This window comes from Delphinapterus leucas, chromosome 16, assembly GCF_059928025.1.
Source record: "Delphinapterus leucas isolate spDelLeu-1000000601 "Yukka" chromosome 16, BTC_Dleu_Yukka2, whole genome shotgun sequence".
Classification (NCBI taxonomy): Eukaryota; Metazoa; Chordata; class Mammalia; order Artiodactyla; family Monodontidae; genus Delphinapterus; species Delphinapterus leucas.
This window is the reverse complement of record NC_143144.1, coordinates 78140286-78380000: the sequence shown is the minus strand read 5'-3', so window position 1 is coordinate 78380000 and position 239715 is coordinate 78140286. Positions and strand designations below refer to the sequence as shown.

Here is a 239715-nt window from a genome sequence, read left to right as displayed (position 1 = left end):
GACACTGGCATCTTGCTGTGATTTGTTGAGCCGGTGCTGCCCTCTGCCGCATGGGCATTTGGGGAAAAGGCTGGAGAGGTGGCGGGTAGGGTGAGGATGAGGGAACTGGGAGTCCACGCCCAGGAAAATCCCTCACAATAATAACCCACACTCACCTAATGCTTCACAGTATAAAAGTTCTTTTAACGTCACATCCATTGGCGCCATTTTACTGACAAAGAAACTACACAACTTGGGGGAGACCCGGGGTCAGGTAAGGGCAGAGCTGACCCTGAACTTCTGTCTTCCAACTCCAAAGATTTTGCCTTTAACGTGAACTGAGCTAGAGAAGAGTTTGTCCAACACACAAGGGTATGAACCTTATTAGGTGCAAGCAGACCCATGGGGGCAAATCCATCAGCCAAACTTCTCTTTCCATTTAAGGAATGAGAACAAAGTGTTCTTTCCTTTGGATGTGGATTTTGCTCTGAAACTGTTGATTAATGGAATGGGTATTGATCTGATTGTTCGTCAATTAACACCTCACTGCAGGCCCCGCAGCTTGACTTTCTTAGCAGAGGCTCAAAGGGACAGCTCTGTCCAGTAGCTTAAGTTAAGCCAAAAAGGAAAAAAAAAAAAATTAAAAAGAGGGTGGGAGGCCTCTTGGGGAGGTGAACATACAATAGTATGTTTAAAATCCCCATGTCCCCTTCTCAAGTGGAATACATAAGAATGTGGTGAAAATTTTAAGATAAATTATCTCTGATCACATTTCTCTATTGTACACTGGGTAAACATTTATAGTAAATCGTTTGTAAATTTCACCCTTGGAAAAACTACAATGCAATCATGTTCGTTATTTCCCAGCTTCTAATACAGTCTTTGGTGGCAGACTTATATTTCTCATGTTGCCTTGTTCCAAATGTGAGCTAGGGCAGCTGGCTCTTTTTCTTTCCTTACATTTTCATGATTTATATAAATACTTTTGCTGCTGTATTGTATTTTATTTTTATCCTTTTCATTTTATTGGTACCAAACTACTTGTGCATTTCCAGGGCTCCCATGCGAATATTCCTATTTATTCCATGATTATTTATTGAAAGCTATCTCACTCTCGGTTACTTTGCCACTTTCTTTTGCTTTAAACATTAAACAGATACAGGGGCTTCCCTGGTGGCGCAGTGGTTGAGAGTCCACCTGCCGATGCAGGGGACGCGGGTTCGTGCCCCGGTCCGGGAAGATCCCACATGCCGCGGAGCGGCTGGGCCCGTGAGCCATGGCCGCTGAGCCTGCGCATCCAGAGCCTGTGCTCCGCAACGGGAGAGGCCACAACAGTGAGAGGCCCGCGTACCACACACAAAAAAACAAAAAAACAGGTACGGTATATTTTCAAATAATTTAAACTATATTTGATGAGTGAATTTTCTCTTTTGCCCCGGCAGGATTTTGTTCTTTCTGATCAACATTGTAACATCTCTTTCTTTGCCGTCAGACTGGCTACAGATTAATCTTCCCATCTCCCAACTGGCTGGTGCTGAAGAAACAAGCTCAGTTTGTGACCCAAAGAAAGTTTTTGCACATGGAGGAAAGGCAAAGCTGAGAGGAGGGCTCAGCATGGTCCAATAGAACTTTCTGAGGTAATGGAAACACGGTACTGTCCAATACTGCAGCCGCCAGCCACAGTAGCTGGTACAGCTGGGAACTAAATTTTTAACTTGACTTAATTTTAATTACGTGGCAGTGTCCAAAATATTGACAGCACTGATCTAAATGGTCCCGCTGAGTGGTTTGTTTGGTTCTGGGAATGGCTTGCTGAGGAAAATGAACTTCTGATGCACACTGGAGGGCCAAAGCATCAGCTAGTGCAGGGAACGCTGGGGCCGTGCCAGCCCCACCCCTGCTGGCTCAGTGAGCACAAGTAAGTCAAGGGACTTCTTGGAGCGCGAAATTCCTCATCAGTAAGTTTGTCATAAGAACCACAAACTCACAACGTTACAGCGAGGATAAAAATAAATTTGTCATAAGAACCACAAACTCACAGCGTTACCACGAGGATAAAAGTAAATTTGTCATAAGAACCACAAACTCACAACGTTACCGCGAGGATAAAAGTAAATTTGTCATAAGAACCACAAACTCACAACGTTACCGCGAGGATAAAAGTAAGTTTGTCATAAGAACCACAAACTCACAACGTTACCGCGAGGATAAAAGTAAATTTGTCATAAGAACCACAAACTCACAACGTTACCGCGAGGATAAAAGACGACTAACAGCAGTGGAAGTGCTTCAGAACAGAAACAACAAACTATATTGAACACTGTATTCGCTGGGTAATTTACCTGGATGATCCCTTTTAATCTTTATGATGACCCTATGACAAAATTACTACTATGGGGCTTCCCTGGTGATGCAGTGGTGAAGAATCCGCCTGCCAATGCAGGGGGCATGGGCTCGAGCCCTGGGCCAGGAAGATCCCGCATTTCGCGGAACAACTAAGCCCGTGCACCACAACTACTGAGCCTGCGCTCTAGAGCCCGCGAGCCACAACTATTGAGCCCACATGCCACAACTACTGAGGCCTGCGCGCCTACAGCCCGTGCTCCGCAACAAGAGGAGCCACCGTGATGAGAAGCCCTCGCACCGCATTGAAGAGTAGCCCCTGCTCGCCGCAACTAGAGAAAGCCAGCGCACAGCAGCGAAGACGCAACGCAGCCAAAAATACAATAAATTAATTATTTAATTTAAAAATATCACTACTATGATACTCATTATCTCTGGTCCCATTTTAGAGATAATGACACTGAGGTTCTAAGAGGCCAGTGATGCTCGCAGTCTCCCCAGGTAGGAAGGAGCAGTGCTGTCCCTGGGACCTGTGTGCTTTGCCACCTGCCAGATGACCTCAGCAGCAAACCCTTTAGATGTCAGGAATGATTAATCGCAACAGTTACCATAGCGCCTTTTGTCTTGAGGGAGACGGCAACCCAATCCAGCACTGGGGATGCGGAAGCTTCTGGAGCGGAGAGGCCTGACGATGGCACCCACCGGCCAAGGGAAGCAGCCGGGGCAGCACAGACCCTCAGCAGAAACGCCCAGTCCTTCCTGCTGGCAATCTTCCTTTCTGCTGGGAGAAGTAACTTCTTGCTTTCAGCTTCTAGGTTTCTTTCGTTAGGCTACGGTTGTATTTCCACAACAGCCTTGCTGTAAACTGCCTGCTACCCAGCGTCCAGTCGGACGATGGTCTACGTTCCCTTGCTGTCTCTGGTGGCCCTCAGGCCCGTGGAGTTATATCTGAAGTGGTCACCAGTAAGTCATGTCATTCTCCAAACAAAGGTTATCATTATTCACGTCAAAGAGTAATCAAGTGGCATGCACAGCAGGGGGAAGGTAAAGGTATGTAGAATCTGCAAATGATGGCGAGGGGACCACAGCCCCAGAGCAACTCCAAGTGGCAGGTGAGTGGGCACTCTGTGATGGTGAAGATGCCCACGGTCTATCTGCAGTTCCCCCTTCCTTTAAGGACAATGGCCCTGTAAATACACACATGTATATTTAAACCCCAAATGGGTCTATGATGTCCAAGGCCACCGATAAATCCACATGGGCCGAGGATTCCATAGCACGTTGAGAATAAGGCTGCTGACCGGAGTCCACACTTGGGTACTGGATTCCCTGCGACGTGGAACCTGAGCACCTGGTTTCTTGCTCAGATAAAGGCCAGGCTCAGATTTAAGCAGTAAGAAGACATTCGTAGCATTAGCAGTTTAAGATGTTCCAACCAAATCTCTATACCCCCAAGCTGTTTTTTTTTATAAAATGGCTCTGGTCCATCTGTTCATTTAAGAAATATGTATTGAAGCCTTATTCTGTGATTATTTTATAAAAGGTTTCACCAAAAACATTTGTGGTTGATTTCAGGGAGTCACCCATCATGTGATCAGATTTTAAGTAAAAGCAAAGAAGCCTGACTGTGCAGGCGGTGGCTCCATGCCCCGTGCATTGGGCTTTTCTGAAATACTCATTTCGCAGGTCTCCAGTCATCAGCAAGGAGAATGAAAACAGGGAGTAGAAGTAGAGACGTTAAGACGTTTGACCTTGGGGTCCTGGAACGGTGGGCCTCCTGAGATGGTAAGGGGCGTGTTGGGGTGTCCCCGTGGAGGGCAGACAAAGGCCTGAGGTGGAAGACCTTGGCTTGGCCGGGGGACACCATGCCTTCACTTCCTCCCATTCGTCCTCATGGGAAGCTGGGGCTCTGAGCAGCGTTTCTGGCCCTTCTAATTTGTATAAATCAGGTTTACTTCCATCACCTCACTTGATCCTCACCGCTAACCTGGGAGACTTGTACTGTTATTATCATCCCCATTTTACAGATAAGGAAACCAAAGCTCGGGAGAAAAATGGCTCATCCAAGATCACACTTCTGGCGAAGAAGCAGAGCCAGGACTCAAATGCAGGTTTCCTGACCCTGACCCACCTATCCGGAGACAAGCAGGTGAATTTCCCTGCTGCTTCTCGGAAGACAGTGAAAGGAGGGCGTTGGCTGCGACCTAATAAAAGTAGCTCTGAAGACGTGCTCTGAAGCCAGTTTTGTTGCTTTCATGTAAGGTTTGTATTTTCTCGGCGCAGTTCTGGTTGTGCTTAATTTAATTATTTGAAACACAGCATTTTCACAGCCCCCAGTAAAAGTACGCGTAATTATGGTGTGTAATGATGTAAGAATCCCTGGATATCCTTATGGCAGCCCCTTCCGTGGGAAGGCGAAAATTCCTGAATGGAGCAGCCCACGGCTTCTTTACCAAAACATCCCCTTTAATTAGGTCACATTAAGGATGCAGTGCCCGTAAAATTGGATTGGTTAAAAATAATGAAACTTTAAGCAGAAAAAAAAAAATAGAATTTTAACAATTAAAGATTTTCAGAGGGTGATTAAGGGAGGCTTTTCTCCAGTTCGAACTGATTAAAATGTCACCAAGGGAATCAGATGCTGGAAAGAAGTGAAAGGAGCACATTTATCCCTATGATGTGGGTGAAACCATGGTGAGTTCTAGCTCCAAGAGGGCAGCCATGGTGAGTCACAGGGACAGTGTCAGAAGCTTAGAGGTTGTGGGGCATCGCCAGTTACGGTGTGATTAAGGGTTGAAATACGGTTGACGGTTTTTGAAAGAAGCCCAACCATATGCCTTTTGGGCTTTCATTTTAACACTGGGAAAATTCAGTGAAGTCCACCCAAGATGCCAATCTGGATCCATCTCTCCTGCCACCATCCCTGGGGCCCTCCCTCAGGCACAGCCACCATCAGAACACACCTTGTTGACAGTGGTATCTGCTTGGTCTCTGTGCCCCTAGACTTCAAGCCTGGGATCAGAGAGAGGAGGCCAAGAATCTTCCTCACTTCTGCTCTGGAAGCTTCCAGAAAGCTCTCTAGAGCGTCCTGGAAACCAGCCCAATGAGCTGAATTGGGAAGAATGGTTGGGGGCGGGGGCATGTCTGCTCACTCAGGGAAGGGATTCACTTTCCGGCTGAGGTTTCATCCTGCTTCCGGGTCCCCTCCTTACCACCTGTGGAAGATCGTTCCGGGTCATGAGCATCCCTCACATTCATCACTCATCCACTCTCTCCTTCATCCAGAGTTACTGAGTGGGAGGCCCTCCAATGTGCATCTGTCTCTCATGCTCCATGCACTTACACCCTTAGGGGGAGAGGCAGACAGTCAACAAGGGAAAAATACATCATTTCAGGTGGTGAAGAAAGTGAGCATGAACGAGGATGATTTGGCTGAGGGAGGGGGCAGGAGGTGGGAGCGGACCCGGGGAGGCTCTACTGCCAGGCACAGGTATGTCTATGGTTCCAGTTTCCTTCACCAACTCACAAAACCTGCGTGTTTCTTGGCCAGGAAGCGCTCCCAGGGCTGGTGGTGATGACATCCATAGCAACCCGCTCCCCTGCAGAGGGGCTGCCTGGAGGTCCGGAATGAGGCCTGCCCACCTCCTGGCAAGCCCCCCAAACGCAGCCCCCCCCCCCACTTGCCTTGCCTTCCCTGTGCCTCACACACGGGTGCCCTGGGCTGGAGAGACCAATTCCTTCCTAGAATTGAGCTCTTGGGTGGCGACACCTGTGCTGCTCAGCATGGTGGGTGAGATGGGGAGCAGAGTCCTCTGGGGGATGTGGGTCATTCAAAGAGGGGAGGGGAATGCCATTTCCTTTCTTGCCTCCTGCCTCTGTGGTCAGGGCCTTTCCAGCCCAGTGTTCCTGGGGCCTCCAAATTTGTTATTAAATTGGGTGCAAAAAATGGGAAAGTCCAGGTGAATGTTGGTGCTCTGGGCCATTCAGACTCTCAGGAAACAGGTCCAGTTTAACATCATGCTACAGCTCCCAGGCTTGGCTGGATCTTGACCCTAATTTATGAGGCCTTTTCAGAGCTGTTTGAGCCTCAGAGACAGGATTGGGTATCAATCCCACTGCACAGGGGGGAAACTGAGGCTCACAAAGAGAGCACGAAGGTCCTGGCCAGACACCTAGCAGGCACCTGTGGCTCTGGGTGGGAGTTGTGTGCAGCTCCCAGTCTCTGGGGGACCCCTGAAACCCCCCAGCTTGAGCCTGGGTCATGGGCCGACCCAACATGAGAAGCAACAGGGGGCAGAACATTCCGGGGGAATCATCCTCTTGTCTATCGCCTGACTCTGCATCCGGGCATCTGACTTACTGATGATGCTCCTTAACTGAGAATTAACTACCACGGGTGCTTCAGTCTAACTGTTCTGAAAGAGGGGACACAGTGACATTCCCTTATGTGGAATAAAGCACCAGACAGACCCAAATCCTAACAATGTGATGATCCAGAAGGTTCTTTGGGGCCTGACAGCCCTGCAGGGCCACCGTGATGCTCCCTGGTTATCACTGAGGCCAAATGAGTCCATGTCAACGCTAACTAACGGGCATGCCTGCAGGTGGAACGCCGGCCAAGTCCCATTTCCCAGCAGGGCCTGGGCTTCCTACCCACAGCCTTCCTCCACTTCTTCTCCCCACAGTTAGTGGACAGTGACCTGGCTCCGCTCCTGTGTCCTGAGTGACCTCAGGCCAGCCTAGCCTCTCTGTGCCCAGAACATCTTCCAAATGGAGGTTATCAAACTTGCCCTGGGCCTTTCTTGGGCTTCTCGTGAGGGTCCAATGAGCCAACACATGCAAAAGAGAATTGAAACAGTTGTTTAAGTACGTCATTAAAATCATCATGATTGTTAAAAAGCCCTGCATAGGACAAGCCACGTGGCTGAGGAATGGAGAAGAGTGGTCTGTACCAACACCCCAGAGACACGCGGTCTGTAGGGGGGAACCTGCCCTCTGAGCTGGGACTAGGCTGCAGGAAGACATGCTTCCAGCTCAAAGCCTCCCTGGTCCCTTGGTTCAGTCAGTCCCCAGACAAGGGCTGGGCCGGCAAAGCCAGGACCAACTGTCACTTGCCCGCAGGCCCGGAGCCAAGCTCTTGGGTCAGGCCATCTGCATGCAAGCCAAGGACAGATGAGACATTTAAGTTTTACCAGCTCTTGACATAGAGAAGTGGCTGCAATCCTTTTTTTCAGCTGAGAGAACAGGCATTAAATGACAAAACATTAGCCAGGGCCTAGATTCACAAAACCTACAAGTTCTGAAGCAGCTTCATGAAATGTAAACTTGCGGGGAGGCTGGAGAGAGGGTGGGCCGGGCCTTCCTTTCCAGGCAAGGCTCTTCAAGCATCTTGTCCTTCTTATATTTATTGTTTTGCCCAATCACTTTATTCATCTGTCTATCTGTGTCAACCCAGTTTTTAAAAGTTTTAATTCTTATTTATAGACTGACTTTAATAAACTCTCCTCAGCTACCGCGGGTTTGTCACTGTCTCGGATGAAAACATTATTAATGGTATGCTGGTTGACCAGGGACAACGGCTACCCTTTAAACCCCTCGCAGCTGATCAGACTGCAGAAACTTGGCTGGGGAGAGGGGCTGCGGCCGATGAGGTCAGGGGTCAGCCATCGTAGCCCATCGTTAATGCCCTTTCCCATCATCACAGCCAACCACGCCTGCAGGGGGAGCATTCTGCCCCTGCACTCACGAACGGCCCCCAGCTCTCCAATGCACCGGAAAATCCACAGCAGTGGCTCTGGCCTATTTGTTTAAAATAAAAACAAGTAAATGGGAGGTGGAGACAGCCATTGAAGGAGAGTGTATCTGACCTTGCCAAGGGGTGGGGAGCCATAGGGAATCATGGGGAGCAACTTGGACCAGGCTGGGGGAAGCAGGATGCCTCTCATCTAAGCTCCTCCTATGAGCTGCCTTGGCCAGGCTGCCCCGTCCTTAAAGGCAAGAAGCTCCTGGAGAAAGATTTGAAGCTCGGATCCTGCCACCCAGGTCAGGGCTGACACACCCATCAGGCACAGTGCCTAGGGCCCAAAGCAGTGTTTTAATTTTCATTTCTTCTAAAATCAGAAGGAAAAAAAATAATATAACAGTAAAGACTATATAATCATGAATCTAGCCCAGCTTTTACTGCGTTGGTCATCATACCAATGCAGTCATAAAGTACAATTTAAAATACATAATATATATTTGTACACATATTATATAGTTTAAAAGTATTTTTAATTATGTATTTTTTAATTAATTTTTTTTAATGGTGGAAGGGGCACACAAAGGCAAAAGCACCTAGGACCCATGAGAGTTCAAATGCAGCCCAGCCACCGGTCCAGGCTCCCAGATGGTTTTAAACTACATCTAACATTCTTCCCCTATGGGCAATCCATAATTTCATTAAAAGGCACACCCCGGCTTTGTGGCCTTCTATTGTTACCAGGGATAACAAACATTCCAAAGATGCTGGCTTTACAGGGCGGGAAAATATGGGGTCAAATTGTAAGTCAAGGCTGCTCCTCTTAGCCTTAAAATTAGATATTTCCACGTAAAGTCTTGGACGGGCTCTTAACAGACCCCAGTCACTGGCCTCACTGGGAAATCGGCTGAGTCCTCTCTGTCACTGGAGGGAGGACTCACCTGCTTGAAATAGACTTTTTTTCTTGTGACTTAAGCTTAACAATTACTTGGCAGTCTCACACACCACTTATTTTCGTCTCAGGAGAGGCCTGCCGTGTTGGGTGGCATGGTTAGGGTACGAAAGGCAGAGCTGAAGGGCCGAGGTGCCACAGCTTCCCCAAACGTGTGGCCACTTGGATGTGGGAAGTCCTCCCTGGCCATGGGGCCCCGAGCCGTTGAGGTAAATCACGCCGCGTCCCCCATTAACGTCTCATGTTGTTGCAGGGTGGTAATTTTGACAGCAAAATAAGCCACAAAACTGCATATGCTATGGGGTGACATGCAATTTTAACTTCATTCAGGAGTGAGACCTTTGAGATGTTGTTACCTGCAGGAGCAAGCAATAAAACAAGGATGTACAGGGATGTGTCAAATAGAGGCCCTTCCTAAATTACGCCGGGAGGTCCAGATTAATACATTTAATATATTCTGGTCATGAGTGAAGTGCTCATAGCAGAACAACTGCTCCTTCAGCGATATCATTCATGGGAATGAACTACAGTCTCACTGACAGCCTGGAAAAATGCGCCCACTTTTCAAACTGTACAAATGGTGGTTGGACACAGTAACTCAAAACTGGACACTTCATTTCAAGTTTAAAGCTAGTGGCCCAGCCACAAACTATTACTCCATCTTCTTTATTTGTGGTCCATGGTTTTGTACTCTTTAAACATCAAATAAATACTGGTGTAATGGTTAGCCACTGCCAGTTCAACGAAAAATATGCTAAGTTCACCAATAAGTCTTTTTTCCACACACACAGATTTATGCCCCAAGAACAGAGCCCATTCCTGCCACAGGGTCTGGATAGTTTTTTAATGCAGAGGGAGACTCACTTTAGTGATAAGAGTTTAAACCCTTATTCTTTTCTCCTTTCCTCTCACTCATAGATCTAGCGCTGGCAACAGAGGGAGGTAAACGATCCATATACGTAAGTGGAGGCGCATTCACTCGAGGCGGTCACCACTTGGGGGAGCCAGACAGGACTCCTCTCCACCCCGTGCCAGCTGGACTCAGCTTCTGGAATTCCAGTCCACGCCGGGAATCTTCCAGGCTGGCTTCCTGGGCGTCCACCATGCGCTGAGTCCCAGCCAGAGTCAACTTAACTGTGATAGCGTTGCCGTTGACAAAAGTGTCTCCTGTTTTCGGAGAGTTGTTTTCAAAAAACAGCCTTATTGAGATATTATTCACATATACAATTCACCCATTTAAACTTTACAATTCAGCGGGGTTTAATACATCTGTGGATACGAGCAAATATCACTACAATTTTAGAACATTTTTATCAACCCAAAAGAAACCCCAAACTCATTGGCAGTCACTTATTTCCCCTCAATCCTCCAGGCCTAGGCAACCACAAACCCACGTTTTGTCTCTGTAGATTTGTCCATTTGGAATATTTATGTAAATGGAATCAAACGGTATGTGGTCCTTTGGGACTGGCTTCCTCCACTCAGCATAATGTTTCCAAGGTTCACCCATGTAGTAGCATGGATCAGTATGTCATTCCTTTTTATGGCTGGGTAATATTCCGTTGCATGAATAGATCACAGTTCATTCATTACTTGATGGACCAGAGTGCCTCCCCTCCCCGCCCCAAATCTTCACAGCAGGCCTACTACGCTCCAAGCATGCAGAGGGCGGCACAGCACGTGTCTATCCATGGCTTCGAGGGCTTGTGATATACCCTGAGCAGCACCCCTGGTACTGTTAGTTCCTGGTTAGTTGACAGCTGGGGACTGCCCAGCTGTCTTACCTGGGACAACAGCTCAGAATGTGGCTTTCTGCTCAAGCATTTTCCTTCCACAAGGGATGGATACACCCTCTGTGGGCTCATTACCTTGGGAAATGTAAGCGCCTCCCAGTGAGGGAAGGAAGGAGCTGGGCTGCATGTTCTTTAGAGAGGCAGCCTCAGGGGTCCCTGGGGTTCAGCACCCTGGCAAAGACCACTCAGGGGGATAAGCTGCAGAATGCACAGGTCTGGGCTTCAGCAGGGCTCCTCTCCATACCTGCCCTTGGGTGAGGGGTTGCTGTGACTTAGTCACCATTCCAAGGGTGGAAAGTCCCATCAGAAGGTTGAGTGAGACCCGGAGAGGCTGGTTTCAACAGGAAGCCAAAGCATAGATTTGGGCACTGCAGCCCCTGCTTCTCTGTGTGCTGTGCAGAGAAAGCTGAGGAATCGTGCCCTGGGCAGAGGCTACAAGTTCCTGCCTGACATCCCTTCTCCCCTTATTCCTTATTGATAGAACCTGGATTATATCCAGGTATCAGTTCACCCATTTCAAAGACTACATTTCCCAGATTTCCTTTCTGCGAGGGCTGGCCAATGAGAAGAAGGCAAAAGTTATTGGGCAAGGATTGTAGGAAGTCTTTCCTTTAAAAGAAACAAACTTTTTATTAAGAAAATCTTCAGGCATGAAAAAAAAGGTAGACCAGGGTAATGGACACCCATATACACCCATCACCCAGATTTAATAGTTGTTAACATTTTACCATGTTTGCTTCTTTTTTACTCATGTATTAACCAGCCCATAATTCAAGTTAGGAAATCTCTTTAAAAGAAGCTGACTCAAATGGGAGACAGGTGTCCTTTGTCCCTCCGTGCTTTATCCTTCTGCTTTCCTAAATCACAAACATGAAGGCTGGAGCCCCAGCAGCCATCTTGTGACTCTGAAGCCATCATGAGATTACAAGCCAGGGATGAGTATGGCAAAGTGGAAAGAGGGAAGGGTAGGTTGCCAGATTAGCAAACACAAACAAAAACCAAACTAACAAAATGAGATACGAAAAACCAAAACCAAAAAAAAGCAAAGAAACCACCAGTTTAATTTCAATTTCAGATAAAAATGAACGATTGGTTTAGTATGTTTCATGCAAAATTGGGGACATACTTATAATTTTAAAATTACTTATTGTTCATCTGAAATTCAAATTTAACTGGGCATCCTGCATTTTGTATGGCAATCCTGTAATGGGCCTGGGTCTCTGGTGCTTGTGGACCTGCCATATAAGTACTGGACTGTCCATTTAGACCTCCCATTTTATCTAATTAATTAATTTAATGAGCATCTATATAAGTGACTATTATGTGCTCAGTCTTGGGCAAAGCCCTGTGAAAACAGTCAGATTGGCACATGGGATTCACAGTCCAGTGCGTAAAACGAATATTAAGACAAATACCCAAGTACCAGTGAGATGAGTAAGAAAAAGGGGGCATGGGTTCTCCCTTCTCCCACACTTGCCCATACTGATTATTCCCTGAACACTGGGCTGTTTCCCACCTCTGGTCTTTGTCCACACTGTCCCTCATCCCGGAATGTCCTCATCAACACACCTGCTCATTTCACTTCATTCATTCAGCAAACTTTGGTTAAGAACCTTCTGTGCCATGTGCTAGGGAAGAGAGGGCCCGCCCTGCAGGGGCCTATGGACTCAGTGCCCATTGATGAAGTCTTCCACGTGCCAGCATAGAGGTAGGATTGTGTGATGATGGTGTTACAGGGACAGGAAGAGAAGGAGAAGGGGAAGGGCAGGCCAACAACAGAGTGGGGTCTTGAGGGATAAATAGGAGCTCACTAAGCATGTGACGTGTGAATGCAGCCATAATGGATGGACGAGTGAATGAAGCTGATCACACAGATGAGGCCACCCCACTCATGACTGGCCCCAGCCCCTCCTCTCCTCTCTGTGGGGAGCAAGCCAGATCGAGGGAGGCTTCGGGGTCCCTACAGGGTGGACAGAGCACTACTTGGGAGCCAGATGGCATTTCCCTGCCTCTGGTTATGCAGTCATGCCCTGAGCCCATTCCAGAAGGAGATGATTGAGTCAGGGCATTTGAATCTCATGGTCCAGCTTCCTCTGCCCAAAACTTAACACTTCGCAAAACAAAGCTGGAAGGGCCCTGAGTTGGCAATTTTTCCACTGCAGCCAGTGTTTCTGGGATCCTCCAGGTCAAGGCTGGAAGGTCTCAGCCACTATCTGGTCCAACTGCCCATTTAACTGATGAATAAACTGAGTCCCAGAGAGGGGAAAACCTCGCCAGAGGTCACATTCCACAGCCTGGTCCAGTCCAGCACTGCTGGACCCCAGTCCCCTGGCCTTCCAGTTCTACACGGAGCCTTCCTGTGCAATCAACAACAGAAATTATACTCAGCGAAAGTTATAGATGACACCTTGCAACCAATTGTTTGGGGCATTCCGGCAGTGGTCCAATCCCCTGTTCACAGACCTCAGCCCTCCTAGGCTGTAAGCCCCAGGTAGCTCAGCTTAGCAGCCGTCCACAAGCACCAGCCACCTTAGAGGATATGGCCACAGCTGACCTAGGAGGGGGCTCCTGGCAGATGGCCAAGGTCTCTCAGGGACCCTGTTACAGAGGCACAGAAAGGACCCCTCTCCCAAACTGTCCCTCTTCCTTCCCCCGGGGTCTCTGCCCTCCAATCCAGTCTGTAGCCACAAGCAAACACAGGGATGAAGCCACGGCCAGTTACACCTGCTGAGGAAAGGGGAGAGGCTGAGCAGATTTGGGGCTGAAGCCTGGCAGGGCCAGAGTATCCAGTTAGCTGACGGGGGTGGGGTGGGGTGGGGTGGGGTGGGGGTGGGGGTGGGGGAGCCATCACGGATCTTGGGGGTGGGGGAGTGGCTGCTTCCCCCAGGCTCTGGAGAAAGTGAGGACAGGGTTGGAAAAGCCTTCCTGGGAGGGCAGCCCAGGAGCTGGGGCTTAGAGGACCTTTAGTACCTGCCTGGATAACCCGTGAGTCACTGATGAGGCCAGAGAGAGGCCGGGCCTCCCGACTCCAAACCCAGAGCTCCCCTTGGGGTCCACCTTAACCCCAAGCCTTCCGTAAACGCCAGCTCCACCAGACGCGGATGTGGTCCGGATGGCCCGGTGACGATGTTCCAGGGTCCCGTGACGGGGCCGCCCTAGGTGAGAGTGTCCTCTCAGGAGTGGGGGGCATTACCCTTCATGGACTCAAAGGTTAGCTGCCGATTCCACCTTGCCGCCAGTAATGAAGAGCGCAGGAGGCAGATGGAGGCTGTCCCGCGCACAGTATGCTAATTCCGCTAACCAGTGGACCAGGAAATGGCCGATTATTTGCGCCGCCATCAACAGACAGAGATGCTGCCTCAAAGCTCACTTGTCTTTAATGCTGTCCCCCTGTCGAGGATCCTCAGGGTGATGGCTCCAGCCAATTTCCAGAGATGCAGGCGGCAGGAGGAGGGGGTGAGTGATGGATGTGCGGGCCCTGGAGGGAGCCCTCCGCCAGCACTCAGACTGCCTGGGGTCCCAGCAGTGAACGGGTGCCCTTGGGGCAGTCCCAGCACCTCCACTTCTGCTTCTCTGCCCATGGGGCCTCCCTCCCAGGGCTGTGGCCTGGACCAAGAAGCAGGCGGGCTGCTGCCAGGGCCAAAAGGCTCTTAGAACAGAATTCCTGCTGTGGCTAGCGGGCATTTCTGGACTCTGCGCTGGCTCTCAGACCCGAGGTGGCCCCTCTCCTTGCTCATGGGGTGGTGGATGAGGGTAGGGCCAGAGTGCTGTCTGAGATGTGCAGAGCTCGGTTCTCAGATTCTGGGACGTGCCTGGGGCCAAACAAGGGGCTGCCTCCTTGTCTGCCATTCAATCCCTCTTGTGTCCCAGTCCTGGAGCCCCAGTACTTTGAGCTTGAGTCCAGTCCTCCCGGGACCATTTCTTTCCAACAGCCAACGGTCCTTTGCCATGGGGAAGGCACCCATACTGGGAAAGCCCTCCCTACCTAGATAACAGAGACCTGCAGTGGCTGGCTCCATCTGGAACCTGGAGGTGAAAGCTCCGGGAAAATGACTCCTTCCTGCGTGTGTGTGTGTGTGCGTGTGTGTGCGTGTGTGTGTGTGCGTGTGTGTGTGTGTGTCCCTCACTCACTCTGTGCAAAGGTATGTAAGTGATGCATCTCTGCAGCTCTGAACCCCTAACATAAAGAATGTACACCTTTTGTCCTGGGGATCCTGAGACCTCACCTGGGGTATACAAAGTCCGTTCATCCTAGGAAAATTGGTGCTGGAAAAGGCCCACTTTAAATGGATCTGTGTTAAACAGGGATCTCCTTTCTTAGTAAATGGTGAAAACTAAAAAGACTTGATGTGGAATTTGTCTTAAATCTTAAATTTGTCTTAAAACTTATAAATTGTATTACAATTTATTAAAATTAATTTATCTTGTGTTTTAAGCTACAGCTATAATTCCATCCATAATCTTTGAGCAAAGAATGAATCAAATGTTGATTTGGGGGGTGTAAATTTTTCAGCCAAAAATTGTGGCATGGCTCACTCTGTAGCCATTCTTTGTGCTTGATTTTCACAGCATGGTCTTACCAGGTGTCATTTTTGCAAAATTATCCAAAGGCTTCATGCCTTTTCACAGAGGTGTTCGTTAATCCATGGCAGTCAAATCATTCCCTTTTGAGTGTCTGCTGTGTCATCACCTTTGCCCTTTTCTTTCTTCAAATCGAGAATGGCCAGATCCTCATTTATCAATGGCTTTGCATAGAATTTGAATGCTTCCTCAGCATCGTTTTCCCTTCATGAAATCCGGTAACTTTGGCACAATTTGCATTTTCACCTTGCAATCAATTTATTTGGGTTTTGCGTAGGTGGGCAAAGATGGACACCAGAGTTTAGCAGAAGGGGGTGTTGGGTGGGCACCACATTTATAGATGGTCAGTTTTTCAGTGAACACCGTGTCATGATGTCTCTAACTGCCCTAAAGAAGCTACGTGACTGGGGGACTCAGGTACTGAATCCTAGGATAACAAGGACCCATGTGTGGTGCTCCTCATTTTATGTATCCAGATCCTTCTCCACAAAGAGTAGTGGAGGCAACATGCTTCATCTTCCTGGTCTCTGCTGGTTCCTCCTGGACCACATCTGGGACTCATCCTGGTAGGGTACGTGAGCCTCTGAAAAGGACCAGCCAACTCTATCAAAAAGAGCTCCAGATTTAACCATACCCTCCTTAATATGGTTTCCGGCAGCCTTCTCATCCCTGGACAGAGCATAGGATTCAATCTGAGACGCCACTTTCCTGCCATTTTCCCTGGGGGCACCAGGCTGCAGGACCCAAGGAAGTGGTGAGCAATATTTAGGGACATCCATTTCATTAAACACCTGTGGTCTTCCAAGTCAAATAATAAATAATAATAGTAATAAGTAAAATGTGTTGAGTGCTCACTATGTGCCAGGTATTGATGCAAACATTTCACAAGTATTATCTTACTTAATTCTCACTACCCTTTAAGTGCTACCCCCACTTCACAGTTAAGAAAATAAAGATGTAGAAAGCTGATTTTTTTTTTCCAGATCACACAGATGATAAATTGCGAGTTGAGATTTGAATCCAGGAAGTCTGACTCTAGACCTCATACTCATAACTAATACTGTGTTGGAAACTAACTTGGCTTTTTTCTTCTGGGTTTGAATAATGCTGGGGGGTGTAGAATTGACTTGTTATAGGATAATCTAGCACCTGTCCCACATTTGATAAGGGAAGAACACTTGCCAAATGCAGCCTCCAAAATCAAGAGCAAAGTGCCATAATGAAACTAACAAGGGTACTTTATGTTTACTCATGAATCCATTTTGAAAATTCTGTGCGTAAGTCAAGAAACTCTCCGTCTTTTAGGAATTCAACCCCGAAAAAGCTGGTGTCTCTCAGTTTCAGGCATGGGAAGTATTTTCTCAAAGATGCCTCATTTCTTGAAACTAATAAAATAATTGGGTTGAACATGCTCAATGCAGACTTTCCCCTACCAGTGAGCTCTTTTATAGCCACTGAAAAGTCACTTTTTGGGGGGCTCATTATCCCTCAAGATCCTGTGTCGCTCATTTACATTAGAAAGAGGAAGTTCATAAAAGCCCTTTCTTATTTTCTAACACGAGTTCAAATCAGGGGCCATTATCACCCTAAAGAAAGACCCAAATGGCATATGGATCATTCTGGAGAAGGGGGTGAGCGCCTTTTAAGAGAATTGTTTTAGTTTTTGCAGGAAATTAATCAGAGGGATGGGCTTTGTGGAGCGGGGAGCAAATCTAATCTGTCCTTTGTTCGAATTTGCCTTGCTCCAATTCCTACCAATTGTAGACAACATGCTCTTTTGTTCAGGAGACACTTGTTACATGCATAATTAGAGACTGCAGTAGCTGTGTTTAAAGAAAAACTGTTTTCCAATGTAATGTGTGATCTTGATAATAGTATTTTCATCAAAGGTAGCAATTACATTCATTAAGCTGGGACTGGCCTGGCGGCAAGGAAATTAAGTGGGAAGTGAATAAAAAGCTCCCCTCCCCCCATGTTATCTCCTTCTCTTTATAAGTTGAAATGCACCATGGTGAGCTGGAACTGGGAAATACATAGCGCATATAAAAAAATAAAGTCCTCCTTAATCTTTCTGAATAATGACCCTGCAGATATCCTAGGGACGGCAACTATAGATACACTTTTCAAATTAAAGGGCTTTATTCTCCCTTAATTTCCTATGCAAGTTTTAAACGAGCTCAACATATGATTCAGGTCTTTAAAGGCTGCAGGGCTCGTTAGGATTCATTCACTGTTCTTTGCACACATAAATTAATAGCTTTGTGTTCTCAAAAAAACACAACAAGGCATAAATCAACCAGTTTAGGAGAGAAATAAAGCCATTTGCCTATTTTTAATTACCCCTTTAACTATCATTTAGGCTTCCTTATACTTTAATTTTAAAGATGCTATGAATGAAGTCCACACGTGGAGGTGGAAACACATTACAGGAAAAGAGCGCCCCCTCCAGGTTCTTGAATCTCACTGTGTTGCTGTGAGAAATTTATTCTGGAAAAGAAAAAAAGTCCCACACATGTATGTGTGTGTGTATATCTCCTCCAGGCAGATGCTCTGTGTCCCTCCCCCATCCCCCTGGATTAAAAGTCCTGCTTGCAATGCCTCAAAGGGTTTGATGATTTCAATTTTATTCAACAGAGCGCAATGATAGCCAGACATTTCCGGGCAAAAGCAGATGGAAATATGCCACCTCCTATCAGCACCCTAGCTCTGGCCAATGTTTGACCTGAAAAGCTCTCTGAGAAAATGAAACCAGTCCACAAAAATCAATTGGGGATCCCTATTTCTTGTGATTGGACATGCACAGCTCTGCGGCAAGAATCATTATCTCTAAATTGATTGACCCAAATGTCATGCAGATCATCTTGGAGTGGGAAAAGCCGAAGAGCTTGAACGGCCTGTGCATTTTCTGCTGGCTGCACAGCCAGATGCGGCAGTGGCCTTGATGGCTAACCTCTAACCGAGCGGGTCAGGGTATTCCACTCTTGGCTAAAGGAGTTGCCATAATTTGAGAAAAAGTGGGACTTCGGAAGTTTTTCAACTTTACTTTCTGACCTGCTCGTTAGCAGTTGATTTGACTTTATGAGACAAGGGTATTGAACGCGGAGCCAGGAGACCAGCCTGCGGTCCCAGCTGGCAATAAGAGCTAAGGTTTGTTGGACGGCTTACTGTCTGCCAGGTACTTGGCTGGGGCTCACACGCGTTGTATATCTCATTCCTCACAGCAAGCCTTCGAGGGGGGCGTTGGTATTATCATTTCCATTTGACAGTCAAGAAAATCAAACCTTAGCGAGGTCAAGTAAGCTACCTCGGTCTGTATAATTAAGACATCGGGGACCAGACATCCGTACCCTGCAGTCTGATATCTAAGCCCAACCTCTTGGTCATGAGAGCAGGGGCTTTGGCCTTTCCAGACTCAGGTTCCCTGGACATAAATAAGGGGGTAAGCTGACAAAGCCCTAGGGTCCCAAGCAGCTCGACATTTACCACTACAAGACTTCTCAGAAAACCTTTCAAGTTATCTTGTTGAAGCAGCTCGTTTGCTTTGGGGGGGCTTCCTTTGAAAAGCCATATGTAATCCCCAGAGCAGAGAGAGGACAGAGCCGGGTACCCAAGGATCACAGGCAGCTGAAGCTGCCAGGATGTGGCCCAGTGACAGGTGATGGGTGTGGAGCTTGGTCCACCGACTCAGGTGAGCACGAGGGAAGCAGTGCACTGAGGCTCAGCGTTCGGGGATGTTTTCTAATAATCATTCCAAATTACCCTCTACCCAAGCCCTCTCCTGCTCCCTTGGCAGTAGTAGATCTCAGTTCAACGTGACAAATTCAGTCACTTTTGGTTCATCGAACAGCCTCGGTTTGTTCTTAAGACTTAGCCCTGTTCATTTAAAACCTGCAGTCTCATGTCCATTTTGAGGCTCGTGTGTCCCGAATCTCAGCAATGGCCCTGCCTGTCTCGTGTCTCTAACAGTTTGTGGCGTGTGTGTGTGTGCACGCATGTACGAGGGAGAGCGCAGGGTCTCTCTTGACTTTTTCCCTTCTCCCTCTGGCGCTGGGGGTGGTTATGGGTTGGGGATGAAGGAGGGGGAGGCCGGGGCAGGTGCTGTCTCTCCCCTCCTTGACCTTGTGTTCCTTCTCTATGTGCATGTTATGAATGACGGCTGGCTGTCAAGGGGACTTGCCTCCTGGGCCCTGGGGGTCTCTTGCAAGAGTGGCTGCATTTTACTGCTGCCTCTTTGCATTCCTCCTCTGTGCACACCTCTTTGTCCTCAAGGGAAAAGAGTCTAGAGAAAGATGGTATAACACAATCTCATCTACCTCCTGTGCCAGCTCTCCGGCCTGTGGGCACAAGCAGGATCCATCTTCCTTAACTTTTTGGAACCAAGAACTCAAGACAGGGTGGTCCTGACCCTCTCTTGGGGGTTCCCCCATTGTGCCATGGTTTCCTGGGTCTCTTTTCTCCTGCTTTTATGGGGAAAATCAACAATCCACTGGCTAAGTAAGGTGTCCAGCTGGGAACAAAATGCCAGGCTGCCTTCCTTGTAGGATCCTCAGCCTTGGATTTGAGGTGGTAAAGCACCCCTTCCTCCACTCTGGTGGGTGGCCTCCCCTCATTTTGAAGGTGGTTTACTGAACTGGTGCCTCTCTGAGGCCCCGGGGGAAGGTGGCTGGCCCTACCCCTGGGGGTTTTCTGAACTCAGAATATGAGATACTTAGGTATGGTGACCTTATTATTTATTGCCCAAATTGGAAGGCTCTTTTGAAAATGAAGGATGGCACTATTAATAATCATTCTGAGTGCTTCCCTGGTGGCGCAGTGGTTGGGAGTCCGCCTGCCGATGCAGGGGATGCGGGTTCGTGCCCCAGTCCGGGAAGATCCCACATGCCGCGGAGTGGCTGGGCCCGTGAACCATGGCCGCTGAGCCTGCGCATCCGGAGCCTGTGCTCTGCAACGGGAGAGGCCACAGCAGTGAGAGGCCCGTGTACCGCAAAAAAAAAAAAAAAAAAAAATCATTCTGAGACAGCAGACATGACCTAGGACTGTCTGGGGAGACGGAGATGTATGGTCCCTGATCCTCGAGCACCTCTGGACTCTAGCTCCAGTTCTGGAAAAGGGAAAAATCACATCCTACACCCTCTATACCATCAATCAGTGTGATGTCAGCTCTGAGCCCCATCCCAACAAATTGACGGGTATCCAGCTTTGTTCAGGGCTCCTTTCTCAGGACCTCTGTCTGGGCTCTGGGGTCTCACGCAGGGTCAAAGTGCCTCCGTCCTCTGCCATACCACCTGCCTCCACGAGGGATGTCTCTTCTCCTGGTCCCGGGCCCTTCCTTCCAGATGGCTCCTCTGCCGTGTCTGGAACCTGCTTGTGGTTCAGCATCTTTTGTGAGACCAGAGGGCTCTGCCCAACATCCAGCCCCTTGGTGTCCCGAATACCTTTCCCTCTGGCACACATTTCCAGGGTGCTAGTCTAGGCCACATGTGGGGCATGGAGGGCCTCTCTTTCCTCTTCCAATCTGAAGAAATCCCTCTTTAATTTGGAGCAGATTCATTTGGGGCAATTCCCTTCAAGACTTATTTTTCACATTGGATTTAGGTTTCTCCTTTCCTTCAAACCCCTTTTGTCCATTGAAAACAGGGACAAAATTCGGGAAAGTGCTGCTACCAGCCTTGTGGGAGGCACAGAACACAGAACCTGCATAAGTGGGGAGAAGAGAAAGGAGAAAATGCCAAAAAAAAGAGCAATAGCTCCCCAAATTAATGTTTCCATACTGCTTCAAAGCCACAAGTTCTTGGAGACCAGTAAAGTGAGCTTGGCCAGGCGCCCTGGATGCCACTTGTTCTTCTGCGGAAGCAGCCGCTCCATCTTCTAGAGCCACAGAGACCTATAGAACTTTCTGCAATCATTGAAATGCCCTATATCCACACGGCCCCATATGGTAGCCACTAGCCAAACACGACTAATGAGCACCTGAAACAACTGAGGAATTGAATTTTTAATTTTATTTAATTTTAATTTTAATAGCCACATGTGGCTAGTGGCTCTCATACTGGACAGAATAGTTCTAGAGAAATCATTGAAGAGGAGTGATAATAACCCAACTTACATTTAAAAGACTGTCTCAGGCTGCTATGGAAAATGGCTTGGATTACTGGGGAAAGTAGAAGCTGGAAGCCAATTAGGAGGTGACTACACTGTTCCCAGAGAGAGATCATGCTTCCGATTGGACTAAGGTACTAGTAGAGGTAGAAAGATCTAGAGGCATTAAGAATTATTTTGGAGGTAGAACTGGTGGAGGAGGCCCACTGGTTACTGGGTTTCTGCATGCCACTCTGAAGACCCCATTTGCAGTTGAACAGATCCACTCTATTTTTTTTTCACGGTACGCGGGCCTCTCACCGTTGTGGCCTCTCCCGTTGCGGAGCACAGGCTCCGGACGCGCAGGCTCAGCGGCCACTGAGGTGACTGAGACAAGGCTCATACCTCCTCCATCCAAGTGGTTTATCAAACTCCAAACCCCCTGAGAAGAGTGTTGGCAAATGCCATCATCCCTATCCGGTTGATTTTCCAAATGATGTTTTAGTGTCCCCAGCAACTCCCAGCTGTGGCCCCCACTTGAATGAAGACAGTGCGTAAAAGAAAGGAGAAACATTTACTAAGCGGCTCCTCTCTCAAGAAAAAACACTACCCAAACAGTGCTTCCTATCTGGCCATCCATCCTGCAGATACGTTTTCTCAGCATCTGGCCTCAGCTGTTCTGGAGGCTGGGGCAGGGGTGATGCCTTAGTCTGTTCAGGCTCAACTGGGTGGCTTATAAACAACAAACATTTCTTTCTCAGTTCTGAAGGCTGGGAAGTTCAAGATTATGATGGCATCAGATTCGGTGTCTGGTGAGGACCTGCTTCCTCATTGACAGCCGTCTTCTCACTGTAACTTCTTGTGGCTGGAGGGGCAAGGGGTCTCAGCCGGGTCCTTTGATAAGGGCAGTAATCCCATTCAAAGCACCTTCTAGAGGCCCCACTTCCTAATACTTTAACCCACTTTGTGGGTTAAGATTTCAATATATGAACACAAACGTTCAGTCCATAGCAGATGGGAAAGATTCTTTCTCTCTTACCCCAAATTAGGTAATTCCACCAAAACTTTTCATGGTTTCTTGCTTCTCCCTTCTGTCCCTGGCTATCTCAAAAGTTCCTCTCATCCAGAAAAAAAAGTGTATCTCCTAATTTCAGAAGTCCTCACAACCCACCTGACTTTTTTTTTTTTGCGTTACACGGGCCTCTCACTGCTGTGGCCTCTCCCGCTGCGGAGCACAGGCTCTGGACGTGCAGGCCCAGCGGCCACGGCTCACGGGCCCAGCCGCTCCGCGGCATGTGGGATCTTCCCGAACCAGGGCACGAACCCGCGTCCTTTGCATCGGCAGGCGGACTCCCAACCACTGCGCCACCAGGGAAGCCCCCCACCTGACTTTTAATTCCCCAAACTTATTTTGACATATTTCTCCTCCTTTTTTCCTCCCTAATAAGAGTAACTGAGCCCTCCTTTGGTCTAAATGTACTCAGTGCCCATGAACTCAGGCTCAGCTGCAGGCAAACCTTCAGTTCAGTGCCTGGAGTATCCCACAGACGTGCTCCCAAGTCCATTTTCCTTCTCCAGGGCCAGGAGTGCTGGAGGCTTTCCCTTTGAATGTTCTTCTTCTTCCCTCCCACCCCCAGTCAGCACCACTGGGCATTTCCTGACTCCTTCTAGCTTCCTGAGCTTGCCTCCTTGCTTGTTCTTAAGATTTTGATTCCCTTTTACCCCACATCTTAAAGCCAGTACCTGACGATTCTTGGCTCCAGGTCTCATCTCATCCTTCCCTTGTCAAGAATAAAAACGTTGTGGGGGGACTTCCCTGGCGGTCAAGTGGTTAGGACCCCGTGCTTCTACTGCAGGGGTCTCGGGTTTGATCCCTGGTCAGGAAACTAAGATCCCGCGTGCTGCGCAGCGTGGCTGAAAACAAAAGAATAAAAGCATTGGACTCCTTTCCTCAGAGTACCTGCACCTCTACCCAAAGGTTATCAGCTGCCTTTAGGATAAAGCTGGATGGGAAAAGGGGGCAGAGCCTCCACTTTCTCTCTGGTCTTGAACCTGACCTCCCAGTCAAGGCTGAGAAGCAGAAGCTTTGCTTCAGATACCACATGCCTGGTTCATACACTGGGAATGGCTGTGGTGGTATCCAGCTCTGCTTTCCTTGTGTCAGGAACCAAATCTTAGAACTAACAACCTATATGAAGATGTGGCAACAGAAGCAATTTTAAAACTAGATAAAGGAGTTTAACTTATTTCATCACAGTTCCAAGAATCTGGCAAGTTGTCTCGGAGCATTTCAGAATGATGTATTCTGCAAGTATTGTACGGATATTCTCAATGTTAGTACTGCACTTAGACATGGGCAAGGGGACCTGCTGCCCCAGGCCCTGCATTTCATAAACACACAACAGTCCCTGTATTCACTGGGATCTGGTGCTCATGCTGGCACATGGTGACCTGAGCCCTAAGCATCCACTCTCATGACTAACACCTTTCAAGTCATGGGGGACCACATCTCCTCTGCCCAAAGTGCCTGAAACAAAAGGAGCCTGAATCCTGATGAGGACAATATCAGAGAGAGATACTGCTTTGGAGGTGAGGAGGATTTGCTTAGGGAAAAGACAAATTCACTAACTTGTCAAATCCTTCCTCTTGGAAAACAAGAGTGGGATAGATCCTTGCATAACCAATGATCATTTCCCAAAGCAGAGCTTCCCTTTTCTGGCTTCTCTGTGTTCCAATGGACAGTTCCAGAAGTTCCCATGAATTGGCATAGCTTTCCAACAGTTTTACATGGCGGCTGACAACATTTTGTAATACTAATAATTCACACGACTTTTAACTTTATGTACATATGTCTACATGTAACACGCATGGCATGTGACACCAATTCATTACATTAACTGATGGACACTGAATACTAGAATTGTGAATGGTCTTTTTATAAAAAGTATTTAATAACTAATTGAAATTTCAAAAATCAAAATTAAAAATTAAGTTTTATTTAAATAACAAAAAATTTATATAAGTTGGAATTTTATTTGGCCTGTAAAATTTATTTATTTATTTTTTATTTTTGTCTGTGTTGGCTCTTCGTTGCTGTGCCTGGGCTTTCTCTAGTTGCGGTGAGCGGGGGCTACTCTTCGTTGTGGTGCGCGGGCTTCTCATTGCTGTGGCTTCTCTTGTTGCGGAGCACGGGCTCTAGGCGTGTGGGCTCAGTAGTTGTGGTGCGAGGGCTTAGTAGTTGCAGCACACAGGCTTAGTTGCTCCACAGCATGCGGGATCTTCCCAGACCTGGGATTGAACCCAAGTCCCCTGCATTGGCAGGCAGATTCCCAACCACTGCACCACCAGGGAAGTCCCTGGCCTTTTAATATTAATAATTTTGAGTACTTTAAAAGAAAAATAACTTTTGGAAACAGATGAAGAATTTAAATTTTAAACTTTGCCTTAACTTCAATTTTTTATGAAGGCACATTCTTTAATTAATTTCACCCTCTTTATTAATTAAAAAAGTAATTACTGATTAAAACAATAAGACTAGGGGAGTGCCCTGGTGGCCTAGTGGTTAGGATTCTGGACTTTCACTGCTGTGGCCTTGGGTTCAATCCCTGGTTAGGGAACTGAGATGCTGCAAGCCATGTGGTTCAGCCAAAACTTAATTAATTAATTAATTTAAAAAAGCCCAACGAGATCATAGCTGGGCCTCTGGTGGTAGGCTAGCCCCAGGCCCAGGGACATCAGGGCCTGGCCTCCTCACCTTCAGAGAACACTTGCAGAAATGCTGGCGGGGGAGATGTTCTCTCTTACACAGGGCATGCTGAAATTACTGTGGGAAACCCATAAAGTGAGGTAGTAAAAATGTAAGAGGAAATAGGGGCCAGAAAAATGTTAGAAGTTAAGGGCATAGGACAATTTCAGAAGAACATAAGAGAAAAATGAGTCTTGAGAGAAATTACAGAAAAGCCTCAAAACCAACCCACCTATCTGAGAGCACTCTCTTCCGGATGGTACCAAGGAAGCATGAGGATTTTCTTTCAAGAGATATTCCCTTCAGATGCCTGTGGACTCTTCTGACTTTTGCATAATCACATGAAGCTCCTCCCTCTAAGGGGCCAGTGGTGAGCACTACAGTATTGGATTTGGATTCAGCTTCTTCTTCATCTACATTATTAGTCAGAGATGAAGAAATAAACTGGTTTCGAAATTTTTACTCTTCCGGAGATTGCCCTGGATTGCTGAAGCCCAGTGGAAATTTCAGACCAAAACATCTGCTGGAATGAGGCAAACATTTGTATAAACTTAGGGTCAACTGAGGTGAGAAGTGTGTTAACCCCAAGACAGCATGAATGTCCACCAAATGATGCCTTCTTAGAACACGACAGTAGATGGATGGAGCCTACATTTTTTTATGCTGAAGAAACATCCATGCCTTTCTATATCTAGACAGTTTTTTTTTGGTATAATTTTTTTTTAAATTGGGGTATAGTTGCTTTACAACGTTGTGTTAGTTTTTGCTTTACAACAAAGTCAATCAGCTATATGTATACATATATCCCCTCCCTCTTGGACCTCCCTCCCACTACCACCCCCCAATCCCACCCATCTAGGTCATCACAGGGCACTGAGCTGAGCTCCCTGCACTATACAGTTTCCCACTAGCTATCTGTTTTACACATGGTACTGTATATATGTCAATCCCAATCTCCCAATTCATCCCCCTCCCCCTCCCCCTCCCATGTCCACACGTCCATTCTCTACGTCTGCATCTCTATTCCTGCTCTACAAGTAAGTCAGAAAGAGAAAAACAAATACCATATATTAGCACATATATGTGGAACCTAGAAAAATGGTACAGATGAATCTAGCCAGCTTTTAATGTTGGTACATTTCTGGGCTTCCCTGGTGGCGCAGTGGTTGAGAATCTGCCTGCCAGTGCAGCGGACACGGGTTCAAGCCCTGGTCTGGGAAGATCCCACATGCCACGGAGCAACTAGGTCTGTGAGCCACAACTACTGAGCCTGCACGTCTGGAGCTTGTGCTCCGCAACAAGAGAGGCCGCGACAGTGAGAGGCCCGTGCACCGCGATGAAGAGTGGCCCCCGCTCGCCGCAACTAGAGAAAGCCCATGCACAGAAATGAAGACCCAACACAGCCAATAAATAAATAAAATTTAAAAAATAAATTTAACGTTGGTATGTTTCAATCTGAGTAATTCCCAAGACTTCTTGCCCATTGGACAAGTGCAGGGTTGTTTCAGTCTCAAAAATGCCCTTTATTACAAAATACACTTAAAATGAGCTTAGCAGCAATCAATATGTGTATCCTTAGCCTTTGTCTACCTGGAAAAATCAACTGGGTTGAAAAGATGGAGTATTAATGTGCAAAGGAACTGTACATACATTATACAGTGATAGGTTTCTGTTGTATGACTGAGTGCAAAATAAGGCAAGGGGGCTTCCCTGGTGGCGCAGTGGTTGAGAGTCCGCCTGCCGATGCAGGGGACACGGGTTCGTGCCCCGGTCCGGGAAGATCCCACATGCCGCGGAGCGGCTGGGCCCGTGAGCCATGGCCGCTGAGCCTGCGCGTCCGGAGCCTGTGCTCTGCAACGGGAGAGGCCACAACGGTGAGAGGCCCGCGTACCGCAAAAAAAAAAAAAAAAAAAAAAAAAGACTAGAAGTTATTCTACAACACAGTGAGGACGTTAGTGTGGAGGATAGAAGACCTGCAATCGTGGAATCTTGAAAAATGGTAGAATTTCCACTTATGGGAAAAGAAACCAAGAGTCAGCCAAAAGTAGACATTTTGTCAAAAAGTAAAGGAAGCAGAATCTTAGAAGTGGGGTATCCAAAGCTATGCTCGGAATGGATATAATCAGCCACGAATTAAGGGTAAAAAGATAACTTTAAGAACATGGTTTAAACTCACTGACAAAAGTGAACGTCAAGCAGAAAGGGATTAAAGGATCAGGCGATGAGTACGAGGGGTTGGTGCAGGGAGAATGGAGCAGCGGCTCATGGAAGCTTATCCTTTAAGGATGGGGAGACCCGAGCACCTCTGTAGATTGAAGCAAGGAGCCAATCGGGCTAGACAGGTTACAAATGAAATTCAGAGAGAATAATAATAACCCGAGTTCCTAAGGGAGGTCTTCGTTTCTTTTTTTTTTGGTGTGACACCCTGACTGACCAACTTGAGTAAAATCAGACTTAGGAGGCATTACTTTCATCATGAGCTGGCAAACTTTTCTTTACGCCTCGTGGGCAAGAGGCAAAATTAAGGCGATTATGCACATATTTACATACCATTTAAAATGTTAAAAAAAAAATCTAGTTTGCAGGTCATAGGCCCTAGTTTTGCTCACCCAATTTAAACCTGGGTCCTTGGACTTGAGACGTTTTGAAATTCTTTTCTCTTGTCCAAGAAAATATTATGTTTCAGTACCTCAGATTGAATCACATAAAATCAAATTACAACTAAAGACAAGATGCTAATCCCAAGGCCAGTGCGGATGGTCCAGTTCATACCCGAGTATGCGCCCAACCCAACCCAACCTGGGGAAGTCCCCGCTCAGCAAAGCAAGACACACACTGCTTTCCGTGGGAGGGTCTTTCAACGCGGTCAGTGCTATTTACCCACAGAGGTCAAACCTTCAAGGGATTAGGTGTCAGACCCCTTTTCTGTCCTTTCTGTGTCAGAGTCTTTGTCTCCCGTGTGGCCGAATGGAGCTGCCTACGTGGCTGTGGCTATTTGAGAAAAGCAGAAAAGTTGGTTAAAGGGGAATTGATGCACAAGAGTGAAAATTTTCCATAACCCTATACACAGCTTTAATTTGATTTATTTTCAATTACACAAGATTATATTTACTTTATTACAATTGCACAATATTATAAAATTATAAAAATTCAAACAATCTAGACGATGCCAACGACTCTCATGCCGTCTTCTTGGCCCCCACTCCCAGCGCAGCCCTCAGTGTGATGACTGTATTTTCCCAGTTTATTCTAAAAATTTATATACATGCTTGGACTTACAGAAATATATAGATTTGTACTGTTCTCCACAAATCTTGTGTGATTTGTTATTTTCTTAAACAGTATAAGCTGGTGATGATTTAACCTCAGAACATGGGTCTTATTCTTTTAAACTGCTGCACAAGATCACGTAGTGTGTATGTCCATGATTTATATATTCTCCTACCTAGCCATTTCTAATTTTTCACTACTACAAACTATGCTGTCCTTAAGGTCCCTGACATGCCTTCTTGTCCATCCTCCCAGAAGCACTGACTAAAACAGCTCAGTTTCCCATACTTTTATTGACAATTTGTAATTTATATCTTTATTTTCCAATTAACCAAGGTTATTTAAAGTTATGATGAGCTTTTTTGCATCCTATATTTTGGTTATTTACTTCTCATTGTGTACAGTGAATGTTGCCTGTAAGTCTGTCTTTTTGGAGTTTGTAGAAGTTTCCTTTGTGGCAAAATTCTAGATTAGACAATTCATTTGCATTTGAAAAGAAAAAGTTTTTTCTCTCTCTCTATATATATATCAAACTTGTTAATTATGCTACCCAATCCCTCTCTATCTGTTCTTACCATTTCCTACTTGACTTGTTGATTTCTAAGTCAGAGGCTGTGATTATGGCTTTGTCAATGTTTTCACTGTATTTTTATTTTTTGTTTTGTTGTATATAGTTCCTAACCATGTTGTTAGAGACATAAACTTCATGATTATTGGAACTTCTTGGTGAAGTCTTCCTGTTTTATTATGAGATATCCTTTTTTTGTCCTTTAAAATTATTTTTGCCTTTAATTCAGTTTTTTTAAAAAAATAAATTATTTATTTTTGGCTGCGTTGGGTCTTCGTTGCTGCGTCCTGGCTTTCTCTAGTTGCGGCGAGCGGGGACTACTCTTCGTTGTGGTGCGCGGGCTTCTCATTGCAGTGGCTTCTCTTGTTGCGGAGCACGGGCTCTAGGCACGCGGGCTTCAGTAGTTGTGGCTCACAGGCTCGGTAGTTGTGGCTCATGGGCTCTAGAGTGCAGGCTCAGTAGTTGCAGCACACAGGCTTAGTTGCTCCGTGGCAATGTGTTCCCTGCATTGGCAGGTGGATTCTTAACCACTGCGCCACCAGGGAAGCCCCTAATTCAGTTTTGATTGCTGTTCCTGCTTTCCTTTTAGTAGCATTTGTATGGTCTTTTTCCTTCTCTTTATCTCAGCTTTCCTGTGCTGCTTTTTTTAGGTGTTTCTAATGTTATGTAGCTGGGATTTAAATTTTCCTTTTGTGCCATCTTGACATCTTTTATTTCGAACAGGTGCGTTTAACCCATTTATACCTATAAGTCCTACTATGTTTGGCTATATTCCTGCCTTATGTTGTTTTACACTTCCCATGATTTCTTTGAAAAAAAAAAAGTTTTGTAAAGTTAGGTTTTTTTCCCCTGTATAATGTGAGCTATCCATACAAGTGATGGCAAGTCAAACATCCTACAGCCACACCCACTCAGATCTGCATCCTGCTTGTCTTTCTTCCTACCTCAGGGCGGCTTTTTGATGGCTGTGATGGAGATGATTTTTTTTTTGGTGTGGGGGTATGTCCGTAATTCCCTTTTCAGTACTTTTCTCATCCCTCTACTGCAGTGGTCCCCAGCCTTTTCGGCATCAGGGACTGGTTTCGTGGAAGACAGTTTTTCCACGGACGTGGGGTGGGGGCATGGTTTCGGGATGATTCGAGTGCATTACATTTACTGTGCACTTTATTTCTATTATTACATTGTAATATATAATGAAATAATTATACAACTCACCATAATACTGACAGGAGGTGGAGCTCAGGCGGTAATGCGAGCAATGGGGAGTGGCTATAAATACAGATGAAGCTTTGCTCGCTCACCTGCCATTCCCCCCCTGCTGTGCGGCCCTGTTCCTAACAGACCAAGGACCGGTATCGGTCCATGGCCCAGGGGTTGGGGACCCCTGCTCTACTGCATCTTCCTACTGCCCTATCCACCTACTCTCCCGTTCTTTCTCTGAGAACACAGATGATCCCATCACACCTATTCATTTCTTTTACAGGCCATGTTCTCAGCTAGCTTCTCTGCTTGAAAAGATCTGAAACAACTAAAGGGCTAGTTGGCAGTGGCATTTTACCAGAAGACTCCTGAAAATTAACAAACCTTAAAGACCCAAAGGAATGAATCTGGGAGGGCCTTCAGCAGCCAGACTGCCCAAGTTTGAATCACTTCTGTCATGTATCAATAAGCAATTTATTTCCCTCTTCATGCCTCAGTCTCCTTGCCTTTACAATAGGCTAACAAGAGCACCTACTCTATAGGGCTGTGAGTTACTATGTGTCAAGAGCATAGAATAATGGCTGGCACATAATAAGAGCTCAAGAGAGCTTAGCGCTATTTTTATCATTCTAACAGATCTAAAGAAATACTTTTGCATAGGGTTGGCCTTGGTGGTTTTCTATGTGTGAGGATACACCAATGAGAACAGAAGAAAGACACCTGACATAAATACATTTCGATAAGAATCTGGTCTTACTCATCTTTGCATGGCAGCTTGGAGTCCATAGCACCTTGGGCCCCTGGTCACAGCGACTGCTCGGCACAGGTCACTGAATGACAAATGAAAACAGGGACTAACATCTAGATTTCTAAAATAATGTAGGAAATAATGGGGAACAGATAGGCTGAAATCTCCTATAAGGTGAGACAATAGCATATTACTGAGTAAAAGGTTCAACGATATAAAATTTCCAGAAGTACTACTATAAACATGGGCATAAATATCTAGATAAGAGCTATACTGTGAAGATGTGCTCAGAAGAGGTGACCTCTCTATTGAAGAGCTGCTTATTTTGTTTTTTATAAAAAGGGAGTCCCTCTGGTAAAATTTTATTTAGCATCAAGAATTTAAAGTTAAATTATAACTTTAAATTATATTTAAATTAAATTAAATTAAATTAATTAAATTAAATAAATATAATTAAATTAAATTATATTCCCTGAAAACAAACAAAATTGGTTTACATGAGAGTCAAGCTATCAGCTTGGTAAACAGAGGTGTTGTGTCTAACTTGCAGGAAGGTTACATTATTTTCTTACTTCTTCTGTATGTATAACAAACAATTTTGCTTTATTAGAGTAGCAAAAGTCTCCCGTTAGTGCTTTATTTTTTCATTCTCCATAGAATACTGATTTTGTAACACCGATTAGTCTGATACGTACCATTACAACAAAAGTTTCACTTTATGAAAGATCAGCAAAAATACGTCAGCAAGGATATAACTAGTGCATTTACTAAAACACATCATAAGCATAAAACCAAGTGATCACACACAATAATCTTTACATGTGACACACCAGCTACATCCCAGGAGAGCCAGTGTGTTTGGCAGGTGATTAATGTATGTAAGTAACGACACTGATCAATCTTAACACTTCTGAAATGTTAATTCTTTATCAGTTAAACCTAAAATAAATCAATAGAGTATTGAAACATAACAAGGATGAAATCCAAAATTTGTTGAACAGAGACAGCAGTAAACAGTAGGAAGAGCACTGAATTGGGACCTGGTACATCTGGATCCTTGTCTTATCTTTGGCCCTGGATGGATGGATGACCTTGGGCAAGTATTCTGGGCTATATGAATCCTTCACTCTTAAATGAGAGAGTTGGCTGGATGGTTCTCTGAACTCTTTCTAGATTTAGCTTTCCATAATTCTAAGATCTTTGACACCGATTCATTTTTGTGTTGTAAAGTGAAATGTCTAACAATACTACCTTGGCAGTTGGGCTGAGCCCAGCTCTGCCACACAAATACGACGTGTTGCTTGTGTTCAAGTCTCTTCCTTCTGAGCCCCATGACAGCCCTATCCTCAAATTAACAAACAGTAATGACAGGCTTCAGGAGGTAAACAAGCTCGTCCTCCACTAGACACAAACTCAAGACCCCCAAAGTCATGGTTATTAAGAGAAGCTATAATGGAAGAACTATGGGGACAACCCACAACATCCTCTTTGGTAAACGGTACAATAACACAATTCAGTAATAGAAGAAGGCAGGTACAGATATTAATTACAGTACATAATTAATTTTCAACTGTTATTTGTGAACCTGCACAAAAAATATACACACAATTAGCACTGTATCAGTGTGAACTATAAATTCAAGGTCTAGATGCACACGGGAGCCTCTCTCATGCTGCGAATCTGAAAGAGGCTTATTGTAGTTTCACGTGTTTGTAACTCTACAGGAGGAAGCTGGGCTTCTTTTTGCTAACCGTTGGCTTCTATTCCGTTACCTGAAAAGTCCACCTCTCTCACATAATCACAGAAATTAAAGATGTCCAAGCCCCCCTTTAGGGCATTTCCTCCATCCCCTGCTTTCCTTATCGGATTACTGTCTTTTTGTTCGAAAACACTGAATGACTGGCTTCCATCGGCCCTATCTGAAAATCAAGTAGACTTTATCTCTTTTGACCTAAGGTCTAAATTTGTCCGTATTTCTTCCTAATATTTTAATGTAATTCCTATCTCAATTGTATTTACACAATTCTGAATATTTAACTATGGTATCCATTATAGAAATTAACCCAATTCAATGAACATGAACGCGCAAAGCAAAATTACTTTGAAAATGTCAAGTTTTCTTAATAAGCATTATCCTTTCATTAAAGTACTGAAGTGCTTCCCTTTTGACAGCAGTGATTACTTTAAGCAACTGTATGAGCCTTGAAACATTTTCCAACATCTCTAACCCATGCCCCCTTCCAGAAAATATAAAACACTCACCTTTCACTGTCCTCCTCCCTCCTGAGGGGACTGAGGACCTGTACCCTACAAGGTCTCTCTGATTGAGAATCCCTGATACTGAAGAAATGGCATCGCCAGCCGTATATTATGTTGAGCTTTGCCTTTCCATAATTTGACTGTAAAACAACAGATTTATTTTTGCCTTCCCAGAAATGTCATTTTTTATATTACCAAATATGCTTTTTGAACTCTACAGCTCCCTTCTATCCCTCATTCCTTACAAGATTTTAATACACTTCTTTATGGGGACAAGACATCTCCTCTTGAGAATCACTGAACCAAAATATAATTTCTGAATTACTATTCATGATAAAGCTCAATAACTAAGTTTGAGAAAACAGTATTCAATTTAAAGACAGAAAAAAATAAAGATTACAATATTGAGTATATTCTAATTATTAAACAAAATTATTTAAATTTCATACTTGAAAACTAATGTAGAGACTTGTTTTTAAAATGATCTACTGGGGCTTCCCTGGTGGCACAGTGGTTGAGAGTCCGCCTGCCGATGCAGGGGACACGGGTTCGTGCCCTGGTCCGGGAAGATCCCACATGCCGCGGAGCGGCTGGGCCCGTGAGCCATGGCCGCTGAGCCTGCGCGTCCGGAGCCTGTGCTCTGCAACAGGAGAGGCCACACAACAGTGAGAGGCCCACGTACCGCAAAAAAAAAAAAAAAAAAAAGATCTACTGAAACCATAGTGAAATGCACCTTTCATACTGGTCAATTATAGTAGCAAATTATATTGCTTTCCTTTGTTGAAATGCTTTCTTTGATTATATAAACTACAGAGTTATACCCTCCATTTTCCACTCATTTTCAGATATTCAGAACTAAAACTTTTAGATTTTTCTAAATAAATTTTTATCAGTTGCTACCTAGTTTAGCAACTTAGAATCGAATCTATTTCTTCTACAGAATTGCCAACTATCACAAACGTCTCTCTGACAGATGCACAATGACAGGGATATAAAATACCCATGTCTGCAAGAAATACTTACATTGTCTTTATTTCTCCAAATTCCAATAGAGTGAAATTCTGTATACCCTGAAGCTAAAATGATAATGCACATAGAGTTTTAAAAATAGTTTTGGAGAAAATATGGATGCATTTCTTCCCAAAATTTAAAAATGATTTTCTGCACCTAAGTTAAGCAGATTGGAAAGAGGAGACAGGAAAGGTCTACCTCCAGATCCAAGGTGAAGGGCCTAAATAAAATCATTCAATGCAGCCCCCAACAAGGCACAATAGTTTAAAATTTTACACCAGTGACACCAGGGAGGGGTCCTACTCCCGTGGCTGTCAGTATTCTGAATCTATGCGCTTTGCAATGGTGTTCAGCTGCATATTTGAAGTTCCTTCATATATTGTACCTTAAACAAAGGGGAGAAAAGGAACAATTAGGAGTGGAGATGTGGTTAAGAGTCTATACAAGAAACAGCTCTGCAAACATTACCTCTGCATTTACTGTAAAACTTTACCAGGAATACTGTCCAATGTCCCCTGAATATGGTACTATTTGACAAGGTAATTCTGCCTAAGAGATAACAATTTTCTATTTGGTTTACAGATTTCCAGAATCAGTATTAAACAGCTGGAAGTTTTTTGTTCCTAAACTATCAACACACGAGCCTGGATGATTCCTCAGGAACAGGCAGCTTTCATAACTGCTGTTTCTATTTTCCCATCTGGCAGTGGAGCAGCGGAATGCTCAGGCTTGGGTAGGCACTTAGTGTCTAAAACTAGAACTGAGCTTCAAGCAACAGCATTAAACTAATAGAAAATATTAACATTGTTAGTAAAAAAAAAATTAAGACAGTAGATTTTGTTGTGGTTTCACTGAAAGGCCTTCAGAGGCCTTGGGGCATTTAAAAAGGAAATTTGATGTTTTAAAAATATATATATAAAAATCTATTTTTTTGAAGGAAGAAGTAGGGGAAAACAACCCAGCCACAAGAAAAGGAGAGCCAATAAACATAATAACTGAAGAGATTAAAATTGCCTTTGCCTACGTACCAGTAGTTAAAAAAATCAAACAGATACAACAGCCTAAAACACCTACAAAGTCAAAACAAAATAAATGTAAAAACTCTGTTTACCAATCTTCGCATCTCGGAAGTATTTTTCCACGGGGTAGTTTTTGGTGTAGCCTACTCCTCCCATCCACTCGATACATTTGCCAGTTATTAGGCCCGCAATCTACCAAAAAGCAGCAGCAAATCACATGCTGAAGCCACGTAACTTATGCATTACAAACGCTCTTGTAGAATATTCCTAGTAACGTGGATTCACTGTCATTGGCAGTTGGAAGGATTGAAGTCATTTTATAAATTAGCATTTCTCCTTAGTCCCATTCTCTATACATACCATTTATGTAAAATATCCTATTAGTTCACAAAATTCTTATTTTCTTAAGAAAATTAGGGTATTTGTTTAGACTCATACTTGTCGACAGGTATCATTTACTCAGCAAATGTTAATCAAGGGCCTTCTTATGTCACCCACTCTGCCAGCCACAATGGTGAGGGGTGGCCAGTCACTCACTGCCCTTTTGGTCCTGCTGGTCATTCAGAGAGACAGAGATTGAATAGCAATCACTGAAACTGAAAAACTGTATGGGGCAAGAGAAGAGCCTGCTAGGGAAGCTGCCATGACTTAGATGGAGGATAGGTGAGGAAATTACAGCCTCGCTGAGAACTAAAGGATGAGTTAGGGGACATTTCAAGCTGAGGAATGACACGTGGAAAGGCTCCAAGGGGAAAATGGGTTCGTCAGCCTCAAGGGCCTGAGAACCAATGGGCTGGGATCGGGGTGACCTGTAAAAACGGAATGGGGGGCAGGCGGGCCGCACGTGATGGTGAGCAGTTTGAATAACGTACTGGCCCCCAAAGATGTCCACAGGAGAATCCCCAGAAAGTGTAAATGTTCACCACCTACATGGCATAGAGACTTGCAGGTGTGATTAAGTTAAGAACCTTGAGATGGGGTGATGATCCCAGACTATCTGGGCCAGTCTCATGTAATCCCAAGGGTCCTTATAAAGGAAAGAGGGAGGCAGAGAAGACGATGTAACCACGGAAACAGAAAGCAGTCAGATCTGAACACCCTACACTGTTGGCTCTGAAGACGGAGGGAGGGGCTATGAGTCCAAGAAACAGAGTTGGCTCTAGAAGCTGGAAAAGAAAAGAAAATGGATTCTCCCCTAGAGCCTCCAGAAAGGCAGCTCTGCTGACACGTTAATTTTATCCCAGTGAGACTCATTTCAGACGTCTCACCTCCAGAGCTGTGACATAATAGAATTGTACTGTCTTAGGCCACTAAATTTTTGGTAATTTGTTAAAAGTAGCAATAGGAAACAAATAAAAAGGTCCCATTTGTTGTGAGGAGCCACTGAAGGGTTTAAAGCTGGAGCGTGGCACGGCCTCATGGACACCTTGAAAAGGGACACTGGATGGAAGAAAGCAACAGGGGAAAACAAGAGGTTAGAAGGTGACTCCAGTGGCTTGATAAAGAAACGGCACAGCTTGGACTAGACAGGTGGCAGTACGAAGGGAGAAAAAAACAAATTCAAGAAATATTTAGGGGGCTTCCCTGGTGGCGCAGTGGTTGAGAGTCCGCCTGCCGATGCAGGGGACACGGGTTTGTGCCCCGGTCAGGGAATATCCCACATGCCATGGAGCAGCTGGGCCCGTGAGCCATGGCCACTGAGCCTGCGCGTCCGGAACCTGTGCTCCGCAACAGGAGAGTCCACAACAGTGAGAGGCCCGTGTACCGCAAAAAAAAAAAGAAATATTTAGGGGGTTGAATCCTCAAAACTGAGGATGGATTCAACTGGGGGATGAGGGAAAGGAGGGTGTCAAGTGGACTCAGGTTTGCGGCTGGGGTCGGGGGGAGGTGGGTAGGTAAAGCAGAAGCGGGATCTATTAGTCTGGAACTCAGAAGGGAGGCTGAGGCAGAAGATTAAATCTGGGGGCTGAAGATGTTAAATAAATATTTGAAGCCAGGGAATGACTAAGACATACTGCCGAAGCTGGGAGAGAGCAGCCCAGTGATGAGGCTAAGTTTCCACCAAAGTCCAGTGTGTTACATGTAGAATGCATATGCATGAGCGGGAAGCATCAACACATGGACAGTCCCTTCTTGGGCATTCTTATTTCACATTATCTCCAGGGCATTCACTTCGTCCCAACCATCGTTCAGCTGAGGCTCATCCAGGGATTTACGGTGGGCCTTCTACCTGAACTGGGTGCCTCGGTTTCCACCTAAGAGCCTATGAAAACATGGAGACCTCACAGAATCAAAGCACCTCCCTATGGCAGCTTTACTTTTTTGCATTTCTGGTGTAGAAACTAGAAAGTTCATGTTATTTTACTTGAGAAACAAATGCGTAACCAACATTTCTAAATGAAGAGGTTAATAAATAAATATCTTTAAAAAATAAAAAGACTTTTTTTTCTTTTACCTCTGATGCATAGTACTTGGCCATAGATGATTCTTTAATGAATGGCCTTCCAGCTTCTAAAAGCCTTGCAGCGTTGTATGTGAGTAATCTTGCAGCTTCTAGCTGGGTGGCCATGTGAGCCACTTGGTGCTGGAGCCCCTGTAACATTCAGGCCCAAGGTAGAGAACTGTGATTTCCGAAAACAGCTCATTGTCAAAGTCCTGCCTGGATGTGGAACACTGACAGATTCAAAATATACCCGTCCAAAAATTCACATTCATTTCGCAAGAATAGTTTAAAATCTGCAATCTAAAATAAGCCACTACGGGGACCTCCCTGGCGGTCCAGAGGTTAAGACTCTGTGCTCCCAACGCAGGGGGCCCGGGTTCGATCCCTGGTCGGGGAACTAAGATCCCACATGCCGCAACTTCTGAGCTGGCGCGCCGCAACGAAGACCCCGCGCAGCCACAATAAATGAGTGAATGAATGAATAAATAAATAAATAATAAAATAAACCACTACGTGTATTGCTTCTTTAAAAAATTTCAAAGTTCAGGTAATTGTTAACTGCCAAGATTTAAAAAATAAATGATCACAAAATTAGGTTTAAAAATTTGACTTATTTTTAATAATGTGTCAAACACTTGAAACATTTACCTGATTCTGAATCACCCTAGACGGTACAGAGTGTTATCTTTATTTTACAGATGAGGCAGTTGAGGTTTGGAGAGGTGAGGTAACTAAAGCTAGTAATAGTAAGACAAAGAACCAGGATTTGAACCCAGGAAGTCTGACTACAGACGCCATGCCCTGGAACTCTGAAGCAGTGAGGAGGCAGCTCCCAAGTGCTCACCAAGGTATCCTGAATCATGCCATAGCCAGGCCTCAAGGATTACTGCTCTGCCCTTGGAGAAGGTCAAGGTAGGCACAAGTATATGCACCAAGATCTATTCCTTCCTCTCTGTGCCTCTCCCATTAAAATCCCCAAGGGGATTCCCTTACAGCTTTGTAACGAAGCTCTTCATTAATGGGAAGAGGGAGGGCACAGCACTGTAGAAAGATGGTAATAATTATATACCTGAAAATCAAATATTCTTTTGCCAAATTGTTCCCTTTCTTTAATATATGGAATAGTGTGGTCAAAACATCCTTGAGCCAGTCCCAGCATCTGTTAAAAAAAAAAAATCAGAATTTCTTATTTTTTATAAGTTTATGCTCTTAATTATTCAAGTTATGAAGTTATGAAGTTATTCAAGTTATGAATGCTTTTTACAGGCAAATTGAAAAGTTGGGGTAGGGAAAGGACTAGAGATACCGAGATGGTGAGGTCTAATGTTAATGACCTTCATCCACTGTATTTATAGAACTTAAGTTCTAGTAATTGGGAGAAAATTTTCTTTTTTTTTTTTTTGCGGTAGGCAGGCCTCTCACTGTTGTGGCCTCTCCCGTTGCGGAGCACAGGCTCCGGACGCACAGGCTCAGCGGCCATGGCTCACGGGCCCAGCCGCTCCGCGGCATGTGGGATCTTCCCGGACCAGGGCACGAACCCGTGTCCCCTGCTTTGGCAGGTGGACTCTCAACCACTGCGCCACTGGGGAAGCCCTGGGAGAAAATGTGAGTAATTTCCTGTGAAGAAGAGCACAAATCTCCTGGTGTGGCTGTGCTCATGCACCCAGGTTACTTTTTGGGATTCTTCTCCCTTAGGCTTGAGTCTCCAGGCACAAAGTGAGCCTCAGAAATTTTGCTCAAAGACTGGCCTCAAAGACTGTAGAGTAGCTGCCTCTAGTCCTTCTAGAAGTCAGATGTGCAAGGTCACTTCTGGTCTTTTGTATATGATCAGGATTAACGAGAGCTTTGGTGGGTAGGGCATCAGAACATAAAAGAGCAGGGGTTTCTCAACCCTGGCAGCACATGAGAATCATCTCGGGGAGCTCAATAATGGGGGTGGTGGCGGGGGGGTGGTGAGTGTGGCCTAAACACCAGCATTCTAAAAACTCTTGAATGTTTTAATGCACAGCTAGAGTTGAGGATAACTGCACAGAGGAGCTGGTAAAAACATCAGTTTATACATTTCAAGAACTAATCAGGATGTGGTGACAGTTTTAGCTGGACTGTCTCATTGCAAACTAATCTCCGTAACAACTGAATGACTCAACCTTAGAAATTGTTTCTAAATTCTAACATTAGGTAGCCATTAAATCACTATCTAATTACAGATGGCCAAGAGGCACATGAAAAGCTGCTCAACATCACTAATGCAAATCAAAACTACAATGAGGGGTCACCTCACACTGGTTGGAATGGGCATCATCAGAAAATCTACAAACAATAAATGCTGGAGAGGGAGCCCTCCTGCACAGTTGGTGGGAATGTAAATTGATACAGCCGCTATGGAGAACAGTAGGGATGTTCCTTAAAAAACTAAAAATAGAATTACCATATGACCCAGTAATCCCACTCCTGGGCATATACCCAGAGAAAACCATAATTCAAAAAGACACATGCACCCCATGTTCATTGCAGCACTACTTACAATAGCCAGGTCATGGAAGCAACCTAAATGCCCATCGACAGACGAATGGATAAAGAAGTTGTGGTACATAGATATAATGGAATATTACTCAGCCATAAAAAGGAACGAAATTGGGTCATTTGTAGAGAGGTGGATGGACCTAGAGACTGTCATACAGAGTGAAGTAAGTCAGAAAGAGAAAAACAAATATTGTACATTAACACATATATGTGGAATCTAGAAAAATGGTACCGATGAACTGGTTTGCAAGGCAGAAACAGAGACACAGATGTATGTAGAGAACAAACGTAAGGACAATAAGGGTCGGAATAAGGGTGGAAAGGGGAGGGTGGTGGTGGCTTGAATTGGGAGATTGGGATTGACATGTATATACTAATATGTATAAAATAGATAACTAATAAAAAAAATCACTATCTAATTATGCCAAACCATGTAGGTTTTAGAAAAAGGAAAAGAAAAATCAATAGTTAAAGCTTTTGGGGGAAATGCCCACAAACTTATCAATATTTCATTAGTGTTCATTCAAATTTTCCTTTAGCCTTTTATTTTGAACTTTCTGAAGAATGGAATATTACGCTAAAAATTAAAGGACAAAACCCAAACCAAACCAAAACAAAACCCCAAAAGTAAATTAAGGTGAGACAGCGACTCACTGCTCTTTTGGCTATGAGAGAAGATGATGTCATTAAACCTTTATAACTAAAGTTTACAATATGCCAACAATATGGTATATCGACACAAAAACCGTTATTATCAGTTGTCAATCAAAACAGGCTTTTCCAAAACAGTGTAAAATGTTTTCACTATAAATACTGAAAAACTAAATTCTTTACAACTACAGAGTCTTGATGTTGGATGCCTCCAGTTCACTGTTACATGTGCCTCTTTCTCCAAAAAGCATCCACAGTATTAACCAAGGAATAATAACTACCAGACCTTACCTTTTTCTCTCTTTTTTTCTGACCTTAACTTTTAACTAGGTTATAAGATAACTTGGAGTAATTAGACTAAAGCCCAGGCTGTGCATTTACTGCCAGACATCTACATTATTTACAGGTCTGGGAATAAGGAAATCCAGTGTTGTAGTTTTTAATGTCATATCTGATGAAGTTGAATCACAGAAAAACTTTAAAAAGATTATCTAGTTTTGTGGGAAACATGGGTTAAGTTCTGATCTGAGAATACTTTGTTAGCAAATTAACAGCAGCAGCAAAAAAAAAAAACAAAACTAGAGTACAATTACAATTGAAATACTCCAAAGAGCTAATATATGCAACATCTTCAAAATCTAAAAGCTGTAAGTTTTTGAATTTTGGATACTCACTGATTAAAAATAAATACGTTACAAAAATGAAATAATTCATAATAAAACCAAAGACTTTATTCATTTTGTGATTCTAGAAAATAACTGCTATCACCAAACAGAAAAATTTAATATGCTATAAGGGCATATTTGGTAAGAAATTGAATAGTTTTCATCATACGTATCTGTTTAATTGTTGCCATTTTAAGTGCCATATCAAAAAAATTGTCTGATTTTCACATGCAAAACACTAAGCAACAAATCTTTTATTATCTATAGAGACTCTTACTACACAATAGAATGTTACTTATTCTTAATTTTTAAAATTTCAGAATGAATCACATACTTTGAAAAGTTGATTTAAAAAAATACCACATTTAATCTATAATGTACTTAAGAAGTTATCGATCCAGGTATTAGATAATACTTTAACGCTCTCAAAGCAGAAAAACTGTTACCACTAAGCCGTTGTTTGGTTCTCAGGACATGATATAATTGACCAAAGTGGAATCTTAAAGAAATCACAGCCAGAAGCTATTCTTTTACCTCATGGAAGGGAAGGGTGCCATCTTGTGTTCACAAGCTTCCAAATACTCATTGGTTTCACTGCATTTTTTCTTTTTACATTTTGACTGTGTGTGGAAGAGTCAAGTTAAAGGACTAAAATTTGACTCACCTGTGCAGCAATTCCTATTCTACTTTCATTAAGACCCCCGATGGCGTACTTATAGCCACGTCCAATTTGTCCCAGGATATTGGCTTCTGGAACCTGAAAAGAAAAACGTGCAGTTATTTCTCAATTTAATTTAACATAATTCATTTTGGTAATATATTTTTTAATGCACATATACTCCCAATTTCTGTGATAATTCTCTAGCATGGTACTTATTAAACTCCAAGGAAATTATCTGCTATGTCTCTGTCTCCCTCTAAACTGTTTCCCACATGCTCTCAGAAGGATAGGACTCAAGTCCATGCTGTTCACTATTGCATCCTCCAGAGCCCAGCAGAGACGTTCGGTGAATCTAGAAAAATGAAATCTCATACAATTAATCAATAACATAAATGAGTAACAATTTTCCCTGAACTCTTATCTGTATGCTACAATGTAAGATAAAATATTAGGAATAGCAGAAAACATATAAGGGTAGAAACCTTTCTTCTGTTGAGACTATTATCACAACAAAAATCAGCTGGTGTGTGTGTGTGTGTGTGTGTGTGTGTGTGTGTACACAGGCATGTGTACCAAACAGAAAGGAGGAGAGAAGAAATACATAAAACTATTCAACCGTTTACTTGAAAAAAGATCTAGACTAGGTAATTTTAGAAAATACACTTAGCTTCTTAATATGGGCAGTTAGGAGAGAGAGTGGGCAGAATGGAGAAAGAAAAGGGAAATTAGGAGAAGAAAGACAGTTGGGGTGCAGTAGTGAGGCTCACACAACATCCATAAGGACACCCCATAGGCACACACACAATCACCAGTGAGCCAAAAGGTCACATCCTGTCCGACCTATGTAAAGTTCTAAAGCACAGCATTCTAGTTATCTTTTCCTCGTTTTTTTTAAGACTCAACTCTAAACTGTGGGCGCTGCCTGGCTGTTTTCCACTCTCACTGAGCAACACCCCCATCTTGTGGCCTTGCTGGGCCGACACCACACTCCTCGGAAGCTATGTGTGATGCGCAAGTACCAGGTTTATGAAGTATAAATGAGATTAATCCTCGGGCTGGCTCTTGAGGCCAGCTGCTGGGCAGACAGGTTTCCACCTCTGGCCTAAACTCTCGTGGGAAGTACATTTAGGTCATAACCTAACCTAAGATCATCATTCAAGAGTTTTACAAAGTACCCTCCTATGCACGCCTAATAGTGCGATGCCTTTCTCGCACAGTTATACTTCCAGGCAAAGCCATTCCACATCTAGGATACCCACCTTGACATTCTCAAACGTTAATGGGCAGGTAGAAGAAGCTCTGATTCCCATTTTGTTCTCTGGTTTCCCTATATGAAGGCCCTCAGTATCACGATCTACCAAGAAGCAGGTAATTCCTTTATACCCCTGAAATGAAGATTTAAAATGCTATAATCACTTTGACTGATGAGATCCCTTGTTTCCAGAGTTCAAAGTAAACAGAAAACGAAATACAAACCTTAGGGACTTCCCTGGTAGTCCAGTGCTTAAGAATCCACCTGTCAATGCAGGGGACATGGGTTCGAGCCCTGGTCTGGGAAGATCCCACATGCCACAGAGCAACTAAGCCCATACACCACAACTACCGAGACCACGCTCTAGAGCCCGTGAGCCGCAACTACTGAGCCCGCGTGCTGCAACTACTGAAGCCCACGCGCCTAGAGCCCAGGCTCCGCAACAAGAGAAGCCACCGCAATGAGAAGCCCACTCACCACAACAAACAGTAGCCCCCGCTTGCTGCAACTAGAGAAAGCCCGCGTGCAGCGACAAAGACCCAGTGCAGCAAAAAAACCAAAAAACAAAGCAAAACAGACTTTAGCAGTAAATACTAATGGACTCAGAATTGCAACATGTGTATTATGAAACGAGAAGTATGGGAGGGCATTAGGTTCAAAATCAAGAACCTTACTATTTATTTTACTCTTTCAGAAACCATTGTGGCTATTAAAATTATTAAGTGACACTAAAGTATTACAGGATGAATTCCACATTTTAAATTTAATTTTATTACATATTTTAGTTTTAAAATTTAATTCAATTAAATGCTACACTAGACAAAAAACACAAGATATCTTTATCATTTTGCTATATGTCTATTTTCCAACTGAATAAAACATTTTTAAAAATAAATGTACTATTAAATAGGTAAATTCTTCATTATTAAATAGAAAATCTGAAATTCTACAAAATTTAAGATTAGCCTCCTATATAACAGCTTAGGAGATTAATTAAATGGTCCTCCTTGTAGCTAATGTTTATTCATGTTAATTGTAATATTTATTTTAGGATATTAGTAAACCAGAGGATGAAAAGATGTCAGTTGTTTAAACTTTTCAGTACTGAGGAGAATGAAGAATTTAAGACTATGTCCTAAAAACGAAATGGAAGTAGGAAAAAAGAAATGAAAAGATTAGGAGGGAAACGGGGAGCAGCTTTGTTTTCAAACTTACAAGAGTAAGGTCTACATTTGCCATCACCACGAAGAGCCCGGCATCCTTGGCATTGCTAATCCACATCTTTGACCCGTTGATGACATAATAATTTCCCTTTTTATCAGCTTTGGTCTTCAAAGCAAATGAATCGCTACCTGCTCCAGCCTCTGAAAGGCAGAAACTTCCCATCTACACATGCAAAGAAAAAATTCCAAATTAATACCTATATTTATACTTTGCATAACAAATACCCACTTATACCAAAATAAACATTTGAAAATCAAACTTTTAGCTACTTCTAAAAGCCTGTATGTATCAAAATAGTAATGGTATTCTGACAGTATTATTTTCCAAACTATACCCCACTATTTGTCTAAGGCAGATTTAAAGACCTAAGCACACATATTCAATGTTAAGCTTAATTAAATTGGTTTTCATAATTACAGGAGAAAGACATCTCAATGTAAATGAAACTACCAACAAAGGTATTAGACAATATAATTGGGACCAAAAAAGAAATAATTTTATTGTCCAATGATAATTCCCTACATTTCCAAGTGGTAAATGAGAGTCAGATTGTATTTTTCTAGTAGCATTAATTTATTGAGCATTGCTTGAGTTATTAATGGTGCTGTGTTGTGGTCCTGAATAGAAAAGCCAACACTGCGGCTGAAAATATCCTATATTTAGAAAAGATCAGATCCATTTCAATAACTCATCTCAACTCACTTGTTCTGTAGCTAGCTTGGGCAAATAGATAGCCTTCTGTTCTTCTGTTCCATATTTTCCAATTAGCCTGTTAATTATCGTGTTCTGGATGTCACATACCAGAGCCACAGACGCATCAACTTTGGCTAATTCCTCTATCACCAGGATAGAGGAAAAAAATGAAGCTCCTGTTCCTCCATATTTGGTGTCAATTTCAATACCCATCAACTAAAGGAAAAATAAGGAAACATAGATTAAGAAAGCTCTTTTTATATGGGACAATTCCTTGCAAGAACAAGTTCAAAAATAATTTGTAACCACATCAGCTTAATTTTAAAATTCTGTATGTATATCTTTCTTTAATTTGGTATGGCTCTTTCACTCTAAGTAACAAAAAAATCTATAACAGAAACTAAATATATTTGCAAAGGATAAAATTACAAGCTAGAACTATCATTTGTTTCCTTTTGGGATCTAAAAAACAAAAATAAGAGAGGTAAAATGCTTTGAAGCATACTGGAATGGAATAGAAAGTATATAATTAAGAAACTGAAGACAGTAGTGGAATACCTCGTTTCATTTAGCATAATCTCTTCGAGTCAGGCCCCCACCTTGACTCTTTCAGCAGAGATAATAATTGAATGACCATTCCTTTTGGGCCATTTTAGCAAGTCCAGATGGTTAGCAGACCACATGTGGTGGTGTTTCCTAGAACCACACTAGACAAGGCCCAGGTGCCCGGTAAACATGGCCAAATACTGGTCAAGGCTTTCCAGTAACTGCCTGACTGTTCAGTAACCAGTCCTAAGTCTGGAACATGAAACATCCGTAACACTCCATTTTTAAGTGTCCTCATTTCAGAAGGAGAATGTGTGCACACGTAATTCAAGACCCAAAGCTGTGAACAGGTAAAAGGGCAATGCTTCTTTCTATCCTCTCCAGGCACTCTAGAGTCACACGCGCTGCAGCCTGGGTGTGGCTGTTATATTCTAAGCTGATGGGAAACTTAGCTGATATGAAGTTAGAACCACATGGGGGATGATAGAAAGACTGAGGGAACCAGAAATGATGTTCTATGAGGAAGAATTCAAGGATTGGGGTGTGCCTGAAGACTGGGGCCAGCATGAGAATATCGGACTATCATATCTTTAACAGCTGTCAGAGACACTGCTTCTCTAAAAAGGTCACCAAATTCCCCTACACTGGAAATATTTGTCAGTTATTATGGCAGGTGACCTTCATAGAAGTGGGACAACAGAAGCTAGGAGTCACATGAGGCCGAGAATAGCTGGTGCAGGATGTGCAACGCAGACCCTCCACAGGGTACGACATGCAGACAGGAGCAGCTGTGGAGGTGGCAGGCAACTCCTCGCTGCGTGTGACCCTGCCTGCAAGAACTGCCCCTCGGGAGAGTGTCGCTCAAGACTTCTCAGAGAAGCCTAGAGGTTCTGCAAACAATGAAGATGAAATCTGGCTGAGAAGTGGACTCACAGATGCCGTTTGACCCACTGTGGCTCCACATCAGATTCCATTTTCCCAAGTTTCATTGCTAAAAGAAAGGTGGAAAAATCACTACAATACCTGGTAGTAAAAAAAAAAAAAAAGCTGGTATCTTTTAAACAGTAAGAAATAAAACAGGGGGCCTTCCCTGGTGGTGCAGTGGTTAAGAATCTGCCTGCCAACGCAAGGGACACGGGTTCGAGCCCTGGTCCAGGAAGATCCGACATGCCGCGGAGCAACTAAGCCGGTGCGCCACAACTACTGAGGCTGCGCTCCAGTGCCCGTGAGCCATTAACTACTGAAGCCCGCGCTCCACAGCAAGAGAAGGCACCACAATGAGAAGCCCGCGCACCACAACGAAGAGTAGCCCCCACTCACCGCAACTAGAGAAAGCCCCCACGCAGCAATGAAGACCCAGTGCAGCCAAAAATTAATTAATTAATTATTAAAAAAAGAAATAAACAGTTACATGGAAAAGGCTAATTTTCAAACAGGATAACAGGACAAGATTTAAGCCAATGGCTTTGGGTAGGAGCTATTAGTTCTGGGATAGCCTTGGTATTCCAGATACAAAATCTTCACACCTATAGAGAAGGGAGAGATGAAGAGTGCAGTGGCTCTGAAATGTTCTCCTTGGGGCTCCCGTGCTGATAACCTCTCCCTTAGAAATCGGCTGCCTTGGTTAATGTGGAATTCAGATATCACCTCTTGCTTTTAAGTTTTCCACATACATAGGGATTCAGGTAGATGTGCTGGTATGAAGTTTAAAGTAGGGTTTCTTAACCTTGGCATTACTAAGCTGGATAATTCGGTCTTGGCAGGCTGTCCTGTGTACTGTGGAATATTTAGCAGCATCTCCAGCCTCTATCTCACTAGATGCCAGCAGCACACCCAGTTGCGACTGCCAGTGTCTCTAGACATTGCCAAATGTCCTTTGGGGGACAAAAACAGCCCCCGGTTGAATACCTCTGGTCTAAAGAAATCGCTCTTGCTTCTAGCCTTTTACTTAAAAAGCACAGTATTTCTAATTTAAAATGTTAATTCAATTAAAAATTTTTAACTAGGATCTCAATCTAAAAGAGATCCCAGATAATTCTGATTAGGAAATTATGCTATCATTACAATTCCTAAATTTAAAAGTATGCATACATTTTAACACTGGAAGGTATTTATGAAAGTTTAAAATTGGAAGAATCATTAATTATATACCCCTTGTTGAAATAATCCTCGTATTACTGATTTTTCCATTTTTGAATTTTCATCCATTTTTGAAACCAAAGGAGCAATCTGTTCCTGGGCAAATTTTTTAACTGTAGGGAAAAAAAAAACTGCTAAGTCTTTATTTTATTAATATGACATGTATTACTTTTTTCGAAAAAAATTTTTTTAATTAATGTCAAAAATTCCATTCACAAACTTAGATGAACACCTCTCCCAATCATGTCACATGTCATGTGATCTCACATTGCAGGCCCAAGTAATGACCAGAGGAATACTGTGGTGAAATTGAGAAATTCACTCACCTGTGCTCTTTATCATCATCTCGTCATCTGTAAATGTTTGCAGAGGGGCATAGGGTAGTGCCTTATTTGTTGTTTTGAGTCCAGCTTCTGACTGGGAAGATTTTAGGACATGAGGAGGATTTTTCCAGGAAGACAGGCAAATTGGGAAGTTTCTTCTAAGCTGTAGGAACAGTCCCCATTGAATAAGGAACACACACACAAAAGGGAAGAAAAGTACTGGAACATCAGTTTCTTTGGGAATAACTTTATAACCCATTCTTATAACTTCTTTCAGCAAAATAAGGGAGATTGGGACTTCCCTGGTGGCGCAGTGGTTAAGAATCCGCCTGCAACGCAGGGGACACGGGTTCGAGCCCTGGTCTGGGAAGATCCACAGGCCGTGGAGCAACTGAGCCCATGTGCCACAACTACTGAGCCTGCGCTCTTCCCGTGAGCCACAACTACTGAAGCCCGCACGCCCTAGAGCTCATGCTCTGCGACAAGAGAAGCCACCGCAATGAGAAGCCCGCACACTGCAGCAAGGACCCAACGCGGCCAAAAATAAATAAAATAAATTTATAAAAAATCATAATAATAAGGGAGATTAACCTGGCACATTATTTTAAGATTCACTGTCTTGTAACCAAAATCGCAAATTGGTTTGTTAACATATATCTCCTTTATCCGGCAATGAGCTGTTCTGAGTAAACACATTTCCCAGATAATTAACTCCTACCTTCAAGGAAACAGAACTTTCGAGGTGGAACTCATTCTTAAAATGTCACATTTCTCTAACTTCTTGGATAAGGAAACCGGACTTCTAAGAGTACTGACTGCCCACTGTGAAGAGAATTCTCGTGGGGCAGGAATGAGTGAGGGCACAGGGGCAACTGAGGGAGCAGAGCGCCCCACCCCACCGTGCCTGGCTGCAAGCAGCTGTGCTTTTTTGGTTTCCATGGCCAGTTTTGTTTTCTCAGCTTCTCATTAGTAAGAGAGCATACGGGTTAAGAAGAAAATGGGCTCTGGAGCCTGAAAGAACTAGTTTCAGTCTGATATTTACTAACTAGGTGATCTTGGGCAAGTGGTTTTTAACCTCTCAGTTAAAATCTCTCAGTCTTAGTTTCCTTCCTTGGAAAGTTTTGTATTAATAAAGCAATTAATGAAGCAATCCTCAACAAGGGTTTAGTGTGGTACCCACCCTACAGCAAGGGCTCAGCAAACGGTAACGACTAATTCTACTCTGATCCCTAAGAACACAGTCGTGGTGGTCATAACAGAAGGAGTCATGGTTGTAACTTAGTTAAACTGCAAGGCTAGCTCTTCCTGCCATTAGTGTGTCCCCCTGTCGCAGGGCCCCAAATCCTTCAAGTCAGCAAAGGATTTGCTACAATTTTGTTGAAAAAAAGAGACCATCCAATTTCGAATGCTTGTTATACCTTCCCAATATTATTCTGTAGAATTCTAGTACAGGGGAAACAAATGAGGAATTAGTCTTTCCCTGAACATAAAACAAAAACATGCCAAGTGAAAGAAACCAGCAACTAAAGATCATATATTATATGAGTCTATTTATAAGAAATTTCCAGAACAGGCAAATCCATAGAAACACAAAGTAGAGTGGTGGTTGCCTGGAGCTCAGGGTAAGAATGAGGAGTGACTGCAAAAGGGCACAATGATCTTTTTGGGGTGATGGACATGTTCCAAAACTGGATTGTGGTGATGGTTGCACACCTCTGTATATTTACTGAAAACCATTGTATTATACTCTTAAAAATAGAGAATTATATTGCTCTGTAAATTATATATCAATAAAGCTGTTTAAAAAACTAGTGTTTTCCTTTCATTCACCAAAAAAACCCCAGAATACACTGAGCATCTGTCAAATGCCTAAGAGCACATGTAGGGATGAAGTTCACCAGCTTCTGAGAAGCTTAGGATCTAGTTAGGACAAGATACAGTGCATGGAACAGGCAAGAAACAAAGCCAAGCTTTGCAGATTAAAAAGCAAATGTAGTAATATGCTGCAATATGTTTTCTCAATAGTTTTGAGTGTACACTGAAAAGCTTATTGATAAAAAGAGAAAAAAAGAAGCAAGAGTCACCATATTTGAAACCATTGTTAATCTCCCCTACATATCGGTCAATCTTTGCAGTTCTGTGTCTTAGATATATTCTGCTTTGGATTCACCTGGGAAAAAGGAACACTGGCCAGTCAGAAAAAAAAAAGTGTCTGTCTCAATTTTTCTAGCTAAGTTTGTTTTGAGAATAAGGAGACAGATAATTCAGGGCAAAGTTGCATGGAACATTTTTTTCTCATTAAAAGACAGAGCTGGGACATGAAAACTTTGGACTAGTTAAAAGGAAGTGGGGGGGGCTTCCGTGGGGGTGCAGTGGATGAGACTCCGTGCTCCCAATGCCAGGGGCCTGGGTTCGATCCCTGGTCAGGGAACTAGATCCCACATGCCTGCCACAACTAAGGAGCCCACCTGCCGCAACTAAGACCCTGTGCAACCAAAATAAATAAATAAATATTTTAAAAAAAGGAAGGGGGAGACATGAGATACTGTCCTCTTCCTGATGAAACAGATGACATGAATGAAAAAGCAGGGTAAGGAGAAGCGAGGTAAGAAATGCAAATGTGAAGGGGCCTAGGCGAGGGGACGTGCAGGGGAGTGGTGCCAAGTAGCAGGAGGAGAAAGAGTGATCAGCAACAGCAGCAGGCACAAAGAGGGAAGAAGAATGGGAGAACGGATGCAACTAAGTGTGGGTGCGATTTTGCTCAGTGGCTGGATGGGGCCCTCAATATGAATCCAAATGAATGAAAGAATGGGCCAGGCCATCTTCTCCACAAAATGCTCATGAAACTTGCCTATTACATTTCAAAAGCTGCAATACATTGCACACATTTCTTATTTCTAGGGGAGATTTACTTCACTAAACTCACTACAGAATTCGTTGTGTCTCTTTGTCAATATATCACCTTTCTACCGAAGTTTATCTTTAGCAGAATGCCCAGCACTGAGAAACAAGCCAGTGGGTCTCACTACACCCATTTTCCCCTGCTGACACAACTGTGACCCCCTTAGTCTCAATGTTGCTACTGACAAAGTAGATGACTGTTCAACACAGAGCAATTACTTTAGACACAAGATAAGAGAAGCAAATGTACTTTAAAAAGTGGTATACAAGTGTAGGGGGAGATTATTGAAGATACTTATCGTAAAACACAGTGGCTATATACGCTAAATGAATGGAATCCATTTTTAACCGAAGCATTGAAAGATAACACCTATCCTTTTTGGCAGAAAAAAAATTTCCTTTTAACATGACAGCTTTTAATAAAGGAGATGTTTCCTTGCCTTGCCTTTAACCGCTCAGCCCAAGGTTTCCACGATGATTTTCAACTGTCCCCTGCCCTTCAGTGTTGACCTCAGCCTCAGCCTCTGCAGATTTGGTGCCCACTCCATCAGAATGATTTTCCACAGTTATAAGCCATTGTACCACATCATCACATTTTTTTGTATAGAGCAGCAATTGCTACTTGAATGGAATAATGGTTATTTATGTCTTGCCAAATACTTTTCGAAGCTTGAGTCTTATCTGTTTCTACTCAACTGCCTAGAGTTCTGTTGCACCTAGAAGTCCTGATGATCAAATCTGGGGTCTGCAGACTCCTAAAGGCAGAACAACAAAGTCCACAAACTTGGATGGGGGAAAAACTATATTTTATTTCATGAACCTCTAACTGAAATGTAGCATTCCCTTTGATTATGAATGTAGGCAACAAGTTACAGTAGTACTGAGTTATCTGTGACTGTCACTAAAAGAAATTACAGACATTTTTATATCAAATAACAGTTGAAATACTGTTGGTGCTCATCACTACTTCAAAATTATAGTAGTTATTCAAACTGCTGCACATAGTCCTATATCGCAATGTAAAATATTTTTAACACTTTTATTGTAACTGATTTCCTCTGTGATCCTATATATTTAAATTTATGCATTTTAAAACATTTTGAGAAAAGGTCTAAAAATTCGACTGCACTGCTGTCTACTTTCCACAGATGGCACAAAAACAGGTTAAGAACACCTGACTGCTGAGTGTCCTGGTGAAACTTTTGCTAAACTCATGTGAGTGGATCACAATCCTTCTCCATTACGTTCCAGCTGACAAAGTACTGTTCGAAACATCCTTAAAGCGCTTCAAGACAAGAAGCTTTCGCATGTCTGAATGGTAAAAAGACGACACAGGAGAGGTGCTGCGATCAACTGCGAAGACCCACCTCGGCTTTTCCAAAGGACAAGTTCTGATAAAACAAGAGGGCTTCACCTTAAACCGCGACAGTCATTGGTTACCACCACATGTGCCCTCCTGGCTCTCCTCACTGCATGTGTGCATGAATGTGTATTCTTTTTTTCGTATTTTGATTCCATTCTAGTACCAGAGTTCACAGGGTTCATTCTAGCCAGATTTTCTTATGGTAACTTCTGACACTGAGAAACCTGCTTGTGACTCATGATCTAGGATGAATTTGCTTATTCAAACCTAGTCCACATATAAAATCATTTCAGAACTGCTACATACCACTGTGAGAATCAAATTAATCAGAGTGCTTGTGTCCAGTTCTGTCTTTAGCCTCATGGTTCCCAGTCAAAACATTGTTTCTGAAAGTTCTTTCTTCCCCACCCCTGTATCTCAGTGTGGTTGTGTGATTCACTTGTAATGATTCTGAGACCAATTCCAACATTCAAGAGGCTTCCCCACACCAACAAGCAGTTTTCCAGTGCCAGTTGAGTGCCCTACCATTCAACTCAATTCTGACACTATCTACCTGTGAAAGCAGCTCTTTTGCCCCATTCCTCCCCGCCTCTAACCTTCAAAAACCTAAATACAGGAATGAGAGCACTAGGCAATTTAACCTAACTCCTGGCTTATGCTCTCCTGAATGCACACCATGCCTTGCCTAACCTGTTGATCCTTTTCCTGGAAAGAATAACTAGCTCCTACCCCCAACATCCCCCATAGCAATCCTGCAGGCAGATCACTGGGCAAGATAACAGTGAAGAGAACCAGACAGCCTGCACACAATGGAGAATGATGCAGAATCCAACCTCCTGCCTCAATGATTCACTGAGATTCTTCCCCCTTTTTTCCCTTTAAAAACTGTCACGGCTGAGCAGAATCTTCAGGGCTGGTCTTGGGACATGAGCCCACCTTTTCCACAGATTTCCAGCTTTTCTGATTAAAGCATCTTTCCTTCCTTCTGACACTTGCCTCTCAATTATTGGCTTTTAAGTGGCGAGCAGCCGAACCCGAGTCCTGTAACAGATTTTGGCACCGAACGTGGGGCTGCGCTCTTGGGGCATCTAGTTGCTTCTGGCAATCCTGAGTTGGAGCTGCCAGCTGCAGTGACTTGCAGGGTTGACCTCGGTGAACGGGCTGCTCATGGCTAGCTAGCCCTGACAGGGGATTCTCAAGTAAGTTCCAGCAGCTGCTGGAAGGAACTATTCATTCCAGGGATTTTCCCTGCTGCTCCCTCTGCTTGGCCAGCTGCCAATTTTCACTTTTGGCCAGTGGAAATGGAAATGTGCACTTGGATGAGCTATGAGCTCCAGGACCAGTAAGTGAAGACTGGACTTGGTTTTCTCTGCCTGTTAAGAGAAAAAAGTTTTCTGGGATAGCTGCTTTTGATAACAGATTTGTGTGAGCTTCTTTGCCTTTAAGTGATCTGTATTTGCTTTTGAAATCTTTTGTCACTTTGGTTACCTAGAGTTTTGAAACTTTTTGATATCTTTCACAAACTTCTCAAATATCTACTTAAAGTTCCTTTGCCCTCCAGCTAACTTTGGGATGTTTCAGAGGGGCCTTGAGGCATTTCAGAGAGAACTAGTTAATAGTATCATTTGGTGTGTTAAATTACATGGAGAGCATTATCACGAGTGATAAAACTATTTAGAATATACTGTATGGATAAATGCTATTAATACAGACATTCTAAAAATTATATAAAATTTCTGAAATTTGGATATGTCCTGGTATATTATAATTCTAGTTGTTATCTTAAAAATGTCGTATGTCACAGCAACTTGGTTAAGCTTCTTTGTCAAAAACATTGTAATCAGATCTTTAGCCTTGACTTTTTAAGTCCCTTATCATTCAAAGACACTTAAACTGACGCTTGGCAAAACTGCTTCATCTTCAAGAAGATTTACAGAAAGGACTTTTTGACAAGTACAGTTTTTTGATAACTTTTAAATCATACTGCTGAACTGGGTAAGATATTCAAAAAGTCTAATGGAAACTCTGATTTCATAAAACTGTTAACAAAAAAGGATTAGTTACATAAACGTGAGTAAACTGAATATGGTTATAATTTTTTTGGTTTTGTCTGAAATACTACTGGCTTTTAATCTGTATTTTTCCAGATATAAGGAGACCTTTCCCTTAAGCTCATTATGACTTACAGCAATTTGGTAAATTATCCATTTGTAAGCAGAATTGAAACATTTACTTTTTCGGTCTGATCCCTCCAGAGGCTGGAAACTCTTAGGTTCCCAGCAGCTTTATCAGAGAAATTAGGAAGGCCACCTCCTTACAGATGCAAAAATCTCAAGGTATTTTGTGAACCTCAGGAAGCAAGGAATTCACCGCAATCTGTAAGGCAAACTCTTTGCCCCTGAGTTGGATGACACCTGGAGACCGCAGTGTCAGATCACACAGGTTAAGGGCTCAGCCCCACAACGGCCCACACTCCACATCCCCACACACCAACTGCAAGCCCAGGTTGTCACCTGGGCTTCAGACCCACTAGCTATACATGGGAAGTCCCCAGTCCCCCTCCTTGGGTTCATTTGATTTGCTAAAGCAGCTCTAGAGAACTTAGAAGAGCATATTACTTATGGGATTAATGGTTTGTTATAAAAGGATACTACTCAGGAACAGCCAGATTGTAAGCAGGTAGAGTAGGGGGTCCCCAGAGAGAGAGAACCAGGTATGGCTTTCTTGACATGAGAAGCCACTTTTGGCCTAAGCCATTTTGTGATCTAAGCTTGGCCACGATGCTTGCACTAAAACATGTCTAACTAATGATCTTAAGGAAAGTGAGTCAATGCAGGAAAAAAGGAAAAGAAGTCAAGAATCCATAGATCAGTGATAATATAGTCCCAAGGTCCTCTTCAAGGGATATACATCACAAACTGACACATATCTTTGAGTTCTGCAGGAGCTAAGGGCCCCATCCAAGAAAAGGATGATGTTGACCTTTTCTGACCCTTCAGTCAACTAAAGCTTGGACTCTATCAACCTTTGCCCCAATTCTATGTTAATTCTCCTCTGCTCGAGCCCCCTCATGAATATGCAGGTACCCTTAGCGTAAAACTTCCCCAATTTTGCTGTTGGGAAAGATCTCCTTACTTAGCAGCAAATAATAAATCCTTCTCCTGATCTTTGGCTTGGTTGTGAGAAATGGAATATTTCCTGCCATATCAGTAAACAAAGGATGTCAGTCATCAGCGCTTGCAGCCCTCCAAAGTGAGCTGGTGAGCCCTGAGGGAACTCAGGAAAAAAGAATACTTGCCACCTAGCAGCCATCAGACTGCAGCCACTCCCTACGGTGAGCCCTGAGGAAACTCAGGATGTGAAAATACAGGATACTGGTCCCAGCTAGCTGAGGTGCATATCAAAGGAATGATTTCAGTGAGCCCAGACTCTTGCATCTTCCCATACAGTCCTCAGTTGTCTTCTGGCTCGACACCCACCAAGAGGTGAACACAGTTTTTCGGGTAACAGGATAAAGAGATGTATAGGGCAAGATATGGGGACAGGTATCAGAGCTTCCATGCTCTCTTTCCAAGAGAACCACACTCACAGCACCTCAATGTACTCACACCAACTGGGAAACTCAGAACCCTGTCCTTTTGGATTTCTATGGGGGTTTCATGTGACCCCTGATTCAACCTCTAGCCCCTCGTCCCTCCCAGGAGGCTGAGTGGGACTGAAAGTTCCAACTCTCCAAGCCTGTGGTTCATTTCCCTGGCAACCAGCCCCCATTCTTGGGTGTTTCCCAAGTCACCTCATTAACATAAACTCAGGAGCGGTTGAAAGGAGCTTGTTTTGAATAACAAGACACCCATTTAACCTTTAAGGCTCTGAAGTGATTTCAGGAACTGAGGACAAGAGACCAAATATAACAAAAGATGCTCCCATTGCTCTTGTTACCTAAGAAATCCCAAAGTTTTGGGAGCTGTGAGCCAGGAGCCATGGAGAAAGACCAAAACATACATTTATTGTTACAGAGAAAAACCACAGGTCCAAAATGGCATCACTTGTGCTAAAGTGCATGATATCAAACCTAGATTTAATACGTGACCTAACTGCAGTTTTGACCTTCCCTGGAAGTATAATCCAGAAAATTTGGAATTTTCTGGTCAGTACCAATGAGACTGTCACTTGGGCCCTCTCCATCCCTCTCACCAAGAGGAAGCAGCAGCAATGTACCTGATAAAAGAAAAAAAACACCTGGGTGCATGCCTTCTCCCAGATGTCCTGACCCCAAATAGCCCTTTCTCTTCTTTTGCCCAACCCTCCTGTTTATAGAAAATCCTTCCATTTTGAACAGCTCTTAAGAATGACCTTCTGTTTACTAGATGGGATGCCACTCAATTCATAACCATTGAATAGAGCCAGTTAGATCTTCAAATTTACTTGGTTGAATTTTGTTTTTTAACATTATTATAAATCACAACATCAGAACTCGTAATACAGTGAGATTCATTTACCACAGCCTGAATTCCATCTTCCCTCTACACGCTGGTTCGATTTTATTTTTATATATAAAATAACATTCACCTTTGTGGCGTATGGTTTCATGGGTTTTGACAAATTCAGAGTTGTGTATCCAAACACAATTCCTCACAGAATAGTTCCATCCCTCCCCAAATTCCCTCATGTTGCCCACTTTGTAATCAACTCCTTCTCCTATTTCGTTGGAAGTACAATCAAAACTCTAACCAAGAATGTGTCCAATGATTACCTTTTCCGAGCCTGCATCCAGAAGACAGACGCAGACACACACACGCGCACAGCCTTATAGTCACCAACCTCAACCTGATCTTTCTCGTTCTCTGAAATGATTATCTCAGAGCACTCAAAGCTTCACCCCTCACTGGCAGCTTATAACCTCTTCTACTAGAGAAAATAAATGCCAACAAATGGGAACCGCCTCAACTTTTCACCACCAACCCCATACATTGTCCTGCACCTGCACCTATTTTTTCTCTTCCCTCTTAAGGCCAGTCCCTCTACCTCTTCTCTGGATCCCACCCCTCCAACCTCTGCAGGGTGCTCAGCCATACTTTTGTCTTCCATGTTTTTTCCATTTCTCCCTGCTCTAGTTCTGACCATGTGAGCCATCCTTGAGCCTGGCATCTGCCTCCGGAGACCAGCCTCTCCCCTTCCTTCCTTCACAGCCACACATTGCTGAAGAGTTGCTCTACTAGCTGTCTCTACTTCACTCCTCAGCCCACCCCAACATGGCTCTGCCCCCCACCAATCAGCAGGATCTCCTCCCTTCAAGATCAAACATCTCCATGCTTTTCGGAGTTCAATTTATTCACTGCAGCTGACTCAGTTCAGCTGAGCACCCCCTCCTTTCAGATGCTCCATCTCTCCGACTCCCAGGACACTCGGCTCTCATTCTCTTCCCATTCGTTCCCGCCCCACGTTCCTCAGCCCCCTCTAGCTTCTCCCCTGCGCCCCATTTGACCCTGAAGTGTTGGGGAAGTTTGACAAAGACTCTCCTTAACCAAAGGAGTCGAGCTCCTCTTTCTGCTAGGTCCCAGCCTTGGGCTGAGTACAAGTGCCCCTCTATCCAGTTTTAGTAAGAATCCTGCTGGGACAGATTAATGAAAATCTCCTATCCTTGGTATCTCATCACTTTGGTCCACCTTTGGCAAGATCCTGTAGAGCGTGGGTCTAGCAAGGATCCCCCTCATTTCTGCTGTTTTCTCTTTTAATTTTCCACCCACTGACCCCCACCCTGCTTCTTGGCTATAAATATCCATGTGTCCTTGTATTTGGAGTTGAGCTTTGATCTCACATCCCTACTGCAAAACCCCAATGCAGTAGTCCCTTCCTGAATAAAGTCTTCTTTACCATCTTTTACAAGGGTCATGAACTAGTTTTTTTTTTTTTTTTTTTTTTTTAACAAGCTGTTGTAGTGGGTGGAAGGGAATGGACGGACCCTTATACTTTATGGGTTAGTGTAAAAACTGATGTAATTATAAGGCCAGCAGGTCCGGGGAAGGGCCCAGGGAGCCAGACGGAACCCCCGCCAAAGTGGCTGATGCAACCAACACCTGACACTGCCACAACACCCAAAAAGGGCTGCTTCACACAGCAAGCACCTCCCCTGCGTCCACCCCTATAAATTTTGTTCGCGCCCACACCCGGGCACGACTTCTCTGGCCCCTTTCTCTCGGATCAGTGAACCTCGCCCGGGAGCGTTCCCAAATAAAGCTTGCTTAAGCTCTCCTCCGGTTTTTGGTGCCGTTCCTTATAGTAATTACTGTCCTAAGTGATAGTAAAGATAGACATACATGTCCTGAGGCCCAGCAATTCCATTTGAATTCATATGCACAATTATAAACATGCAAAGAATGAAATGACATCTGAAATGGTGAAAAATTAAGAATCTAATTATCAACAAAGGAATGCATAAGTCGTGGTATATTGATTTAACAGTATATTTTACAGCAGTTAAAGTGAACTAGGGAGCTACATATATCAACATGGATAAGTCTTGAAAATATATTAAGCACAAAAAGTAATTTGCAAAAGGATTTATTCAGGGAGACAGCGTTAATGCACACTTTAAAAACACCAAATGTTAGTATATATTCTCATTGATACACACAGATGTAGTCTAAAAACAGGAAGCATACACATCAGCCTCAGGAGTGTCGTTATGTTGTGATTTCTCGTGTTAGGATTCCCTCTCCTTGTGTGAAGCTCATAGCAGTTGAGGTATGTTCAGTAAGTCAAGGTGGAGTCATGGCAGAAAATGTGGAGTCCCAGCGTCTTATTGTGATAAATTAAGAGTGTTAAGGAATTTGTCTGGTAAAGCCTCAGGAAAACCATCACTGAAACAGAAGGAGCAACTGCTGGAGACAAGACCCCTTGGGCACCGTGACCATTACACCTACTGGCCGACTCCTTAGAACACTGAGATGACTTGAAGGGTCTTGGTTGGAGGACTCGACTCCTCGCTGCTGGGCTGTTGCAGATGGGGCGCTGCCAGAAGGCTCTGCTGGAGCAGAAGGCGACTTTGCCTCCATGCTTGTCTCCACACCCGTTGCTGGACCAGGACTGCCACTCATGCTGAAACACCTGCCTTCCGGACTTCTGGGAGAGCTTGTTATCCCCTTGTCTAGTTTCCCTACTTTGACTAACCCGTGCTGTGTGCTAATTGTGTGCAATAAACTGAGAAACTGAGATCAGCTACCTTTTGTCTGATCTCCGGTCCTGTGATCCAAAACTGGCCTCACTGCTGGGCCCCGGTTACAAGTTACTTCTGTGGAGAGGGTGGAAGTGAAGGGTTTATGTCGGAATTCTCTTATTTCTTAAAAAAAAAAAAAAAAGGACAGCAAAAGCAGCTTGTGTGGAAATGGGTGCCAGTTGTACTATTTCTCACACTTACCTGTGTTATTAGAAATATTTAATAATAAAAATTTTGATGTTAAGATGTTTTAAAATGAATACCTGAACCACGTATTCTTCGGGCTTTCAAAGTAGGCTTGTTTTTAAAAATGCTAGATATAGGTCTTAAATAATATGTTCAGCATCACACTACAGAACAATTTTATGGACTTCTTAAGAACCTAACTGCAAAATATAATTATACATAATTAAACTAAAGAAACTAGTTTATCCTGGGAACTTTTACCAATGACTCTATTAGTGTCTTTGAAACAAGTCCCCCTGAGATTTAAATCAGGGGTTGCCACTCTTGGCTACATACCCAGATCACCTGGGGGTGCTTAGACTAAAAGATTTCAGCCCCACCAATTTGGACTCCGATCTAACAGACTTAGGATGAAGCCTCGGCTTCTGCATTTCTAAAATGCTCCCTGAGGTGTGTGAGTGGAAAAAAAAAATGGTTGCCTGCCAAATCAGTAAACAAAGGATGTTGCAGCCATCAAGCCATCACATTACAGCCATTCCATTGGTGAGCCCTGAGGAAACTCAGGAGGAGACAGCACAGGGTACTGGCCCCAGATAGCTTAGGTGCATATCAAAAGAATGATTTCAGTGTGCCCAAAACTCTTGCATCTTCCCACACACAGAAAAGTGCTAAATTCATTAACTTGAGATGTCTGGTTTTCTTTTAATTATCAGCAATCTTTTGATGTTCCTACCACCCGGTCTTTGGTGCAAAAACCCCTATATATCTGGGCCCCTCCCTTACCTCTTTGGAGCAGTCCCTCAGAGTGATGAGAGGCTGTCTCCCCAGCTTGAAGTCCTCAGAATGTCCGCTGAATAAAACAGAATTCTCATCTTTTAGGTTGTGCACTTTTTCAGTTGACAGGTGACTCTCATATGTAGCATGAGCTGGAATCTGTGTTTACATGCTTGATTCATGTCACCCCTTATAACTTTCAAAAGCCAAATTATTCGCTTGTTGAACAAATGATCCACAACTGCACCTTCCCTGCTCCCCCTTCACCATGCCCCCAGTTGTCTTACTTAAGACTTTTTGGTTTGAACAGGTAACTATGTTCAAAAAAGCTGTTGCCCTATTTCCCATCCAGCCCACTTTCAACATCCTCCATAGGGGATAGGGGAGATCCTTATGTATCCTTCTGGTATTCTTCATATACAAACATAAGCAAGTAGAAATATAGTTGCTTATTTTCCTCCTGGTCCTTCTAAGAGAGCATACTATGTACCATATTCTGGCCTATTTATCTATCTATCTATCTATTTATTTATTTCCCCATGTAGCAATATATTCTGGAGATGTTTCTAACATGTAACAGAATTCCCTTTGTTATTATAAGTAATGCTGTAACAAGGGAGCTCTTTGTTGTGAATGTCTATCTGTATCTTGACTGTGGACTTGGTTACACAAATCTACAAGTGATAAAGTACCACAGAACTATATGTGCACATTTCTTGGGAAGAAAACTTCTCTACTGCCTTAGGTTCTAATGGTAGAGGTTTGGTGGGGGGGGGGGTAGGAAATGACTGACAATAAATGGATTTATAGGAGAAAAGACAGTTTCTTTATATCTACAGATGTACTTTCAGGAGGCTTTGTTTAAATTTAGATAATGTTTCTTGTGGCTGCTGAACGGTCAAATGTTTTGGGTTTAGAGTAATTTTCATGCCACTCTGTTGGGCTATCCTTTCCTTGGCATTACAATAATATCAATTTCCTGGCTTCAATAACTGTACTACTGAGATACAACCACGGGAGAATCTGAGTGGACGGGGGGACCTCTCTCTACTATTTGTATTTATGCAACTGCCTATGAATCTAATTACATGCTGCAAAGTAAAGTTTCTAAAAAAAAATGCTGCAATGAATAACTTTTGACGTACATTATTTCACACCTGTAGCACAAGCTAGAAGAGGGAAATCTCTGTCAATGTTAAAAATAAATTCAAAATACTGACAAATTTTCTCTAATTGTCCTCCGTAAAAGTTAAACCATTCTCACGCCCACTAGCAAATATATAATGGTGCCTGTTTCCCTAGAATCTTGCCAAAACAGCTTGTAGGCCAGTTTTTTTATTTCTGCATCCATCTCATAGGTAAAAAAACATTGTATCACGAAGTGTTCTTATAGCTGTCTTTCATTTACGAGTTTGCACCCCTTTTCATACATTTAAGAACATTTCTAATTCTGTTTTTGTTTACTCATGTCCTGTGCTCATTTTCCTATTCAGTTTTTCTTTTTTTTTCCTATTGATTTCTAAGAGCTCAATATAAATTAAGGAAATCAGCTCTTTGGTGACAGGTGTGAGCAAAACACAGAGCTTCCCTCATCATCCAGTTACACGAGGGTAAAGTCGCAACCCACTATAGTCTCCCACCAACAGTGTACCCTAAACGTAATTCAGACTTTTTTAAAAACCTGCAGGCTCAAGGAAGCACTCTGTGCTTTCTACAAAAGGGTCCCTAGATGGATATATTATCTCAGGAAGAATTTCAATGACCCTAGATTCTTCCTGTGCATAAAAAAAAAAACACTAAAATCATTAACTTGAAGTATTTGTTCCTTGTGATTAGTATTAGTCTTTTATCAAGATGTATGCTTGACTGCGTGTCTTTCCCTGCCGAAACCTTCGTATATATGGTGGCTCCTCCCCTACCTTTTTGGAGCAGTTTGGTTTGAGCTACTCACTGAGAGGCTATCTCCCAGGTTTAGTCATCAGTAAGTCCCTGATCTCACAACTCTCATGTTGTGCATTTTTCTTTAAGTTGACAGAGGAGCTGCAAATTTTTTTCAACCACTTTGTCATCTGTCTTTTAATTTTGCGCATAGTTTTTTTGTTTTGACACGCAAAAGGTTTTGATGTTTATGTTGTCAAAATTATCAACCTTTCTTTGATTGATGCCTTCCAGCTTTAAATTAGGATGACCTTCCTTACTCTAATAAAGGGATTTACCCATGTTTATTTTTAGAATTTTATGCATTCTATTTTTACATTTAATCTGAGTTTTTATATAGGCTAAAGATAACAGATGCATGAACAAAATTTTTCTTCTAAGTCCTTTTTGACTTAATAAGTCCAAAAAGCTCATATGATTCCAGAGCTAGATAATTAGAGTGCTCACTCTTGGTAAGCACATTTTGATGGTATTTTTTAATGTCCTCTTGCAATGAAGCAACTTTACAGATCAAGGAAAGGTAAAATAATATTACGTTATAATTAAATGTGAAATGTTAAAAAAAAAAGACAACAGGCCCCAAATGGAATCACCTGTGCTAAGCCCACATCACCAAACCAGACTTAATACCTAAATTAATTAGTTTCAACTCTTCCCAGGAGTGGAATCTTAGACCAGTCAATCTGGAATTACCTGGTCAGCACTAGTGAGGTCATCTGCTTGACAGACCCTGCTGTCCCCTAAAGGAAGGTGACTTTGTCCCAATCATCTCCCTGCTAGCAACTTTCTAGTCCCACCCCCTCCTGCCTATAAGTCTTTTATTTTGTATAGCTCTTTGGAGCTTCCTTCTGTTTACTAGACGGAATGCTGCCCAATTCATGAACTGTTGAATAAAGCCAATAAAATCTTTAAAATTTATTCAGCTGAATTTTGTTGTTTTAACAGTAAGATACTCAAAGAAGGATCTTGTAGCTCAAATAACCATTCTCCAAGTTGGTGGAAACTAAAGAATATTTTAAAATTAAATTAACACAGTGAGATATAATTACACACCTATCAGAATGGCTAAAATAAAAAAATTACCGACAATGCCAACTGCCGGCAAGGATGAGGAGAAACTGGATCTCTCATACACTGCTGATAGGAATGTAAAATGGTAGGGGGTCATGTTGGAAAACAGTTTCGTGGTTTCCTATAAAAATGCAGTTATCATATGACCCAGTAATTGTACTCCTGGGTATTATCCTAGAGAAACGAAAGCTTAAGTTCAAATAAAAACCTGCACTCAAATGTTCATAGCAGCTTTATTCACAATAGTCAAAAACTGGAAACAATCTGGATGTCTTTCAATAGGTGAATGGTTAAGCAACCGTGGCATGTCCCTATCATGGTATGGGGACCCACGTGGAACCTCAGATTCCAATAAAGATTATTCCAAGCCGAAGACATTTGAGATTCAACAGATGCAGAAAAAAGTCTTCTTATCTGACTAAAAGAAGCAACACTGGGAAATGAGGCTACTGTAAATCCCCTCCTGGGGGACTTTATGGAAAAGACCACTCATACTTAAACACTGTTATCATCTTTCTTACCTCATATCTGTTCAAAAATCTGTTTGGTCTTTCCTAAAGAACTCTATTTGTTTTTCCCATAGAATCAATTTCTCCCCCCTCCCATTTCCCTACTAAGTATATAAACCTTTAACTTTATTTAATGAAGCTACTTCTTTTGTTGGCTTCCCTATGCATATCAAGTAAACCTTTTCCTCAGGTTAATCTGTCTTCTGTCAGTTTAATTTGCAGGCTCCACACGCTAAACCCAAGAGAGGTTTTTTCCTCCTTTACAATGGAATACTACTCAGCAATAAAAAGGAACCAAGTATGATTCAGGCAACAACTTGTTTGAATGTCATAATAATTATGTTGAATGTAAAAAGCCAATTCCAAAAGGTTACAAATACATGATTCCATTTACCTAATAATCTTGAAATGATACCATTGTACAGGTGGGGAACAGATCAGTGGTTATCAAGGGTTATAAACAGGTGGGGTGGCGGAGTAGGGATGTTGTGTAGTTATAAAAGGGTAAAACAGGGCTTCCCTGGTGGTGCAGTGGTTGAGAGTCCACCTGCCGATGCAGGGGACACGGGTTCGTGCCCCGGTCCGGGAGGATCCCACATGCCGCGGAGAAGCTGGGCCCCTGAGCCATGGCTGCTGAGCCTGCACTCCACATACGGGAGAGGCCACAACAGTGAGAGGCCCGCGTACAGCAAAAAAAAAAAAAAAGGGTAAAACAAGGGCTCCTTGTGCTGACGGAACTGTCCTGTAGTTTGACAGTGGTGGTGCATACATGTGATAAAACTGCACAGAAGTGTACAAATTTATGTGTAAAACTGGAGATACCTGAAAAAGATTGATGGTCTGCATCAATGTCAATTTCCTGGTTGTGATACTGAAATATAGTTTTGTACAATGTTACCTTTGGGGCAAATTGGATAAAGGGTGTGCAGGATCTCTTTGTATTAGGTCTTATAACTGCATGAGATTCTACAATTATCTACTGAAAATAAATACTTTTAAAGAATTGTATCACTCCTCCCCCACACCCAAAAAAGTAAATTAAATTCCTTTAAAATTAGAGAAACCAAATGTTGTAGCTTTAAAATTATAGGAATTGGTATGGCTTATGAGAATTATATCAATGATTTAGAAGAATTAATGAATAAACATTTTATTTCTTATGCCAAATACTGTGTACTGGTTGTTTAAAAGACATATATTTAGGAGGTATTCCAAAAAGGAAGTAGTAGTAGAAAGAAGGTCCTTCATGTGAAGTTTTTATATAATAAATACGAGATTAAACACCAATGTGCTTAATTATGCTCATCGCTTGTTACCGCTTTAGGGTAATTAACCTAAGCAAAATGAGAACAGTGATTTTCTGATGCTTTTGCGCTCCGTGGATGTAAGGGTTAACACTGCATATAAACAGTTCTGCAGTAGGCCAGTATTTAAAACAGGATTTAGGTCTGACAGCTGTGGCTCACTGTGTAGTCAGTAGATGTCAGAACTACACTGGACACACCTTCTCCTCCTGCCTTAGGTGCTGAGGCAGGCAGAGTCACGCCGAGGCAAATTTCCCTTATAGCCAAGAATGATGAGGAGGAGGTGTGATGAGGATTTGCTTATAAAGGGGAGCAGAATATGCCACCCCTAAATATGCCACTTTGGCACACTGATCGTGTTTTAAAAATAATTAATTATTTATTTATTTTTGGCTGCGTTGGGTCTTCGTTGCTGTGAGCGGGCTTTCTCTCTAGTTGCAGCGGGCGGGGGCTACTCTTCATTGCCGTGTGAGGGCTTCTCATTGTGGTGGCTTCTCTTGTTGCAGAGCACAGGCTCTAGGCACGCAGGCTTTGGTAGCTGTGGTGTGTAGGCTCCAGAGCGCAGGCTCAGTAGTTGTGGCGCACAGCTTAGCTGCTCCGTGGCACGTGGGATCTTCCTGGACCAGGGCTCGAACCCGAGTCCCCTGCATTGGCAGGCGGATTCTTAAAACACTGCGCCATCAGGAAAGTCCCCACACTGATCATTTTGAATTAAAGATACTTAAGAAATAGCAGTGCAAGAAGGATACTGACCTCCTCTGTCCCCCCTGAAAACAGGAAATAATCTCTCCTGTGAAAGGTACTCTCCCTGCACCAGGAGGGTAGAGGGCATCCTCATCAGGACAGGGAACTGAGGGCAGAGGAGGCTGTATGAACAAAGCTTGTTACTTCCTCACTAATTAGCTACCCCAAGCCCAAACCTCTTTTTCTTCTCAATTCTTCACAAATGTACCGAAAGAAATGTTTCTTTGTCTAAAGAGCATAAAAGCTGCAGGTTTTGGTCACTTCTTTGAGTCTCATATTTTTTATGGGCTCCTTTAAGTACAGAATTTGTTTTTCTCCTGTTAATCTGTCATGCCAATTTAATTATCAGACCAGCTAAAGAACCTAGAAGGGAAAAGGGGAACAGTTTTCCTCCCCTATACTTATTAATGCTGTTTTATCCTTCAGGGTTTATATGTTCTTTTGTTCAGTAAATTACACAATACTTATTTCTCTATGCCCTAATAGTTCAAGGACTTCCAGTCTTCTACTAAGCAACACTTTACTGAATTCTGACTAAACCTGGGATGTCCATTTTAAGATCTGACTTAAGTACTGCATACCTGACTTTAGATTTTAAAAGTTGATCCTGGGACTTCCTTGGTGGTGCAGTGGTTAAGAATCCGCCTGCCAATGCAGGGGACACGGGTTCAAGCCCTGGTCCAGAAAGATCCCATATGACGTGGAGCAACTAAGCCTGTGCACCACAACTACTGAGCCTGCGCTCTACAGCCCACGAGCCACAACTACTGAGCCTGCGCTCTAGAGCCCGCGAGCCACAACTACTGAAGCCCGCGCGCCTAGATCCCGTGCTCTGCAAAAGAGAAGTCACCGCAATAAGATCATGCACCACAACCAAAAGTAGCCCCCGCTCGCTGCAACTAGAGAAAGCCCGCGTGCAGCAATGAAGACCCAACACAGCCCACCCACCCCCCCGCAACCAAAAAAAAGAGTTTGATCGTTTCTGTTTTCATATGCCCAAGCCAAAACTTTGGCACCAGAATCTCTCTAATCCCTGCTTGCTTCCTCCCGAAACAGTAGCTTCTGTTCTCAGGTGTTCTCGAAAACTACTAAACAGGTAACCTTTCCCTTCCATCAGTCTCAGGCTCCTCATTCCAGCCCCTAGTAGTTCCTAACAGTATCACCACCTTCTAGAAGAAGAGTAGACTGCCTCGGGAGTGGGCTAAATAAACCAAGACAGGGTACAGTGCCAGGAACCAGCATAAAGGAGACCTGTTTGCCTTCCGTGTGACCTTAGCCAAGTCAACAAGTTCTCTTTCCCAAACTACCAGTGTACAAAAACAAAACCAGAGACTAACTTCCCTTTATTTCCAGAGGAATCTTAAAAGGTGGGATTATTAATGAATTTTTTAAAAATTGTGCAATTAACTTGGGTCCAATACCTTACCAGGTACTGGGAATTTCTTTGAGCCACCCTCCTTTTCAGGGAAACCAGGCTGGTAGCAGAAAGAACAGTTAAGATAGAAGTAAGGACACCTGAGCTCCAGACCAGGTGTGGCATATTCCAGTGCCCCCAGGTGAACACCAAACCGAGTCAAGGGAGCACCAGAACCTCAAGCAGTTCTTCATGGTTCAATGGACCAAGTTCATGTGCTGCCTCAATTTTCAATCCGTATCTCCATAAATTGACCCTGGGTTAGGGGGCTGTATTTTGAACTTCTCAAAAAACACTTGCCTCTGCTTTCCTTGGGTTGTTTCCTTTACATGGCACAAACTCTGCTTGTACTTTTGCTCTTAAGAAAGGACTGAAATATCCCTCTACTTCTTTTGCTCCAATTCTGAATAAAGCATGTTTGTCACAAAGCCTCCTCTGATATCCTACATTTATTCTCCTTTTGCTTTGCCTTTCTTCACCATTTACCCAGAATGGTCTGTAATGTACTCCAAAGGCTGACTTGTACCCTCCTGTGCTTCCATTCCCTCAGACGCCCCATCCCTCATCTGTGGCTTTGCCTGTCTCCTACTTCTCTAGCTCTTATTTTTCTGCTGGTCTCCAGATCCTCCTCCTGTCCAGCTTCCAAAACTCTCCAGGGGTACACTTTACTAACACTTTTTAAAGTCTAAAAGAGAATTAATTAATTTTCCTTCTGTTCCCCCTAAACTACGTTTCCTCCAGACATCCCAATCTTTGCCCACCACTAAGCCACTCCATTTAGAAAATGTGGAGTCCATCTAATTCCTCCATCTCAAGATAATTATCAGCTCTTCTCAAGTCTATTAATGTATCTTCCTCGCTAACCGTCAGTGGTATCGCCCTAGCTGAGGGCCTCATTACACCACAGGTGAACTTTTGAAATGGGTCTAAGTGGTAGCTGTGTTTTTGAGTTCCTTCTGCAAGCTACTGACCATTTAGCTTGTAAAACTCTTTGGCAAACAGCACCTCAGAATCTCAACCGCTCCTGTTGGAATCTTGAAGATCGATTCGTATAGTCAACAAACTGGGTACAGCAAATAGGTTGAGAGTTTTTTACCAGGTTGTAAGGAGAATGGTCCCTTCTTCCCACCCTTCTGGAGCACACAATAGTACAGGTCTACACCAGCGGTACTCAATCAGGGGCAATTTTGCCTTTGGTTGTCACAACTCCGGGGTGCTAAACATCCTACAGTGCACAGGACAGCCTCCCACAATTGAGAATTATTTGGCCTCAAATGTCAACAGTGCCAAAGCTGAGAAACCCTGGTCTAGCACTTAGGAAAAAAGGAATCAAGACAAATAGGAAATGTAATCATTGGGGAAAAGCGACATCAGAGAAATGACATCTCTACAAAATGCCTCGAAAGATTCAAGACTCGGTAGCTTTCAGGACCCAATGGCCTGCAAAAGATATCTTGCAGCTGTGTCTCTCCGACTCCATGCAAGGTGATTGCTCCGTCAAAGAAGCTTCTAGACCAGCCCCTAGCCCCCTTCTCACCAGCTGCCACTCCCAGCCCTCCTTACAGAAACTGAGGCCGGCTCGGCTAGAGGCCTGGAGAGAGGTCGGGGTCGTGGCCGGCCCGCGGTGAGGGGTCTGAGAGAGACCCGGCGGAGGGAGGGAAGCGCGGGCCCGGGACGTGGGCCGGGCGCCCCAGTCCCGTCAGGGGAAGGCCCCGCTGCCGGGGCCAAGGTCATTCGGGGCCCCCAAGACGCCCGCTGCGAGCGCACTTACCAGCGCGCCGCCGCGCAGCAGCCGAACCGTGGCTCCCTGCATCTGCGCCCCAGGACAAGCGCCGTCAAGGATCCCGGGAAGCGGCTCTGGCGGGCCTCCGGGCCGCACACCAATGCCTGGGGGCGGGTGGAGCCAGAGCCCCGCCCACAAACTCCCTTGTCCCGCCCCCTAGCCCTTACGGAAAGCCGAGATAGACAAACAGCTCCCTCTCCGCTTTCGCCCTGCTCACGCGAGAGTTAGGAAAGGCCGTGGGGCGGTAAGGGAACAGGAGACACAACAAACATGGCGGCGGTGACGAAGACGGCGGGGGCGACGGCGACAGCAGCGGCGTTGAACAAGGCGGTAGGGGTTACTCGGTGCGGCTGTCAGGAGGTAAGTAGCTGGTTACCGGCTCGGACGGCGGTGACACGGCTGAGGAGAGCGGTTAAAGAGGAGAGCGGTTAAGAAGGAGCGGCGGGAGGAGACAGCAGCGTGTTCGCGAGGGGCTGACTCCGCCCTGAACTCAGCCTCAGGGAAGGGGCGGGCGTGGTCGGTTGTTCGGCTGGGGTCACGATCCAGGACCTTCCTGGCCCGAGCGCGGAGGTTGCGGTGTCTGGCCGCGGGAGCCCCGAGGAAGCGAGCGGTCCCTGCGGTGGCGTCGCCGTCTGGCAGGGGCTTGGCGGCTCCTGGGTAGGGAGCTGTCTCTCGCTCTGACAGGTGGTCGTGGTGGTGGTGGTGGGGCGCCCCGAGGTTTGCGTCTTCACCGGGTCCCGGGGCCAGGGGATCAGCCGAGGTGCGGGTCTCCTAGGTGTTCCGAATCCTGGTGAGGATGCCGCCCCGACGCCAGTTCCGGGCTGCTCGTTGGGAGGACTTTTTAGAGCCTCCGTCTTTTATCTGACGGTGGTCCTTCCTAGATCCGTTTCTACTGCTTGTGCACTCTAATTTTGGGGAGATGTGAGGTTTGGGGAGGATTTTTCAGCGAAGAACTGTTGAAGTTCGTGCAGGATTTGTCTTTTAATAAACTGTCCGGCGTGCGAGTAGTCAAGCCATGCATCTAGTAAGCGCTGGGTAAATTGAATCTAAATAGAAGTTAAACCGGTTCCAGCTGCCACTAACCACGTGGCCCATTAGTGTCCCCTTAGTGTGCTGTTTAGGCCCGAAGAGGAGTGACAAGTGGGAGAAGTAAAGCCGTTTTAAATTGTGAGCTCTACAGAACTTCAGTTTGGAAGAAACACAACTTCCTTAGAACAACTTTTTAAACGTCTGGACTAACAATTTTACAAATCCTGTTTAATTTTGATTTATGTTGTGCATTCAACACAGCTACAGGTTAATACAAGTTTGGGAGTTTGTTGCAGCGAATTGAGACGTTTTGTGTTTTTTGCCCCCAGGGGTCCCAAGTGTTTCCCAAGAAAACCCTAAGTGTTTTGAGTTGCGATAGAGAGGATAATAAAGATGGGAATCAGATGTGCTGTTATTGGGCGTGCCTGGTGGGTTTTCTTTTCTAAACCTTTTCTCACAAATGTTTCCCTGTGGGGCTAGGCTAGTACCTTGTTTTTATGCAATTGTAACTGTTCAACAGTACTAAGCCTGAGCCCCTGAGCCTCTTAGAAGTGTACTACGAACAAATGAAGTTAATAACTTAATTTGGAAAGACAGTAACATTTTTGCCAAAAAATGAAATCCACCAGTGGAAAAAAAAACGATAGTCGCACTGATGCATGTTACTCTTTGGTGATTACTTGGAGCTTTTGCTGAAGTGAACCTGCTGCTTTGTTGTTTGTCTGTTAGCTTAGTTTTCTTTTCTGGTAGTGGTAAAATTGGCACAAGTTATTTTGTTAGCTTATTAAACCCGTAGATCCTAATTTTTTGTCACAAAGGTTTTGATTTGTGGTGTATTTTTCTTTGCAGACCTCTGTATGGCTTTTCAATTTTAGTTGAAATTCCCTCCATGGCCTTTTGGAGTCCTTTGGTGTATCTCCAGAGTAAATTTCGATTACTCTACATTTCATCCATGTTGGAGTGGCAAGAAAAAGGAGGAACTGATTTGGGGTGAAAAGGTTAGATTGTGTAACTCCTCTTTTTTATTTTTCCCAGCTTGTATTTATTTAAGTTTTGCTTTTATATTATGTTTTCTGATTTCTCAGCACCTCATAAATGTCCCTTTTTGCCTTCAGAGAATTGGTTTTTTGATGGTTATGTAATCAGAGGAAATGTGTTCTAATTCTTTTTGAAGTCCATGTTATTCTCTGTACAAACGAAACCTCATTTGTTAGACTTCTCCATTGATATGTATTCTATGGCAGAGTAAATCTTTCAGTGACCATAATTATTAAGCTATAAAAGTAAACACATTCAGGGGCTTCCCTGGTGGCGCATGGTTGAGAGTCCGCCTGCCGATGCAGGGGACATGGGTTCGTGCCCCGGTCCGGGAAGATCCCACGTGCGGTGGAGCGGCTGGGCCCGTGAGCCATGGCCGCTGAGCCTGCGCGTCCGGAGCCTGTGCTCCGCAACAGGAAAGGCCACAACACTGAGAGTCCCGCGTACTGCAAAAAAAAAAAGCAAACACATTCAATAGAACTGCAGTCACTTAATGTGTATAGGCCTGCCTAAACCCCAAATTAAGTTACTGTATAAGGAAGTTAGTTGTTAGTTACCTTATGTTAAATAACCCTACCAGAAATGGTAGATGAATAAAATAGATCCTACTATTGCCTAATCATGTTGTTCTCAAAATCTAGAGTTTGGGAGGAGGGTAGGTTAAAGAGCCCTTTCTGGTTCTTATATCACCTCTATTTCATAGTTGTGGTTGTCTTCTAATTTGCATCATGATGCCTCTGTTTTACATTGTTTGCTCCTGCTTAAGAGGGGTTGGTTGTGTGTGTATTGATGGACAACTTGCCTTTTATGAAACTGAAGATCAGAGGACTTGAATATCAGAACCCAACGAAGGTCAAGAATAGTTTGTTACCTGCTTAAAGATAAAGAAGTTTTTGTATTCTTTGTTCTTTGGGGATATCAAAGCTTATTTCTCAAATGCTTCTTTCTTCACTAGCATGGGTAGTCTCTGGTTGTTTTCTAAGAACCTTATTTGTGAGTTTTGAATGGATAGTTTGGGAGAGCTATTGGCATAAAAATAATTTAGGTGCATTCTAGCCAGTTTCTTTATAGACATGTATCTGTACCCCATGGAATACCATACCAACTTAACTTTAATCAGAGGGATCACAGGGAGGACTCAGAAATTTTGCTGTATCATAAGAAATGATAATCATAAAGTATGGGAATGAGAGCATTATAGTTTGCTGATTCCTAACGTAGATTTTTATGTTACATTCACAAAGGTTTTAAAATTTATCACTGTCTTAGATGCATCTCTAGATACTAGTTAATTTATGGAGTTCTTAGATTAAACATTTGGTCCTAAGACTGGATTACTTTATTAAAGACAGGAAGATGGTTTGGATACAAAACTTTTTTTTTTTTGATATCAAGAAGTCTTCTGTAGTTTCAGAAGTATTCTTTTTCTATTTATTGTGCTTAGAAATACTGACTTGAGATGGAGAAAGCTGGGGTTTGAACCATAGAGTCCATCCGGATTTAGGCATCTTTCATGCATACTCATCTCTTCTGCAGACTTGAGCTCTGCAAGCGCCTGTAATGCTGCATGGCAGGGAGGTGATGTAGGTCAAGTGGGCACAGAAATGCTTAGGGATGGAAAGACAAATTTTAAATCATTGCAGAATGTCTACAACTATAAACCATATCAGTATATTTAAAATTCTTAAGAATAGAGTTTCTCTCAAGTTTACAATGTATCTTCCCTTTTTTCATTGGCATGCTTTATTGTTGTTTTTTTTAAGTCCATCATGCATTTTGATTGAAAATCGGCATGCAATTTTTGGCGGGGAACACAGTGAAACTTATAATGTGACAATGTGATAATAGCCAAGACTGTCAAAATATGCCAGTCGTTCTCTGTGATTAGGCTTATTTGAGTTCTTAAAACTTGAGATGCATGTATAAAAATATCATTTTCTTCTTAATGGCAGTCCTGTGCCTTTTTTTTCTGCATTATCACATGTACCTTAGCAGTGTTATGCTTTCTAATCAGGATTTGGTAAGATTGATCTTGCTTATTGAAGCCTATCAAAGTATGTTCAGATATTTTCCAGTGGCAACATCAGTTTTCATGTGAACTGATTGGCAAGAGGTGATGCAAAGTTGCAATGAAATACCAGGATTTCTTTCTAAATTATAGGTTTTATAATTAGAACACAGACAATCTGTAGGGCCTTACAGCTTTTACAATTTAAAAAACAACTTCCCACATCTTATTCTTTTCTTTTTTGGGGGGGCGGAGGGAGAGGTATCTCCCTGTCCTTACACCTTTTATTACTTTTTTCCTTTTTATATTGTGGGGTCTTTACCTGCTGCAGTACTGTGTTGAATAGCTGTAGTGATGCAAGCATGCTTGCCTTCTTGATTCTAAAGGGAATGCATCTAAATTTTCTCCATTGTGATGTAGATTTTTGGAAGTTAGCCTTTAGCAGGCTTGAGAAAGTGAAAACTTTCTAAGTTGGAGTAAATTGCTCTGTTGTTTCCTTGCACCCAGTGTTGCCTTTGATACTCAATATCTGATTGTTTTTCTTATGTGGGTGGGCTGCTCTTCCTCACTAGAAAGTTTCATATTATTCTCTTTGACCTTGAGATTTTAAAATTTCACAATAATGTGTCTAAGTGTTATTTATTGTTATATAATCTATTTTGCACTCTATGAACCCTTTCAGATTGAATTGAAAGGAATCTTTAATTCTGGAAATTTCTTGACCATTTTTTAAAAAAGCATTTCTCTTCTTTATTTTCTCTGTCTTTTTGGAACTCATTCTTCATCTTTATCTGCTATATTTCTTACCTTTTTATGTATACTTTTACGTTGCTCCCCATTCCTGTATGTTTTGAGGTGTGGGTTTTCTTTTTCAGTTTTGTTGAGATATAATCTTATTATAGATTATTTTTTAATTTTATCCCCACCCCCCCCCCCACCCCCCGCCAGTACACGGGCCTCTCAGTGTTGTGGCCTCTCCCGTTGCGGAGCACAGGCTCCAGACGCGCAGGCTCAGCGGCCATGGCTCACGGGCCCAGCCGCTCCGCGGCATGTGGGATCTTCCCGGACCGGGGCACAAACCTTATTCTTGGTAATCTTTTTCATTGGAGCTGACTGGCCCACTTTTTTTCCCCCTAACCAGAGGGCAAATTTTAAAGGACAAATAATCAGCAGAATCAAGTATAGTCATAAAACGAATACTAATCAGTGATTAGGAAACAGAGGAGCAGTTCAAGTCAACAAGGTAAGATGGGAAAAGAAGCAACTGAAACAAACTTGTTCAGAAACCAGCAGTAATCCTTAAGATTGAGAAAGCAGAGCCAGACTAAAGCAAGTGATTTAAAGAGTAAAATCAGAAGAGTTTGGGAAATTGTAAATTGATTTGGGAAATTGCAAATTGCCATATGTGAATAATTGAGACTAAGGTGGACCATACCATGTTTGTTTCATTGTAACTAAAAAAGAGATATATACAATGGTAACATAAGACACTTGGAATCTGGGACAGTGAGGAATTTCTTAATCCAAGGTATAACCATTTTTGGCTGCAGAAATAGCTACTGTCATCTGAGAACATGCCATAAACTACACATCTTGCAAGATACTTTACACGTATCTGTAAAACTTAAAACAGCGCTGCAAATTGGTATTATTATCTCATTTTATGAAGTAGGAAACTAAGGCTAGAGAAGACCCTGTTCAGAGTCTTTAAGCTAGTAAGTTTGACCTAATAACATAATATTCTGTTGATGCAGAGGACAGATTTTCAGTAGCTTCAACTTTCTAGAAAACAGTGAAAAGAGATAGTAATAATAATAAACCCTTAGGCATCTTCTAAGAAGGGAGGAAAGGAACTATTCATACGTGTTACATCAAGAAAAGTGAGAATTTGGTCACCTGCAGGTTCTTATTTGGCTAAATGTGTTCAGAGTAAAGAACAAATTAAATATAAGAAGAGAGGAAGTCAAGAAATACAAAAGTAAAATATATCAGTCTGGGGCCAGTAAACAAGGGAAACCAAAACTAGTCCTGTGTTCCTTATTAGTTCCTAATAAGGAACTAATTGTTATACAGTTCAATGATCTATATAGTAGCAACACAGTCAAGGTAGTCTGTTTCCAGTAGATTTCTAGTTAAGTCAATTAAAATAGAAGTCTTAGTTCTTAAAATGTTGCTCAAGATTTTGTTAATTAGAAAATGTGCTTTTATCTCATTTCCACAACCCCACATTTCTTGCCACTAAAAAACTTAGGCTGAAAAGGACTCAGAGTAGTCCAAATATTCTTGAAGAAGAAAAACAACTGATGGACTTAAATTACTGAGATATTAAGGTTTTTATTATTAAGACTGTGTGGTGTTAGTGTGAGGATAGACAAAAATAGACCAGTGGAACAGAACAGAGAATCCAGAAGTAGAATCACATATATGATCACCTGATTAGGAAGGTGATAAAAGAGTCTAGTGGAGAAAGGCTGTTCTATTAAATGCATGTTGTTAGGACAGTTGGATATCTCATTGGGGAAAAAATATATTTTGATTCTTACTTCACCATACACAAAGCTCAATTCCAGATAAAAATATGAAAGGTAAAAAAAAATAATAAAATTTTTAGAAGAAAATACAGGAGAACATCTGCATGTAAAATACAGGCAAGGACACCAACAACTAACTGTAAAGGGTGGTGGTGGGGAAATGGGTAAATTGGACTATATTAAGAACGTCTGTTCATCAAAAATGACCATTAAAATGAAAAGGAGGCAACCACAGAGTGGGAGAAGTACTTAACATATACATATCTAATAAAGAACCCATATCCAGAATATTTGATGAACTCTTACATATTACTTAGAAAAAGATGGACAACCTAATAGAAAAATGAACGTGAACAGATACTTCAATGGGTATGAAATAGAGGTTATCTAAGTGGGTAATTGAAGTACACAGCTTAATTAATTGTCAAGCCATACAAATTAAAACCAGTGCGATACCACTGTACACCCACCAGAGTGGCTAAAATGAAAAAGGCAAAAAAATACCTGAGTGTTGGTGAGGACGTGTAGCAACAAAACTCTTGTCCCCCACTGGTGGGAGTGTAAATTGGTACAGTCACTTTGAAAAACTATTTGGCATTATCTAAAGCTGAATATATGCATACCTGGTGGCCCAGCAATTTCAGAAGTCAGGGTTGTGGAGCCCTTGCTGGTGCACGGGGGGGATTAGTACTGGAAGGGTGCACAGGGGGGCTCCTGGGATGCTGGTAGCCTTCTGTTTCTTGACATTGGTGCTGATTTTAGGGATGTGTTCATTTTGTGATGATTCACCGAGCTCTACCTTTAGGATTGATGTGCTTTTCTGTGTGTATGTTATGCTTTGAGAAAAGGTTAAGCATATATACAGAGAAGTGACTAATCTTTAGCTTTAAATGCCTGCTACTGGCTATTAAAGATGAGAACTTGGGCTTCCCTGGTGGCGCAGTGGTTGAGAGTCCGCCTGCCGATGCAGGGGACACGGGTTCGTGCCCCGGTCCGGGAAGATCCCACATGCTGCGGAGCGGCTGGGCCCGTGAGCCATGGCCGCTGGGCCTGCGCGTCCGGAGCCTGTGCTCCGCAACAGGAAAGGCCACAACAGTGAGAGGCCCGCGTACCACAAAAAAAAAAAAAGATGAGAACTTTTTTAGACAGTAAATTACTCATTAAATAGTTGGGTTTAGGGAAAGAAATTTTTAGCATATGGCATATTTAAGAAGACCATATACATTTACATAAATATATTTTTATTGGAAGAAAAAGACCTGTTGTCTCCTAGGTGCTAGACTTCCTCAGCTTGTTCTCACTAGAAAACTTTTTGGTTATTTGATTTGCAAATTTGGGCTATAAACCTATGTGAGGACCAGTTTAGTTTATGACTACAAAATCTGACATGAGGCTTATTCTCTGTACATCAGCATCAGGGATATTTTTGTTTAATTTTTTTTTTTTCCTTATTGTCAGAATGAGTAGAATGATGGGTGGTGGCAGAGGTAGTGATTTGGATTTCTAGGGCAGGGGTCAGGAAACTGTAGCCCATAGGCCAAACCTGGCTCTGTTCCTGTTTTTGTAAAGCTTTATTGGAACACGGTCACACTTATTCCTTTACATATTGTCTATGGCTGCTTTTAACTATAATGACAGTTGAGTGGTTGCAGCTGAGACCGCATGACCTGCAAAGGCTAAAATATTTACTGTGTGGTCTTTTACAGGAAATTTGCCACCCCCTGTTGTAGATCACCTACTTCTAGAGTACTCATTCATGTGAACCCTATGTTTTAAGAGCCCTTGCTGTCCGATATGATTGATAGTCACTAGCCACGAGTGGCTATTTCACTTTTAAATTAATAAAATAAGAAACTCAAGTCATTTGTATTAGCGACATTTAAGCCCTCAGTAGCTACATGTGGCTGGTAGCGACCGGATTGGACACGCAGGTATGCTCCATGTCCATCATCCACAAATGCTCTGCCACAGCCCCGATTGAGCCACTTGGTTTCTCTGCTGTCTCATTCATTGATAATCCCTGCTGATATTCCTGTTTATTTCTTCTGAATTTTTCTCTTTTTTCCTCTCTTTGTAATTTCTTTCTATCCTCTAAAAACTAAGTTTGAATCCCAGTTTATTTAAATATTAAATATATTAATTGTTCACCATTTTGTGTTTCTTTAGTTCATCAGGAAGATTATAAGATACTTAAAGGCGGGGACTGTGTTCTCTGTGGCTTTGTAGTGCCTGGCACATAATAATCTTTGTCACTGTTGTTGTTTTAATACGTACTATATCTCCCTAAATAACGTAAAATTATTTCATTTTTTTCCCCCGTAGGTATAACGAACTGTAAACTAAAAAAAAATCAAAAGCAAAGATGGGTGAAAAGAAACCAGAGCCTTTGGACTTTGTGAAAGATTTCCAGGAATACCTGACTCAGCAGACCCATCATGTCAACATGATTTCTGGATCAGTTAGTGGGGACAAAGAAGCAGAGGCTCTTCAGGGAGGTAGACTTATCTTAATACTATTAAATAATTCACTTTTTATAAATATATTAGTGTTTGTGTGTCATTACCCATAGTATGAAGCCCACTACTGTTCACTAATGTGAATCATTCCCTTTTTCCTAGAAAGATAGGGGCAGTTTTTTTCCCCTTCTTTAAACATGTCAAGTTTTTGCTGAGGGAAAGTAAAGCTCCAGCAGGGCTTACCGTGGCCCAGAGATGCATTATGGTCTTGTGGGAAGGTTAGGGGTTCTAAATTCCCTTCCCATTCTCCCGGTTCTGTTAACTAACAGCAGACACAAGGAATCAAAAGGGGGTCCAGCTTCATTACACAAGGGGTTTGGCCATTAGGAAATCTGGGTTAGACCTGAGACAAAATAGGGGTTTCTGTTTCTTCTCTTAAAATGAAGAGAAGGCCAACCATGTATACCCACCTAGGAGGAGAAATCAGAGTAGAGAAAGCAGTGACCTACTTGAGCCTATTCTACCTGACCTACAGATAGACTGTCTGGTTTGCTTACTACACGAAGACTGGAATCTATTTGTGAACTTAGCTCAGGAGGTAGCAAACTACAGGCAGTGGGCCCCATCTGGACTGCTGTTTTTACACGACCTGCAAGCTAAGAGTGGTTTCTACATTTTTAAATGGTTGGGGTGTGGGGGAAACAAAAGAAAAAATAATGTCATGATGTGAAAATTATATGAAATTCCAACTTTAGCATCCATAAATAAAGTCTTATTGAAACATTGCCATGCTTGCTTGTTTACCTGTTTTCTATAGCTGTTTTTGAGTTACAACAGCAGAGTTGAGTAGCTGGGATAGAGATCATGTGGCCCACAAAGCCTAAAGTATTTGCTATCTGACCTTTATAGGAAAACTTTGCTAACCCTTGACCTAGGTGGTCTAGGGCCTTGTAATCCAGGGACCAGCAACAGCAGAGACCGGGCATCACCTGGGAGCTTGTGAGAGGTACAAAACGTCAGGTGCCACCCCAAATCTCCTGAACCAGAAGCTGTATTTTAATACGATCCCCAAGTGATTTCGTATACATATTCTGTTTCAGGAGTTACTGGCTTGGGAAAGCAATGGGAGAAGGGGGGACACTGAACCTTGCTGTCCCTCCAATGCAACGGACCTGTTGGATGTTGGACTTGCACCAACTAGCAAAGTCACTTCTCTTCTCCTAGTGAAGGATAGAGGAAACAGAGCAAAGGGCTTGAATTGTCTGCACCTGCACTGCTACCTCCTGCAGATGGAGTAGAAATGCTTTTCCCGTGAAGCTGTAGGAACAAACATTTCCCTCTTAATACTTTAGTGAACAATTCTTGGACTGAGATCCAAGAGAGCAGGGTTGTGGTCCCCCGTGTGTTGGTTTTCCAGATTATGAGCACTTGCCCCTTCAGTTTCTTTATCTATACAAAGAAGTAGTTTGACTAGGTTAAAAGCAAACAGCCAAACATCTCTTAACTCTGAAATTCTTACAGATCATAACATTCAGAGGTATCATACAATATTTCCCTATATGTGCTTAATTAGAATTTTAAGATCCTAAATGCAACCCAAAATCTAGAACATATGTGTAAGCTGAGTGGAACTGCAAAACTCAACATTAATTGTTTTAGATTAAATAGATTAGGATTTGGGGAGATGATCATGACTGCCCATTGTATTTGTAGAAGTGGCTAGAATCTTGAACATGTGTAACTGCCATCACTGTTTACCCCCCTCTGTCTCCTTATCTGTCAAATAAATACCATACCTTGTTACCTTACTCAAAAGTATGTTGAGGACTGATATAGTTTATGTGTTAGTAATTTGAAATCCCCCAATAGAATACTGCTTTTGTATAAAGTTAACCTCAGTTCAGAAAGACTGTGATTTTTGTGAATTTAACTTTTGTGCTAAGCAAACTGTCAAGTTATGAAAGATTTTCTACCACTCCACACTAAATTGCTAAATTGAGTTGATTCTGAGATGCATAATTTCTTTTGCTATATTTGTTTATAGCTGGAACAGATGGTGATCAAAATGGACTTGATCACCCATCTGTTGAAGTTTCCCTGGATGAAAACTCAGGAATGTTAGTAGACGGGTTTGAAAGGACCTTTGATGGGAAGCTCAAGTGTCGGTACTGCAACTATGCCAGCAAAGGCACCGCACGGCTCATTGAACACATTAGAATCCACACAGGTAACGGAGAAGTGGCTGGAGAGGGCATTTCTTTACGGGCAGGTTGATCTATCATATAAATAGTTGTGATAGTTTGAAAATGAAGGTGGATGTAAGGTTTGAATAAATGGAGAAGTGACTCCATTTTTGCACAGCAATAGCATGCAGCATCCAAGGAAGTGAGGCCCCTTGTACAGCTTCCCCTTCCTTAGCCATCTTCCTTCTGAATCTAAATAATCTCAGCATCTGTCTGCTTCTCAGGTTGGGCAGGTTAATGCCGAAGACAGCATGAAGTGATAAAATGTTTTTATCTTTATCCTTACTAAGTACGTTTCCTTTGCAGACCAGGGAAAAGGTTTCTGTACGGTTGCAGGCTACACTGCTAACCCTCAGATGTCACCTTAGCCATCCCTTCTGTGAAAGGGATTCATTCCACTAGTCCGTATAGTATAAAGGTTGTTATATGCAGGTTTATTAATAAATTTTAATAATTTTTTTGCAAATGTGTTATTCTGAAAAAGCATTTTATTTTTTGATCAATTTCTAAATCTAATGAATGGACAAAATATGGAACTTTTCATAAATGAGCTACTCTTGCAGTTTCTCCCCCATTTTTCTTTTTAAACAGGTGAGAAACCTCATAGATGTCACTTATGTCCATTTGCATCTGCTTATGAGCGTCATCTGGAAGCCCATATGCGTTCCCATACAGGAGAAAAACCATATAAATGTGAATTGTGTTCCTTCCGCTGCAGTGATCGAAGTAACCTGTCCCATCATCGAAGGCGCAAGCATAAAATGGTACCAATTAAAGGTACTAGGTCTTCCTTAAGCAGCAAGAAGATGTGGGGGGTTTTACAGAAGAAAACAAGCAATCTGGGCTATAGCAGACGAGCACTAATCAACTTAAGCCCACCTTCCATGGTGGTTCAGAAGCCAGACTACCTTAATGACTTTACCCATGAAATCCCGAATATCCAGACTGACTCCTATGAAAGTATGGCAAAACCCACACCAGCTGGTGGCCTGCCAAGGGACCCCCAAGAACTCATGGTTGACAACCCTTTAAACCAGCTGTCAACTCTAGCAGGACAGTTGTCCAGTTTGCCACCTGAAAACCAAAACCCCGCATCCCCTGATGTAGTTCCCTGCCCTGATGAGAAGCCTTTCATGATGCAGCAGCCCTCTGCTCAAGCAGTAGTTTCTGCCGTGTCAGCCAGTATTCCTCAGAGCTCCTCTCCCACTAGCCCTGAAGCTCGGCCATCACATAGTCAGAGGAACTATAGTCCGGTGGCAGGTCCGAGCAGTGAACCAAGTGCTCACACGAGTACTCCCAGCATGGGAAACAGTCAGCCAAGCACTCCAGCTCCGACCCTGCCGGTCCAGGACCCTCAGCTTCTACACCACTGCCAGCACTGTGACATGTACTTTGCCGACAATATCCTTTACACTATTCATATGGGATGTCATGGGTATGAAAATCCTTTTCAGTGTAACATATGTGGATGCAAATGTAAAAACAAGTATGATTTTGCCTGTCATTTTGCAAGAGGGCAACATAACCAACACTGATGGGAAACAATCACGTTATGCTTTACTTGGTTTGCCTTTTTGTGTTTTGTAGTTTACTGTTGTTTTCTGCAGGGGAGGGGTGGGGGGTGTCGTCCCTATTAAGGTGTTGCTAATTTAAAGTCTTATACATACAGAGTATAAATTTGACAGTGGAAACAAAATTTTTTTCTTTTTTTTTCTTCCATAAAAACCTCATCAGGGTCATTTATGTATTAGAACAGTTGGACACGTTGGTGTCTGTTTTTTCCTTTCATTTAGACATTTGAGAATTGGAGTGCAATGATGATCTTACAAGTGGTCATTTAAATTTCTCACATTTATGGTCCATAAAAACTTCAAGGCTGATAGATACCCTTGATTTCAACATCTACACTGCAGCTAGATGTTATTTCTGCCATAATTTCAAAATGGTAAATTACTTTCTCTTACAAAATCTGTTACAATTTATTTCAATGTTTAGTGGAGGAATTGCCTTTAAAATTGCCATTAATTAAAAACTATTTAGTAAACATAGCTTAGTTGAATCAGTAGTTTAATTTCAACTGATAATAGTAAAGCAATTTCAGTGTAGTAAATCTTTCTTTTTTCCATAAGGGAAAATATAAAACACTTAATTCTTTTAAAATTAAAGTTATAAAAATAGGTAAAAGTTCTGAAAAGAAATGAAACTTAAGACTTTAAATTGAAAATGGAGTTTAATATTTAAAATACCTGCCTATTCAACTTGTAGTTTAAACACACAGCAATTTTCCATTGGATTCTTTTTATTATACTTGTAATTTATTTTAAAAACTACAGGTAAATACATGAGAACGCTAGAAATATCAGAGGATTATCTATGAAGATGCCTTTTTTCCTTTTAATCTGAACTGTTCATTTGAACCTTCATTCTGATGTTACACGGGAGGTTGATAACGATACTGAGAATCTGTTATTCCTTCTATTCCTTTGATGACCAAAGAGGTACAGTGGAAGTCATCCATCTTATTCCTAGGAAATGCGGTCCTTCCCGCCAAAATCTGAAGTTTCCTTTTCCTGCCTTCTATCCATATATTGCCCCATAATTTTCAAGAAAAGGTAGGTATAGAAACACATGGGAAAGTGTGATGGTGAAGTGATATTTACAAAAATGAGAACATATGTCCAAAATGAATTCTGGACTCCTCTTCAGAATTGGCCATTTAAGATATTTTCTGTGAATTCAAGTTGTAATGCTTATTTGCAGTTTTACCAGTCTTTAATGTACAGCAAGAAAACTATATAAAACTGTGAATTGAATCATCATTAGTAGAAGAGGATAAAAAAAGTGTGGAAATAGATATAAAAATGAATTTAAACATGATACTTAATTTGTTTACAAAAATAAAACTTGCTGTATAAATCCACAGTAACTAACTTTGACTAGGAGGCTGTTTTGTGTAATAACTGGCGTACTCTGAGGACAGCTTGGTCAAACAATAAAATACATTGTTACTAACTGTTGGTTTCTGTGTACTTTGCAAAATTTTTATTTTTAATTTGGTTCAAATCTTGAAAGTTACTAATTGGCTTCTTAAGCAAGTATTCTAACTATTAAGCATTATAACTAAGAAGGACTTCTACACTTAATAGTAAGTGAAAGGGTAATGTTGATGGTATAAGTCCACAAAAACCCCCCAGTGCCAAGTTAATGCATCTTCTGCCCTCCCTTCCAAATGCTAGAAAGCCATTAAAATGAGTTCTGTGGTTTAATATCCAATCTAAACGAACCTCCATCGCATTGTTGAAAAAGCAGCATCAAGGAGTTTCTGCAAACAAATCTTGTCAATCTGAGGCTTGTGAATCTAAAGTCTGCAGCCTGTTCTGCTCTGTTGCTTGGAGCACTCGCTGCTCAGATCGCTTTTAGTGCAGCCATTTCCCAACGTGTAACTTGGCCCTCATATGTATATATTGTCAGAAACAAGTTGCTGTCATTTGGAAGCTTTTGTGGTTATTTTTTTCTTCTATTTTATTCTTCATATAAAAGCAATACCACAAAATAGAAAATGAAAGTTTTCATTAAACAAAAAAGAACTCTCATGTTAAAACCAGTCCATTAACTGTATATTCTGGGCCAAATAGTGACAAATACATTTTTTTTCTGACAACTAAAGAGAGATGTTTTGAAAGTACATTTTAGTTCAAACAGATTTTTTTTCACAATTGCAAACTAGAATGTATAATTTTAAAATTCCTAGGACTTAAAGAGCACAGTTGTATTCCAAAGGTATCGATGCTTGAAAGCTGTAGTTAATTCTAAATGCACTAAAGTTTTTGAAGCAGATCTACCTTAGAAACTTTTTTAGTATTGTATTTTTAAAAATGTTTAGGATTTTATTTAAATTTTTTGTGAGTTAAATTCTGTATTGGAAAGATGTTAGTATCTTCTATTAAGTATTGAATATGTTTCTCCCATTTTATTTTTAATCAAATATTTTATAGAAATGAGTTCAGAAAAGTTTAACATACACTATTTATAATACTTTGCTGTTAACAGGCAATGTTCTGAAACTAAATTTATTTTTGTTCAGTGAACATAAGTTTAGATTTTTAAAGTTGGTAGATACTTTATCTCCACTAATATTTTTTTAAGAAACTGTGAAGAGATTAACAGGGAGTAATTTTATTTCAGATTTTATGAATATAGTATGTAGCTACAACTTCTTGAAATTCAAGTAAAGGTTAGACTTTTACTTTGAAAAAATTTCACTGGATATTTTCCAGTGCTATTTCATTTTAGAAATAAGTGTTTGCCATTCATCTGCAGAACTGTTTGACAAAGGGAATATTACTAAAAAATGTTCAGAGATAAACCTCATTTAAGTTCTACAAAAATATTTATCAAATGGATGTATTATTTTTTAAAAAATTCCCTGCTAAGGACTTTTCATCAAGTAGTCTTAGAGGGTATATGGTTTCTAGAACTTGGTTTTGTTAATATGTACTTTGATGTCAAGAACGTATTTTGTATGTAAAACATAAAACTTGAGTATGGTTGCAAAACACACTATTGTTTAGGGATTCCAGAAAGCAGTTTAATGCTGAAATAACTCTATCTAGTATGTAGTTCATATTGTGAATGAAGCTTTGCTTTTGTAATATATGAATAAAAAATAACACTTTCTAATGACCTCGATTTTTCTTTTTTGAAAACTAGGATCCAGTTAGTTTTTTAAATAATTTTCCAGTGTGTAAAATGTTAATTTTTTTTGATTTTATGGCTACCTTGGTTTGGATTTGTAGAGTGCCTTACCCATGAGAAGGTGTTGCATGAGTTAAAAGCAAAAACAGTTCAATAATGAGCATCTTGTCTCCTTCCTAATTTCTTCTCTTTATTTAAGGTGTGACCCCTGCCCCCCCAACTGTTTTGGCACATAAATGAGGAAGGCTTCATGCTTCCTGATGCTTAATTATCCATGTCACATCTGACAAGTGACTGACTGAAGTAGTTTCTGTTATGACAAATGGATCTTTTAGAATGGACTGATTTTCCCCCCCCCCTTTGGCAATGCACATCATTGGCCTAGAAAACAGCCAGTAATACAGAATTGTTTAAATTAGTTTGCAAAATCGTAACCAAAATGGCTTTGATTGGAAATCAAGTTTTAATGCTGCTTTGAAAAATACTTCCGTACAATGTTATCTTTCTCATAATGAAAAAAAGAAATAACATCTGATAAGTCCATGGTTTGTTGAAAGCACAGGTATTTTTTGTTTCCTTGTCTTAGGTCTTCCAAAAACTCTGCTTTGAGCTTGTTAAGTTCTTCGGCTAGAAGTTTCAAGTTGTATGGAAACACCTGTTCACCTAAAATAAAGATATTCTCAAATTATTTGTGTAAATTAAATCAAGCTGGACTGATGACAGCAGGAAATTAATTTGATTACTTCAGACAAACCATTCAGATTCTTCTATAAATCATAATTGAGTTGGTGTAATATACAGACAAAGGTCACATTAATGTGATACAGGCAGATCATTTAAATAACTTGCTGTGACATGCACGAGCAGAAAAGACAAACCTGAAAGGGACTTTTGACAAAATAAGTTGACTTAGTCTTATTGAAATAACAGGTAGTAAGGCAAAAAAGCAGAGCTAGAAAATGACAATTTGGCTTTGAAGCTCTGATAGACAATACCTAGAACAGTTGTCCAATATAATTTTCTACAATGATGGAAGTACTCTGTATCTGCCCTATCCTATCCAGCAGCCACTAGCCATGTGGGTAGTGTGACTGAGAACTGATTTTTTTGTTGAACAGCTTTACAGAGATATAAGTCACATAACATACAGTTTACCCATTTAAACTACAATTTAGTGGTTTTAGTATATTCACAGATATAAGCAACTATCGCCACAGTCAATCTTTGAACATGTTTATCATGTGTACTCTTAGGTATCACCCTCTTAACTCCATTCCCCCTCTCTCTGCCCTCAATCCCTAAGCAACTGTTAATTTACTTGGGGTCTCTAGATTTCCCCATTGTGGACATTTCACATGACTGGACTCATGATGTGTGGCCTTTTGTGACTGGCTTCTTGTACTTTGCATAATGTTTTTAAGGTTCATCCGTGTTGTAGTACTTCATTCCTTTTTGTGGCTGAATAATCCATTGTATGGATAGACCACATTTTGTTTGTCAGCCGATGGACATTTGGGTTGCTTCTACCTTTTGGCTATTAGGAATAATGCTGCTATAAGCACTTGTGTGCAAATTTTTATAGGAACATACGTTTTCATTTCTAGGTCCCGTGGTAATTGCGTTTAATTGTCTGAGGATCCGCTAGGCTGTTTTCCAAAGCGGCTGCAGCACTTTACATTCCCAGCAATGGCGTATGTGGGTTCTGAGTTCTCCGCATCCTACCTCTTGGACTTCTGGATGCTATAGCTGTCCTAGTGGGTGTGCAGTGGTGTCTCATTGTGGTTTTGATTAGCATTTCCCTGATGACTGATGATGTTTTCATGTGGTTACTGGTCATTTGTATATCTTCCCTGAAGAAATTTCAGATTCTTTGCCCATTTAAAAAATGGGGTTATTTTTATTATTGAGTTGTGCGAGTCCTTTATGTATTTCGGATATAAGTCCCTTATGAGATGTGATTTGCAAATATTTTCTCCAGTTCTGTGGGTTGTCCCTTCACTTCCTTGATGGAAGGAGAACTGAATTTTTTTTCCGTTTTTTTTTTTTTTTTTTTTTTTTTTTTTTGTGATACGCGGGCCTCTCACTGTTGTGGCCTCTCCCATGGGCCCAGCTGCTCCGCGGCATGTGGGATCTTCCCGGACCGGGGCATGAACCTATGTCCCCTGCATCGGCAGGCGGACTCTCAACCACTGCACCACCAGGGAAGCCCAGGAGAACTGAATTTTTTAATTTTATTTAAGCACAGTTCTAGAAGCTAGTACCACCTCCTTCACACACACACACAAAATTAATGGGTAGGAAAAGAGTCAAGAGTAATTTGGGCATAACCCTATTCCCCCTTCCCTTCATTTTATGGACAGGCAAATAGTTGCAAGAACTACAACTATTTTTGTTTTCATTCTGATCCGATGCCATTTTTGTTCCAGCTCTCTTTTTCAAACTTTGGATTACAACGCATACTAAGATGGAATCAAATAGAACACAGTTCATTAAACATGTGAAGGTTTTGTGAAACTTGTTTCTATGCAGGAGTGTGTCTGTGTACTGGGCTACACACTAGGTTACAGTATTAAAACCTGCTTACGGATCATGGTTCAAAAAAAGTCTGAAAAACAATATGGTTAGTATATTGTTTATTTTTCCAGTGTTCTAAGTTTTTGTAAAGGTATTAATAATAAATGTTGGTGATGTGGGGGAACATGACAGAAAGCACCAACGAGAATCAGACTTAGCAACAGGTTGCCCAGGTACAGTATTTAGCAGGTGTTAAGTTCAGCCTTCGGCAAGTTACTTATCCTCTCAGACCTTCCATTTCCCCATTTGTAAAGTTACACTTACTTGATAGGATTCTAAAGACTAGAAACAATATTTATAAGGCACTTAGCATATAAAAGGAGTTCAAGAAATGTTAAGCTACTGTTATTTTTTAAATCAAATTTTAAATATAGCAAAGAGTTCAATATTTAAAACCTGAAGGAGGGCTTCCCTGGTGGCGCAGTGGTTGAGAGTCCGCCTGCCGATGCAGGGGACAGGGGTTCGTGCCCCGGTCCGGGAAGATCCCACATGCCGCGGAGCCTGCGCGTCCGGAGCCTGTGCTCCGCAACGGGAGAGACCGCAGCAGTGAGGGGCCCGCGTACCGCAAGAAAAAAAAAAAAAAGAAAAAACAGAAAGGAATTATTTTATAAAACTATAATTATCACATATTTCATCTAAGTTCAGACTGACAATGCACTAAGCCTGTTCAAACTCCATGCTGATTTTACACCTGGCCCCTGACTACCTCTCCCCAGACTCAATGGCTTTTTTTCTGTTCTAGAACATACCAGCTTTACCTGTGGACTTTTGCACTTGATGTGTCCACGGCCTAAAATGATCCTGCAGGCATCAGCATGGCTTGCTCTTCCCTTTCATTCACATCTTTGCTTCAATGCCATTTCCTCTGAGAAGCCTTCCTGATTACCCTTTTAAAAATAAATCCTCCCATCACTACCTTGCCTTACCCTACTTTACTTTTCTTCAGAGCACCGGCATATATTCATGTATTTATTTATTTTTTGTCTTGTCTCCTCACTATGATGTTCTGCTCCCTCTCAACTCCCCAGTATCCAAAATAAAGCCTAGTACAGAGTAGCCACTCAGTAAAAACCTATTGGATGGATGAATGCCTGGTTCCAGAGGTAGAAGTTTTAGCTTAATATAACCAAGTTGCATATTTAAACTGAAAACATGATGTAAACTTTATGAATGAAAGCAAATAAACTACCCACGTCCACGGAACAAGAGTAGCATGAAAGAATAGTCTCAACTAAATAGAATCTTAACCACTCAACACACCTTTCGCTTCCTTCATTGTCTGAGAGACAATTCTTCGGAGGGTCTGATCAGCTTGATGAAGAATGTTAGTTGAACAAATAATTCTGTCTGTTTCCTAGGTAATAGACATTGTTATTGGAACAGTTATCTAGTTTTACAAAAGAATTAAGTGTAGGGGATGCATAGGTGAAGAGATACAGAAAAGGAAACGTGACTTTTCTGTTCCAGTTATTCTTCCCTAGGAGAGGGTCTAAACGAAATACATCCAGTTGTAAACTGGGTTCCACGTAGGCAGTATGCTGGTAAATGTCTAAGAATGGGCTCTCAAAGAGAAAAACACAAACCTATCCATAGCATTTTGTCTATTTCTACGATGTAAATATTCCCATCCATGCCCACTTCGAGCTACCAACACGTCAACAGGCTCCAACGTTTCTGAAGATTAAACAGTCGTCTTTGACCAGGCAGTGCGAGCTCCCTCCAGAGTACCACTGCATCCAGGTGTCAGGAGCTGAATGCTGGTAAGATGCCAAGGCAGGGACAAAGTGTCTCCCACGTGTTATTCATATTTTACACTCAGGTCAAAAAGATCTTCCTACAAAAAGTTCCTTCTCATTTATACTAAATCTAAACTGGAAGACTTACCTTTTGTTCCACATTCTCCTCCACGTATCTTATTGGATTTTCCAAAGCAGTAAGCAGTAAATCAGTCAGTTTCAGTCTATAAGAGAAGGTAGGACAAAATAAATCCTTATATCAAACACCTGTTTTTAAAGAACTTGTGTTTATGGGTACTAAGCTGAATTCTAGAGGAATGAAAGTGGTATATCCAAACTCCTGAACAAAAGGGGAAAAGCAAAGTGATTTGGGAGCTACCTTCTACTTGCAAAATTAAAATGTAGAAGCTCAAAACAAGTCGTAAGTCCCCCAAATCCCCTCATGTAAAAAATGTTAATTTCCTAAGACTCCTATCAATAAGGTTTTAAAAGACATTCTCTCTTTTCCCTCATTAACTGCTGAACTTTAGACTCCTAGAACTTTATATTCCCTAAAGAAGGAGGCTTAGTCTTTATTTTCTGGCTTCTGCTCATTTACTGGATGTGAATTTGCAAAGTTCCTCACAGGACAAGAGGTCATCGAGGGTTGCAGTAGAATTCATTTATTCATTTAACAAATATTTATTGAGCATCTTCATATATGAAAAACGTACAACTATGTATGTGAAACTATGTGCTAAGCTGGGGGTGTAGCAAGATCCCTACCCTCTCTAAGCCTGATAACGTAATGGAGAGAGACAGAGAATAAATAAGCAAAAAATAATAGTTTCAGACAGTGACAAGTGGATAAGTGAGTGAAGATAATGAACAAAATGATCATAAGAGAGTGACTGGTTAGCCTACTTAACACCCTTCCCACCGGGTAGGATGGTCAGGGAAGCCAGTGAAGCTTACATACGTGGGAAGGGTGGAGGGGACGGCAAGCACTATGGCCCCGAGACAAGAACAAGCTTCTCGTGTTCCGGGGACAGAAAATCGACACATACACACTACCATATATAAAATAGGTAACTAACAGGGACCTACTGTAGAGCACAGGGAACTCTACTCAATACTCTGTAATGGCCCATATCGGAAAAGAATCTAAAAAAGAGTGGATAATATATATTATTAAGTGAGTCAGGTATAACTGACTCACTTTGCTGTCACCTGAAACTAACACAACATTGTAAAGCAACTCTACTCCAATAAAAATTAAAAGCAAACAAAGAAATTTAGGGATCAGATTTAAAATTCCAAAAAAAGGAAAAGAAAGTACTGAATGTCATGTCCCTGAGAATATAAATTATGAAGTCTGTCACTCAAACATCATGTACATGACAGGCAGATTTTCGTCTGATGAGATTTTTAATTATACGAAGTGAAAACTTTTAATGCAATCATGAGAGAGTTACATGTCAAAGTAAAGCTCTAATTTAAGTTTTCCAGAATAGTCTCATCTTAAAAAACAAGATTCTTTTCCCCCCAGCGTTCCACTCTCTGTTTTTGCTGACCTAAACTTTTCCCCCTATGAGTCACCCAACTAGAAAAACAAAACATCTTCCTTGAATGGACATATTTTTAGTAAAAGAACAGAACGTTAAAAAAAAAAAAAGCAATCAGGGTTAGAGTGTGCAAGTTATGGTAAGGAGTTTAAATTTTACTCAGATACAAGGAGTAGCACTGAAGAAACGTAAGCCAGGGAAGTCACTGAATTAAACCTTCACCTCAACGTGATCTTTCTCACAAAAGAGCCCAGGTTCTGGAATGAGTGGGGCTGCAATGGGTCCAAACCTTGGCTCTGCCCTTTACTATCTGCATATGTTACTTTGCTTACCTGGGCCTCAGTTGTCCCATCATGAAAGGGGGATAATTGTATCTGCCCTCAAAGGGTCGTTGTGAGGACTGAATCAGAGTATACGTATAAAGTGTCCAGAGTCTGCCCAGGACATAGTATCTGCTCGACAGCTGTTCCTGCTAATAGTAGTACTAGTAGTAGCATTAGTAGTGGCAATAGTAGTGGTGATAGCAGTATAGCAGCAGCAGCAGCAGTAGTAGTAGTATTTCACTGAAGCCTGGGAAAGGTATACTTGTCACATCATCTTTCAACTTCCAATTCAGGGCCGCCAGACTTCAGACTTCAGTCATAGCCATGCTATGACTATTTTGGACCATATTCTTAAGACCCAAGACAAAACTGCAGATTATGTTCAGGGTTGGTACTGACACTGGCAAAGCTCACACTCTTCCTTGCTTCTAGCAAGAACTGGCCCCCAGAGCAGTGATGCTAACCTTAGACTGCTCTCATGGGGTAAAATGGGGTATCTCAATGCCTCAACCAGCCATTCACTTGCGAAGGAAAACATCTTCAGTACTCCAGAAAGAGTAGCCATCAACTGGCTACATGCTCGCCTTCTCAAAGTTTCAAGATATTATGAGAAGTTAAAATTAGAAATCTCAGCCATAGCTTATTTCATTAACCCTATAAACAACAGTTACTTAAATCGAATTTTTTTCTTTTTTCCTTAGAATGTTAGAGTATTACAAAATCCATGGAAACTGTATCCTGGGAACAAAACATTCTGAGGAATGAGTTTAAAAAATTAGCCTTTTAAAAACTGCTGATCCCCTCTGGACAACAGTCAGGCAGGAACTAAGGAACTGTGGGCAATATACCTCTCGAACTGCGCTGTCCCATGCAGCAGCCGCGGGCCACATGCAGCCAGTTAAGTTTAAAGTGATTAAAATAACATTTAAAATTCAGGTAGTAAGTTGCACTGGCTATACTTCAAGTGCTCAATGGTCAGTCGCATGTGGCTAGCAGCTACCACACTGGGCAGGGCAAACAGAGAACATTTCTATCATCAGTGAAACTTCTATCAGAAATGTGCTGAACTAGAACTCTCCAGAACTCTAGAACTCTCAAGACCTATTTTAGGAATGAAATGCATTAGACACCATAGCCACAAGCCTCATATCTACACAAGCAGTGTAACTGGAGTGAGGTTTTAGGCAAATTAGGATTTAGTACCAGTTCCACTCCTTTTCTCTCTATAAGAAGACTACAGGGCAATCTATTTAGACTATGCTACTGCAGCAAGAGTATCAGAGATGTGCCCTACTCTGAACTCCCTGCCCTGACCTCTGGGAAACAATATAATTTTAACAAGAGTACACATTTGCAAACAAACCTGGGTTCACGTCTCAGCTGTAACTTAAAATCTCAGTGACTCTGGGCGAACTAAACTTCCTCACTCAGTTCCCTCTTCTAAAGAAAGGGGAAATAATGTCCTTCTCCAAGGCTTGTGTGAAGAGTAACCGGGTGGACACAGGGAAAGCATTCAGCACAGTGCCTGGCTCAGCAAAGCAGCTCGTGAAGGACACCTTTGAGTAGGCTACCTGGCCTCTGAAGTACACGCTGGGCTCTGAATTGTGAGGCTGTTGTGTTCCCAAGCATTTTTCTCAGGGTTGGGCTTTTCTATCTTGCTTCCCATCAGGTGGATGGTCTTGGCAGGCACTGGAAGTGGTCTCTGGCCATTCCTCTGTAGACAGGTCTCGAGAGAACACTCTAAAAAGAGCTGGCAAAAGCCTAATGAATCTGAAAACCATTCAAAAACCACAAAATTACTAGGGTACTATTTTTCCAAAATGTGAAATAAACGTACTTAGACAAGTTATCCCACCTGCAGCAGAAAAGACCATTTGCAATACTGAACGTGTAGCTTTGAAAATTAAGTAAATCCATATAAACCTCCTAATCCAATCAAGTTCTCACTAAAGACAGTAGTGATTTTGATATGCGAATAAATGTCTCTGAGTGTAAGAAAAAAAATGTGTTAATTACATTTCCGAGCCAGCTGATAGACTTCATATCTCATACTTTGATAATAAAAGTTGTCGTCTAAAATCAAAAGCAGAGGTCTGGAAACAGCAGTCTTCGTTACGAGATAGTGAGACTGGGCCTCAAGTGCTGAAGCAGATATCAGATCTTGATCCTTCAAGCAGGTTAGAAAATCCTCCCACATGGCTTCAGTCCTGCTGGGCGGGGCAGACATCTGACACCCGTTAATGACAGCCAGAAAGAAGTATTCAAGGTACTTCAACAGTTCCTGGCGATGCGATTTCCACTGGGATGGCTGCAAAATACCGCAGAATTGCAATTTATATTAGGCTTTGGCCAGTAGGGTGGTCATGCTTCAACAACCCCCTGCTCCATATGATAATTTCTGAACCATTTGGTGTTCTCTAGACAAAACTTGCTTTCTCATCCTCATGTCTTCATATACGCTGTTCCCTCTGCCTGAAAAACTACTCAGTGATGTTAGTGCTCTGTGAACTCTTCTCAGACTCAACCATGCAGAGGGCAGCTCAGATCGTCCCTTGCCTATCATGACACCCTGTTCTGTGTATACTGGGTCTCCACTCTAACAGGGTTTACATTGTTTAGGTATCTCTATGTCCCTGCTAGATCAATAGTCTACTGTATACCCAGGCTTCAGCAGAGGGTCAGACACCTAACAGATGCTCCAGAAATGTATATGAAATGACTGAATGAATAAGTGAATAAATGAAAGAATGAAAAGCTGTTACCATCCAGGAGAAAGGAGGAACCAAAATCAATACCTGGGACTTCCCTGGTGGCACAGTGGTTAAGAATCCACCCGCCAATGCAAGGGATACGCGTTCGATCCCTAGTCCAGGAAGATCCCACATGCTGCGGAGCAACTAAGTCCGTGCGCCATAACTACTGAGCCTGCGCTCTAGGGCCCGTGAGCCACAACTACTGAAGCCCACGCGCCTAGAGCCCGTACTCCGCAGCAAGAGAAGCCACCGCAATAAGAAGCTCTTGCACCGCAATGAAGAGTAGCCCCCGCTCGTGGCAACTAGAGAAAGCCTGCATGCAGCAACGAAGACCCAACGCAGCCCAAAAAAAAAAAAAAAATCAATATCCTGCCAAGATAAAATAGTCTAGCTAAGATATAGCAATGCTCATTTGCCCTTGAAATAAGAAAAGTTGTAGATAGAAAGAGGATCAGCTGAAAGGTCCCTGGGTCCAGATGAAAAGACCTCAGGCTAACAACAGGATTGGAATGGGATCGGGAAAGGTAGAGGAAGCAGACTGAGGAGAAGAGAATAAATAGCTTGAAAATATAAGTAGTCTTGCGCTACTCAAAGGCTCTGGTGAACACTGACATAGTTATGAGGTCAAGGCTGGAGGGAAAACACAAGGACAGGAGATGAGGATCCCTCTCCTGTCTGTCCATGCTCTACCACATCACTGAGATTATGGCACATAAAACAAATACATCAGCAAAACCCACTCAAAAGGAAACAGAAACACGATCACTTCCTAAAAGGTGAGATATCCTACTCGTGGTGACTGGATGAGCTCCATGGCCTTGGTCTGTAGGGGGAGAGTGGAAAAAATATAATAAGAAAAGTGAGGGAAAACCCCAGCAGATACAACAATCCCTATCAACAACTTCCAGCTTTCTCCATAGTGGTAAAAATACTATTACTTAAGTAAATCCGGTGCTACCAGGGGCCTGATACTGTATTTACCTCACAATTAACCAAGAATGAGGAAGTATATAACTTTGGTGGAGAAGTTCAAAATTCTTCTATGTGCCAAATGTACTGTATTTTTGCATATATACTTAGAGTGGAATCACACCATATGTGAATTTTATTTATGTGAATTCATCTACATTTGGCATTAAATGACAAAAATAACTTTAAATTTTTCAGAATATGTTAATCAAAGAGTATTTTCTCTAGAGTGAGCATGAGATGGGTGACGTGAATCTACTCTTCCCCGCGGAAGTCTCAGTTTTCACATGCTTCTCAAGAGGATGCATCTCACAGCGCTGAGGGTGATCGGAGGGCTTAAAGAGAAGTATGTACTGGGAACCCAAGCTGACCCCTAAATACAAGCCTATTACTTCATCTGATGGTCAACTAAGAAACAGCCATCTTTTCCTATTCTGGCAGAAGCAGGTTTACCCTCAGTTGAATGAAGATCCAGCTTCAGAGGCCAAGTCCTTCATTTGTACAGAATCTATTGTCACAGGAGGGGCCCTAGTAAGTACCCTGTCACTTATAATTTTGTACCCTTTTTCTTTAAAAGGGTTTCCCCAAACCGCATAACTTAAAGCCCCACGATACCTGGGTTCGCCTGGCTGAATGTTAAATTGGCTGTGCTGGAATTTTTGAGAGATTCTGTCCTTCTTTTCAGAACAACCTTCCCAAAGGATTTTCAGGAGGATATTTGATTATGGGGGACTTCCACCTTGCACGCTGACTTTAGACCCTAACCTTATGCTGGTGGCTGTTTGCATCGTTTTCTATTTCTAGTCAACTCATTCTGTGTTAAACCAGCTCCCCATTCCTCGAACTCCTGTCTTTCCCCTATCAAAGATCCACCTCCCACACCAGGTATTACCCAGTACAAGTATCGTGGAGTTTGTAGATTTCCCTCCGCTACAGCAGTCTAGGCCCCGCCCCCTCCGTACTGACCAATGGGCGAGCGCTCGCCTCCTCTAGGAACGAGTCCGGCATGACGTCATCATAGGCGACGACGCCCACGGCCCAACTACTCTCCTGCCGTAGACGGTGGCTGAGGGCACGCGCGAAGGTCGACTTTCCTGCTGCGGGCAGTCCGCAGAGGACGCAGAGACCTAGCTTCTTCGGCTTCTCACTGCGCGCTCCTCTGGCGTCCTCGCCTGCCTTCATGCTGTCGCGAGAGACCCGAGGTGGCTGTGAGCGTTGTCTGCGGAAATGTCCGCCAACTGCGCATGCACACTCCCACCGCCCTCTTGCGCCGCCTGTTGGCGCAGTGGAGGAATGGGCGAGCCTTCGGCTCCAAACACCTTGCGTGGTCGCGGTTGTATCTGAGGTCGTCCCCTTGGTCGCCTGAACCCCTGGTACTGAGCTTTCTGTGAGGCGAGTCCTCTAGTCTGCTAAGTCCACGGGGATGAGTTTCGTAAAACCTGGACGTTTCCTAAAGGGTCATAAAGTTAGACAAACTTCAGTTAGAATCATCCTTCCTTCCGGAAACTTGCAAACCATTAGGATCTGCGCCTCGGGTTTTTGTTTGTTGGCTTTTACGATGAAGTCCCTTGTCTAGGAAAATCGCTGAAGGGACTTCGAGTCTTTTCCTCCAGCAGTCTTTGGAAGGTCAATTACTGGAAATCAAAAAATAGGAGTCGAATCTGGGTCCGACGACGGTGCTCCGCTGCCCCTCACAGATGTGATAGGTGGAAGGGCAAAGTAAATAGTAGTCATTGCATCCTAACGCCGCCAGTCGGCAGCAAGTGTGAGGAAATAAAGGCAGGAAAGGAACATCCCCAGACTTCAAGTCCAGTGCATTCATGCAGAGCACACTAGGTATTTTAGTGTTAAAAAAGAAATGCTAAGCTGTGAAGAAGTATAAAACAAATTCCCTCTGTGGGGATGTGGTGTAGAAAAATTGAATTCATATTCTAGCTTTCACCTCATTTTAGGAGATTACTTCTTAGTCATATGAAGTTATGTTTAAAATGTGAACGAGTGAAAATCAGTGTATACTGGGACAAAATATAATCAATAACCCAATGCTAAATCTGATATATTTGTGATTGCAGAGCATGTACACATACATTATCTCATTTTCTTTCTCTTGGATCGAAGGTGAGCATTGAATTAAACATACTTTTCATTTCATGACATTTTATTGTCATAGGCCCAGTGCAAGATCCCTCTCCTTAATTTATTATTTTTCATCACTTACCCACACTCACACTCATTTCCTCCCCTTTTCCTAGGCAACCTTTTTTTTTTCTCGTTTAAACATGGTTATTGTTTGTTTACTTAAGGTAGACTTTTTAAAGAGCAGTTTTAGGTTCATAGCAAAATTGAGCAGAAAGTACAGAGAGTTCACATATACCTCCCCCCGCCCCCAGTCTCTCTGGCTATCAACATCCAGTGTGGTACAGTTGTTACAATCGATGAACCTACACATACTATCGCCCAAAGTCCACAGTTTAGACAGGGTTTACTCTTGGTGTTATACATTCTATGAGTTTTGGCAAATGTATGATGATATGTATCCATTATTATAGTGTCATACAGAATAGGTTCACTGCCCTAAAAATCCTCTGTGCTCTACTTATTCATCTCTCCCTACCTCAGCAGCTGGTTATCTTTTTGCTGCCTGCATAGTTTTGCCTTTTCCAGAAAGTTATATAGTTGGAATCATACAGCCTTTTCATATTTGCTTCTTTCACATCTTTCACGGCTTGATTGCTTGTATCTTTTTAAGCACTGAATGATATTCCACTGTCCGGATGAATTACAGTTTATCCATTCACCTACAAAGGTTACCTTGGTTGCTTCCAAGTTTTGGCAATTGTGAATAAAGCTACCATAAACATCTGTGTGCAGATTTTTGCATGGACATAAATTTTCAACTTATGGTATCTGGGTAAATACCAAGGAGCGTGATTACTGGATCTTGTGGTAAGAGTATGTTAGTTTTGTAAGAAAGTGACAGACTGTCTTCCAAAGTGGCTGTATCATTTTGCATTCCCACTGCAATGAATGAGAGTTCTTGTTGCTTCATATCTTTGTCAGCACTTGGTGTTGTCAGGGTTTAAAATATTCTAATAGGTGGGTAGTGTAACCAAACAGGACCCTATGGGGCCTTCCCAGAACAGACCCCGCCCCTGCCCCATGTCCTCCGCCTGCCTCTTGTCTGTAGAAACACTTTAGCCTCCTAGGCCTTCCCCAGGTTCCAAACAGTAAATTTAATCAGAGAAGTAAGAAAATGCAGAAAGAAAGGAAAACAGTCAAGCAAGACAAAATAATAATAGTTTAGTCATTAAACAAAGTCAAGGACCTTTAGTTCCTCCTCGAGGGTTATAGATAATATTCTGAGCCAAGTCCTTTGAGCTGTTTTGCAGATACTGAAATCCCCACCAGGTGGAAGAAGTTAACTCTATGCTGCTAACAAGCACGTATGCGTGGGGGTCCTGGAAGCAATCTCCAGCAAATACTGACGGATGACTGTCTTCTCCGGTGAGGTTTTTGTTCATATCTTTTACCCATTTTTAAACTGGGTTGTTCACTTTCTTACTGTTGAGTTGTAAGTGCTGTTTGTATCTTTCGGATAACAGTCCTTTATATGTCTTTGCAAATCTTTTCTCCCAGTCTGTGGCTTGTCTTCTTGTTCTCTTGACACTATCTTTGGCAGAGTGGAAGTTTTTCATTTTAATGAATTCCAGCTTACCAATTACTTCTTTCGTGGATCGTGTCTTTAAAGTTGTATCTAAAATGTCATCACCAAACCCAAAGTCATCTAGATCTTTTTTCTATGTTATCTTCTATAAGTTTTATAGTTTTGCATTTAGCATTTAGGTCTATGATTACATTTGAATTAATTTTTGTGAAAGATAAAAATCCTGTATCACATTTCTTTTTTTTTACATGTGGTTATCTGTTTGTCCTACCTCCATTTTGTTGAAGACTTTTTTCCCTCCATTGCATTGTCTTTGCTTCTTTGTCAAAGATCAATTGACTATACTTGTGTGAGTCTATTTCTGGGCTCTGTATTCTGCCCACTGATCTGTCTATTCTTTTTGCCAATACCACACTGTCTTGATTACTGTAGCAGTAAAGTTGGGTAGTGTCAGTCCTCTGACTTTGTTCTTCTCCTTCAATACTGTGTTGGCTATTCTGGGTCTTTTGCCTCTCCATATAAACTTTAGAATAATTTTGTTGATATCCACAAAAGAACTTACTGGACTTTTGACTGAGATTGTGTTGGATCTATAGATCAAACTGGGAAGAACTGACCTCTTGACAATATAAAGGCTTTCTATCCATGAACATGGAATATCTCCTTTCATTTAATCCTTCTTTGGTTTCTGTCATCAGAGTTTTGCAGTTTTCCTTACATAGACCTTGCACAAATGTTGTTAGGTTATACCAAGTATTTCATTTTTAGGGTGTAATGTAAATCATATTGTCTTAAATTTGAAATTCCACTTGTTCGTTGCTAGTGTTATGAAAGCAGTTGACTTTTGTATGTTAATCTTGTGTCCTGCAACCTTTCCATAATCACTTATTAGTTCCAGAAGTTTTTGGTTGATTCTTTGGGATTTTCTACATAGACAGTCAGGTCATCAAAGACAGTTTTCTTTCTTTCTTCTCAATCTGTATACTTTTCATTTCCTTTTTCTTATTACATTAGCTAGAGCTTCCAGTATGATGTTGAATAGGAGTGGTGAGACATTCTTGCTTCGCTCCTGATCTTTGTGGGAAAGCATCTTGTTTCTCACCATTAAGTATGATGTTAGCTGTAGGTTTTTTTGTAGATGTTCTTTTTTGAAATTTTATTTATTTATTTTTGGCTGTGTTGGGTCTTCGTTGCTGCCCATGGGCTTTCTTTAGTTGCAGTGAGCGGGGGCTACTCGTTGCGGTGCACGGGCTTCTCACTGTGGTGGCTTCTCTTGTTGCAGAGCACAGGCTCTAGGCACGCAGGCTTCAGTAACTGTGGCACGCGGGCTCAGTAGTTGTGGCCCACAGGCTTAGTTGCTCTGTGGAATGTGGGATCTTCCTGGACCAGGGCTCGAACCCACGTCCCCTGCATTGGCAGGTGGATTCTTAACCACTGCTCCACCAGGGAAGTCCCTGTAGATGTTCTTTAGCAAGCTGTAGTTCCCCTCTATTCCTAGTTTGCTGAGAGGTTTTTTTTTTTTTTATCATGATGAAAATGTTGGATTTTGTCAAATGCTTTTTCTGCATCTATTGATATGATTGTGACTCTTCTTCTTTAACCTGTTGATATATTACATTAATCAATTTTCAAATGTTCAGCCAGCTTTGCATGCCTAGAATAAACCCCACTTGGTTATGGTGTCTAATCCTTTCTATACATCGCTGGATTTAATTTGCTAATATTTGGTTGAGGATTTTTGCATATGTATTTATGAGAGATATTGGTCGTTGGTGTTTTTTTCTTGTAATATCTTGTAATGTCTGGTTTTGGTATTAGGGTAATGCCGGTCTCATAGAATGAGTTAGGAAGTATTCCCTCTGTTTCTGTCTTCTCAGAGATTGAAAAGAACTGATATAATTTCCTCTTTGAATGTTTGGTAGAATTCACCAGTTATTTGGGACCAGTTATCTTTTTTAACAACCTGTTTTGGAACAAAATGATTTTTTAAAATTTTTATAAAAATTGTTTTATATTCCAGAACATCAAAACGAACTATTATGACTTCAAGTTTAGGTGTCCACTATCTAAAAAGACATGCTTTTCAAGGACAGGTTCAAAAATAAGCATGTGATGTTGGCATAGAGCCATAATTAGAGTACAACCCTGAATTTGTAAAGCTTTCTTCACAGACCTCACTCCCACCTGAGACCCAGAAAAGGACAATCATGTGATGAGATACTTACTGAATATGTGGTCTCTTAAATTAGCAGGGTGCCAACATGGTAACATTGCATTTAGTACCAGAGACAGAATATTTGAGAGTCCGGGTGGGTGAATTTTTGGGTCAAATAATGGGGCCCAGACCACTTGGGTATGTGAACTATGTCCTGCTTCACACACTCCCTTCTTCCCTCAGCCCCAGGACTGACCACTTTGCTCTAGGGAAGGGAGCTACTCTTGGCTGTACTTCAGTGGAGGAAATACTACACACCTCTGAGAGTGTAAAGGTGTGCCATAAAACCATTCTCTTCTTGAGAATGATCTTAAGAATGTAGTATCTCCTTATCAAAGAAAGCAAGTGATAACTCACATATATCTAACTCAGAGTTGCTGCCTTTCCTCCAGAATTTATATAGTCAAGTGACCCATCCTCAAGAGACATCTGTGACCCATTTTCCCTCACATATAAACACATAACGTGAAGGCACACAGGTCACTTCTGTTTAGGATTTATTGTTAAACTTGATTTAAATCACTATTAGATTGGTTGTGTCACGTGGGCAGTGTTAGCTGTAATCATCCTGTCTCTTCTGATCCTCAGAAGAGAATGGAGGCTGGTCAGTAACCCTTCATGCTGGAGCAGTCACTCTGCTTTGAACTTGGGGTGAGACTGCTTGACTGACCTTACTTTGCTGGTTCTCTTCTATCAGTTCTGCCACTCACAGCCACAGGCATTGCATGGGACTCTTGCCTCACCTAGACTACCACATGGGCTGTAGGAGGTACCCAGCACCCAGTTCCAATTTTAGCTTTAGCTAAATCTTCCCATGTTGGGGGTGTTCATTCTGTTCTTCCCATGAGAGCTTTCAATTCACTGTGATCCAGCTGCCTGTTCCAAACATGTTAGTTGACCTTAAGGGGAACTGTATTCATCTGAGAGCAAGTGAGCAGAAAAAGCAATGTGTGACAACTCTGGGTTTAAGTTTCCGACGTGTATAATGAATGAAGTCCTCTTAAGGGGACTTAGAAAATCTGAGATTCCACCTTCTGACATCCCCAGTATCTTCAGAAGCAGATTTTCTCCTCTGGTTGCTTTTAACACTGTTTTCTACCAACTCAGCACTCAAGTTCTTTAATCACTAACAGAAATTGCTAACAGTCTAACTGCCAAAGCCCAGGTTTATTTAAACATAGCAAGAGCCATAAGACCTCATCCTTCACCACTCTTGTCCATCTTCTCTTTTCTTTACTGATCCTTAGAGCTAAGCCTTCTGGAACCCCTTTCTAGTCACAAACAGATTTTTACTATTAAAAAGACCTTGAACTGCTTTACCTTAACCTCAAAATGACTCTGATAGCATGGCATCGTTCACAAACTCTCCAAAATCTCACTTGTAGTTGCTGAGAAGATTAACTAATACGTGTTTACTTTGTGGCCTAGGAGACACTTAGTAAATGCTGGTCTCCTTGGCTGCCACCCACTTATAGGTCCGTGAAAATGAACTTCCTTACTTTACTCTCCAATGAGGTATTGCTCATACCCATTTCAACAACTCCTCCTCTAAAGTTTATGCCAAAGTAAAAATTATAAGCTTATTTGCTCCTTTTCTATAATCACCATCAATGTCATTTCCAGTTGAATCATGTCACCAGTCTTATCTTCCTTCTTAGCTTCTTTAAAAAAGCCTAACAAAGATGGCCTGAAGTGTGGGCCAGATACTCAAATGTTACCAAATCTTGAACTAATTTTACAGTATCTAGCGTTTTTCTGATTTCCCAAAGACCACTTTGCTCCTGGTATTGTTAGGATGAAAGCAAAGTAAATGACCTAATATGCTAAAAGTGGGTACTTAGACCCAGAATAATCATCAATCTCACTAACACTACGAACCACCAAAGTGTCTGAGAAAAGATCAAAGGCACAAGAAGCAGTTCTGCTAAGAAGAATCTGAATGCTACCAACCTCTGGCTCACAGATGAAACAGATGTCAATTCCTTGGTTTCTTAAGCTTCCAAAACAATTTTCTCAGAAGAAAGCAATTCCTAGAGATTTCCAACAGAGATTTTCACTGTTTCCTTACTTCCATCATTGTGTCATATGTTTAAAATTATTATAAAGATGTTTAAAACAATCAGCCCCCTCGAAAGCCTAATAAATGAGCCTCGTATTTTAACACTGCAAAAGTTAACCATTCATTGTTCACTTGATATTTGTGTACCAAATACTGCCTTAAATGCTGGGGATTCACACATAAATAAAGACATCGTCTGGTGTTAAAAAAAAGCTCATAATTTATTTGAGGAGAGAAAGTGAGAAAAATAAAATGTGCACAGCACAGAGATAAACATAACTACAAATTTTAAAAATTTACATTGGCTGTTCACATTACGTTGTATGTAAAAGCACAACTCTCAAAGGTAAAACTGGTAAAAAGGATTCTATAGCTTCCCCTTAACCTGCAATCTAATAGTACAACATATCCCTGGAAGGACTTTAATAAACATACCTCAAAATTCTACAATTATACATAAAGACAGGTAATTTTTATAAAAAACACACAATATTCAAAATGAGTTGTGAACATACTATGTAGAATTTTTGCTCAGTTACTTCTTCACAATGTACAAGTGTCATAAAAACATAACAAAAAATAATAAAACACATCCAGGGCTTCCCTGGTGGTGCAGTGGTTGAGGGTCCGCCTGCCGGTGCACGGGACACGGGTTCGTGCCCCGGTCCGGGAGGATCCCACATGCCGCGGAGCGGCTGGGCCCGTAAGTCATGGCCGCTGAGCCTGCGCGTCTGGAGCCTGTGCTCCGCAACGGGAGAGGCCAACAACAGTGAGAGGCCCGTGTACCACAAAAAAAAATAAAATAAAAAAATAATAAAACACATCCAATAGTTGATTTAGCTTGGATACTATTTTGTTTCATTATTAACTTACCAAAAGAAGAGTTAGTTCACATAGATCTTAAAACTCTAGGTAAGCAGTCTAAGACCCCAAGAATGCAGGATAAAACAATCCCATGAAACGGGTCCATTATGAAAGTTCTTTTTAAGCCAGGTATTCTGAAGCTGGAGCGGATTTTTCCGTAGATGATACCATGTTATTCATGCTGGTTACTTTTCAAGCCACTCTTTTTTCTGGATTCATTCACATTAGTGTACATTGCTGTAGATCCAAGCAGAATAAGGTTAATATTTTTTAATGTAGAAGATAAAACCCACTTAAACAAAAGCTCTTTGCAGTTTTCAACAGTTTAAGGATGTAAAGAGGTTCTGAAACCCAGAGTGTTTAAGAATCTGTTATAAGGCATGTACAGTTAGCAGTAAAACATGGTTATGTGATTACTACCTACCTTACCCCCAATACCTATATTTGTATCTTTAAAGAAGTCTTTTCCCCAATTTTAATTCTTCTCTTTACTAAGACTCTAGGGTAGTGACAGTGGGCAGAGACAGTGAAGCAAGAAAAGCATGTAACAGTAGTGCAGGGTTCTTTTTTAAAGCTGCACACACGATCTCCAAATAAAACTCTACTACTTTCCCCACTTATAATTAACTGCTGTTACTAATGGAAGAATGCACAATTCTTCACGTCTTGTTGTTGTTTGTGCCTCATAACAGATTCTTAAACAGGAAAGGATACAGACTAAAATTAGCAAAGCAAAGGCACATGGAGCAGAGTCCAAGAGAAACCAGGTGCAAACATCCAGCAATGATGTGTGACAGCATGTGCAGAGTATTGCCAACCAAGGAAGCTCACCTGAGTCTTGGTGTTCAAGGTTTTTATTGGGGGGTCAATCAGGTAGGCATGGAGCATCAATGTGCTGACATTAGTTTCTTAGTCTTTACCCGCTTCAGAGGCCAAACTAAAAGGGTATAGCCCTGGGGGCTTCCCTGATGCCGCAGTGGCTAAGAATCCACCTGCCCAGGCAGGGGACACAGGTTCAAGCCTAGGTCCGGGAAGTTGCCACATGCTGCAGAGCAACTAAGCCCATGTGCCACAACTACTGAGCCCACGTGCCACAACTACTGAAGCCCATGTGCCCTAGAGCCTGTGCTTCGCAACAAGAGAAGCCACCGCAATGAGAAGCCCACATGCCACAACGAAGAGTAGCCCCCACTTGCCGCAACTAGAGAAAGCCCGTGCCCAGCAACAAAGACCCAAAGCAGCCAAAAATAAGTAAATAAATTTATATTTAAAAAAAAAAGAGTATAGCCCTCACCACACATCACGCTGTTAGCACAACCTAGCTGGTGGGGCTGAGGCCCATAGTTAAAAAGACAATTTTATTAAGGAGATATTCCAGCAGCTTAGAGGATAAGACAGGAGTTGGTCAGGAACCAGGTCTTTCTTTGGAATGTGGGCAAGTTTTGAACATCCCACGCTTAACAAGTTAACCCTTTACTACAAAAACAGCTTTAGGATAAGAAGGTGCCACACAGGTGATAATCATGGATGTAGGCAGATTTAGCTACACATCAAGAGCTTCCCCATAATTTCTACATGTCTTCAGAAAGGCTGAAGCCAGGCTGTATTGAAAACTGTATACAGTCCAGCAATGTTGGACTAACCAGAACAGAGGTTATAAATGATGTGGCGGTGGCGAGCAGCTATAAATGAAGTTGGGGAAAAAGGGGTAGGAAGGTTACTCTTTCTTTCCCGCTTCTAACTTAATTGCAGGTCCAGCATTGAGGCAGGGTGAGAAGAAGGAACTCCAGGCAACCATAGGGCCTGCAGGGACCAGAAAGAACAGGAAGGGCGGAGAAGAGGTACAACTCAAGTGGTACCAGCTGGGAGGAAAGTTAAGTTCCTATAAGCACCTTGCTGGGAAGTATACTCCTGGGTAAAAGGCAGGGCAAATACAGTAAGAACTCATTCTACTTAAAATTAAGATGGTCAACACCTCAACTGTCATATTACTAAATGAATGGGCCCAAGAAAATTAATACCACAAGTCACTTCTTTCTAAAATGTACCTTTCAAATATGCATTAGTTCATATTCTGAAAACAGATTGGAAATATGCCTCTAAAGAGCATATTGAGTTCTTACACATTAAGCTGTAATAAACTTTAAAATAAGTGAGTGAAAGAATTGCATAGTACATGCTAGTGATATTGGTGGTAAGTTTCCAACATCTATTTTATGATTTATTTCAAGGGGAAAAATAGGGCCAAAAAATCAGTTGCAATTCATGATGAGAGCAATTTATCGTATTAAGAGTGAGGTCAGTTCTGAACAACCACCACCCTGGCTGTGAAGAAAAAAGCATAAGCTTGAATTTACTATTTTTGCCTTTTTCTGCATCTCTTATTTTGTGATAAAGCTGCCAGCCAACTCTCACCAATCTATCAATTCCATACAACAAACCTGTACTCAACCCCTTTACCAGGCATAAAATAATTACTAACCTCAGCAAGCCTACATAGTAGAGAACACAAATATGTAAACTGATAAAGTCGGAAACCGTAAGAGAATCATAGTACCTGACAGAGATTCTTGCCTGGCCAAACTTTATTCAGGCTCCTAGGCTCATCTGGGCATTTCCTTGTAAAATCTAGTTTTAGCAAGAACACTGCTAAGTCAATTTAGTCAACTTATTTTAATTCCAAATGCCCCGTCCTCCATATCTGACCACCCTTGATAGCTCATCGGGTTCCTCATCTTCCCTCATCCCCTGGGTGATGTCTAATAACCCCGGCCTCTCACCAGCAACAATTCTGTTAGGTTCAGGCACAATCATCTTGACCCTTGAGGTTTCTCATTAGTAATTTTCTATCCACTGACCCCCCTACCCTGCTCCTTGGCTTTAAATTCTCACTTGTCCATGCTGTATTCAGAATGGATCCTGGTCCTACACTGAGGTCTTTTCCCCTATTATATAGTTCTGAATAAAATCTGCTTTTACTGTCCAGTTTGGGTTTTTCTTTGACATAAATTAAAAGTATAAGAGTAGTACAGAGGAATGAGTTTAATTCTATAGCAGAGTGGGGATCTGCTTCATTTTGAACGATGCACAGGATTTTCCCTGTTCCAAAAGAACAGGCGTTCCAGAGGGAAAAGGCTGCGCAAAGGTGGGGGAGATGGGAGGGCAGGGAGGCAGGTGGGAGCAGCAAGCACCGGAAGGAGAAGAGGGCAGTGCAGAGGATGGAGTGGAAGTGGTTGAGAACGAAGGCTGATGACAGTAAAGAAGCTCCCGGAACTGTTCAAATGAAAGCTAGTGCTTGAAAACAGAAGAAGCAGAGATGAAGAAAGATAGAACAGGTTTCCTCTAAGAAAACCAAGATTTGGTGATTTACTGGCTGTGCGAAAAAAAAAGGGGAGACAATAGGAGTCTAGTTTCCTGACTCTTGGTCCTTCAGCCTTATTCAAGAAAGTCAAAGTCCAGGTGATACTACTGACCTGGCTCCTTAAAGTGGAGATGGGTGTTTCTGAAAAAGAGCCTATTTTCTTTGGGCTGTCCAAAGCTGCTCCTGTGAATTAAAGTTAATATATAGGAAGCAGGAACTATAAGACAAAAATACTGACGTAGACAACCGAGAATGCGTCGGCAGTATTAAAACACCTTTGCAAATTAGGCCCTTTACACTCAAGGCCTTTGGAACTCTGACATTCCACTTTTCTATATTCTAACTCCCTTTTTTCTTTCAAAAGGTGGAAAACTCATCTGCACAGGCCTCTTCAGGAAGGGGACAGATTGTGGCGGTGGGGAGGAACCATCTACCTTCCTGTCCCGGGGGAATCTGGAAAGAGCCACCCGCTCCCACTTCCCCGGACCCAAAGCTTCAGGGTCTTTCAGCTCCAGCTCGCATTCTGCTCCACCGCAGACCCGAGGCCGCCGTCCTGCTCGCTCTTCCCGGGGCCGGGAGAGCAGACCCCACCCCGCTTCGGGCCCAGGCCTTTCTCCAACTTCCACCCGGCCCGGGGGACATGAGGGCGGCCCGGGCCACCTGACAGGGCGAAGCGCCAGGGCCACAGACCCTCCTCAGACGCCACCCGCCCCGGCCCCACACCAAGGGCGACACCGTCCCAACCTCCTCCTCAGCTAAAGCCGAACGACCGGCACCCACCTGACACCCTCGGAGGAGAGAGCGCGTGTGCGGAGCGGGCTGAGGACTTTCTGAAAAGCCAACTCCACCGCCCGGCCGGCGCGTCCCCAGCCCCCCGCACCCCACCGCAGTCCGCGGAAAGGCTCGGCGTCCGCGACACAGACAGCAAGGGTCGGGACGAGGTCCTTCAGGTCTCGAGAGCCACGACACCACACCTACCTCACGACGTACTCTCCTCACCGGACCGACCATGCGGGTCAGTCCAGACACCGGCATCCACACGACATCTCCGGGGCCAACGTCAAACCACCACTGGGTTCCCACGCGCACCGCATCGCGCCTGCGCACAGCCCAGCAGCTGGACCAGGCTGTCAGTGCGCATGCGCCGGACTCCAGCTCTCCCGCACTCCACCGCAGATTTTGCATCATCTGCCCAAACCGGCCGTCGCGCGCATGCGCGTTTACGGTAGCTGGTCTCTCCCCACCCCGGCAAGAAGCTGCGGCTCTGGGGTTTGCAGCCGGACGAGGCGGAAGTCGCTCTGTTCCTTTACAGTCCCTCAGTCTGGCGGAAATTAAAGAGCTGTAAGAGAGGTTCCGGAGCTGGCCTGGCGTGTAGGTGGCCAGATGGAGACCGAGACCGCACACCCGCCACTGACCCGCCGCCCGCCGCTGGCCTCTTCCTGGGATGCCGCGTGCGGAGCCCTGGCCCAGAGTCTCCATCTCACCCGGTCTGATCTCGGCACCCGGGACGCCGACTGGGAGGAGCTGCTGGCGCCGCCTGCCACCGGGTGCGCCGGGCCGGCGGGGACTGGGGTTGTGCTCGGTGCCAGCCACGCTCCTGGGGGAGCCTGGAGGGGAGGCGAGGGCCGTGAGGGGAGAGGGTCTGGGCCCGGAGCCGAGCCGGTGACGGGTCTGTGCGGGCGGCGACGGCGAGGGGTCAGGTCCCGGGTGGCGGGAGGGTGGGGGCGGGCCCGCGGGAAAGAGGAGGCGACTCCGGCGTGAGCGTCGGGCGCAGGGGACGGGGGGCAGGTGACCTGAAGACTCGGCTTTATACCCCCTTCCCCCTTGTGTCCGTCACGTCGGCTCCTGAGGCCCCCTGTCGGGATAAGAACCGCCTTTCTGTCCCGAAACAAAAACCTCCTGTCGACCAAAAGAGGCATTAAAAAAAAATCCAGATGTCGAAAATCTTCCTCAGCTTAGTTTTGAAAATGGCACACTTTGGTCCTTTATTCCATTCTGCACCCCGCCCCACCCCCACTTCTGAACTGTTTTTTAATTTACACTAGCTGCCCAGTACATATATTTCATTAACTGGACAGGCAATTATAGGAAGTCGCTTAGAATGTATTACAGAAGTCAAGGGAAAAGAGAGTGGAGAGCCCTCACCTCTAAAGCATCATTTCCTTGGGAATTCTGTATTGAGCATTTCGTCAGTGCTTTGCAAGACGCTTGGTCTCCAAATGCAAATGTAAATGAGTAGGATAACATGTCAACCCCTGTGGCCCATTAAGTGGGTTAATGACAGTGTTCAGAGAACTGTATAATATTCTTCATTTTCTTTTCAGCCAGGATCTGGTGATTTTGAAAAGGAACGTGAACAGCCAAGATGAAAACCCCTGCTTCCTTTACCTGAGATGTGACCCTCCTGGAGGTGAAGAAATCGTTTCTATTGGCATTTTAAGTTCAGCAAGAAATATGGAAGTATACTCAGGAGAGGAGTACTGTGGAACCAGTAGGGGCAAGAATGTTTGTAATGTTCTGGATAACAGGTTTGTGATGTATGCGTGTGGAAGTGTTCTTCTGAAGTAGTGTTTTATTTTCTTGCGCTTTTGTGATATTTATTGATTCTCTGACATTGTATCTGACCTTGGTGCCAGATACTAGGGGAGAGAAGATAAAAACATACCAGCAGACATAAAAGTTTAGACCTTTAGGGATCTTAAAGACAGTCTAGATCAGCCTAGTTGTTTTTATAAACGTGAAAACTGAAGCTAGTGGAAGAGAGAGTAGTTGATAAAAGATCATAGCTAGTTAGTGGAAGACTATGATCAGACGAAGTTCTGGTAAGTGTTTCTTGTCTGTTTTCTTTAACTCACAGCGATCTGTTTTCCAAAAATTAAGTTGTCTATCAGTCTGGAACTTTGAACATTTTCCTGTAGGAAACTCTTTACACATAGTGCGTGAGCCCAACACTGTGCCATACCAGTATACTTATTTAACCCATTTTTATGCTTCTTGAATTTTTTTTCTGATTTCTTACAAAGATTCTGACCTAATCTCTCCTTAATATGAATCAAAATACGAAGTGTTTTATATACCGTGCATGTTGGACATAATGGGTATGTTATTGAGCTTTACAGTGTGCTCTGTGCTACGTAAGTATACATTTGATATCTAATTTCATTTTCTTATACAGCTAGTAAGTGGCAGATGTTTTCTTTGTAGTCAGTGCACTTCAGTAGGAAGTCCCAGCTATTTATGCCTCACCAGGAAAACTGAATCCAAGGATTTAAATATTGTCCTGGAAACTTTTAATTTTAAATGTAACTGTTAAAAGTGATAATATGTAAATTTTTTTATAAATTAAATCTTTTTTATTTTTAGTGAACATGAAAAGATTATTTTGTACAAAAAATATCTAAAATTGGAGTCTTCCACACATGCTTGTAAAATAAAGGTAAGTCATTCCTAAATTTTAACTAATTTGAAAACTACAGTTGTTTTTCTATTATATATACTTATTATCTGTAGGTTTGGTAATGTAGTTAGTCCAACTTGGTCCCTGGTTTTAGTTCAGAAATACTTAGTAAACATGTAAAAAGAAATTATTTTCTAAATAATTGTCTACCTCTTTCAAAATTTGAACATTTATTATTTACAGCAATGTCATTACATGTACGATTGATAATACAGTGGTATTGTACTTTTAAGCCTTGAAAAACTGTGATGAAAAAATTTTTTTAAATCGAGGTATAGTTTATTTACAATAATACATAAGTTTAAAAGATTTTTTGTCTTTATATAAAACTTAGGTGCCAAAAAAAAAGCACAAGCAGTTTTGGTCCCAAAATATGGAGAAAGATAGAATATAGTTAGAGAAGTTTCGGACAAGGGCACCACAAAGTTAAAGGGATTTGGACTGCTGTCTTCAGCATGAAAAATATTGTTAAGGTGAACTTTCCTGATGCTATCAGATCTAGGGAAAGGGTACGGAGCTGGAAATCATAAGCCCTGACTTTTTTTTTTTTTTTTGTGTGGTACACTGGCCTCTCACTGCTGTGGCCTCTCCCGTTGCGGAGCACAGGCTCCGGATGCGCAGGCTCAGCAGCCATGGCTAACGGGCCCAGCCGTTCCACGGCATGTGGGATCTTCCCGGACTGGGGCACGAACCCGTGTCCCCAGCATTGGCAGGCAGACTCTCAACCACTGCGCCACCAGGGAAGTCCAAGCCCTGACTATTAAGTGAGCTCTTTTGCTGACTAGCAGAATAACCTTGGGCAGGTTTCTTCACCTGTTTGGACCTACTTCATGGGTAATATTAGGGGACTAAGGAAAATAAATCTTGGATTATTTTTATCTCTAAAATTCTATGCTGATCATTACTTACAGAAGAGCACACAACTGATTATCCCAAGATGTTGTTTTAGGTGTATATACTAATAGCTTCTGAAGTCATTTAAATAAGGCAATGCATTCATCCAACAAATACTGGAGTGCCTGTTGATGCCAGATACTGTACTTGGCATTTAGGAATTGGCAGTTATGAAATAAATTGGAATGGAGCCCTCATATAGTGGGCAAGACAGATAATAGGTTGACTCAGTGTGTAAAATAGGTACTACATTCGCTAGTGAGAAGGGCTTGGGGGTTAAAAAGCAGAACAGGGATAATATGGAGGTTGGAATGTGGGTGTTTACATTTCATGAGGTATTTACTTACTTGTTGATGACAGTCACATCTTTGGTGCCACACTGAGTTTTTAGATCATGGGTCTGTATTCGCCTGTGTCTTTGTGTGATATATGGGTTTGTTATGTCTGTGAAGGCGAATGGTATTTGAAACTGTGCTGTGGAAGTACCAGGGACTGAAAGAGTGTTTTATTTAGGGAAATCCTTCGGTTTGTATGAAGGCTTCTTCTGGGCCAATAGTATATGTAAGTTAAAAGTAATAGTTACTGATGCATGTGTTTGAGCACTTACTCAGTGATATATACTGGAAATGTTAACACATAATCCTCATAACAACCATGTGAACTCATTTTACTCCTGACTCAAGTTTGGCATTTGCCCGTGGTCACCCAGGCAGAGCCATCACTGAACACAGGTCTCTCTGATTCTAAATGCTGTGTTTGTTCCACTTTGCTACTTTGTTGTCCTACACCAAACATGAAATGTCTTTTGGTTTAGAAGCATGGACAACGTGAAGAAGCATAAAGCATTGGAATAGCTACTGGGATAGAAGCCAGATGAGCTAGGGTCAAAGCTTGACCTTTATTTACTCTTTTCACAAGTTAGAAAATCATCGTGAACTCATCTTTTCTATATGTAAACCATTGCACTCTCTTAAGTCATCTGGACATTCTCTTAGAATTCCTTTAGAATTCATTTTAAGTTCTAAAATACTGACTTATGTTTAGTATTTCAGCAAATACTTTGCATGGGTTTCTAGAGAGTCTTATTTTGTATTAAATAATATTATAGCAAGTTTCAGTATGTTAAGGTTTCAGATTGGTATAGTTTATCCTTAATTCCTTAAATTATTAAGTAAAACATTATTTACACTTAATTTTTTAGTTGCAGTAAGACTTTTTAAATTCATGTAGTACTTTTTAGCCTTTTTCTGACTATGACTAGAGAAAACTTAAAAATGTACTTGAAGTTAATTTTCAGATTCTTGAATGCTTCAGTCTTACCGCAGTATTAACAAGAAGTGACCTTAAATGATGATTGTTTTTATTATCATTATTAATTTTCCTGAACTTTTGTTTTATATTAGTTGCTCTCCTTTGGTGAAAAGCAGTGTGCATTCATCAGTAAAGTTGTGGTACACGTGAGGCCAGTTTCGGCAAATTCTTCAGCAGGCTGTCCTGCTCTAGGATCAAGGATAGACCTGGAGAGGGTCCAAACCATCATGGAGTCCTTGGGGTCAAAGTTGTCACCTGGAGCTCAGCAACTCATGAATATGGTTAGATTCCAACAGCAGGTGAGTAGAAATGGATTTCTTTCCAAATACCATTAAAATTCTTTAAATAATGGATTCTTACAAAGACTTGTGGTGACATAAATTTTTTCCTTTCAACTTTTAGTATTTCTTTAACAATTTATTTTGGTTCAGAATTCTTTTTTTTTTTTTTTAGTTTTTAAATTTTGTGTTTTTTAAAATAAGTTATTTAATTAATTAATTTTGGCTGCGTTGGGTCTTCGTTGGTGTGCGTGGGCTTTCTCTAGTTGCAGCAAGCACGGGCCACTCTTTATTGTGGTGCTCAGCCTCTCATTGTGGTGGCCTCTCTTGTTGTAGAGTGCGGGCTCTAGGCGTGGGGGCTTCAGTAGTTGTGGCATGCGGGCTCAATAGTTGTGGTTTGTGGGCTGTAGCGTGTAGGCTCAGTAGTTCTGGCACACGGGCTTAGTTGCTCCGTGGCATGTGGGATCTTCCCAGACCAGGGCTTGAACCTGTGTCCCTGGCATCGGCAGGCGGATTCTTAACCACTGTACCACTAGGGAAGTCCCTCAACTTTTATTATTGATTTGACTGTTACCTTTACTGACTTAGGTAAAAATAGCATCTTGCAAAAAAAATGTTTTTGGTACAGACTTCACAGTTTTCTATGAATTCTCTTGCTCATTCATTAAGCAAGCATTTATTAAGCTCCTTCTTGAACTATAAGACACTGTTTTGGTTCACTTTCGAAGATTCAAAGATCAGCCTGTCTTTAAGGATCTTTATTTGTAGTCTTGTTAGGAGAGTCAGGGTATCTAAGTGGGGAATGATGAGGAATGCTAAGAGAGGCTTATTAAAGGAAGTAGCGTTTTGTCTAGGCCTTTAAAGAGGTAGGGTGGGATTAGGCAAGTAAACTTGGAGGGATGCAACTTAAGAGGTAGAGAACAGTATGGATTAAATCTTCAGTGCTAGAGGAATAGGATGTAGCTAGGAAATGAATAGAAGTTCATTTCTCTGGAGTGAATAAGTGAGAGGGGAAGTTTCAGGTAGACTGGGGCTGGATCTTAGAGGATTTTGAATGATGTTATAGAGTTTGTGGGTGTTTTTTAGCTCTGTTTTAATAAATTTAATCCGCTATTATGTGTAAGATGAGTCAGTAGGAAAGATGCGTCAGCAGAAAGTGAGGCTACAAGAAGGAAAGCAGCTCTGTGTTATTTCCATCATCCAGAGGACAGTTAATGAGAGTCTAAACTTGGAAGGAGTAACCTGATGCTGGATTGATTGTGAGATGCTACAACAGTGGGGCCATTGGGACTTGACAACTAACTTAATATGGGTTCTGTGGGAGAAAAACAGAATCAAACGTGAAACTAAAGTTTTGAAAATGGTGTTACCATAATATACATGGAACCCAAGGGGGGAAGCAACTTGGGGGAAAGGAGTTTAATTTGGGAGTGTTGAGTTTTAGGTGTGAATAACACATGGCCTGGGATGATGAAGTGAGGCTATGGAAACACAGGTGGGGCTGGTGGAGTGGAGGGAGGTTTGGGAGGAGCATGCCTAGTAGATGATGGGGAAGTGGGTGAGGGGAGAGACCGGAGCCAGGAAGGAAGACCCTGGGAGAGTAGGTGCGTTTGCTAAGAATATGGGGAGAGGAAAAGGGAACCAGAAGAGCAGAACACAGCAGTGCTTAAGAGTCGCAAGAGATCTGATATCAGGAGACCTGAATTCAAAGCTCTTAGTTCTGTGTTATTTGGCATCGCTTCCTCTTTTTGAGGATAAATTTCTTCGTGTTTACAATCTAAACGATAATACTGGTAAGATCAAAGGATGAAAGTTTGAAACCAATAATATGAGTTTAAAAACTTACATAACTTTTGTGAGATTTGCCAATATTAATTTAGGACGAGGATCGTTGGATCGACAGGCAGACACAGGAGAGCAGGAGGGTTGCTGATGATCTTGGAAAGCATGGAAAGGAGAGCTGTGAAATGAACAGCGTCCGTACTCTCCTTGCTCTGGCACTAGCATCTCACCTCCATACCTCAGGAGGCTCCTAGCTGGTCCTCCTGCACCACGCTCCCTCTCCACAGTGCAGCCAGCATGACCTCATCGGACTCCACGTCCCCTGTGTCAAGCCCCCTGACTGCTTCCCTTGACACTCAGAACTAATCCAGGTTCCTTACGCTCTCATCTGAGATCTGGGCCCTCGTTACCTCCTCAGCCTCATCTCCTGCATCTCCTTAGATGCCTTGCTCTAGACATTCTGATGTGGGTATTCCACAAACATCCAGACGTGCTCCCACCCCAGGACCTTTGCCCTCTTAACTGTTCTCTTTGACCAGAATCCTCTCTTCCTGGTCTTAGCAAGTCTGCCTTTTTCTTGCTATTTCATCCTCATCTTAAACGTTCCATCGTGAATGACACCTTCCCTAACCACCCTGATTAAAATATTAGCCTTTTCCTCCAAATGTGTATCATATATTTTCATCAGCGCTTTCTTGCCTGTTTTTGTTTATGTGTTGTTCTGTGTATCTCATTAAGATATAAGCTTTGTGCAAAGAGGACCTGTCTGTCTAGTTTATGGCTCCGAGTAAATTTTATATAATATATATGCCCTTTGGATTATCAACTAAATACTCCTTGGAGATCTTCAGGGGGTCAGTTTGAATAGTGATGAGATGGAAACCAGATTTTGAGGGATTAGATAGTAAATGGGTAGTTAGAATGTGGAGGTAGCCAGGGTAAAGTGGGTTGTTTCAAGAATGATAGGGATAAGGAACCTGCTGGTATCAGAATCCCTTGGAATGTTTATAAAGTGCAGAATCCTGGCCCTCACCAGTGACCTGAAACACTGAGGTTGTGATCCAGGACTCACCTATCTTATACAGGCAATGCCAGATGAGTCTTATGCATAGCATATTTTAAGAACAGATGTTTGAGGGGAAGGATCCAGTGGACATAGAGATTAAACATTTAAAAACAAAGAAATTTTTTGTGTGTGGAAAATTTTGGAAACATTAGAGAGGGTTAATGAATTAAGTAAAATCAGTTCATGGACTGATTTTTATGTTTTAAAACCTTGACTTTGGAAAAGAAATGACGTGAATAGTAGTTTGTGGGGGATTTTGCCCATGTTTTTAGGGTTTTTTGTTTCATTCCCAAACTAATACATTTTCTTTGCTATGAATTTCCGTCCACTCACAAGTACGTAAGGTCTGTTGTAAGAGGGCTCTCCCGACTCTCATCCTATTCCCAAGCTTGGTGTGTGTCCTTGTCGCATTTTCTATCATATAGAAACACAAGTCCTCCAACCAACAGCACGTGTGTTGTAACCCCCCAACACACGTGCTAAATCATTATCTATGGGGACATTTGGGAAACCCCCTGGGGAAGAAAGAAGGTGATCCTGTTAAATCGTCTTTTAAACATGCTAATAAAAGTCTTCTTTCTCGTGGGGAGGCTATATTATGAATGATTCTCACAGGATATACCTGGTTCTCTAGGATTGCTTTTGTCCACAAACAAGGAATCCATGGAACGTCTTCCTGGAAAGTGTCATATAAGCTCTGTAACTATTTGTTGAGCATAAAGTAGGGATGTCTCATGATCAGAACCTCTCCTTCTATGGAAGGGGTGCAAACCCACACTGTCTGGGACCTTCATATGTTAATTGGGGCAGGGCCTGTCCTGATGAGGAAAGAAAGGACCTGGGGAGCAGCTTTCTAGACTCCCTGCTTCACCTTTGCCTTGTGGTTCCTTGTTTCCTGGAATGTTTCTTAAAGTGATTTCTTCTTTCCTTGTATTTGAAGTTCACATGTGCTGACTTTCATTTGTTTTTGCTTTAGCAATTTAGAATAATTGAGTAGGAATTCTGAATCAAAGTGCCTGGCATAGTTGTCATTTAATGTTATCTGAGGGAAAGCTGTGCCCGACTTTCTCAAAGAAAATATATTCAGTTATTCAAGGTTTTCACTGTTTACCTTTTTCATCTTAAAAAAGTAAAAAGATCTTTTTTCTTGCATTTTCAAGGTGAAACTTGTTCAAATTCTTTATAATTAAAAAAGTTAAAGACAGTGTCTTGAGAAATCCTACAAGATGTTCAGAGATAAACAGTTTTTCAAAAATCCGGGGGTCTATGTGTACATATATGAAATTAAGTATACACATGTACAAGTATGTGGACACAATTCTACATAAATGCTTTCATGTCTTTTTAGGCTGCTCTGTAATTTTTTTTTTCACATAAAATATGACACGGACCCTAAACAGTAAGTACGTATGAATTATTTTATACATATTCTTCTGCCTACTTTTAAAAGGGTTTGAGGTGCCTTGCAAGACAACATACGACAGCTCAAGAAAATTAAGAATTGAATAAAGTCAAACAAAAGGAACAGAAGAATAGTCATCAGCAACTAAGGTTGGGTCATTTACTGCACTGCCATATAGATTAACCTGTGAATTTCTTAACATTTAATTCAAAGTGAAAAATAATCACCGTAAGAGCTTTTATCTGAGAAAACTATGACTAATTTTTATAATCAGTGAATTTATTATAATATTACTGTATATCAAAATAGAAAAACTCATATAGCATGTCTTAATTGCATTTGGATTTTTAAATTATAATTTCTGCCAAATTAATTTTTGTGTACGATTTTGACATTGATTCCACTATTTATGTGATTGCTGTTTTGTAGAATTTTCAATTTTCTATCATAAAGTTTTTTTTGCAGTACCAGAATTTTGCCAGTACCAAAAATAATTGAGTTTTTCCTTTATGACTGAATAAAGCTCCTTTTCACCTAAGGAGAGTTGTCTAATTTTTAAATTTTGTAAATATAGTTGTATGTAATCCTCGTTTTTAGGAATAATTTAAGATTTTTTCAAAACTTGCATTCAATAGAAGAAGGTAAGATTTCTTTATAAAGAGAGTTTCTCCAACAGGCAGTTCAGTAGAAGTTCCGTGGGGCCTTTGTTGTTCCCACCCTACCAACGTCCCTGCTCCCGTCATTCCCCTATCCTGCTATATTTTCCCTAAAGTATTTATCACCATCTCTATTCACAGGATGTATTGTCTTTCTTTCTTTTTTTCTTTGTTGTTTGTCTCTCCCTGCTCCCTAGATTGTAGTGTCCACAGATCAGCAATTTTCATTTGTTTTGTTCACTGGCTTATTACCAGTGACTGAGACAGTACCTAACACAGAGTAGATTTGTGGTGAATATTTCTTGAATGAATGAGTTTGGGGCTGGCTTAATCCAAGAATCATTTTTTAGAATATCCAGAAAATATATGGACTGAGGGTCTTCACCTAATCTTGTGTAATTTTCTCAGTCTCTCTCACTAGATACTGAGCAACATTAAGTATGAGATGATATCCCTTATAAGAATCCCTAGTACAGTTCTGTGTTTAGAATTTAGGATGGAGGTGTATAACTTAACAGTTAGATAGGCTAGAGGTAGTTTTGCTTTTCTCTTGTGGAAAAATTGAAGAGCATAGCAAGAGCATGGCCCTATGTAGGAGACAGTGTAACCTGCTCTCAAAGGTGAGCCTGAGTCTTCTCAGGAAATAATATACCATAGCCGGTTGAGTTGAGGCCACAAAACATAATCATTACCCTACAAATTATTAAGGCAGACTTAGCCAAAAGGTAGGTCGTTTTAGTCATTGAAAATGTCACAGAAGTACTCATATAACATCGTACTTTAAATATGTAACTATCTGGTCTGTCTTGCAGTGAAAATAAGTTGCATGTCCTTAGGTTGGCTTACCATGTGTGACGCTGGGCAGATGACTCTGAATTCTATGAAATTATCAATTACTGTGACTCAGCTGACAATACTACATTTTTACCATATATTAAGGAGGCCTTTGTAGTGGAAACATTAAAATAAGCCCGTGCAAATTTACTAAGTATGCTTGTATTTATTTGAATATTTTCCTTAGCAAAACTACTGAAACGATTAGAAGTCCTGACTCTGGAGTTCGGTGGCCTGGGTTCCAGTCCTGCTTCTGCCACCGACTAGTTGTGTTACCTTGGCCAAGTTAACTTTAGTCTTGGTTTCCTAACTTGATATTGGGATGGTAGCTATAGCCTACTCCATGTGAAAGTTCTGGGCATCAAATGAAAGTAGGCAGGTTGCCTGACTCTGAGTTACTCCAGAGGTTACCTGTCATTATCACTCATGTCAATAATAACATTTTCTTATCTACCTTGCTTAGAATTGTATTCCCATCGGACAGCAGCTTCAGTCAGCTTTGGGAAGCACTGGATTCAAGCACATGACCGGCCTGCAATCACCATCTGTTTCAGGGGCCTTCGACAAGTCATCCCCCACACCTTTCCCCTCCAGGACTGGATTGACATCTGGAAACGTGGCTGAAGACTTAAAAGCTTACATTGATAAAAGTACGCAGCCAGCTGGTGGAGGAAATATGACAAGCCTCCAAGAGTGTAAAATTGTGCCACAAAACCATTCTCTTCCTGAGAATGATCTTAAGAATGCAGTATCTTCTTTGTTACCAAAGAAAGCAAGTGACAACTCACATATACCTAACTCTGAGTTGCTGCCTGTTCTGCAGAATCTGTGTAGTCAAGTGAACCATCTCCGTGTGGGACCCAACACCAAGTGGCAGGAAAGCATCACCAAGCCCGGCGAAGGCACTGTTGGTGTTGCGTGAGTATCTAAGACAAGTGTGGTTTAGATTGGGGGCAGGAGGGGGGAGGCAGGTGGAGGAAAACAGGTTTGTTTCAATAACTACTGCCTGAAAATGTTTCCAGAGAGGATTTTAGGAGCTTTTACATTTCACCATTAACACATAGGAAAGAAATACTCAGCAGACTAGGATGGATTGCTTTGAAAGAAGTGGGTAAAACTGGAGGTGCCGCGCACTTCTCAGGCGTCTGATGGAAGGGGTACAAGCAGCAGATAGGGTCAGAGTAGAGAGTTGTCTGCATGAATGGAGAGGAGCTGTGGTGACCATGATATGTACATTTTTTGCCTGATTGTATGAAGTGAGCCATTGAAACAGATTTCCTCTGTAGATCGTGTGTGACCTAGGCTAATTTCGGAGTCATCCAAACATTTTTCAGCTCTGAATTATTTCTAGTGTACAGGCCCTTATCCCCTGATCTCATAATTCCAATTTTTTCCAGTCCTGCTTTGCTTGAGGGGTGGCTAAGTGTTTAGTATGTTCCCCATCCTTTATATAGATGTAATGTGTCCAAATTTTGCGCTAGATTGGAATTCAGGACTCTAATCATAGTTCTAGCTTAACTATTGCTTTACTGTTTAAATCTTTTGGCTTAGCCTTTTTTCCCATGTAAAATGAGGGAGTTGTATTGGTTGAAACTTTCTTAATGTCTCCAGTAGCATTCAATTTGAGGAGCTGACGTTATTGAACAAGTGATTCTTATTTGGGAAGGATAAGGAAAGATAACAATAGTCTTTAATTTTTTTGTTGTTGTTTTTTTGTTTTGGCCGTGCTGCGTGGCATGCGGGATCTTAGTTCTTAGTCTCCCGACCAGGGATTGAACCCGTGCCCCTGCACTGGAAGCGCGGAGTCTTAACCACTGGACCACCAGGGACGTTCCAGTCTTTAGTTGTTGATAGTCTAATCAATGTTAACTTGTGATACAGTAAAACAAAGCAAACAAACAATAAAACCCAAAGGAAAAAAAAAAAAAACTAAACAGATTTAAAAACTGCTTCTGTGTCCAGCTGAGGTGGAATGTCCCCATTTCTCTCAGATCCCCCACTTTACCAATAAAATCCCTGGACATAATCCAGCAAACATACAAAGACTGTAAAAGGTGGAAAGAAGTCAGATTGCTCAGGGACTGTGAGGCTTAGTGTTCCTTGGCTCCTAGTTACCTGGGAGTTTCTTTCATCATAGATGGGTATAGGATTTTGTCAAATATTTTTCCTATGGCCATTCATATGATCATGAATTTTCTTCTGTAGTCTGTTCATATGGGGAATTACATTAATTTCAAAAACGGAACCTGCCTTGTATACCTAGAATAAATCCCACTTGGTTGTGGGCTGTAATTCTTTTTTACACAATGCTGGATCTGATCTGCTAATATTTTGTTGAGTATTCTTGCATCTAATTCATTAGAGATACTGGTCTGTATTTTTCTTGTACTGTCTTTGTCCAGTTTTCACGAGGGTAATACTGGCCTCATAAGATGAGTTCTACATCTTAGAAGAGATTGTGTAAAATTGGTGTTATCTCTTCTTAAGATGTTTGGTAGAAGTCTCTAAGGAAAGCAGCTGGGCCTGGTTATTTCTTTCCTGGAAACTGTTAAATTACCAATTCGATTTCTAACATAGTAAAGTTGTCAGTTCTCCCTATTGATATGCAGGCTTAATATTATGCATATTGAAATCCCACCACAATATTTGGCAGACATAAGCAGGATCATTTTAAAAATTATATGAAAAACAAAAGAGGTAGAATAGCTAAAACAACTTTGAAAAAGAAGAATGAAGTGGGAGGAATCACTCTTCCCAGTGTCGAGTCTTATGTAGTTAGAGTATTCAAGATGATGTAGTGATGGCAGAGGGACAGACGCATAGGTCAATGGAACATAATGGAGGGCTCAGAAATAGACCCACAAAAATATGCTCAACTGATTTTTGACAGAGTTGCAACAGCAATTCAATAAAGGAAGAATAGTCTTTTTAACACATGGTGATGGAGCAATTGGATATCTGAAGGGCAAAAAGTGAACCATGACCCAAACCTCATACCTTATACAAAAATTAATTCAAAATGGATCGTAGGGCTTCCCTGGTGGCGCAGTGGTTGAGAGTCCGCCTGCCGATGCAGGGGACACAGTTTCGTGCCCTGGTCCGGGAAGATCCCACATGCCACGGAGTGGCTGGGCCCGTGAGCTTAGCCATGGCCGCTGAGCCTGCGCATCCGGAGCCTGTGCTCCACAACGGGAGAGGCCACAACAGTGAGAGGCCCGCGTACCACAAAAAAAAAAAAAAAAAAACATGGATTGTAGACTTAAATGTAAAACATAAAGCTATAAAAGTTTTCTAATAATACATAGGGGACAAACTTTGGGGACCTAAGACAAGACTTCTTAGATATGACACCAAAAGCAAGGTAATAGAAAATTTGATATATTGGATGCCATGAAAATGTAATACTTTTGCCCTGTGAACGACTCTGTTAAGAGGAATAAAATACAAATTACAAAGTGGGGAAAAATATTGGCAAATTACCTATCCAACAAATGACATATCTAACGTATAGAAAGAACTGTCAAAACTCAACATTAAAAAAATCCAATTAGAACATGGGCAGAAGACATAGACATTTTATCAGAGAGGATGTACAAAAAGCAAACAAGCAAATGAAAACATGTGTGACTGACCTCATGGCTATTAAGGAAACGCATATTAAAACGACAATATACCACTATACAGTTGTTTAAATGGCTAAAATAAAAAGTTTAAAAGTGGTAACGACAGCAAGTACTGATGAGGATGTGGAGAAACTGGATCTCATTTTAAATCCTGTGAGGTTTTAGAATGGTACAGCCACTCTAAAAAATATTTTGGGGCTTCCCTGGTGGCGCAGTGGTTGAGAGTCCGCCTGCCGGTGCAGGGGACACGGGTTCGTGCCCCGGTCCGGGAGGATCCCACATGCCGCGGAGCGGCTGGGCCCGTGAGCCATGGCCGCTGAGCCTGCGCGTCCGGAGCCTGTGCTCCGCAACGGGAGAGGCCGCAACAGTGAGAGGCCCGCGTACCGCAAAAAAAAAAAAAAAAAAACGTTGGCAGAGTTTCTAATAACTAAACGTACAGTTGTGCTCCTGGGCATTCATCCAGAGAAATGAAAACGTCTGTCCACACAAAAGCCTGTACACAGTTGTTCATAGAAGCTTCCAGTAATTTAATAAAGTTGTGTGGATTAAAAAAGAGAAAAAACAATTTAAATTGTACAGTTGCTTGGGGAAGTACTTGGAAAACCTTAACAAAATCTTGCAAGATTACTTTAGATTTGGAGCTCAAAATCAAAAGGACCCTTTCTAAAGAGCCATTCTCTGAGGGTAGAAATTCCATCATCTTCATTTTCATATTCTCATTTCAATTTATGCTTAAATGTTTAAAGAATTGAAGAAATAGAATGCTTTGGGCATTCAGGATTGTGGTCATCTGTTGAGTGTGTATTTTAGAACCTGGAAATGTGTCGTATGGAGACAGTATAGTTGTGGAGACAAATTTCAGCAATGTGTGTTGGCTGCTTTATCGTACTACAGTTTGGTGGTTTTTGTTATAATATTAGGGAAAATTGTTACATTATTATTTTTTAAATTTACTTTTAGAATGGAAGAGCAATCCATTTGTTCCTACTTGGAAAAGATTCTTTCTAAAAATATGGAACTGATGGAAAAGAAACTTATGGACTACATTGATCAGCGAATATATAAACTCCAGGAGCACATAGATAATAAGATTGCTTTGTTAGTGGACTTGCTGCAAAGTCCCAACTCCCCACCCTCTGGCATGCCTCTAAGACATTATGACTCTGGAGAAAGACTTTCAAATGGAGAAAGATAGCGCTGAACATGTTCAAAGTACTACAGATACTTATTACATATTTATTACAAAGCCGAACCCCCCAAAAAAGTTTATGAAAAGCAGGTATTTAATGTCATTTGAGGATCACCGTTTACTTACGTAAAGCAGTCTCAGTGTTCATTTTAACTGACTGTTACTGTAAGTCTCATCCTGTACACTAAGAGTTAACATGATAGGGTCAAAAATTATTTTTGTTTTCCATATTTTTCACTTTTATAAGAAATTCACATATACCTCTGGGTTGCTTAAAGTGTTCAGATTTTTTAAGAATTTCTAATGCTTTTCATTAGTTGGTAGTTTATATGTGTTTGATTGGAATACTCTTAAGTTTCAGAAAGACCTTATGTTTTACGGGTATACAAAATGCTTAGAATACTTGATTGATATTGTTTCTTTTTCTAATTGATCTTAGAAAACTGGGTACTTAGGACTTGCAACCTTTAATTTCAGATCACCATATTACCTTTTTTATTGTTTATTTCAGATAAAAAATCAGATGGGATATTTGGCATGTGTAAAATTGGTTTACATTGGGGCCATTAATTTTGTGTTCTGTCACACTGTAGTTATGGATAGAAAAGTAAAAATTAGAACTGACTATTCTTTGTTAGGATTATTACTTTAGATTTTATGTTTGATGTAAAATGAGAGAAGTCATCTTGTTTGATCTCCATCAACTCAGAAAGTAGAAGGAATTCTCTCCTTTTCTGAGCTGATACAGGTTCTTCTTTCCAGAGCCCTTTTCTGATTAAAGTGTGAAATGCTGAGGTTCTGCATTGAAGGATTAAGGCATATGAATCAAGGAGATTGCAGTTCTCTCTGGCAGACATGATTTTCAGAAATTATACCTATTGTATATGTGTTGTAAGGTGATATATTTGCATCTGAAAAATAAATGCATCCACTCTGGAAAGTACTTGTCTTAAACAAATAAAAATATATTTTTTTCATCTAATATTTAAAATGAAAAAGGATGGTTTACACTCATTTAGTATGTTGTATTTTGATGAATTTAGTTCTTTGAAGTGAAAACTAATATAAAGTGTGGTCATTTATTAATCACTCTGACCTTAGGGACATGAGGACTTGTATATTACTTTTATCAGTCTTTTCCTAATTTATTAACAACATATGTAGCCATTAGGTAGCATTTCTTTCAGCACTCAGGAGAAATGTGTCTCATTTAAAGCTGAACCCTTTCATTAATAGTTTATACAATTTCTAAAAAAAAAAATAGTTTATACAATTTCTGATTATTGTGGTCTGTTCTTTGATTCACAAATTGCTTTAATATAATTATAACTAGAACACATATGCTATGTTTTCTAAAGTAATTAAAATAAATACAATATTCATGATTATAGTAGTAGAAATAATTCAGATGAACTTTAATTCCTGATCATCCATTTCTTAATTTCTCCATGTTAATAAAAACCTAAATTACATATTATATATATTAGAGATTCATAGGTATTGATTTTCTTATACGTACAAATTGCTATACGTATGTATATGTAATTGCTTTATTAAAATTATTATCACCTAAGAAAATACTGCCTGAATTTGCTCAGATAGGAGGAGCAGACCACAGTATGTACAAAATCTCTATTAAGTCTTTTTTTTTCTTGTAACTTTTCTGCCCTTGTATGTGGCACACCCAGTAAGTCAAGTCTGGGAAATCAGGGCTGGCAAATGCACCTTCAGAGGTGTCAGGGTAACCACTGCAGTTTGAGGTGGCTGCAAGGGGTGTGTGGGTGATCAAAAATTAAATCAAGATACAGGTTACGGGGAACTTCCCTGGTGGTGCAGTAGTAAAGAATCCGCCTGCCAGTGCAAGGGACACGGGTTCCAGCCCTGGTCCGGGAAGATCCCACGTGCCATGGACAACTAAGCCCGTGCGCTGTAACTACTGATCCTGCGCTCTAGAGCCCGTGAGCCACAACTACTGAGCCCGCACGCCTACGGCCCGTGCTCCACAACAAGAAGCCACCGCAATGAGAAGCCCACGCACTGCAATGAAGAGTAGCCCCCCACTCTCTGCAACTAGAGAAAGCCCACGCACAGCAACGAAGACGCAGTGCAGCCAAAAATAAATAAATTTATAAAAATAAAAAAAGATACAGGTTACGTATTTTAATTTCCACATTGCCTCCCCTTTGAGTATTAATTCATCTCTTTCTTTCCTGTGGTAGCATATTAAGTTTTTCATCCCTCTATCATCAGTGGACTTTGATCCTTTTAGGTTCAGGGCAAGGAGTGCGTTTGTGTGCTGCTGCCACGTGGCTCATAAACAGAGACGACCACGGGAGGCTCTTCCTCACTTAGCCCCAGCCTGGCTTTCCGGGCTCATTGGCCACCACCACATGACCTGCGTTGCAGCCCGCCCTTTCTTCCCAAGTCTCCTCAAGCTGTTGCTTCCGGCAGATGAGTGCTCGTGCACTGATCCCCACCTCTTCCTGCCCTAAGTCACACTACTGTTCAAAGCTCAGCTGAGGTGCAGCCTTCATGAGCTGCCCTTGGTCTCTCCGTTCCTCAGCAAGCGACTGGACACGTGAAACATGAGAAAACAACACAGAAGGCTCTTTTTAGGGGTAAGTAAAACAGGTTAGATTGGCTCAAGCATATGACGCATGTCAGGTAGAGGAAAGGCTTGAAAAGGTAGCCTGGGTCTGGCCTGGGAAAACCATCACTGCTCCACTCAGGATTTGTTAGCACCAAATAATCAGTGGCTCAAGCAGGAGGGTGACATGATTGCTCTGGGCCTCAGAAAGGAGTGGAGCTTTGCTTGTGACCTCACGTGCAGAATTTCTTGGCATTCTGCTTTGGGTGCTGTGAATGTACAACCATGTAACATCTGATTGCCTGACAAAGGTAAGTCAGTGTTGCTCTTCATTTGCTCTCCAATCTCTGTCAGAATCACCTGGGGAAGTTGTTAAACATGAAGGTTTAACAAATCGCACCAGAGGGAGAAGCGGTCCCTGAATAGGCATTTCAAAAGATCTCAGGGTTATTATTATTTAGATAACAGGCTGAGCTTGGGGAGTCTGCTTTGGTCTCTATCATAGCACACCTCGGCACAGAGCCATCTGATCAGCCCCTCCCATCTGCCTTACCTGGGAGCTGGTTAGAAAGGCAAACTCATGAGCTTTACCCCAAAACCAATGTATCAGAATCTCTGGTGGGGCCCAGCAGAGACCCTTCGATGAAGGTTCCATCAAAAACTTAATGTCTTCACTTTCACACTTTCCATCTGGATCAAGCCTGTGAACGGAACACATCTGTGGTTGGAGAAGAGCCACCATCAAAGGGATCGACTGCTCACATTGGCATCACAGTTTACAAAGTGGTGACACCTCTGTTCTCACTGAAACCTCTCAGACTTTAATAGCCACCACCGCCATTGTCAAACCACACATTATTCATTATCTTTTCTCTTTCGAGAAGAAGCAACAGGCTCAGGGAGCTGAACCGCTTTGCCAACCATTCTATCAGGTAAGTGGGGAAGATGGGCCTGGAATCCAGGACTCCTTTCCTTCCCCTTACTTCCATTCTCTGTTCCCCGTGCCCATGTGGATTTTGGTATAGAACCTTCTTACTTGGAACTGATCCCCTTTGACATTTGAAATCCAAGGCTGTTGAAAGGAGAAGTGACGCCTCTTCTATGGCCACCTCTCTCAAGGTAAAGCAAGTACAGCATCTTCCTAGTTGTCCCTTCCTTTCCTCACATCACTACTTCCTCCTTCTTAAGGACAGTCCTATGCCCTACATTGGACAGCAGCCCAGGATTTCAGTTTTCTACCATTTTGACATTTTCTCTCCAAATGCCCTCAGAGACCGTATTTCCAATATGACTTAGAGAAAAAATCACAAGGATAGAAAAACCTGAATTCTCTTTCCATCTTAGTTATTCCTGCTGTGTAACTTTGGATGAGTGGCTTTACCTTTCTTGGCCTCAGTTTTCTCTTCTGTAAGATTGGAGATATCACAGCCTACTCATTCTCTTGTATGAAGTTTATATGACTTGCCTAGCACAGGCCTAGTATATAGGAGATATCCAGTAAGTGTTAAATTTTTCCCTCCCTCTTTCTACTCTTCTGTTCTCTGTCTTCTTAAGTAGCAAGAGTGGGACTTCCCTGGTGGCCCAGTGGTTAAGAATCCGTCTTGCAATGCAGGGGACACCCGTTTGATCCCTGGTTGGGGAACTAAGATCCCACATGCCGTGGGGCAACTAAGCCCAGGTGCTGCAACTACTGAGCCCGTGCACTCTGGAGCCCATTGGCCACAACTAGAGAGAAGCTTGCCCACTGCAACGAAAGATCCCGTGTGCCGCAACTAAGACCTGACACAGCCAATAAATAAATAAATATATAATAAATAGCAAGAGTGACATACGTGGTTCTTAATATCATTACTATTCCAGTACATTTGAAAGTCCCTCCTCTCTTCCATCTTAGGTGCTATAGGGAAGTCACATTCAAAGTCAATTATATTGAGCAGTCGTTCTTGAGTCTGGCTCCGGAAGCAGCAGCAGCAGCATACCCTGGGAACCTACTTGAAATGCAGATTTTCAGGCCCTACCTCACAATACTGACTCAGAAGCTCTGGGGCTGGGCCCAGCTATCCATGGTTCATCAAGCCCTCCAGCTGATGTGGATGCATGCTCAGTTTGAGAACCGCTGGTCTACGTTAAAAGCACAGGCTCTGCAGCCAGATTGCATGGGTTCCTTGCTAAAACCCCACTGACACCCTCCAAAGGTGTTCTATAACAGGCAGAAAAAAAATCTAGACTTTTTACTAAGAGCTCTAAACCCCCATAAGATTTTGTCCTTGGCTAATTTTTCCAACTCCGTCTCCTACCACCACTCTCCTCTGGATGCATCCCACTAGCCACAATGGCCCTTTTCTTGTCCCTTGAACACACCAAACCCACTGCAGCCTTGGGATTCAGTTACTATTTTCTTTGCCTGGAATACACCTCCTCACTTTGCTCCCCCATTTTTCTAGGCCTCTGATGGAATGTCACCTATTCAGAAAGTTATGTCAGCTATTTTTACTTTCTTTTCCTTTAACTGTCCTTTAAGGGGTAGATCTTTTCAGGACAAATTCTATTAGTTTTTCTTCATCCGAGAATGTCCTTTTTCCTCCATTCCTGAACGATAGTTTTGCCAGATACAGAATTTAACAGTTGTTTTCATTCAGCACTTGGAAAAATGTCATGTACTACTTTCTTCTGGCCTCCATGGTTACAAACAAGAAAGAAGTGCATTGTCATGTGAATTGGTGTTCCTCTGTAAGGTGTTGTTTCTAGCTGCTTTCAAGTTTGTTTCTTTGTCTTTAGCTTTCAGAAGTTGAATTTAGAATGTGTCTTGCCGTGGATTTTCTTGGCTTTATCCTGTTCAGGATTTTCTCAGCTTCTTGAATCTGTCTTTTGCCAAATTTGGGAAGTTTTTAGCTATTATTTCTTCAAAACCTCATCCCCATTCTCTCTCTTCTTTCCTAAGACTCTGATAACATAAATGTTGGAACTTTTGTTATGGTCCCAAAGGTCCCTGAGGCTTTGTTAATATTTGTTCAGATTATTAAATTCTCTTGTTCTGTCCTCAAGTTCGCTGATTTGGTCCTGTCATTTCCATCTGCTACTGAACCCTTCCAGTGAGGTGTTTTTGTTTTGTTTTGTTTTTTAATTTCTGTTAATGTACTTTTTAGTTGTATAATATCTATTTGGTTTTTTTATTGTAACTTCCCTTTCTTTGCTGAAATTTCAATATTGTCATTATTTCAAGAAGATTTGGTATTGATTACCGAAGGCTTTGTAGGATTCTGTCTTCAATTCTTTCTGGATAATTCCAACATTTGATTCATCTTGCTGTTAGCATCAATCCATGGTCTCTTCTCATTCAGGTGTTACTTCTCTGGTTCTTGGTCTGCCAGGTGATTTTCCATTGAATCCTGAATATTTGGGCTATTATGTTAGGAGACTCCAGGTCCTATTTAAGTCTTTAATTTTATCAGGTAGTCACCTGGCTTAGGTTTAGAATGCAGATCCTGGCCTATTTTCGTGGGATGAGGTTCCAATGACAATTTAATGTTCAGAGGCTTTTCAGTGCTACTTTGATCTGCTTAGTTTTTTTGGTGCCACTGGGGCTCCCAAGCCTCCAGCAGTGCTGCCTGAAGGAGCAGGAGATTCCCCAGGCTACAGCCATTTGGTGCATCTAGGTGTGAGAGGGAATCTCTGGCCCACTTCCACTAGCCACTGACTGTCAGGAGGCTCCCACACTGTCCGCCTTGCCACTGGGCTAGCCTGGGCTTGTCAGCAGGACTTGCATTAAATCCAGGGAGAATGAACCCTCCAGAGCCACCCTCTGTTGCTGGATTCAGAGTTGGAGAACATCGGGCCTGGGCTACCTTCTTCTGTCCTGATGCTATACTGCTCATCCAGACCTAGGGTCCCTAACCAGTTTGCTTTCCTTTCCAACTTTCACAGTTCTCCTTCGTTTGACCTTTGTTGTGTTTTCTTTTGTTTTTTACCTCAGGTATTAGTTATTCTTTGCAGAGAGGAGCAGGGAGAAACAAATCTAAGCTTTCTTGTCTGTATCTGGAGTCTCTTCATTTAATGTTACTAGATTGGCTGGGTATGAGTACCTTAAGTCATATATACTTGACTTAGAACAGGTATCCTATTCAACTTTCATTTTTGTAACCCTTTTAACTATAAAGTATGAAAATCTTGCAATGTCAATGAGCATATATGCTTGAATCCTAGTAAATGGCTCTGTATTATTTCATTGTGTAGCTAACATAAAGTCGTCTATAATTGAACTCCTAAGTGTAAGACTATTTTTAATCTCCCCATTTCTATCTTTTTCCTTTATTTTTTAAATTGAAATTTTAAATCCTTAAAATTATCGTGAGGGAAATAAGACCTGCAAAGTTAAAGACTTAGAATTAAGTGATTCAAAATAGTATATCTGTTTCACGGGAGCTAAAATATACCTACACATGGAACAGACTTCGGAACTCCATGAAAGAGCTGGTGTCCAGAGAGTTGATGTCACACAGCCTATGGCCTGATAGGCATACAAGTTGGAGCTGGACAGAGGCTGTGCTTCTAAAGTGAGCTCTTCAACCTTGGATCTTAATTCCTCCTAACGGGGATGATTCGATCCCTGTTTCTCAAATTACAGGTTTGATAAAATATCCTGTTCCCTAAAGTTTTTTTGTTTTTTGTTCAATTTTTTTCCAGTTGGCCTTCATCCAGATCTGGATGCTTTAACTGTAGCAAGTATGTTTAGCAGTAGAATTGTTTATGCTTCTTTCCTGGCTCACGTCCCCCAATTTCATCGTGTTAGATTAAGCGAATTGCTTGTTCCAGACAAACCGGAGTTCCTGGGAGGATTTAGGGGAAAATGGCAGAAAGGCCTCTGGTCTCCTGTTGAGACCGAATGAGGGACAAAGTCTCCTAGAATCTCCTTAACCCATGAGATGGCATGACAGCTGTCAGTGGGAAAATTAAAAACTTTCTTTCCTTAAAACATAATCACTTATGAAATGGGTTTGTGTATTCTATTACACGGCATGATATTTTTTAAAAAGTCTTTCCCTTAGTCATTCCCATAAAGCAGTATTTTTAAGTTTGCTGAACAGCAAGGGGTCAGTCCTGACTCTATCAGTAAATGTATTTCATGAGACCCAGGTGTTTGGGAATAAAACCATCTGCTCAAGTCCAGGCCTGTTTTTTACTGACAGTTGCACATTACTGCCTGTGAAAGGGAAAAGATTCTTCGCAATTTTTCTATTAATTTCCTTCTCTCTGGACTTTGTATTTCAGTCTTTTTTCATCCATGAATAAACCTTTACCCAACCTGGACCAGCTTAGGAGTCTGGGCTTCTCTGGGAAGCTCCATTCATGTTTTAGATGCATAAAGAAGGCTCTGCAGCTTGGGTTCATTCTTTTTCCACTGAAGGAAGCATACTGAGGTTGCTAAGTGACTGTGGGCGGGGGGAGCTCACACTCACTGCTTGCCTGCACTTCTCTGCCCAGGTGTGTGTAAGATGCTTGGCCTCAAGATCATGATTTGCCATTGGTGGCGGCTTACTGATGACCGCATTTGTGCTGATAGGCGTTGTCATCTGTCTTTACTTCAAAGTAGCTGACACATTAAAGTGAGTGATGTGGGTAAGAGTGGCTAACACCCCCCCAAATGGGATCCTGGGGCTCTGTGCTGAGCGGGGTCATCCCTTGCCCTATGGCCGCACCCTGGGTGAGGTCAGGAACAGCAGGAGGGTTTGAGACGACAAAGGCAGTGCGTGTAGAATCTTGGCTTCTTCCCCTTCTGGTTTGGGGCTGTGAGCTCATAAGTAGAATGTTCTCAGCCATGTGGCTCTGTGCTGCCTTGTCACTTAACCTCATTGAGTTTACCCTCAGCTGGTTGGTTGCACACTGGCTGGCCCCGCTCTGTTCAGGCTCTGCAGACTGGGGACTGTCGGGGAGACTGTGTGAATGAGTCTCTGCCTCTGTTCACCCAGAGGACGGGCTGAGCTGACCTCCTCTTGCCTGAGTTGGGGAGCTCTCAGGGTGTCCTCTCACTTGTGGCCTTGGGGACGGTGAGGGGGGCCTACAGGACTCTGGGGAAGCACCTGAGGAAGCTGACAAGGGAGTGTAGATCAGACAAGAGAGCATTAAACTGGGGGGAAAGAAACCTTCAAACATGGGAGAGATTGGTTGTCAGAAGCAGTGGTTTTCCCATTCTAGGGAACTTAGGCCTGTGTGCTGGAAGGTGAATCCCAGCACCCAGGGGACGGCTGACTTTGGCACCTGTCATGCTCTGCACTTGGAGGACTTGCAGTGATCATCTCGTGACCCACACTTGCAATTCACTCTCCCTTATTTGCTGTAACCTGATTATACATTTCTGGCAATCATAGGAGAGAAAGGGATTAGACAGGAACTTGGGACCGGGGCAGAGCACTTTGGGCTGGTGTCATGTGTTTGATTGGCTCCAGCCCCAGACTTTCCAGATACCCCTGACAATTGTAACAGATGGACTGAAATGAAAAATTCTAATTCCATGCTTTGTGTATATTTTTCTGAAGTGCTGCAAAGGCCCCTGTTGCTATGACCATAACCAAGAGCAATCGAGACAAGGTCGCCGAGGCTACAACCTCCATCTCTGAGTCTTATCCCAGCCTCCAGTGCTGTGAAGAATGTAGCTTTCCTGCTGACTTTGACCCCCTGCCATCGTGCTTCTGTGACATAAACAAGGGACTCTGAATACAGAATGAGTAGTAGAAGGTGTCTATAAATACCAACTGCTACCATCTGAGCAGTTACAGAAACAAGGATTCTGTCATATTTCCTCCCTATTTGTTATGAATATATTATGTGTGTATTTACATATATTAAGAAAATATCTTTGTTTTCTTTCCTCTCTTATTTCCATATCATGTAACATAAGATATATTGACTTTATATCAGCATTCAGTATTTAATTTTACATCATAGTATTTAGGTTACAGGATATCAGGAAAATAGCGAACATCACTCAAGGACTTCCCTACTCTTCTGGAGAAGGAACTAGTGTGTTTTGGGTTGCACGCAGAATAGTTGTATCATGTTAGGTGGAATTAAGACCTTATTGTTGCCTTTATCTGGAGATTAAGTATGCTTTAAGAAGATGCATACGAGTGCCACAGTGCCACGTTGACTCAGGGTGGACTTGTGGTGGTTAATTTTATGGGTCAACTTTACTGAGCTGAGGGATGCCCAGACTGCTACTAAACCATTATTTATGGGTGTGTTTGTGCGGGTGTTTTCAGAAGATATTAGCATTTGAATCAGTAGACTGAGTAAAGATCTGTCCTCACCCGCGTGGGTGGGCGTAATCCAATCCCTTGAGAAACTGAATAGAACAAAAGGCAGAGGAAGAGCAAATTCATTCTCTCTCTTCTTGAGCTGGGACATCAATCTTCTGCCCTCAGACATCGGAGCTCCTCTTGGACTCGGGGACTCACACTAGCAACCCCGCCACCTCATCTCCCTCCCCTGGTTCTTAGTGGCCTCGGACTGGAGTTACGCCACTGGCCCCCCTGGTTCTCAGGCCTTCAGACTCAGACTGAATTACAGCACGGGCTTTCCTGGCTCTCCAGCTTGCAGCAGGCATACTGTGTCATATCTCATTCTCCATAACTGGGTGAGGCAATTCCATTATACGTGTCCTCTTATGTATCTGTATATATCCTATTCTGTTTCTCTGGAGAACCCTGACTAATAGAGTTGGATAGGACATGAAAAGCACTTGGAAACTAAAGCATTTTTAAGTAATATGAAAAGCAAACAAAGTCCCCTTAATTCTTCTCAGTGTACATTTTCTTGAGCACCTCCTGCGTCTAAAATAGTGGGTTCAGCAAGACAAAGTACAGACACAGAAGCTTTGGTTCCTGAACTCAAGTATCTGTCCACAGTGTAAAATCATACCCCGGAAACCTGTAGGTCAAACAAAATTCAGGTTTCATTAGAGGCACAAGCAAAGGGCATGGAGATCCAGTGGAAGGAATAATTAATGGTGGGGGAGGCGGGACAGGTGAGAGCCTCAGGGGAGGCTTCCTGGAGAGAAGACAGTAGGATTCCAGCAACTGTAGGAGGAGATGGAGGGCAGGCCCAGGCAGCCAAACGACGCGGCCTAGGCTCAGAGGTTTGAACACGTGTGGGCTGTGGGATGTACAGTGGGAGGTGAGGCCGGATAATAAGCTAGGCTGAGACAGAGATGGTGTTGGAGGCCATGCTAAGGGGTGTGCCTTCCATCCTGCCCTGTGGAGCTCCAGCTTCAAGCTCCTGGGGGCTCTCCACCGAGTTGAGGGTGGATCTGTTAGGGGAACCACAGTCCGAAACCGCCCGCCCTGGCCAGACGCAATAGTAACCACTCGCATGAGTTATCTTACAACAGGAGGTCCTGGTAAGAAATGCGGAACTAACATTCCTTACCCACCCACCCACAGGAAGAATTCGGGAAAGGTCAAAAGGAGACAGGAGACGCCAGTCCATGTCCTACCAGCCTCCCAGAATCCTTCTCGCTGGAATCCATCTCGGCTGAGCAATGCGCGTGCCACCAGGAAGGACCCTGAGTCAGACCAGATACGGGCCAAGCAAAATGATTGGCCAGAGACCACCCCGAAACTAACCCTATCACCATAAACCCTGAGACTGCGAGCCACGTGGCAGAGCAGTTCTCCTGGGTTCCCTTACACTGCCGCTCTCCGTCCGGGCGCCCCTTCCCAATAAAGTCTCCTGTGTTGTCAGCACATGTGTCTCCTTGGACTATTCATTTCCGAGTGTTAGACAAGACCCCGCTCTCGGGCCCTGGAAGGGGTCCCCCTTCCTGCAACAGATCCAACACTCCCACACGAACATTCCTCCATCTCAGCCTCCTGCAGCTCTGAGTTAGCAGGTCTGGCTTTGCCTCCACCTCGCTTACCCTTGTGTGTGGCATATAATTCCCCCAAACCCCGTTTTCCTTGTCTGTAAAATGGAGGTAATAGGACCCACTTGATGGGCTTGTTCTAAAGATTCAATGGGATGTTGAAGAGGAAACATCTTAATTTAGAGACAAATACGGTAAAAATATAAGTTTCTCCTGAGAGGATAAGCCTCCAAGCGATACAGTGCTTACCACTGAGACCGAATTTGCAATAACTTTCGGAGCAGTCTTTTTCTCAGGCTTCTAAAATATATTTTCTTGAAAATGAGAATTCTTCTAGTAGTCTGCATGACATTAAACTCTTTTGTCATTTTAGTGTTTGCTTTTGAATCACATCACATAATTGTATACATAAAATTAGAGTGAATATGAAAATTCGCTCAAGTTTCACTTTTGATATAAAAGATTCAGGAGTGTCTAAAGCTTTTCTTAAGAAGACATTTTCTTCAAACCTTGTAAAAGCTCGGTTTTTCTTTTCCATGTTAAGTTGAACAAACCACTTGACTATTTTATCACTTAAGATTAGGTGTGATTATAACAAAATCTCAAAATAACAGTGGCTTGAACAAGTAAGAATTTGATTTTTCTCCTCTTCAAGATGCCCAGCAGCAGACAGTCAGGCTGGCTGCCTGTCCCATGTCAGGGGCCATGGTGCTCTACTGTGGTGTGTGGTTTTTTTTTTTCCCCAAAGTCATATCATGGTCCAAGATGACTGCTGGTTCTCTAACCTTCATGTCCAAATTCTAGACGAAGAGGAAGGAGGTTGAAAAAAGCTGTGCGTTCCATTTCTCTTTAAATCCCCTGTGCTAGACAGAACTGAATCACATAGTCTCACCTAGCTGCAAGGGAAGCTCATAAATGTAGTTTTTATTCCAGTTGTGAATGTGCCTGGTAAACATCAACGTAGTAATAGACATTGCATGTAATGAGCTATCTTCACCTCAATCATGAAGTGAATTCTGACAGTTTATCTTCTAAATATTCATATAAAACACATTTTGATTATGTTAATTCACATCTTTGCGGCAATGCATTAACATTTAATATAATCCTTATGATCAGAGTCATTATTTTTCCCCATTAGTGAGCTATCACATCTCATAAATGAGTGAAAGCATGTAACACTTAGTGCCTGAGAATGTGTCCCATAAACGTTAGCCTGACTAACACACGTTCTGTGTGTTAGCACAGAAATGGGCAGCAAGATGCACTCTTGACTGTTCTGGCGCCTTCCACTGAGCCTCTAGCACCCCTTTCTAAGCACAGACTCCCCATCTGTAACCACAATTTGTACTTCCTGCGACAACAGAATGCTTGCTTTATAAGCATCACATGTTTACTTAGAGTTAACTAGTGACAGGTGATTACCTACTAAAAGGGGTAAAAAAGATAACTCAGGAATGAAGGAAACAGCTACTCCCTCTGAGATGAACATAGAGCTCAGCATCTTCCAAAGGCCCCCTCTCTGCTGAGTTTCAGTCCTCTCCACACAGGGCTTGGCTGATGGAATAGTCAGCATTTCAGCGATGCTGAAATTTGCCAGAAGGGCTGATGGGGACAAACTTCCTAGAGGGTGAGCGCTCCCAGCCCCAGTACAAGTTTTAAGCAGCAAATTTAGAATTGCATCTTCCCTGGAGGCTGCTCTGAAACGCTCCACTTTGAAATGACCTGTCCATCTTGAGTTCCAGGACACTTTCTCTGCTCCTCTCCTGGCATCTATTCCTAGGTTCATCTTAGGTGTTCACATGCCTTCCAATTTTCTCTTGCCGCCCGGTAGTTCCATATCAGACATGAGGGCAGGACTGTGTCTCTCATATTCAATTCTGTATCCCAGGCCCTAAAACAGTAACTAACGGATATTTTTTGAATGGATGAAAGAAAGAAAAGGAAGAAGGCAACACCAAACACACACTTGCTCTTTTTAGTCCCACCTTTGACACCAGGATTCCTTTCTATCATCTGCAAAATGTAGTGCCTGAGGGACTTTAATGTGCCTTCTTCAGGCTCTCTGGACATAGTAGTTTGAAATTCCTCCAAACTGAACCTGGATCTGCACTTTCCTTTTCCTCCTGATCCTGTGCCACCTCCCCACCCCCTCCCCCTCAGGGTCAGCACCCTGGCAGGCTCAGAGGAACCCAGCTGGACCCAGAGTTTGTCCAGGTGCTACACTACCTGCCTCACATGGCTAATCCCTTAGACTCCAAAGGCTTTAATTTTGCAGAAGAGCAGTGAAGGCTTAAGAGGTCAATGGTGCTACCCCCTTCATGATCTGAACAAACAGTAAGGCAAAGGCACAGTCCCAAGTCAGTGCCACGAGGAATTAGTTGTGCCTACTATGTGCCAGTTGTTGGAGATCCCCTGTGAAGAGCTTTAGCTGGGCACCTCCTGCAAACCTTCCAGGAAAAAAATCGGGGCGAGCAGACACTCACTGTTTGGGATCGTTGATAATAAACCAGTCACACAGAAGCTATATTCTCACATAAATCTACCCTTTGCATAGTCAAACTGACACATTTCCCTAGAGGTGGCCAGGAGGCTTATGAAACTAGATAAGTTATGAAATGCAAAAAAGTATAAAAGTCTGCTCACCCTCAAGCCTGCCTCCTCACAAAGATGGAGGCTGTGAGAAGGGTCATCCCTTTGGCCCTTTTAACTGAATCATGTTTGGCGGAGTTGGATTTGACCAAGTCTGAAGGTAAGAAAATTGAACCGGGTTTTTCAAACAAAACAGGGCCATTCAAGAGGCACCTGCCAGAGACTTAAAAATTTTTTTAATGTTCTGCTGCCCTCAGTGTGGAAAAATTCACTCTTATATATACTTAGTGGAATATTAATTTAGTACCAGCTTTATTCAAGGTGATATAACAATATTTATAAAAATATAAAAAGCATAAGGAATTTTACCAGGTATATTACTTCTAAAAGTTTAATCTTTAAAGAATTAATACCAATCCTTCTCAAACTCTTCCAGAAAACAGAAAAGGAAAGAACACTTCCAAACTCATTTTACAAGGCTAGCATTACCCTGATCCCAGAGGTAGACAACATAAGAAGAAAAAGTAACAGGCCAATATCCCAGATGAACATAGATGCAAAAATCCTCAATAAAAATACCTCAATAAGGGCTTCCCTGGTGGCGCAGTGGTTGAGAGTCTGCCTGCCGATGCAGCACACACAGGTTCGTGCCCCGGTCCGGGAAGATCCCACACGCCGCGGAGCGGCTGGACCCGTGAGCCAGGGCCGCTGAGACTACGCGTCCGGAGCCTGGGCTCCGCAACGGGAGAGGCCACAGCAGTGAGAGGCCCGCGTACCGCAAAAAAAAAAAATACCTCAGTAAAAAATACCAGCAAACTGAATTCAACAGTACATAAAAAGGATCATGCACCATATCCAAGTGGAATTTATCCTTCTGATGCAAGGATGGTTCAGCATATGTAAATCAATCTATGTGAGACAACACATTAATGAATGAAGGATAAAAATCATACGGTTATCTCAATAAATGCAAGAAAGCGTTTGACAAAGTACAACATCCTTTCATGACAAAAGCTCTCAACAAATTGGGTATAGAAGGAACATATCTCAACATAATAAAGGCTATATATGACAAGCCCACAGCTAACATCATACTCAGTATGAAAAGCTGAAGGTTTTTCCTCTAAGATCAGGAACAACACAAGTATGCCCACTCTTGCCACTTTTATTCAACATAGTACTGGAAGTCTTAGCTAGAGCAATTAGGCAAGAAAAGGAAATAAAAGGCATCCAAATCAGAAAGGAAGAAATAAACTTGTCTCTGTTTGCACATTATATGATGTAATATACAGAAATCTCTCAAGACTCCACAAAAAACTGTTAGAACTAATAAATTCAGTAAAGCTGCAGGATACAAAATCAACATACAAAATTATTTGCATTCCTTACACACAAACTACCACAGAAATTAAGAAAACCCATTTACAATAGCATCGAAAAGAATAAAATATTTAGGAATAAATTTAACCAAGAAGATGAAAAATCTGTACACTGAAACCTATAAAACACTAAAGAAAGAAACACAAATAAATGGAAGAAGACACAAAAGAAGAAGAAACACAAACTAATGAAGAAGACACAAATAAATGGAAAGATATTCCCATGTTCATGGACTCGAAGAATTAATTATGTTAAAACGTCTATACTGGGCTTCCCTGGTGGTGCAGTGGTTGAGAGTCCGCCTGCTGATGCAGGGGACACAGGTTCGTGCCCTGGTCTGGGAGGATCCCACATGCTGCGAAGCGGCTGGGCCTGTGAGCCATGGCTGCTGAGCCTGCACGTCCGGAGCCTGTGCTCCGTAATGGGAGAGGCCACAACAGTGAGAGGCCCACATACCGCAAAAAAAAAAAAAAATGTCTATACTATCTCCAAGCAATATACAGATCCAATTCAATCCCTATTAAAACTCTAACAGCATTTTTCACAAAAATAGAAAAAAGAATTCTAAAATCCATGTGGAACCCCGAAAGACCCCATATAGTCAAGGCAATCTAGAGAGGAACAAAGCTGGAGGCATCATGCTTCCTGAGTTCAAACTATATTACAAAGCTGTTGTAATCAAAACAGTAAAGTATTAGCACAAAAACCAATGAAACTAATAGATAACCCAGAAATAAACATATATATATTTAATTAATTTTTGACAAAAGAGCCAAGAATAAACAGTGTGGAATGTATAACCTCTTCAATAAATGGTTTTGGGAAAACTGGATATCCACTTTCAAAAAAATGAAACTGGACACCTATCTTACAACATATACAGAAATCAACTCAAAATGTAGTAAAGAGTTGAACATAAGACCTGAAACTATAAAGGCCTAGAAGAAAACACAGGGGGTAAGCTCCTTGGCATTTGTCTTGACATTTTTTTTTTGGATATGACACCTAAAGCAACAGCAAAAAAAGCAAACAAGTAGGACTACATAAAACTAAAAAAAATTATTCACATAAAACAAGTCAAAATGAAAAGGCAACCTATTAAATGGGAGAAAAATATTTGCAAACTACACACCCAATAAGGGATTAATATTCAAAATATACAAGGAACTCATACAACTCAATAGCACAAAAACAAACAACCCAATCAAAAAATGGGCAAGGGCCTGAATAGACATTTTCCTAAATACTATATACAAATGGCCAACAGTTATATGCAAAGGTGCTCAACATTACTAATCATTAGAGAAATGCAAATCAAAACCACAGTGAGATGTCACCTCACACCTGTTAGGATGGCTATTATCAAAAAGTCAAGAGAAAAAAAAAGAATCTTATTTTAAAAAATGTCAAAAGATAACAAGTGTTGGCCAAGATGTGGAGAACAGGGGACCCTTGTACAATGTTGGTGGGAATGTAAATTGGTACGACCATTAGGGAAAACTGTATAGATGTTCCTCAAAAAATTAAAAATAGAACTACCATATGATACAATAATCCCACTTTTGGGTATACATCCAAAGGAAATAAAACCTTAAAGAGACATCTGTACTCTCATGTTCATTGCAGCATTATTCAGAGTAGTCAAGATATGGAAACAACGTACGTGTCTGTCAACAAATGAATGAATAAAACAATGTGAGATATATTTATATATATAAAATGGAATATTATCCAGCCTTTAATAGGCTATTTGTGACATGAATAAACTAGGATAACATTATGCTAAATGAAATAAGCCAGACACAGAATGACAAATACGGAATGATCTCACTTATGTGGAATACAAAAAAGTCAAATTCAATGCAACAGAGAATAGAATGGTGGCTGCTAGGGGTAGGTGTGGGGGAAATGGGGAGATATTAGTCAAAGGGTACAAACTTTCAGTTACAAGATGAATAAATTCTGGAAACCTAATATACAGCACGGTGATTACAGTTAATAGTGCATAGTATGTAACTGAATTTTGCTAAGTGAGTAGATATCAAGCGTTCTTGCTAGACACACACACACACACACACACAAATGGTAGCTGTGTGAGTGGTAGATATGTTAATCAGCTTGATTTTGGTAATCATTTCATAATGTATATGTACATTAAAACATCACGTTGTGTACCTTACATATATACAATTCTTATTTGTCAATCATACCTCAACGAATAAAATAATACTAGTAAAAGTGTTATCTTTATTAAAAACCTATAAAATACTATTTTTATAAGGCTATCACTCATCAGCCACAGAGAAGAAAAATAAGTTTTGTTCCTCTACAAGTGGAGTTACTAACCATTAGATTCCACTGTAAAGTATGTGTTTGTTCACATTCAATTAAAGTTTCTTTTTAAAACCATCGTTCTTCAGGTCCTAAGAGATTTTTACTCTTTATGAACATTATGTAGAGAAGTCATACATGTTTTTCTCCCCAGAGCTTCACACTGGGACGTAAAGTCCTGGTAGCTAACCATGATGAGAGAAATACAGTTCACTTTTAACAACATGGCTGAGTGGGGGTCTCACGTGGGTAGGGCAGGCCCACAAAGCCCTGATCCTGAAACTCGGTCCCAGTGAGGATTGCACCTGAACACTAAAAGACCAGAAAGCAAAGCATCAGAATCATCTTTGCGCACTTTAAGCAAGTAGAGACTTTGGCCTCCTAACAAGGGTGGCTGAAGTCTCCGGCCATATTGAAGCTGTTAGAAAGTCAGCTGCTTCTAGATGATGGTGACAGTCACGGCTGATAGTCACTGACTGATGGCTGTGCCCCCAGCTCGGGCTCACGGGGACATTGAGAATTTGTCTCAGGTCATACAGTTTGTAAATGGAATGACTGGGGTTAGTACCCAACTAGTCTAGTTCCAGATTCTAGGCCCTAAGACACTAAACTTCTAGTTCGGGACTTTGCTACGAATTATAATCAGCCAGGGAGCTTCCCCAAACCCAGAACTGCAGGCTAAACACAACAGAATTAGATCACAACCTCTGGGGGTGGGACCCAAGCATCAGTGGATTATTTTCAACTTTTTATTTTGAAATAAATATACACTTACAGGTGTTTTTGTTGTTGTTGTTTTGTAAGTGCCCAGGTGATCTCAGTGTGAGGCCAAGCTGAGAACAGGGCAGTGAACTACAAGACTATCTCCAGGCCTCATGAGAACTGCCCCAGTTAATCCTCTCAACAGCCCCTGGGGGTAGATGCAATCTAATCCCCAGTCAAAGAATAAGAAAGTCCAGAGAAGTCACTTAACAAGACCAAAGTCACATACTAATGGAAGTGGGAGAGGATATCAGAAGCACCTGGAGAGTTTAAAGTACAATTGCTGTGCCCTACCCCTCAATTAGCTGATTCAAATAAGGTGGGTGGGGCCTGAGAATTTGCAGAGGTTAACTTCCCAGGTGATACTGATGCTGCTGGTCAAAGAACCACACATTGAGAATCATGGCTCTACAGCATTGATATTGAATTCACTTCTCTTTACCTCTCAAAGAAATAAAAGAAGGGGGACTTTCAAATTTCCTAGAATTCTAGGGTTATTAAGAATCATATACATTATTCCTGATGTGGAAAGAGAAAGAATAAAGCATGGAAAGAGTGAGGGGAGAGGAAGATTAACAAGTAACATTTATTGGACACCTCCTGTGTGCCTGGCCTGTGCTAGTTGCTTCATGTTCAGAATATTATAAACCTCACACAAGATGGAAACTGTGATAGACCCATTTTACAGAAGGGAAAACTGAGGTTATAAAATATTAAATCACTCACCCAAAGTTATACAGCAGTTAAATGACCAAGATGGAAGAACTCAGACTTATCTATCCTTGTGTTTTTTCCTCTAAGTCATATTGGAAATATGTTCTCCAAGAACATTTGGAGAGAAAATGTCAAAATGGTAAAAAACTTAAATCCTGGGCTGCTGTCCAATGTAGGGCATAGGACTGTCCTTAAGAAGGAGGAAGTAGTGATGTGAGGAAAGGAAGGGACAACTAGGAAGATGCTGTACTTGCTTTACCTTGAGAGAGGTGGCCATAGAAGAGGCGTCACTTCTCCTTTCAACAGCCTTGGATTTCAAATGTCAAAGGGGATCAGTTCCAAGTAAGAAGGTTCTATACCAAAATCCACATGGGCACGGGGAACAGAGAATGGAAGTAAGGGGAAGGAAAGGAGTCCTGGATTCCAGGCCCATCTTCCCCACTTACTTGATAGAATGGTTGGCAAAGTGGTTCAGCTCGCCAAGCCTGTTGCTTCTTCTCGAAAGAGAAAAGATAATGAATAATGTGTGGTTTGACAATGGCGGTGGTGGCTATTAATGTCTGAGAGGTTTCAGTGAGAACAGAGGTGTCACCACTTTGTAAACTGTGATGCCAATGTGAGCAGTCGATCCCTTTGATGGTGGCTCTTCTCCAACCACAGATGTGTTCCGTTCACAGGCTTGATCCAGATGGAAAGTGTGAAAGTGAAGACATTAAGTTTTTGATAGAAACTCTACAAAGGGGTCTCTAGTTAGTGAAAATCTGCAGTAAAAATGACTGCATTCTGTTGGAATCATTTTGTTTCATCGTATTTCAAGAATTCTGACTCTGAAGAAGTCAAAGAATTGTCTTTGTCTTCTACTACTTCTCTTCTGGAACACATAGTTCTTGTTTAAAATTAAAACTTCAGGAGATACAGAAGGACACAGGGTTTTTTCCCCTCCCCCTCAAATTTTTTTTAATGTGTTAAAATAAACATAATAACCATCTTAACCATTTTTAAGTGTACAATTCAGTCGTATTAAATGCACTCATAATATTGTGCAAACATTACCCTCATCTATCTCCATAACTTTGACCTTGTGAAACTGAAACTGTATACCCATTAAACGGTGACTCCCATCACGCTCCCCCCAATGGTAGAACGGCAACTACCATTCTACTTTCTGTCTCTGTGATTTTAACTCTAAGTACTTATAAGGTGTGGCTGGCTTCTTTTTCTTAGCATAATGTTCTCAAGGTTCATTCATGTTGTAGCATGTGATAGAATTTCCTTTCTTTTCAAGGCTGACTAATCTTTCATTCTCTGTATATATCATATTTTGCTAATCCATTCATCCATGGATGGACACTTGGGTTGCTTTCACCTTTTGGCAATTGTGAAGAATGCTGATATGAACATGGGTGCACAATATCTCTTTGAGACACTGCTTTCAATTCTTTTGGGTATATACCCAGAAGTGGAACTGCTAGATCATATGGTAAATCTCTTTTTAATTTTGGGGGAAACCTCCATACTGTTTTCCATAGTGACTATACCATTTTACAGTGTACCAAAAGCGCACAAGGGTTCCAATTTCTCCACATCCTCACCACTTTCTGTTTTTTCAATAGTAGCCATCCTAATCAGTGTGAGATCATATCTCATTGTAGTCTTGATTTGCATTTCTCTAATGATTAATGACACAGAGCATCTTTTCATGTGCTTATTGGTCATTTGTGTATCTTCTTTGGAGAAACGTTTACTCAAGTCCTTTGCCCATTTTTGAATTGGGTTGTTTGTTTTGTACCGTTAGGTGTTCTCCATATATTCTGAATATTAATCCTTTATCATATATATCATTTGAAAATATTTTCTCCCATTGTGTGAGTTGCCTTTTTATTATGGATAGTGTCTTTTGATGCACAAAATTTTAAAATTTTCATGAAGTCAAATTTGTCTATTTTTTCTTCTGTTACCCATGGGTTTCATGTCATATCGAAGAAACCACTGCCAAATCCAATGTCATGAAGTTTTTGTCCTATGTTTTTTTCTGAGAGTTTTACTGTTTTAGGTTTACATTTAGGTCTTTGATCTATTTTTTTTTAATGTCATGTTAGATAACAGTCCAACTTCATTCTTTTGCATGTGGATATCTAGTTTTCCCAGAACAATTTTTTGAAAAGATTGTCCCTTTCCCATTGAATAGTCTTGGCATCCTTGTCAAAATTCATTTGACCATATACTTGAATGTTTTTCTGGGCTCTCTATTCAATTCCATTGATTTCTGCATCTGTCTCTATAACAGTACCCCATAGCTTTGATTACTATAGCTTTATTTCTTTTCTTTAAATAAATTTATTTATTTATTTTTTGGCTGCGTTGTGTCTTTGTTGCTGTGCGTGGGCTTTTTCTAGTTGCGGTGAGCAGGGGCTACTGTTCATTGCGGTGCACGGGCTGCTCGTTGCGGTGGCTTCTCTTCCTGCGGAGCATGGGCTCTAGGTGCGTGGGCTCAGTAGTTGTGGCTCACGGGCTCCAGAGTATGGGTGCAGTTGCTCCACGGCATATGGGATCTTCCCAGACCAGGGCTGGAACCCGTGTCCCTGCATTGGCAGGCAGATTCTTAACCCCTGAGCTACCAGAGAAGTCCTGCCATCAGGTCTTTTTCAACACACACACACACACAAAGACAGATACATAGGTGATAGATAGGCAGAAATAATGGAATTTAGATCTTCAGAACTTGGAAAGATTAACAAGATGAAAGAGAAATTAATGCTCATCTGAATTATTTTTAGTATTATAATCACAGAATGTTATAAAATTTACTTTATTATTTTACAAAACGTGTACAAATTACGATAAAACATTTCTATAACTACAGCCATAATTACTAGATTTTTAAAGTGTATTTTAATTTTTATAAAGAAGGCCCTATTTGTGTTTTCTGGTGTTTTAACTTTTTTTAAAAAACATTTTCATTGTTTGCAACAGAAACCAGGAAAATTAATTCATTTGTGCTGTATTTTGGTAATAAACAGAATGTCATCAATCTACAAAATATATGTGGCATTCTAAAAAAAAAAGAGGTGGAATATTTCTTTTAAAGTGGTTTCATGGTTTTCTAAAGCTAATGGATTTTTTTTTCTTTTTTTAAAATATATCTCGCTAGAGTGCAAGGGGAGCATTCAAATCTGGCCATTCACTCTATGTAATTAGGAATGGATCCTAGAAAAAAAAAGTCAAATAATATGAGTTTAAAGAATTTTTCTTTTTGAATTTTATTTATTTTTTTATACAGGTCCTTATTAGTCATCAACTTTAGACATATTAGTGTATACATGTCAATCCCAATCTCCCAGTTCATCCCCCCCACCCCCCCGCTGCTTTCCCCCCTTGGTGTCCATACGTTTGTTCTCTACATCTGTGTCTCAACTTCTGCCCTGCAAACCAGTTCATCTGTACCATTTTTTCAGGTTCCACATATATGCGTTAATATACGATATTTGTTTTTCTCTTTCTGACTTACTTCACTCTGTATAACAGTCTCTAGATCCATCCACGTCTCAACAAATGACCCAATTTCGTTCCTTTTTATGGCTGAGTAATGCTCCATTGTATATACGTACCACATCTTCTTTATCCATTTGTCTGTCAATGGGCATTTAGGTTGCTTCCATGACCTGGCTATTGTAAATAGTGCTGCAATGAACATGGGGTGCATGTGTCTTTTTGAATTATGGTTTTCTCTGGGTAGATGCCTAGAAGTGGGATTGCTGGGTCATATGGTAATTCTATTTTTAGTTCTTTAAGGAACCTCCATACTGTTCTCCATAGTGGCTGTATCAATTTACATTCCCACCAACAGTGCAAGAAGGCTCCCTTTCCTCCACACCCTCTCCAGCATTTGTTGTTTGCAGATTTTCTGACGATGCCCATTCTAACTGGTGTGAGGTGATACCTCATTGTACTTTTGATTTGCATTTCTCTAATAATTAGTGATGTTGAGCAGCTTTTCATGTGCTTCTTGGCCATCTGTATGTCTTCTTTGGAGAAATGTCTATTTAGGTCTTCTGCCCATTTCTGGATTGGGTTGTTTGGTTTTTAAATATTGAGCTGTGTGAGCTGTTTATATATTTTGGAGATTAATCCTTTGTCCATTGATTTGTTTGCAAATATTTTCTCCCATTCAGAGGATTGTCTTTTCGTCTTGTTTATGGTTTCCTTTGTTCTGCAAAAGCTTTTAAGTTTCATTAGGTCCCATTTGTTTATTTTTGTTTTTATTTCCATTACTCTAGGAGGTGGATCAAAAAAGATCTTGCTGTGATTTGTGTCAAAGAGTGTTCTTCTTGTGTTTTCCTCTAAGAGTTTTATAATGTCCGGTCTTACATTTAGGTCTCTAATCCATTTTGAATTTGTTTTTGTGTATGGTGTTAGGGAGTGTTCTAATTTCATTCTTTTACATGTAGCTGTCCAGTTTTCCCAGCACCCCTTTTTTTTTTGCGGTACGTGGGCCTCTCACTGTTGTGGCCTCTCCCGTTGTGGAGCACAGGCTCTGGATGCGCAGGCTCAGCGGCCATGGCTCATGGGCCTAGCCACTCTGCGGCATGTGGGATCTTCCCAGACCGGGGCATGAACCCATGCCCCCTGCATCGGCAGGTGGACTCTCAACCACTGCGCTACCAGGGAAGCCACCAGCACCACTTACTGAAGAGACTGACTTTTCTCTTTGCCACCTTTGTCATAGATTAGTTGACCACAGGTGCATGGGTTTATCTCTGGGCTTTCTATCTTGTTCCATTGATCTATGTTTCCGTTTTTGTACCAGTACCATATTGTCTTGATTACTGTAGCTTTGTAGTATACTCTGAAGTCAGGGACTCTGATTCCTCTACCTCCACTTTTTGCCCTCAAGACTACTTTAGCTATTCGGGTTCTTCTTTGTCTCCATAAAAATTTTAAGATTTTTTGTTCTAGTTCTGTAAAAAATGCCATTGGTAATTTGATAGGGATTGCATTGAATCTGTAGATTGCTTTGGGTAGTATAGTCATTTTCACAATATTGATTCTTCCAATCCAGGAACATGGTATATCTCTCCATCTGTTGGTATCATCTTTAATTTCTTTCATCAGTGTCTTATAGTTTTCTACATACAGGTCTTTTGTCTCCCTATGTAGGTTTATTCCTAGGTATTTTGTTCTTTTTGTTGCAATGGTAAATGGGAGTGTTTCCTTAATTTCTCTTTCAGATTTTTCAATGTTGGTGTATAGGAATGCTAGAGATTTCTATGCATTAATTTTGTATCCTGCAACTTTACCAAATTCATTGTTTCGCTCTAGTAGTTTTCTGGTGGCATCTTTAGGATTCTCTATGTATAGTATCATGTCATCTGCAAACAGTGACAGTTTTACTTCTTTTCCAATTTGTATTCCTTTTATTTCTTTTTCTTCTCTGATTGCCATGACTAGGACTTCCAAAACTATGTTGAATAATAGGGGTGAGAGTGGACATCCTTGTCTTTTTCCTGATCTTAGAGGAAATCCTTTCAGTTTATCACCATTGAGAATGATGTTTGCTGTGGGTTTGTTGTATATGGCCTTTATTATGTTGAGGTAGGTTCCCTCTATGCCCACTTTCTGGAGAGTTTTTATCATAAATTAGTGTTGAATTTTGTCAGAAGCTTTTTCTGCATCTATTGAGATGGTCATATGATTTTTCTTCTTCAATTTGTTAATATGGTGTACCACATTGATTGATTTGCGTATATTGAAGAATCCTTGCATCCCTGGGATAAATCCCACTTGATCATGGTGAATGATCCTTTTAATGTGTTGTTGGATTCTGTTTGCTAGTATTTTGTTCAGGATTTTTGCATCTATAGTCATCAGTGATATTGGTCTGTAGTTTTCTTCTTTTGTAGTATCTTTGTCTGGTTTTGGTATCTGGGTGTTGGTGGCCTCGTAGAATGAGTTTGGGAGTGTTCCTTCCTCTGCAATTTTTTGGAAGAGTTTGAGACGGATGGGTGTTAGCTCTTCTCTAAATGTTTGATAGAATTCACCTGTGAAGCCATCTGGTCCTGGACTTTTGTTTGTTGGAAGAATTTTTATTTATTTATTTATTTTTTTGCGGTACGCGGGCCTCTCACTGCTGTGGCCTCTCCCGTTGCAGAGCACAGGCTCCGGACACGCAGGCTCAGCGGCCATGGCTCACAGGCCCAGCCGCTCCGTGGCATGTGGGATCCTCCCGGACCGGGGCACGAACCCGTATCCCCTGCATCGGCAGGCGGACTCTCAAGCACTGTGCCACCAGGGAAGCCCCTGTTAGAAGATTTTTAATGACAGTTTCAATTTCATTACTTGTGATTGGTCTGCTCATATTTTCTATTTCTTCCTGGTTCAGTCTTGGAAGGTTATACCTTTTTAAGAATTTGTCCATTTCTTCCAGGTTGTCCATTTTATTGGCATAGAGTTGCTTGTAGTAGTCTCTTAGGATGCTTTGTATTTCTGCAATGTCTGTTGTAACTTCTCCTTTTCCATTTCTAATTTTGTTGATTTGAGTCCTCTCCCTCTTTTTCTTGATGAGTCTGGCTAATGGTTTATCAATTTTGTTTATCTTCTCAAAGAACCAGCTTTTAGTTTTATTGATCTTTTCTACTGTTTTGTTTCTATTTCATTTATTTCTGCTCTGAGCTTTATGATTTCTTTCCTTCTGCTAACTTTGGGTTTTGTTTTTTCTTCTTCCTCTAGTTCTTTTAGGTGTAAGGTTACATTGTTTATTTGAGATTTTTCTTGATTTTTGAGGTAGGCTTGTATAGGTATAAACTTCCCTCTTAGAACTGCTTTTGCTGCATCCCATAGGTTTTGGATCATCGTGTTTTCACTGTCGTTTGTCTCTAGGTATTTCTGATATCCCCTTTGATTTCTTCAGTGATCTCTTGGTTACTTAGTAATGTATTCTTTAGCCTCCATGTGTTTGTGTTTTTTACGGTTTTTTCCCTGTAATTCATTTCTAGTCTTATAGTGTTGTGGTCAGAAAAGATGCTTGATACAATTTCAATTTTCTTAAATTTACAGTGGCTTGATTTGTGACCCAAGATGTGATCTATCCTGAAGAATGTTCCGTGCGCACTTGAGAAGAAAGTGTAATCTGCTGTTTTTGGATGGAATGTCCTATAAATATCCATTAAATCTATCTGCTCTATTGTGTCATTTAAAGCTTCTGTTTCCTTATTTATTTTCATTTTGAATTATCTGTCCATTGGTGTAAGTGAGGTGTTAAAGTCCCCCACTATTATTGTGTTACTGTCGATTTCCTCTTTTATAGCTGTTAGCAGTTGCCTTATGTATTGAGGTGCTCCTATGTTGGGTGCATATATATTTATAATTGTTATATCTTCTTCTTGGATTGATCCCTTGATCATTATGTAGTGTCCTTCCTTGTCTCTTTTTATTTTAAAGTCTATTTTATCTGATATGAGTATTGCTACTCCAACTTTCTTTTGATTTCCATTTCCATGGAATATCTTTTTCCATCCCCTCACTTTCAGTCTGTATGTGTCCCTAGGTCTGAAGTGGGTCTCCTGTAGACAGCATATAGATGGGTCTTGTTTTTGTATCCATTCAGCAAGCCTGTGTCTTTTGGCTGGAGCATTTAATCCATTCACGTTTAAGGTAATTATCGATATGTGTGTTCCTAAGGCCATTTTCTTAATTGCTTTGGGTTTGTTTTTGTAGGTCCTTTACTTCTCTTGTGTTTCCCACTCATAGAAGTTCCTTTAGCATTTGTTGTAGAGCTGGTTTGGTGGTGCTGAATTCTCTTAGCTTTTGCTTGTATGTAAAGCTTTTGATTTCTCCATCGAATCTGAATGAGATTCTTGCCAGTTAGAGTAATCTTGGCTGCAATTTCTTCCCTTTCATCACTTTAAACATGTCATGCCACTCCCTTTCGGCTTGTAGAGTTTCTGCTGAGAAATCAGCTGTTAACCTTATGGGAGTTCCCTTGTATGTTTTGTTGTTTTTCCCTTGCTGCTTTCAATAATTTTTCTTCGTCTTTAATTTTTGCCAATTTGATTACTATGTGTCTCAGTGCGTTTTCCTTGGGTTTATCCTGTATGGGTCTCTCTGCGCTTCCTGGACTTCGGTGGCTATTTCCTTTCCCATGTTAGGGAAGTTTTCGACTATAATCTCTTCAAATATTTTCTCGGGTCCTTTCTCTCTCTCCTCCTTCTGGGACCTCTATAATGTGCATGTTGTTGCATTTAATGTTGTCCCAGAGGTCTCTTAGGCTGTCTTCATTTCTTTTCATTCTTTTTCCTTTCTTCTGTTCTGCAGCAGTGAATTCCACCATTCTGTCTTCCAGGTCACTTATCCGTTCTTCTGCCTCAGTTATTCTGCTATTGATTCCTTCTAGTGTAGTTTTCATTTCAGTTATTGTATTGTTCATCTGTTTGTTTGTTCTTTCATTCTTCTAGGTCTTTGTTAAACACTTCTTGCATCTTTTCAATCTTTGCCTCCATTCTTTTTCTGAGGTCCTGGATCATCTTCACTATCATTATTCTGAATTCTTTTTCTGGAAGGTTGCCTATCTCCACTTCATTTAGTTGTTTTTCTGGGGTTTTATCTTGTTCCTTCATCTGGTACATAGCCCTCTGCCTTTTCATCTTGTCTTTCTGTGAAAGTGGTTTTCGTTCCACAGGCTGCAGGATTGTAGTTCTTCTTGCTTCTGCTGTCTGCCCTCTGGTGGATGAGGCTATCTAAGAGGCTTGTGCAAGTTTCCTGATGGGAGGGACTGGTGGTGGGTAGAGCTGACTGTTTAAGCTAATGGATTTTAACTGGACCACCATACTGCACATTAATAATGGCAAGCAGGTGAGGAAAAGTATTCAAATTCTAATATAGGTATCATTTTTTAAATTAATTCATGTGGACTCAGAAATTCAGGCTTAGGGGAATTTTGCTATCTTGCAAATCCAAAGTCTTAGCTTACGTTAGTCTGAACTGAAGACTTTGTCTCTTTAGAGAGATTTTGGCTTCTACAAACTGGAAAATTTAATTGAAGAATATTTTGTATCATCTCTTTTCAATATTGTACCTTTATACATCTTTTTGACATGACCATATTTCTGTTTCAGATGTAATCAAGATGAGACTTGTAAGATGAATCATGTATCTGGAAGGAGGCATTTTGTAAATCAACAGACTACAACCACCAGAAGCTGTAAAACTTAACTAAAGGGTTCAGCTTGCAGTGAGACAGATTTCTCCTGAACAACAAAGGAAATACTATCTTACAGCTATGTATGTTGTGAATGTCCCATAAATTAGAAAAGACTAGAAAAATATGCAAATTTTCAAGTGGCTATAGTGACAGTATGTTCTATATACTGTGTCACCTTTGTAGTATGATACAAATTAACAAAGAGTATACAAATTAGCCCTCATTTTAACGAACTGACCAAAATATCAATTGTGAAACACCCTTTTTCATAAAAATACAGCATTTTAAGCAAAGATTAGTTGAAAATTAAAAATTTGTATTTACTTAGACAAGTAGTTTCCAGAGTGGATACATTTATTTTTTAAATGCAAATACATCACCCTTCAACACATATACAATAGTTATAATTTCCAAAAATTAAGTCTGCCTGAGAGAATTGCAATCTCCTTGATTCATATGCCTAACCCTTCAAAGCAGAACCTCAGAATTTCACACTTTAAACATATAGAAGAAGGTTCTGGAAAGAGGAACCTGTATCATCTCAGAAAGGGAAATAGTTCCTTATATTTTCTGGGTTGACTGAGATAAAACAAGATGACGTCTCTCATTTTACATCAAACATTAAATCTAAAATAATATTCCTAACAGGGAATAGGCTAGTTGTGATTTTTACTTCCCTATGTACTGCTACACTGTACTGAAACAAATAATATTAACCTCAGTGTAAACTCATTTTACACATGCCAAACACTGCACCTTGTTCATTAACTGAGAAGAACAATACAAAATGTAAACTAGTGATTTGAATTAAAGGTCTTAAGTATCCAATTTTCCAAAAGCAATTGATCAGAAAAAGAAAAATTATCAAATACTCTAAGCGTTATTTTTCAGACGCCTAAGACTATAAAGTCTTTGTATAAATAAAAAATGTACTTCTATGAAACACATACAATACGAACTAATGAACTGCTTTAGAAATCCTTAAAATCTTAAACAGTTAATCCAGAAGTTTACATAAATTTCACTGAGAGTGAAAAATATTGCAAACAAAAATAACTTATGATCCTATCATGTTAACTCAGTGTACAGTACTGGATTCATGAGTGCAGTAAAAATGAACAGTGAGGTCACGTTAAGTAAGTGGTAATATTTCAAAGGACATTAAATACCTGCTTTTCATAAACTTTTTTGGGGGGTTCGGCTTTGTAATAAATATGTAATAAATATCTGTAGTACTTTGAACATGTTCAGTGCTATCTTTCTCCATTTGAAAGTCTTTCTCCAGAGTCATAATGTCTTAGAGGCATGCCAGAGGGTGGGGAGTTGGGACTTTGCAGCAAGTCCACTAACAAAGCAATCTTATTATCTATGTGCTCCTGGAGTTTATATATTCGCTGATCAATGTAGTCCATAAGTTTCTTTTCCATCAGTTCCATATTTTTAGAAAGAATCTTTTCCAAGTAGGAACAAATGGATTGCTCTTCCATTCTAAAAATAAATTAAAAAAATAATAATAGAGCAATTTTCCCTAATATTATAACAAAAACAACCAAACTATAGTACAATAAGCAGCCAACACACATTGCTAAAATTTGTCTCCACAACTATACTCTGTCCCCTTACAACATATTTCCAGGTTCTAAAATACATATGCAACAGGCAACCACAATCCTGAATGCCCAAAGGATTCTTACTTCTTTAAACATTTAAGCATCAATTGAAATGAGAATATAAATATGAAGATGATAGAATTTCTACCCTCAAAGAACAGGTCTTTAGATAGAAAGGGTCTTTCTGGTTTTGAGCCTCAAATCAAAAGCGATCTTACTGACTTTTTTTAAGGTCTCCATGTTTGTCTTCCAAGTTCTTCCCCAAGCAACCCTACAATTTAAACAGTTTTCTCTTTTTTCATCCAAACAACCTTGCTAAAGCAGTGGAAGGACAAGGACAGTGAACTTCAGAGTGTGGTCCACAAAACCCTGGGGTCTCCACGACTTTTTCCAGGGGTTCCATGAGGTCAAAAGTATTTTTATAATACTATATTAATAATAATAAATAATAAATAAATAATAAATAAATAATAAAATAATAAAATATTATTTGAACATGAATCGTACAATGAATGTACAATGAATTATCCAGAGGCTATACCATGTATAATGTCATTACTGTGATAACTAATAGCATGTATGGTTGTATATTCTGTTTCCTAGAATTCCTTAAGGTAGTAGGTTTACGGTACAGATAAATGTTTTTTTCAGAGGTAACTCAATTTGTTCTCAGTATTTCTACTGTGGTCTTACTAGCTATGTATGTTTATACATGCTATAATGCAACATATGAGAATACAATCCAAAGCTAATAAAGCTTTACATAAATTTAAAACAATACCGAACTTCCCTGGTGGCGCAGTGTTTAAGAATCCGCCTGCCAATGTAGGGGGACAGAGGTTCGATCCCTGGTCTGGGAAGAGCCCACATGACATGGAGCAACTAAGCCTGTGAGCCACAACTACTGAAGCCTGCGTGATCTAGGGCCCGCGTGCCACAACTATCGAGCCCACGTGCTGCAACTACTGCAGCCCACGCACCTAGAGCCCATGCTCTGCAACAAGAGGTCACCACAGTGAGAAGCTCGCGCACCGCAACGAAGAGGAGCCCCCACTCACCGCAACTAGAGAAAGCTGGCGCACAGCAACAGAGACCCAATGCAGCCAAATAAATAAATAAAACTATACAATTCTCACTAAACTTTTTAAAAAGAAAATATGGTATTTTTTCATAAAAATGTTTATGTTACTAGGTAATGAGCTTATTGCTATTTCTAAACTAATAAATATTTTTATATAGCCTACATAAATAAAAGTTCTTTGGAGTGCTCAATTATTTTTAAGAGGGTAAAGACCAAAAAGTTTGAGAACGACTACTCTAGAATATATGAGGAGCTTTTTATTTTTCTCTTTATTTTCAAATAATTATAGATTCACAGGGGTTGTAAAGATACTATAATTCCCCAATGGTCCCAATCGTTACATCTTACCTAACTATGGTATAATATTAAAACCAGGAATTTGATGTTAGTACAGTGTGTGTGTATGACATTTTATCACCTGTACACACATTCATGTAAACATCACGTTCTTGACAGAATCAAGTTCTGTCTCGATTGTAAAAACCACAGTCAAGAGACAGAACTATTCCTTAACTACAAAGATCTCCCTCCTGCTACCCTTTTATTGTCACATCCACTCTCCTAATCTCCTCTATCCTTAACACTTGGTAATCACTAATACAGTCTTCATCTCTATTATTTTGAGATTATTATAATAATCTCTATTATTACACAAACAGAATCATATAGTATGTGACCTCTTGAGATTCTCTTTTGTCAATCAGCATAATGCCTTTGATAGACAACCAAGTTGTTGCATGTATCAACAGGTCATTCCTCTTTATTGCTGATAGCATCCCATGATATGGATATACCAGGGTTAATTTAACCACTCATCTATTTTCAGACATACTGGTAGTTTTTGGCTTTTACGAATAAAGCTTCTATGAACAACTGTGTACTGGTTTTTGGTTTTTATGTGGAAAGAAGTTTTCATTTCTCTGGGATAAACCCTCAGGAGTATGACTGCTGAGTCACATGGTAACTCTATGTTTAGCCATTAGAAACTGCCAAACTTATTTAGAGTGGCTGTACCACTTTAAATCGCCACGAGCAATGTACGAGAGCTCCAGTTTCTCCACATCCTCATTGGTATTTGGTTTTGTTACCATTTTTAAACTTTTTATTTTAGCCATTCCCCATATGAACAGACTACAGAAGAAAATTCATGATCATATGAATGGCCATAGGAAAAATATTTGACAAAATCCTATACCCATCTATGATGAAAGAAACTCCCAGGTAACTAGGAACCAAGGAACACTAAGCCTCACAGTCCCTGAGCAATCTGAATTCTTTCCACCTTTTACAGTCTTTGTATGTTTGCTGGATTATGTCCAGGGATTTTTATTGGTAAAAAGGGGGATCTGAGAGAAATGGGGACATTCCACCTCAGCTGGACACAGGAGCAGTTTTTAAATCTGTTTAGGTTTTTTTTTTCCTTTGGGTTTTATTGTTCGTTTGCTTCGTTTTGCTATACCACAAGTTAACATTGATTAGACTATCAACAACTAAAGACTGGAACGTCCCTGGTGGTCCAGTGGTTAAGACTCCGCGCTTCCAGTGCAGGGGCACGGGTTCAATCCCTGGTCGGGAGACTAAGAACTAAGATCCCACATGCCACGCAGCATGGCCAAAACAAAAAAACAAAAAAAAACAATTAAAGACTATTGTTATCTTTCCTTATCCTTCCCAAATAAGAACCACTTGTTCAATAACGTCAACTCCTCAAATTGAATGCTACTGGAGACATTAAGAAAGTTTCAACCAATACAACTCCCTCATTTTACATGGGAAAAAAAGGCTAAACCAAAAGATTTAAACACTAAGGCAAAATAGTTAAGCTAGAACTATGTTTAGAGTCCTGAATTCCAATCTAGCGCAAAATCTGGACACATTACATCTATATAAAGGATGGGGAACATACTAAACACTTAGCCACCCCTCAAGCAAAGCAGGACTGGAAAAAATTGGAATTATGAGATCAGAGGATAAGGGCCTGTACACTAGAAATAATTCAGAGCTGAAAAATGTTTGGATGACTCCGAAATTAGCCTAGGTCACACACGATCTACAGAGGAAATCTGTTACAATGGCTCACTTCATACAATCAGGCAAAAAATGTACATATCATGGTCACCACAGCTCCTCTCCATTCATGCAGACGACTCTCTACTCTGACCCTATCTGCTGCTTGTACCCCTTCCATCAGACGCCTGAGAAGTGCGCGGCACCTCCAGTTTTACCCACTTCTTTCAAAGCAATCCATCCTAGTCTGCTGAGTATTTCTTTCCTATGTGTTAATGGTGAAATGTAAAAGCTCCTAAAATCCTCTCTGGAAACATTTTCAGGCAGTAGTTATTGAAACAAACCTGTTTTCCTCCACCTGCCTCCCCCCTCCTGCCCCCAATCTAAACCACACTTGTCTTAGATACTCACGCAACACCAACAGTGCCTTCGCCGGGCTTGGTGATACTTTCCTGCCACTTGGTGTTGGGTCCCACACGGAGATGGTTCACTTGACTACACAGATTCTGCAGAACAGGCAGCAACTCAGAGTTAGGTATATGTGAGTTGTCACTTGCTTTCTTTGGTAACAAAGAAGATACTGCATTCTTAAGATCATTCTCAGGAAGAGAATGGTTTTGTGGCACAATTTTACACTCTTGGAGGCTTGTCATATTTCCTCCACCAGCTGGCTGCGTACTTTTATCAATGTAAGCTTTTAAGTCTTCAGCCACGTTTCCAGATGTCAATCCAGTCCTGGAGGGGAAAGGTGTGGGGGATGACTTGTCGAAGGCCCCTGAAACAGATGGTGATTGCAGGCCGGTCATGTGCTTGAATCCAGTGCTTCCCAAAGCTGACTGAAGCTGCTGCCCGATGGGAATACAATTCTAAGCAAGGTAGATAAGAAAATGTTATTATTGACATGAGTGATGATGACAGGTAACCTCTGGAGTAACTCAGAGTCAGGCAACCTGCCTACTTTCATTTGATGCCCAGAACTTTCACATGGAGTAGGCTATGGCCACTCTCCCAATATCAAGTTAGGAAACCAAGACTAAAGTTAACTTGGCCAAGGTAACACAACTAGTCGGTGGCAGAAGCAGGACTGGAACCCAGTCCACCGAACTCCAGAGTCAGGACTTCTAATCGTTTCAGTAGTCTTGCTAAGGAAAATATTCAAATAAATACAAGCATACTTAGTAAAATTGCACGGGCTTATTTTAATGTTTCCACTACAAAGGCCTCCTTAATATATGGTAAGAATGTAGTATTGTCAGCTGAGTCACAGTAATTGATAATTTCATAGAATTCAGAGCCATCTGCCCAGCGTCACACATGGTAAGCCAACCTAAGGACATGCAACTTATTTTCACTGCAAGACAGACCAGATAGTTACATATTTAAAGTACGATGTTATATGAGTACTTCTGTGACATTTTCAATGACTAAAACGACCTACCTTTTGGCTAAGTCTGCCTTAATAATTTGTAGGGTAATGATTATGTTTTGTGGCCTCAACTCAACCAGCTATGCTATATTATTTCCTGAGAAGACTCAGGCTCACCTTTGAGAGCAGGTTACACTGTCTCCTACACAGGGCCATGTTCTTGCTATGCTCTTCAATTTTTCCACAAGAGAAAAGCAAAACTACCTCTAGCCTATCTAACTGTTAAGTTATACACCTCCATCCTAAATTCTAAACACAGAACTCTACTAGGGATTCTTATAGGGGATATCATCTCATGCTTAATGTTGCTCAGTATCTAGTTAGAGAGACTGAGAAAAATGTTATACAAGATTAGCTGAAAACACTCAGTCCATATATTTTCTGGATATTCTAAAAAATGATTCTTGGATAAAGCCAGCCCCAAACTCATTCATTCAACAAATATTTACCAGAAATCTACTCTGTGTTAGGTACTGTTTCAGGGACTGGAAATAAGACAGTGAACAAAACAAATACAAATTTGCACGCATAGCCTCAGATTTCTGAAAAAAATAAGTATCTCTGAACATCTTGTAGGATTTCTGAAAGGTCTGTCTTTAACTTTTTTAATTATCACAAAATCCAAAAAGTATCACCTTGAAAAAGCTAGAAAAAACGATGTTTTTATCTTTTCAGATGAAAAAGGTAAACAGTGAAAATCTTGAATAACTGAATATATTTTTGTTGAGAAAATGGGGCACAGCTTTCCCTCAGATAACATTAAATGACAACTATGCCAGGCACTTTGATTCAGAATTCCTACTCAATTATTCTAAATTGCTAAAGCAAAAACAAATGAAAGTCAGCACATGTGAACTTCAAATACAAGGAAAGAAGAAATCACTTTAAGAAACATTCCAGGAAACAAGGAACCACAAGGCAAAGGTGAAGCAGGGAGTCTAGAAAGCTGCTCCCCAGGTCCTTTCTTTCCTCATCAGGACAGGCCCTGCCCCAATTAACATATGAAGGTTCCAGACAGTGTGAGTTTGCACCCCTTCCATAGAAGGAGAGGTTCTGATCATGAGACATCCCTACTTTATGCTCAACAAATAGTCACAGAGCTTATATGACACTTTCCAGGAAGACATTCCATGGATTCCTTGTTTGTGGACAAAAGCAATCCTAGAGAACCAGGTATATCCTGTGAGAATCATTCATAATATAGCCTCCCCACGAGAAAGAAGACTTTTATTAGCATGTTTAAAAGACGATTTAACAGGATCACCTTCTTTCTTCCCCAGGGGGTTTCCCAAATGTCCCCATAGATAATGATTTAGCACGTGTGTTGGGGGGTTACAACACACGTGCTGTTGGTTGGAGGACTTGTGTTTCTATATGATAGAAAATGCGACAAGGACACACACCAAGCTTGGGAATAGGATGAGAGTCGGGAGAGCCCTCTTACAACAGACCTTACGTACTTGTGAGTGGACGGAAATTCATAGCAAAGAAAATGTATTAGTTTGGGAATGAAACAAAAAACCCTAAAAACATGGGCAAAACCCCCCACAAACTACTATTCACGTCATTTCTTTTCCAAAGTCAAGGTTTTAAAACATAAAAATCAGTCCATGAACTGATTTTACTTAATTCATTAACCCTCTCTAATGTTTCCAAAATTTTCCACACACAAAAAATTTCTTCTGTTTTTAAATGTTTAATCTCTATGTCCACTGGATCCTTCCCCTCAAACATCTGTTCTTAAAATATGCTATGCATAAGACTCATCTGGCATTGCCTGTATAAGATAGGTGAGTCCTGGATCACAACCTCAGTGTTTCAGGTCACTGGTGAGGGCCAGGATTCTGCACTTTATAAACATTCCAAGGGATTCTGATACCAGCAGGTTTCTTATCTCTATCATTCTTGAAACAACCCACTTTACCCTGGCTACCTCCACATTCTAACTACCCATTTACCATCTAATCCCTCAAAATCTGGTTTCCATTTCATCACTATTCAAACTGACCCCCTGAAGATCTCCAAGGAGTATTTAGTTGATAATCCAAAGGGCATATATATTATATAAAATTTACTCGGAGCCATAAACTAGACAGACAGGTCCTCTTTGCACAAAGCTTATATCTTAATGAGATACACAGAACAACACATAAACAAAAACAGGCAAGAAAGCGCTGATGAAAATATATGATACACATTTGGAGGAAAAGGCTAATATTTAATCAGGGTGGTTAGGGAAGGTGTCATTCAAGATGGAACGTTTAAGATGAGGATGAAATAGCAAGAAAAAGGCAGACTTGCTAAGACCAGGAAGAGAGGATTCTGGCCAAAGAGAACAGTTAAGAGGGCAAAGGTCCTGGGGTGGGAGCACGTCTGGATGTTTGTGGAATACCCACATCAGAATGTCTAGAGCAAGGCATCTAAGGAGATGCAGCAGGAGATGAGGCTGAGGAGGTAACGAGGGCCCAGATCTCAGATGAGAGCGTAAGGAACCTGGATTAGTTCTGAGTGTCAAGGGAAGCAGTCAGGGGGCTTGACACAGGGGACGTGGAGTCCGATGAGGTCATGCTGGCTGCACTGTGGAGAGGGAGCGTGGTGCAGGAGGACCAGCTAGGAGCCTCCTGAGGTATGGAGGTGAGATGCTAGTGCCAGAGCAAGGAGAGTATGGACGCTGTTCATTTCACAGCTCTCCTTTCCATGCTTTCCAAGATCATCAGCAACCCTCCTGCTCTCCTGTGTCTGCCTGTCGATCCAACGATCCTCGTCCTAAATTAATATTCGCAAATCTCACAAAAGTTACGCAAGCTTTTAAACTCATATTATTGGTTTTTACTTTCATCCTATGATCTTACCAGTATTATCATTTAGATTGTAAACACGAAGAAATTTATCCTCAAAAAGAGGAAGTGATGCCAAATAACACAGAACTAAGAGCTTTGAATTCAGGTCTCCTGACATCAGATCTCTCGCGACTCTTAAGCACTGCTGTGTCCTGCTCTTCTGGTTCCCTTTTCCTCTCCCCATATTCTTAGCAAACGCACCTACTCTCCCAGGGTCTTCCTTCCTGGCTCCGGTCTCTCCCCTCACCCACTTCCCCATCATCTACTAGGCATGCTCCTCCCAAACCTCCCTCCACTCCACCAGCCCCACCTGTGTTTCCATAGCCTCACATCATCATCCCAGGCCATGTGTTATTCACATCTAAAACTCAACACTCCCAAATTAAACTCCTTTCCCCCAAGTTGCTTCCCCCCTTGGGTTCCATGTATATTATGGTATCACCATTTTCAAAACTTTAGTTTCACGTTTGATTCTGTTTTTCTCCCACAGAACCCATATTAAGTTAGTTGTCAAGTCCCAATGGCCCCACTGTTGTAGCATCTCACAATCCAGCATCAGGTTACTCCTTCCAAGTTTAGACTCTCATTAACTGTCCTCTGGATGATGGAAATAACACAGAGCTGCTTTCCTTCTTGTAGCCTCACTTTCTGTTGACGCATCTTTCCTACTGACTCATCTTACACATAATAGCGGATTAAATTTATTAAAACAGAGCTAAAAAACACCCACAAACTCTATAACATCATTCAAAATCCTCTAAGATCCAGCCCCAGTCTACCTGAAACTTCCCCTCTCACTTATTCACTCCAGAGAAATGAACTTCTATTCATTTCCTAGCTACATCCTATTCCTCTAGCACTGAAGATTTAATCCATACTGTTCTCTATCTCTCAAGTTGCATCCCTCCAAATTTACTTGCCTAACCCCACCCTTCCTCTTTAAAGGCCTAGATAAAACGCTACTTCCTTTCATAAGCCTTTCCTAGCATTCCTCATCATTCCCCACTTAGATGCCCTGACTCCCCTAACAAGACTACAGAGATCCTTAACTACAGGTTATCGACTAATTCATCTTTGAATCTTCTAAAGTAACCAAAACTGTGGTATTCACTAAGAAGGGGCTAAATGAATACTTGCTGAATGAATAAATGAGTGAATTCATGGAAAATTGTGAAGTCTGTAGTAGAAATATTTTTTTGCAAGAGAGTAGGTCTACATAATGTTATTTTTAGAAAAGTTAGTAAAGCTAACAGTTAAATCAATAACAAAAGTTGAAATAAAAAGATTTATGTTTCTACATGTCCTTATAAGAAGACATCATTTAAAGAATTTTAACAGTATCTGGAAAGAAATCCATTTCTACTTACCCGTTGCTGGAAAATAACCATATTCATCAATTGCTGAGCTCCAGATGACAACTTTGACCCCATGGACTCCATGATAGTTTGGACCCTCTCCAGGTCTATTCTTGATCCTAGTGCAGGAGAGCCCGCTGAAGAATTTGCCGAAACTGGCCTCACGTGTACCACAACTTTACTGATGAACGCACACTGCTTTTCACCAAAGGAGAGCAGCTATTATAATACAAAAGTTCAGCGAAATTAATGATAATAAAAATAATCATCATTTAAGGTCAGTTCTTGGTAATACTGAAGAGTGAAGCATTCAAGAATCTAAAAATTAACTCCAAGTACATTTTAAAGGTTTCTCTAGAACAGTCATAGACAAAAAAAAGACTCAAGAAAACAATATAAATGCAAAAAGTCCTTTTTCAATTAAAGATTATGTGTAAATAATGTTTTACTTACTTAGTTTAGGGAATTAAAGATAAACTATACCAATCTGAGATCGTAACATACTGAAACTTGCTATAGTATTATTTAATACAAAATAAGACTGTCCAGTGTCACATGCAAAGTGTTTGTGAAATACTAAATATAAATAAGTCAGGATTTTAGAATTTAGAACTGTAGGGAATATCAATACAACCTAAGAGAGCTCAATAGTTTACACATAAAAAGAGGAGTTCAGGGTGGTTTTTTTAACTTGCAAAAGACACCCAATTAGCAAAGTTGAGCTCTGAGCTTGTTTCTTCTGGCTTCTATCCCAGTAGCTTTTCCAATGTTTTATGCTTCTTCATGTTGTCCATGCTTCTAGACCAAAAGACATTTCATGTGTGGTGTAGGACAACAAAGTAGCAAAGTGGAACAAACACAGCGTTTAGAATCAGAGAGACCTGTGTTCAGTGATGGCTCTGCCTGGGTGACCACGGGCAAATGCCAAACTTGAGTCAGGAGTAAAATGAGTTCACATGGTTGTTATGAGGATTATGTGTTAACATTTCCAGTACTTATCATTGAGTAAGTGCTCAAACGCATGCATCAGTAACTATTACTTTTAACTTACATATACTATTGGCCCAGAAGAAGCCTTCATACAAACCCAAGGATTTCCCTAAATGAAACACTCTTTCACTCCCTGGTACTTCCACAGCACAGTTTCAAATACCATTCGCCTTCACAGACATAACAAACCCATATATCACACAAAGACACAGGCGAATACAGACCCATGATCTAAAAACTCAGTGTGGCACCAAAGATGTGACTGTCATCAACAAGTAAGTAAATACCTCATGAAATGTAAACACCCACATTCCAGCCTCCATATTATCCCTGTTCTGCTTTTTAACCCCTAAGCCTTTCTCACTAGCAAATGTAGTACCTATTTTACACACTGAGTCAACCTATTATGTGTTGCCCACTATAATATTTGTGATGTGAGGCCTTCATTCCAATTTATTTCATAACTGCCAATTCCTAAATGCCAAGTACAGTATCTGGCATCAACAGGCACTCCAGTATTTGTAGGATGAATGCATTGCCTTATTTAAATGACTTCAGAAGCTATTAGTATATACACCTAAAACAACATCTTGGGATAATCAGTTGTGTGCTCTTCTGTAAGTAATGATCAGCACAGAATTTGAGAAATTAAAAATAATCAATCCAAGAATTTTCTTCAGTTCCCTAATATTACCCATAAGGTAGGTCAAAAAAGGTGAAGGAACTTGCCCAAGGTTATTGTGTTAGTCAGCAAGAGCGCTCATTTAACAGTCAGGGCTTATGCAAAAAAGAGTGGATATATGTATAACTGATTCACTTTGCTGTACACCTGAAACTAACACAACATTGTAAATCAACTCTACTCCAATAAAAATTTAAAAAAAAATAGGGCTTTCAATTTCCAGCTCAGTACCATTTCCTTAGATCTGATGACCTTAGTAAAGTTCACCTTAATAATATTTTTCAGGCTGAAGGCACCAATCCAAACTCCTTTAACTTTGTGGTACCCATGTCTGAATCCTCCCTGATTGTGTTCTATCCTTCTAGATTTGGGGACCAAAACTGCTTGCGGTTTTCTTGGCACCTAAGTTTTAAATAAAGATAAAAAATGTTTTTAACTCAGTTTTTTAAGGCTCAAAAGTACTATACTGCTGTACTAACAACAGTACATGACATGACTAGGAAATGGAGCAGGACCCTATGGTCCTTGCCCCCCTTGTCCTCAGCCTGCCTTTGGTCTGTGGAAAAACTTTAGCCAAAGAATAAGTTTAATCAGACAAGTGAGAAACTGCAGAAACAAAGGAAAACAGTCAAAGGAGACCAAATAATAATAGTCATTAAGCATAGTCAAGGACCTTTAGTTCCTCCTCAAGGGCTATAGATCATATTCTGAGCCACATCCTGCGAGCTGTCTTATAGATACTGGAACCCTCACTAGGTGGAGGAAGTTAACTACATGATGACCAGACTGTAGCCACGACAGAAGTTGCCACAATTCCGAGAACTGGCCTCAAGGAAAAGGGAATAAACCAACCCTGGAACTGAAGAACAATGAAGATGATGCTGGTCAGGCCACCACATGACCCATTTCAAGATGACTGTCAGAGGTGGCTGTGCTGTTTCTGCATGCAGCCCGCTCCCTCTGTCTATAAAAGCTCTTGCCCCATGATGGTCAGTGGGAGGAGTCGGCCTTCAGACAGGAGTCCGGCACCCCCAACGCCCCACCCCTGCTGTTGCCGACATCCAAAACAAAGCAAACTTTCCTGTCCACCAACAGTGCCTCTTTATTGGCTTTTGAGTGGCGAGCAGCTGGACACCACTTTTGGTTACAACCACAGCTAATAAATGGTCAAATTTTAACAGAAAAATGTTGACAATTTTTTAGAAAAGAATTTCTTTTTACATGTTTACTAAGTATTTCTGAACTAAAACCAGGGACCAAGTTGGACTAACTACATTACCAAACCTACAGAAAATAAGTATATATAATAGGAAGACAACTGTAGTTTTTAAATTAGCTTAGGAATGACTAAATGACATTTAGGAATGACTTACCTTTATTTTACAAGCATGTGTGGAAGACTCCAATTTTAGATATTTTTTGTACAAAATAATCTTTTCATGTTCACTAAAAATAAAAAGGAATTAACTTATAAAAAATTTCACACACTATCACTTTTCATAGTTACATTTTAAAATAAAGGTTTCCAGGACAATATTTAAATCCTGAGATTCAGTTTTCCTTGTGAGGGATAAACAGCTGGGACTTCCTACTGAAGTGCACTGACTACAAAGACAACATTTGCCACTTACAAGCTATATGAGAAAATGAAATTAGATATCAAATGTATTCTCACGCAGCACAGAGGACACTGTAAAGCTCAATAACATACCCATTATGTCCAACATGCACGGTATATAAAACACTTCGTATTTTGATTCATATTAAGGAGAGATTAGGTCAGAATCTTTGTAAGAAATTAGAAAAAAAAATCAAGAAGTATAAAAATGGGTTAAATAAGTATACTGGTATGGCACAGTGTGGGGCTCACGCACTATGTGTAAAGAGTTTCCTACAGGAAAATGTTCAAAGTTCCAGACTGATAGACAACTTAATTTTTGGAAAACAGATCGCTGTGAGTTAAAGAAAACAGACAAGAAACACTTACCAGAACTTCATCTGATCATAGTCTTCCACTAACTAGCTATGATCTTTTATCAACTACTCTCTCTTCCACTAGCTCTCAATTTCCACGTTTATAAAAACAACTAGGCTGATCTAGACTGTCTTTAAGATCCCTAAAGGTCTAAACATTTATGTCTGCTGGTATGTTTTTATCTTCTCTCCCCTAGTATCTGGCACCAAGGTCAGAGAATCAATAAATTTCACAAAAGCTCAAGAAAATAAAACACTACTTCAGAAGAACGCTTCCACACGCATACATCACAAACCTGTTATCCAGAACATTACAAACATTCTTGCCCCTACTGGTTCCACAGTACTCCTCTCCTGAGTATACTTCCATATTTCTTGCTGAACTTAAAATGCCAATAGAAACGATTTCTTCACCTCCAGGAGGGTCACATCTCAGGTAAAGGAAGCAGGGGTTTTCATCTTGGCTGTTCACGTTCCTTTTCAAAATCACCAGATCCTGGCTGAAAAGAAAATGAAGAATATTATACAGTTCTCTGAACACTGTCATTAACCCACTTAATGGGCCACAGGGGTTGACATGTTATCCTACTCATTTACATTTGCATTTGGAGTCCAAGCGCCTTGCAAAGCACTGACGAAATGCTCAATACAGAATTCCCAAGGAAATGATGCTTTAGAGGTGAGGGCTCTCCACTCTCTTTTCCCTTGACTTCTGTAATACATTCTAAGCGACCTCCTATAACTGCCTGTCCAGTTAATGAAATATATGTACTGGGCAGCTAGTGTAAATTAAAAAACAGTTCAGAAGTGGGGGTGGGGCGGGGTGCAGAATGGAATAAAGGACCAAAGTGTGCCATTTTCAAAACTAAGCTGAGGAAGATTTTCGACATCTGGATTTTTTTTTAATGCCTCTTTTGGTCGACAGGAGGTTTTTGTTTCGGGACAGAAAGGCGGTTCTTATCCCGACAGGGGGCCTCAGGAGCCGACGTGACGGACACAAGGGGGAAGGGGGTATAAAGCCGAGTCTTCAGGTCACCTGCCCCCCGTCCCCTGCGCCCGACGCTCACGCCGGAGTCGCCTCCTCTTTCCCGCGGGCCCGCCCCCACCCTCCCGCCACCCGGGTCCTGCCTCCTTGCCCTCGCCGCCCGCACAGACCCGTCACCGGCTCGGCTCCGGGTCCAGACCCTCTACCCTCACGCCCCCCGCCTCCCATCTCGGCTCCTCCAGGGGCGTGGCTGGCACCGAGCACAACCCCAGTCCCCGCCGGCCCGGCGCACCCGGTGGCAGGCGGCGCCAGCAGCTCCTCCCAGTCGGCGTCCCGGGCGCCGAGACCAGATCGGGTGAGATGGAGACTCTGGGCCAGGACTCCGCACGCGGCATCCCAGGAAGAGGCCAGCGGCGGGCGGCGGGTCAGTGGCGGGTGTGCGGTCTCGGTCTCCATCTGGCCACCTACACGCCAGGCCAGCTCCGGAACCTCTCTTACAGCTCTTTAATTTCCGCCAGACTGAGGGACTGTGAAGGAACAGAGCGACTTCCGCCTCGTCCGGCTGCAAACCCCAGAGCCGCAGCTTCTCGCCGGGGTGGGGAGAGACCAGCTACCGTAAACCCGCATGCGCGCGCCGGCCGGTTTGGGCGGAGGGTTCAAAATCTGCGGGGTGTGGGGGAGAGCTGGAGTCCGGCGCATGCGCACTGACAGCCTGTCCAGCTGCTGGGCTGTGCGCAGGCGCGATGCGGTGCGCGTGGGAACCCAGTGGTAGTTTGACGTTGGCCCCGGAGATGTGTGGATGCCCGTGGCTGGACCTACCCGCAGGGTCGGTCCGGTGAGGAGAGTACGTCGTGAGGTAGGTGTGGTGTCGTGGCTCTCGAGACCTGAAGGACCTCGTCCCGACCCTTGCTGTCTGTGTCGCGGACGCCGAGCCTTTCCGCGGACTGCGGTGGGGTGCGGGGGGCTGGGGACGCGCCGGCCGGGCGGTGGAGTTGGCTTTTCAGAAAGTCCTCAGCCCGCTCCGCACACGCGCTCTCTCCTCCGAGGGTGTCAGGTGGGTGCCGGTCGTTCGGCTTTAGCTGAGGAGGAGGTTGGGACGGTGTCGCCCTTGGTGTGGGGCCGGGGCGGGTGGCGTCTGAGGAGGGTCTGTGGCCCTGGCGCTTCGCCCTGTCAGGTGGCCCGGGCCGCCCTCGTGTCCCCCGGGCCGGGTGGAAGGTGGAGAAAGGCCTGGGCCCGAAGGGGGTTGGGGTCTGCTCTCCCGGCCGCGGGAAGAGCGAGCAGGACGGCGGCCTCGGGTCTGCGGTGGAGCAGAATGCGAGCTGGAGCTGAAAGACCCTGATGCTTTGGGTCCGAGGAAGTGGGAGCGGGTGGCTCTTTCCAGAGGCCCCCGGGATAGGAAGGCCTATGATGCCTTTCTCCCCCTTTCAACCGCACCTTGTGAAGAAGTGCAAAGTAGAGTAAAATACACTTGTAATGTCAGCATTCTGCAAATTTGGCCCGTCACTTCTGTAGCTCTGGTGGTGTTCTGTGTAGGAAATAGACATCGAACTCTGCTACGGCAATTCCCTGGATGTCCAGTGGTTAGAACTCGGTGCTTTCACTGCGGTGGCCTGGGTTCCATCCCGGGCCGGGGCACTAAGATCCCAGAAGCCGTGTGGCGTGGCCAAAAAAAGAAAAAAAAAGAAAGAAAGAAAAAGAAATCTTTCCTCACATTAATTTTGTCTTAGTACTTCCTACTATGGGTTTTCCGGGCAAAGTAATATTTATTTTATTTTTCTTAAGTTTTCATCTGAGTTGTTATGTTGGGATATTTACCTAATGAGAATGCAGTGCTCTTTGGCCTTCTTTGTACGTACTTGTGGAGTGGTGCTAGAAAAATTATTAATGTATTTTTCTATAAGTAATTATCCAGAGTGTTTGTTAGATGGACTTAGGAAGATTGAAAGAGAAACCTACCACAGATTTGATAGGTACAGAATTTATAAAGTTAAAAGTCCTTAACTGTAAATGTTCTGGTTTTAATGATTGCAAAGATTAGTCCCCCAGACTTAACGGTAAGCAGTGTATTTGTCATGTATGTCCTGCCTCTTGTGGTCGTAAGGTAACTTTGATCCATGTTAGACTGTTTGCACAGCCCGAAGGAAAATTGGCTCTTCTTCAGAAATACCAATCTGCAATTTACGTGCAAGATCAATATTAACAACTGGATGTTGGCTTCCTTAAATAAAGCTGAAAGACCATAGGTCAGAAAACTAAAGACTTCTGTGGTCCCCCCTCTTTTATTCCCATATATCCAATAAATCACTGTCTTGATTTCCCCCCTCCTTTTTTTTTTTTTTTTAAGGAAAACTTTCCTCTTTTTCTCCATCTCTGCCTTTTCTGTTTTCCAGCACTGACTTTCAGCTGAAAAGTTCCAGGATTTTCTTTATTGGTCTTTTAGCCTTTTTTTTTTTTGGCCGCACCACACGGCTTGCAGGACCTTAGTTCCCCGACCAGGGCTCGAACCCGGGCGCCGGCGGTGAAAGCGGGGAGTCCTAATCACGGGACTGCCAGGAAATTCCCGAACCTTCATTTTAATTACCTCCATTTCATCCTCTGCATTGCCCTCTGCTCCTTCTGGTGTTTGCTGCGCCAGACTGAGTCACGTCACTCATTAGCATGGCATACAAAGCCTTTGGTACTCTTACTCCTGCCTGCCTCCCATTCTCCTCCACCTTTGCACATGCTTTTCCCTCTATCTGCAATGCTTTTCCTTTTGGATAGCAGGGAAAATTCTGTTCATATTCAAAAGCAAGTACAGACCTCCACTGTGCTACAGAATTAATCACTAATTCCTCTGAACGATACTTTTTAGATACTATAATTCTCTTGTGGTTTGGGACTTTATAAAATAATTGTCACATTTGTGTTTCCTACCATGTATATACTTATGGAAATTAGGAAGTATTTTACACCTGGTAGAGGGTTTTTGTATGGAATTGATAGGGATAACAATAGAAGCCCTTCCTTGTTGGCCCAACACCCCCCCGCGTCACTTTTATGCCCATTGTTTCCACTGACTCTACTGGACTATGGGACGTTGGGGTTTGGGGGAAGGATATGGTCCTAGACTGAACCAGGAGGATCCATTCCTAGTTGTAGCCCGGTGTTTGGCAGCATGCTTGGTGTTGCCATGGCAAAGCTAGCACCTGTGATACAGGGGAACGTCATGCCCATGAAGAACTTGGGAGCTTGGAAGTAGACCTCTGTAACTTCCCTTGGTTCTTTACTGTTGGAGAATTCTTGGGCTGGCTGTATACAAGTTGAGGACTGGATGTCCTCGTGAGAGTAAGTAAGCAGGAGGCGTGACTATGGCGTGCAGACCCTTCTGATTCCTAAGGGCTGCTTATCCTCAGCTATGTCCACAGATACTCTGTGTATCTCTGCTCTGCAAGTAGTCTCCCTACTCTCTAGCCTCACTACCTTCTGTGTACTGTGTGTATACATTCCGTGTATATATTTCATGGGGGCCCTCAACCCAAATTGGGAAAGATATTCCCATCTTTATTTTTGTTAACCTCCTACTGAAATGTAACAGTTTAATGATTAGTAAAACTAGCCACAGTAGAATTAGTAGACTTAGAAACACCTGTCGCCTTGTCACTAAAATAAATGACATTTTCACATCACAGTTTTCTTAGAGCTGTCTCAAAATTTTATCAAAACCTCAAACTTATCGTTATTAGACTACCACTGTAAATTTTTATTTTTATAAGTCAACTTCATTAAGGTATAGTCAACATAAAGAGTCACAAATTTTAGTGTATAATTCTTTGCCTTTTGACAAATACATATAGTTATATAATGAACTCTACAATGCCATGATTTGTGTGTGGTAGTTATTAGACCCATCAGTATTCTGGGCATTGAATCTAATTGTAAAGAAGCACATATATTACTATATTATATTTGGTTTTTAAAATATTTTGTGATGATTTCAATTTGCTTGACTTCATTTGTAATCCTATGTATTTTATGTTAAATACTTAAATGTATTATTCTGAAAGGGTCCATAGGATTCACCAGACTAAGTTTCTCCATGACACAGAAAGATTAAGAGCTTCTATTACTGTCCATCTTCCCACCACTATCTTAGGGTATGGTAGAATATAGGCACCTTTTAAGCCTTTAAGGTCTAGTTGGTTAGTCACTGACGAGATCAGAAAGTGGCAATATGGTGACAAGTTTGCAGTTTGTTCTCCTTGATTTATTTTAGCCTCATTGCATTTTATAGAACAGGGGAGGAAGGGATTGGATAGGAATTGAGAGAGGTCACATGGTATGATTTGCCTCAGTAGAAAACTTCCAGACAGAACCCCCTGATGAATGTAACAAATGGACTTAGAAAAAACTCCACAAATCTAATTTTAAAAAATATATCTTTAGAGCATTGAAGAAAAATATTGAAAGCAATAACTTTGACACAAAAGGCATATAACAGAGTTTGGAAGAAGATAATCCTGAAAAATCTGATATCTCCTAACCCTTTAGTTGTTAGATACTTGTTATGTAGCCTTAGAGAATAATACTGTGGCAGTTCACCAAATACAGGTGAACTCCCTTGTGCCACCCCCTGCCACAATTCATTTGTGTGAAGGATGTACTGTCTACGCCAGGCTCCATTACCTCCTGACATGCTTCTGTGACCAAAGTGAAGGAGTCTAACCTGGAAATGCTGGGAACAGGTATCTTCATAATATCTTTATGGTTTACATTTAATTTCTTTTTAGTAAAATTTTTTAGAATTTCAGTTAAAGTATATTCTTATTTCTTCATTTGCTTTAGAAGGTCATGTTTACGTTACCTCTGATGTATTTTTCAGTAAATATGCAATTATGGAAGAAATTTCTTTGACTCTTGTATCCTTTTCTGGTGACGTTTCTTTTACTTTTTTATTTAAAAAGTTTTTATATTATCCACTTTGGGACTTGAGACAGCTGGTTTATTTATTTATTTATTTTTTCATATGTATATGAAGCTGGTTTTTTATTTTTTTAGTTTTTATTGGAGTATATTTGCTTTACAATGTTGTGCTAGTTTCTGCTGTACAGCAAAGTGAATCAGTTATATGTATACATATTGACATATCCCCTCTTTTTTAGATTTCCTTCCCATTTAGGTCACCACACAGCCTTGAGTAGAGTTCCCTGTGCTATATAGTAGGTTCTCATTATTTATCTATTTTATACATAGTAGTGTATATATGAGACAGCTGGTTTAAAATCACAACAAAAGAACAGGTTGAATAGAAATTAAAGGAGGAGGTGTAGCAATTTGAGAAGATATATCTGGTGCTAGATAGGGATTAGCCAACTTTTTAAAGGGCCAGATAATCTTTTAAGCTTTGTGGGCTACTTTCTGTTGACACTACTCAATTCTGCTGTTGTAGCATGAAAGCAAAAATAGACAACTTCTAAACAAACAAGTATCACCGTGTTCCAAAATCTTTATGGACACTGACATTTGAATTTCATGTAATTTCCATGTCATGAAATATTATTTTGAATTTTAGCTCAACCATTCTTAGCTCATGGACCATACTAAACAGTGGGCTTGTACTTACAAATGGAATTTGTACTAAAAAGAATTTTTACTATTCTGTACTGTTAACTTTGTACTATTACAATTTGTACTATTAAAGAGAAATTAAGAAAACAATCCCACTGTCATTGTGTCTTGGCATCCTTGCACCTTTCCACATAGGCCATGCAAGCAAAGGCTATTCTGAGTTTTGGCAGAATGCTTTGTATTCCTCCTAGATCCAGAGACGATGAGAGGCTTGTAAGGAATCGTTATAGGACCTTCTGTCACTTCCTTCTCTGGGAGGTTGTCCTGAGACAGTTTCTCATTGTCTCTGGATTCTGATGAGTTCTGAGGCTTTCTGCCTTGCCCCCTCCCCGCCCCTTTCCCCCCTCCAAAATAAAACTTCAGAATATAAAACCACTTAGCTACAGGCTAGAACTGACTCCTCAGCATCGAAATACTCCACAACTTGCACTGCAGGCATTCAGCCTCTCTTGCTTTGGCCTCATCCTTTTTGGAGTGTGGAACAGGGATTTGGCACATCTTTCACTGTCTTTGTAAATAATAAACTGTCTGAATCTAGAAGTGGATTGTTTTATCTTTACCAGCAGAATCAGTCGGGTCTCCCCCTGTCTTATGAGTGTGTGACAGTGCCCTGCTACTTACCTTCATCCAGGTCAGTCCTTTGACTCTTAAGAATTTGCATTTTGGGGGAAGAGCAGAGAAGGTTTAATCAACTCATTTATGATCTTAACAAACAGAACTGCAAAGCAGGAATGTCTTATCAATTCCACAAGTAATTAATTACTCAGTGCCTACTCTGTGCTGTGTATTGAGATACCCCAGTGAAGGGCTTTAGTTATAGTACTCTCTATAAACCTTCTGTGAACGAGTGGGGTAAAGGGAACACTCCCTTTTTGGGAATTGCTGATAATAAACCAGTCATACAGCTGCGGTATTCTCACATACATCTTTATATGGCTGGAATTGATATGTATCCCTGGAGGCCAGCAGCAAACTTATTCATCAGATGGTGTGAGAGACCAGAATTATAAGACTGCTGGCCCTCAGAGCTGCCAAGCCATTTGCCATGATGGAGGCGTTAAGAAGCCTTGTCCCTTTGCCCCTTTTCATTTTACCATGTTTGACAAATGAATTTGACTGAGGCTGAGGGAAAAAAAAATTTAACCAGGGTTTCAAATGAAATCAGTTAAGTTCTCCTTTCAAAAGGCCACAGCCAGAAATTTTAAAACTAAATTATCCACTGCTGGACATAATATGGAGAAACATTTTCTGTTATATACTCTTAAGTGGAAGATTATGTTAGTACCACATTTCTTCAGAGCAGTTCGACACTATATAAATATGTGGAACTTGACCTGGTAATTCTAGTTCTAAGAATTCATCTTTATGAAATAATCAGATATATGCATAAACTTGTGTATCAAAGTGTTAATTATGGCATGCTCATTATTGTAAAATATTAAAGAGAACACACATTTGTAAACCCATACAACCCATACAAAGGATTACTCCAAAGTTAATTCTTTTTTTTTTTTTTTTGCTGTACGCCGGCCTCTCACTGCTGTGGCCTGTCCCGCTGCGGAGCACAGGCTCCAAACGCGCAGGTTCAGTGGCCATGGCCCACGGGCCCAGCCGCTCCACGGCATGTGGGATCCTCCCGGACCGGGGCACGAACCTGTGTCCCCTGCATTGGCAGGCGGACTCCCAACCACTGTGCCACCAGGGAAGCCCCAAAGTTAATTCTTTAATTGAGGCATATTTGTAGGAAAGATACCCATGATTTTTTATATATATATATATGTGAAGTTGTTAACAGCTATTTTCCATAAGTAGATTGGATTACGGAATTCTTTTCTTTTAATTGTCTTTGCTTTCTTATTTTTCTGTAGCAGACATGTATTACTCTTATGATAAGAGTTGATTTTAAGTAAGTAAATAATTTAAAAGCCCTTATCTTCAAGGCATTACCCTTCAGCCAAAAATAAGAAAGAAAAATAAAATGGGGGGACTTCCCTGGTGGTCCAGTAGATAAGATTCCATGTTTCCAAGGCAGGGGGCACGGGTTTGATCCCTGGTCGGGGAACTAGGATCCCACATGCCACGTGGTGCGGCCCAAAAGTAAAAATAAAAGAAAATGATTGTTTTTTTATATGTGGTGATTACAAATCACAAGTTAGGTTTCATTACAGATTTTTTTTTAATGCAGTTAAAGAATCTTCTAGTAAATTCTTCTTCTTTTTTTTTTCCCCCTTTGGCTGTGTGGCATGTGGGATCTTAACCACTGGACCGCCAGGGAAGTCCCAAACTCATCTTTCTTTACATAGAGAAATCATAAATGCTTTTCTCCCCAAGGGCTCCAGGAAGGAGAAATCAATTTTGGTGGCTTACTTTGTGAGGACATAAGTACACTTCAACATTAGCTGCGTGGTTGTTAGGCTGTGCCCTCCAGACCTGCAGACCTTGTAATTGCCCAGCCGAGAGACTGAAGAAAGAGCCCGGAGACGGCGACACAGAGACATTAATGGTTTATTGGATAGGGAGTCTTACAAGCCTTACAATTCAGTAGATGTGAAAATTGATGACCAGAGAAGTCACTTAAGACACAGTTACATAGTAATGAAAAGTGGAAGAGGAATCAAATCTTAGCACTCTTGGCTCCAGGGTCCATGTTCTTAAACATAGATCAGTGGTTCTTTAAATAAGCTTGCATTCCAGTGAGCTAGAGGGCTTGATGAAACACAGATGGCTGGGTCCCACTACAGAGTTTCTGACTCAGAAGTTCTGAGCTGAGGCCTGAGAATTTGCATGTCTAACAAGTTCCAGATACGGCTCCTGATGCTGCTGGCCTCAGGCACACTTTGAGAACCACTATATTATTATCTTAATTAAATGTTATTGAAGTGACCTCCATTTGACTCTCAAACTAGGAAATAAAAGAGAAGAGGGGCTTCCAAATATTCTGGAATGGTGATGTTATTAGGGGCAATACAAAATATTTTTGCTGTTTTAAGTAGAGGAGAGAGATCAGAGCATGGGAAGAACAAGGGAAGAGGAAATTGAGATTTAGCATTTACTGGGCACCTCTTGTATGCCAAGCCTGTGCCAGGTGCTTCATGTCCAGAATATCATCATGCCATAGTATGAAGTAGGCTGTGATATCCCCATTTTACAGACTAGAAAACTGAAGTCAAGTGATGTTAAGTCACTTAGCTAAAGTTATAGAGTGACTAAGGTAGGATAAGAATTCAGGTTTGTCCACGCTTGTGGTTCTTCCTCAAAACCACCTTGGAAATGTGTCTTCGGAGGGCATTTGGAGAGACCCTGTCAGAATGAGCAGAAAACTAAAATTCTGGGTTAATTGTCTAATACGTGGCATGGAACTATCTTTAAGAATGTGAAAGTGGTGATGTGGGAACTGGGGAGACGCTAAGTCTTGCTTTACCCATATTTGGATGAAAATGGCCTATTTAAATGATTTACCTCTCAGGTATTAACGTGGGCAAGGGAATTGCAAGAGTCTCAGGGTAGCCATGCAAGAAGAGTTACTTCACCTGACAACAGCTTTGGATTTCAAATGATAAAGGAGGTCAATTACCCATGAAAATATCTGTTTGGGGCTGAATTGTGCTCCCTCTCTCCCAATTCACTTGTTGAAGTCCTCACCCCCAGTATCTCAGAATATTATGTATTTGAAAATAGGGCCTTTAAAGAGGTAATCGAGTTAAAATGAGGGCATTAGGTTGGGCCATAATCCAATAAGACTGGTGTTCTTATAAGAAGAGATTGGCACAAACACAGAGAAAGGAACACATGAAGATACAGGGAGAAGGCTGCTGATTTTTTTTTTTTTTTGGCACTACTGTTATCCCCATCTTAAAACAGTGTTGACACATAGTAGGAGTTCAATAAACATTTATCCTTAAGCTAAATTAAAATGAATTAAACAAAAAATTGAATGGAAAAATCTACACGAGTTAATTTTTACCTCATGGAAAAATATGTTGCACCAAAAACTCCCTGGTCTTGGACTCCTCCATTGCTCATTAATATAACCGTCATCTTGTTTGTGGACAGGATGATGCAGCATGAGCAAGGCCCTCAGCCACGCAGGTGTCTGAAGGTAAAGCTGAGAATCCCAGGAGCGGAGCAGAAGGAGCTGTGGAAGGGGCACAGAGCTGGAACTTGGGCCACGTAAGGGGGCCTCACAGGGTTACTCCCAGTAGACTGGCATCTGGGCTGCTTTCTGCCACCATAGATACAATTTGCAGGTATGAGGGTGTGCAACCAGCTGACCCAGGTGTTAGTCACAGGATGGGCACTTGGCAAAATAACTGACCTGGGTAAAAGGCCTTGAGTGTGAATTACAAAGAATTTCCCACAGAGAGAAAACAAGCCCCTGTAATCACATCACAGCGTTCAGCTCACTGATTCTGAATACAGCCACTGCTTACCTTTTGTCATCTGGAACACACGGCCCCTGGTCCCCATCAGTCCGAGTACTCTTGACTAGTCATGCCATGTGAATTGCCAGTGAGATAGCTCTTAGGTTGAAAACATAATGATAATAACCAGCCCCTTTCCCTAAATGAAATGCAGCTGGATTTCTTTGCCCATCTTTCAGCTCAGAGTCAAAATCAAAGTCTCTGGATAATAGACTTGGGGGGACTGGAAATAGGAAACAACATATCATTTCAAACCATTTCAGAAGGCAGGGGGCTGGAAAGGTGTTGGACCTGGGAGGACAGGGGCTGGAGGGAAAGATCACAGAACCAGGCCCTAGTTCCAGTCCTGCCAGTGACTTGCTAAGTGATCCAAGGGAGTCATTTGTTCTCTGAGCTTCAGTTTCCTCATCTGCCAAACAGAGGTTTTAGTTATTTCCTCCTAGTCATCTCTAGAAAGCTGTTACTAAAACACGTTAGAAATGGTCAGGCCAATAGTTTAATGTTGGTAACACAATGTGAAATATCCTTATCAATAAATGAAATAATACTGGTCAGGGCTTACTGCTATGTCTGAATTTATTGCTCTGTCTGAATTTAGAGGCTCAGGTGGGGAAAGGTGTTACCAGATTGATAAAATTCATATTTGAGTCATCGCCCATGACATGTGCTAGCACCTAATGGATTCTAGGCTCTCTTTTTGATACTTGGGGATCCAGAGTTCGTTCCTCATGGAACTTATACCTTGCAAAAGCACACTTTAAACGTACAGAGTCATCAAGTAACTCAACAGTCAAGTAACTACAGGAATAGAAGGAAACCAAGAGATGAAGTGGTCAGCTCTGTAAAGAAAGTCAACATAGCCTGCCTCCTTAATCGTGACTTACCATATTCAAGACTGTGTCCCTCAGAATCGTTACTGCTTCAATAGGAAGGAATAGAAAAGAAACTTGGAAAAATAAAACATTTTTGAGTGAGATAAAAAGTCGAAGGAAACCCACAGTTAATTTAACTCAAAGTACTGGGTTCAGTGAGTGTGAGCATAGTAGGTTCCTTTACTCAAGACAAATGTCTGTTCAGAGTTAAAGCAGGAGCTGGAAAACCTTAAGGCAAACAAGTCAAATTTTCGGAGAGGTACAAACAAAGGTCATGATACAGAGGGAAAGGAGCAATTAACATGGGGTGGGGGGCAGATGGGAATCAGTGAAAAGTTTACAGATGAGATGGCATTTTAGTGAAGCTTTGCAGGATTAGTATTTCAGCTGATAGAGGAGGAGAGAGACTGGAGAGCCATCTAGCCAAAACTCAGGCATGAAAATCCATTAGGTGTGGGGAAATGCAGTGGGGAATGAGGCTGGAAAGATAAGCTATGATGAGATGACAGGGCCCAGTCTAGGATGACACACGTGAGGTGCCTGGGGTGCACAATTTAAGGAGGCATTCACTCTCAGGGTCGGACAAGCGGGATTGGCACAGTGGCTTTGGTCATTAAGTAGAGGGTTGATGTCAAAATTTCCCACATGAGAGACTTCTGCTTCTGGTAAGATGGAGTAGATGTACCTTTCCTTATGCTTCCCACTAACTGCAACTAAAAACCGTGAACATATAAAACAAACATAAGACTCTGACAGATGGAGAGACGAAAACAGACAAGCTTAGTAACCTTGAGATCCAAGGAAACGTGGTGGTGAGTCCCCTGGATTTTGTTTTCACTTCATATTTCCAGACTTGGAGCCGAAGAAGCTGGCAACCTGGAAACACCAGTGGGTGCAGACAAAAAAAGCCCAACAAAAGCCTGCTGTTTCTAGCCAAAGGACCAGGAAACAGGCAGCCTAGAAAGAAGGAAATAACTGCTGTGTTCCAGCCAAATGCCACAGAAAAAACTGGTCTCACTTCTCCTCCCCTTTCTGTCCCCCACAGCAGAGACTACATGCAGAAACTAGACTTCCATTATCACCAGGCTCTAAAGAGGTGTCCCAACCCCCTCTCTCCAGGTTAGTGCCCGAGAAGCCTGAGTAGAGCTGAGACCTGCATCCCTTCCCAGCCCCTGTGGTGTCAGTGGAGACCTTGGGAAGTCTGGACTTCCGCCCTCATCTGGTGGAGATGAGGCACTGTTCCACCTAACTGATGCAGTGATACCAGAAGCCTAGTGGAAATTCAAGACTCTATCTCCCAGCAGTAATAAAGCCACCTCCAACGTGGTGTCATTGGAGACCAAAGCACGAGGGGTTTTTTCTTCAGTCTTTACCATAAGAACCTAATTGAGTTCCTAGAGGTAACAATCATGAAAGTGTGCCCCCCACCACCAAAAACAAAACAAAACAAAACTGAGCCTCCAGGAGGTTTTTGGTTTTGTTTTGTTGTTTTTGTTTTGTTTTGTTTGTTTTCTCTCTTAAGCTAGTCCTCATTCAGTAATTCATCAATTACTATTTAATTGTTCCTACCCATTGCTGGCTCCAGCAGTGACTTCTTCTCCTGGTGTGCTGTATGCCATGATTCTCTGTATTCACCTGTCTCTTAACTTTTGGGGGTGGCTGTTTTCCATGTGACTTCAATTCTCTTGTTAACTTAAGAAGACTTGTTGATTTTCAATTTGTTCCATTTTTTTTTTCTTGTTTTGAGGATGACAGTTCCCGAGCTGTTTACATTTTGGAATGGAAATTGGAAGGTCCATGATTATTTTTATTTATTTTTTCTTTCGGTTTCTTAGACTGGATAATCTCAATTGACCTGTCTTCACTTTCTTCTCCCTGTTCAAATCTGTTGTTAAGCCCCTCCAGTGATTTTTTTTTTGTTATTGTACTTTCCAACTCCAGAATTTCCATTTGGTTCTTTTAAAAAATAATTTCTCTCTCTATTGATATTCTCTATTGGAGACATTATTCTCATACTTTCCTTTAGTTCTTTAGAAGTGGTTTACTTTGGGGATTTCCCTGGTTGTCCAGTGGTTAAGATTCCACGCCCCCAATGCAGGGCTCCTGGGTTCGATCCCTGGTCATGGAATTAGATCCCTCATGCCTCAACTAAGAGCCCACATGCTACAACTAAAAGATCCTGCACGCGGCAATGAAGATCCCGTGTGCTGCAACTAAGACCCAGTGCAGCCAAATTAATTAATTAATATTAAAATAAAAAGAAGTTTTACTTTGGACATGTTTAAAATAGCTGATTTAAAGTCTTTTTCTAGTAGAGCCAACGTCTGGGCTTCTTCAGGGAAAGTTTTTTTTTTTAATTTTTATTGGAGTATAGTTGATGTACAGTGTTGTGTTTCAGGTGTACAGCAAAGTGAATCAGTTAGACATATACATATATCCACTCTTTTTTCTTTTCTTTTCTTTTTTTTTTTTTAGATTTCTTTTCCCATATAGGCCATTACAGAGTATTGAGTAGAGTTCCCTGTGCTGTACCACAGGTTCTTATTAGTTATCTATTTTATATAAGGTAGTGTGTATATATCAGTCCCAATCTCCCAATTTATCCCCCTCCCCCAGGGAAAGCTTTTATTGATTGCTTCCCTCCTCCCCCTTTTTATGGGCCATACTTTCTTGTTCCTTTGCATATCTTACATTCTTTTGTTGAGAACTGCACATTTAAAATAATATAGATAATAAAGAGTTCCCTGGTGGCCTAGTGGTTAGGATTCCAGGCGTTCACTATCATAGCCTGGGTTCAGTCCCTGGTTGGGGCACTGAGATCCTGCAAGCCACACACCATGGCCAAAAAAAAGCAAGAAAAAATAATATAACATGGCAACTCTAGAAATCAGGTTCTCCCCATTCTCCAAGGTTTGTTGTTGTTGTTTGTTTAGTGACTTTTCTCAACTAATTCATTGTGAAGTCTGTATTCTTTATTGTGTGTGGACACTGAAGTCTCTACTGATTAGCTTAGTAGTTAGCTAATGATTGGCTACTAAGCATTTAAGATTACCTTAAATGCCTGGAACCAGTATACCTCCCAGTCTTTCATGAGGGGCTCTGTGTGCCTACTGGGGCATGTCTTCAACAGTATCAGCCAAGCAGTTGAAAACTCTGCCTTTGCCTTCACTTCCTGCTTGGGAAAAGCTTCACGGTCAGCCGGGGTTGAATGCACAGGGCCATCTCATGTCTTTCTTGAGCATGCTCACAACCCTGCATGCACACGGCTCTATACATGTGCGTGGACTTCTAGACTCCTACGGATATGTCAGAGCTGTTCAGAACCCCTATGGACATCTAATTTACCAGCTTTTCCTTTAAGCTTTTTGACTAGTCTGTCAGTTGCCGCAAATAATCCAATGCCTCAGAGAGCCAGGAAGTTAAAACATTTTGTCAAAAGTTTTGCCAAAAGTTTTGTGAGGAGAAGACTTTTTTGCACTGAGTGGACTCCAAGTTAGGTCAAATGCAGATAGCTTTGCAAGCAAGTGACGTCTTCCAGAAAACCAGCAGATGAGTCAGATAATGACAGTTCTTTGGGAATGAGACTCTGAAAGGGCTCTACCTCTATTCTGCTCCCTCTGGTGGCTGCGTTGGAATCTAGGCTGTTGAAAATAAGACTACCATGGAGCTGGAGAGTGGATGATGGAACAGTGCCACAAAGCATGCTGTTCAATACTGAGATTCAGTTGTTCTTAAATAAATGTTTCCTGAGCTGCTGAAAGCTTATAGTTAGTATCCAGAGTCAGAAAAACCTGATTCTGACAATTTCTTTTTTTGCCAGATTTTTCATTGCTTTTACAGAGAAGAGAATTTTCAGAGATCTTATGCCACCATTTTGGGTTATATCTCCCCTGCAGTTTGTAACCTCACCCAGGGTTTGGCCAGAGCAGCAAGGAATAACCCTTTGTAGTTAAAGTAATTCCCTCATTTAATGGAACCAGCTTTGCTGGTGTGAGTACCTTGAAATCACAGAAACCCGATTTAAAACAGATATCCTCTTCAAATTGCTTTTTGAAATCTTTTTGTCTTAACTATAAATTATGATAATATTCTGAAGTCAATGAACCTATATCCAAATCCTGTTCAAAGCTACAAGTACATACTATTTCATTGTGTTACTAAAACATAAAGTCTAACCAGCCTTCTATGACTGTACTTTTAGATATGAGTATTTTTAGATATTAGCCTCCCCACATCACTGTCTTTTTATTTTGTTGAAATCCCAAATTTGCTTTTGATTAACAGTCAAACCTTAAATGGTCCTCTGAGAGAAACAAAACCTGAAAAGGTGAGATTGAAATTAAATGATTTAAAATAGTATTTGGGCATTCACATTTCCATTGGTGCTAAAATAAATCTGAACATGGAATGGAATTCAGAACTCCATGAAAGAGAGCTGGTGTCCAAAGAGTTGATGTCACACAGCCTAAGGCCTGATAGGCCTATAAGTTGGAGCTGGACAGTGGTTGTCCATTCTGGTCGCACTGGTGGAGACTGTGCTTCTAAAAGCGAGCTCTGCATGCTTATATCTCAATTACTCCTAACAAGGATAAGTAGAATTTTCTTTCTCAAATTAAGGGTTTGAGAAATTCCTGATAAGATGTACTGTTCCCTAAAGTTGATTTTAATTGTAATTTTTTTAAACTGTCAGCATTTATCCAGCTTTGGCGACTTAGATACTCGTAAGTATGCTTTGGCAGTTGGATTGTTTATTCTTCTCTTCTGGCTCACTTTTCCCCAGTTTCAGGGAGTCAGATTAAACAAATTGCTTATTCCACACAAATGGGGCTTCCTGGAAAGATTTAGCATTTAGGAGGAAAAATGGCAGTTGTCAGAGGGAGAATTGAAAGCTTCCTTTTCCTGAAACACATATCACAAAATAGATTAGTATATTCTTAGTATTTTTGAACATAACATTTAAAAAAAGTCATTCCCTTAATAATTGCCATAGAAGATTTTTAAGCCTGATGTACAGGGAAGGGTTTAATTCTGACTCTGAAAGGGAACTTATTTCAGGAGGCCCAGGTGTTTGGGAATAAAACCATTTGCTCGAGTGCAGGCTGGTTATTTACAGCTGCACTTTACTGCATGTGAAAGAGAGAAAAAGATTCTTCCCACTTTCTTTCCTTCCTTCTCTCTGGACTTTGCATTTCAGTCCCATCTCATTTAGAAATGAACCCTTTCCCCCATCTCTGGGCCAGCTTAGGGTCCTGGGCCCCCCCTAGGAAGACTCATTTGTGTTTTACACGCATAAGGATCTGTGGTTTGGGTTCATTCTTCCTCCACTGAAGGAAGCATATTGAGGTTGCTAGGTGGCTGTGGGGAGGGAAGCCACATTCACCGCTTGCCTGCACTTCTCTGCCTAGGTGAAGCTTCCCAAGTTAACACGATAATTATGTTCTGCATTGGTGGCGGTATCCTTTTGGCTGTGCTTGTGCTGATGGCTGCTGTCATCTGTCTTTACTACAAAGTAGCCAACGCATTGAAGTGAGTGATGTGGGTAAGAGTGGCTAACACTCCCTCAGATGGGATCCTGCGGTTCTGTGCTTGAGTAGGGTCATTCCTTGCCCCATGGCCGCACCCCGGGTGAGGTCAGGAACAGCGGGAGGGTTTGAGACGACAAAGGCAGTGCGTGTAGAATCTTGGTTTCTTCACCTTCCTGTTTGGGGCTCTGAGCTCATAAGTAGAATGTTCTCAGCCAGGTGGCTCTGTGCTGCTTTGCTGTTACTTGGCCTCATTGAGTTTACCCTCAGCTGGCTAATTCCACACACTGCAGACTGAAGACTGTGTGAATGAGTCTCTCTGCCTGTGTTCACTCAGAGGACGGGCTGAGTTGATCTTCTCTTGCCTGAGTTGGGGAGCTCTCAGTGTGTCCTTGGCCTTGGGGACAGTGAGGTGGGCCTATAGGACTTTGGGGAAGCTGAGTTGTGTGAAGATCCTGGGGTTTGCCTAACAAGGGAGTGTAGATCAGAAAAGTGAGCATTAGATTTTGGGGAAAGGAACCTTCAAATATGGGAGAGATTGGTTGCCAGAAGCAGTGGTGTTCCCATTCATTAACGTTCCAAGGAGGCAGCATAAGTTGTTGAACAGAGTCCTGCATCAAGCTTTCAATGACCTGCCTTTTATTTACAGCTCCTCCTCTGCTTGTATGTGTTTGATCAAGGCACTGTGTTTTTCCATGTCTCAGATTCCTTATCTAATAATGGAGAGAAAAAACAAACAAAAAAGCAGTGGTTTTCCCATTCTAGGGAACTTAGGCCTGTGTGCTGGAAGGTGAATCCCAGCACTCAGGGGACGGCTGACTTTGGCACCTGTCATGCTCTGCACTTGGAGGACTTGCAGTGATCATCTCGTGACCCGCACTTGCAATTCACACTCCCTTATTTGCTGTAACCTGATTTTACATTTCTGGCAATCTTAGGAGAGAAAGGGATTAGACAGGAACTTGGGATGGGGGCAGAGCACTTTAGTCTTGGGCTGGTGTCATGTGTTTCATTGGCTCCAGTCCTAAGCTTCTGAGATACCTCTGACAAGTTGTAACAAATGGACTGAGAAGAAAAATTCTAATCCTATGCTCTGTGTATGTCTTTTCTTAAGAGTTCCAAAGGTACCTATTTCTTCAGCCTTAAAAGATAATCCAGCCATGGTCACCCAGGACAAGGTCACTGCGGCCATCACCACTGGGTCTTATCCCAACCTCCAATGCTGTGATGAATGTAACTTGTATGCTGGCTTTGATGCCCTGCCACCGTGCTTCTGTGATGCAAACGAGGGACTCTGACTTGGGTGGGCACAAATATCTTTGTGAGCAATATTTCTTTATTAGTAGAATGTTTTATTATTCAAGTCAAGTTTTATACCGTTTACATTATATCATGTGCTATGTAACATATTTATGTACTTTTGAATAACTGAAATATTGAAAATAATCCTCTCTGCCTCCAGTGTTGTTGTTGTTAGTTATAAAAGTACTTAAATTTGTGTAGTACCCACTTTGGGACTTGGGGCAACTAGCTTATAAAGTTGTACTGCAATATAAGGAGAGTTAGAGTAGAAAACACACCTATATATCCAACCCCAGAAAAAAAATATTGACCTTAGAGTGTTTCTAGTTTCAGACCCTGCTAAACTTCCCACGGTCGGCCCTCCTCCTTCTAAGGGCTTCATTCACTCTCATCCAGCTACTCTACCATGGGCAGTTGTTATACTGCCCTGGAGGGAAACTCCATTCATCCCAGAGGGAGAACAGCCAGATGGGCTACCTCTGGGTTGAGGTTGCCTGATATGTGCAATCATGGGGTTGAGCTCTGTGGTGTCAAAAGGACACTTTAAAAACCTGAGATTCCTCCTCCTGCTATCCTCCAGAGCTTCAGAAGCAGATTTTTTTCTTCTTTTTGGATCACTTTAACGCTGATTATTGCTGACTCAGCTGTCAGTGTCTTTAACTGCAAACAGGAACCTCCCGCTGAATGGTGAAGCCCAGATCCTCCTGGTCTCAGCAGTAGGCAGGAGGGTGCACCCCCTGTCACTCCTGCTCGTCTGCTCCCTTCTGTTCCTGCTCTTTCCTCTGAACCTCTGGAACCCCCTTTTAACCATAGACTCTCCATTTGTAACCACAATTTGTTCTTTTTTTAAAAAAAAAAAAACATTTGAAATGTTGATAGCACATATTTAATTTATTTTTATTTATTTATTTTTTGGCTGCATTGGGTCTTCATTGCTGCGCGTGGGCTTTCTCTAGTTGCGGCGAGCAGGGACTACTTTTTGTTGCGGTGCACAGGCTTCTCATTGCGGTGGCTTCTCTTGTTGCGGAGCACGGGCTCTAGGTGCACGGGCTTCAGTAGTTGTGGCATGAGGGCTCAGTAGTTGTGGCCCGCGGGCTCTAGAGTGCAGGCTCAGTAGTTGTGGTGCACGGACTTAGTTGCTCCGCAGCATGTGGGATCTTCCCAGACCAGGGCTCGAACCCGTGTCCCCTGCCTTGGCAGGCAGATTCTTAACCACTGCGCCATCAGCAAGTCCCCGCAATTTGTTCTTTCATTAACAAAACCCTTGCTTAGTGAGCATCATGTGTTTTACTCAAGGTAAAGAATTGACTCATAACAGGTGGTTGGTTACCTGCTAAAAGGGATGGAAAGGGTAACAGGAAATAATGAAGGAAACGGCTACTATCTCTAGGCTAACAGGGAGAGAACAATGGTAGGACTAAGCATTTGGAAGAGGCCACCTCCTGGCTGAGTTTCAGTCCTCAGTGGAGGGCTTGGCTGATGAGGGAGTATTCAGCGCTTTAGTGCTCGTGAAATTTGCCAGAGGGATGTGGGAGCTGGAGCTGCTCTCACACAGTAGCCCTTGGAATGTCTGGGAAACTCGATGGAGGGTGAGTGTCCCCAATCTCAGTAAGAGTTTCAAGAGGCAAATTCAAGGCTGCACCTTCCCTGGAACCTGCCTTCCAGCCGGACGTGACACGTCCTTCTTGAGTTCCTGGAGCACTTCCTCCCTCTCCTGGCACCTACTGCTTTCTGCCCCTTCTTAGGAGTTCAAATGCAGTTCTATTTTCTCTTGTCGCCAGCAAGCCCCTGAGCACGTCCAATTTCCCTCTGAACCCCACCCAGTGGGCAGCTCAGTGCCCAGCACCTGGGAGGCCCTGCACAAGTGTGTTCCAAATGTGGGGAATATGCCGTAAGTCCAGGCATCGCAGGGTCCTTGAGGAAGGCAAGATGGAGTAAGAGGTCTTTGAGACAAACCCCTCTGGTTGGCAGTACGGACAGAGTGTAACACAGGGGCTTTAGAACTGGACACAGTTGGTTCCAATCCAACTCTGCCTTTCACAAGCTAGTGCCACTGGAGAAGTTTCTTAACCTCTCTGAGCCTGGTGGCTGGGGGCTGCCAAACAGGAGCCACATTCCTGATGCCCAGAGGCCCTCTCTTTACTCCTGTGTATGAGTATACAGTATGCTGGGGATACACCATGGATACAACAGCATCTCTGCCCTCAGCGAACAAGTTCTTAGGGGCCTGATTGAATTCCAGCTCCAAATCAAAACAGATTTCCCCCATTTTCTTCTTAATATTTCCATGTAGATCTTCCAAATACTTGCCCCAGTGGCCATGCAGGTGAATCTCCTCTGCATTCGTTCATATAACGAATAAGATCTTTTCTAACCCAATGTGAAAACACTTAAGAACTTACTTAGAATGGGCAAATCAAATTAAGTATTTAAAAACAGCGCTGAAAAATTATCTGGTCACTGGCCCATCAGTCATCCCTCTGTCAGGAACTGACTAAACATCCACTGGTGGCCATGCAAGGGGTGTATTCAGAGGTGCGTCGGGTGCCATAGTGTAATACGAAGAAAACTGTCAAATACTGTGACTCACTAGAGAGTGTAAAATCATATAACCAGGAATAAAAAAACCTTTGTAGTGCAGCTATCGAGCTGTACAATGCACTATCAGCATATGATAATATATCAATGTTGTTTTTTCTTTAGTCTTAGCAGACTCAAAGGGGTGCCTCAGACCTGATGGGTGGAGCTGGAAGTCCAAGCTCCCCACCTGGCCTCCACCTGACTTGGGGGTGCAGGGTGGCCCTCCTTGCTGCCTGGAGGTGATGAAAGTCCCAGCTCTTCACTCTGCCTTTTCTGACATCACCCTGGGGAAGGGAAGGGAGGGGAGGACAGGGGATGAGATGGGTGTGGGGCACGGAGAGCAGGTGGAAGTCTAGGCTCCCTACTTCACCTTTGCTGCCTGGGCTGGGGGTGGGGCATAGTTTTACCTATGGTGTTTAGAGCAGGAGGTTATTGCCTAAAAGTTTTCTGAATTGGCTGGCTGCCCCTTTGCTGCTGGTCCTTTGGCTAGAGGGAGCAGGCTTCTCTTGGGCTGTTTTTTTTCTGCACCCATTGGAGTTTCCGGGTTGCACGCTTTTCCCTGTTAAGTGCATTTTGATCCATGGGGCATAAGATGCTGAACAGCGGCCTTGGTTTGCAAACTTCATCATTCCTAAGAATCACCTGGGTGCTTTTGGAAAGGGCAGCTTCCTGGCTCCCATCCACTGAACTACACCCAGAGTACCTGAAATGGAAGTTCATTGGACCCTTATTTATTTATTCTTAAAAATTCAGTCCATTCATTGTCAACACTTTTCACATTAGGGATTTGCTAAAAGCCATAAGATGCTAATTTTGGAAACTGTTACCCTCCCACTTTCTCAACAAGATTTGGATAGGTACCAGTTAATGGGCAGACGAACTTTTCAAAGTGGAAACTCTAGCAGCTCTTGGTTACTTGGGAAAATTCCCTTTTTCATCTGAAGCACTTGCATGAAATAGATGCCAGATGCTAAAATCATTGTTTCGTGTGATTGAGAATGAAGCTCCTCATGAGAGATAATACACTTTAGATACGAAGATTGCCATCTTCATCAAATTGACCGGTCATCACATACCATCAGCTTCCACTACGTATCAGCAGGAAACTTACTTTTACCAAGACAGTTGTTGGTGAAGGGCATGTTTGTAACCAAACTGACATGTCTCCCTTTAGAGGCAGTGTCCCTCCTTGGGTCCCTTGTCAGATTTTCACCTCTCAGGAATTTGGGGTTCACTCCCAGGCCCCACCAAACCCTGCCTCCTCCCTGGGGGACTTGACAATACTGTATTCTCATCTCACACATGCTATTTATTGACAAAGATGGGAACGATACCCTGGGCTTGAGGGCTCATATTTTAAATATTGTTACCGAATATTTCTAAAAAATTTTTATTGGAGTATAGTTGCTTTACAATGTTGTGTTAGTTTCTACTGTACAGCAAAGTGAATCAGCTATATGTATACATATGTCCCTTCTTTTTTGGATTGCCTTCCCATTTAGATCACCACAGAGCACTGAGTAGAGTTCCCTGTGCCATACAGTAGGTTCTCATTAGTTATCTATTTTATACATAGTATCAATAGTGTATATATGTCAATCCCAATCTCCCAGTTCATCCCACCCCCCCACCCCCCTTCCTCTTTGATATCCATACGTTTGTTCTCTACGTCTGTGTCTCTATTTCTCCTGTGTAAATAAGACCGTCTATACCAGTTTTTTTGGATTCCACATATATGCATTAATGTAGTTACTGAATATTTATTGAAAAACAAAGACAAAAAAATCTGGCTGTGTCCAAGTCTGTTTCTTTAAAGACAACTTTGAGGGTACTGAGCCTAGTGCAGGCCTCTTTCTGTTAAGGTATAAAAAGATTAGATTAAGTGGGTGCTGCCCTTCTTTTCTGGGAGCGTGTGGGAATATGCTAATCTTTCTTTGCGTGCTTTTCAGGTTTCCTGTAATGCTTTGAACATCTGGGAAACAGACTAAGTGCGTGGTAGCTCACAGAGCAGTCCTGAGGGGTTGTCGTGATTGTCGTTAAGTGTCTCATTTGCAAGCTTAACCCAAACTCAACGAAGCCAAGGCCCAATTTGTTCCCTTTGAAACAGACAAATAAAGCTTGTTTTGAGTAAATGGCAACTGATTCAACTGACCAATTATTGTAGTTTAAAGAAAAAACAAAAAAAAAACAGCGACTTTCTGACAGACACTTAGTTTATTCTTCACAAGACCCTTGGCAAAATCTGAAAATAAATTCTCACACCATCAGAGGGACAGAAACAAAAAGGTACACCTACTAGCATCTAAACATTAAGGAGTCAAACATATCTTTAAGTTGGCAATGTGGTATCAAGAGATAACTTTTCTTTATAATATGTTGCACTGTTTAAGACAATGATCAAGTTCTTGATAGTGAAGAATTATAAAATGCAAGACTTCTAGCTGCAAAGAGAGCGACTGCCTTAGAAGTTGAATAATCAGAGAAGAAGACTTACTTAGCAACAAACCTCAGAGAGAACCTCTTTAGCTATTTCTTTTACCTGTCTCTACATGGACAACCTCAGATTTGTCAAACTTACTATTTTGCTGAGCAGAAATAGAATTTACTTCTTATTTCTAACAGATTGACGTGAAACTTGGAGAAATCACACAAGGGTCTTTCTTCAATCAGTTCCTTTGTGGATCTCCAGTGGCCCCACCATTTGGAAATACTCAGTGTGCTCTACTGTGGCCTCCATGGGGCCTGTGCCCCTCTTACTCTGCCCTGCACAGCCCTGGGAGCAGCGGGAGGCGTGGTCCCCCACTTTGCATACGGCAACTTAACACTGCAGATAGATCACATCATAGCTGGTGAGAAAGCTGAAGACGTTGAACTTGAACTGAGCTATGTTCTTCTGTCGGGAGTGGAGGTTGGCATAAGTATTGTCTTTGATGCACCTGATGGCAAGAAAAACCCCAGGCCAAGAGGATTAACTTAAAGCATGGTGTGAATTAATTCTGGCTCAAATAATCAGGCTTGGACACAGACCTTTGAATTTCAACTGGAGTTCTCCCCACAACCCACTCTTCCTTTCGTTTATTAAAAAACCTTATAATACTACCATGAGGGGAAAAACCACCATTCCTGGCCAAACCACCATTCTTGGCCAGAAACAGAAGGGAACTGTAAAATAAAATAAAAACAAGACAAAGTAATTACATTATAGCTAGAGCTGTTTCCTGCTCTACTTTTTTCAAAAGTGGAGATTAAAGGTGGTGGCTGCATTATTTGAAGGTGAACTTCAATTATTTTAAAATGTATTTTGTAAACCCTAGTGCAACTACTGAAAAACTTAAGGAAAGTAAATGATATATCAAGAGAGGAGATGAAATGGAATAATATAAAATGCTCAGTTAAAACCAGCATATAAAATGTTGTATTAAAACCTGAGAAGGGACTTCCCTGGTGGTGCGGTGGTTGGGAATCCGCCTGCCAATGCAGGGGACACGGGTTCGATCCCTGGTCCAGGAAGATCCCACATGCCGCAAAGCAACTAAGCCCGTGTGCCACAACTACTGAGCCTGTGCTCTAGAGCCCGTGAGCCACAACTGCTGAGCCTGTGTGCCTAGGGCCTGTGCTCTGCAACGAGAGAAGCCACCACAATGAGAAGCCCGTGCAGCGCAATGAAGAATGGCCCCCACTCGCCGCAACTAGAGAAACCCCACACACAGCAATGAAGACCTAATGCAGCCAAAAAAACCTAGAAACCAGAGAAGGCAGCAAAAGTAGAGTGGGGGGAGAAACAAAGAACAAATGCAACAGGTAGAAAACAGTCACTAAGATGGTAGATTTTAATCCAGCTATATCAATAATCACTTTAAACATGAATGGACTAAATATACCAATTTAAAGACAGAGACTGCCAGAGTAGATAAAATGAAACCAAGATCCAACGATATGCTGGCTATAAGAAACCCACTTTAAATATAAAGATAAAGATTAATTAACAGTAAAGGGATAGAGAAAGATTTACCATGCTAATACCAATCAAAAGAAAGCTGGATTAGCTACATTAATTTCAGACATAACAGTCTTCAGAGCTAGGATAATTATTAGAGATGAAGAGGGGCATTACATAATGATGAAGGGGGATCAGTCCTCCAAGAAGATGTGGCAATCCTTAATGTATATGTGGCAAACAATAAAGCATCAAAATATATGAGGCAAAAACTGATAGAACTGCAAAGAGAAAGTGACAAATCCATTATTATAGTTGGAGACTTTAACACCATTCTGTCACTGATTGACAGATCCAGCAGGCAGAAAATCAGGAAAGATACAGATGACCCAAACAGCACCACCAATCAGCCAGACCTAACTGACATTTATAGAACACTTCAACAACAGCATAATACACATTCTTCTCCAGCCCACATGGAACATTCACCAAGATAGACTACATTCTGGACCATAAAAAACCACCATAACAAATTGAAGAGAATAGGAATCACAGAAAATACATCTTCAGATCACTTTGGGATTAATCTAGAAATCAATAACAGAAAGGTTGCTGGAAAAATCCTAAATATTTGGAAATTAAACAACACCAAGTAACCCAAAGATCAAAGAAAAAGTCTCAAGAGAAATTAAATCTTTCAAACGAAGTGAAAATGAATATACAGTTTACCAGAATTTGTGGGATGCAGCTAAAGCAATGTGTAGAGGGAGATTTATAGCATTAAGTTAATGTATTTGAAAGAAGAAAGATCTAAAATCAATAATCTAAACTTCCACCTTAGGAAACTAGAGAAAGGAGAGCAAATTAAACCTAAAATAAGCAGAAGAAAAGTATGTCAGTTGTTAAATCCCAGCCTCTCTCCTATATGTGTATAATATTTTTTTGGCTGTGCCACGTGGCTTGCAGGATCTTAGTTTCCTGACCAGGGGTTGAACCTGGGCCATGGCAGCGAAAGTGCTGATTCTTAAACCACTGGACCTCCAGGGAACTCCCTCTCCTTGATATATTTTGAAAAGGGAGAATTGAAAAGGGAAGAGCTTTCTCACTCTGACTCAGTGCAGTTTAGTGCCACACCTGTGCACCTCCTGCACCATGGCTCACACTGCCTCTGGAAGGTGCTGCCTCTTGCCCCTCACTGGCTTTTTGGAAACAGGCACCACGATGCTTCTCACGGGCTTCAGGCTGCTGTGGCTCTCACTACTCTGCAGCTGCCATCAGTAAGTGATGGGTTTTGTTATCTTCACACTGGTTGCCAGTTACCCATCCATAAGCATTTTGCCTTGGTTGGGGGACATGGGAGCTATAAAGGCAAACAACTTGTCAGAGTTCTAACTTGGCAAATCCTTTGTTTAACCAAAGGCACCAGAATAAATCTCATCAGTGTAAGAGCCTAGCCTGGGGTAACCCACCAGCCCATCAGTGTAGGCCAAATATCCTGAGGAATGGGGAGTGTAGTACAGTTATAAAACTTAAAGAGAAGCGGGGCATGGGAATGAAAGGCTGGGATGAGACAGCAGAGTCTGAGACAGCGAGGGTTCTGCCCAGGACTCTTTGGGGATTCAAGGGAAGTTGTCTAGACTTCCTGTGATTATTTGTCCCCAACTAGAATGAGAGGGATGGTGAGGGCCCGGGCTCTGCTTCTGGGGCATGATGAGGACTCTCTGCGCAATGTTATGGTTTAGGACTACCAGTTAAGAAGCCACAGGTCCCCAAAAGAATGCCACGTAAATATAACAGTCAACCAGCGAGGGCCTTCTATTTTCCTTACCCTCGTTGGATCAAATCATACTTGACAGTTGTAAAATCACCAGGATCTGGAGAAGCCACACAGGTATCCACAAAGAGCCGCAGGCAGGGATTGGGGCTATGGAGTGTGACCTGGAGGAAGACCTCTTTGCTCTGGCTGGCGTAGTACGGCCCCATGCTCCCCACGTGCTGGGACGTGGGCAACTCGAGAAATGATGTGGACACATCGTAGCTGGCATTCTCCCTTGGGACGTCAGCCCCAGGGACAATTTCAACTGCTAACGGGCCATCCACCTTGCAGGTGAACGTGAGCTGAGGCACCTTGTGCCGTACAGTGACTTGGCCAGGGTGGCCCCGTGTCTGGCCTCTGATGGAGTTGGAGTAGTTGAGAGAGCCGAGGCTTTCCTGGGAGGAGAGAGGCAGGTTGGTGACCAGTGCTCCTGGCTCCCTGACAAGTACTTTCTTCATGAGCAGAGACCTCTGCTTCATGTCCCCCACTTGGAGCCAGTTTTCTGAGAAGCTGGAGGGCATGAGGCCTCGGGCATGACCTTGCAGTTACCTGAGGCCGTGATGGGTGACCTTATGTCCTTGTTTTTGGGAGTTGGGTGTGCATACAGCGAGCCCCTAGTATGTGAGTCTGGACTCCCGTCTTCCCTCCTGCGAGGGCCAGGCCGTGGGATGTGAAGTGGGGTGGGAGGTCCACGCTGGCTGCTGGATTCTTCCACTGCTCCTCCCTGCTCTTGACCCCAGGTCAGCCCTGGCTCCCTGTGAGCTGTGGGCCTGGCCCTGCTGACCTTCATGCTCAGCCATGTTCCTTTAAATCCAACATGACTTGAAGGGGCCAAGGGGGTGCTGAAGGCTGATGAGCAGGGGCCACTGCCTCTGGCAGCCCCCTTCCTGTAGCCTGGTGGGTCGCCAGAGACTCACTCTGCCCAGGGACGTTTGTTCAAGGAAGTGTTGGCTTGTGCAACTCAGACCCAGTGACAGTCTGCCTTGAAACCCTCCAAGGACTGCCCTGTCAGCTTACAGCAGTGTTTCTCACTGATCTGCCTTGTTTTCCTTTTTTTTGCTTCTAAGAATCAATGTCTCTCTTCCCCCTTGAAGGGGATGTCACCCTTGTTGAGAGGACACAGCTAAGAAGGAAAGCTAAACTTCAGGACCACATGGCCCTGCCCACTTCCAGCCGAACTTTGGGCTTCCCGTGGCTGCTGGGCCTGAGTCTCTCCCTCGAGCTCTCCAAGCTGGCTGTCGGCTTGGGGGCTCTGCACTGGCTGACCCCCTGCCTGGAGCCCTTGTTCCTCTGTACTTGGCTCCAGCTCCTTGTTCAGGCCTCGGCTCTTTGACCACCCTATTCAAAGTGGCACCCCAAAGCATTTTCTAGCCTCTTCCTTGATTGATTATCTTCTTAACCCTTTTCACTATAAAGGACTCTCATTTGTGTGTTTATCCAGTGCCTCTCTCCCTTCTCTCGAATGTAAGAGCCATGGAGCAGTGGCCCTGTCGGTCTTGTTGGCTGCTGTGTCCTCAGCACCTAAAAGGTTGCTCATTCACTGACTGAAATCAGATACAGGAGGACCTTTTTATAGTGGTGTTTTTCCCATAGGTGGCCTGGGGCTGGTCACCACTGCAGGTGGTTCCTGACTTCTGTGTCCTCTGGCCCCAGCGCTGTGGTCAGCACATGAGGTTTGCAGGGGGAGCTGGGCCAGCCAAGGCTAGAGAGGACAGCTGCAGGGTTCTCCCTGCTGGCCTGGAAATGTCTGGGGCCTGCTCTCCTCCCAGACACCCGGGGGGTTCTAGCATGGTTTCTGGGGCAGAAACCTCTGAGATGAAAACTAGAATTTTTAGAGCGAAAGGGATAAGAAAGACCACGGTCTGCACAACCAAAGAGACAAACTGCGAAGCATGGAGTTGAAGTGGTCACTTAGCATCATGCAGGTGGTTTGAATGAATTCAACCTCCAAAAATACCAAGTATGTTGCTTTTGGGTTTTATTGGCATGTGCCTAAACAGGGATGTGAAAGAATAGATGAATAGCATAGGGATCTTGCTTTGGGACATGTTACATTGTTAAATGTACCTACAAAAATGATTTTGTGGCTATACACTCTTCCTGGAGAAGGAGCCGGACAGACTTGAAATGACTCCCCCACAAAAGTGACTTCCTCCTGTGAAAACAAACGAGAGAGCCGGGGCTGGGTTCTTCAGGCACGCAACGTGCATTTTCCCAAGCACAGAATCCAGAACTCCAGCAAGCTCGGAAGTGAATCACAAACTGGGAGGGGATCGTGCTGGTGTAGACGCGGTTGTGGCTTGGCTGGTGTAGATGTGGTTGTGGCTTGGCTGGTGTAGACATGGTTGTGGCTTGGCTGGTGTGTGGCTGTGCCCTGAGAGGGGGTGAGGGAGGAGGAGAGATGTATGACAGGTAGGCAGGACCCTACGACTGTAGGTGAGGCTGGAAACGGATTGGATACGTACATGGCAGGTGTGGGGTGTCCAGTGACACATCCTTAATGCTCTCCCCAGCTTCCTGTCGTGCAAACCAGCCCAACTAAGATGCAGACAATCCATCTACTTGTGAGGGCTCCGTCCCACCACCTCCTTCCCCTCATGCAGGCAGGACAGCAGACGTCTATTCTACTTTTATGAATTATCACCATGATTCCACCCTTTATAGGTTATACTTTCAGTGGAAGAGTTACCTTGTGGGATAGGTGCTTGGGGAATGGCAGCTGCAAAAATCAGAACCAAAACAATCAGGAAAAAGCTTGGCACGATAACATCACCTTATATCAATACCTAGGTACAAATGAATGAAGCTGCTACTACTCTTGAATCTTAATATATGGTGTGGACACACTCATTCCTCTTTTCTCCCTGATCTGAGATGCAACCTCTCCCCTTCTTGCAGTGATTCACCAGGAAATCACAGACAACACACAGTCACATGATTTGTTTTCTCTTCTGTGCTGGGGCCCACCAACCCAAGGGCTGTCCTGAGACTGACCAGTCATGAGGCATCACCTACAGTAACATCTGGGCTTATGAACACGCCACAGTGCCTATAGAAATTTATCAGGTGCCAAAATGCAGAGGGACAATGCAGCTTTCAGACCCGGAAAGTTGAGAGCCATGGTGGGGAAAGGTAGGTTGGACAAGTATTCCAATGAAGTAAGACGGGCCCCTTCCCATAGTTCTGCCTCTGCAACCCGCACCAGAAGGGCAACCTACAAGGGATGGCAACTTCCACCTGGGATGCCCTCGGGACCTGGACTGGAGTGGGTAAGAGGCTCCCAATGCGTGTCTCTCCAAATGCACCATAGTGGTGCCAGCCCCAGGTAGGGACAGCTGCTAGCCACCTCGCCTGGCCCCCAAACACTGCAAGGAACACCCCTGACCCCGACTTCCCCCGACCCAGGCCACCACTGAGGGCAGGGAGTGGCACCAGCCACTGGGTAAGGCTGGGGGGAGGGCGTGTGGGGCCCAGGGTGCCAGTGAGCAGGAAAGCAAGTGTCTGGGAACTTGTCCTGGAGAGGCAGGCAGACGCAGGAGGCAGGACCGTAGGTGCTCTGATGCAGCAGGAGTCTGAGTTAGGAGGTCACTGCTGCACGTCGACTTTGAGTAGGTTACCTGAAGAAGGCGTACCTTTCTCTATTCCTGCTGTGTTGGCTAAGCCAGGAGGCCCACAGAGGAGCCCCAAATGTTTTCACTTCCCCAGTCTGCTTTCTACCCACTGGGAGAGTTCAACATTCAGTGCTTCTTTGTTTACTTGCATGCTTTCACTCTCTAATTCGTATCCCTGAGAGGTAAACCTTTCCTCCTTCCTCTCTGTATCAACCCTCTTCTCAGCCACTGTGATGGAACCATCCTCTTTCCGTCCCCTCCCGCCGCTCTGTGATCTGTTGTCCAGAGAGGAGAGTTTCAGATGCCATTTCATTTGGGAAATGTGACTTTTAGCTCGTTGACCATGCCCCTGGTTCTCAGCCTTGGCTGCATGTTGGAATCACACAGGAAGCTTTAAATACCACTGATGACTGGCTGTGACCCCAGAAGTGCTGATGTGACTGGTCTGGGGTGCAGCTTGAGCATCGGAAGCTTTTAAAGCTCTCTGGGTGATTCCAGTGTCTGGGTCCAGACAGAGGTTAGATTTCTTTTTTTTTCTTTTTTAATATAAATTTATTTATTTATTTTTGGCTGCATTGGGTCTTCATTGCTATGCACGGGCTTTCTCTAGTTGCGGCGAGCGGGGGCTACTCTTTGTTGCGGTATGTGGGCTTCTCATCGCGGTGGTTTCTCTTGTTGGGGAGCACGGGCTCTAGGCGCGCAGGCTTCAGTAGTTGTGGCACATGGGCTCAGTAGTTGTGGCTTGCGGGCTCTAGAGCGCAGGCTCAGTAGTTGTGGCGCACGGGCTTAGCTGCTCCGCGGCATGTGGGATCTTCCCAGAGCAGGGGTCGAACCCATGTCCCCTGCATTGGCAGGCGGATTCTTAACCACTGAACCAGCAGGGAAGTCCCAAGGTTAAATTTCTTATTCACTTTGCAGAGATAATGGGTTCAGTGTCAGACCTACCTGGGGGTGCAGGAATCACATCTGGAACCCAGTCCCCTGCATCTGCATGCATTAAAAAGAGGTAAATTTAGGAAATCTAAGTTAAATTTTATAAAGACAAGTGGTGGCTTTCTAGTGTGGGCAAGTCCCAAACAGGCAGACTTCGTCTTACACAAGCAAGAACAGGGCATGTTTAGACTCTGGAGAAGCAGTTCCAGACCTGAGAGAAGCTGCAAGGAACAGGACCAGAAAATTGTGTGGCCCTGGAGTGTGTGTTCAGAAGAGAGCGTGGCTCTCAGCATTCTCTACCAGCCCGGCTGAAGGGACATTCATCTGTCTGGTCACCTGGCCCTGCTCTGTGCACACCTTCCACCCGAGATGCTGAAAGACCAGAAAGAACCTGCCGCAGGAGGAGAGGTATCTGAGCAGATGACGCCAGCATCCTCACGGTGACCACAATTGTGGTCTACCAGCCAGAGCTGGGACACTGGCCAAGGTGGTTCTCGCTTCCCGAACACTGAATGTTGTCCAGGAGGATGTCTCCAGAGCCCAGGCTGAAGTGGGCCGTTCCAGGGGCAGCGACGGCCCTTCCATACCCCAGCTGTCGGCACACGACCTCAGCTTCATTCAGGTCCCATAGGTGGTCACACACGGTGCCCCAGGCCCCTCATGGAGGATCTCCAGGCGTCCTGAGCACTGTCCAGAACCACCCACCAGCCGCAGCTCTGGTCCATCTTCTAAACAAAGCAGGATTTTATTTATTTATTTATTTTTTGCGGTACGCGGGCCTCTCACTGCTGTGGCCTCTCCCGTTGCAGAGCACAGGCTCCGGACGCGCAGGCTCAGCGGCCATGGCTCACAGGCTCAGCCGCTCCGCGGCATGTGGGATCCTCCCAGAACGGGGTGTGAACCCATGTCCCCTGCATCGGCAGGCGGACTCCCAACCACTGCGCCACCAGGGAAGCCCAGGATTTTATTTTTGAGTGTAGGGAGTTTTAAGTAAGAAGGATTTCTAGCTCCTGTATTTGTGGCTAAGGGAAATAAATGCAAGAATGAAGCCTTAAGGCTGTCTTGATTCCGTAAGGGCTTAAGAGTGAGACAGAGGCGGGTTTGGATCCCAGCTCTACTGCTCCCTAGTTGTGTAACCTTTGACAAGTTATTTCATCTCCCTGGGCCCCAGTTTCCTCATTTGTAAAATGGGGCTTCTAGCAGCATGTATCTCAGAGGTGACAAGCCAACAAGAGTGTGACTATAAGGCACAGTGCTTAGCCCCAGCACACCTTGGGTTCTGCGGATCTTGCAAAGCTGGGTTCCTGGGGAAATGGGTTCCCAGCTGCTTCTTTGGACATGTCTTGGATAAGTGCTTGGATAAGTGTAGATTTAGTCCCCTGAAGGCACTTGGTCACAAGGGTGTCTAGGACTTCATAAAGCCCAAAGGGAATGGCTTTTTCTGGACTGATGGGCTGTGTCCAGCTGGAGTCACCTGTGGTCTCCTGGAGACGCCCTAGGGACAGTCTTCCCTTACTGTGTCCACAGGCTCTGCCACCCTGGCCTTTCAGTTTCTCTAATATGTCCAGCTCTTTCCTCCCTGGGAGTAGCCCTTGCATTGCTATTCTCTCTGCCTAGAATGCCCCTTCATGGTCACTCATCACATATAACCTCCTCAGCAAGGCCGCCATCCCCATTCAATCCACAATAGCACCTCCTCCACCCCAGGCACTGTCTTCTATCCCATCTGGCTCTGTATTCCCAGCCTTATCACTACCCCCCAAATCATCTTGTTTATTTACTTGTTTCTTATGTCTTGATCCTTCCCCACTCACCCAAATCCACGCTACTGTAAACTCCACGAGGGAAGGACATTGTACTGTTTACCGTGTCCCCAGCACTTATAACTGGGCCTGACACAGAGTAGGACCTTAGTGAAGATTATTGGATGAGAAAATGATGATCTTGAGTCAATGAATGGTCTGGATTTCAAATGCTGGACCTTATTTAGCCTCCCCAGGGCAAGATCTCAAGCATGCTTTTGAAGGTAAAATATATAAGGAATTCCCTTACTCAGAAACAAACACCCCCCAGCTTCAAAATACACCCAGGGAGTTTCCACCCGAATTCCTAACGACCTGAGTTACTGGGGCCCCACAATCGGCAGGTAAGTATGCTTTCTGGGTGCAAACTGGACCTGGTCCTGGAATGACAGGCTATAGCATCCATCCATTAAGGAGTCCCCAAGCCTCTTATTTGGGTGAGTCTAGGGTCCAATGCAGGCAAGATGTAGAGTGAACCAGCTGGTGGAGGGGAAGAGAATTCTTGCAAGTTTGACTTTTACATTTCAGCACCCTGGACAGTTCCCAGGCAGCCGGCAGCGCCGGATGCAGCTGTGGAGAGGAGCCCGCCTGCCCGTTCAACACACAGGCTGCACGTCACTGCCTTATTTCATCGCTCATGAGGCCCTCTTAATGGAAAAATCTAGCAGCGATGCAGCAGGGCTTATGTGTGTGTGTGTGTGTGTGTGTGTGTGTGTGCTTTTACAACTGAATCCCAGGCCTCTGCTAATAGGGGAATCCCTTAAATTAGAAAACTGTTCTGTCTTTTCAGGGCCAAAAACCTGCTTGAAGCTTCCCACCTGACTCTCTTTCACCCTGCAGAATTGCATTGAAAAGAGCATAAAAGCCACTGTTGGTGATCACAGAATCACTTCCGAACACCACAGTCCTGATGTCGGAGGAGGAGAAAAACATCACAGCTACTGAGGCACAGAATTTGCCCATGGACAGCAGGCAATCCTGGGGCCGTCAAAGATTTCAAGTGAGTCATATGGGCATCCAAGGATGTCTTCCAGCCTGGGGGAATCACAGCGGAGGGTTAGCGGCAGGTTAGGGCATCCTAGATCTTAAAGTTTGAAAAGTATGACAATCACAGGATTAAATAGTTGGATTATACTTTAACTTGCATATTAATATATAAAATATCAATTAACTTTTTCAGATGCCTTATTAACAGAACTCTTATTATCTTTGAGGAATGTGTGAGGCTTATGGTTACAACTTAGTAATAGAAATTTAAAAATCATAACGGTTTTGGCCAATCACAACTTACACGGAACATTAGGAAATGCGAATATACACTGCAAATAAAATCTGAACAGTAAAATCATCCCAGTGATCAGCATGTAACCAACATCACAGCCTGATTTTCCTACCTCTGTATTTCACAACATTTTTCATACCCAAATTCTTGGGGAGAAAAAACTTGATTTTACAATAAAAATAGGGACTTCCCTGGTGGTCCAGTGGTTAAGACTGCGTGCTCCCAATGCAGGGGGCCCAGGTTCCATCCCTGGTCAGAGCACTAGATCCCGCATGCCGCAACTAAGAGCCCGCATGCTGCAAGGAAGATCCTGCATGCCACAACTAAGACCCGGTGCAGCCATAATAAATAAATAAATAGATATTAAAAAAATAAAATTAAAATAATGTCAGCATGTAGAAGAGTATTTGCACTTTGGTAATTATCCAAAAGGATGTGTATGAGAGCTGATTTTGAAGAAATGGATAACTGATAACATGACAGGCTTTAGAGGTTTGGGTTCAAGGCTCTCACTTCATTGTGGGCTATGTCCTTAGGGTTTTAGTCAACAAAGATAATGTGTTTCTAGGATATCATTTGTCACAGGGCATGTTGGACTCCATGGACCGAGCAACAATTCAGTGCATGATAAAGGGGGATTTTCATAGCATTTCGCAGTATTGTTGTGTTTGTAGCATGATGTGTGTCACAGACAACAAGAAGAAGGGCTTTGTACAGACTCTGCTTACAGAACCATATACTGGTGAAGAGCTAGGCCATTTACATCCAACAGAACTAGAAGGTTGGCCTTGGGCCAGTTAGTTAACCTCTCTGAGCCTCAGCTTCTTTGTCTCTAATGGGGATGAGAAGGACATCTATCGCAGGGCTAAAGTGATGCTGGAACATGACAAAGCATACACAATACATAGTACAGAATCTGAGCACACTAAAACAAGTCAGCTATTACTTTATGTCCTGAAGGTTAAAAAATGGCAATGACTTAGGAAATGCTATCCTTTTTATATCAGAGATGAGGTAATGACTCTACCATCCCCTTTCACTCTGTGGCAACATTTAGAGGATGTGAGGCTCAAGGCTGGAGTAGCCAGCTAATGTATGTGTATGGAAAGCCTCTTAATTTTTAAGCTTGTTTAAAATGTAAAGAAAAAGAAAGTCTAAGAGAATAAATATTGGTACCCAGTGTATAGTGAGGGCAAAGCTGATGAGGATATTTTTAGAAAAAAATCAAAAGAAAAACCATCATAGGAATGTTAAGTCAAATATGTTAATAAACCACTTATTGAATTTTTCAAGCTAGAAGTAGCTCATTGGATAGCACTACAAAAACAACTCCAGCTTCAAACTGGAAAGAATTTGGCATTCTTCTGGTTTTGCCCCTAAATGTTTCCCACTAAAAGAAACATCTTTATTATGATTTCACAAGGCCATACTCTTATTTAGGTGGACTCTTCCCTTTAAAAGTTGTTTTCTTACTTCAAAGTTGGAATCATGAGTTCTATGCGGAATTTTTTATCCACGTGGATCTCCCAAACACACTGGACGTCTGTTGGGTAGTCTCCTGGATGCAGCGGACTGGAAAATGAGCCAGAGACACTAGAAATGACCCCTCCACAAGAGTTACTTCCTCCTGAAATGACAGGATAAAGGACGCCAGGATGTGCCTCCATGGCATCACTTATGTGATCCCACTAACGACTGCCTCACAGCCAGCGGCCTGGTGGAGTCAGGCTGCCGTCGGATGGATCTTTAGCCTAAATGTCTCCTGGGAAGGAGAGTCCATTCAATCTAATTCTTATGGGTCAAAAAGTATTAATGCGTGAGAGCTCCCGGCCTTTCCCCCTCCCTCTATCATCTGATGAAGAAAATATTATCTTTGTCCTGTCTGTTTACTCTCTCCTCGCTCTTTCTAAAGTGGAAGGGTTCTTGCTTGCTGGGAGAGAGGCAGAGCAGATCGACATGAGGGTTTGGGAAAGAGAGACAGAGACTGAGGCTGGACATGCCTGGGGAAGGGGTGAGTCTGACGAGGTTTGGGTCTGAGGAATCTGAGATGGAGGGAATGGGGGTGGGATGGACTGTTTTGGGAGGTTATGACTGGGACCTCCCTTTCATTACTTTTTCATCACATTTTCTGGGTAGATTGTGTTTTCTTCAACTCAGTGTCTACTGCAACTGAAACTTACAGGTTTTGGATTTATAAGAATTAAACAAGGGGCTTTCCTGGTGGCGCAGTGGTTAAGAATCTGCCTGCCAATGCAGGGGACACGGGTTCGAGCCCTGGTCCAGGAAGATCCTACATGCTGTGGAGCAACTAAGCCCGTGCGCCACAACTACTGAGCCTGCGCTCTAGAGCCTGCAAGCCACAACTACTGAGCCCACGTGCCACAACTACTGAAGCCTGTGCGCCTAGAGCCCATGCTCCGCAACAAGAGAAGCCACCGCAATGAGAAGCCCATGCACTGCAACAAAGAGTAGCTCCCGCTTGCTGCAACTATAGAAAGCCCGCGCGCAGCAATGAAGACCCAACGCAGCCAAAAATAAATAAATACATTTTATTAAAAAGAAGAATTAAACAAGTAAAATCTAATTCTTCCATACTAGTTGTCATATTAATATCAATTGATACACACACACAAACATACATATGTAAAGCAGCATGCCACACAAAAAAGTAGAAAACTTAGAATTGTCAAATTATTTTAGAGGAAATTTGAAAACATAATGTTTTATTGACCTTGTGGCCAAATTATGAAGATGCTTAACTTTCTTCTTTCTGTTCTCCCCTGCCCACCTCCTCCTGGAGTCACACAGATTCCTGGCCTTTCCCACGATGGATGGTGGGAAGTGGTGATGGGCACAGAGCACTAGTGTTGACTGCGCTTGTAGGTTACAATAACTGGGCCTCGTCATGCTTGATGCTGAAACCGCGGGGAGCTGGCAGGGGGTGATGAGCTGGTGCCCGTCATGGGTGTCCGCTGCTGGACGGTGCCCAGAGGCAGCAGGCTGAGAACGGCCAGACGGACCGAGCCACCTTCTCTTCAAGTCCCTTGTCACCCTCCTGCCTACTCTGACCTGGGCAAATCCACACGCCCCCTTCCCAGCCTGAAAGTCAGCATTTACAATTTTATACAAAACTTATTGTTCCCCTTCATTATATATGGATGTCGGCATTTATTCTGCTACTTCTATCCAGTTATTTTCATTAAAAACATGCTTCTTAGCAGACTCACAGATATAGGGAACAAAGTAGTGGTTACCAGTGGGGAGAGAGAAGTGGGGAGGGGCAATATACAGGTAGGGGAGTAAGAGGTACAAACTGTTATGTATGAAATAAGCTACACAATGTGGGGAATATAGCCAATATTTCATAATAACTATAAATGGAGTATAACCTTTAAAAATTGTAAATCACTCTATCATATACCTGTAACATATAATATTGTGCATCAACTAAACTTCAACAAAAGTTTTTTTAAAAAATCATAAACCAAGAAATCAGCATTTACAGGCATTAGAAGTACTAATGCCACGCCCCTCGGCAAGGCTGCAGTGAGGACAGAGACGCTCCTCCGATTGAGTCCTGGCTGCCCTGCCTTCTTGTGGAAGGGGCTGCAGCAGGATGGGCTTGAGCAGCAAGGAAGCAGCCCCTCAGCCACGCTACACCAGCCTCTTTGTGCCTTTTCCTGAACACACCGCCTGGCATCTCCTATGATGGTTCTCTTGGCATGGAGTTATTACCATGTCAATTTAAAACAAGCGACTACCTGTTACGCGATCCTGAGAAGCTGTGGAAAGACCCAGAAGGAGAAGAAAAAAGGAGATACTGATGACCTCCAGGGGAAAATAGTCTCATCTACTAGGTTAGCAAAATGTAAAGGGTCTCCTTAGAAATGTCCATGTACTTAGTGCAAACTGAGAAAAGTCTGAAGGTGCTGAGAGAATTCCTGTGGTAGGTTAAAGAAGGCCACAGATTCTCGGACGTGCCTCTCGTCACGAGGTGGGTTCCCTCCCTTGAACCTGGGTGGGCTCTGTGACAGCTCTGACCAGCAGAGTATGGCAGAAGCGATGCTGTGCCTTAAGACACTGGCAGCTTCCACTTCCTGTCTCTGGGAACCGTGGCTTGCTCGTGGCACCCTGAGCCACCCCTTAAGAGGTCTGATTACCTGGAGAGACCTTGGGAATGTGAAGAGGCCCTGAGACTGCCTGGAAAGGAAGAGGGCCCTTGGCTGAGCCCTCCAGGGCTCCACCAGGACCCCAGGCATTGGAGTGCAGCTGTCCTGGACTGTCCAAACCAGCCACTAGGTGACCCTGCTCAGTGGTATGTGGAGTGGAAGACTGTCCCATCCAAGCCCTGCCCCACAAAACCGTGACAGACAACTAAGTGGTTGTTTTTTTTGTTTGTTTGTTTTTTGCAGTACGCGGGCCTCTCACTGTTTTGGCCTCTCCCGTTGCGGAGCACAGGCTCCGGACGCGCAGGCTCAGCGGCCATGGCTCACGGGCCCAGTCGCTCTGCGGCATGTGGGATCTTCCCAGACCGGGGCTCGAACCTGTGTCCCCTGCATCGGCAGGCGGACTCTTAACCACTGCGCCACCAGGGAAGCCCTGTATGCGTACTTTTTAAAAAGCCTGTTTCTGTTTTCCACTTCTCTCCAAATGTCACATTGTTTATATGCCACCTTGAAAGATGCAGTCTGAGTGACGTGCATATGAAAAGACCCATTTAAAATATTACCATCACCTTGAGTCACAGAGACAAAGAACGAGAGTCCTGCCAGAAAGAGATGTGAGCGATGTTTGCATTGGGAGGAGCTGAAGGCGCGTTCTACCTTCCTTGTCTGATGTCTCAGACCTGCTGGACCCTCACCCTCACCTTAAGCCAAGAACAATTCTCAAATGTTTCCTGTTGTAACAAAGAATCTGCACTTTCCAAGTCTGAGTGCCAGTGCTGTAGACGAGCACCACTTTTCATGTTCAAAATGATCCTTCTATTAAAGGTGATCCTGACACATCCCCACTCAGATAAATTAAATGCCGGAGTAACGCAGGATTAGTAAATTCTGACGTAGAGACAGTGCAGAGCTCTTACTTCAGACTTCTTCCTTCATCTGGTTGCAACTTGTTCCACAGGACCCTGGGTCTACCCAAATTCTGTCTCTTTAGGTTCCTGGCATAAAGTTACATACTGGATACAAAGGTGAGATTGCTCCTTCCCCAAGTCAGGCTGGGAACTGGGAAGTTCAACTGTGAAGTCCCCCTGGGGGTAGAGCACTGGCCCCAGGGACTCTTCTGGAGGGACAGGGCAGAGAGGAGCTGAATGGCCAGACCTGGCGTCTCCAGCTGAGACTGTCTGGTGCTGGGGTCCGACAGCGGTGAGTGCTCCAGAGAGGCCACCGAGCAGATGCAAGACTCTGGGATTCCAGGATGACGGAAACCCCCGTGGGACAACAGCAAATTTTACTTCCTTCCTCCTGTTGGCAAATCTCATTCCTACTTTTGTTCCACTGCAGAAGGGAGAGGCCCGTGTGAGAGATCAACTCTCCCCTGCAGCCGGGCAGAGACCTCTCGCCAACACTGACTCACCCCACTCAGCAAATGCCCTCAACCTGCTTCTCTTCACCCATCTCCTCTACTGCTCCAGGCCCGCTGCAGTTTGTAGAGTCTATTCCAGGCCAAAGATTAATAGAAAGCCCGGGAGGTGGATAAACTTGCATAGCCTTTCCCCAAATTCTCATGCACCTTATCTCTGAACACCCATAGTTTGCCCCATGGGAAGTTTCTCTGAGCCCCCGGCTGTTAAGAATCTTCCCAATGTTGCCAGAATACCACCTTTCTTGCACCAGTTATAATGTGCATTATTATATTCTACACTGACCTTCTGTATACCTGTGTCACCCCATTTTGTGAGATCTTCTGCAAAAGAGAGACCCTGTCCTGTCTTGTTCCTCTGTGTTTCCTCAACATCTAGCAGAGTTGAGCTCATGGCGTGCTTGAGTGGAGGCATGCGTGCACACATGAACATATGTATGAATGTGTGAGTACCAAAGAAAGCATATCCAGAGAAAAATGTTCTCCCTTACAGAGTATTACATTCAAGCAGACATTTAAGTAGACTAAGTATCCTGCTTTGATGCCCCTGTAACGTGCATCTGTAACGGGCAGCTTTTGCCAGTAATGTCAATACTTGCAAAATGTGCAGAGCAGACATTTAATGGTTAGTCCACTGTCTAGGGGGCTTCTGTGCATAAGAGAAGAAAAAGTGAAAAGTTTGTCCACCTACCAGTCAAATGCCAGTCTCTTTCCATCACTATATCCCGACCCTAAATGTGCCAGGTCTTTGCCTCTGTATTTGGTGGCTCCTCCTTGCCCTGGGGACTCAGCTCTGCCACTAGATCACATGACCCTGAGTAACTCCTCTTCATCCCTTTTTTTTTTTTTTTTAACTCTCCACAGGTCGAATGAGCACCCTGGTGAGCCCTGCATCTGGTGAGCTAGTTGGGATGTACCTCCCAGACGTGGCCAGCTCCTTTTCTCTCACATTCTCTTTCTGGTTGTTCACTTCTCAGTTAGAGTTTGTAGCAACCCAGACAGGGGACAGAGCTAAATAAGATGTCAGGGGGACATGGGCACAAGACAGGAATGGAGCCCGGACTCTGCCTAGTCATACCCTTCCCCAGCCTAACCCATCCCCTTTCCCACTCCTCCCCATCATGGAGGGAGAGTAACACCACAGTCCTACAGTCTTGACTTGCTGTGGCCCCAGAAAGGGGGGTCTTTTCTCCTATTTTATCTGTGTCCAGACTTCACAAGGAGTGACAGGCGGGAAGGAGCGTCCCAGATACAGGAAGCTGTCCATCCCCTGGTCTCCTGCTTTGTCTGGCTGCAGTGGGACCAGCAGAATCATGGTCTGGCTTGCCTGGCACCATCTGCACGCCAGGCTAATACAGGAAGTTGTTATTTAAAGATAAGGGAAACCGCAATTAACACCCTCCCTCCATAATCTGATAGAGTCTTGGAACTGCTAAGTTGTTTCTGCATTAGCCTACGGAAAGGTAAGATGATCTTCAGCCTGATCCTCCAAGTGAGTTCAGGCATTATCCCAGCTACAAGCCTAGGCAGGTACTTCCGGCTTCATGGGAAGAGGGCAGGTTTCCTGAGCACGGATTTAGCAGTGCCTCTAGTGGTGACAGAGGGACAACAAAAAAACCCAACGCATCCTACAGCAGAAAGCCAAGGAGGCGAGGGTAATTTGAAGCTGGAAAGGGGTCATTTTAAAAAGAAAACACTTGGGCTTCCCTGGTGGCGCAGTGGTTGAGAGTCCGCCTGCCGATGCAGTGGACCCGGGTTCCTTCCCCGGTCCGGGAAGATCCCACACGAGGGCCGTGGCCGCTGAGCCTGTGCGTCGCAACAGGAGAGGCCACAGCAGTGAGAGGCCCCTGTACCGCAAGAAAAAAGAAAGAAAAAAGAAAACACTTGAACGCAAATCTGTCGAGATAGAAAGTAGACTAGTGGTTGCCAGGGGATTAACTATAAATGACCATGAGAGATCTTTTCGGGGAAATATTCCAAAACTGGATTGTGAATTATACAATTCAGCAAATTTATTAAAAATCATTGAATTGCATGTCTAAAACAGGCAAATTTTATGGTAGGTAAAGTATATCCTATGGCCCAGGGCTTCTTGGTTCACTTCCAGTGCTATCTTAGCTATTTTTTTTTTCATTCCACAAATATTTATTGAGTGCCTTCTATGTGTCACAGACCATGCTGGGACTGCGAAAATAGCAATAAATAAGATTTTAAAAGTTCCTGGTCTCTTGGAGCTTACATTCTAATGGGAGGAGTGAGATAGTAATAAAGATAACTACAGATCGCTATAAGACAGTAATTCTTAACCCACATGGTAGGACCACCTGGAGGGCATCCAAACATCCCAATGCCCAGGCCACACCCTATCAGACTCTCTTGGGTAGGATCTTAATAGCAAGACAGGCAGCCAAAGGAGAATTCTCAAAGCCTCCTTTCAGACTGAGAAGGTGGTGTTGCACAGTGGTCTGCGTTAATCGGTGAGGGAAGGGCTAGGGAAGACCCTCCTTCTTGTGCCCTGGTGTCTGTTACCTCAACTCACCTCCGTGGGACAGATTCCACTGGGGAGGGGGAGTCCTCCTTGGTGGGCCTGAAATTCTGGTGGGAAAAAATAAAAAACACATGCAGGCAGGAATATCGTCATCCTGGCCTAGATTCTGAGGTCTGATTAGATCACCCTTTTGGGACTTGACCTTCCCCAGATAATAATCTGTTCCCCCTCAGTCAGAACAAAAGAATGAGAGACCCTGCTTCTGACACCTCCATGTGACCAAGCATTCCCCAGAGGTCTAAATGGAAACAGGCCTCGCCTTATCCATAGGTTTCCACTGTTCTGGGTGGACCTCCCAAAGAGGCTCCAAAAGTGGACCTATTTATTCCTAAGTAACTATTTGTAACAACTCTGCTTGAGCCAGCATCTCCTCAATCCTTATGCCAAGAGGAAGCAGACAGGAAGCTGGAAACTGGATTCATTTTTTAATTTTAATTTTATTGGAGTATAATTGATTTACAATGTTGTGTTAGTTTCAGTTGTACAGCAAAGTGGTCCAGTTATACATATACATACAATTGTTCTTTTTTAGATTCTTTTCTCATATAGGTTATCCCAGAATATTGAGTAGAGCTCCCTGTGCTATACAGTAGGTCCTTGTTGGTTATCTATCTTATATATAGTAGTGTGTGTATGTTCATCCCAAGCTCCTGATTTATCCCTCTCCCTCTTGCTCCCGCTTTGGTAAACATAAGTTTGTTTTCAATATCTGCAAGTCTGGGAAACTGGATTTTAGAAACAGGTTGGTGCACAGCAGGTGAATCCTGACCACAAGTCCTCTGGGCTGACTCCATGGGGGTCCATGTGGAGGTTGTGTGTCATCTGATTCCTCACGGGGCCAACCAGCTGCCTTTCACACTTTTCTGTGTGTGGGATTCACCTGGGGAGCTTGTTGAATTGCAGATTGTGACTCAGTTGATCTGGGACAAGGCCTGAAATTCTTCATTTCTAACCTGCTCCCAGGTTATACCACTGCTGCTGGCCCCCTAGCCACACTTTGAGTAGCACCTCGTGCTGAGGAGTCCCGCACATTGAGTTGCAACTTTGTTCCTCTTGGACCAGCAGCATTGGCATCCCCTGGGAAGTTGTTAGAGGTGCAGATCTTTAGGTTCCACCCCAAATCTGCCGAATCTCTGCATTTTAATTAGATCTCCCCGGAGGGTTATATGCACATTAATGTTGGAGAAGCACTGACCTAGAAGACTGTCCAGGAGGCTGGTCTGCCCAGAGCCAACGGCTTTGTAATGGGAACTATGATTTTAAGGCACACAGCTTCTCATATAAAGTCTGGATATAATGCAATGTTAGAAAGGAGCACCATTCTCATAACCAAGGGGGCTATCTCCATAGGGAATCTTAGCCCAGGGGTAGGGGGATGGCTGGTGGGTCTTTGCAGAGCCATCTTTCAGTGAGTGGCAAGATCCACCAGAGGGAGCCGGAGCCTAGGAGGTGACTGAAGGGACGGATGTGGCAAGGCGGGGAGGAGAAGCCCGGACTTTTTGTGTATGACTCGCACACACAAACACACACACACGCAAACACACACATGTACACATGCTCCTTGATAGCCATTATAATAATAAATTGGAAAATGTACTTAAAGAAAAAGAGGTAGAAAATGAACATTAAAGTTAATAAGATGAGGGTAGGAAGTTAAGAAAGTTCAAAAGAAAAACGTTTTTAGAGAATAATATAAGAGAACTCATAAATATATATGCAATATAATATAGTAGAGTATCATTCCTACCTAGGATAGGAAATGATTTCTTAAACAAGTCATGAAAAGCACTAACCATCAAGGAGAAGACTCATAAATTGGAGTGTAGCTGGCATCAAAGTAAGAAAGGAGAGAGGCCAGTCTCGAATAGGAGCCGATATTTGCAACACAGGTTACTGGCAAAGGGCTTATATCAAGAATATGTAAAGAAGTTGTACATATCAATAAGAAAAAAGTATTAGAAAAAATAGACGAAAGACTTGCTGAATAGACATTTCACTAAGGGTAATCTCAACGGGCAATAGAAAAAGTGTTCAACCTCATTTGTAATCAGAAAGCGCAAATTAAAGCCACAGTGAGATATCACAAGATACCCATTAGTGTTGGCAAGAGTGAATTCTCATACTTTACTGGTGGAATGGTGAATTGTAGAGACACTTTGGAATAGAGCTGAGAATTCTCTAGGAAATCAAAGCTACACGTATCCTAGGGCTCAGCAATTCCACTCTTAGGTATGCACCTGACAGAATAAGTGCAAGGAAACATGACAAGAATGTGCCCCAAATTTTAAAAAAACCAGCCTAAATGTAAACAACAGAATAATTAATGATTAATAAATGAGTCTTCTCTTTGAAGAGAAGGTGGCTTCTCTTTGTTGCAGAGCACAGGCTGTAGTTGCTCGGGCTTCAGTAGTTATGGCACGTGGGCTCAGTAGTTTTGGCTCACGGGCTCTAGAGTGCAGGCTCAGTAGTTGTGGTGCACGGGCTTAGTTGCTCCACGGCATGTGGGATTTTCCCAGACCAGGGCTCGAACCCGTGTCCCCTGTATTGGCAGGCGGATTCTTAACCACTGTACCACCAGGGAAATCCTATTCTGTGAAGGTGTTTTTGGATGAGATTAACATTTAAATCAGCATACTTTGAGTAAAGCAGATTGCCCATTGCTCCATAATGATGGTGGGCCTCATCCAATCAGGCCTGAAGAGAACAAAGACTTATGTCCCCTGAACAAGAGGAAATTCCGCCGGTGGACTTGAATTTCGACATGGGCTCTCTCTGGGTCTCCAGCCTGCTGGACTACCCTGCAGATTTTGGATATTCCAGCCCACACTCATGTATGTTAATTCCTTAAAATAAATTTCTCTCTGTCTCCAGATCCCACCCCAAACCTATCATTGCCATGGTGACATCACTTCTGGGCAGAGTGGCAGGGTGCCCTTTCTCACTCTCCTTTTCCCTGATGCCTGGAGGAGCTGGGTCCTGACGGTGCCACCCTTTTCTACCTGGACCTGCTGGGACAAGGCCATAGCTTCTCCATCTCAATACCTGGAGGTAACCAGGCTGCTGGTACATGGCCAGCCCTAGAATATCCCCCATCATCCCACAGTCCACTGCAGATGTCTCTGTGAATTTCCTTCCAGTCTTTTTTCCTCCTGCATATTTGTATATTGACAGCATCCGGATCATACTCTATATAAGTTTTGTATTCTCTCTTTTTAAAACATCACATTACATCATGAGCATATTATTGGAAATTTGACAAAGACTTGATTTTTTGATAGGCCCATAATATTCTATCATGTATCATTCATTGGTTGTTCCACAAATATTTGTTGAGTGCTTGCAATGTGCCAGGTGTTGTGTGGCTTGTGCAAGCAGTTGACTGTAGGACAAATGTGTGAGTCAATGAATACAGGGCAGGAGGCTCAGAGGCACTTGTTGCTATTTCCAGGTTCACAGCTGTTCCAGGTAACTGAACTTGCCCAGGTAAGAGGAGCACCAATGTATTTTGGGTGGCTGGCATCGGTACGAGCACTGGACTGAGCTCTAAATATCCCCATTTGGGGATGTTTCCTGGTAGAAGCAAAGGAAAGCTTTAGGACCAGTACTTGTCAGAGACAACTTCTTCCATAAGCTGCTTCTTTACTTTTTAAACTTACGTTTTCAATAGGTAGTATGCTTACATTGTTCTAAAATTCAAGACGAAATAATAATGTACACAATGAAAAGGCTCATTCCCACCTCTTCCTCATCTGCCAGGTACCCACCTCTGGTAACCATTTTTATCATTTTTTTGGTATGTATTATTCTAGAGTTTCTTTATGCAAATACAAGTATCCTTTCCAACACAAAAAAGTCGTCTACAATTTATATACTTTTGCACCTTGCTTTTTGCACGAACAATATTTCTCAGCGATATTTCCAAATAAATTAAGATCTTTTTATTACTTCTATAGTCCTATTACTCCTATATAGTATTCCATTGTATGGTCAAACATAACTCTCTAGCCAGTCACCTGTTAATGGACATTTGAGTTTCCCATTAGGTTTGTCATCTCACACAAGGCTGCACTGACAAACTTGTGCGTATTTTATTTTATACATGTAATTGCTGGGTCAAAGGGTAAACACACTTGTAACTTTTGGTATATATTGCCTAATTACTTTCTACAGGATTGTGCCAGTATACATTCCCAGCAGCAACACTCTTGACCCCACTTTTGGGCAGGAACCCAAGATGATTGCTTATTAGGTCAACAGGCTGAACATCTGCTCTATACTAGATCCCATGATAAACAACCCCAGTGCAAAGAACAAGATGCTATTGGCACCTGCCTTTGAGCAGAGGGAGAGACAGACCTATTTATTGGACAACCAAGTCAATACGTGAGAAAGCACTATAGCATGATACAGGAGGTGCTGTGAGAATGTGGGCCAAGGGATAATTTATTCTGCAAGGAAATCTTCAGAGGAAGCAATAGTTAAGCTGGGCCCTGAAAGACAAGCAAGTTGTCTAGGGGGAGAGAGGTATTTGAGACAGGGGGGAGCATGTCTAGAAGCTGATTCCAAGAACCATAGATAGAGTTCACGGACGGAGCATGAGGAACTAAGATCGGAGCTAAGATTGGAGAGGCGAAGCCAACAGCAGGGAGAGACGTTAGCTGATGAGCCTTCATCCTGAAAGAACCGAGCAGTCTTTATGGGCACATAAGTGGCAGTGACGTGGCCAGATCACCTCCCAGCCACACTCTCTGCCCACTCTATTCCTCTAGACCCCAACACGCCAGGAGCATGGTAGTGTGTGTCCATTTCACCCCAAGGGGTCATTTGTTGCCTAAACTCAGACCTCACAATAGCTCCACGTAGGCCAGTTATGATGCAAGAAGTTTGTGACTGTCCCTTGGGTTCCCATTAAAACTGTCTTACAAAGAAACTCCAGGCACTGACACCTCCCATCTTAGCCTATTGCCAGAGTATGATCAGAGAATGGGAGAATGGCTGTCAGAAGACTGGAAAACAGAGGGCTAGAGATTCAAGGGCCCAAGAAAGGATGACTACAGAGGGGAAGTCAAATAAGAATGGAACACCAGTCCAAGTATTCAATATAAGCGATTCCTTTCAGGATAAAGACTCCCTGTGCTGCCAGGGGGATCCATGTTCTGCTTCACCATTGGGGTGAGTATGACCTGTGCTTCTGGTCTATTCCTTCCCACCCATGTCAGAACAAGGCCAAGTGGAGGAGCCCACTCTAAGGCTGTAGAAACCCTGGTCACCCTGCCCTGACTAATGTAGAATCACCCTTTGTGAGATTTCCCATTCCAAAGGGAAAACTAGGATGACCCTTTCCGAGTTCTAATACACCTCTCTGCCTTCCAGGATATGGACCAAATTCTACAAATCAGACCCACGCATTGCCCTCGGAAAATACTCCCCCTTGGAAAAAGAGATCCTAGTAAGTGCTGTGAAATTTATACACAGGGAAGCCCCACGGAAGCCAGGCAGTTAGGCTAGGGGAGCCAGAGGTTCAAAAACCACCAGCAATAGAGATGTAAGTCTCCCAAACAGCAGACTGGAGTTGGCCACTACTTGGCCGTTGTGAGCTAGTGGCTTCCACACCTGCATAGCAAAAGCAAAATACTCTCTTATTTCGAAGTCCCAAGTAGGAATATAACTACAAGTGATAACAAATCACGGAAGCTGCCTTTTCTCAAGCCCTTATCTTGCACTAGTTGCTTTCATATATATCTTATGGAGACCTCACAGGGGCCTGTAAGATCAATAAAATTCTTTCAAATTCATAGTAGGTAAGAAGGAGAGTCAGGAGTTGAACCCAGGCTCGTCTAACCCCGAAGATCTGTGCTCTTTCTCACTACCCAGGGGCTCGGGCACCCTCAGCGATGGAGGGTGAAGGTGCCACTAGGTAGTTGTTCCTGTGGGTCCCCCCTACTCCTGTCCCGTTGAGATTTTAACCATCCCTTTCCCGTTGTCAGCGTCTAGGCGGTGTTCACACCATAGCAGCCAGGAGGTTTCTGACTTATAAGCAAGAAGAAGAACGGAAAATGCTCAAGGAACTACAGGTGCTGTCTTCAGACTATAAAAGGGCGGTGGAATATAGGAAGCAACTCACCCCTCCTTGTGCCACCTGTGGACCCCTAGAAAAAATATGGACGGCGAAGGTGATGGTGCCCCCAGAGGAGTTCAAAATGCCACAGCGGGAGAGGCTGAACGTCAGCAAGCACATAGAACGAATGCAGCTCGCTCGAGCCCTGAGGAATAAGCAGCCTTTACCCTACATTGAAAGATTTAGGAGCTCTTTGCTTCTGTCTGGAGGGGGCCTGGACCTCCCGGCAAGGGACAAAACTGGGGAAGGCAAGGATGACCGAGACGCCGATCACTGCGACTATGCCCATCAAGAGAAGAGAGATGAGGCAGAGAGCAAAACCACGAAAAGACAGGAAATAAAAATGAACGTAATTTTCAAGTCAGGAGAGCCAAAAAAATGTGTAACGTACCATCCAAATGATCTAAAACCATTCCTCCCTCCAAAAAAAGCAGAAAGATCCATCGCTGGCTTAACAAACAGAAATCTTTTGCACCTGGCCGAATTCCCTGGAGACCTAATGCTGATGAATCAGGATTTTATATCACGGGGAATCCACCCCGGTGATGTGTCAAAGGCCAGCTGCCTGGAAGAAGGCAGCGCCTGGAAGGAGTACATGCACAAAGTTGCTTCCCACCATTATTAAAGGTTTATTTATTCCCCATGGAAGCCGAGTGCCCTGGTCCTTATTACTCCTGCAGCTCTGCCCCAGGTGGCTTCCCTCTTTCTCTTTTTTTCATTCTTTTCTTTTCTTAGCTTTAAAAAAATTTGATTTAAAAAGTTTTAAATTTTATTTATTTATTTTTAATTTTTTAAAAATTGATTTATTTTATTTACTTATTTTTGGCTGGGTTGGGTCTTCGTTGCTGTGCACGGGCTTTCTCCATTTGCAGCGAGTGGGGGCTACTCTTCTTTGAGGTGCACAGGCCTCTCATTGCAGTGGCTTCTCTTGTTGCTGAGCACGGGCTCTAGGTGCATGGGCTTCTGTAGTTGTGGCACGTGGGCTCAGTAATTGTGCCTTGTGGGCTCTAGAGTGCAGGCTCAGTAGTTGTGGTGCACGGGCTTAGTTGTTCCACGGCATGTGGAATCTTCCCGGACCAGGGCTCGAACCCATGTCCCCTGCACTGGCAGGCGGATTCTTAACCACTGCGCCACCAGGGAAGCCCCCAGATTTTTATTTTATGTTGGAGTAGAGTTGATTAACAATGTGTTAGTTTCAGATGTACAGCAGAGTGATTCAGTTACACGTATACATGTATCTATTCTTTTTCAAATTCTTTTCCCATTTAGGTTATTACAGAGTATTGAGCGGAGTTCCCTGTGCTATACAGTAGGTCCTTGTTGGTTATCTTTTTTTTTTTTTTTTGGTTATCTATTTTAAATATAGCAGTGTGTACATGTCAATCTCAAACTCCTTAACTATCCATCCCCCCCACCCTTCCCCCCTGGTAACCATAAGTTCTTTCTCTCAGTCTGTGAGTCTATTTCTGTTTGGTGGCTTCCCTCCTTTTCTCCTTACAGGACCCGATCTCCAGGGCGTCCTCAAGGTAAGACCTAGCTGCTGAGGTTTCCTGGTGTCAGGCAGCTGTTGGCTGTCAGCTGCTCCCCCGACCCCAAGCAGCCCAGGCCTTCGCAGGATGCAGACGACTCCTTTTCATCTACTCCCATGGGACCTGCATCAGTTACCTGCTTCGGTGAAGCAAGTCACCCCAAAATTTAACAGCTTACACCAACTTTCGTTAATTTAGGTTATAATTCTAATTGTGGTCAGCAATTTGGGCTGGTCTCAGCTGAGTTCCTCGTGTGTCTGCAGTCAACGGCGGGTCATTTGGGTGGTTCTCTTTCTCGGGGGAGAGCTATCAGCTGGGTCAGTGGGAGTGATGGGTACATCTTTCCTCTTCCAGCAGCTGTAGCAGGCCAGCCCCAGGCTTGTTCACGGGGCTGCTGCAGGAGCCGAGAGAGCAAGCAAAAGTCCGCAAGGACTCTTGAAGCCAAGACCAGAACCGGCACACCACCACTTTGCCACACTCTGTTGGCCAAAGCAAGATACACGGCCAGGTCCAGATGCAAGGGTGTGTAAATGGACTTCACCTCTTGTTGGGAGGAGGTGGAAAGTCGTACTGCAAAAGGGCATGAGCTCAGGGAGGCTGGTACAGACAGGACTGTGGCTGCAGTTAGTCTGCCCCAGAGCCCCTGGGGCTGGAGCTGGGACCAGCCTGTAGCCCAGATCGGGGGAAGGAACCCTGCTCAGGAAAGAGGCTGCCCAGGCCTAAAGGCTAGAGGTCTGTTCCATGCTCCCCACTTCTTCCCTAGACATGCAGCTTCTACCTTGGAAGGCAGAGCCAGCCTGTTCCCGGCCTGATCTCTGCCGCCCTCCTCTTCTGGGCAGCCACGTGACTTACACCCTCCCCATCAAGTCAAGTGCAGGCACGGGACACGCAAGGCTGTAGCAGGCACAATTCCTTTGGATGTGTCAGGAGGATAATCCAAGGTCCCTGCGGTCAGTTATTGCTACTGCCATGAAGGCCCTGCCTCAGCCCCAAGGTGGCAGATCTGGGAGATATTTCAGTGTTTGAGAAGATGACGCATTCGTTTCTTGTCTGCATCTGAAACCCAGAAGAATCCCCCGGTTAATCACACACTGTCCTCGGCAACTCTGCACACAGTTGGAAAGACACTGAGCTTGCCCACAGGTACAGCTTCCGGGGACAAGGCCAGCATTCTTTCTAGATCATTCCTCTCCATGGATTTTTCGCAATTGGCTCTTTCAGAACCACAGCTCTCCTCCAAGCAGAGGGGGAGTCATGGGCGGGAGGCTGACCCTCTCCCATTTTCCAGGAGAACTCCATTGGCCATAGCCACAGGTTAAGAGAAAGTATTGTATCGGTAGCAGCTATTGCCAAGAGAGCGATTTAGGGAGAGGTAGCGCAATTCCAAAGTCATCAGTGGAAGAATCAGTATAAACCAAAGGGATGCTCGAACTTTTCCACTGGGGCAAAGCTGGAAATTAGGGAGAAGGAAAATATTATTTCCAATATTGATATAACTTCTCCAATGGCTATAAAATTGTGAATATCAAAGCAACACATGAAAACTCAAACCGGTTTGAAAACATTTTAAAGCTATTTAGCTGGATCCTAAACATTGCTCAAGATCAGCTCTGCAGTGTGGTAGAAAGTTCTTTGCATGAGAAGCGAGACCAGTGCTCTTCTTAGAGATCTACCACCAACCAGCTGGGAAGTGTGGGTAAACCACAAAGCTCTCTGTGACTCAACTTCCTCAGCAGTTAAATGAGCTCATCAACTAGAGCATCACCAAGGTCCAGTTCTGGGATTCATTTAACTAGCTGTTTGCAGTGGAGTTTGCATTGCTCACCATCTGCTTAGTGTCACAACCTAAGAACTGTGTTACAGCACCAGGTGGTGCTGGTCTGGAGACATTTTCACTGAGTGCAGTAGTCACCTCTGAGAATAAATCAGGGAAGTTGTTAACAACCTTGTTGATAGTGTCATTTTAATTACAACAAACATTAATTACTTGGAGCCATCCAGAAATAACCCACAGTTAACCATACAGGTTTGTGTATCTGTGTGCCATCTTCTAGGAAGTATATATGAAAATAAGCTTAGATTTATTTATTATTAAAGGTTTCTGAAAAATCTCTGAAAGAAGTATGTATTCCTTCTGACTGCTTACCTGGAGTTATATAAACACACCCAGATGATAATATTTGATAAAAAGATAAGTGACCTAAAGAGCCCTGCAAGAGCCTTAGGCTATGGTGAAATTTAATTAAAAATTTATTTATTTATTTCTAATTAAAAATACTTTTATTGAAGTATAGTTGCTTTACAGTGTTTCAGGTGTACAGCAAAGTGATTCAGTGATATATTTACATATATGTATATATATGTATATATATTTATACTCTTTTTCAGATTCTTTTCCATTATAGGTTATTACAAGATATTGAATATAGTTCCCTGTGCTATACAGTAGGTCCTTGTTTATCTATTTTACATATAGTAGTATGTATCTGTTAAACTCAAGTTCCCAATTTATCTCTCCCCGCCGCTTCCCCTTTGGTGACCATAAGTTTATTTTCTATGTCTGGGAGTCTGTTTCTGTTTTGTAATAAGTACATTTGTATCATTTTTTTATTTAGATTCCACATATAAGTGATATCATATGATATTTGTCTTTGTCTGACTCACTTCACTTAGTATGATAATTTCTAGGTCCATTCATGTTGCTGCAATGGTAATATTTCATTCTTCTTTTTAGCTCAGTAGTATTCCATTATATATTTGTACCACATCTTCTTTATCCATTTCTCCATCGATGGACACCTAGGTTGCTTCCATATCTTGTTTATTATAAATAGCACTGCTATGAACATTGGGGCGCATGTATCTTTTTGAGTTAGAGTTTTCATCTTTTCCAGATATACGCCCAGGAGAGGGATTGCTGGATCACATGGTAAGTCTATTTTTACTTTTTAAAGAACTATGGTGGAACTTAGAAAGCCTTTGGGCATCAGCCCAAAGAGAGTTCTGGTAAGGAGTAATTTAATCTGAAATTTGTAACAATTCTTTATTCCTTGAGAACTCTGATACAAAGTAGCCTTGTGGGACAAGTGATAGATTAAATTTTTCCCAAAAGTCCAGTATTGGTTATTCAATATACAGAGGCAAAAAGAGATAGATGATAGATAGATAGATAGATAGATGATAGATAGATAGATAGATGACAGATAGATAGATGACAGGTAGATATTTCAGAGGAAAAACTAATCTGATAGTTGATTTTCACATAAGCTTAGTGTCGTCATTACTGGAAAAAGTCAGAACTTCTTTGGACTTCCTTAAACTTACAGTTTAGTATCAGTTTTATTTTGAATTACTTATGGAAACAGGCCTCATTGTCTTTTCCATTCTTAGAACCAGTACAGATTTTAATCTGTTCTTGCCCGAGACCCACAGGAGCCCTGTGGTGTCAGAGAGGGCTCATTTACGAGGATGGTGTCTGAAGAAGGTGACCAAATGAGCTGGAAGATTCTGGGGTGAAACATCTGGCTAGCACTTTGGACATGGCCAGACCTTCAGCTCCATTTCCTGAAGAGACACTGGGTGCTTCCTGCTATAGTTCACCCCTAGACTGTGTCTGTTGCCCCCCTTTGGGATCCCATAGCAATCTGACTTTGCTCCACCTTCCCTGTTTCATCTTTCCCCATGTATAACCCGCTGGCTGATGAGCCATTTGTGTGACCCCAGTGCCTAGGTTCAACTTAATCATTCTGGCAGCCCTAGTGCCTAGCACACCTTCTGTACTCCATAAATCATTACATCACTGTAATGAGGTGACATTTACATTCCTTAAGAGCTGGTACCAGGATGTATCTTAGGGTAAATTGTCTTTCTTGGGGAAAAATAACCTTACAATCCATTTTGAGCTGGAATGGGATACTTGAGGAGCCCCCCCCCAAACAAAACAAAAGAATGGGTAAGCCTTCTTCATGGGGAAGTGAGAGGAATTTTCCATTTCCTCTTGAAAAAGGGAGAAAGGGAGAGAGAGGAGGGAGGAGCTAGTGAGATGGAGTAAGGCAGGGTGCATGGGTAGAGGGACCACATAAAACCCCCAGGTGGCGATGAAAAGGAAGACTTGGACTCCACCCTCAACAAGCTTGTAAACTGGTTAAAGAATGAGACAAATATTCAAAAATGTTAATACCATGGAGCCCAACCTATCCAAGTTTATCTTCCTCTCTGCACCATGAATCTCCAGTTTCAGCAAACAGGGCTTCAGATTCTGCCCTGAAGGAGATGCTGAGAGTTCAAGGACCACCTGGGCTATGGCGGTGGGCACACCTGGGTTCAAGTCCTTGCTCCATTATGAGGTGAGCTGTGGGATCTAGGTCAAGTTCCAGACATCTTTCAGCTTCAGGTTCCTCACCTGTAAATGGGAGCAATAATGTGTCTCCCTCACAGGGATGTTGGAGGATTAAATGAGGAAACGTGTGGGAAACACTAAGAACAGTTAATTCAGCATGAGGCTTGGTAACTACTTCATATCAGCTGAGAGTTTATAATATCTGAATCTCTATTATTATTATTGGGTTCAATCTGGTTGAAGCCCCCCATGTAAAAATTCAATAAAATGTATATGCTTTTCTCCTGTTAATCTGTCAGTTTAATTTTTAGACCCAACCAGGGATCCTAAGAAAGTCGAAGAAAATTTTTCTTCCCCTACAATATGCATGTCTGCTACTTCAGTTCAGTGTTTCATCAAAGTCTCCAAAAGCCAGCAAAGCTGTCAGAAAAGACAACCTGATAAAAATATCAAGGATAATCAGAGGGAAATATGCAAAATATAATGCTTGGAAACATCCATCCTAAAGGTTTACGTAAAACGATTCTTACGTGAAACGATTCTTAAACTTTTTTGACTGGAAAAATCAAATCATGGAAACTGTGACACCATTAGAACAATGGCTCCCATACTGCTACCCTGAGCTACATTGTCATATTCACATTGAATAAAAGAGCCTCAATATCAGTTTGAGTAATTATTGTTCATCTTTGGTACAAACTCAGAATTCTTCATATGAAAAAACCCAGGAAGTTCAAAAGGCTTGCTTTTTAGTGCAAAAACCCAAATTCCTAGATAGATTAAATCATGCCCCGATTGCATCTCTTTTTCTTTTGTATTCTGTGGTAATTGCCTCCTGAGAGATTAAGCAAAAGATTTAAAATCCACAAAAGTACCCTAATGCACCAGTGAATGTTCGAGACATTCCAATTAGGTTCATTACTTACCATTTGGTAAGCGCTCTTACTGGTGAATAGTATAGCTTTTAGCTTCTAAGCCATACGTTACCCTGACATCCTTTCCATCTCAGCTTTTGACAGTTCAACTCGTCACCCACATCAGGTGTTATTTTAGCAATTTTTGAAATAGAGGGTATAAGATATTCTTTCCTGTTTAGGGGAGAAAATTTTCCATTTAAACCTGAAACACTATTGCTTTTAAAAAGAGACATATGGCATTCTTGGTTTCAGAATCATGGTGGTATTCAAGGGCTTGAAATATGAGGGGGGGAAATGTTAGTTAATTTTATTTTCATCCTAGTGAGTACCAGGTTTATAAGCATCAAATGGTAAATATTATAACAATAGAAACTATTCCCCTAATAGCTGAAGGAAGAAAGGACTCATACACCTGTTTTTCACTTGCCCCTACATCCCAGCTGTCTGTGCACATAGTGTGGGAGAGGAAAAATTTCCCCCTTTACCCTTTCTAGATTCTGTGCCTGCTCTAAGAATTAAACTGACATAAGACAGATTAACCACTGGGGGGAAAAACAAATTTAATTATGGATGTATTTATGGAGCCCCATAAAGATATGGGACTCAAAATATGGCCAGCTGATTGGGACTTATAAGCCATCCTGAGCTAAGGAAAAGGATAGGAATTGTAGGTGAAGAGAAGGCAATTCAAGGACAGGTGGGAAGAGAAAATGTATGGGAAACAAAAGTTCTTACCCTTCCAGGCAGGTAAATCTCAGGTGGAAAAAAAAGTGATCTCTGGGAGTAGCTCTCCTCCCTTACAAATACTCTTTCTAGTGGAAATTTCCTTTATGAATGTAGATTTCCCTTACAGAAGGGTACCTTCTCCTGCTTCTACAGTTTCTCAGAAATAACCAGCTCAAAATAATCCTTATGCCAAAGGGGCATATTTGGGGGGGCCTGTTCTGCTACCCTTCATAGATTTTCTGTTTTTCTAATTATCCTTGTGTACTTGGAATAAATCCTATATTTTCATGATTATTTTTTACATTGCTAAATTCGATTTCTTAACATTCTATCCTATTTTATCTTTTTTTTTTTTTTTGCGGTATGCGGGCCTCTCACCGCTGTGGCCTCAGCGGCCATGGCTCACGGGCCCAGCCGCTCCGCGGCATGTGGGATCTTCCCGGACCGGGGCACGAACCCGTGTCCCCTGCATCAGCAGGCGGACTCTCAACCACTGCGCCACCAGGGAAGCCCCATCATCATTATATTCTAAACATTTAATAATTTCTATTACCATTTTACCTCCCTCTCAAGAATTATTTTATTTTGGAGTTCATTTTCAAAGTTTACAAATAATTTAATACTTTTATTTTACTATTTAATTGCCTTGAAGTTATAAACATGGTCTATATGACATCTTTAATTACTGGATTTAAAAATTAATCTATGACACGATTAATTTTTGTGAATGTTCAACACGTCCTTGAAAAGACAGTTCATGATTTCTAGGGTACAAGTCCTATATTCATCTTTTAGATCAAAATTTTAAATATTCACACTTTGTGGTAAAATCACCTACCACATTCATTTCTCCTTCTACCACGATCAGTTTTTGCTTTGCAGTTATGTTAAGTGTGCAATTTGTGATTGTTGTATCTTCTTAGTGGACTTTCTTCCACTACTTTTCAGTAACTATTTTAATTTTTATCCTTATTATTGATTTGTGCATTAAATATCTCATTTGGTATGAATATTTCAAATTCATCACGTTTTGGGAGGGCTGGGATATTATATATCACAACTTTCATGGATTGTTGTGCTGTTCTGACGGCAATCACATGGCTTCCACTGTTGATGTGCCCTATGGTTTATCCTCACAGTGTGACGAGTGGGCACAGCACAGCTCAGGAATCAGACGGCCCTGGTCACAGTCCTGTGGGCATGAGAGCTGGATGGCTTTGCACAAGTTATTTACTCTCCCTAAGCCTCAGTCCATTCAGCTGTAAAATGAGGATTTAATAGTAACGGCTTCCTTGGGTTCTGGAGGATAATCCACGCATACACGGCTCAGTGGCCAGCCCAGGGAGCCTCTCCAGTGCATTACCCGCCATTGTCAACATCCTATGGCAGCCACTTCCTTTCCCAACTAGATACTTCTGGCCTCAGTAAGTAGAAATCAACAAATGCTCTGGAAACTATTTGATCATAAATGTCAACCTGAACACTGGGAGTCCATCTCCAGCTGCCCTTCCTGGGCCCTGAGGTGGCATTGGATTGGGGGGCACAAAAGAAACCTCCCCACCCTGGGGTGTCCACCACGTCTGCTCTGGAAAATATAAATGAAGGTTTGCCTGAAAGCAGGTGTCACGTGCAGAACCAGAAACTATCCCCGTCACTTCAGGTGGCGTCTCTAGACTGGACCCACATCTGCAGTGAACCCCTCTGATCTAGAATCTGAGGTCCCAGCTTTGAAGCAGAGGGAACATGCAGCCCCTTGTAGGAGTTCAAGACATGTCACCCTGAAACATGCCATCTTGGCATATTGATGATTTGAACTGAAGGCACTTGAGAAACAGCAGACGCAGGAAGGGCTCTGATGGACGCATTTCTACCCACAAGCTGCCCACAAAATGTCCCATCAGAATGGCGCCCCCCAGGACCAGGCAGACAGGAAGGTCCTCCTCACAGCAGCCTGGGATGGACGCTGACAGGGGTCTGTGGTCACACACTGACCGCACTGACCTGTCCTTCCACTTGCCACCACCTGCATCTCCTAGCCCCGACCCGCATTGCCTGAAGGAGATGAGAGCAGTGAGGAGCAGAGGGGAGGGGAGAGCCTAGTGATGGGGGCCGCCCTGCCCTGAAGTGTGAGGGGCAAAGGTGAGCAGGGGGGGAACAACAGGGCGAGGGCAGGGAAGCAGAGTGAGCAGAGCTGAAGAGAGGAGCTGGAGCAGAAAGGGGGACAGCAGGGGGAAGGACAGAAAGAGACAGAGATACAGAATGAGGGAGAAGAAGCCAGAGGTCTCCCTGAGGAAATGACGGCTTCTTTTTTCCTCCCAGCATCGGGAATCAGGGCTGCTCTCCCTCCTGCGGTCAAGGGCAGTCCCAGCGGCAGGGCTAGGCTCTCCCTGTCAGGACATCCTCAGCCCCTGGACGGAGCTGCTGTTCCTGCTGTTCGTTCCCGAACTTGTGTAGCTGCCACGTCTCAATCCCTGGGGGCAGGTGCAGAGCACACCCACCTGTCCTGGGGCTTCCTCAGGGGCCCCCGTTTCCCCATTGGTCACCCCCTCCAGCTCAGGTCCAGCCAGGGTCCCCCCTCCAAGCACCCACACAGTCACAGCTCCAAGAACCCCTCCAAAGCGAAAACACGTCTGGTTCCCCTCATCCAGGTCTGGGCTGAGCCCTGGCTGCCCCGCAGTGCATCCCAGGGACATTGGCTTAAGGCAGGAGGGAGGGGGGAGGCAGGGAGACCCAAGAAAACATCTCAGAACAAAGACAGGGGAGCCCAGAGAATGTTTAAAAATCAAGGTGGTCTCAGCCCAGGGTCATGGCCATCCTGTTGGACCCCTCCTCCTCCAGCCCAGGGTGAGGGAGACATCTCGTTGGAGGAGAGTATCTTGCAGACTGTCTTCGCTGGCAACAAGCAAACTGCATAGAATCTCTAGGTTGAACAGGAAGCAGAGAGAGAGGCCCAGGAGTAAGGGGCTGGGGGCCAGGCTTTACCTGTGCTGAGCAGCAAGGCCCAAGGGATGGCGCTGGACAGCTTCATCTTAGCAGGCCTGGCAGCAGCCTCAGGAATGAGCCTGGCCCTGGAGGCCTGGGGCTATATAGACACAGCCGCTGACACCTGACCTCCTCCCTCCCTCTGGAGACCAGGCCAGCAGGGCTGCAGGAGCCTCGAGTTCTCTAGAGGGAGGGAGGCTGCCTGCTACTTACCCCTTGTCTTTCTCAGACACTTCTGTGTCCTTTCTCACCCAGACTGGGAAATAATGGGCAGTTTCTTCTCTTCCTCTCCTCTTCCTGTGGTCCTGGATGAAGGGTGGCAAGTTGACCACCTGCCACATGGAACTCTTGTTTGGGGAGCACCTCCTGCCTGGGGTTAAGTGACAGCACTTTCACCTCTAGTAACTTGCAGAAGCCTCACAACACTTTGGACAGGATGGGAACTGAGACCCAGAGAGATCAAGGGACTTGCCCAACATCACAGGGTGACAGTGGCAGAAGCGGGATGAGGTCTGACCTCCTGGCTGCCTGGTCTCTCTGAGAGCCCTCCTTTGTCACTCAGGGCAAAGGTGCATAGACAGCCCCCAGTCTGCTCCAGGTGTGGGTCAGGATTGGTGGAGCAGCTGTAGTACATACCAGCCCGTGTGTGGTGTCTCCACAAGGATGACATGGGTACACACGTCGGAATTCCTTCTATATTTATGACACCAATACCACATGGCTCGGTCCAAGGAGTGTCACAGTTATAAGAACCCAGGGAAACTTCCTGTGGAAGACAGTCTAGCAGGTTCTCACCAGACTCCACAGGAGTTTCCATATGGCCCAGCTTTCCAATAGGTATTTACCCGAGAAATGAAAATGTATGTCCACACAGAAAATTATGCATGAATATTCGTAGCAGGATTATTGTAAGAGACAAAGTGTGGAAACAACCCAAATGTCCAACCACTGATGAATGGGTAAATGAAACGTGATCTGTCCATACAATAGAAGTCATTCAGCCATAAAGAGAAGTGGCAGCCCAACTGCCTTCGAAGGAGTATTAGCAATTACAAACCAAACAGAAACATGAAAGTCCAGTTCCCTGAAAAATAAACAGCTCTGGATTTTACCAAATCTTTCAAAATTTCTTGTTGGTCAAAAATCCTATAATTAATATCTAGTTTTTTTAATTGTTATTTCTCCAATTGCCGGGGGAGTTGGTCTCTTTTTATGTTTCTAATGCAACTGCAGCTCTTTGGTGAAATGCCTGTTCATACATATCTTTGGGCCAGTTTTCTATTACTATTGCATCACTCATCTTTTTCTTATGGATTGTAGAAACTTCCTGTCCTTTCCAATCCCTATCTCTTTTCATAGAGGCCCTAATGGGTTCACAGTGTGGAGAAACGTTCCACCCCAAGCAGAACCCAGGGAAGCTGCCTTGAGCCATCTGGTCACTCAAGCTCTCCTGGCTGATGAATGGGGGAGGAAGCACACTGGACAGTTTCTCCCTCTCAGGATACAATGAGAATTCTGCTTCAGTCGTTAAGCTCCCTGCTTATTACCAATATAAAATATAATATTTCCTCACAGTTCTCCTTCCATCTAGAATATCCCTTTCCTAATCTTTCCCTGTTACCCCTCACAGCCACCTTTACTCAGAATACTACCCAGCCCTGGTCTGTGGAGAGGACGGATGAGCTCCCCAATGGATATAAATGCAAGAATTGAGTCAACACGGGAACCCTGGGGAAAAGGCAGTTCCTCATCTTACATCCCAGCCCAAGCACCTGCCTTCAACTCCAAAGTGTCAGGCTGCCTGTCCTCCCAGCAGTGTCCAAGCACGGCTGTGGCTGCCTGGGGAGAAAAAGTAAGCACGGTCCCTTTTCCAGGGAAATTCAAGGTTCCTAAAATCACAACGTCCTCTGGAGGAAATTTATGGGTTAACAGCAGTTTTTGAGGATCTTTGCCCCTCGGATTCTGTCCCCAAAGGTCACACCTGGTTTCTAAACAAGCCTGGTCTCCCCCCTTCTAAGCTCCTTCCGTGTGGACTGCTCCACGGCACATCTTACCTCTCCTTCTCCATGAGATGTACTAGTTGTCTCCACCTGGCTCACAGACCCCCTACGTGCCTTCCACCCCATCAGAACTTTCCATCTACTCTCTTTCTAGATGGGCGTCATCTCCTGCTGAGCACCCAGGCTTTATTCTCACGGAAGCGTTCAAGGGTCTCTTGGGCATTTTGTAAGCTGCCTCCCCAGCACGGATTCTCTCCTCGTTGACAGAGAACCACAGGTTTATTCAGTTTCTCTTCCCCCCTGAATGTCCCATGGGCTTTGGGAGAGGTTGACCCCAGACCCAGCTCTGAGAACTGGCCTCAGTGGTGGAAGAGGTGGTGTGAGTGTCACCAGGGGGCTCCCCGTCCTGGTTGGTGATGGTGCAGGAATGAGCGTGTCCCCTAAATGGGCCACTGAAGTGAAAGGAAAGGTCTGGCTGCAGGGGAGGTGGGAGAAGTCTGCTCTCCACTTCCTCCCAACTGAGAGTGAAGTCAAGTCACAAGGCAAGAGGAGGGTGCGGCTGCCAGTCCAGAGCCACTGGGCAACCTCACCTCCAAAGCCTCCACTCTTCCAGCCCCAGGAGTCATCCCCTTCCTTGTTGTTGAAGGCATTTGAGATGGGGTTTCAATCACACGCAGCAGGAAACATCCTCACCCACTTAAGGTCTCATGAATCCAAGGACAGAAAGTGCTTCTAAGTTTCCTTAGAGACTCAGAAGAACAAGAGCTGTCTTCTGTTTGAGCCCCCCAAGCTGAGCAGACCTGCTCCATCTCACTTTTCTTTAGAGGAAAGGCTATATTGGCTATACTGGAGGAAAGCCTCCAATCCAATGTTGACTAAACTTGATGACAGTCATTCTGTAGTGTTCTAGGCTTGCTCCTGACGTCTCAGTTATAAATTATATGTTTTGCTGTATGTTCTTTCTTGTTGTGAGTTATGAACTTAAACTTGTTCCCTTCAATGACTAGTTTCTAAGCGTTTTGTTACAACATTAATAGCTATTCAGTTTTGTTGAATTTGCTTCTGTATCCATTGAGGTGTTAATATGGATTTTAGTGTTAATTCTATTAATATGAGAGATTTCATTAATAGATTTTCTGATTTCAAATTATGTTTGCATTCTTAGGGTAAAACCTTACTTTTTTTTCCCCTTGTTTACTAATTTTATTCAAATTCAGTCCTTGCACACACAAAAAATAAAACTTTAAAAACCAACAAAGAAGGAAATGATCTCATCTACTGATAAATTTAAATAAGAAGTGGTTAGTAGCAGTATCCAACTATATCTATGTAAAACCTTACTTTTTAAGAATATTTTATAAACTACTAAATTCAGTTCCCTAAAGTTCTATCCTATTCCATTTTCTTTTATCTTATATTTGCATCTATGTTCATAACTTTGCCTAGTTTCCTCTCCTGTACTGTCCTTGCCTATTACTCACATCAGATCATAATTTTATGAGATTATTCTAAATTTAAAACGATTTGGGTAGCCTTTTTACTTCCTCCAAGATATTTTGAATAAGGTAAAGATGATTGGGCTTTCCTGGTGGCGCAGTGGTTAAGAATCCGCCTGCCAATGCAGGGGACACGGGTTCAAACCCTGGTCCGGGAAGATCCCACATGCCGCGGAGCAAGTAAGCCCATGCGCCACAACTACCGAGCCTGTGCTCTAGAGCCCGCGAGCCACAACTACTGAGCCTGTGCGCCTAGAACCCGTGCTCTGCAACAAGAGAAGCCACCGCAGTGAGAAGCCCGCGCACCGCAACGAAGAGTAGCCCCTGCTTCCCGCAACTAGAGAAAGACCGCGCGCAGCAATGAAGACCCAATGCAGCCAAAAATAAATAAATAAAATAAAATAATTTTATAAAAAAAAAAGATAAAGATGATTGAAAACAGTGATATTTCCTTGTAAAATTGCCTGAAACTATGGCCTTTGAGCAGAAAACTTTTTTTTTTTTCACTCTGGATAATTTCAGGGCATCCGCCATCATATTTTATTAAATAATCTCTGAATTCCTATTTTTTCTTCCACTTTTATTGAGATATAATTAACATACAGCACTGTATAAGTTTAAGATGTATAGCATAATGATTTACCTTACATACATCATAAAATATTTATCATAATAAGTTTAGTGATCATCCATAATCTCATATAGTTATAAACTAAAGAAATAGAAAAAGTTTTTTTCCATGTGATGAAAACTCTAAGGATTTTCTTTCTTAGCAACTTTAATGTATAACATACAGTGTTGATTGTATTTATCATGTTGTACATTACATGCCTAGTACTAATTTTTCTTATGACTGGAAGTTTGTCCTTTTTGACTGACTTCATCCAATTCTCCCTCCCCCACCCACCTCCTCTGGTAACCATTAATCTGATACCTTATTCTGTGAATTTGTTTGTTTGTTTGTTTTTGAAGTACAACAACCTTAAACACTATGTTAGTTCGTGGTACATAACATAGTGAAGAGATATTCCTGTACATTTCAAAGTTTTGTTAACGATGTCACCATAGAAAGATATTACTTAGTTATTGATGGTATTCCTCACACTGTATATTTCATACTTGTGACTCACTTATTTTGTAACTGAAAGTATCTACCTCTTAACCTCTGTCACCTATTTCTTTCCTCCTCCTACCCATTTCCTTTCTGGCAATCACCTGTTTTTTCTCTATGTCTGTAATTCTGTTTGTTTCATCATGTTTGTTCATTTGTTTTGTTTTTTAGATTCCACCTATAAGCAAAATCATGCAGTATTTGTCTTTCTCTGTCTGACTTATTTCACTTATCATAAAACCCTTTGGGTTTATCATGTTGTTGCAAATGACAAAATTTCATTCTTTTCTATGGCTTAGTAACGTCGCATTGCATGTATGTACCACCTCTTCTTTGTCCATTCATCTATTGATGGGCCCTTAAATTGCTTCCATATCTTGGCTATTGTAAATAATGCTGCTATGATCATTGGAGTGCATGTATCTTTTCATTTTCTTCAGATAAATACCCAGGAGTGGAACTGCTGGTTAATATTGTAGTTGTATTTTTAATTTTTTTACAAATCTGCATTGTGTTTTCCATAGTGGCTGCACCAACTTATACTCCCACCAACAGTGCACAAGGATTCCCTTTTCTGCACATCCATGCCAACACTTGTTATATTTTTTCTTTTGGAAATAGTTGTTCTGACACGTGTGGGTGATATCTCAGTGTGGTTTTGATTTGCATTTCCCTGGTGATTAGTGATGTTAAGCATCTTTTCATGTTCCTGTTGGCCATCTGTATGTCTTCTCTGGAAAATATTCAGACCCTCTTTTTTAATCAGATTGTCTATTTTTCACGTTGAGTTGTATGAGTTCTTTGTAAATTTTGGATATTAATCCCTTTTAGGACACGAAATAGAATAGGACCCTATAGGGCTTTCCTGGGGACAGACGCCCTCCTGTTTCCCTCCTCTTGTTTGGAGAGAAGATTTAGCATCCTACACCTTCCCTGAGTTCCAAAGAACAAATTTAATCAGAGAAGTGAGAATATGCAGAAACAAAGGAAAGCAATCAAGCAAGACAACATAATAAGAGTTTAACCATAAAACAAAGTCAAGGACCTTTAGTTCCTCCTTAAGGGCTATAGAGAATATCCTGAGCCATATCCTTGAGTTGTTTTGCAGATACTAAAACCCCGACCAGGTGAAGGAAGTTAACTGTATGCTGACCACCAGTATGTAGACCCCAGACCTTTTGGAACCAGAAGGTTGATGATTGAGATTCCTGAAACATCACACTGTTACCTCACCATCAACCAACCAGAGAATTGTGCATGAGCTGAAACACACCCTGTGACCCTCTCCCTCACACTGTCTTTAAAAACCCTCCCCTGAAAATCATCCAAGATTTCAGGCCATATGAACATAAGTTGCCCGTTCTCTTTGCTTAGCACCCAGCAATAAATGCTGTACTTTCCTTGACCACAACCCAGTGTCAATATATTGGCTTTGCTGCACATCAGGCATGTGGACCCAAGTTCAGTTCAGTAGCAGATATATCATTTGCAAATATCTTCCTTATTTCAGTAGCAGATATATTATTTACAAATATCTTCTTTCATTCAGTAAGTGGTCTTTTTGTTTTGTTGATAGTTTCCTTCCCTGTGTGGAAGATTTTTACTTTGAAGTAGTCTTATTTATTTTTACTTTTGTCTCCCTTGCCCAAGGAGACATATCCAAAAAATATTACTAAGACCAATGTCAAAGAGCTTATGTTTTCTTCTAGAAGTTTTATGGTTTCTAGTCTTACATTTAGGTCTTTAATCCATTTTGAATTTATTCTTGTGACCAATATAAGAGGGTAGTTTAGTTTCATTCTTTTGCTGGACAAGTAACTGTCCAGTTTTCCCAACACAGTTTATTGAAGAGGCTGTCTTTTCCCCATTGTATATTCTTGCCTCCTTTATCTTACGTTAATTGCCCATATATGTGTGGGTTAACTTCTGGGCTTTCCATTCTGTTCCATTGATCTATGTGTCTGTTTCTCTGCTGGTACCAGACTGTTTTGATTACTGTAGCTTTATAACATAGATTGAAATCAGGCAGCAGAGAGATAGCTTCAGCTTTGTTCTTCTTTTTCAAGATTACTTTGACTATTCAGGGTATTTTGTGTTTCCATACAAATTTTAGAATTATTTGTTCCAGTTCTGTGAAGAATGCTATTGGTATTTTGATAGGGATTGCTTTGATTCTGTAGATTGCCATGGATATTACAGTCATTTTACCAATATTAATTCTTCCAATCCATGAACATGGTATATCTTTTCATCTGATTGTGTCATCTTCAGTTTCTTTCATTAGTGTCCTATAGTTTTCTTGGTACAGGTCTTTTACCACCTTAGGTTTATTCCTAGGTATTTTATTCTTTTTGATGTGATTGTGAATGGGATTGTTTTTTTAATTTCATTTTCTGATAGTTTGTGTTTAGTGTATAGAAGTGAAACAGATTTCTTTATGTTAGTTTTGTATCCTGCCACTTTACCAAGTTAATTGATGAGTTCCAGTAGTTCTTGGGTTTTATCTTTAGGATTTTCTATGTATACTACAATGTCATCTGCAAACAGTGACATTTAACTTCTGCCTTTCCAATTTGGACTCTTTTTATTTCTTTTTCTTTTCTGATTGCTGTGGCTAGGAATTCCAATACTGTGTTGAATAAAAGTGGCAAGAGTGGACCTCCTTGTCTTGTTCCTGATATTAGAGGAAATGTTTTCAGCTTTTCACCATTGAGTATGGTATTAGCTGTGGGCTTGTCATATATGGCTTTTATTATGTTGAGGTGTGTTCCCTCTATACTCATTTTGTTGAGAGTTATATTTCTTTAAAAAACTATCAGGAACTATGGTTTTTTGATGCAGGACACTTTGAATTACTAATACCATTTTTTGGGCAAACAATAAACATTTATTGAATCAAAGAATTAATGAATGGATGAATGGATAAAATAGTTATTTTAAAAATCTGTCTCATTACCCTTGTTTTCATGAGACCTTTTTTTTTTTTTTTTTTGGCCATGCCATGCAGCTTGTGGGATCTTAGTTCCCCAACCAGGGATTGAACGCAGGCCCCAGCAGTGGAAGTTCGGAGTCCTAACCACTGGATCACCAAGAAATTCCTGTCATAAGACTATTTTTAAAAGCAGTTTTAGGTTTAGAGCAAAATTGTGAGGGAGTCACAGAGATTTCCCACATATCCTAAGCCCCACACATGCATAGCCTAGTCTATTATCATCATAACTCATCAGGGTGGTACATTTGTCACAACTGATGAATCAAAATGGAAGCATCATAATCATCTGAAGTCGGTGGTTTACATTAGACTTCACTCTCGGTGTTCGAACATTCTATGGGTTTGGACAAATGTATAATGACATATATCCATCATTATAATATCACACAGAGTATTTTCATTGCCCTCAAAATCCTCTGTGCTCCACATATTCATCACTCCTCCCTAAGCCCTGCAAACCACTGACCTTTTTACTGTCTTCATAGTTTTACATTTTCTAGAATGTCAAATAGCTGGAATGGTAAAGTATGTAGCTTTATCAGATTGGCGTCTTTCACTTATCAATATGCCTTTAAGTTTCTTCCATTTGTCTTTTCTTTTTTTTGTTTTGTTTGTTTGTTTGTTTGTTTTTTCGGCTGTGTTGGATCTTCATTGTTGTGCGTGGGCTTTCTCTAGTTGCGGTGAGCAGGGGCTACTCTCCATTGCAGTGCACGGGCTTCTCATTGTGGTGGCTTCTCTTGTTGTGGAGCACTGGCTCTAGGTGCACAGGCTTCAGTAGTTGCAGCATGTGGGCTCAGTAGTTGCGGCATGCAAGCTTCAGTAGTTGTGGCTCGTGGACTCTAGAGCACAGGCTCAGTAATTGTGGTGCATGGGCTTAGTTGCTCCATATCATGTGGAATCTTCCCAGACCAGGGATTGAACCCATGTCCCCTGCATTGGCAGGTGAATTCTTAACCCCTGCACTACCAGGGAAGTCCCTTTTCATGGTTTGGTAGCTCATTTCTTTTTAGTGCTGGATAATGTTCCATTCCTGGATGTACTACACTTTATTGATTCATTCACCTACCAAAGGACGTCTTGGTTGCTTCTGAGTTTTGACAATTATTAATAAAGCTGCATAACATTTGAGTGCAGATTTTTGTGTGAACATAAGTTTTCAATTATTTTTGTGTAAATACCATGATACATGATTAGATTCCACATGTAAGTGATATCATATGATATTTGTCTTTCTCTGTCTGACTTACTTCACTTAATGTGATAATCTCTGGGTCCATCCACATTACTGCAAATGACACTATTTCATTCTTTTTTATGGCTGAGTAGTATTCCATTGTATATATATACCACATCTTCTTTATCCATTCATCAGTCAATGGGCATTTAGGCTGCTTCCATGTCTTGGCTATTGTAAACAGTGCTGCTATGAACATTGGGGTGCATGTATCTTTTTGAATTAGAGTTTTCTCCAGATATATTCCTAGGAGCAGGATTTCTAGATCATATGTTAACACTATTTTTGGTTTTTAAGTAACTTCCATCCAGCTCTCCATAGTGGCAGCACCAATTTACATTCCCTCCAACAGTGTAGGTGGGTTCCCTTTTCTCCACACCCTCTCCAGCATTTGTTATTTGTAGGCTTTTTAACTATGGCCATTCTGACTGGTGTGAGGTGATACCTCATTGTGGTTTCGATTTGCATTTCTCTAATAATTAGTGATATTGATTATCTTTTCATGTGCCTGTTGGCCATCTGTGTGTCTTCTTTGGAGAAATTTCTATTGATATTTAGGTCTTCTGCCCATTTTTTGATTGAGCTTTTTTTTTATATTAAGCTGTATGAGTTGTTCATGCTGTCTTGATAACTGTAGCATTATAGAAAATTTGAAGTCAGATAGTGTCAGTCTTCCAATTTTGTTCTTCTCCTTCAATATTTTCTTGTCTATTTTGTGTCATTTGCCTCCACATATAAAGTTTTCAGTCAGCTTGTCCATACCCACAAAATAACTTGCTGGGATTTTGAATGGGATTGCATTGAATTTATAGATCAATTTGGGAAGAACTAAAATCTTGACAATATTGAGTCTTCCTGCCCATGAACATGGATTATCTCTCCATTCACTTAGCTATCCTTTGATTTAATTCAAAAGAGTTTTGTAGTTTTTCTCATGTAGATCACGTAAAAATTTTGTTTGATTAAAACCTAAGCATTTCACTTTTGGGGTATTAATGTAAATTATATTGTGTTTTTTACTTCAAATTTTGTTTGTTCATTGCTAATATATAGGCAAGCAATTGACTTTTGTATATTAACCTTTTTATTCTGCAGCCTTGATATAATCACGTGTTACTTCCAAGAGGTTTTTTTTTTTTCTTAACAGTTCTTTCATATTCTCTAAGAGATGATCATGTCATCTGTGAACAAAGTTAATCTCTTCCTTACCAATCTGAATACTTTTTACTTATTTTCTTTGCCTTATTGCATACTGGAAGCAAAACTTTCCAGTATGATGTTGAAAAGGAGTGGTGAGAGGGAATATACTTGCCCTGTACCAGATGTTCATGGGAAGATTTGAATTTCTCATCATTAAGTATGATGCCCGCGATGGGGTTTTTATGCATGTTCCTTCTGAAGTTGAGGACGTTTCCCTCTATTCCTATTTTACCCTGAATACTGATGATGAATGAGTTGAATTTTGTCAAATGTTTTCATGCATATATTGTTATGATCATGTGATTTTTCTTTTTCACCCTATTGATGTGCTGGATTACAATAATTGACTTTTGAATGTTCAACCAGCCTTACACACCCATAAGTAATCCCACATGATTGTGTGTATACACTATTGGATTCAACATACTAACATTTTGTTGAAGATTCTTGCCCATATGGCTTTGAAATTATTTCAAAATAAATTATTATTTTTTTAAATATCAGAAGTTATGCCTTCAAGATACCATTGATCTCCTTCAAGATTCCTATTACAGTCTTTGCAGGAGTGTTCTTAAAAATTAATCTGGAGTGACGAGGTAAATCCATAGAGACAGAAGCAGATGGGTGGTGGCAAGGTAGTGTCAGTCTTCCAACAGGATGGAGGGGAAAAGAGATGACCATTTACGCTGTGGGCTTCATTTAGGGCTGATGAAAATGCGTTGGAACTAGATAGACTTGGTGGCTGTACAACACGGTGATAATACCAAACTCCACTGAAGTACCCTTGAAATGGTTCATTTTATGTTATGTAAATTTGACGTCGTTAAAAATAATCTCAATCTCCCAGTTCATTGGGATTGACATATATACACCAATATGTATAAAATGGACAACTAATAAGAACCTGCTGTATAAAAAAATAAATAAAATTATAAAATATTAAAAAAAAAAACATAAAAGAGCCAAACGGCTTTTAGAACACCTTTGAGGAAACTTGTCACTGATTAAATAAAGTTGGTCATTTAGGCACGTGAGGCAAAACAAACAAAAAACAAAAAACAATCTCCCCAAACACACTAACCCAGAGTAAACTTCTGTGCCAGTTGTTGATTTCCTTGGCCAACATGCTTAGCATTTCCTTCAATAAATGTGTTGTCACTTGGTTTTGTAGGTCCATTTGGAGCGGGATATCTTCATGATCTCTGTGTCTCCCGCAGCCCTCTCCCCATCCTCCGTCCCCACAGTCTCCTCTCCTGGTCCTAGTGGTTTCACAGTCACCTTCCCGTGGCTCTTTCCTGGGCCAGCTGGATCTCCTGCAGAGATACTGCCGATCCAGCTGGAGATCCAGTCAGAGATCCAGGAGTGCCTGCGCTGTGTCCACCTTCCGTCTCCCACAGCGGGGCCCCAGGTCCAGCAGAAGATCTTCATCAGCCTCCCTTAGCTGGTGGTCGTTGGGTGGGTGGATGCATGTCAGTCCCCATGTGGTTGGCTGGCTCCTGGCCCTCCCAGCAGGTCGTGTCAGTGGAGGACACGGCGGCTCCCAGCTCTCAGTTGACCCCTGAGCTTCAACCCACTGGCCATTTTTGTGTCATCAGTGTTGCCAGATCTTAGAAACATTACTTTTCTATTTGAACCCATGTGAGCTTTTGATTTTTCCCTATGTTATCCATATAGTCATGTGCTGAATTTCAGGGAGGTTTTTACCCAAAGGCAAAGGAACATTTCTCGAAGTGACTGGTGAGTCAACTCTGTAAGAATCACAGTTGGGAATGGGAGGACTATAGATCACTGCCCTGTACCAGCTCAACCAGAGAGGCTCCTGAGTGACTCTAAAGTTTGAAATGACTTAGCTTTAAAACAATTGAGCCTATTTAAAATCTTGAACCTGTTTTCATGTTTACCCTGAAGGAATTCAGAACTTGCCACCAGAAAGTATGTTGATATGGCATATTGACTGTTTTGACTTAAAGCCACTTGAAAAAAGACAAATCCAAAGCAACAACACACTCACGTGCACTCTGACCTTCTTTCTTTTTCTTAAAAACAGGAGATAAGTTGCCATTGAAATACATCCTCCTGATGCCAGACGGAAATAACATCCTTATCATCAGGACATAAAGTTGAGTCCAGAGAATTCTATACACAGAGACCTTGGTAAAATAATTCTAATTATCTTGTCTTCCTCACATAGTGTAATTACTTTTCCACCGTTGTTTCTCTTTGTTGAAACACATATAAAAGCAAGTAGGTTTCCCAATTTGGGGGGTTTCCATTTCTTATGAAGTCTCTCCCCATGTCATGTACAACTTGCATTAAATAAACTTGTATGTTTTCCTCCTGTTGAGTTGTCTTCTGTCAACTGAAGCCGCAGCCCTGCCGCATAAAACCCTAAGAGGGTAACGATAAGCTTTTGCGCCCCCACAACCACTACAAGCCAAACCTAATTCCAGTTCAGCAGCCTTTGTCTCCAGGGAGGACGTCAATCTGCTTCCCTGTGTTAGAGAAAAGAGTCAGGCACATTATAGATGCAGTTACAAACTGAGAACAAGTGCAAGGAAAAGCCCTGGGCCTCATCTGACTGCTCTCCGTTCCCGCAAAGCGCAGCCGCAGGGTGGGCTCAGTGCCCGCGGCTTTGCGGAGGCAGCCCGTTTGCAGTTTCCAGCTGGTCCTCCAGAAAAGGGCAGACAACTCCCAAATGGCTTCTTCTCTCTCTGAGCTAGAGCTTCCCTCCACAGAGAAGTCAAAGCAGGACTAGCCTTCCTTCCAGGAATCTCTTCCTGAAATGGACATCCTGTTAGAACGGGGTCCTGTGACTCCAGCCACCAGGGACCCTTCCCCACTAGACACTTTCCCTTTTCCACTTCTCCCGCAGGCAGAGACGTCACTGTGCTCACACACTGGAGAGTGAACATCAGTGGTGCTGGCCTAGCTTCTCACATGGAAGACGTTATCCAGCCCACCCCAGATGTGCGCGTGTGCGCACACTCACACACACACACACACACACACACACACACGTCATGAAGGCCCATATGCTTTTGTAACTCAGGGTTTTGATCCAGTCCTGAGTAAAACCTGAGGTCTTCTCACCCATCTGGTCTTGGCCCGTAGAGACCAAAAAAAAAAAAAAAAGACCAGACACTAACCTGAGCTAAGGGCCGTCTCCCAGATCCTGTGTCCGGGACATCAAGGCAGGTAGCAGCCACCTTGGTTGCTGCACTTCGGCCTGGTCTGCTGCCTGCTTCTCCATCCTGTCTGCTACATTGCGTGTTTGTCATGGGAACCTAGACCCCAGCTCCCCGCTACCCCTGCTGCCCAAAGTTTAGGTTGACCAACCCTCCTGGTTAGTCGGGGAGCAGAGGGGATTCTCAGGACAAGGGGCAGCAGTGCCAAACCAAGAAGGTCCCAGGAAAATAAGGGTGAGTGGTCCCCTCCCAAACCAGGGTGATATAAATGAGGCTCCAGCGGCCAAAGGACAGGGGACAGAGGTTTTAGTGGTCAGATGGCCAACCGCATGCAGCGGTGTCAAACAGGTCCCCTGTCAACCTAGCGGGAGATGCTTTCACACAGATGTTAAAGGCTCCAACTTCCTGTACTTCCTGACCCTCCACCAAGTCTACTCCACACTTCACACCTCACGGGAGGCCCTGTGGGAGGGAGCGGACATGTCATGGGTCATTGCGGGTCTCTGTCAAGAGTTTTCTGTCCTGTTGCCCCCATGAG

General features: G+C 42.5%; 7 protein-coding genes and 1 long non-coding RNA gene across 21 annotated transcripts; 4 read left to right on the top strand and 4 right to left on the bottom strand.

Annotated features, from left to right (window-relative positions):
* Window positions 1-5978: 5978 nt before the first annotated feature.
* On the bottom strand, window positions 5979-70604 carry ACADSB (acyl-CoA dehydrogenase short/branched chain). Of its 7 annotated transcripts, XR_016388188.1 has the most exons (13): window positions 69598-70595; window positions 48410-48569; window positions 48096-48196; window positions 45408-45614; window positions 44697-44867; window positions 43489-43614; window positions 42233-42325; window positions 38799-38888; window positions 37742-37879; window positions 35379-35478; window positions 33260-34652; window positions 31007-31079; window positions 5979-28202 (listed from the first exon to the last, which is right to left on the bottom strand). XR_016388188.1 is itself a non-coding variant. In XM_089898302.1 (11 exons), the coding sequence occupies exons 1-11, from the start codon at window positions 69637-69639 to the stop codon at window positions 34582-34584; spliced, it is 1200 nt and encodes a 399-aa protein (XP_089754428.1). In that variant the 5' UTR covers window positions 69640-70604; the 3' UTR covers window positions 31087-34581. The 7 variants fall into 7 exon arrangements, 5 of the variants coding, with proteins under 5 accessions (XP_089754428.1, XP_022424228.1, XP_022424229.1 ...); XR_016388187.1 differs by lacking the exon at window positions 5979-28202 and having other exon boundaries at window positions 28279-31079; XM_089898302.1 differs by lacking the exons at window positions 5979-28202; window positions 31007-31079 and having other exon boundaries at window positions 31087-34652; window positions 45507-45614; window positions 69598-70604.
* On the top strand, window positions 69856-85597 carry IKZF5 (IKAROS family zinc finger 5). 3 transcript variants are annotated; one of them, XM_022568525.3, is made up of 5 exons: window positions 69856-69969; window positions 71488-71636; window positions 78538-78710; window positions 80716-80898; window positions 81506-85597. In XM_022568525.3, the coding sequence occupies exons 3-5, from the start codon at window positions 78578-78580 to the stop codon at window positions 82447-82449; spliced, it is 1260 nt and encodes a 419-aa protein (XP_022424233.1). In that variant the 5' UTR covers window positions 69856-69969; window positions 71488-71636; window positions 78538-78577; the 3' UTR covers window positions 82450-85597. The 3 variants fall into 3 exon arrangements, with proteins under 3 accessions (XP_022424233.1, XP_022424235.1, XP_022424234.1); XM_022568527.3 differs by lacking the exon at window positions 69856-69969 and adding an exon at window positions 70010-70266; XM_022568526.3 differs by lacking the exon at window positions 69856-69969 and adding an exon at window positions 70305-71066.
* Window positions 82916-97155, bottom strand: PSTK (phosphoseryl-tRNA kinase). 2 transcript variants are annotated; one of them, XM_089898308.1, is made up of 6 exons: window positions 96475-97148; window positions 93803-94094; window positions 93358-93556; window positions 90068-90143; window positions 89444-89537; window positions 82916-86272 (listed from the first exon to the last, which is right to left on the bottom strand). In XM_089898308.1, exons 1-6 carry the CDS (start codon window positions 96688-96690, stop codon window positions 86073-86075), a joined length of 1077 nt encoding a protein of 358 aa, XP_089754434.1. In that variant the 5' UTR covers window positions 96691-97148; the 3' UTR covers window positions 82916-86072. The 2 variants fall into 2 exon arrangements, with proteins under 2 accessions (XP_089754434.1, XP_089754435.1); XM_089898309.1 differs by lacking the exon at window positions 82916-86272 and adding an exon at window positions 86295-88699 and having other exon boundaries at window positions 96475-97155.
* Window positions 97156-103643: 6488 nt separating this feature from the next.
* On the bottom strand, window positions 103644-109231 carry LOC115801490 (uncharacterized). The gene is made up of 3 exons (XR_004021777.2): window positions 108650-109231; window positions 107784-107854; window positions 103644-104547 (listed from the first exon to the last, which is right to left on the bottom strand). It is a non-coding gene; the product is annotated as an uncharacterized LOC115801490 (long non-coding RNA).
* Window positions 108382-132383, top strand: LOC111172229 (ATPase PAAT). Its single transcript, XM_022568531.3, has 6 exons — window positions 108382-109218; window positions 109996-110199; window positions 111035-111107; window positions 113426-113632; window positions 119815-120269; window positions 123935-132383. The coding sequence occupies exons 1-6, from the start codon at window positions 109055-109057 to the stop codon at window positions 124167-124169; spliced, it is 1338 nt and encodes a 445-aa protein (XP_022424239.2). The 5' UTR covers window positions 108382-109054; the 3' UTR covers window positions 124170-132383.
* On the bottom strand, window positions 109791-168156 carry LOC111172232 (ATPase PAAT-like). Its single transcript, XM_089898301.1, has 6 exons — window positions 167825-168156; window positions 166844-167047; window positions 165947-166019; window positions 162914-163120; window positions 157692-158146; window positions 109791-154070 (listed from the first exon to the last, which is right to left on the bottom strand). The coding sequence occupies exons 1-6, from the start codon at window positions 167986-167988 to the stop codon at window positions 153836-153838; spliced, it is 1338 nt and encodes a 445-aa protein (XP_089754427.1). The 5' UTR covers window positions 167989-168156; the 3' UTR covers window positions 109791-153835.
* On the top strand, window positions 166918-223567 carry C16H10orf120 (chromosome 16 C10orf120 homolog). 5 transcript variants are annotated; one of them, XM_089898304.1, is made up of 6 exons: window positions 166918-168388; window positions 196488-200935; window positions 212220-212396; window positions 214468-214520; window positions 214722-214797; window positions 215336-223564. In XM_089898304.1, the coding sequence occupies exons 2-6, from the start codon at window positions 200846-200848 to the stop codon at window positions 216089-216091; spliced, it is 1152 nt and encodes a 383-aa protein (XP_089754430.1). In that variant the 5' UTR covers window positions 166918-168388; window positions 196488-200845; the 3' UTR covers window positions 216092-223564. The 5 variants fall into 5 exon arrangements, with proteins under 5 accessions (XP_089754430.1, XP_089754429.1, XP_089754433.1 ...); XM_089898303.1 differs by having other exon boundaries at window positions 166955-168388; window positions 200726-200935; XM_089898307.1 differs by having other exon boundaries at window positions 166960-168388; window positions 200726-212831; window positions 215336-223567.
* On the top strand, window positions 168383-189636 carry FAM24B (family with sequence similarity 24 member B). Its single transcript, XM_089898310.1, has 3 exons — window positions 168383-183153; window positions 183838-183958; window positions 185069-189636. The coding sequence occupies exons 1-3, from the start codon at window positions 183072-183074 to the stop codon at window positions 185250-185252; spliced, it is 387 nt and encodes a 128-aa protein (XP_089754436.1). The 5' UTR covers window positions 168383-183071; the 3' UTR covers window positions 185253-189636.
* Window positions 223568-239715: the final 16148 nt, after the last annotated feature.

What these genes read in the sequence shown, in the direction of transcription:
- C16H10orf120 (XM_089898304.1), top strand. Translation starts at nt 200,846, where the DNA reads ATGTCGGAGGAGGAGAAAAACATCACAGCTACTGAGGCACAGAATTTG. An exon ending in GGGGCCGTCAAAGATTTCAA is followed by an intron (nt 200,936 to 212,219) that starts GTGAGTCATATG and finishes CTCTGTCTCCAG; the next exon opens with ATCCCACCCCAAACCTATCA. An exon ending in CCTTGGAAAAAGAGATCCTA is followed by an intron (nt 214,798 to 215,335) that starts GTAAGTGCTGTG and finishes TCCCGTTGTCAG; the next exon opens with CGTCTAGGCGGTGTTCACAC.
- IKZF5 (XM_022568525.3), top strand. Translation starts at nt 78,578, where the DNA reads ATGGGTGAAAAGAAACCAGAGCCTTTGGACTTTGTGAAAGATTTCCAG. An exon ending in AGCAGAGGCTCTTCAGGGAG is followed by an intron (nt 78,711 to 80,715) that starts GTAGACTTATCT and finishes ATTTGTTTATAG; the next exon opens with CTGGAACAGATGGTGATCAA. An exon ending in ACACATTAGAATCCACACAG is followed by an intron (nt 80,899 to 81,505) that starts GTAACGGAGAAG and finishes CTTTTTAAACAG; the next exon opens with GTGAGAAACCTCATAGATGT.
- LOC111172232 (XM_089898301.1), bottom strand. Translation starts at nt 167,988, where the DNA reads ATGGAGACCGAGACCGCACACCCGCCACTGACCCGCCGCCCGCCGCTG. An exon ending in CACATGCTTGTAAAATAAAG is followed by an intron (nt 163,121 to 165,946) that starts GTAAGTCATTCC and finishes GTATTATAATAG; the next exon opens with CTGCTCTCCTTTGGTGAAAA. An exon ending in GAAGGCACTGTTGGTGTTGC is followed by an intron (nt 154,071 to 157,691) that starts GTGAGTATCTAA and finishes ATTTATTTTTAG; the next exon opens with AATGGAAGAGCAATCCATTT.
- ACADSB (XM_022568520.3), bottom strand. Translation starts at nt 69,639, where the DNA reads ATGCAGGGAGCCACGGTTCGGCTGCTGCGCGGCGGCGCGCTG. An exon ending in TGCTGCGCGGCGGCGCGCTG is followed by an intron (nt 48,570 to 69,597) that starts GTAAGTGCGCTC and finishes CTGTTCCTACAG; the next exon opens with CTTAGAAGAAACTTCCCAAT. An exon ending in AAAGAATATTTGATTTTCAG is followed by an intron (nt 37,880 to 38,798) that starts GTATATAATTAT and finishes TGAATGTTACAG; the next exon opens with GGGCTCCAGCACCAAGTGGC.
- FAM24B (XM_089898310.1), top strand. Translation starts at nt 183,072, where the DNA reads ATGTACTGTTCCCTAAAGTTGATTTTAATTGTAATTTTTTTAAACTGT. An exon ending in CTTTGGCGACTTAGATACTC is followed by an intron (nt 183,154 to 183,837) that starts GTAAGTATGCTT and finishes TTCTCTGCCTAG; the next exon opens with GTGAAGCTTCCCAAGTTAAC. An exon ending in AAAGTAGCCAACGCATTGAA is followed by an intron (nt 183,959 to 185,068) that starts GTGAGTGATGTG and finishes TCTTTTCTTAAG; the next exon opens with AGTTCCAAAGGTACCTATTT.
- PSTK (XM_089898308.1), bottom strand. Translation starts at nt 96,690, where the DNA reads ATGAAGGCAGGCGAGGACGCCAGAGGAGCGCGCAGTGAGAAGCCGAAG. An exon ending in CTATCAGCTGGCTCGGAAAT is followed by an intron (nt 93,557 to 93,802) that starts GTAATTAACACA and finishes AATGGTTTTCAG; the next exon opens with ATTCATTAGGCTTTTGCCAG. An exon ending in AGGAGAATGTGGAACAAAAG is followed by an intron (nt 89,538 to 90,067) that starts GTAAGTCTTCCA and finishes TCTATTACCTAG; the next exon opens with GAAACAGACAGAATTATTTG.
- LOC111172229 (XM_022568531.3), top strand. Translation starts at nt 109,055, where the DNA reads ATGGAGACCGAGACCGCACACCCGCCACTGACCCGCCGCCCGCCGCTG. An exon ending in TGTAATGTTCTGGATAACAG is followed by an intron (nt 110,200 to 111,034) that starts GTTTGTGATGTA and finishes TTTTATTTTTAG; the next exon opens with TGAACATGAAAAGATTATTT. An exon ending in CACATGCTTGTAAAATAAAG is followed by an intron (nt 111,108 to 113,425) that starts GTAAGTCATTCC and finishes GTTTTATATTAG; the next exon opens with TTGCTCTCCTTTGGTGAAAA.